This window comes from Manacus candei, unplaced genomic scaffold, assembly GCF_025592945.1.
Source record: "Manacus candei isolate 608988 ecotype Guabito, Panama unplaced genomic scaffold, ASM2559294v1 h1tg000067l, whole genome shotgun sequence".
Taxonomy (NCBI): Eukaryota; Metazoa; Chordata; class Aves; order Passeriformes; family Pipridae; genus Manacus; species Manacus candei.
In genome coordinates, this window is record NW_026138115.1 from 2,916,662 (window position 1) to 3,200,324 (window position 283,663).

The following is a 283,663-nucleotide window of genomic DNA, read 5'->3' on the forward strand; positions in this document are numbered from 1 at the left end:
CAAAAAAATAGCCTCATCTTTTATGAGCTCTGTTCTGCAGCTTTGGAAGCTTGTTGTACAGCTACATCTGAGAGCAGCATTTTCCCTTTTCTTTCCTTGTCCCCCCTGCAGACTTAACACCCCAGCAATGGTTTGAACTGTGGGAGGGCTGAAAAGCAACGTTTAATGTTAGGCAAGAATCTGTGGCTTTTACATATATGTAAGCAGTCCACTGGCACATCAAGGGCTGAAAACCTCTGGCCTAAAGCAACAAACTCTAACTTTACTAGCACAGGACTAAATGCAGGTAACACTCCAGTAATGGGATACTTTTTTCTGTCAGCCTGGACACAGCTGTCAGCTGCACCTGAGCTCTGGAAGATACTGATGAACATTGGGTCAAAAACAACCACTCAAGTTTCTGCCTTTTAAGAATCTTTTCTAGTCCTTATTGTAGCCACAGAAACTTTCATGTGAGGAAAAGGGCACTGGAACTTCATGGGACCTTATGCAATTCTAAACTGTAAGTTTGCTTGTGACTGAAGTGCCCTAAACAGAGAACTTCATTTTTCTGGGAATTGTTGCAACGTTACCTGGCACAGGAAACTTCAGCGTAATGCGGTTTCCCAGCCTCCCAACCCCTTTCAGGACTTACCCTACAGTTGAGTTCTGAACCCCTTCTGGGAAGGCCCTAAATCACCTGTGGCCCCTGCATTGTAGGTAGAGGAGGTAAGCTCTGATGGAAGAGTGATGGCAAATCCTTTATCTCAAGAGACATGTAGTGCTTTTGTACCTAACCAAATTTCAGGCTGACACAGAACAAGCTCAGTTCACCACACTTGCACTGTTTAGTGCAGTTTGTATGCCTTACTAGCCTGACGGGGGCTCAACGGATTTCCTTACTAAAATAAAGGGGGAGAATGCTGGTATGTTTGTATTGAATTAAGAGCTGAAGTGATACTAAACTCCTGGTTGCATTTAGATGAGAACCAACTACTTTTTTACTAGTTACAAAACAGAACAGCAAAAAAGGCAAAGACTGGGATTATGACATACTGTTGTTACTTCTTTCAAATACTGAATTTGCTGGTTCAAACAACTTTGAGGCTAAATCCACACAGGAATTTAACAGGTTGCAGTGTTCTGTGTTTAAAAAGTTTAAAATCACAAGTATATATATGAGGCACACAGATAGTTCTGTGAGGGAAAGGGGCCAATCCCATTATGCCCAATAACTGGGGCATTGTCTAAAACTGCAAGACCTCTTCTAGTTCCCAGGAGAAAGGTCCACTGTCATCATTTTCATTAAAGGGTTTGAATGCAATTCACTCATTGCAGCCCCTATGTAATTCCCACTCACTCAAGCTTAAAAGTTCATTTATACACAATGTATTACAAATATCAGGTTCTCTATAAAATACTGAGTAATCTGGCAGTTAGGACATTATGGGGCTTAACATGTGGTAAAGAGGCTAACACTCAGGGGTGCAAACAACTGAAGAGTGGTTTTGGGCACAACCACTAGCCAAATGTATTAGTCATGAGTTCTACTCACTTTGAGGACTGACTTGAGCAGAAGTACCTTCTTATGGCTGTAGCATGTTCTTTCCTCCCAGAAGAAACCTACACCATAGGGTTAGCCTTAAGGAGAGCTAAGATGAGTCCGTTCTTAAAATTTAACTATGTGATAAAGTTATTAAACTGCTTTCATGCATTAGGTCATATATAGAAAACAGGTTCTCAAAGACTGGCACATGAAAAGCAGCATTTTTTTAGAAACTAATAGAATAATAAACTAGAGAACATCCATTTAAGAAAACAATGGACTAGGCAAGAGAAAACATGGGGAGTTAATAGGTATCCTGCACAAACTGGAAAGTTTTGTTCCAGGGATAAGTCAATCTTTATATTTTTAATTAAGAACCAAGCTTGCAGTTTTACTTTGCTGCTGGAAGAGACATGTCATAAGGAACATATTTATTGCAACTTACTTCGGTCCCAAGTTTGAAGGGCTGCAGCCTGATGCTATGCTCTTCATTAGACCTGCTCCCCCATGGCAGGAAGTGAAGAACAGGCTCAGTAGCACTCACAAACACATACGTGGCAGACAGGAAGGCACTGTCAGGTGAAGGTCAAGCAGCTAAAGAAACTGAGACTGCCCACGTGATGTTCAAGCAGTCTGCCAATGCTTTATCTTGAGACAAAATGCAATAAAAAGAAATCCAGGGTAGGTGGCACACAGATGAATATTAATCACCCTTGTGCTACAACTACTCACTTTGCTGGCAGAAAGTTAAAGCTCTGAATGATTACTAAGCTAGTAGAGTTTAGCAATCTTCTGAGGACTTTGTTACTGCTTCTATTATTCCAACTTCTGCTGTAGGAAGCTCTTCAAGATCAGGTTTGAGGTAACTCATTTTCAGTCAAAAGACTATGAGTAAAAATAGCTTTCCCACCCCAAGTGAAAGTTACAGCAATTCATCTTTGCTGCCTAGTCAGTGAACACAACTAAATAGATTTGTATAAGCAAGTTCTAGCATAAGCTAATCTTATACTAGATTAATGCCACTGCCCTAGAAACATACTTGTGCCATTATCTGCCAGTTATGATCAAGAATTAATTGAGAAGTATTGTAGTCCTTAAAGAGGTTGTAAAATTTACTTGAGCTTGATTATCCCAAAAGCTTGTAGATTATGTCAATTTGTGTTACAGGCAGTTATCTTTTGTGATTCAGAACTACTTAGCATTGACACTACCTACAAATCTTCATAATAATTAAGCTTCAAAGTTATTTCACTACTTCTTTTTTTAAGAGACTACAATAAAACCCAATTTATTATTAATTTGTATAGTCTTTACTTACCCTGTCAGTAAGACTTCATCTCTTGATGTTCTCCTGGTGCCAAAAGCATCAGCAGAGCTGATCAGATGCTTCCTGGTGGAAGCATCAGCAGAGCTAACTTTGCTCTTCTCCTACTCCTTTTGTCTAGTATTCCTATATACTATGTGGATAGTTGAAACTAATTCTCTCCACTGCTGCTTTCAACTTCAAGCTCAAGTCCTTACAGACACAGCATTTGCTTAAATTAGATTTTGTATCTTTCTGTAGTTAGTTGAAAAGCTCATGACTGCCAACACCTGTAATCCAAAGCCAGGCTTCTGACGGAAAAGTCTACAAACACAAACGGCCTTTCTGTAAGTCACCACTGTGCTCAGCACGTGCTCCACATCCAGACAGCTTGGCTCATCCCACCAGGCATGCTGATGAGTTTGCTAAGGGTCACATGCTTGCACAACAGAAACTTAGGCAGTTCTTACTACCATTTTCTATTTTTTATGCTTCCTCTTTAATTCTTTAAATAACTCTTTAAATATTTCCATTTGGACACAGATTTAACTGCTCAGATTAAAACAGTCCGGCCAGAGGTATCTCTTTGTTATACATAGGTGAAGAAATGACAAAGGGATTTGGTTTTATCCAGCCAGTCCCAAAACTCCATGCCACCAACAAGGGCACAGAGCATAAAAGGACAACAAAAAAGATGAACTGAACACACATCCTGAGGGAAGGACAGCTACAGCAGCTGGCAGCCAGCACTGCTGTCTGGCAACAAACATACACAAAAAAACCCAACCCAAAACCAAAAAAGAAAAGCCTTTGATATGCATCTGCATTAACAGACTTCTGTTTATAAACTTTGAAAAGTTTTTATTTTATAGATAAATAGCATGGTGATTTTAAAAGTTGAGAAACAACACAACTTAAAAGCTCTGATTCCAAAGATAATAACTACTCATCAGAGTTCATAATTTACTCTTACTCCAGCATACTGAGATGGCAGCTCCCTCCTTTTCATATTGCACTTAGAACTCAAAACCTTCTTGTAAAGGCTACATTGTTTTCAGGTCCAAGCACCGATGCTGACAATTGAAACCAGTGTCTCAAAACATCTCCAAATGCAAGCAGAAAGTTTAAGGTGTTGTAACTGCCATGCTTAAACACAGCAAAACTGAAAATAGTGTTCTCTTTCCAAAGTGAGAGAAAGCTGATATTCCCAGGATTCCCTTAATGCAATCAGAAATGGATTATCATTTGTGATGATTGGGTATGGACAATCACATACAGTTGAAATTATAATTGAGGAGTTTAGCTCATAATTCTTTTGGGCCTACTGCTTCTAAAGAGTGTATTTTGCACTGTTTTCATATTTGTAAAGTTACTTCCATCATGGCTGGGTCAAAGATTTAGTTATTCTAAGAAGTAAAAAGGGACAAGAGGAAAGAACAGATTTCACTCTTATTCAAAATATACAACACAGCAGTTAGACTTAAAAGCTATGCCAAAACAGCACTGAAAAATAGAGGTTGAAATTATGACAAGAAATCTCAGCAAAATTTCAGTGTGACAGAAGAAATTTGCATTCATTACAAGAACGAGAAGAAAGTATCTTACTTCTTTGAATTTCTAGAAGAACCATGATTACTTGTCTTACAACCTGTTTCTAGCATCTCTCCAATGTAATACCAGTTAACTTTCCCAAATTCAAAGTTTTTCCTAATTACGTCAGTGCTCCCAGAACATGGTTTTGCATCATGTCTGGAGTGAAGTTAGAATGGTCATAAATGTCAGCAATTTTATCAAGTGAGATAATAGAAGAAAACATAAAAGAATTTTTGTGCAGACTACAGGCCCATTACAGCATAAGCTGTTTTTGATGTCATAGGAAAACAGCTTAAAGCACCAAGCTCCAGGCTTATGCCACTCCTCACTGCCTACTTACTGCACTGTTGTGGTCACTGAAAAAAAGTAGGCTACCACAGGAAAACCAGTACTTTTTCCCTTTAAATGTTTGCACAAACTTTATTCTTTGCTTCCTGTTTTTATATCTAAACTTATTTTTAAAAAATTCATTAAAAACAGCACTGATGTAGATATTAGCAAAAAGAAAAAAGAAAAAGAATTGTGTTAAGTGCAGCTTTTATAATCACGTTCTCATATTTTTTTCCTTTTACATTTACCACAAAAGCAGCATCTTTTCATTGATTTTACTCCAAGGGAAAACATAGGAAATCACTTTTTTGCACAGAGGAGTAAAGTTGTGGACCAGAAACTCGTTTCCCCACAGGACGTTTCAGATGGAGTGTTGTGATTTTGCATCATTAAGGCAAAATGAGGAATACTTCCATCACATGTCACACAGGGCTCTCCCACTCTGGCCGCTTGATAGACCCATAATTAAAAAACCTTTATAGTTACTTTTTTTTTTTTAAATAGAAAACAGTCACTCTCTTCATTGCTTATCAGTTTGAAAGAAAAGGCTCTTTCCGGCCTTCACTCAGAACTTCAGTCTTGTGATTAGATCAGGCATATGCAATTGCTTCAAAACAGCAAGAGAAACTAGAACTTGAGCTAAGTGTCAATCAGTTGTAATCTACTGATCTGATTAGAGGCCTTCACAAATGTTTGATGACGATTGCAAATAACAGCCAAGCAGATAGGAATGATGCAGTACCCAACAGTTTTGGGGTCAGCTCTTGTACAGGAATAGAGAAACAAGAACATCTGTAAATATGGTATTAAAAATATTATAGTCCACAGCCAAAAAGGCAAGGATAGCAGTCGTACTTTTAAGGAGTGCGTCCATGTGGTTCCTTCCTGTGGCTCCTTCGGATGTTGCTGAATGTGCTCCAGTGCTAGTTTGTTGTAAGTCTCATTGATTTCAAAGACATAATAAAAAGCCGCAGCACTTGCTAACAAGTACAGCCCCACACCAATCCATCCCATCCTCTGGCGGAAGTTCATCATTCTCCATGCTCTGCACCTGGAACAAAAGGTGACACAAACATTTAGTACAGCTTGGGAAAGAGGAGACACAGATGAACCTTGGTTCTTGTAACTTAACTTTCTATAACTTTTCATTACACTTTAGTTTAAACAGCACACACAGCAATTTCTGAAGACTCAAGTTCTCTCTGCTTCATAGAAAATGACAGTACTCTGCCAGTGACAGGTTAATGGTAAGGACCTACAGAGCTCTATTGATGGCTCTGGCTATTCTAGAGCCTGCTGGCTGTCAGGATATACCCAGACAAAAGACAGAGTGAAGACAACAAAAGTCATCAATTGAACAGATTACTTACCCCATTTGCCCTCAGTGTCTCTAGATGTCTATAGAAAATCTCTAGATTTTCTATAAATATTAAAGTTTGGAAAGTTCTTTGATGTAGCAAGACAAACGTGCTGCTAGACAGCCAGTAACAGGAACATCACTGCTTGTTTGTGGTGTAGCAATGTCCAGTTGTATTAAGCTCTAGCGGAGTGCCTACCTATGAACCATATGTTTTCAATTAGAACATCAGAAGATATGTACCAAAGGTATGTATTTGCACACGTGAAGGTACTATAAGCATGTTCCTTGCACCTAACTGTATTCCTGCTGTCCCTGTGTGGACAGTTGCCACAGCCCTTCCAGAGGAATGGAGCTGCACACCTCTACTGTTCAATGCCTCAATGCAGAACAAACCAGACACCCCTACACTGGCACTTTTCAGGAAAAGTACAAATTATTGGAGCACCACAGATACTACTGGGCCTAATTTTAGCTCTTCAAATCTCCAGCTATCAGCGTGGGATCTAGGTGACTGGAAACACTCTTCAATCCAGTCACAAACACTCCAGCCGAAGTACCTCCATACAAAGTCATCACCTCTTTCCCTCAAAACGGCCCTTGCTCAGGGCAGGGAGAACCACTGCAGCTGATTAGGGCTCCCCTAACAAACAGGCTTTTTCAGACTTGGGCTTTTACTTTTCCTACCTTTTTTAAGAGAGGGGTAAAATCCATCTATGTAATGCTGTTTTAAGAGAACGCATTAAGCCTTAAAACATTAGGCAGAAACGCATATTTAAGAATGAATTATGCATACAGAACAATGACAATTCATGGAAGTATGAGACTTTTACCATAAGCAATAAAAAAAAAAAATCACTACCCCTTTCTAAATCACCCTTTCTGAGCTCGACTATTTGGTTAGCAATCTTGAAGGGTATCCTTAATCCTGACCTTACAGAATCTGGTCAGGGTAGCCCTGGAGAAATTGTTCTGGCCCTCACACTTTTGCGTTCATGGTGGTTAAAACAGTCACGCATGCAAGGATATTAAACACCTGGGAAAGAATAGTAAATACCTGAGAATACCATTACTTATGTCTATGATCGCTACTTGTTTAGCTGATCCTTCTATATAACTTAACTGCATTATTTCCCTTTGATACCGTGAGTCAATAGTTTTAGCAGGACACCTGAAAAATTTGTGTAAGAAGTTGCTAATCTACTGGGTAACACTCGAACCCCCGAGTCCACGTTTACGCAGCAAATAAGCCACTGGATGTTTTTTCCAGCAGTTCGGTATTGCCAAGCTGGCTCACGAGTTGTCGCCTTCGAAGAAAATAAATCTTCGGAAGGCAATTACATACTGAAAGCACAAGCACTATTAAAACAGCAGCGGATTTAAGAAGGTAAACAGCTGCGGATTTTGATCCTGCCCTTGAGCAGTGGTCAGAAGAGCAGCCTTAGCTCCGGGTTACACGAAAAGAGGAAACACTCAGGAGTTTCCTCATTCTTACTCTGCGTTTCCAGACCCCATTGTAACTCGCAGCTTTTGGGGACACCCGTAATGGTTACCGGACCCGTTCACCCCCACTGGGGTCTCCTCCCTCCACCGCCCGCCGGACTCGTGCTGCTCCAGGCGAGACGCGCCTCGCCGCCAACCGGTCCTTCCCCGGCGCCGGGAGCCCCTTACCTTGCTCCGGCGGAGAAGGAGGGAGCGGGAGGGCGGCGGCGGGCGGCCCGCTCCCCTCAGCCCGCGCCGCGGCGCCGGGAGGCGGCGGGTGCCGCGGTCCCGCCCCGCTGCCCGCCCGCCGCCATCGCCCCCACCGGCACCGCCGCCACTTCCGGCCCAAGCCAAAGGCTGCCGGGGCGCGCGGCCGCATCCGGGGCGGGCGCCTTGGCCGGCCGCCATCTTGGCTCGGGCGCGCGCCACTCGTCGGCGGGGGCGGCGTCGGCGTCGTTCGAAATGGCGGCGGCGCCGAGGGGCTCTCGGTTCCTTCGCGGGGGGAGAGACCCAAACTGCTGTGCTTGGACAGGGGCTGCGTCGAGGGAAATACCAGTAGAGGCTACTGGGTTGTGTAACAGCCTCCAACAACTGATATACATGTATTTAAAAACCAGTATATGCTAATACATAAACATGACTGACTGACTTATTTCTATTTAATTAAATTATTAGGAAATATTATGTTCTTATTATCCCATGTCGGGGGGGGTGGTGTTGGAACTAGATGATCTTCAAGGTTCATTCCAACCCCTTAACATTCTGTTGTTCTATGATCTACTGGGTAAAATCCTTTAATGAAGCCAAAAGATCATTTAAATTGAGAAAAAAAATTGTCCGGCCAGATGTGTGCCATTCAGTGACAGCACCGCAATGACGTTGGGAGAATTTGTGTGTGCAGAACGTGTTTGCCTGAATTCAGGAACTGTGTGGCGTGATGTGCTCTGTGTTAGTTAATTCAGTAACTGCGTAGTGTTATTTGTGAAATGAAAACTTACTACTAAATGGCTCTATTCCCAAAGTCATGAGATAACCACTGTTTCTCATAGAGAAAGCAGCAGTGGCCAAAATTCACATTCATCCAACTGTAGTTAAAAAAAGAAGGCTAAAATAGGATTTAAAAAGGGATGCCCAATAAAAAATGAAAGAAGCTAAAGCAATTACATTTCTTTTTTGAGATGTAAATAAGTATATACACGTAGGGTATATCTTCTGCCATTTTTCCTGGGGGATGTAGTAGGTACATGTGAGGCAGTATATAAAAGCCACTGCAAAATTAAATTTATGATGGCTTATCCTGCTATGTTTGGTGTTAAAAGTGTTAGAAGCTGGTGTTTTGGGTTATATTCAGGACAGCTGATGACTAAGTGCACGAAGCTGCAGATATCCTAGGTGAAAAGAGACACTGCTGAGAGCCCACAAGAGTCAGCATATGATATAAGTTCTCTGGCACAGAGCAAGTACACCTTAGGCCATGCTGCTTTTTTTAAAATTATTGTTTTAATGCCCATTGAACTAAAGGCCCAAAAGCGACACAAGATGGCGCCCGGCACCGCAGGCAGAGCCAACCTGAGCAAAACCCCGACTGCCGGGTTTTGCACTTGAAGTCAGTTGAATGAGGATTTCATTACCTTTCACGAAGTTTAAATACCCGTTAGTGTAGTTCTGATGAAAGATGTCGACATGAATAGCTACATAGCTAATGAATAGCTAATTATCCCTGGGACAGTTCTCTTGACTAACTGCCATTCTTTCTATTCTTACAGGTGGTGAGGTCCCAGTTGATCTATAAGGGAACAAACCTCTTGTGGAGCTAAAAAGACTCAAGCATGGCTATATTGCATTTTCTTATCTTGAGGTTAGTGGTAATGATGGGAAATGAAATAGTTACCACAGAGAGCCTATTTTCTTTAAAATACCAACCTAGATGTCAAAGAGAAGGATTTCAGTACAAATTAATATGCGACTGTGTGAATATATGGCTTGGCAGTGTGCTAAGTGTAAAGCCTGCATTTGCACTTAAGATTCTGAGGAAAAGGGATTGGAATGTGGGACTTATTTCTACTTAGGAAGCCTGTCTTTTCTCTGAACTGTTGGAGTTGGAAAGGGAGGAGGGTTTATGATTTAACCAAGCAGGTTAAAGACCCAACCATGGATCTTCTCCTCTATGTTAAGCATAGGCCTGAGACTATGGTTATGAAGAGAAGAATCTAGAAAAATTGAGGAGTTATTATAATAAACACAAGGCCTTTGAAAGCTAAGGCATAACACCAGACAAAGTTATTTGTAATATTTTTTGGCTAGATCCTAATCTGCATAAATTCAGTGTTATGCTTAACCTTTGGCATAGTATAGGAAAGGACACAGCAAATAGCTCAGCTGAGGGTTTGATTGGTTAGTTAGTTTTAGCAGCAGCTCTTTGAGGGGGGAGGGAAGCGACTGTTCTCAGCTTTAGAAGGGTTTCAAGCTAAATTCCAGTCATGAGGACTGTTAATAATAAGGGGAAAGAATTCGTGAGAAAGGGTAATAAGGAGAAAGAACTAATACTCTGCATATTGAAATGAGAACATATACCTGGTGAGACTTAATTCAGCTTGCAAACCACAGGAGAAAATAGAAGTCTGTTGAATCCAAAAGAAATAATATTTAATGAATAGAATCAGAGAATTAATCATGGGATTTTGTAGCATTAACAAAGAAAAAAACGTTTCACTTAGTTTTGTCAGGCGGCGTATTTTTGTAGAAATACCGGGTTTATTTTGAAGGTAAAACAGAAAGGCATTGGGAGCAGTGGGCTGGCTGCTCCATCAGGGGCAGGAGCCAAGCATGATAACACAGCTGGTAGGGCAGAGCCTCACTGCCCACAGTACCTGAGCAAAGCAAGCAGGGCACACCACATTCAGCCAGGATGTACAGGCAAGCAACAAAGCAGGTCCAAGGTCAAGCTGGGAAGGCAGTCCACAGGTTAGGGTCAGGTGCAATGAGGAGAACTCGGGTCAGATATAACCTAGTGATTGCCATACAGGTCCATACTGGTAAGAAAAGACTGAGCTCAAGCTAGGAAGTCAGTCTATAACTCCAGGCCCTGATGAACATGGCTTGACACAGTCATGACTGAGCTGGAGACCCATACTCCTAATACATAGGTCAGGCATGGTCTGAAGCCCCAGGGCTCAGTTTAAGTGGGGCTCCTGAGCCCTTGCGAGTTGGGCAGGTGAGGATTGTTGGCCTATTAAGGCCTGCTCCTGCACTCAGGATCCTGACAAAGTACATAGGATAAATGAGGGCTGACAATAGGAATCAGAAGGCTTAGTTGTAATCTTTGAGTCAAACAAAGTTTTCATAAAACAGTATTAATGAAAGATCTTCCCTAGACTTAGATTGTGGCCAAAAAGAAAAGCAAAAGTAGAAGACCTGAGATAATTACTAAACCAAAATTAGTTGGGCTTCCAAATGGAAGGTAGAAGCTGAAGGACAGAATGCATTTTGCATTCTTTTGGGTGGATCTTTATGTTTATGTTTAACATAGTTGTACTAGGTTCTCATTGACAAGTAACTGAGAAGGGAGACTCTATTATACAGAGACATTTCTGTCAAGACAGTATTTGCCTTCCCCTTTGTAGGATGCTGAGTTTTGATTCAACAGGAACACCATGTTCCCAGATCTTTTCCTTCTTAATCATCAGTCTAAACTAAACACATGGCTAGAGCAGTGGGATCCCTACAGACTCCATATGTGCTTGGATTCCAAGGAGAAATCTGGCATAAATGAGGAGAACAGGGCATGAGTGCATGTGTTGGTCCTATGAAGATCATACCCAAACTTAAGCCAAGAAGGTTAGACTAGTTTTAGGGTAGGGCTAAGCTGAGGAGTGAGGGATGAAACACAGAGCTCCTTGAAAATGCTCACTTGCTGGTTATGGAGAAGGAAGGCAACTGAAAGAAAGGAAGATAAGCTCCCATCTCTTCCTTATACTTGGAAGGTGGGGCACAGAAGAGCAAACTGAAGAACCACTGCTTTGATCAGAGAAAGAAAACCACATGGAAGCCCAAGCCTCACACGACATCTGCCCTCCTCTCCAGCTGGGCAAACTCCCTTTGTGTTACAAGAAAAGGTAGTGCTGTGTTTATAAAGAAATGCAGAAGGGAAAGGTTTTTCAGTGAATCTGAAGTAACAGATCTGAAAAACTGAGGAGGCATGTTGGGAAAATGCCTTTTTTTTTCCTTTTTTTTCCTCAGAACAATGTTTATAGTACTCATGTGAATTTTTATCAGTGAGTGCATGAATGCCCAGTGTTTTTGCAGCTTGCAGCTGTTTTGGTTGTTAGATGTAGTTGCAGTGAATTTCATAGTATCCTGTTGTGGTGTAATAAGTTGTTTTGATCAGTTTCTTATCATTTACTGTGAGTCAAAAACAGTAGTTTCCTTCAATTCATATGTTTTATTTCATGTTTTATGAATCCTTATTTTGTGTTTTAGAACTTTTGTTTCTTCTGAAAGTAAGGCTACAATCTTCTGATTCCCTTTTTTTTCTCAGGTGGTTATTTTTCTTGTACTATTGTCTTTCTTTGAACTTCTTTGTTGGAAACATCTGTTTTCTCAGAGAGTGTACCACATTTATTTGGGAGCATGTAAGACATTTTTCTATATGTTGGCATTTTTATATTTTATGTCTTCTCCTTTTGAATTGAAATAGTATATTTGTTTGGTTTGGCTACACTGACCACAAAAAGCAGAGATATTCATTAAGTTGTGTGTAATCCATGGTGATCTTTTCCTCCTTTGACTTGCTTTGTATGCTTTGAAATGTTGGGAGCTTAAATTACCTTAATCTTTAATTCTCAGTTCCTGAAATTCTTCTACGCTTTGTTTGTTAGCAGCAGCCACATCTGAGTTAAGCTTCAGGCAATCATGTTAGCCAGGTCCTCTGAATACCAGCCATACTTTGTCCTTGGTTCTAGAAATATTTACTATCTTTCCAACAAACTTTTTTATATTTACAAATGGAATAGCTATCTCATTCTCCCAAACATCCACAGTAAACATCTGTCAAAGGAAGACTTACACACCACTACCCTTTGTCCAAGTGCCTATAAAGAAACTAGTCTTTTATGAAGAAGGGCCTTGGCATTTTAGACTGAACTCTTAGTCTTCATTACACTGATGCTCCTTGTTCATTAGTTACCAGTGAATATAATCCTCATGTCTACATTGTCTGTGGTAAAACAATTTCAGCAAGAAAGAGATAAAATCTTTGCTTTTACGCTCTGTTTTCAGCCAGTTAAAAAGTGTCTTCAAAGTTGAGCAAGAACTGACAAAACACACTGAGAGAATATGGGCAGAGATGGCTGATGACTGACTGTTTCTCTCTGTGGCATTTATTTAAACAGAGGACAAATACAATTTTTGCAGAAGCAATGCAGATACTGATCTCACAGCTCCAGCAATATGACCCAGCATCGTACTGACCTTGAAGGAAAGAGATCTGTCCTGAAGAATTTTGGTCAAAGGAGTTTATGGTTACGAATTGCATTTCAGCAAAACCATTATTCATTACAATTTCTTGTTTTTAACTAAATCTGCACAAATAATATTAAAAAAAAAATCCACATCCAAAGCTGCCATTAAACTCCCGAGAATTCTGCTTTTCCATGATTGCAACTGAAGTCTGCTCATACTGCCAGAAAGGAAGAGTTACTGAATTTCCATGCTGAGTTTGCTGCTGCCAACATGTTTGGTCATGTAAACAAGTTCACTGAAAAGTCGCTCATGCCAAAAAGAAAAACAGAGTCACAATGAGGGATCTGCAGGCCAAAAATGCTGGGTTTGGTCAGATGACCTAAAAAATAGTAAAAACCAAAAAATCCTCTCTGAGAGTCATTCACTGGAGATATGCACTGTTCCTCTTTCTTCTGTCTGTGTAGATATTCCAGGAGAATCATCTGACCACCTGAGAGAGTGACAGCTCCATCCTCACAAGAGGAGGTTGCAATGACACTCTTGCTTTTCTTTTTAATTTCTGCTAATTAACTCTATGATGCTTATGTGAAGCAAGTCAGTAATACCGAAGAATGGTTTTAGAGAGATTTAGTTATTGTCCCTTCTGAGATTCCCAGTTTCCAGGCTGTACCTATCTTGCTTTAGACTGTGAAGGATGTGCAGCAGGGAATATCTGTATCAGACTTTCCTGAAGCATAACTTTCTTTTACTAAAGAAACACTGAAAGAACACAGTTCACATTAGGCCTTTTCCCAAATTCAAAGGATCCCAACTTTTTTGGTGTATAAACCAAGAGGAAGATTTGGGGGGGGGGGATAGACAGGATATTGTTTAAGATGTGCAGAATCTAAGCTTTCATTTAAAAAAAAAAGGAGTTTGTATATATATATATATATATATATATATATGTGTGTCTGGTTTTTAGGAACCTCTTCCCTGTGTCCTGTTGGAGCTTAGGAATTAGCCCATAGTTACCAACTTCTAAAATATACTGTGAGAGGGATATGTCTAAGACATCCATCCATGCCATGTGAGAGTTGATAGGTTGTTAGTCACAGAAAAAAAGACCAGAACTCCCCCTTTCCTACAGAAGTATTAATATCTTCTTTTTTATATCACTTAAATTCATTCTGTTCTTAAAAGCTTTATTATTTTTTATTCTCTAGAGCACTTCAATCACCTAGTGTTTAGTTACTTCATAATATTTTATTATTTGAAGATTTTGTACACAAACCATTGATTTGTCCCTCAACCGTAATCTTATGTGGTTTTATTTTCAGCACTGTTCTGCGTATTCTTCGCTTATCCTTGAAACCTACAATTTAGGTTTTGCACATAAATAATGGAAAGGATTGTGTTGGGCACTTGTGAGTGACTGGTACCTCAAAATTTACACAGTCAGTGCCATTTACTGACGATATTTATTTAACCAAAACTGATAGCTTTTGGTGTTCTGGTAATAAACTCCGTGGTTCAGTTCCCTGTTGAGCTGCCTGCCTGATACAGCAGATATCCCTTACAGTTCTCCCATTTTTTTGTATTTTCAATATTCCTTCCTGGTCCCTAAAGAAGGAAAATCGAGGCCTAGATGAAGAACAGACTTGTCTGAGGCAATGGGAAATCACTGCCGGAGGAAAGCAGAATGACAGAAGTACCTGATGGTTAATCCAAGCATCAGACTTGGAGAGCACCTTGTTACTCATGCAAGTGCACAGGGAGAGCTGTCAGCTCAGCATGAAGGGGGGAGGCTTTCATACAAATTTCATCAGTTGGAAGTAAATCTTCATCCTTTTCTGTGTGGAGGGCTCCTATTATTTTTCTATTGTCTAGTGAAAGATAAAAGCCAGCTCACTGTAGTTGTGAAGCTTTTAACTACTCACCTAGCCCTGTACCTGAATTTGCCTTTTTCTGAAGCCCCTGCTAGAGGACTGTACCAGAAATCAGCACAGAGCCCCAGAACAACTCAAACAGTTGAACGGAGATGTTAACAGCAGTTGGTGGTTACTCTCAAAGGGAGAATGTCAATAATTTATTAGTAAGTGAGTATTTGCATTTCATTTAACAAAAGCACACTAAGCAGCATTTGTCAGTCTTTAAAACAAAAGTCCTTTGTTCCTTACTGTGCAGAGTTTGTAAGCTGCTGCTCTTATCATGCCTATATGAAATGAAATTTCAGGTGGTAATGCCTACATCGTGCTCTGTCATGAAGACTGCTTAGAGGTGGCCAGCATGGGGCTGGTGGGTGAGAACAGCCATGCAAAGCTGGGAGCATAAGAAAGAATGGCAGAACATAAGTTGTAGATGCCCCTTCTCTGGAAATCTGCACAAATGTGACTCCCCAGAAAAGCACCACTGTTAGCCACTGTTAGCCAGATTTTTGTTGCTGTAGAAAAGTGTGTGACACCTGGTAGCTCTCCCTTCCCCAGCTGTGTGGAGCACTGGTAAACCAGTCTTTTGGGGCTATTGTCATTGATATCAAGTGGAGATGATTAACAAAGAAGAGTTCAGGTTTGAATTCTCTCGAATTTGTGTAGGTGAGATCCTTTGACAAGACCCACATGCCATTATATTCTCTCCCACCTCAATCCAGGCCTCATCATCTTCAGAAGATGTCCCACAAATTGGTCAATCTCTCTGGCAGCTTCTTGCATTATTGCAGAGTAGCCACCTGAAAACATAGTCAACTTTACCCTCAAGACATCTGCGCTAACTTCAACTTCTCTGACTTGTGAAACCATTTTCTAGAGAGAACTCTGTAGTCCAAGTAGCTGCAAAATAACTTTAGTATATGTGTTTGTGTTTGAGATTTAAAAAAGGGTGGAGGTATGATTACAAAGGTGGAGATTTCTGAAGAAGATTTCCATGTAGTAGAAGTGTTGGTGTGGTTTGTACTTTGTATGTGAAATAAGGAAGAACATTTTAGTGAAGGCTGGAGAACGGAGCCAGGAAAGGCTTTCAAGTTATTTTGACTTTTTTTGAAAGACAACATGCCTGCCTGTACTAAAATTTCCTGTTCATCAGGAATCCAGGGTTGCAGACCAGGATTGTGGGGCAGGAACAGTGAACAATGAGGATTTAAATAAGCCACATACAAGGCATATATATTTATGAATTTATATTATTAGGAATATTACACTGTATATTGTTATTGTTTACCTTGGCTGAACGCCAGGTATCCACCGGGTCTGTGCCCTGCCTCCTCCCGGGGGAGAAGGGAGGAGGAAAGAGGGAAAAGGAAAAAAAACTGCGAAACCGAACCTGCTGAGAAAGGTGGTTTAATATTTACACAGAGAGGAAAAAAAACTATAAACACTATACACACAGAGAAGAACTAACAATAAAGACTACTTCCCCATGAGAACACTCTCCTCCTCCGAAGAAATGGCCCGACTGTTCCACGCAGCTACCTGGAAGAGAGAGCCTTTGCTTCCTTCTCATTTCTTTTATATCTGAGCTGATGTAACATGGTATGGAATACCTTATTGGCACAATATGAATCAGGTGATCTATCTAGTTCCTTTTCCCTCCCAGGGAGGGTAACAAACCTATTACAGGAGACTTGTGTCCAACTGAATTTCTTCTCAAGAGTGCAGCTTTCAGGCAATACAAACCTATTATTGATCTGACAATTCCAAAAGACAGTACAAGGAAGGCTTTGCTTGAACGTTGAATGTGAACACAAGGCAGCTGTGTTCCTGGGACAGCTTGTCTGCCTCAGCACCATGTCTGGTGCTCTTTGCCCTAAGGCCTTTTTGCCTACTGCTTGAAACACTTTTATGGCAGCTCCTTGGCAGGTCCAAACTGTGGTACAAGTTCTTTCCTCTATTTTAGGGTGTTCCTCTCCCTCTCTTATTTATCCTGCCAGGCCTACATATTGAACAAGAATCCCACTTCATAGGCTTGGTGCAAAGGGAGCAGTAACAACCACTACACAAAGTGCTGAGTGTTCAAGAAGGGCCTTCTAACCTGTCTTCCATCTGATTTGTTGACATTGTTTTCCCAAATAAATAAGTAAAAGAGGGAGTGTGTATGTACCTGGGTTTTTTGCACAATTTCAAAAAAATTGCATAGATGGATAGAACTCTTTAAGACACTGAACTCCTGTATATGTTCGCACTCAAATACTAGAAGTTGTGTCCCGATGAAGCGAAATGCAATATGGGCTTATCCCCTATCAAACAATGGGAATCTTCATAGGCACAAGTTATGACAAACTTTTCATCCACATGAAAAAAGCTTTCTTCAGAGGTCATACCATAAAACTGAGGCTCAAGGCAAGCAGGCTTCAATGGTTTAGTCACTAACAGTCCTTCTCCCTGCCAGAAGCTCTGAGGGAAGGGAAAATCCCAAAGGACAGCATTGGCATCATATGTTCAACTCTAAAGGCAGCTCTTGTGTATGAGGTATACTAACATGAGGCACAGAAGTGGCCTGTTCAGAGACACACAGAACCACTAGAAATATTTGCAGTGATACTCTCTGTGGAAGTGTCCCTTTGAGCTGTCAGAAAAATGATTGGGAAGCACTACCTGTCCAGACAGCTCCATAATGACACTATGGGATTATAATGCCCTGCATTCAGAGATTCTCATTGCCTAGGCTTTATTTACAGACTGACAGGCACTGAGTATGTGAGATAAGTTTAATAGCAAAGTGATATTACAAGTATTAATGGAATTTATCATCCATGCAAGTGTCTTACATGATCTAGGCAATTTGAAATGTCTGAAAGTTTGTGATTCTAAATGAGCTATCTATCTCCCTAGTAAATGCTCAAGAGCTATAACCAAATTGTAGGCTCAGTTGATTTTTCCAGGGTTTTTTGTTTGTGGTGGTTTGGTTTGGGTTTTTTCTCCCTTTTCCCTTTTACGCTAGAGCTGATTATCTCCTGTTTTCTGTAACTTGCTTGTTTCCTGAATTTCCAAGTCTTCTCTGCATGACCTTCTTCCTTCAGAAGGGCTGTGTGTAGTAGGAGATAGAAATGGGATGTTACAGGACAGAGAGTGTTGGTAACATGGAGGAGATGTACATGTATAGTTTAATCTTCGGATATGAAATTGGAATTTGAGCAAGAAGGGGGAAAAAAAGCCTCTTTTGGTTATTGAAAATTGAGATCAGATAATGTTTCAAAATGCACTCTGAGTGGGAAATAGCGAAGGATAGGGATGACTGGTGGAGCAAGGCAGGTTATATTCCTGCCTTCAGTACACTAGTAAGTAGGAGTCAAGTCAGTGCACCACTGATGCCTAAGTATGAAAGGTTTGCAAGCAGAAAAGGAACAGCACCAAACTCATAGCAAGGCTTTCTCAGCTGTGTGTCTGGATTAGCACCCTGTAGCATCTTTAGTTAACTTCAGGATAGCTGTGGCATGTCCAGAAGATCTGTTGACTGTCCAGGGGAAGCTTTTGGTTAGGATTGGGGTTGTTTCAAAAACCTTTTCTACACCTTGTTGATGAAGCTTGAGTTTACTCTGTGAGTGCATCACAGGCAAAAACGGGGTGTGTCCTTCTACAACATGCTTGTATGCTGGAGAGACTATCAGATGGATTTGGTTTGGTTTTTTGTTTTTTTGTTTTGTTTTTTTTTTTAATATGCTACAGTTAGTTGGCTTTGGAATAGTGCTGGCATGAACTTTGGAAATGCTGTTCTGCATCTATTCTTTTTGCACTTGTCTGTATAAGCCTATACATTGTGGTAGCTTTTGAAAAGATGGAAATTGCTGCCCTTCCCAGATAGCAAAAAAGACAGTGTCTCCTGATGGGACCATGCAGAATCAGCAAGCACAATGGCCTGTGAACTGTTAGGGAACTCTTAAGGAAGCATTTAAACAAAACAGGAAAAGGGTCCTCAATCTTTGGAGCCATAACCATGAGAAGAAAGTGCAAGTGATGGTGTGTCCCACACCGGACTTCTATCTTTCCTGTTTTGTCAGTTTTAGCAGTTTAAAAGGTTCAGCTGTAGCCACAAACAACTCATGGAAGTGGAGGACAACTGGAATTAGGATGTGTTGTTTAGATCATCTGGAACAATGTGCTCCTAACACAAGAGGCAAAGATAGATGTAAATCAGCAAAATGTGGGATAATAGTCATAGGATTCATATATGTTCAGGTCACTTTATATGACTTTATATGTAAGAGTTATATGTCCATGTTGGTCTTATTTACATTCATAATTTTAAAACTAGTTACATCATAAAAAAATAATTATAGCAGTGCAAAATATTTTATTTTTCTTTTGTGGAAAGATGGCTCATTTTGCTGGGAACATACTCCCAGAACTATTATAGGCACTTAAAACTACCTGATTAAAAAGCTCCAAACAGCTATAACCACTCTGTTAGCGTGAAACTGTAGGTAGAGCAAATCTCAATGCAGCCTAATCCTTATCCAAGTCTCAATCCAAACCTAATGCACTGTGAGGTCACCCAGAGCAATCTTTCAGGATTTCCTTGCACACAAAGTTTGAATCATTTTAACTACACTGAAGCAGTCACCTAAGTAAATCTCTGTATGTGTCTGTAATGAAAGAGTTTGTGTGAACATTATTTCCATGTAGCTTGTTGTCATAGTAGAAGGCAAGAGAGCTACGGTAACGTAGAGCAGTGCAGTCTGTGTCCACACTTGGGTTTTGACTAGCAAAAGTAATCCAGTTTAAAAAATCTGCTCCGACTGACACAATTACACCAGCACGGGACTTCACCATCTTTTGCATCTTGGCCACATGTTTTTTTTGTGGCTTTAAATTCTTTGTTCGCTGATGAAATGCTTTTCTTGGCTTATGAGCTCATACAGAGTCTGCCCAAAAAGTGCTACATGACAAGCAAGCAGACTTGGCAGCCAGACCCTCTCTTACTTCCCTGCAGCATGTACATTCATCAGAGCTCAGGATAGCCAAACTTTTGAGCTGTACAGAAAGTAAGACGTAAGTTCCCATAAAGGTGGTTTCCTTGCAGTTTCAAAAACCCTCATACTTATCCTCTTTTCATGACTGGAACAGAAGAGCTTGCTGTGCTCCCAGTGTAACAGGTAGCAATCTAAGCAGTGCTCCACTGGGGCTGGTGGGAGCTCAGGAATCCCTGAACAGCCCCGCAGTGGCCCATACAGGACTGGTCATCTACCAGGCATTGTTGTCACCTTATTTTGGAAGGCTTTTGAGCTCTTCTAGCTGAATTCTTTCTCCTGTTCTCTACAAGATCTCAGAAGTACTGATGAATCTCAGTCAGTCCTCACTAATCCTTCTTTTCTTTATAAAATCAAAATATAAATTGCATAAATTGCGTCAGGTGAGTGAGGGAGTAGTCACGTGGGTGAACTGTGCCTTCCCCATCCCTGCTGTGAAGTGGGATTGCCACCAAAAGAGGCAACTTGGTGCTTTCTCTACCTGGCCTCCTTCTTCCAGCCTTTTCACTGCCTTGAGCAACTATAAATGGGTAGGAAGAAGGATGGTGATCCAGACTAAGGAATTGGTTTGGGTTAAGACTAAAATGCTGTTGTCAGCTTTCTGAGTTTGTTTTAGTCCAGCTCAATTCCTGGCTCCCCAATCCTGTTCACGAATGGCCACATGAGCTGGGCTGGCGTGGCAGAAGGTGAGAATAAGTGGCAGTTTTTGGAGGGATGGCATCTCTAAATGCTGATTGAGCTGACTGTACAGTGACAGTCTGATTTCCAGTTGGCAAGGCCTGTCCTGTTCCATCTCCATGGACAAGGGGTCTTTCAGAGCAGTGTGGCTGGGCAGCATCAGGCACTAGAGGGGCTCCCTCTTGGGAGCCTCCACGACCGGATCCCTGCAGCAGCCCTTGGCTGGAGTTAGCCATGGTACGTTTGAACTCAGGCATCAGAAATGAGCTTTCATCCCCAGTACTAACCTTCACTGATTTATCACTTAAAAGCTGCTAGCCCAGAGTACATTCAGAAAAGTTTCCAGACAATAGCTGAGGTTACAATATGTTTTGCCAGAAGTTTGGTGAAAACCAACCATAATTTGTATAAGCTCAGCTTCACTCACACATGTCCTCTAGTGAACCACTTGGAAGAGAAGTCCTACCTGGCCTTTTCATGAATCTTGCAGTGATGATTCAGTTGTAGATATAGCAGAGACCTGAGAAATGGCAGCCCATCATGCTTCTCATGCATTTCTCTCTAGCTGCATCACTGATGATGACAAGTTCTGGATGCTGTGCAGTACCAGGACCCTTCTTTGAATCTCTCTCTCAAAGCCAAGAAGCTGCACGTGCAGGGTTTTTCTTGTGCTCCATCCTCTTGTGCTCCAGCCTTGTTCCAGCAGTGCCATGTTAGCACATGATCTGACTTGGCGGTTTGACCGACTGGAGAAGGGGGAGACCTGTCCTGATATGGGAGGCTCAGCCCTTCCTCCTGACCATACACAGTAGAGTAACATCTGTCCTGTAATAATAAAAAATAAAAATAAAATGTAAAAAGCTTGAACTGCAGGCAGTGAAAATCACTTTGTCATCTTCTTTCCACTCATGACTTCTGCCAGGTGCTGAAAAAATCACTCATTGAGACAATATAGTTAAATAACTAATGAAGTGGAGATGCCTCGTCTTATTCTAAAATGAACTTCCATGGAGTTTCACTAACTTATGCCACATTGCAAGTGCCCAGCCTTGTCTGAGCCTCTGTATTTGTTGAAAGGGTTAGAAGACAAGGTGTGAGAGGTTCCAGCTAAACAAGGGAAACCTGCTTTGACCTGTAGCTGAAGCTAAGATGAAGAGGAAGATAGTTCTGGTTGCTGGAGGGCTCAAGATCTTAATCAACCCTCACCCCTTTAATTAGCATGAAGCAGCTCATGAGTTGCAGCTTACAGCATTGAGCCACAGAAAGTCACAGGAATAGTCAACTTGCTCCCGATCAGGAATTGCGTAAACATTACCCCGGGGCTTAGTGTGGTCCCAGGTTTGGCATTGCCTGAACTAGCTCTGCAGTGTAAACAGAGGATTGTAATTCATTTAAGCAACACGCAGTAGAGTGGCACACCAGATGAAATGTTTCCCACATCTGCAGTTGTTCAAGGGTTAAGATTCAAAAAATGCAGTTTAAAATGAAGGCATTTACCAGCCTTCTCCTTCCTAAGAGTGAATCTGGTCTCTGATACATGTCGTTCAAGTTTGTCTATATTGGAGCAAAGCAAATTCCTCCTTTTTAGTGCCTGTTCTTCATTTCCACAGGAGGCAAGAATGCTCAACACCTCTTAAAACCTGCTCTTCCATATCAGGAAAGAAGTTCATAAATATTTCTGTCTCTGCAGACTGTGATTTAGATTGACCTGAAGCTGTGGCATTTCTCAAAGAAAAAAAACATTCAGAAAGAAGTCATTTAGGAAGTTGGCTTCAATAATCTCATGTTTCAATAAATTCATATTCCTTTCTGATACAAATACAGATTTTGAGCTTAATATACTGATGCAAATTTTAATAAAGTTTAAAATAAGTCTAGTGAAATGATAGCTGAAATAAAGCGCTAATACTGGCAAAATGAAACACTTCATAACAGGAAACCCAAGTCAATTTGTTTCAAGATTCTTACATAATTTTGATAATGTTTGATAAAGTCTAGTATTTGGACCTTTTTGAATCACAGGTTTTCCCCAAATTACCATGCTTCCATAAAATGTTTAAATATCAGCAAAATATTCTGCAGCAGGAATCATGCTATCAAAATACAGTTACTAATTCTAATTACATTGACTAATGAACTGTGCAAAATGTGTGAATGTGCTTAAGATAAAAAGTGTTCTGTAAAATAAAGAGCAGAATAGCAAATAAGATGATGGAGAGAAATAAACATACATATTCCTCAAAGCCACCACAAATAGAGAAAAAGTGCTATGGTATACATTTTCAAAAACCATTCGTATGAGCTTTTTGCAGGTGACTCCATTCTCTGCCTACTTTCCAATACACCCTTGGGTCAGGATGACTTTGCTGTTCATATGAATAACACCAGGAATGTAGAACAGCCTAAGTCAATGACCATTTTCATATTTCTTAAGGCTTTCACCCTTCTTTTCTTTGCATGGATGCTTCTTCCACTTTTCTGATACTCTGCTGAAGTTATTACACCGCATTTGTTGTGGCACTGTGAGTCAGCAGAACTCACCGAGCAGCTCCCACTGAACAGGGCTCCAAGCCCAGTTCACAGAAAGCGTCATCATAGAAGCATCATCTGCACCTCAGATCAGGATTGCAGGTACTGCCGACCCCCCTCTGAGGGATGTTGTTACTGTAAGGGCCGTGCTTGGCATTCCCAGAGAGGCAGATTAAAATGTTTGGGCTGAAGTGGTGCTCATTTCAGCTGACGGGGAGAAACAAAGATGGGGAAATTATACTTGTGCTGTGAGATAACCCCAGCAATTGACTGAAAGATTCTTCCTCTCAAATGAAGCACAGAACAGCTGCCTCTGTGTTTAGGAAAGCCCAACTCAAAAATCAGTATGCCAGCTCATGCTTGCATTGCCTGCCTCCTTTTTTGCCTCCCGCAAAAGGAAGTTAAATAAGAAATAGCCGTTACTGAAACTTCAATTTGATCCCTACAGGTACTTGCCAAATGCTGGAAGAAGGAAGATACTTGGTTTTGCAGTGAAAACTCATGTTTTCTTGGAACCTTTTTTATATGAAAGACGTACTGAACAACCGTTTTCAATAGCTCCAGTAGGAAATGTAAGTGGCCACATAAACCGTTCTTCCTTAGGAACCAAACCCACAGGGCGCACCCGCGGGCCGGGCCGGAACCAGTGCGGGGCGCTGTCCCTTTAAGGCGGCGGCGGCGCGGGCGCCCCCTGGCGGCGGCGGCGCGGTGCCCGCGGGGCGGGCGCGGCCCCGGTGCTGCGGCGGGCGGGAGCGTCCCGGTGCCCGCCCCGCGCGGGGGTGGGAGCGCGGCGGAGGGGACGGCCCGCGGGAGGAGGAGGAGGAGGAAGTGGAGGCGGCTGCGAATAGCGGGCAAATGGGGAGCTGAGCGGCTGCAGCAGCAGCACCACCACCAGAACCACCACCAGCACCACCGCGGCCGCGCAGCAGCAGCAGCGGCGGGCGGGCACGGAGGCGAGCTCGGCGGCGGGTCCGTGCGGGCGGGCGGGCGCTGCGGGCGTGCCGCGGGGCGAGCGGCGGGGCGAGCGGCGGCGGTGGCGGTGGCGGTAGCGGTAGCGGTAGCGGTGTGCCTCCGGGGCTGGTGCGGGGAGCGGCTCCTCTCTGCCCGCCTGGGCGAGCTGCCCGCCGGTGCGGGGCAGGGCCTGCCGGGGCTGCCTGCCTGCCGGGGGCTGCGCCTGGCGCGGCTCAGCTGGGGCGGGTGGGGGGCAGCGCCCGCCGCGGGGAACCGGCTGATCCTCCTTTCTCTGCTTCCCTTGCAGCCGTCGCTTGGCAGGCGCCGAGTGTGAGCGGCAGCTGCGCTGCCCCGCCGCCCGGAGCTGGTCCCCTGCTCGCGGGGCGGCACCATGCAGACCTTCCTGAAGGGGAAGCGGGTGGGATACTGGCTGAGCGAGAAGAAGATCAGGAAGCTAAATTTCCAGGCCTTCGCCGAGCTATGCCGGTAAGGAGGCGGCCCTGGCCGCGCCGCGGGGAGCGCCGGGGCAGGCGGCGGCCCCGGGATGGGGCTGGGGCCGCTCGGGGCTCGGCCATGGCCCGCGGGCGTTCCGTGCTCGGTGCGTGTTCCCGGAGCCGGCTGTGCCCAGCGGGGCTGGGGCCGCAGGGCTCGCCGTGCCCCGGGTACCCCGCTCCGCCGGGCCGCGGCTGTGCGCTCCTGCCTCCCGCTCACCTGGGTGCTGCCGATCGCTCCCGGGAAACCCGATCCGGGGGGGGCGGTGCAGCGTCCCCGTGGGTGTGCGAGGGCCCGGCACGGCTCCGCGGTACTGCCCGCCCGCGTTAATTTCTGCCCGCTGCTTGCCGAAAGGTCTCTGGTATTCCCGGATCTCTGCGGACCTTGTTACGAACCGAATTATTATTAGGAAGAGTTAGGCGACGGGGAATAACTTTCCTTCACGTCATGTGAAAACATACAAAATTAGGGTCCACAAACCCCTGAATAAGCTTGTATTCACCTGAGACATGAATGAGACATCCGAAGGTAGTATAGCTGCGTCTGTTTTGTGCAGTCCCAGAGGTAAAGGTTAGTTTGATAAGCAGTACTTAGACTTTATCTGAACAGCTTAGAGGATAATTTATGCAGTATGTTACACAATTTTATTATTTCATTGGAAGTTATGGGTCCAAGGTCTTGTGACACATGCATTACAGCTTCTGATACTGAATAACGTTTTTTTCTGACTTATTTAATTCTAATAGTTCATAACAAGGATATTAAATGAGTTTTTGTAATTGAAAAATTTGCGGCATAACCTGTGTGGTGGTTTCTGTGAAGTCTTTTCAAACTTTACAGAATATATTTTACAAGACTTCAAATGTACTTTATTAAAGCATGTCATGCTAAAAACACCAATCCCTGTGAAATTTCTGTTGGCAGCACTTGCTTCTTTCTGTAAGGGTGAAGGAAGCAAAAGAAACAGAAAACTGTTTCGAGAAAGCGACAGAAGCTTTTCCATCAGCTTGTGTACTTGGCATTCTGTATCTCCTCTGTCAAACTTCAGCAAAATGTATCAATTTTTTAAAATGTAAAGAAAAGGCCACAAGTTCTGGTTTAACGTCTTTTTAAATTTTATGTCATTCTCCAACAAAGTACTTGTGGACTAAGTTTTGACCTTGCCGAGAGATTTTAGATTAGTTTTTCTGATGTGCAGAAATACCCTTTAACCTCTATTAAGAAAAACGTAATTTTTAGGGCCTTGAGGTTTGGTATAGGCTAGTTTTCATGCCTAGAATTTAGGAAGAATCTCAGAAAATCCATTAAAAACTTTTTGTAGTAATTTATCTTCCGTTCTTGGTATTATGTACTGTACACTGTTATGCTTAGCAATCTCCAAAACTGACTTTTTGCCCTCATTGCCCATGTTTCTCTTTCTGACTAGGTGCTTTGCTTCATTTCTCTCTACTTCAGAAATTCCTTACACTTGTGTTACATAACATGGATCTACAATTTCTTTGTGTACTGTACAAATTTTATTAATAGTTTTAAGTCTTCATGGTGCTGTAAAAGTTGACCCAGAAGTGTCTCTATTGCTACACTTTACTAATTTCTTTGTGAAAATTAGTCTGTCTCATCCTGTACAGGCTAAACTCGCTTTGAGTACCATTTATAGAAATTGAACAGAGATGTATGTTCGTACGTGCTTTGGTACTTTTAAATGCATTATTAGTGTTTCTGTAAAAGTGGAGTTAAACATTTGGTTTAAGGATAAGTACAGTCACTGTAGCAAGTTGTACTGATATTTTGTATGCTCCATTTTCCTGCCCAGTAGCTTCCACTGACACTGGAGGAGTGCTGTGTTCATCTAGGCAAAGATTTCAAGTGTTCTATGCATAACATCTACTTGATGACTTGTGTGTTTGTAAGCTTTTTCAGCTGTAGAAAAAGTGGTGCCAAGCTCAACATACATTTTACCAGAAATCTTGTATATGGTAAAAAGCAAGACAAAGGTACTCATTCCTGTACAGTGATTCATGTGTTAGAGTGGACTATGTGTCTGTCTTCTCTATGTACTTTATGGTGACTGTTACTTGGAATTTATTTGCCTGTTGCCTAGGGATATACTTTCTGGATGACTGCAAAGTTCAGATTTGTTTGTACGGGTTTGTAATGAAGCAATTATATAGTCCAGGAAAGTAAGAGAAACCTCCTAATGAACTCCCGAAGCATGCTGAGTTTAGATGAGGGGTATTGTTAGGATAAGAATCTTCATTTCTTTACAGTCTGTCAGGGCAGCCACTTCTAGTGCAAAGCACTGACATCCTAGAGTGGTCATGGACAGACGTTTCAAAATCTGTTTGAATCATCCTCTTGTGTGATAGAGTCTAAGTGCTGGACTCTGGACTGCTCTCCTAAGAGTATCTCCAGGTTTTATGTTAGATTATCTGAACTGAAATGAGCCAGTGTGAGAGGACCAGCAGTTAAGGTGCAGCTTTGGGGCATAGGCAGTCCTGCTTTTAGCTTTCCGCTTGCAAAGACTGGGCAAGAATCTGAAATACTTTCTTCATGTTTGTATCCACCTTGAAACTTTCTGTGTGACTGGCATGGCAGCTGTCATGCCTGAACAGTGTCTTGGGACTATTGCCTAAGCTTTATATCCCTGAGAGAATCTTCCTTGTACCAAAGGCCATTGAGCTCACCTCCACGTTTGGTCCTCAGGGTGACACAGTAGATACATCCTACCTGAGCTGTGCTCTTTGTAGAGCATAACAGCCTTGACTGTGCCTTCCAGGTGCAGCCCAAGGAGATTAAGGCAGTGCCTGTGCTTGCATCTACCTCCACATTTATCGCCCAGACCAGTGGTTCCCAATTGTTGAATTAGAGCCCAGTGCAGCCCTTAATGCCTCTACATCTCCAGGCTTCTGAGCAGGATGGTGAGCAAAAAGGCAGTGTGTTTTCCCAGGCCTGTGGCAGGGGATCAGTGATCCCTGAATGGTACCTCAAGAGCTGTTGACCTGGAGGATAGAGCACTTGCCCTGACAAGTGGGAAGTCCGGTTTGAAGCCTGCAGCTGGTGCCTCCCAAGGGAGGCTGAACCTGAAGATGGGCCAAGCTCACTCTGGTCCTCTGGCTGAACCTGCCACTGTGTATAGAGAGGAATTTGAGCTCCCTCCTCAGTGCCAGGTTAGTCATCCTCCCTGCTATGTGCGAAGCACCAAGGCAGGGGCATTCCTTTGGGATGAGGTGCATCCTCAGTTCTGGTCTCTCCTTCCCAAAGTGGTTTTTGGTTCTGCCCAGGAACTCTTTTCCACATAAGCTACTTCATAAGCTGTTGTTGGAGCAAAACTTTTATGTTCCTTTCTGTGCCTCAGTATAGTTTCAGTGGAGAGAGGAGCGTTTCTGTCTCAGCCTTGCTCATATGAAGGTATTCCTAGTTGAGTTGTGATGTGAGATTGAGCTCTTTTGTGTGGAACAGGGCATGTGGTACAGGCTTCTTATGTTGTCAGTGAATTTATTAGTCGTTATTAAGAAGCTACTATTGCCAAGTCCTGTGCTTTTGAGTAAAGCTGCTAGGACACCATGCTTTGTGTTATCTGCATTCCAGCATATCTGCTGTGGCTGCAGTTCCCCAAGTAGGGTCCTCGTGGGACTGCAGTGTGCAAATGTCTGGTTTGTGCATGTCAAGTAGACTTTCCCGTGAGCCTTTATGTTCTGCTTCACCAAGATGATGGCACGGTATCAGAGTTTTAGGTTGCTGGCTATTGGCAAAATACGGAGTATCTATGCCCTGATAAAAAGTAAGGCAAAGTTTCTGGGTGCTCATAACTGAGAATTTAGGAGCCTGTGAGGTGTAGTTCTGATGCTGTCACGTGTCTCTGCTGCTGAAAGGAGCAGTTCCTCCTTTCTCTAGCTGCTTGGACTCACTCTCTGTCTCAAGCTGCATTTAGTGGTTATGCAGTTGGCAAAGACTCTCAATCCAATCAGTTCCCTGCTCATCACATTGACCTCGGAATGGCTGTCAGTGTGCAGGTGCATGAGCACTAATGCAAGGTTAGGGAAATGGAGATGCCACATTCCATTATAGAGATGAGAGAGATGTTCTGTCAATGTCAGATGGTGGTAAAGACTCTTGGATGCCCACATTATCATTCTGTAAAATATGCATTGGTGTACTGCCAGGTCTCTGTGGATGTTGTGAATAAAAGGACTCCTGTTCATGGTGTATGAGGAATGGTGGTGGTAGTACAGAAAAATGCATATATCTTCTCAGAAAATGAGTTGTGCTGTGTTTGGCACCAGTTAAGATTAGTGAGCTGCAGCCGTTTACAAATGGCTCTTCACTGTGTAAAAGCCTCCATTTCCTTTGTAGTTGTTCTGCTTGTCAGCTGTTACTATGGTCTCTTCAGGGAGCTGTGGAGATGCAAGGCAGTAAGGGCATGGCAACATGAATAAGTTACAGTGATGTGAAGTGAAATATGCCTCATCCAAGAGGAGATAATTTAAAGTCACCCAATTCTGAATGATAAGCTGGCTCTCAGTTATTTTGGGCAAAAGCATTCACATGTGCAGCCTTTCAGTTTGCATGGTAATGTGGTAGCTTTTCTGTGTAGCTATATTCATAATGAGTCAGAATTTCCTCTTTATGGCATGTAGAAAATGAATAGGAAAAGAGTTAAAGAGTTGCCTGAAGAGGTAACTCATGTCATGATAAATCCTGCAGTTTGACTGACAGAAGAACTGTACTTGTGTACCCTAACACCCAGATTATTTATGGATTTTACTGTGCTGTGTTTTTTCTCATAAAAGCAGGGTGGGCATCTGGGAGAGGGAAGTTCTCAGGAAATTATAGAAATTCTGAGAAACTCAAATTCTGCCCACAAAAAGCAATGGAAGTGGGGTAATTGAGTTATGCCTCCTAGTAAAGCCCAGTTGTCTTGATTTTTAGTAAGCAAACCAAATGGTCATCTTTCCTCCTTGAGAGATTATCCATGACAAACTGATAGCGTTCCTTGACACACAGCAAGCTAAGGCATCTTGGTCCAGTTTGGATTCCTAGGTGCCATGCACTGGTGAAGACTGTTTTGAAACTTGAGACCACGTTCATGAATTGTGACTTGCATCAGTTCAGCAGGTCTTGGTTTTATGCACTTTAGGCATGTAGGTCCTGGTCGAGCATGTCACCTGTGCTGAAGACCATTCAATTATGACAGATCACTGTGGTGGGTTGATTTGGTTTTGTTTTTTTTTTTCACTGAGTTATGATGAAACCATTTTGATGCTGATACCAGGTCAATCCGCTGAATATAGCAACCAATGATTTTTTTTTTTCCCATCAAAATATTAGTATGCATAATTTAAATTTCTGTGACTTGAAATAGTTTTGGGTTTTTTTCTTTAAGTTAAATTGGTTCTTCAACTTCTGTCCATTTAATTTGTGATAGATAGTTAAGCCTTATTTTAGCATATATAAGAAACTGCTCTGTTTAGTAAATCTACCATAAAAATAAATGTTTTTTTCAGTGCTGTAGATCTGTACGGTTTTCTTTTTCTTTTCTAAACTTTATTTGCAATCTCTTGTGTGCCATGGCCTGTGCACAAGAACCTAAACATGACTTTTAAGACAGATTTAAGATTTTAATACCCTGTTTTGAAGGTATTAAAATAATCTGTTTCTTTATATAGTAGGCATGAAGTATATTACATATTTTTTCCAGGAAGAAGTCAAGGGATTTTCTTTAACCCCAATTCTCCACAAAAAAACCCTAAATACTACTTTTGTTAAATGTCTGGCTTGTGCCAGTTAGCTTTTACAGCCTTAAAAGCCATAAAAATAAAATGTATGTGTGTTGATCAATAGCTCCCATTGTTGCTTGTGTTAGTCTGAAATACTATATCATGAGAAGTAACTGGGGGCCAGATGGGTGGGTAGGTTTCTTTGACATCAACTCTAACAAAGACTTAGAACTAGCCTAGTGGTAGAAATTGCACTGAACCATGAAATGGTGTTGAAGGTAGTAGCAAAACCCCATGTATTTCTTGGAGGAAAAGCTCACTGTATTTCTGAGTCCCTGCTCCTCCTTCCAGTAGTGTGTGGAGAAGACTTTTACATCCCAGAAGAACTGAATATGTGTGCATTTTCTTAATGTCTGGGAACACTTATTGGCAGGCGTTCTTCTCACAGAAAGCTTACGGCGTTATGCTTGCAGAACCATTTCATGGAAACACAGAGTGCAGCTGCTCCACTACACAAGGGACTGTAACAATCACCCTTTCATAGCGACTCTGTTTTGTGGTCTAGCAATCATTTACCTCAGGTGCAGGAAGTTCTCGTCCTCCTCATGGAACATCCCTTTACCACAACCTGTTGGAACTGATACGCAGCAAGGAACAATAGTAAGCCTGGTCAGGTGGCAGCTCTTCAGAGACAGATCTGCATTCTTTTGCAGGTCACAGGCTGAATACAGATTGACAATGTTGCCAAAAAAACCCCCCGGAACCCCCAAATGAATGTCATCTTGGGGTGTGTCAGTCGAAACAGAGCCTGCCAGGCGAATGAGGTAGGGCCTCCATTCTGCACAGCACTGATAAGGTTCTTGCTGCAGTAGTCTCACCTCCTGCCTTTAGCCTGGGGCATGGTATTTCAGGGAAAAGGCCGATCAGCTGGGAAGTGCCCAAAAGAGAGCAGTGAGAAGGATCTGAGGTTTTGTAAATACAGTGTATTGTACTGTGCTATTCAGCGTAAGTAAGAGGCTGGAGATAGATGTTCAGACACTGTAAAAAGCTTGTAGGAAAGAAAAAAAAACCCAACACAAGTCCCCCCCATCCCTTGCCAAGCGTATTCCCCAGTTGTAGGCAGAACAAAAAGTAGTGGCCTTCAGTTGTGCCAAGAAGGAGGGATGATAGGAAGGTGGAAAAGGTAATGTGATTGTCTCGGTAGGCAGTGGAATTTGTTGCTTGAGACTTCTGCAACCAGTTTGGACAAACATGGTGGGAATGAAACGGGCCTATGGTCCTGTTTCAAGGCAGAGATACTGACCTTTGCTGAGGTGAGTGCTGTTCTTGGTTTGGTCCAATCTGTAATAGTGCAGTAAGAGCCTGGAAACTGCTCTTTGTGTACATTAAGTAGCTTGAAGTCCCTTCACTAATTCAGGAGTCATGACTTGGGAAGTCTAGGCACACACTCTAAATGTGTGCAGTTTTTTTGAATATATAGGCTCAGCCTGAAATGGGTGTCAGAGATGACAGACAGTGTTTCCTCTGCCTTAATATGCTGCACCTGAGAAGCACCAATTGACAGCATATCTCCTGATACTGGCTGGATAATGTGCTATTCATCTCAACTGTTGACACTTTTTGGTGAGATGACATTCTTGAATATGTTCCAAGGAAAGAAGGAAGCAGTGCATGTGAAACACTAAAATAAGCATGATAACAGATAAAATAACCACCTGGGATGGGCACATCTGTGCCACAGTGTTGTGGAACAAACCATCTCTTGTCTGGTTATCTTCCTTTTTCTCATTTTTTATTTCAGTGTTCAGTCCTTGAAACAATGGTTTGTTTTGTGCTGATGGAATTAACTCTCCTCAGAAGGAGTTACGTGCTTTATATGATCAAGGAGGAAACTGCTGATACTTCCATACTGTCCAAATACTACAAAAATGCTGGTTAGTATTCTCTCTGTCTGCAGAGAGAAATTGTGTTTGGAGGACAACCATGTACTTTAGGAACGGCTTTTAAAATGGCTGATTTTTGTGGAAGGGGATGTCCTTTAGTTCCAAGTAGAATGTTGTTACTTGTAATTCTCTTTCCTCCCAGCTGCAGTGCTTGGGCTATTTTGGCTGGAGTGTGATTGCCACTCATGCAAATTCTGTTAAGTAATTCCTGTGAGTTGGGAACCAAAGCAGAAGTCTGTTCTTTCCCACAACCAGGCTATTACCTATGCAGGCAGCAGGGTGTGCACTCATTGAGAGGTTGCTCTGAGGGCTCTCAAGGCTCTGATCTGTAGAGTGGAGAAAATCATGTTTCCAGCAGCACTTTAGGAAAGTAATTGGCGGAGCCAGGCACGGAACTTGGAAGCAGGTTCTGTCCACATTGAACTGTTTAATCTCCCCTGAGATGCCAGTTAGTGAAGATTTATAGTGTCTTGTCTCATCACATACAGCTGAGTTAAGTTTGCTTGCTTGGAAAAATCTGAAGTCGGTCCTTCCTCCTCAAAACCAGGCTTATTTTTGCTCTTCATCACACTCCTCACAGGCTTTTCTTCCTCCTTGTCAACAAGACTATCTCCAGTCCTTTCCCTCTGTGACACATTGATTCTGCATGTTCGGTCTAGGTCCAGAGGCACTGCCTTGTGAAACTGCATTCTGCATGGTGCCACTGGCAAAGGAGGAAAAATAAGTGAATAAGGCAAGTCTGCAGCAAAAGACATACTAAATCTTGACCTGTGAAGCTGGGATGCTCCTGGCTGTCATTCTGAAGCCCCATGTTTGTCTCATCAGACCACACTGCAAACATTGATGCACACTGAGGGAGTCCCCCCTCGAAGAGCACTTATGGGCTAAAAATCAGTGCTTTAAGAGACTTGGTTTGAGTTGAATGTTTTGGCCATAAGCAACATAGTTGTGCTTTTCTGAAATTATGTGATTTAAAGTGCTGCTGACTTTTTGTACTTTCTGTATTTTTCTCCCTGATGCTAGGTCTGGATAAGTACATGTAATAGTGTAATGTGTTTTGTAACACCAGGAGGAAATAGTTCAGAGGATTCTCTGGAAACAAGGCCTTTGGCACTGCCTGTTGTAGTGCTTAGTAATGACTTGCTGCCTAACCTTGATAAAGTTATCTGCATGTTGGGGTTGGGACAACTGGTTAATAGCTGATAGAACAAGTGATGTCTGGGGTGATTAATGGTGCTGGAAGGAAATGATATCATAAAGGTTCACTTACGAAATGCCACGCCTGCCCCATGGGCAGCCACACTACTGCAGTCCTTTCTCCCTGCCAATCTGAAATGAATTTAGTGGTTAAAAGTATTGGTGTGATGACTAGGCTTATTCCTTATCTTGTCAACCTGCTTTCCCTACAAGAATGGTGGTGTCATTTGTATAAGTGGGCTATGAAACACTGCCTGCTTCAGCAGTATAGTATGGTTTAGTGAATCCAGCAGTGACCACTTAAACCTGACTGGATACGTGTGTGTGCTTCGAGGAGAAACTTGTTTATTTCCTTGCAGTTAAAAAACAAACCAGAGATGAATGTAAATACTGAAAACTGTTGTTCTTTAGCTCTATCTGTATGTCATACAGCTGTGTGTAGATGCTGCTTTGTTCAGGAACACGCTGTTCCTTTGATTACAAAGTCTCGTCTCAGTTTAGGAGAAATTACAGGCTGAGGATCCAGCCGCCTCTGCCTGCCATCATTGGGGTCTGGTACCAGTGCAGGCAGAATGGGCTCTCCTTGCTGGTGTTTGAAGGGTGAGAGGGTAACAGGGGGTAGGTAACAGTGAGGTTACTCCCGTACAAGTTCACTAGTGTGTTTGTTCCATAGCCGGGGCTCTAACTGCTTGGAGGTGTTTTGGTTGACAGGCCATCTGAAGAGCATGAGGGCAGCCAAACAGACCTGAACCCAGCCAGCTGGACTGAACTGGGACTGATCTCTAAGCAGATGCTTAGAGAAAGTATGAGGCACAGAGCAAATGTGCTCACCTTCCCCTTGGCAGACTCTCTTGCCTTCTGTCAGTCACTGTTTAGAGGCTCCAGTGGCAGCAGTTGTGTCTGTGGTACCACGTTCAATAGCCACAGGTGGATCTGCTCCACATAAACCTTTTAATGCATTTCTGAACTCACTTTCATTTCTGATATCACAGGAACATAAGGAAGCTATTGGCACTTGTTGGCAATTCTCCAGTTTTGTTGTGAGTAAAAGTATAGGTAAAACCAAAGTTGCTTCTATTGTGTTGTGAGGTTTTTTGTTTGTTAGGGTTTTTTATTTGTTTGTTTTTAAAACCTGTAAAGGAATAGATATTACTTATTTTTAAGTGTATGTGTACATGTTCATTTTGCTTGGAATGAACATGTACACATCCACTTAAAAATAAGTAATATCTATTCCTTTACAGATTTAAAAAAAAAAAACAAAACCAAAAAAACCAAACCCTAACAAACAAAAAAACCACTCCCTTTTAGCCACCAGTGCTCTTGTAACAAATGTGGATAGAGCCCTTCCCAAATTTTCATTCGTGAAGCCCAGCCGTGCTGACATGTTCATTTTACTAAAGCATTCTGGCTCCTGACTAATTAAAAAAAAGGTCATTTCGGTCAAGATGTCTTGAAGTTCAGAAGTCAAAAGTTCTTCCCCAAAAAGAAAACACTTTCCTGCTAAAAATAGAAAAACTTGCAGAAAAGGGAGGAGGAACTAAAAGCTGGGTACAGTTTAGGAGCTGTCTTCTAACTTAATCTAGTACTTCGTCATTTGTGACTTGCAACCAACAGTGGAGGGTTTTGTGGAACATATAAACCCCTTGTAAGTGAAGAGAGGAGAGTGTCCAGATCCACATTTGCTGCCTGACCAGGTGAATTGGTAACACAGCAGAGGAGCACTCTCAAAAAGTGAAACATGGTATTAGGACTGCAATAGTAAGAGAAGACCTGTCTCTCTAGCATTTATGCCAAATGTACAATTAATTTTTGAGTAAGATCTGCACTCATCTTTTGTCTGGTATTGAGCACATTGAGTTTTTCTCGTCTTCCTGTTGATTTTTAAGTTAACATTGCCTTTCTGTAGTCTCAAGTATGACTTTGAGTTGCTTCAACTCAGCATTCTTTCACACTGTTGTCTAAAATGGATTTTCTTTGCCAGTCAGTCTTTGAGCACAGATGTGCATGTGCTCAGCCCAGCCTCATGGTTCTAGAGTAGCTGTGCTGTCTGGCACAGGTACGTGCCGATAAATGTGTCGAATCATGTTTCCAGCATGTGTGACTTTAACGTAAGTGTCCTCTGAACTAGTCTGGATAAACCACGTTATCAGAGACTGTACAGGGCACTGTGGCATGATAGAGCTGTGTGTGAAGCTCAGCATTCAGATACGCTTGCTGGTTGGAGGGATGGAGAGAGAAGGATAGAGTTTGTTCTGAGGTTGCCTGTGGTGCTGCTCTTGTTTTGCCGACAAAGAGGGAGCTTAATTCACTGGAGCTGTCAATCTGGTGGTTTTCAAGCACTGAAAGAAAAACTACTGTAAAAGTGTGTGTAAGAGGGAGGAAAGGGAAAAAAAACTAAGGAAGACTACTATTTTGGTGAAAGGCTGATGGTGTAAAAAAACCCCAAACTTGTAGTTGCTGACCTGCACCCTGTATGTAGCAGAAAAGGGGAAAGCATAAGAGTAAAAAGGAAGTATTATTGCTGGCATATTGGGTTGAAGCACTGTGTGCTGTGGAAAGAGTACGTGATGATAGAATTGAACAGCACCCTTTGTCCCTCGGTAGAAGCTTTCTTTTTCAAAACTACCACCTTTTAAAGTGCATTTAATCTGTGGAGGAAAATGGTTTGTTGTTTTTTAGTTGTTCCTGGTTGCATGGAGTGCAAGTGGAAGCTGGGGCTACAGGAGGAAAAGAGATCTATTTGCTGGTGGAAAAGTGGTAGATGGGGTTATATTTTGACTTTGTGGCTTGACATTTTGGTGTAACCTTTCCTTCTGTCTCAAGGAATAGATCAAAGTCCAGGGACTTTATCCAGGTTGGAGTGAATTTTGAAAATTAGGTCTTAATTTACCTCTCTCCTGGCCTGTATAGAACCAAAAGTTTAGCACACTTTGAATAGAAGGTACAGACTTGCTGCTAGATAGGGCATTGAAACTCCATTTTCTTTTCCTTTCTCTCTCTAATGCTATGTTAGGCCCTCAGTTCTGAGCATATGGGAGAATTTGTACTTTGAATTTTGGTGGTTTGGTTTTGTTTGGTTTGTTTGGTCTTGGTTTTTGTTTTTTTCCCACAATCCGGTAGAATTTAAAATCTTTGGTCATAGGCATCCCAAAGTTTAAATTGCTTTTGTTTGGGCCTAACTTTGTTTCAAGAACTTCTTAGCTGATTTCCCTTCTGATTACTTTGTTAGTGCAAGGTAACTAGCTTTACTCTTTATGTATGGTATAGGGCATTGATCTTCATCACTTTTGTTGCTCACTAGTGATGGATTACTTGTTTTGAAATAGCATTGCACCGCAAGGTAGAGCATTTTTGTGGATCAGAACTTGCTCTTTTGCAGGAAAAATAGTGGATCTTATTACTGTCTGGTCTAAATGTAATTTAAAGCCTGTCTTGGCTAGCTTTTCTGTGAATTACCTTCAGAGGTTATCATTGGTTCTGGGTATTGTAATCAAACCACATGGATCTTTAGCATATAGATCATGTCTTCCTGAGAAGTCTCTAGAGAGTAGAGAAGACTTTATTTGATTGATGCTGGTCAGTTGCTGTGTTTTAATGCTGAATGTTTCTAAGAGATCGGTGGGATGTAAGTACTCATTTGAGTCAACAAGGATTAGAGCCCACAACGATTCTGTGAAGAGTCAGAAGTGATTGAATGAGAAAGGCATAAGGTCATTGGGGAGTTTGATCTTTTTTCTCTAAATAAAATAAGCTCAAGTGCATTGGAGAAAAATATAGTTGCAGCAGACTGTCACTTCCAGGTGTGCTGTGCCAACCTCCAGCTTTTCTAGTAAGTCATTTCTCATTTTTGTGCTACTGTATGTAGCAGTTTCCTGGTCAGCGAAGGGCTACATCTTTGTTCACAATAGGTATTTTTTGGGTGGGGGTTGGCACAATACTTTTGTGCTGTGATTCGATCTCTCCTTTGTCTTGAATAATCTATTAAATTGTCATGCTTAATCCTATTCCTTTTTGGCAGGTGTTCCCTTAGTATTTTTTGCAGTGGCAAAGAAACAGTGTAGCTCTGATTGCAAGAGAATCACTGAAGGAAAACAGTATTTTGGGATGTTTCTTTTGTGTCTTTGGCTATAGAACAGAAGAACAGCTAGAGGCAGAGTAAATGGGACCTTCAGTCTGACATGCTGTAACTGTTCATTTATTAACAAATAACTTCCCTGATTTCCCCTTGTTAGTAGTTTCTCCTGTTTGTCATTGTGAAAAAGTTCTGTAGAACTGGATATGGGAGTTTGTTCAAAGAGGAAAATGTGTTTCTGAAGCCACAGAACATGGTTAGAACACTTACTACAGCCAATGTGTGTTTTTAAAGTCACTTTTGTTTTGGTCAGCTTTCATACCAGCAGACTGTGGAAAAGCATGTTTCTTCTCTGCCCCCCACCCCAAATTACACTAACTGCAATTAGGAGACAATAATTAAAATGCTTCATTCCTAGCTTGGGTAAAGACTTTGGAAACAAAGTAATTTGTTCTAGGATGACTTTACCACAGATTTCTTTTGGGGCAAAGCTGTTTCCTGATATGTAAGATCAAGATCTTTAAATCTTGTTCCATAGACAAGTTACATGGGGACCAAGTTCTGTGTACAAGTGCTTATTCCTAAAATAGTAAGTCTTGCATTCAAATTAGGCTGAGATTCTCAAAAGCTCCTAGTTTTTAAGGTGCTGAGTTTTCTTGACTTTGGTGAGAGCTGACCATGTTTGCAGATCTTGACCTAATCCAGCTCCCTCTGAGGCTGTTGGGAATCTCTCTAGTTGGATTCCTTGGGAACTGGATATACCTGGTGTTCAGATTTATTTTTTTTTTTAATGGAAAACCTGGGAGACAGGAATTGACATAGATTTTGTTCACAGTGGCACAAGTTTGGTGGCAAACCTGGGATCACAACGTGGATTTCTTTTGCTGGTTTGTTCTTGCTTTGTTGTACCATAGCTTCTGAGAGCAGGCACTTTAAAGATGTCATGGCTTGATAACAACGATTGATGGCCAAGAATCAAAAATGTGGTAGGTAGTAATTAAAACATTCAACCCTGGTGCCATTAAAAATACTCTAAATGCCTGCTTGGCCCAGGGAAGTATCCGGTGGAGTAATTTGAAATTTGTTTTTGTAGGACCAAGTATAGTATTTGAGTTTCCTGTTAGTGCTGCTGCCACCTTTACTTATGTTGACTGATATGTGGGTGTGAAAGCTCCCTGTAAGAATAGATTTTTAGCACACTTGCTGCTGGCAGTGAAACCTGAAACACAAAGTGTTTGTTTCTGGAAAATGTACATGGTCCATATGAAATATCCTTGTTCACTCTCCCATTAAATTGAAGTAGATTGCCTGTTGTTTGTGGCAGATCCAGGCAGAATGGAGCAGTCTAGCAGTGCTGCTAATCATAGAATCATAGAATCAACCGGGTTGGAAAAGACCTTCGATATCATCAAGTCCAACCCTTGATCCAACATCCAGGTTTTTAAGATTTTTAAGATGAGACTGGATGTGGCACTTAGTGCCATGGTCTAGTAACCATGGTGGTGTTGGATCAAGGGTTGGACTTGATATTGGAGGTCTTTTCTAACCCGATTGATTATTACAGTAAAGGAAGACTTGTGCTGGAGAATGTTTTGGTTTAATATTTTTTGGTCTTTGAAACATTAATGTCTATGTGGGCCTGTTTTCAGCAGCTGCTTTGGCTTTGAGAGGATAATTGTTGGAGCCTTCTGTAAGAGGAGGGATGAAGGTTCTCTTTCAGTAAAACTTGACCTCCTTTTGGTGAAATAAAAACTACTAAAGGGTTAAGTTTTTCTCATTCTCTGTATACCTTTGAAAGTGAAAATTCTTTCCCATGCCTTTTCCCCCCTCTCCAGCACTTCAGGAAATTTAATTATTTATTCAAAATGTCTGATGTTGGTGTTGGATGCCTACAGAAACTGAGGCATTTTTTCAAGGCCAGTCCCAAAAAATCCTGAGAGGTGGCTCTTTCCCTCTGTACTGTAAGTGTATAGTTTGACTATGAGGGCTTTTTGAAGCACACTACCCAGACAGCTTTGAAATATGAGTAAAGTCTTAAGTGTATGTAGATGAGCTGCAAACAATTGAAATGTGTATAAATCTTGATGTCTTCCATGTATTCACTGGTGCGGGGGTTGTACAGGGAGTTTCCAAATCAAAGAATACTCTCTTATCCAAGAGAGAATAGAAAAAAGACCCTTGAATCAGGCATAGGCCTGGCAGGCAAAATAGGCCTGGCTTTTGGCTTAGTAGTTGGCTTCACTGTAATTTAAGTAAATTAGTGAATTTCCCAATATGCTTTTTCTGCCTGTCAAATGCTGAAATAATACAAACCTGTCAGAACACTGTTGAGTGGCTGAACTGAGTGTGCATTGCTCATAGATCATAGATCTCAAAGGAGAACCAATGTGTTTATTACTTTATCTTGTTATTTGTCAGCAGCTCTTAATTCATATTTAGCTACTCCAACACATGGTTCAAAATTAAGAATTCAAATTGTTAAAACTTGTCTGCTTCCCATTGGTGATTTCTATAAAAGAAATATCATCAGACCTAGTTGTTGAGCTCTCTCAACTGCTGTTCTCTTTCAGACCTATTTAGCTAATGAATGTTTTCAGTTCATCGTATGGAGAGTAAGTAGTTACTCAGTTTTTGCCAAGCTAAGATTTCATCTGTTTGCACTGACTTTGCTAACTTGGTAATTTTAATTTGTGATGAAAGTGAAACTATGGTTTGAAAAGCAAAGACGAGAAGGAACCAGGAGGCTCTGTACCAATCCAGTGCAGAAGGGACAGTGATAGTGATAAGGGTTATTTTCTTGCTTACATTTTTCTCTGCTTCTTGTGTGGCTGCCTGAGTTCCAGGAAGGCCCTTGTAACCCTGTACATAGAGCAAGTAGAGCACTTTCCAACACAAAACCTGATGAAACACAGGGAAATGAAAACTCTGGGAGCTACAAATAAATTTGAGCTTGAACCTAAACCTGTCGATGCTAATGGGAAGGTTTATCTAATACAGGAACTTTGGGAAAAAAAATCCCCCAAAGTAGGAGTCTTTTATTCTTCTTGTAGCAGCTTATCTATGAAGGTGCTGTGTAACTTACCCATCTATCTGTGAACTGGAAAAAAAATATAATAATCACTTCTCAGAAGTGATTCATTTTCTTTCACATCTGCAGGTTGTTTACTGGGACTGGCTCTTCAGGAAGTCTGTACTCTTTTGTGTTTATTCTACACAATTTTTAGTTGTCCTAAATATCTGAAAGACTGAAGATTGGCTGGCTGAGGGTTGCATCAGAAGTGAGTAACAGCTTGGTTTTGTCATGCTTATTTAAAAATTAGAAGATCAGGTATGGTCTGCAGCCTGTTTTTCTAAAAGAAGCTGCTGTTTACCGTTGTACCAAGAAACTATTTTTTCTCCTCTAAATGAGGCCTGGATCTCCTAGGAGATTTTAAGGCTGCATAGTTATTTTCTGAAATATAGGATCATTTGATGCATCTTCTGAAATGATGTTTGAGAAATAGCACAGTACATCTTTCCAGTGACCAGCAAGCAGCACAGCAGTGTTTTGGTCTAGCTTTTGAGTTCAGGATGTGACTCTGAAACACTGGCCAGATCATATACTAGCAGAGAAAGTGGAACAGTGTAATCTAAACCCTTCCAAGTGAAAACAAGGCAGGCAGTTACTTTGCTTTAGAAGAAGTTTAGTATTTTAAGGTGAGCTCTGTTTACATCAGTTGTCTTATCCATAGGACTGAAAACAGCATGTCTGCAGAACACAGTGTGGTCAGTTAATCTCTGTGTATGTAAAGGTTTCAAGGAGTGGTCTCATGGGAAAGAATAAAATGCCAAAACCAGTATGAAAGCTTTCTAGACTACAAGGCCCTGTGCCTTCTCTCCTGGTTGCTTTTCAAACGAACAGCTGTGAGCCACATCTAGGAAAGAAGATGGATATGTTGATCAGAGTGGGCTGCCTGCTGTGTGATGCTCTGAGCTCGTGTAAGCACCCTTCCTGATCCAAGGCAAGAGTCATCCATGTACTTAAGTTGGGATGCTGTTCCTGCTCCTTCTGAAGGAAGTTTGTGTTGTTGAGTTGTCCTGGTGCGAGAAAGACTGTTTTCTTTTTACCATGATTTTCTGGATTACTTGTGGACTGGTACTGACTTCCGAAACCATATGTTTACATCAGGGAAAGGAGATCTTTACTGTGTTTGTTCTTATTTTATACTCAGACTGGCAGTGTTCCATAGATTTTCCATGCTATTGATTTTTTGGCGGTTGTGTTTCTGCTCTCTCTCTTGCTTCTCTAAGGTATGGTTTTTTCATGACAACTCAGAAGGAGGGTAAGATAGGTGTCTTGGAGTGAGATGCAGGAGTGGCTGGGGTAACTGTTAAGCCTGAGCCTGTGTGATGCAGCTAGTGGAAGCCTTGGTGTTCCAAGTGAGAGAGCAGAGAGGTGAGTGAGAGGGTAAAGAGCATCATCTGTAAAACTGAGGGAAAGCATGAAAGGCAGAGATTATAGTCCTACCCTCCTGTCCCTGGAATGTGTCCTGACTGAGGCATTGATGGGATTCAGTATGTCCTCCTCAGAGGTTGCAGTTTTAAAACTCGTTTCATATGAAACCTTTCCACTGAAAAACTGAATTCTAACTTTAACTTTTTAAAAATAATTTTTTTATCCGGGCTTATGGAATAAATACAAACTTGTGCTGTGTGTGTGAAGCGTTTGTGATGGCAAGCTTCATCCACAACTTCTGTCGCCCGTGTTGTCCGAGCACGTTCATCATCAGTGGAGGTGTTTGGTACTCGACAGCATAAGCATGTCCTACCTGCTTATGCTACTAGACAGGTGCAAGACCAGTGATGTTTGGCTTGGTGCCATTTAATTACAGCACAAGAGCTGTATGGCTGTACGTGGGTAGAGACATTAGGTAATACATCTTGAGCAAACCTAGTGCCAAGGCAGTGATTAACTTTGAGGAAGAAATGAAAAGAAACTTGCTCTTTGATATTATGTTCTTGCTAGTTCTCTCTTGTGTATGAGCAGAGGGAGAAGTTTAATGGCAAGTTTGGCACACAGGTTATCTCTAGAATCATCTGTAAGCAGTTTACTGTAAGGTAGGATGCAAGACTGTGGGTTAGGGCCTTAGTTATAGTGACATATTTTACAAAGAACTACTTGAAAAAGAGAGATTTCTGCTGTCAACAATATTAAAATTTTATTTGTTTTTGACGTAAGAGCTTATTCATTCTTTTTCAGTTCATAACCTTAAATGGCCAAAAATGCAGTTTTACATTTTTTTCTTTCATTTCCTAATTGTTTGTCTCTAGGCTTTTTTCACCCACTTGTGGTGTGAATAGAGAAGTTAATCTTAACCAGGGAAAGTCTTCCGAAAAAGTCTAGGCATGACCTTACTAGTATTTTTCTAAGGAGAACACCACAGTGTGAAAACAGTGGAATAAAATCATAATTAAATGATCTTTTACTTTTCCAGAGTCACTTCTGACTGAATATGCTGAAGACAGACAGGGATATAAATGGAGCTGTAGTGTACCTCTCTAAGCAGGGTCTGTGGTTTAAAAGTGCCCTGGGGCACTTGGCTGCTGTTGTAAACTATCAGAAATTAGTAATTGGAACTGTAGGTATTTTGTCTGACCAATATGCAGGCCAGTGCTTTTTGTAGGTTCAAAAAATTTGCACTTTAGCACTTTACACTGGATTTGGTCTTCTCTTGAAACCGGGCCTTGAGTGTCCTGCTGCGAAGTCAAGGCTGGCTGTGGTGCTGTGGGACTGTCACTGGTGGGCTGTTGTTAGTGCTGCCGTGCAGAATGTGCTGGCTGGTCTGCAGCCTTCCAGGTCTGAGAGCTGTCTGGGATTGAGGGGGATGCTTGGCTGGTGACTGCCTTGGGGCAGGGGTGTTGAGACATGCAGGCCAGACTGGAGGAAGACTTCTTTTACACGATGTGGATGGTGGTGCTAGAATTCAGATGGAGGGGAAAAAATGTAGGTGTTCAAATTATTCTTGCAAAAAATATACTAACCTGGCTGTTTACCTTTTTTAGTTTTGTCTGGAAACTAGAGAAAATAATTAGGGGTGATGTAGTGTTTCATTGAGATGTAAGAGAGTAGTCCAAATAAGGTGGTGCTTTATGGTCTCTTCAAGTGCAACTCTCACAAGGTTTTGATTATCATTTTATAACCATCACAACTTTATAATTGTGGTCAGCTGGGATGATTTTGAAGAGGAATATTTTTGCTAAATTGGATTAGCTTCTGACCTTAAGGTGATGCCTGTGTATTTGGCACCTCTTGGACTATGTGCTGATAAAGCATGAAACTCTGCAAGTCCATGTGGGCAGATAATACCCACCCAGGGCAAGAGTGAAGTCAGCAAGGCTGAGCAAACTGTGTGCAAGGGAGTTACGTAAAGCTGGGTGTGGAGCAGCCTCCTTTGCCATGAAGCACGGCTGACTGCAGGGATCTGATGTGCAAAGAGCTGTGAAAACATGCTGCCAGGGAAAAAGACTTCTTTGGATACAAAATCCTGCTGTCGCAGAGAGATATGCTAGTGGAGTATAAAAACAGACACTTCTTCAAGGATTTTCTTTTGCCTTCACAAACAAAAATTCTTGGAAATATTCTGAGCAAATATTATTTTTATTTATAAAGAATAAAGAGGTAAATGTGTACGTTTGCAAATTTTAATAGTATAACATGGTTCGGTCATTTTCATTTACTAATACTTGATAATTTAAGTGACAATAAATGGGATGAACAAAAGTCACATTACTCACTAGATACAGTTCAAGGATCTAAGATCAGAATTTTCTACCTCATTTGAAGCTGTTGTTTAATGCAGATTTTTTTTCCTATGTAGACTGATTCTTTAAGTTCTTGTACATGTTTTGGAATTACAGCAATTTAAAAGTTGTAACAAGTCCCTTTCTTTTATGCTGATGTATCTCCAATTAACCTGTGATGTAATTCTGGCAGTATCTTTGAGTTGATTCTCTGTATGTCAAATGTGGAAACCCTAAAGAGAGAACACGAAGAGTTAGTAATGTGCATCCCATGATGAGCAATGTGGAAAGCAGCCTGAAACAGCAGAGGAATTGTCAGCTTCTCCTTGCCTTGTGTTCTGCAGTCACCTGTAGGCTTGAAATCCCAGTGCATGGTACAGCAGCATCTTCACTGTCTATTTCTTATGTCTACAAACAAAAGAAGTGAGCAAGAGAAAATGAATATACTTGTCCAAGCGAGATTTGTTCTGTGATCATGTGTAATCAAACACGTAATCGACATTTAATAAACTACTTGCATTTTTCCTTCCTAATTAGTTGCTGCCAATTATTGGGATTGAAGAGTGAGTTTCAGGGTGGTGCTGGACAAATATAATCCAGAGGAAAACAACTAGCTGGTACTATGCCTTGGTGCATCTGCCTCCAACTCCCACTCAAAAGCTGGATCAGTTGTTTATATGTCCGCCTCCTTAGTGATGATAAGGACAATGGTAATTTGGTAGATTAGAATAGAAATTCAGCTTTTTTTTTTCCTTTAAGAGGAATTTAGGTTATCTTTTAAACTCATCAGTGGGTTGTAATCACACCAATGCTGCAATGGGGAGGGGCAGGTACAGAAAATCTAGATTAAGTCCATAAAGGGAAGCAAATGTAAAAGATGCAGGTGAACTGTTGGCCTTAGGCTTTTTTTTTTTTTTTAAGGGAGAATGAGGGTATGAGTAGCACAGCTCTGATATAATTTAGCTTTCTGAGGCAACTTCTAGAAAATCCGAGAAGGCCCAAGAAATCGTCTGGATCTCCCAGTGTAGCAGAGACCTCCCAGCAGGTCTGAATCTGGGCTGGGGTAGAGTCTGGTTAGAAAATGTAGTAGCAGTTTGGGGGTTGTATATCAGCTCCTTCATGCTCTGGCCAAATCAGAGAAAATTGTCATCTTAAAACCCATGTGCTCAGTCACTGATGGAAATGATGGGTGTAACAGCTGCTGTCTGGGCTGAGTTAAGAAAAAAAAGGGCGGGATTAATTAGAGGACCCTCTGTGTGTGTGTGTGTGTGTACCCTCGTGTCTGTCTGTGTGAGAGGACTAATGAGATGTGCCATGGAAGGTCAGAGGTGTGGGAGACAGCAAGGCACATGTTGTGGGTATTGGCCCAAGACAGAGCTCTGAAGGGGACCAGTTGGGCGAAAGTGGTGCCTGCAGAAGGGCTGAAGCTAATCAGAAAAAAAAAAGTGGTTCAGAGAGATGGGATGCTCTAAATTTCTTGCAAGCAAGCAGAATTTGTGTTGAAGAACTTCTGTCTTTGTAATTCACTTTAACTTACAGAGGGTAAATATTTTGCCTAACAGCTTGATAAAAAACAGACAGTATTTGTGTTTTATGATTTATCAAAGGGTTGGGGTTTTTTCCTCTTACTGCACTGTATTCAGTCCACTGAAGCAAACAAGAAAATGAGTGTTCATGCAAAGCTATGCAAATGCTACTGCTTAAAGCAAGAAGCCTATGGACTGGAAGAAATGGGGAGAATTTTAGTCTTTCTCTAACAGCAAACTTTACTGTAATATAAAGGAGATAAAACTCCTGATAAAACAGATATATTTGCAACACATACATAGATGTGCTTCTCTGAAGTGGTTTAGACATCAGGACAGGGAATTTTCACCATCTAGGGTGGAGATTTCTTAAAGATACTGTTTTTCACTTTTCAGGTGCAAAAACTTTGGTAAATGATGGAGACTTTTTGTCTCACTGTCTCATCTCTGCTCTAGCTTCAAGTTTGCGCTTTCTGACCTTGGCTGATCCTATGCGTAACAATTATGCCTTTCCCTGCCCAAAGCTTTTGGTGTATTTCTGTGAATCTTCATGACCTATATTGCCTTGATATTATGAGGTTGGCAGCAGTGCCTTATTCCATCTGTTGGATTTACACCTCCTCAAACTGCAGCCCTATCCAATGATATCAATGGAAAACTCTGTTCTCACACCTGAACTTTTTTGCCCAGGGGTGTGTGTTGGGCCCCAATGTTCACATCAGCTATTAATATTATTCTGTGTGCTTTATAAAAAAAACCCATGTGTTAACTTGCTGTCTCTCCACTTAGATACTTTTTCTTGGAAGTAGGACCATACTCAAGCGTTGCACGTTGCAGACATTTTATTTCATTTCCAGGATCATGTGTAGTTTGTGTACATTGCTAAGATAATTCACTGTAGCGCTATCAAACACTATGCTGTTCCTTCTCAGGGAAGTTGGCCACATGTCAATAAATGGAATATTTTCAAACAGTATGGGTCATCACTTGTTGAAAGCCAAACTTTCATTTTGTTGCAGGCCTCTCTAATGAGGCTTCCAAACAAAGTAAAATCATTTTTCTTTGATTTATGTTTACATAAACTCGAGCAGAAGAATCAGTTGCGGGGGAAGGAAATTCCCATTATTGGTATTAATGTCTGCATCTGTTCAAATGGAGAAAAGCAATTCAATTCAAATTTCTTTAATTTGTACTATGTTTTTTCTGCTGAACATCTTTTTCCTCTCGAGTAGAGTACTAGGCTGCAGAATTGCACTTTTAAGATTCCAAGTGCTTTTCCATTTTCCATTTACGTGATTCATACAGTGTTTCGAGGGAGCTGCATAGTGAAATAAAGGTGAAATCCAGTTTCAGATGATACTAAACTGCTTTGAGCCAGCTTTTTATTTTGGGCTTAACCAGCCAGTCCTCTTTGAAATAACAGCTACATTCGTAAGTGCCCCAAACTAGAGGCTGAAGCTTGAAATGCATCTCAAAGGGAGCAAACAAAGCAGAAACTGACTGGAAGAGTTATGTGAGCCTAAACTGATGCAGAGTTTGAGAGGAAAAGATTTCTAGGAATGTCTTTACTTATTATATGCTAAACCTTTACATGGATGTCCTTTTGACATGATTGCTATCTGTGCCAGTGTCTCTATCTGGCCACAGTGACTTCCCCGCACAGACTCCTGTTGTTGGATATGTCCATGAATCTATGTCTGACTCTGATTCCATAGATGAAAATTTGTTCCTTGCATATGCAAGGAGTGGTCACTTGGTGAGTGTAAGAGACAAGAAATCACAAGTGCTCTCAGAGGTGATGAAACTTGAGGGAAGCTTGATGTCTGACTTGTACAATGCCAATACATTAGGACCATCCCTTATGGAGAGGGGAAAAGAGAGTTGGAAATGGGTTTCTTCAATGACTAGACATGTTAAGTTTCCTTCGCTTGTATAATGAAGTTTTGCACAAAGGAAAAAGCCCCAGACACTTATATATCTTACTTGAAGCCTGGCTGGAGATGAATAAACTCATTTTTGCATGGCAAGTTGCTGAACTTAAATACGTCTCTAATTTGTGCCAAAAAAATGCCCAATCTCTTTTAGAGATCCAAGAAGTGAAAAAACATTTTGTGTATTACACATTTCTCATGCATGTCTCAGTGGGTGTCTGGCCTCTATAAAAACTCCCAAAAGGTTTATTCAAGGCCGTTTGCCAAAGTCTTGGAACGCTACAGTGGATGTACAGCATTTGGTTTCAGGGTTAGTGGATTAAAAGCCGTTTCTAGATGAAAACTGGCTTGACAGACGTGCTTTTTTTTCTGTACCCCTTGGCTTTAGAAGAGTGGACGTGTGTGTTGATTTTCCCTCGTGGTGTGCAGGAGACCAGCAGAACCAACCTGGGGCTCAGCAGAGCCTTGTCTCGCTGGCCATACTGGACTGGTGGTGTTTGTGCAGCATGCAAAAAGTGATCTCATCTGGTAAAGATGAGAGCAGCTGAAGCTCCTTCTCAGAACATCAAGGCACATCTCAGGTTTAGAGACAAAGGTGTCACGTGGGACAGTGTCAAATGCTTTGCACGTATCCAGGTAGATGGCATGAGTTACTCTTCCTTTAGCCACCAGATTTGTCAGGCACAATTTTCTAGCTGTCACCAATCACTTCCATATTTTCCATGACTTCCTATAGTTTCTAGGAGGATCTGCCCCATGGATTTTGCTAGGAAGTCCGCCATGAGGACCAGGGATAGTGAATGTGAGGCTGCTTCTGTCTGTCCATACAGGGCCTCATGTGCTCAGTCTTCCTGGTCAGGTGACCTGTGTCAGACCAGCACTGTGATGTCGCCTGTCTACCCTCTATTTAGTCTTGACCCCTAAGCTCTCAGTCAGCTCCTCATCCATTCCCAGGCAGAGCTCCATGCACTCCAACTGTTCATTGACATAGAGGGTGACACTTTCTCCTTGTCTCCCCAGCCTGTCCTTCCTAAAGAGCTGGTATCCTCCCATTCCAACTCTCCAGTCATAGGAGCCATCCCACTGTGTTCAAAGGTTTCTAGAAGCCTCCAATAGCTCCTGCAGTGAGAGTTTTGTATATATAAAGATAAATACTGTATCTGTCCCTGGAAGGGATGTTGCCTTCTGCCTCGTGATTCTGCTGCCTCTTCTCAGGTCTCTTTGAGTCATCGCTGGTGCCTCGTGACCTTTGACTTTTGAAAGGGATGGGTCACGCGTTTGGTTTTTGCAGAGGGTCATATTAACACTGGGGTGACTGGGGTCGTGGGGAGACAAAGGAACTGGGAACAGAAAGGACATACGTGCTCTTTGCAGTGCTTGAGGAAACAAGCCGTTTATTGAAGCTGAGGGACGATCCTGGAACAATTTAGCCTGCAAATTTGAAGGACTCCGACCTGTGGGAAATTAATGTCTTGTAATGGAAGATACAGTGCCAAAACAGCTTGGTTTGAGGCTGGTTTTTAATAAGGTTATAAAGAGATCACATGGTGTGTCTGCTTACCATAGCTGATGATGTCTGGTGGCGTAAGCCTATGGTTGGAGGTTGAACCCTGCCCAATTGCTTAATTGTCATCAGGTACTAAATACGTCTCTGAATGTCTGGTAGGATGAATAACTCATTGCCTTTAATAATTTTTCTGTTAATCATTCCTTCTTCCCACTGATGATTCTTCAGGTTTTTTTCTCTTGAAAGGCTGTGGTTAAAGGTTTTATGTCCCTGCTGGGAAAGCAGCAAGTATGGGCTCCCAGAACCTGGGGTCACTCGTTCCAAGAAAAGAGTCTGGCAGAGCTCAGCAGCACTGATCCATCTTAAATGCCTAGTTTAAAAAGAAAACAGATCCTTTTGAGTTTGTATTTACTGACTTTATGGATTTTATAACTTGGGATACACAGATTTTATTTCTGCACTAACTGTTTTTTATAATGCTGAAATTAGTAACCCTGTAATATTTCATTAAACCATTACTGAAACTCTGTCTTAATACTTAGTAACTAAAGGCAGTTTATCTCCCCTGGTTACTGCTTGCAGTGCCTGTTTTCTCTCTTTCATGGCTTTTTCCTCCCTTCTACTTGAACCTCTGAGCACTGGTGTTGGATGCTTCACTTTGTCATTGCTCTTGCAGGATAAGGGATTGGTGGGTTTCTAGCTGGATCTTTGTTGTGAGCTGCTGGTGAATGTTTGTTGTAATGGGTATTTGTGGCACTGCAGGTGAATACCAGAGTGATGCTGCTGCTGCTCTACCAAGGTCCTCTCTTATTTTCTAGTCAGTATCAGGGCACTTTGTTCTGATACAGCACTCTTAAGAAGCATTTTTAATGCCTGTAAATGTGATGATATAATGCTTGGAAGATGTGGATAAGATCAGATGGTTCTACCAAATGTTGTGTGTGACTGAGGTGGTAAAAATCACTTGTGGTGTTGTAGTGTCTGATGTATGATCAGACCATTTACTGTTTATAGAAACAAAGAAGAAATGTGCAAATGTGGCTGCCCTCTGTGGGGTTTTATCCTACTTGGACAGTCTTCTGTGACAGCCCAAAGTCTTGGAGTTTTTTTTACAGCCCACCTGAAAAGCACTTAGAGTTTTAGGTGAGATATTTTCTCCCCCATACTACATTATCTGTTCCTACCAGATTGTAAAGGTGCACTCTATTTTCCTTCTCCTTTGGATCTATGGTGCTTTACAGACTGAGAAAATTGAGAACTCCCTCCCCCAAATGCCAGCTTTTGATCCACTTCAGTCATAAATCTTTTCAAAATACTGATTACTGGGGAAAAGCTTGCTGAAGTGTAGTATAGTTGGATACAAATTGGTAAAAATTACTCTGATTAATTGCTTATTTGACAATCTGTGTGCAAAAAAACAAACCACAAAAAGTCCCTCTGTTACAGCTAAATCTTGCTGGGTTTCAGATGGCCTCAAGCAACTTCCATGTGCACTGATGGCTGTGGCTGTGAGCTGGGGCCCCTGGAGCAAGCACCCCAATGTTGGAGTTGCTGCTTGGTTGCTTCCCTGATAGACAATAAGGTGGAGTCCATCAGTGATGAAAAATAATAAAAGCAAGGATTGTCACAAATATTTAATAACAAAAACACAGAATATTCTGCTGATGGAAAAGCTAAGGCAATAGAGCTGAGCTTGCCTTTGTGCCAGGAGGCGAAATGGGCTGTCCATGAGGTTGTGGCTGGCTCGTACTGGCTGGTCTTCATGCTTTGCTTTGGTATTGCTTGCCCGGTGCCTTTCTTCATGTCTGATAATTTCAGTGTGGGGGAAAGTCTTGAGTGGCTGCAGGTTTTTGCTCTGATGCATTAATATTTATAAACTCCCTTTGATGCCAATGTATTGCTTTTCTATGAAAATACTTTTATTTTTTTATATCAAAGCAATACATTAATATTATTATTATTACTATTATTATTATTAGCCCCTTCTTTATATGGGAAATTTTTGAAGGGAAACATTCTCATGTCTAAGAAAAGGAACTTCACTGCATGCACTAATAACTTCTTAGACTATTGAAACGGATAGAAAGATTGCCTTTTACTTTTGAAATTGTAAATTCCATTTGGCATTTTTCAGTCTGTCACTCGAACCAGACAGCAAAAATAAGTTGCTTAATTTAGCCATGACTATGATATACAACCTGATAGTCATTTTCTCTTTTAACTGTCATTCACCATAATGTTGAGGTCCTAGATGCTGTGGGGAATTAGTCCAAACTGTTTACTTTGGATGTTAAAAAACCCCCATCCCTAAGTCCAAAAACCAGCTATTCTACATAGTTTGAGGCTGTGGTAAAACATCAGTTTCAAGACACCGATTAATGTACTTTTAGTAACTTGATATTGAATTCTTTTCTAAATCCATATATCATTCCAACTTAAACATGAAGTCAACTTGCATGGTAATTATTGTAATTGCTATTGTATACAGTGAGTCTTGCATTATCCAGTAGAGTTGTTCACTGGTTTCAAGTATAGAACTAATAAGTCATAACAAGCTTCTGTTTTTTATTCGGTATCTCAGGCTAATGCAGCGGTTACTTGTTTCTGGATTTCCTGTCAGTGTTACAGTGTGTGATTCAGCAGAGCTGTGTGCTGAAGGAAGGGAACATGCAGTGCCAGTCAGTAATTTGTCCTGGTCCTGTATAGATTTCCACAGCTTTAGGCATACAGTGCCACTTGAAGACATTGAAGCTTTGCTGGAAGTTAGGAGTTTAGTTTTATCACATTCACTTTTTTCCTTCCTTCTCTTTTATCTCAGAGGTTTTTTAAAATTTGCTAATATGTTTTTTTTCTTACACTGATGATTGGAGTACAAGATCTCTGTCTAGATGATTTTTGGAACAAAATGTATTTTAAAGCCAGTTACCTTTGGGAATATAATTTAGAACTGACAATTTTTCAAGTACCTGTTCAGTGGAAGTGTACAGACACAGTCTCTCTTAGACACAGTTCTGTTGCCTCTTTGGAAGGAGAAGGGAAATACAACTAATAACTATCTTTCTTTTCTCCTCAGAAAGAAAGACCTGCTGTGAGGTTTGTATAGTCTGTTGCCTTTTCTATAGCCATTGCCAAAGTCAGGAGGCAGCCAGGCCAGCTGGGAATAGGAGCCCTTCCCCTGGTAGGCAGTAGCTCAGTTTCAAACTACATGGGAAGAAAGAAGGGTCATGGACAACACCACGAGGGACACAAGAGTAGTGGTCAGTACACCAAATGAAATAGTCATCCCATCCTGTCCTGTCTATCATGCCCTACCTGTCCTCTGCTAAAGAAACAGCCCAAAAGAACATACACCAGGGCTGTAGGATGTATTTTTCTTACTGACTTTTTAAAGCAAAATAGGAAGAAGTGGTGGCTGGTCTATGGCTCTGTCAGGCTCCCAGAGCAGTTCATTTAGCAAATGTCTTGTCTCCATTGTCTTGCACAGGCAGCCCCTTGTTGGGGAATTGCTTGTGGCCCACAGCCTGCTTAGTTCTCTCTGTTTAGTTGGTTTTTTTTTTTAAGGTCCTAGAGTTTCTTGTGCACAGGATCAGCTTTCTTTCTGTGCCTGACCCTAAGCCCTTTCACAGGTGACGTAAGGCAGTTAGTGTGGTTAGATGGTATTGCATGCTTGGTTGCATAAGAGATGTCTTGCTGCCCTGAGCCTGCAGCTGTGACCTGCCTGGCTGAAAAGCCTGGAGTCGCTGGCTTAGGAAGTCTTTAAGGCGAAGAATCTGCTAATGCCAGAACTGAGGTGCATTGGCATCCTGGTTGTTTGGATACTTCTTGTTTTTAAAATAACTTATTCTCAAATAAAGCTATTTTGGTAGAGGATTTTTTCCCAAATTAACTAATCCTCAAAATATGCATGCTTCTATGGTTTCTGGTCCCCTGAGTTTAAATAGAAAAAATATCGTGTTTCAGGTAACCAGAAGGACATCCTGCCCCCCTCTGAAAAAGGGGAAGACCAAGCCAGCCTTGGAAATTGCTTCCTCCTTCCTGTACCTTTTTAAACATGTGTGACATCATACCTAAGAGCAGACACCCCTTCTTTCTGCCTGTTGGCTGGTCTGGCTTCTTCCCTTCTGCTGGGGCAGTACACTTGGTTTCAGTCAGTCCCAGAAAATTTACAAAGTCCATTTTGGGGGGATTACAGAAAACCTTTGGACTGACTCTTTCTCAAGTGGGTTTGGCACCCAACTTGCATTTTTATTTTCTTCAAAGTAGAATAAAGCTTATTCAGTGTGTATGCAACCATGACAAGAAATGCAGCTTTTGCCATTCGTCACTGTTCTTCCAGAGACTCTGGAGCAGGCCTGTCTGAAGCGTAGTGTATTTCAATGGCAGTTCTGAGTTCTGTTTACTCCAGGGCAGACACAGCAAAAATGGAGCTGATTTGGTTATTTTAAGTTTTAGCTTATAATACTGGGAATGCTTCTGAGTAGGCTGCAACCCTAATTTATTCCCCACCTAATTTTTCTTATTTTTCTCATTAACTCTATGAAAATAATGGTTTCAACAATTTGGCTATTAACTCTTTCTCTACAAAATTCATATTTTGTTCTTACCGCACAGTTGGAACACATCTGGCCAGCCTCAGGTGATGATCTGCAGCAATGCTTCCCACACTGTAATGGCAATATATTAATCACCCACCACTTAACAGCTACTGTTATCTGCAAGAGGGCTTTGAAATTCTTTGCAGGAGGTGCTTGGTTTCATTTTCTTTTTAATTTCCTTGCTGAGCAACAACAAGCTCTCTCCTGTGCCTGTGTACTGAATGGTGCTTCTAGGCCAGAGAAACTCCAGACTGGTAAAGTGGAAAAGGGAGCAATTTGTGTCATAGATGCTGATTGATCGCCCGTCCCTTTGGGCATCTTTGTAATGGCCTCCCAGAAGAAAGAACTACTGTATTGGGAGGAAAACTGGGGGAGCCATTGTGTATTCAGCAGTGTGCAGCATTTGTGACTATGGACAACAACACAGACGCTCTTAGATAGAAAAGCATTGAGAGCAGAGTTAGGCGGTCCTGTTCTCTGACCTCCCCAAAAAGGGTCTTTGATTTTCACATACAGGGCTAGTGGGAACAAGGAAGAAAGATTCCTGTCTTGTACTTGATGAGGCTTTTGATTTTTATGTTAAATTTCCTGTCTTCAAAGTGAGGAGAAGGTTCTAACATAATTAAATAGCCTGCATATATTGGGAGGAGGGCATGGAGCAGGGATGGCTAGGCATTGTGCCAGGGATTCAGTTCTGCTCTTAAGACTAGTCCAGAAATGGTTTGTTTTGCTTGATAACTTGTCAAAGGTTGTGACTGAACATTGACTGGCTGCATGTACCTGAACCTCAGTTCTCATACCTGCAGAGTAGACAGCTGTCTCTACAGATCTGCCTAAATTGGCTCTACCCATTGCAGTTCTAAACATTTTGGTGTATAATTAATAGGTTTCTCCAGTCTCTTATCCCTGGCAGTTCAGGATCACTGGAGCTATTCTCCATATGGCCAGAGGCTTGGACCTTTCTGACAAACCCCAAGTATTTGGACGCTTCTCCTGCAGGAGTCAGACTGACTGCAAGTCTTTGAACTGAAGTTCAGGGAAGCATCCTGTTTATCAAGATGATGGGGATAGAACAAGGCTGTAAATAAGAGGATAAATGGCTGCAAGGTGCTGTGTTCATTCTCCCTGACATTTATACGTGTATCTTTGGATTAAAATAAAAGATGTGGAATGTGCTTTGGTGCCATTTGCACACTCTGCGTGCACATGAGAAATGAAAAGCAAGCTAGATCTAATTAAAATTGAGATGCTCCCTCCCTGGTATCAGCCATTTCCTAACTGTGCTCACCTAGCAGCCCTATCAGTCCCAGCTGCTTAGTATGCATCTTGGGTCACTTCTGAGTCCATGATTCAGAAGCTGCCGAAGTGCTTCCTAGACAAGGAATGAAACTGAACAAGTGCTTTTCTGAATTTGAATCAGGTTATTTACTAGTGCAGATTTTTATTGTTTGCATTCTAGTATGAAGCAACCCTTTTCCATTAGTTTTTGTTTTTACTTTTTCCTCAAGTTTCCAACACTAACATTTACTTGTTGTTTTTTTTTTCTTTTTTTCAGGAAAAGAGGAGTAGAAGTAGTACAGGTGAGTAGAAACTCTATTGTCTTCTAAGGGAGGTTTACTGATTTTAAATGCTGTCATTTAGATGTCAGTATGACCTCGGCTTAATGATTTTTCTTTCTTTTCCATTCAGTTCTCTGTAACAGATACTGGTTTTGGGAAAATGGGATCCCCTTTTTGTGAAGCATGTGTTGAGCCCACGTGCCATCTAGTTTAAGAGGTGCCCTGGTGAAAGTGGGAATGCAGTTAGGCTTTTCTTGTGTCTGTCAGTTAATAAGATCAGATAGTTGATTAGGTGATATTACTCTGTAAATTGCATTCACAGGCAGTCAGGCTTAACAGAAACAGGAGCTGCCCTTTGAAAAAAAAAAAAACTATGGCAGAAGGAATGTTCTTGTAACCCAGCGAGCAGTGAAATGATACTAAAGTGCCTTCAAGTTGTAGCCCATCTACAGATAAGTTCAGGTGTTGGCTACCTTTGTTCTTTCCCAGGTCCGAATGGTCATATTTCACGCAAGATGTTACTTAAAGGATGGTGTCAGCTTGGGAAAGGAATTATGTTACCCTGTCTGCTGTCACATTGTAGCCCTAGAAGATGAAGGGGGAGCATGCTCTTTCCTTCTGGCTTATTCTTTGTGCTTAGAAGAGCTGTATGTCATAGGTTTCACTCTTGCTGGTACTTACCTAGCGCTCGTTTTGAACCATAAGGTGGTCAGTGAGTTCCTCAGTAAGAGAGATGAAACTGCCTCAATAGAGAGGACAGGGGAGAGACGAGGAGAATGGTGTGTCAGCCACTGATAATTGAGGTTGCTCTTAAATCCATGTGAAAGGTGCTTCTCAACACCAGCAGGGAGCAGGAGAAAAGCACTTAACAAAAAATAAATTGAAAAATCAAGCCACGTTATTTTAAAGAATCCCCTTGTCAGAAAAGGCTTTACAAAATTCTCATTGCTAGTTAAAATGCAGAGTCTGTCTTTTGGGTGTGAGTGGTTGTCTGAGAACTGCATGGTATTAAAAGGACAAGAAGCTAGCCTATATTTGTGTCACTGTCTAGGGGACATTGTTATTTCAATGATACTGAAGGGTATTACAGTGCAATGCCTGCATTTGTTATATGTGCCTTGCACTTACACTGTACATTTAAGCAGCAAGGGACTTGTATGAGATGAATTCAATGATGCACCAGTTAGTTGAGCAGAGGGCAAATTCCATTTTACCTTGTGGATTAAAAGAATTCCACAAGTTGCCTCTCAGTTGTCTGATGCTTGTGTAGCTTAATGGCCAGTCATCAGATAGATACAAAATTATTGGAAAGTATTTCTTTATAGGAAGAGCATTTTGGGAAACATTTGGACAGAACTAGACTGGACTTTGTCCCTGTAAAAATGGTTTATGATCTCAAATATCACAACATGGTTGAAATGTCAGACTAACCTGTACTGGGAATTTGTGCCCCAGAGGCATACCTCAAACACTGATGCCTGCTGCTCTGCCAGAACAGGATGGATGGATGGATAGCTGTGTGTGTGTGATCACACCTTGCCTATCACCTGTGTGTTGCTTCATATCTTGATGCATGCACTTTAGCCAGGAGGGAATGTATCAAAAGTGGGCTATTTTTCCATCCTTTATTACTAGAAACCGTTGCTTGAGTCACCTCACCTGATCTATCCCACTAGCCCTGCTTCTTGGTGGAGGATTGTCTTGGTGTCCATCTGGTGGACAAAGTTTATTTGACAGAGGGAATATTTCTTCTTGTGTCAAGCAGCAGCATTTATTTGATTTGTTTCCTCTTCTCCTCTTTTAAAAAACCTATCCTGAGTTAGAGAGAAACCAGCTCTTGGACCTGACAATAGGCAAGTAACTCAAAACATAAGAATACACAGGATGTTCACCTAATTTCTTCTTTACATAAATTCAGAATTTTTCTGAATGTAGACTTGCTTTCCAGTAATAATTGGTGAATTGGAAAGTAAGGTTTAGTTACTGGCTTTTAGAGAGCAAAGCACAATGGACTGGTATGTGCTGAATTCTGTGAACAAACATCAGATTATTCTTTTCCAAAGGAGCAGGAAAGGATTTTCTACTACTAAGGGGAAGTCTTGAAGTAAGCATCTGTGTGACTTCTGTTTCCTTCCTGCAGTGAGGATTTAGGATAGTCCTCTGCCTAGACAGATTTCATTCTTTTATTTTCCTTTCTTAAAGCCAGTTGTGGTGTACAGATCATCAGCAAGCTGCTGCTAGACACCAATTAACATTCTGTGACTTGTGTTCAAGTTTTGTGTTTCGTCTTCTCTCAGACTTCCACTTTCAGCAGAAAGAGTGATTCCAGCTTTCTATTTTTATTGAGTGGGGAAACATGCACATCATCCAAAGAGAAATAATGGAAGACTAGGACTGGCAGTGGGATACTAAGCAGGCATGCTCCTTTATCCAGCAGTAAGACATTATTAAAGCATCACACTGAAAACAAACAAAAAACTTCTCAGGTTGTGTGGTGATAAGTAATTGGAATTTTTTTAGAAATACTGATTAAATTCTAACATAATAAGAATTCACTGTGAACGCAAGGTACAGGAGCTGAAATGTGCAACATTATATGGTACAACTGAGTAACATCCATCAAGCTAGCTAGCTTAAAAGATAGTACGGTAGATTAATTAAATAAAAAGCTTTCAAGGTTATGAGCTTTCCAAAGACAGTATGAGTCTGAGCCTGCACCCAAACATTTGTGAGCCTGAGCAGGATTAACTCATTTCTGTTTTTCCAGTGGCCATGGCAGAACTGCTGAGTAGCAGCATCTTTAAGATCTGGCAATGTTTTGGATCTAGATTTGCTTGCTGCGGCTTAAATCCAAGTCAGTGGGACAGCTGCAAACCAATGATATATTATAAAAAAAACAAACTGCCAAAAAGCAGCTTGCTGGTTTTAAAATAGTCTCTTAACAGAACTCTGTGCTGTATCTCCTACCTTGTGGCATGTCATTTGCTTATTTTTTTAAGCAATCATTACCCCAGTATCAAAGTGCTTTTTAAATTAGGGTGCTTACTTGTTTGTACCCCATAAGGTTAAGGAAGCACTCTTGTTCCAGTTTTACAGGAGGGAAGACTGAAGGATATGTCCCATTTCCTCTGGGGAGCCTGTTGGCCTGTTGCTGTACCAACCTCAGTGCTTTTGGGAGCTGTGCTGCAAACCTGTGCAGCAGGAATTCCAGCTCCAGTTGTCTCAGAAGGGGTGTGGGGCCACGAGCTCCTGCTGTTGTGTGGGCACGAAGGGAAGGGAAGAGCAGATGAAGGTGGTCAACAGGCCTGGTGTTGCTGGCTCTCTTCCAGTGGAAGACAGCACCGGTTCAGCTGCGTTTAATCTTCAGGCTGCATTTAAAGTATTCTGAACGCAATGCTCTTGCAGTTCCTGTGGCAGTTACGTACCTTCTCCTTTCTTGCCAGCTCTTCCTAACCTTCACAGCTGCCTTCTCAGCTGGAGGGGCCTGAACTGGTGGCCAGAGAAAGGTTAGAGATGCTCTGAACAGGTGGCAAACATGACCGAAGCCCATCTGCCACAGCCTGCAGGCAGTTGCTAGGCAGGCAGCAGCTGGTAGGGCTGAGGCAGAGCACCCATTGCACTGGCATTGGGGGAACTTGCCAGAAAATGCTTAAATTTAAGCATTTCTTAATGAATTCTTTCATCACTGTTTCAAGGGAAAGGCTGCCTATGAAGTCATGCAGTGGATTCCTGATGAGGCATTTACTATTAAAAAAAAAGCTATTTTCTATAATGAAACCTAGCAATGAAGCGTTTTGCATAGTGTCTAAATGGTAAAGCTGTTTCTGATCTTGTTCAATTCGTGTCTCCCCCCCCACCATCCACCAGATTAGTGGAGAGCCAAATTTAGGATTGAAAATTGTCAGGTTTTCTTTAGCCAGTAAAGTATCCAGTTTCTTATGACTTTGTAAGCTGGCAAGAGAGAGGGAACATCTCCATCTACCTTGTTTTTCAGGAAAAATCTGTTTGGCTTAGTTTGAAGAATGTAAGATTGAAAACACGTGCAGTGAAGTGGAAATCATCATAAGTTCCTCTGGTGGGGACATGCATTTATTTTTGTTTCACAAGCTATGCAAACCCAGAATAATTAGCTTCAGCCCTTTGGCTTCTGACAAATTGCCAGTTTAGTCTTTGTGTGACAAAGCTTGGAGCTTTCATATGTCTCGTGACTTCAAAACTGTTTCAAGCACTTCCACACCCAAGCTTTCCTAGAGCTCTTGCTCACATTTTTTAATTCTAAAATAGTGAAGATTTCCTATTTTTCGTAGATATTTTTGGTTCAAATGAACACTAATGCTCTTTTATCATAGAAAGATGTTCTAGTCAGTGGCTATAAGAGTGGTATTAGTCATTGTATTTCAAGCTGCACACTTCTTAATAGCAGCGGGATATGGAGGATAACATGTTTTCCAGTGTGGAACCAGCTGATTGTAGTAGTTACAATGGTCTCAACTGCTGTTTTGTTTTTCCTTTTTCCCCCAACTCTCTGGGAGTTGAGATACTTGTAATCTTTTTCTTTGGAGAAGAAAACTGTCCTTTGAGCCACAGGTTTTCTTGAAGCCTGCAAAAGAGAATTCAATGTTCCCTCAGCACTTTTTAATTCTTCAATCAAAGTAAAATACTAATGACAATGGTTTCCACTATTTGTTGCCAGGGAACAGTTGTTTTCTTGAAATGAAGAGTGGTTTATTTTCACATGAAGTATTAATGGAATAAGCTTGAAACAGTCTTCTAACTGAGAAAAGGAGCTTATAAAATATATATCCAATAGCATATACAGAAAGATGTGACTGGAAAGCTTCCAAAGCAAACAGGGTTGTTGAGATGTTGGAGAGTTGGCTCTCTAGTACTGGGAGAAGAAAATTTATTTTTACGTGCATGCCAGGCCCTCAGTAAAGTGCATATTGTCCTGAGAGTGGCAGCCTGCTTTGCCTTCAGTGCATTTTTGGAAATGATGCTGTAGAAGCCCTCTAACCCTCCCCAGTCTGGATTGTATTAGGTACTCTGCATGTGCCTGAAGGTGAGGGGCCACTGGTTAAAATCGTGGAAAGATCCTGATACTTCTTAATGTCAGTGCTACACCAGAGTGTTCTAAGCACACAAAGTGGGGTCTTTCAAAAAAGTGCATTAATCTCAGCTTCAAACCCAGAAATAGCAGGACTGTGGAAGAACAAATCTCAGGCAGAATCCTTCCTCTGGTCCTTCTGAGTAGGAGAGATCCCTCTGTGTGAGACCTTCTTGGTAGCTGAGAAGCAGCACTGCCCAGCAGGAATGAAGCACAGGTTCCAGTGCAGGGAGGGATGATTTTGGCATGATTTTGCTTTATATTGCATCAGCAGGCTGGTCAGTAAGGTACAGCATGGGCCTTTCAGGTCCAGTGGGGAAGAAGAATAAATACACATCTGTTGGGGCAAGGAAGGAAGACAAAACTACATAACGTTTCTACCATGTGGATTAAGCAGATTAAATAAATAAACACTTATTCTTTAAAAATTAGAGTAAGACAAATGAATCAAAATGCATTTAGGTTTATTTTTGCTCTTGGTGAGTGAGAGAACCATGAAGAAATTTTTGTGTCTCAGAGAGAGTCTCTACTCTCTTTTGCCGGTGAATCCCAGTGACCTAGGAGAGGTGTGGGCTCTGCAGTCAGTTGCAGAAGTTACCTGGGTGAGTGAAAACATTACTAAGATTTAGAAATCTCTAACTAACATGTGATGAATGGCTGTCAGATTTGAGCTTGTACTGCTTTGGCCCATGGAGCCAGCTCTGCCCAGCCCCTTTGATTCCTTGGTATGTAGTGATGAGGCAGGGATTCCTAACAGTGCTGAAGGCTGGGAGTTGGGAAGTCCTGGGTGAAATTCCAGTCCCTGTGGGCCCCCTGCCAAAAATTTTGGTGGCTGTAATGAGACTGAAATTGCAGTGTGGAGTTGCCTCGCTTTGTCACTTACTGCAGATACTTTGGGCAAGATCCTTAGAAATTCTGCCTCTGTTTCCTAATGTAGGTAATATTCTATGTAATGGAATGCCATTTAAGTTGCTTTGAGCTATCTGAGGGGAGAGACTTAGACCAAGATTAGTGTGTGGAGGAAAACAGGGCTGTTAATTTTTTAAGATTGCTGTGTATGATACTCTTTCTGTCATCAGCATATGTCTTCCCAGATACTTCTGTGAACTGCAGAGCTTCATAAATCCCTCTTCAAGAAACAGTATGGATAAAAATAAGACCCTCACAGAGACACTGGGATGTAAAACTCTGTATTTACCTCTTTGGAGCATACAGTCCCAGTCTTTGCACAAAATGACAATTAGACATTGCTTTTATGAATCATGGTTATTGCAGTGGTGCCTATGGACCAGCAAAGACCTGGCTTTAATTTGGGTCTGCATTAAACAATAGGATTATTTGTCTCACTGATTGCAGGTGTTGTGATACGGTATAAAAACAGGGCACATGGAGTGTGTTTGGAGACGTGACTCAGGAAATACCTTATTTTAAAACCAACCTATCTCATTTACAGTTTTGCTGAAACTGCAAAGTCAGTGTTGAAGTACAAATATGCACGTAGATCTTTTGACCTTTTCTGAAATTTTTTCTTAAGATTAGGAAAGATAGGGAATTAATATGATACCATGACAAGGGTGACTATATCTCTGACCCTAGTCCTCTCCCAGATGAATGCCCCATCCTTTGTCTGTTCTGGGGGTGCAGTCATGCAGTTCTCTACTCAGGCAGAGCTGCAAGCTCATTCCTGTGACAAGTTGTAACCTTGTCTTCAGTCCTGTGGTTTTGTTCCACAGAGATGTTTTTTTGGGAGCAATGACTCATGTATCCACCATAGCTCAGATTTGGTCACTTCAAATGGAAGCTTTATATAGAGAATATCATCAGAACAGTAAAGGTGCTAATTGTATGCCTGCCTTCCTCAGTGAGGGTCCTGGTGGGTCTGAACTTCCAGAGGACTCTGCAAAACATCAGTGGAGCTTGAAGAATTTTTTTCAGTATATGTTGACTCTTCCTTTCTCCAGCTTCTGCAAGAGTTACTTACTCCTTTGATCTGTGACCTGAGATAATTGTATCTGGAGATATTGCATGCTTGTTTGCTCTTCTGGCACTTCACAATTAAAGGAGATAAACATATTTATGTTGCAAGATTGAATGGTTCCAATAAAACCTGGTGCTTAGACACATTAGGCCATAAAGTTTCTTAGGTTTTCCTATATAAAGGTTCTTTAGCCTTAAGTCAGAGAAACTTTTAGCACATGTGCTTCAGCTACCTCTGTGTAAAACAGGGCACAATCAAACACAGTGCAGGCTGGAAATGTTTTTCTGAGCCTGATTGCCTTCATGGAAATATAGCAGAAGACTGAAGAGTGGCTTCAACTTAATTAGAACAACTGAACTTTTCCCCCCACCCGAACCCCTTTTTTTTCCTCTCTCCAGGGGGAACTGTATTTCAAGAATGATGCCTTTTGCTAGAATGAATATTTATTATTCACTTTAACTCTGCATTTCTGGTGAAAGCAATACACCTGATTTTTCTTTTAATTTCTCTTTGCAACAGTGTAGACCTCTTTGCTGTATGTCCAAACATAGATCAGACATAAGGGGGTTCTGCACAAGCTGTAGATGTTTTTTATGCCTTTGGTTGTTATTTTACAATATCTCTTGTACTGACTTCTGATGGAAAACACTTGTGGACTTTTTGACAGTTTATTTTTAATCATTGTCTATTTTTTGATAATATTTGCTGCTAAAGGTAATTTTGCACTGGTACCAAAAGCAGTGCAATTAGTAGTGTTGGGTGGAAATTGTTTGATCTAGATCGAGGAAGACAGGAGGAGCACCAGGAGAAAATTAGATGATTATGAGCATAGTTTCTCTAAAATGAGGTGAACTGGTTTATCAAAAAATGTGTGTTTCTTTAACATAAGGTCACGTTTATTGAAAATTTGGGAGCTATGGTATGTTATTTTTTAAAATTATTTTTATTTTTTTCATCCCTCTTCCCTCATATGGCTTATCATGAAGGAGACTGCTGCTGAACTTTCTGGATGAGATTCATGTGGTTTTCTGCTGGCTGTGCCAGGTGAACCAGCCACGGTTAATAAATGGATTGAAGTAGTCACTGGATACCTAAGAGCATGATCTGCCCTAAGTAATCCCTCAGCAAGTGGTGAAATAGAGTCCCTCCTTTTGGAAAGCTCTTGTCAAAGAGAAGAAGGTTGAGGGTAACAATTAGTTTTCTTTCCATAAACTGGGGGGAGCTTGGAGAGAAGCCTCCTCTGGCAGGTTCCTGTGAATGTCTGTGTTGCTCAGATTCATACCAGGGAAGAAACTGTTAGTATATTTAAAAACAGTGTGGTACTGACGTAGTAATTAATCTGTTTAAACCCCAAAACCCGAGGAACCATGAAAGCTGTGAGCTTTGTCTCTGCAGTTCTGTGAAGCAATTTTGTTCATGGTAGTCACATCTTGTGCTCTGCTGCTTCCCCTCCTGCTCACCTGCCTGTAGAGCACAGTGATTTAGTTCCTAGGAGGCTCTGTATCCAGCTGTGCTTTCTGTGACTCAACTGTGCTTTAAAAACAAAGCAAACTCAAGCCTATCTTCAGTATACAAATTGGTCACTGAAATGGTGATGCTGTAGTACATTTTACTTTAATGGTTCTTTTCTTATGTTAAAGTTATTTTTGTGAAGGAGTCAAAAGAATTAATTGTTGCTCATATTATAGGTGAATAAAAACCTGTCTAGAGAATGTGTCCTCTGTGCTTTTGGTAAAAGTTTGCTTGCTAACCTGTAGGATCCTGAGGCAGTGCTGTCAGCGAACCAGTGAGGAAGGTATCTCACATTTCTCTCACAATTTCTCTCCTGAACTTGGAGCGCTGCTCCTTTGAAAACTGGCACAACAGAGGTTATGAGTGTGAGAGCAGAAACTACCCCTATATACAAACTATAGACTGCTTCTGTCATTGCTAAGCAATGGACTTACCTTACACTGTTTTTTGGTTATTTAAGGATCCATGATAGTTCATTGTCTTACTTGACAAGTTCACTGATCATTTGTTTCATTCTAAGGTTGCTTCAGTAAATTACAGTTGCCTCATTTAGTTTCTGAGTTGATGTGCTTCCCTCAATAAATTTGTCCTCATTTGAGGCATGTTGTAAGGTGGGCATTCAGTAGTTGGTGAAGGCCTTTTTTAAAAAAAAGTATTCCTCTTCCTGGTACCTTGCCAAAGTCCAGAGAAGTTATTTACAGTGTTTTGACAGAGTCATCCCAAGAGGGAATGGAAAAGATGCCATTGGGACTGAGCTAATACTGTAAGAGACTGAAATGTAAGGAAAACAACTCTTGTAGAGGAATTTTTGTCTGACTTTGCAATCTGAGAAGCATTTTAGCTTTGCTTTTGTCATAAATTGCTGATTGAAGCCAAGAGCTTCCTTTATTCAAAGGTCTAAGTGCATCTGAAATTGTTTTCTCATACAAGAAGCTTCATTGCACAAATCCACTGTCCTGTAACCTCAGCATAGTTAGTGTTAAAATTGTTCATTGACTTACTGATGGCAAAGATTAGAGAACAAGCTAACTGCATTCTGTAGAGAATTTATGTTGATTGCAGAGGGGTCATTTGTACTTCAGATTAGCTTGGAAAATGTTCTTTACTGTGACCTAGATGAGCTTATTTTGTAACACCCTTTCCTTTATGATAACATCCTTAAGTGGCTGAAAAAAAACCTGGCAACTATAAAGGGGGAAACAGAACTTTTTCATTTTAAGTACAAAGCAGTTTGAAACTCAAAGCAGATTACATGTTCATGAGCCTGCTGTGATGACTTACAGACCATGCAAAGTCTGAATGGCTGAGTATCAATGAACTGAGTGACTAAAAAGGAGGTAGAGATGGCACTTGTTCCCCACTGGTGACAGATCCTTCCACTGGTCCCTGCTCCTGATAGGTTTTCCACCTCAACCAAAAAGGGCAGGTTAGAATTGCTGGTGGGTTTTGAACAGTGATGATCCTGCATTGACTGGAGGACCTTTCTCCTGCCAGTGAAGTGTGACATCCTCATATGGCTTTCAGTTCCTTCTAGGTGAGGAAACTACACCTGGGTTGTCAGTCTTGCCTGACAGGGGAGCTGAATGCTCAAGCTCTCTGCTTTCTTTTGATAAGTGCTACAATTGCTTTTTTTAGAGGTCGTGCTGGGTCTCCTCTTCTTCAACCTGTATGATGAAATCAACGCGTCTCTACTTTTTCTGTGCTTCTGAAAATCTGTGTCTTTTCAACTGAGCCTGTGGCAGTGGATGCACACAAGAGCTGTGTTGGCCTTGTGACCATTGTGTGCCACATAGATGTGATCATGCTGTGCCTGAGCAGGTACAGGACCAGGACGGTGCTGCTGCAAGGGCTGCAGCATGTTCAGTCTGTCCAGTACAGCCCAGGCCTTGCAATGCTGTTTAAGAGTCTATTGGTGTAATGTCTTTTTACTAGTTTAGTGCAGTCAGCCCTTTGTTCAGCAGCTCAGTGAATTATATTTACTTCTGTATTAGTATAGAGTAGATTCGACTTCAATATAGCACAAGGAAGGAAAGAAGATAGTGAGATCCCCTCATTGTCAGTGGGTAGTAGGTGTTGTGGAAGGTTAAAAGGCAAGTGGAATTGCATTTTCCCAGCCATCTCTTGAACTTCTCCATTGTCAAGGTCCTTTTTTCTGAAACGGCAAAGTGCCAATTTAGGCAAGAGGAAGATTTAAACGTTTTCAGAAGGTCTGCTTTCACCACACTCCTGGACTGGGTACAGCTTAACTCTGCTTACAGCAGAAGTGATTTTGAAGTAATGCTATGCTGTCATTTTGTTTAAGGAATCACAGTGTAAATGCTGCATAATCATGCATGAAAAATAATCTGTCCATGGAAATGCTGTCTTGAAGGTCGCCATTGTTACTGCCCAGATATGTCTGTCTGTAGCCAAGTTTTGGTGCAGTAATACCATCAAGTTAATGTTTAAAAGAAGAGCTAACAGAGTTTACTTCATGTTCAGTAGATAGAAGTACTAAGCATAGTTGTCGATGATTGGGAATTTTAATTTCTTGTGAATTTTCTTAAGATTGATGTGCTGCAACTTTATTTATTGAATCTCTTAGGATTGTTTATGATTTTGTCTCAAGAACTTGGTGTGTTTGCAGAGGATCACTTAGCAACAGCCTATGGCACAGTGACATGCTCCTGTTAGTACACGAACCATAAAACAATGAGGAAACACCCAGAAACAGCAAGTAAATAGAAATTTAAAGCAAAACAAAGCAGCTCACTTGCTGAAGAGTTCTGTGTTGCTCTGAAGGGGCACTGTTTGTAAAATTCTTTGCTTTTTAGTAATGCAAAACCATTAGTTGTGCCTAGAGCTTTGAATTAAGTGACCTCATGGCACTTGTTTGTATTTAAACCATATACAGTGTTTCCTGTCATTTCAGTCTGGTTTGGGGAATTTTATAGCAGATTCTTCTCTCCTGTCTGATTTCTGTACAAAGCAGTGGACACCTGTCTATTCTAATATCCATTGTCTCATGTGATTGCCATTTCATCTAGTTCAAAAGCTGTGCATTTGACCAAGAATAAATGGGTAAAAGAATAAACTCTACAAGCTAATTCGAAAGCTGAAGACCATCAAATTTGTCTTTGTGGGTATTTTTTTTAAGGCTAACACTAAAAACATTAGATGCTGCTTTTCTGTGCGTTGTAGTTTGGGGATAAGGTGCTCACAACAGGGCAATGGCATGTCTACCAAAAAGTGCAAGTCACTTAATCTCCATATTGAAAGCCTGTATTTATGTCAGGGATACATACAGCTCTCTGGTCATTGGTTTGCATTTTGTCCCTTGTTTTACAGACTTTTACTGGCTCTTTTTTTAAGCTTTGCATATGTGACTTCCTTTTGAGCTGAATGTTTCTGCAGTTAACATAAGCAGGTTAAGCCTGAAATACAGAGCTTTTGAAGAGCAGTTTTCAGACTTCAAACCACTCTTCCACTGGCTCAATATCCTCCTTTGTTCCCCATCACAAACTCCTGGGCTGTGGTGTTCAGAACAGGCTGTACTGAAGGACCTGTGTTTGGGGCCTGTCCTGTGTTTGTACTTGTAGCTGCCTGGAGAAAAGCCAACTCTTCATTTTGAGTTTGCAAAATTGTGCTAGCATGGGAGAGGACTGACTTTGTTCTCCATGGGACTTAGTAGCCTCCTGAGCCCCTTGCCATATCCATGAGGCCAGGCAGCATCCGCAGCAGAGCCAGGTTACAACTGCTTTGACTTTGGAAAGAAGAGGCCAGTGGTGCATGTCTCTGTCTGTATGTGACCACAGGCCTTCCCAGAATCTGTTAATCCATCCAAGTGCAGCATTTGAATGGCTGTTTCTGTAGAGAGAGCACTGGCGATGGGAAGCCTCCTGCAGCAAGATGAACTGTTAGGCCAGTTCCCTCTAAACTGCTCGGCTCCCTTCTGCTCCTTGCCAGCTGTGTACCAGCTTACACAGCTGTGTTTGTCACACCTTGTTCCCTGTGCTGAGACAAGCAGAAGCGTGTTGTGCACCTGGGGTGCTGCTGCAGCACATCCTGGGCTGTGAGCTGTGGTGTCAACTCTTAGCCTGAGGTGGGAGCCTGAGCGTTTGAGCACTTGCAGTAGTGTCCTGCAGCCAAACCTCAGTGTGGAGTCCTGCCTCCTGGGCCACTGCTGAATGCTGAATTACAACCTGAGATGGCTGTAATGTTCTAAAAGACAGGTGTGGCAGAACTAGAGCTGCCGGCACTAAATTTTCATGTGTTCCTCTAGATTTTGAAAGGGGATTTTTTTTTAATGGCATAGAAGGTGTAGTGGGAACATGAAATTTGCAGGTGTTACAATGGAAATGAGGTACTCTAGTCAAGGGGAAATAATCATTAAAAGATACTACTAGGTATCAAATTAGCTTGCAGTTAGTAGAAACGATTTAAAATCATGATTTTTTTATTTTCATAAAGATAAGAGTTCAATCAGGTGGTCATGTATGATGGAAGTCATGGTGATGGGAAGTTCTGTGGCTTGAGCCTTAGTACAAATGAGATGACCAACCATATTGGTCTTTCTAGTATCTGAAATCTGAGGTAAGTTGCTAAGTAATGAACCTGCTTTTCAAAGATGCTGAGCAGCTGCTGTTAAGGTTCATGGAAAAAGCCAAATGCTCTAGCTTACACCCTCTGAGTGGAAATATGAATGCAGCAGCCCACTCTGCACAAATGTGTGTGTGTGAATCCCATTTCATCTGTCCACCCATCTGCCAAAAAATATTAGCTGAGAAATTTTTTTCTGAATGAATTCCATTATCAAATGCTGGTGGGTTTTCTGACCATATTTTCTGTTAAACTGCTTGGGGCACAGGAAGGCAGAGCCCCTCGGGTCCGTGTGCTGAAGCTAATCCATTGGTGCCATTCCCTCTGTGAACATTCATAGAAATTGCCCTAAATGTTTTGGCCACTGTTGAGGAACTTTTCTATCTTCAGGGCAAAATATACAAAATATAACACAATGCAACAGACTGTGTGTCATCAGCAGAATTCCAGTGTCTATGAGATTATTGCAGTTATGCTTTGCAAAATAGGATGATTTTGCTATTTGTATTTCTCATGGCTCTATTTAGAAAAAAATACTACACTATAAATGTACTACAGGATTTCGACTCTGTGATCCTTGTGGGTCCCTTCTAATTCAGGATATTCTATGATACTTATTGGCAATGCAGTAGAAGAAAATTAAAATTCCAGGCTTTTAATCTTTTATTTCATTGTAAATAAGCTTTATAGAATGAGGAATTTCTGTTAATGTTTCTGTGATTACAGTCTTATTCTTTTGCAGTTTATGAGATACCACCATATACAAAAGGAACATGCATACTCCATAGGCATACTAGTTATGTGGAGGGGAAAGGAGGCTTGTAGTACCAATTTCAGGATGAAAACTGTTCTTCTTATGAGGTACTTTCAGTATTCAGTGAGGGACTTTGGTTCTGTGGGAACTGGTCAAATATAGCAGACATAAATATAGAAGCCAAGTAGCATGGCAACTTGGAGATCCTTTGCCCCTATAAAATAAAAACCCAAACACACCAACAGCCTATTGTTGCACTTCTAGTGTGCTTTTTTGAAGGAGTTCAAAGGGTGATAGTGTGAGAAACTGCTCTCTCCAACAGTATAGAGACTTCTTGGCTCAGCACCTCTTTGCAAGCAGAGTTCCAGCAGGATGTTCGGTGAGTCTACACCAGGCTGTAAGAAAATTGATAGGGAGAATCTGAAGGCTCTTCTCATTGCATAGTTGAGTTTAACATTTTAATTTATCCATGCCAAGATCTGTGCAGCTTGAAACCTTTTCTGTAGTCTGGTACATCCTGCGGTCCAAGGAGGTGGCTCTGGGCAGGAGCTGTGGAAGTGCCCCTGCAGTGTAGCCAGGAAAGTGGGGTTGCAGGAGTAACTGCTGCAGGTAGCAACAGTGGCAGCTTTTCCACAGGGAATGGTTGATCTGTTCAAGAGCATAAAATATGTAGTTACGTTGCTAATCTGGAGCAAAGTCAATGTCATTGTGTCCTCCTTTGCTCATTTTCCTAGGAAGATTTGTGGTAACACAAGTATGTGACTGTTCCTCAGCCACGTCTCCCATTGCATTTTAAAATACCACGTTTTTTAGACAGAACAGTCCCAGACTTGTTTTTGAAGGTACCACCCATTTTCTCCAGAACTCAAGACAATTTTCTGATTCTGAAATAGCCGATTAATGTAATGAGCTTGGTATGTCTAACATAAAGAAAAACTGGGAAAGAAAAGTTTTATTACCAAGAAAACAAAAGGCAATCCCTCCTGCAAGCACAGGCTGAAGAGGGGAAACTTTATACTCTTGGTAAAAATAATTTCCTTGCTGTTGGTTCCTAAAGTAAAATCCAACTAAAAAAAAACAAAAAAAAAGAACAAATGCAATAAATGGTTACTCCACAGCTGTCACCTTTATGTAACAGGTTGTTAGCTTATGTCTAACTGCCTTGTGTCAATCTGAGATATAAATATGTGATAAAATGCAATTTATTGGGTGGGCTGGAAATTAGTTGCTGTTATGTCTTAGTTATTTCTCATCATGTTTGCTGGGAACTTTTCCCTAGAAGGAGACAGCTTGAAAGGCACCCATTTTTCATGAGCTATTTTTAATACTTAAAAGTTACTTGAAGCACTTATTTAAGACATTTATTTTTGGCAGAGAAGAAAACAGATGAATTCTCCTGTATATATTCATAATTTCTGCTGCAAGGTGAATCTCCATTTTTTTTTCTCCTTCACAGGGTTCACCTGTATTTCTGTCTCCTGCTTCCACTTGTCTCAGAGAATAAGAATTTGGAAGCTTTACCAGGTGGAGGCAAAATGTGCTGTAACCTCCTATTCTATACTTCTTGCCTATTGGTCCCAAACATATTGCCATAGTCATGGTTCAAGTTAACCAGAAGGACATTAGGTCAAGCATTTGGCAAGTTGCCTTTTATAAGCTTTAGTTTCTTAGTCTGCAAGCGCAGGGTCTGGAGTGGAGGCGCCCCTTTCAGTGACCTGTATCCTGCTGGAACAGAAGGGAGAAACTGAGGGGGGAAGTGAATAGCTGGGAAAGCTGGTCCCTCTTCATAGTGGGGTAATGCAGGAGGTTTCTGGAGGGGTCAGTCTGGCTGGCTAGTCTGCAGATTTTGTTGTCCCCTGGGGAGATGGCTGGCTAAAAGAAACAAACCAAAACCGTAGCCATGCGTGTTTTAAGCCAGTTTGCGGTGGGTGTTCCAAGCAGTTACAGTACCTGTTTTTGTTCCCATACTGGAGACTTTGGATACTTTCTCTGGGCCTTAATCTGGCCCATTAGTATTGGTGTGAACCTCCTCGGGGATTTAGTACCCTTTAACTAATTGAAGAGGTTTGAAGATCCTCTGAGAGGCAGTGAAACACTTTTCCCAGCAGAAGTCCTGCATAGATTGAATTTTATATTTACCCTCTCTTGCTTGGCACACACCTTTGCATGATGTGAGCATGTTTTCCCTAGTTCACCATATCACCACTTGCTTCCCAATTGCTTTGGAAAGAGAGAGATTTCCTGTGTCATGGGCATTGGTGTGTTAGTGACCATGGGTCAAAGAGGTGACCAAAAGAGGCTATGAAAAGAGGAGGAGAGGAAAGTGATCTACTGGGGAGGAAAGCTACAATGATGCGTAGGCCTAATGGTCATCTGGGGGGGGTTGATTTAGAAATCCTTGTTGCAGTGTTGGTCTCCTTCGTTCTGCAGGCAGAGGCTGTACCATCAGTGTTCTGTGCAGCACAACCTGGAAGGACAGGAGAATGAAGAGAGAAGCTACTTTTCTGCTCATCTTGCCCCTGCCTTGAAGCATCACTTATTATGCTTAGGCAGCTGTTTGCAAAGCCCATGGTGGTAATACAGCTGGATTGCAGATCATCAGTTCCACTTTACTGACTTTGTGAACCTGGTCTTTTGGTTTTAATAATAAAAACAGTTCTTGCTATATATTAGCCTGATAAATTCAGTGGTACATAGCATGTTTCAGATACTTTCCCCCTTTGCTTTTGTCAATAAAATAGGCAATAAAATACTTCAAATTGAAATTGCCCCTGTCAGTGGGAAAACCAAAGCTGAGACTGCCCACAGCATAGTATTCACCAGTAGTGCACCCTGGAGGTGAGTTGTCCAGTGTTTGTGCTTTCTGTGGTCATCTTGGGTTGTAGGGTATGTAAAGGGAGGAAGGGGAAGAAAGATAACAGATTACAGTGAGAAAGGATGACAAACCTCGAAGTCTTATTATTAGTTACTCATGGCTGTAATAAATATGACATGGCATCCTTTCCATGACCTACCTTCATCTCTTAGACCGTGTTTATCAGATGTAGATACCCACAGTGTTGAAACACCTGACTCAGGATGTGCTGTGGAAGTGCACGTCTGTAATTCTTGCTGCCTGGCTATTGCTCAGCCTAGGTTGCCTCTTAAGGCTCATATCAGACAGTAAATAAAATCAGTTTTGTTTACATAGATAGTTTCCTAATTGCACTGGTAGCTTGTTTGGTGGTGAAGTGCATATGCTGGAAAGACTATGAACTTGCCAAATATTAAAAACTGTCACTTTAAGTTTCTTGGTGAAGGGAGATGCTGTTGTCCTTTCATCAGATGAACTTTTGAAAATGCTGGTTGTGGGTAGTCAATGCAAGGAAGTGCCTGGAACCACAGGGCACATTGCAGCACATAGCACTTCCCAAAATACACTTACATTGGTATGTCTCTGCAAATAGCTATAGGTCACAACTATAAAACCTGCGGTTTACTCAGCCCTGTATTGCTACAGGATAGTTAATGGGCTGAACTCTAGCTATGATAGGTCTTTTTTATGATTAGTGTATTCAGATGTGCTGCTGTCTATTGTGTTGTGAATGCCACAGAGCTGAGCTACCTAAGAGCTTGTTCAACCTCAGAGCAGATTTATTTGGAAAGCTCTAGTTAAGGCTTGAACAAGCCTTATATATATTGCTTATTACGTGTCTGTAATAAGCAATATAAGAATATCCAGAACACTACCCCTACAAGCTTGCCTCGGTTAAGGACATGGCAAATGTCTGCAATCTCTACTGAGTGGAGGAGGTCAGTCATTTTTAAGTGCAGGAGGCACTTTTTCTTGGTGTTAGTTTCCCATTTTGCAGGCTGGCATGGTCCTGAGCTGAGAGCAGGCAGTGCAGAGATTACAGCGGAGCAGCCTGTGGTCACAGAACCTGTGCTGCATAGGGGAAGGGGCAGGCACGATTTCCCTGCACAGTGGCTGGTGTCATGCTTTGCTGAGAGCGTAAGTCCTGTGACAAGGAAAGGACCCAGTTACAGAAAGTCTTGCGTGAAGCTTTTCTGGTTGGCTGAACTGGGGAGGGGGAGGCTCTATACATGCAGAAATACCTACCCTCTGTTTCCCTGAAGTGTGGGATTCTTTCCTATATTTTGTCTATTGTTTGGTGGTTTTTTAAAAAAGCTCCAATTGATTGGGCTTTCACCAGTTCCCGTGGGAGATTGCTCCACGGTCTAACACATTTGTCTGCCAGGAAGTCTTTCTGCTAATCAGCCCATACGTTTCCTTCTTCTCACCCCATCAGCCCTAATTAACCCATTTTGTGTGGTGCTCATCTTAAGCATTATCTCTCTTTTAGGGAAAAGCACCTTTCAGATGCTGATACTCTTTTACCTTACCGCCTGTTTACCTTGGCTGAAAGTAGGGTTGTTCCACAGCTACCGGGCTTCAGTAGTTGATGAGCTGTAAATTCACTCTTTATTTTATTGTAACTTGTTTGCTTGGATGTAACCTAAGAGTTTCAAACTAACTGCCTAGGAAATTTAGATACCTAAAGGTCACAGCGGTGACCTAGGAACCTGAATCCTTACGGTGTCTTGGATATCTTAGCAATGCTTAGCTTTCTTGATGAAAATAAGCCCTTTTGCCTGTTTTTTGTTGCTGGTCACAATGTTCCTTGCAGTGTTGTAGTGCTCTTTTTCCTGTCAGCTTTGAAAGGTGCAGAAAAGAAATTGTTTCCATTCCATGTCATTTGCAAGGATATCATATATTGACTTAATGGTGTTTTAGAAAGGGCTGTGATTCACTTTATGTAAAGCTTGATGTCATACAATAGAAGTTTGATCTCCTTTTTCTCCCTTCCGTCGCGTTTGCACTTGAGAAAACTCTCCCAGTTTAGCTCCCATACTCCACAGAAGGAAGGTTTCCCGTATTGCTGGTCTGGTCCTTTCTGCATGTTTGAGGCACCTACAATTCTTCTTGCCCTTAGAATATTCATATTGAGGCAGCCATGGGGGCAGTGAACTTGGGTAAGCAATGCAATGATGTTTGTTACGTTACAGACCATGTAACCTTGTGAAGAATTTTCTGTTTTGATTCCAGTCTTATACCTTTTCCCAAAAGGTGATTTTGATGTGGAACAGATTTGCCTGTAGCATTGTAACATTAATTTTAAAGTAGGTTTTCCAAACAAACAAACAAATAAATAAATATGTAAATACCAACCAATCGCTGACTTTCTGCTCCCTTCCCTTGCTATATTATGAAATGCTTGAGACAATTTCTGCCACTCAGAAATTCCCACTGCACTGTGTATAATCATCCTGCAAACTCTGAGGAGTGTTTCAAAGGGCTCCCATTCACTTTTAGAAAAGTAAACTATTTTCACAAAGTACCATTTGGGCGTTTCCTTTGGTTTGAGATCTACCTGCCAGGGTTTCCTTGGAGGATTTCGGGCTGATTCAGATGAAGCCTTTTGCATGTTGATTAATTTTCATTCTCAAGTGAATTTGGCAAAACTATGTTGGCAGTTTTTTGCATCCTTAATTTTCCTGATTCTCCTAAAGAACTCTTAGTCCTTTCTGAAAAGGGTCTCAAAGGGCGTTCATCTAACTTGTCATCTTTTATTCTTATGTATTGCATTACTCCTGGGAGTAATCCTCCAGCTGTAGCTTGATGCTGTTTTATCCCCCTGAGTGGCATCCCCAGCTGCTGCTTGCCTCTGGCAAAGAAGACAAATGGTTATTGTGTTCTGGACCCACGCCAGGTCTTCTGTGTCTCAGCTTGGTCAGTATTGTTGTGCTTTATTTAGGATTTAGCAGTGTTTGAGTAACACTGGTCTGTTTTGAGCCTTTCCTTCACCACCCCACACCCCATGCCACCCCACTGATTTTTTGTTTAGAGACCTGGACTTAGTAAAGGGAGACAGCCCAGCCTGATGAGCTCCTTAGGAATCTGAGAAAATACACTTTGGGGTATTTTTCCTTCCTTTCCTTTGAAGTTTTAGAGTAGGTGAGGAGAATGTTTAGTTTTTCATACAAATTTTGGAGATTGTTTTTGTCTTTAGTTAAACTGTCAGGCTAAGAATGTTTGGGTTGGAAGGGACCTTGAAGATCATCTTGTTCCAACCCCCCTGCCATGGGCAGGGACACCTTCCACTATACCAAGTTGTTTAGAGCCCCATCCAACCTGGCCTTGAACACTTCCAGAGATGGGGCATCCACAACTTGTTCAAGTTGGGCAACTTGTTCCAGTGCCTCACCATCCTCACAGGGAAGAATTCCTTCCTAATATCTAATCTAACCCTTCCCTCTTTCAGTTTAAAACCATTCCCCCTTGTCCTATCACTCCATACCATGTAAAAAATCCCTTTCCACCTCTCTTGTAGCCCCCCTTTAGCTTCTGGAAGGCTGCATGAGTAACTCTCACTTAAGGTGAGCATGTTCCTCTCTTCTCTTTAGCCAGACCTTGTTTAACAGTCATACCCTTAAGTAATGACATGGCCTAGCTAAGAGTGATTAGCAGATAGTTCACTTATTTTCTTAGGGAATTGGGAATGTATCTTGACCATCTTCTTAGCTCTACATTAGGGAAATTGTTTCTGTGCCAGTGTGGAAAAGGGCATGTTCTGTCAGTGTATTTTAAATAATTCTTGAAGAATGTGAAAAGCTGAAATAACTGAAGGAAAAAAATGAAATAGGGAAAAAAAATGGAATGTCAAAACTCAAGATCCCTGGATAGTGGAATGATTTTCCTTCCTTTAAATTGCACAACTGAAAATGTCACATTGCCATAAATATGTTAAATGTAATTACAACTTTTCTTTCTCCATGTCTTTCCACCGTAGAAGGATGTCTGCTTATGCCTGTGTAGGGATGGGAAGGGGATTTTCAAAAAGACCTTTGACATAACCTGAGCAACAGAAATACCTGGCCTGTGTCAGCCAGACGTTCTAAAACATATTATTAGCTTCTAATTTTAACCCTATCAACATGGTTTTAAATCTGTGTTTAGCAGCAACTTGAGCTCAAATTGGAAGATACTATGTGGACCAGTGTGACAGGTTGACCTCAGCTGGCAGCTAAGACCCCAACCAGTCCCTGGCTCGCTCAGGTGGGCTCAGGTGTCCCAGCCATGTCCTCTCCCAGCCTCTTGCCCATCTCTATCCATGGGCTGCAGGAATGGCTTTAGAGGCAGAGGTGGCCTGGGCACTGTGTGAGCCCTGTTCAGCCATAACTAGCATGGGTATGTTGTCAACACTGGTTTTGTCACTGGTTTTAAACACAGTGCCATACAGGCTGCTGTGAAGAAAATTAACTCTGTCCCTGCCAAACCCAGTACAACCAGTCACTGTCCTAAAGAGCCTCATTCAGAGATTGGTTCTTGCTGCCTTGCCGAAAAAAGATTATTTGGTAGCTGCACTTAACAATGAGGAACTTTGTCACAGGGAAGCAGCTCCAAAACCTTCAGCATACCTGGGGAGCTGGTCAAAGCTTACAGTATTGCTCTGAAGTTGGGAAGTACTAACAGACTCTGCTCCTGGCTAGTTGCAAAAGTGGAATAAACAAATTGTGCTAAACACACCACTGTATCAATCTACAGGATCCTTGAGTTTGAGACAGGATCCTTTCAGGTTTGAGACCTGAAAATCTCAGCAAGCTGAGACATAATAGAAGAGCCTGGGTGTCACTTCTGATCTTATAAGGCTCACAGCTGCTGTAGCTTCATAAGCATCTCTCTGATGTCCTGATTCAGTATTGAAACACGAAGTAAAATGGGCTAATGATAAAAATGCATGGTGGAGGAAATAACTTGAAAGGGCTTACATGACCTCCTGGATGGTGAACTTCCAGATGTGAGAGCACAGTAGGCACTGCAGCTTAAAGGAAGTCAGTCTGCTAAAACTAATTAAGGTAATGGTGGTAGTAAAGGGTCAGAAACCAAGCCTTCACAAGGTGAGCCTGTTGCCTTGGAGCATAGTTTATTGTGTTTTAGTTAAAACACTGCAGTTCAACCAGTTATAATCCTTTTAATTTTCCTTTGAAAAGCTGCTGTGTAGACTGAAAAATCCTTGAAGGTCAGTGACGATGGGCACTCCCAGTGCCTATGTCCAGTGGGTTCTGCTGAGGGTCAGTAGGAAGCCAGTATGGAGGATGCCTCCATTGTTTTTCAGTCTGTGTTTTTCTGAGGACTTGGCTTAGAGTTCAGCACTTCAGGACACGCATGCAGATCCTGCAGTGCTTCCTGTTTGCCAGCAGTTATGTTTTCAGTGCACTGTTGGTCTTGTACGCATTAGACACTCTATATGGCCACAGTTGTGTGCAAGGCATCAGGAAGGTTTACCTCTGGTTTTGCATGTAGGTCTCTCTTTCCCCACACCACCTCCTCCACACCCTGCCTCTCATTTTCATGCAAGTAGGAAGAAATAGAGGAGAAATAACATTAAGTTGCCATTTATTAGCACAGCTATAGAATAAAATCCTTTATTAATGCAACACATGACCAAAGTTTCCTGACACAAGTAGCTTTCTGATTCATAGTGCTCCAACATCCCCTGCTCTAGCTCAGACAAGTTGATTATTTCCTCCCACCAGCAGATGTAGATAGGAACAATTGGAGCTGCAATAACATTATCTTTAGTAGGGGCCAGCCTGGTCACACACCTTCTCTTTCCTGTCTGCAAACAGCAGCAAGGGATAGCCCTATGGGCTGCCAGCAGGGAGTCGTGGCCACTGGAACTGACTGAAGAGAAGGGAGACACCAGTTTGGCAGTCATCCTCAGCTGCTAGGGGTGGAGAGAAATAAAGGAGGCTTGTAGAGAGATGCAGAGTAGCAGAGAGGGAAGTCATGGTCGGACAACTTGAAATGCTCTTTTTAATATCTCTGGTAAGGTGAGAATCAGGAATTGGGCAGCTCTGGATCACCTGCCTTCTGCTGGGAGTCCACTGCTGAAGGTGTCTTCTACTCACGTTGCAACACAGCTGAAAGGAAGCAGCCTTTGGAAATTGCCTTACTAGCTCCTGCTGGGAAATAGGTTTTTTTACACTGCAGTGATGCACAGGGTAAACTTAATCTGCAGGAACTCTTTTTGCCAGTTTTCTGAGGTTTCTAAGTCAACGTTTCAGTGCCAGTGGATTTAGCAAGTACAATAAACCAGGCGATGCAAAGGGGGAAAATTCTTTTCTTTCAGCATGGTCCATTAAAAATCTCATTAAGTAGAAGTTTTCCCCAAAGTTATATGAAGACAATTCTTACATGACTGTTGCCATAAATTAAAATGGGAAGCTCGTTCACATCTTTTGCTTTCAATAAGGAAAGGGTTTTTCATTTGGAAATTGAGAATTGTCCTGAAAGTTTCAAGAGTGCTTGTGCCCAAAAGGTTTCAAGATATTTGCTTAGTGTAACAGTGAAGACCAAACAGGAAGCACATGGAAGGGGTTTTCTCAGCAAACAGGCCCTTATTTCCAATTGTATTTGTAAACTTCTGGGTGTAAAAGCTGTGCCAGCAGTAACACGTGGTTTCAGTTTTTCCTGCTCAGAGAACTTGCAGGTGGCTTGTTATGGTGAGGTGCTTGACTCCTGAGTGTGGGACAGGCAGGGAAAGTTTGTGTTCATGTCATAATTCTACAGGCTAGTGTCAGAGAGTACTTCTAATTATCAAAGGATGTCTGTTAACTGCGCTGTAGTGGTTTTAAGCCCCCTTTTCTCCCCAAACAGTAGGCTTTTAAATACTCCAGTGGTGACAAATGACTGTGGGAAAAAGTTCTCAGTTTCAGAAGATGGCTCAGAGCGGCAATGTGGTGGTTTCTTTTGTGCTATATCCTAAGCGAAAGTTAATTAGTTCAAAAGGGAAGAGGAGGAAGAACACATATACACTTATCTTCTCCAACAGGGCTCTTGGAAAGGTAGGAATATATATGTAAAAATAGATATAAAATATGTTTGCATATGTTATACTTTTCTTTTATTATGAACAACTTTCTTACTGGACAAGGCTTCAAGTTCAGCTGAGATGCCTCTGTGCTCAGCTGGTCTCTGTGAATGTTATTTTGCCCTTAGGATTTCAGTATGTCCTTGCTGAAAGCTGCATAGCCACATTAAATTAGGTGCAGTGTCCCACCAATACTCTTCTTTCTCTAAATTTTTGTATGGTCAGACTGGTAGATGGAGTCAAGTAGACCTTTGGAGAAAAGGCAGGAGGTTTTTGAGCATTTGGCTGTTTTAAAAGTGACTCCAGCAAAGCAGGAATTGGAAAAAGGAATATGAAGTCTAGCAGTGACAAAGCTGTGCATATGTTTATATCAAGCTTCTCTGTTGTGGAAGCAGCAGGATGGAAGAAAATACTGAGGCACTAGTTGGATTTTTGAAGTGGGCAGTGAAAGTTGGCTTTGTGGGTGGATGAGAAGTGGGAGAGAATAAGCTCAAGAATTTTGAAGGTGAACAGGGGAGGGCTTCCCTCTGATCCAAAAGCAGGATGATATGGTTAGAGATACAGGGAATCTGGAAGGTCTGGATTGCAAGAAGGGGAGAGTTTGAGAGAATTCATTATGACTTCTAAATAGCAGGTCCAGTAGCTTGATGATGATCGTGTTCTCAGAGACTGATGTAAGTGGGGAGCTCAGAGAGCTAACTGGGACAGGAGCAAGCGCAGAGGTTGAGGTAAGAGCCAGAGGTAGAAAAGCAGAATTATGAACTAGAGGCTCAATAATAATGCAAAAGCAGAGCTGAGGGGAGAAAGACCAAAGTGTCAAACTGAGACTGCTGTGGATGTCTGGTAAAATGGGGACCTGGGGGCTGACAGGAGCTGGGCCCAGCCCTACCTGTCAGTTCACAGAATGGGTCTTGCCTAGCTGAAAGCAGTGCAGAAGTGATGCCAGGATGAAATTTTGGAAAGAGCTTGGAGCTACCCCTGTGCAAAAGAGTGGAGAAGGAAAGAGAGAGCAAATGAAGCATCATTTGTGCTGATGGATGAGAAGCAGCAGAGGGTGTCTTGACAGACAGCTGACTGGCAGTCAAGACAAGTGCCTTGATATCAGAGCTCAGGGAGAGAGTGTGTGCAAACATGGTTTGAAAACTAGCTTATAACAGGAGACCTTCTAGGAGTGTATCTGGCTTTTTCTGTCCTGTGGTTATAAGCTACAAAGGCTTTCCATACTCTGGTTGTGCCCTTGTATTTTAACTGTTTTATTCTCTTCCCATCTTTGGTAAAATGAGTATGAATACTGAAGATGTGTCTGTGGAAGGCATACCAACAATTTATAGATTCCATTTTCAGAGGATGTTTTACCTGCTGCTGTGACAGAAAAGCTTGAGATTCCTGTAAACAGAGTTGAGTGAGGAATAAGAACTACAATTTTAGCTGTTCTTTTTCTAGCTCATTTAATTACCCCTGTATTCACCATCTTCTCTGAATAGGAAGTAATTTTCCTGTTCAAACAGTGAAATGCAAAAGAAAATGAGTAGTGGGTGAGTAATTTTAAAGCCCCAGCAGTCAGATGGTAGGCTTGTGAGACAAAACCTGAAACTATTATTAACCAGTTAAAATGGAGTTCTGACCTACTTTTGTGTCACTGATATTCTTGTAAGTCAGCACAGCCATCTTAGGTTTCTGCAGGATCCTTGCAGAAGTCCATCAAGGCCTGGGTGCCTTGCCAAGGATAGAGCTACAAGTTCCTTCCCTGTCTGGTGAAGACAGATCCTCAGTCAGGGTGCATGAGGAAAGAGCCCAGAGTTAGGGAGTGTGCCAGACTCGGTTTACAGGTCAATGACAAAGTGCTGCTTTGCCTTCTTCTTTCTGAGTGATGTTTCTGATGGTCTTTTTTTAATCTTGCCTATGTGCTGCTCACTTAGGGCTCTGTTTATGATGGAAGTGAAATGTGAGTTTGAATAGTTTGAAACCTGAGATTTTTCTATTTGATCTCCATTGCTGTACCTCCTAGTCCTTTTGTTCCTCTGAGAATATTTAGGGAATATTTCAGTTTGTACTGTGCACCCCAGATTGCCCATTTATAGCATCAAGTAAGTCAGTACTCTGGTGTATTTTTTATTAAGGTAAGCTGTTTCTTGCCAGAAAGTGGTTAAGACTCTAAGAATATGTATTAGCCCAAATGCTGCTATTCATAGTTTATAAGGGCCCATGACCATGGAATGTGCGGAAGGAATTTGCTGGGTTCTTGAGCCTGTAGCTTAAAAAGTTTGGTTGAATTCTTAAGCATGTATTTTCATTTTGATTTTACATTTCTAGTGATGGATGCCCTGAACTGGGTGAAGCTGTTCCATGTGGGTCTCGTTAGTGCCTTCTTTACTTGTTTAACTCTTGAAATCCACAGCCAAAATACCCTGGTCCTGGTGAAACTGAGTTTGTCGCAGTTATATTTCACCTACCATACCAGCATCCTTCTCTGAGCATAAGCGCTGAATTTTTTTTGTATCATTTTCATTTTGTATTTAGTCAGTATTATTTCTGATTCTCACATCTGCCTGATACTTCTGTCTAAGTAATAGTGCCAGTTACACTTCTGTGTAATTATTAAGGTCTATCAGTAATCTACTTACTGTGTTAAGACCACTAATGAAGATATTAAATTAAATGGTCACAAAACTAGTGCCTGAGGAATGACACTAGTGTACCCTCTCTGGTTTGCCACTGCTGCCAGCATTCAAGCCATTGTCAGCTTCTTTTTTATTTAACTCTTCGTTCACCCTCCTGTGTTTCTACTGGTCCTTGTCTTTCTCCAGTTTACCAGCCTCCAGTGTTCTGCCGAGGTCTGAGAAAATAGTTTTGCTGCATTTTATTTGTCTAGAGAATCGGTGGTCATACAGCCTATTAGATGGGTTTGGTCCATCTTTTTGAGATTCATGTCACGTTTTACTACATTTTTTTATTTACCCCTGAAGATCTGATTATTTTTTGGTATCTTCAAATATACTGAAATACTAGCATACTGCTAGGTCAGATGAACAGTAATTAGCTGCCATTTTTGCTATTTCTGCTCTTTCCCAAATAGCTGCTTTTGTTTTGATCCTTGGAAGCTCTCCAGAATATGGATACAGTTACTCAGAACCCTTTTATCACCATCCTGTGATACCCTATGTCATGTTTTGGTTAATTGTATTTTGTTTTCTAGAGATGTGGATTTGGGGTTTTTGTTTCTTTTTAAGTATCCAGTTATAGTAGAGAGGCAGGTTTCCCTGACCTCAGCACATTAAACTCTGAAGAATCATCTGGCATCTATGCCACCCCACCAGGCTCCTTCTGATCAGGAATATTTCAGGTGCAATTCCTCATATTCTAGAACATGAAAGGCAGGCTAGATGAGTTTAAAATTTCTAAGTATATATTCATTTCTCTCTATCTGCAACTTGCCTTGCCCCCACCATCAGCTTCTCTATTCTTGCTGAAAGCTGAAGCTAAATATTTGTATAATGTTTGGGACTATTCCTATACTATCTTTAATATTAAGCTTACACTTGCTACACAGAGATCCCAATTTTTCTTCTTTTTTATGTATTCCCAAAATATGTTTCATTCTTTGGCAATCTGGCAAGAAATGCTAAGCATCCTTAATTGTCAAATACTGGAGTCTTTCACAACTCAGCAGTCTTTACTAATTACTTTCTTTATAAATTTGTCATCCTGAAGCCATAAAAAAATGCTTGAGTTGTACACCATTTTATCCTGTAATTTAAACTAATGCAGCTTGATGTAGTATTATTTGTGTTACTAAATTTTATGTTAGTTTTCCTGCTTTGGAGTAGCTGGGTCATAACCTCAGTCAGAGGGATTGTCAGACATCCTCAGCACAGCAAAAGCAAGACCTTTTATCATTCTTTTTAAACGGGAATTTTACTTAAAATGTTCTGCCTGTGCCAGAGGATATATGTTGGGCAGGTACTGCATTGAAAGACAGTTCACCTGGGTGGGAAAAAATGTCTCATCCATGGTTGAGCCATGAGCCACTTACGAGGACTTTGTCAGACATGGTAGAAAGTAAAAAGCAAAAACACCTTGCAGCTGCTTCAAAACAAACTGTTGGTCTTTAACTATTGATCACCTTCTTTATGCCAGGGTGTTTGCTGAACCAATGATTCAGACTCACTGCAGTCCTCTTCATCCTTTAGAGCCTCGCCTGTGTTCCAGCCACATTCTCCTGGCTTCACTTTTTGTTTCTTTCTCCAATACCTTCTAGCAGTGCAGCACCAGCACGGGTGGTTTATGATGGTTGTGATGTCCACTCATGCCCTTCTTCCTCAGTTTGAGAAATGATGAGCTAACTTTTTTTACCTTTGCAGCCGTGTTCATTTCAGACCATTTCAAATGCTTTTAAATTCATACTTGGAAGGGAGAGTTTAATCATTTTGTCTCACTGGGAGCAGTGGTTTCAAGATGAAGTAATGCTTTGTAATTGAAAGGCAACTTCATTCTTCTGTAAATAATACTTGCTGGAACAGGATGGAAGGGAATTCCAGTCTCTTCTATCTCTTCACGGTCTCTCTTCTGATTTCTGCTCATGCAGCATAAGGATATGATACAGATCAGCCTAAATGAGACCTTCTCTATGTTTAAAAGCAACCTTACTCATTTTTATTTTCCCTTTAGGCTAAGTCTTCCAAAGCTTCTGTGTTTCTTCCCTCTTTTATTCCAGTGTACTTCTTCCTCCTCCTCTATCCTTTGCAGTTGCACAAACATTATTGGCTATCCAGTGTTTGTGGGCAGCACTGTAAAAATATGTTTGAATGAAGGAGGATTTTTCTGTTAAGAGAAATATGTTTGAATTTCAGTTTGTTTTTCAGAAGGGATCCTAATTAGTTTAGGCAGGGGGTGAATAAAGAGCATATAAACTTTCTACTCTGACAGCTATTGCTTTCTCCACGTGTATTTAAACTCCTTAGTGCACAGTGTAGACCACATAAATTCAGTGAAGTGATGAGCAGACTGGTTTAAATGTACTTTGGGTGCTACCTATATTTGCTTACAAATCAGCATCATCCAGAGTCTCTTGAGAAAGGGAAATGCATCTAGAAATTCAGCTCTCCTGGGGTTAGTACTTAACAGAAATGAAGAGGGTGCTGGCAGCCTGGCTTACCAGCTGGAAAGCTTTGTTGAAGGGGGAATTACAGCAGAGACACTGGTGATTTCTTGGGAAGCACAGCTGCACACACAGGAGCTCCAACTGCTCTTGATGTTTGACAGGTGCTGCTGAAGAATTATCCAAAAGCTGAGCCTGAGCTGAGTGGTCTAACTCCATACCTAAGCTTCCTTGGCCCTTAGGATAAAGGGCCAGGAAAGCCAGGCTTTCTGAGGGGATGTTTCTTATATATCATCTTTTCTACTTATCTATTCCATGGTCAAAAGGAGGGAAGTTATGCAATCCATGTTTGTGTGTCTTCAAGAGAAACTTTCAGAAGAATATGCTTCCTTCATCTTAACTTTCTCTGTATCCAGTAGTTATTAAAAAACAAAAAAACCCAAAAAAAGTATTTGTAGTACTGTCAGATCTTGATATTTTGATTGAATATATGGTGTTATAATTAAGCACTGAAAATTTCTGAGAAGCGAAGTGCATCACTCTTGCTCCCCTCTCTCTGCTTGCCTGGGCTCTACTGGCTGTAGTGCTGCAGTATTTCTGTATTCTGGATTAGCTGGAGTGTTCTCCGTGGGTGGCTTCTCCATTCCATTCCTCCTGTGATATCTGCTCTCCTATAGGATTGACTGAGCTGTCAGTTCAATAACTAGGCTAGAACTGACCCAGCTCACTCAAAGAAACATTTAAATTCTTCCATGTAAAGTCTAAAAAACTAAAAGGGTTTCTGGGTCTGATTGTCCCATTCCAGAAGTGAGCCATATGTTGTGGAAAACAGCTAGTACTTTTCCCATACTTTCCACTATTGAGATTTCCTCTGTAGCATTTTAATCTGCTGAACACTGTTTTTCTGACAGTTCTAGGAAGTAAAGCAAGGCAGATTATGCTAAATGCTGATTCTCCTGCATTCTTGTTTTTCTATAACTTGCTTTTATTCTTTGGGGCACTAATCCTCCCATGTCACACATTTTCTGTTCAACTTTTCTCCTCTGCTAATCTCTGGATTTGTTCTCCTGCTCTTCTTAATCCACAGGAGTCTTGGTGACCTCAGGAGACACCCTTGGCAAGAGGCTTTCCTGGATTTGAGTAACATTGATTATTTCTCCTGCAGTGCTGAAAATCAGTGATTGCCTTTCACTGTCCCTGAATAAGACTTAGCTGCTTAACCAGTTGTCTACCAAAACCTGCTCACTGCAGTCCAGCCCTTAATGGGACATGAGTTTTCAGTTTAATACTGTGCTCAGAAATAGCTGTTCCCTCATCTTTGCAAGTTCTTTCCAGAACTTTCTGCAGCTGCCAAAGTATTGTGCAGGAGATAAAGAGATAAACCAAACCGAGTTATACTTTAATTTCTAGAATTTATTTTTACGTGTGTGTGTTTGGTTGTAAGTCAAAACCAAAGTACCAATAACAACGTTCCAGTCCTGGGTAAAACAGAAAAACTGAAAATTGTTTCTGTGAAGAACTTTAGCCATAGCCCAAAGATGGGATTTCTTGTTTTGCTTTTAGAGAAGTGAAGGGGCAAAACTTAGTCCAACAGGAGGGTGATGCTCAGCTGAGATACATATAACAGTCAGGGTAGTGAGGAGGGAAGTGAAGGGGGTAGTGGGAGAGGTTTGAGTAACTGAGACATAGTTACTTGTCCCAGCATTGTTCTGAGTAGGAGTCACAATTCACTGTCTGTCACTGTTCCTGCACAGATGATAGCAATGCTGGCTCACTGTTTGCTTCTGTGGCAGGGGGCAGAGGAGACTATGGGGAGGTGATGCTCACTAAGGTCCTGGGGGATTGCTTGACATCAGGACAAGCCTTGAATGTACAAAGACTAGTCAGTTTGTGTAGTAATTGGGAAAGTGATCCATAAATGGTGTCCATGTATGTTCATATACGTAGTGTAAAAAAGCTATGATATTCCTTTTTCCTCATTTTATCTATAATACAGCTAGAAGTAAGAACTTCCCTGATACTTCAGAGATCATACCTAGCTTCCAGGGGAGCAGCAGTGTGCGACTCCCGAAAATGGGCCAGGTGCTCACACGTACCCTCTGGCAACTTGTACTACCAGAATGCAAAGTAATCTGCTCTGGCACCAGTGCAAGAAAACACAAAGAAACCATCTGTTAAACCTGGAATCTTCTCCTCTGGTGTTAAAGTGTCAGTACCTGGGTACTGGCACCAGCAGGGTTTCATAGACTGTGTTGTGCTGATCCTCACCTTTAGGTGTTTCTTGCTGCCTTGGATGTCACTGGCACCTGAAATTCTGAATGATGTATCCCAGTGCGGGACTTGCTTTCCTTCTGCTTTGGTGGTTCTGTTATCTAAGCTGAACAGAACAACAGCAGATAACCTGTAGAGTTAGTGTCCTGCAGTGGTAGAAAGGTAAGCTCTTTGATCAGTCTTTAATTCCTCAAGTCCAAGAAGACCAGCAAGAAGTATTTTCAAGCTACATTTCCTTCCTGCTTGGGAAAGAGTTCCCAAGTGACGTGGCAGCTGTTCCCGATGCTGCGATGCCCTCACCTCTCATCACTGTGAGGAGAGAGCCGAGGGGGGAAGTCTCCTCACCACAGCGGATTTCCTTTCTCAGATTGCTGATGCTGCTGCTTCAACAGGATGTGCAGGTTAATTCAGTGCTGGGGAAGGGGGGTGTGGAGAGACAAAGTAGTGCCTCTTGGTGTACTTTTTACTCTTTCTTTACAGCTCTTTCTTTGATGAGTGAGGTCCCTGTTTGCCCTTTGCTGTGGGACTGGTGTTTCTGTTGCCTAGAGGGATCCATGTTCTCCCTTGGTATCCTTTGGCACCATTAGCAGCAGCAGCAGCAGCAAGTGCTATATACTTGCACTGTCTGGGCATAATATCTTGGTTCAGACAGAGAGATGAGGAGGAACTCTCTTAAATATCTAAATATTTATTTAGTTTCAATACATGAATATTTTAGGAATCATGGAGAGGCTATATATCAGTGAAAATACCAGGCAGCATGATGTCTTTCTTCATGAGGAGATGTATACCAATATATACTTTGTCACCTTCCCTGGGCTTCAGCAAGGAGTCATTTGTGACAGTTTTGTGCTTGCACAGAATTGAGAGAGCAGGGTTGTGAGTGTATAGTCCTGTTGGAGGGATGGGACAGGACTGGACTGCTCCTGCAGATTTTAATTTGGGAAAGGAGGATATGCTGGTCTTCTTTGGTCCTGTGGATTTCCCTTGGTTTCTCCCGAGAACAGTCAGTGCCATTCTGTTCTGTCACTGTTGCTCTTCACAAGTAAGTCTTATGCATAGGGATGGACATACACAACTGTTTTCCTGATTTCTTTCAGGAAATTTCCTCACTTTCTTTCAAAAACAAGCATCTTCTCTCCTGTAATTAGAATATCCTGTGTATTTTTGGTTTTCACCTTACTTATAACAGTAAAGGGAAACAGTGAACTTGGCAGTATTGATTTTTGCTGCTTCCCTTCCTCTCCAAAGTGCTTAAGATATTTTCAGATGCTTTCTTTGAACTTTTTGGGGAGAGAACAGTGTCCACCAATAGATCAGCTGTCAGGGTCCAGCTTTGTGAAGACTTGGCTTTGTGACCTGGAGCTTGTGACTTTTTTATTGTGATTTGCGCAGCATTGATGCACAGTAAGTTAAACACTGAGGCTGGGGTTGGGGAAATAATTTTAAAAGCTTTATTTTACAAGCCTTTTTATATAAATATATGTGATGAAGATATATACAGGGTAGAAAATAGCTCCAGGAGAGGAAGATGAGGGCTAAAATCCTGAAGGTCTACATGCAGTGGAGTTTAAGAAGCTGAATTAAGATTGAAATAAACACCACATCTTGGGATCAATACAGCCTTAGCTGAGTATCTGAATAACAGAATACAATAGATTTGTGTAGTAAATTCTGTATACAGCCTCAGGAGTCAAGGAGCAGAGAAGTCAGGTCAGGCTGTAGCTGTGTGTCCAGTTCCCAGGGAGGAAAATGGTTAAATTACCACAAAGGAACTTATGGACTGTGATTTGTGAAATGTGTAGCAGAGCACTGGCAGGTCCCTACCAGAAAGTTGGCTGGATTCTTTCCCTTTTGTGGCATTTTATTAAGCTTTCTAGCACTCGAGTTAATGTCTAATGATTTGGTGCTAGTGAGAAGGCTTAGAAACAAACCTGTTTTTTTCTGATTTGCCTTCTATCTTCATTCTCTTCCTTTGGTTGAAAGTTTTGTGAACGTTTTCCACCTGCAGCATAACAGGCTGCAGGGAAGGGGTGTGCACTCTTATTCTGCTGTTCCTAAGTGACCTATCAAATGAAAACTGAGACATAGCAAGAACTTAATGCAGCATCCTAGTGAATGGAGTTTGTTAGCTGATTGGAGAATTGGGGCAAAATGCTTAAATAGGCTTATGAGTATTTTTATTTTTAATGAAAAGATAACAAGAGAAAAGTAAGGATAAATATACATGGAGAGATGGGTTGTAAATTCCTCAGGGATATAGCAGTGGACAGAGCTCTCTTTGGTTGAGATAAAAGGGCAGGTTGGTATTAAAACTTCGTTTCATGTGAATGATAATCCAAAAACTATTTCTGAAGAAGAGCTTTACAAAAAAACCCAAACTACAAATCCTAATCAGACAGATTCTGAAATACAGTTGTTTGTATCATGGACTGGAAACACTGAATAAAACAAAAAATATATAACTATATTTAATCATTATTATGTATGATTTTTTTTTTTTTGCTAAATCCATCATTTGCAGTTGTTTGGCTTGGGGTTTTTTGGTTTTGTTTTTTTTTTTTTTTCCTGAGAGAACAAATCCAGATTTTTTTCACTTGGACATAGTTTTATTTTTAAACACAGCTTCCAGAAATGCATTTGTGTGGGATTGCAGTTGGGACCAGTGGAGAGCCATGGCACTCTGCCAGGCACTCGCCCTGTCCCTGCAATACAGATGGATTGCCAGCGTTCTGGAGAAAAACAACCTCAAAACTTTAAACAAATTATGCTTAATGGAAATAAACATTTTTTTGCCCTTCTGTCTAATGATTTGGATAATGTGCTGGCTGTGTGTTTCTGGAGGACAGAGGAAGGGGGAAGGGGAGAGGAGGGCAGATATGGAGCTCTGTGTGCCTTTAACTTGCTCTCCAGTGGATTCTCTGGAAAACCTGTGGGGGAAACTGTGACGTCTCTAAGCTTGCAGCATTTTGTAACTTTCAGCCAGTCCTTCTGTTAAAAGGTGGGCAGGCTAGCTGCAGCCAGCTATGATAAGAGCATTTATCTAGTGGTTGTTTTCTTCCATATATGGATTTGAAAGACCTGGAAAGGCGTACAGAACCATATAATCATCTAGGATGGAAAAGACCCATAAAATCAAGTCTAACTGTTAACCCAGCACTGCCAAGTCCATCAATAAACCATGTCAGTAAGTGCCATATCTACACATCCAGGGATGGTGACTCCACTATTTACCTGGGGAACCTGTTCCAGTGCTTGACAACCCTTTTGGTGAGATATTTTTTCTAATATTGCATATAAACCTCCCCTGGAGCAACTTGAGGCCATTTCCTCTTCTCCTATCGTTTGTTATCTGGGAGAAGAGACCAGCACCCACCTGGCTACAACCTTCTTTCAGGTAGTCGTAGAGAGTGGTAAGGTCATCCCTGAGCCTCCTTTTCTCTGGGCTAAACACTCCCAGCTCCCTCAGCTGCTTCTCATAAGACTTGTGCTTCAGACTCTTCACCAGCTCCGTTACCCTTCTCTGGACAAGCTCCAGCACCTCAAGGTCTTTCTTGTGGTGAGGGGCCCAAAATGAACACAGGATATGAGATGTGGCCTCACCAGCTCCTAGTACAGAGGGACAATCACTGCCCTGGTCCTGCTGGCCATGCTTTTCCTGATATAAGCCCAGATGCCATTGGCCTTTTCGTCTACCTGGGCACGCTGCTGGATCGTGTTCAGCTGCTGTTGAGCAGCACCCTCAGGTCCTTTTCCGCCGGGTCCTTTCCCAGACAATCTTCGCCAGCCTGCAGCACTGCAGGGGGTTGTTGTTACCCAAGTGCAGGACCTGGCACTTGGTGTTGTTGAACCTCATACCATTGGTCTCGTCCCATTAATCCAGCCTGACCAGATCCTTCTGCAGAGCCTTCCTACTCTCCAGCAGATCAACATTCCACCTAACTTGGTGTGATCTGCAAACTGCCTGAGGGTCCACTCAATCGCCTTGTCCAGATCATTGATAAAGACATTAAAACAGGCCCAGCCCCAATACTGAGCCCTGGGTAACACCACTTGTGACCAGTTGCCTGCTGGATATAACTCCATTCACCACCACTCTCTGGGCCCAGCCACCCAGACAGTTTCTTACTCAGCAAACAGTGCACCTGTCCAAGTCATGTATATGCCTTTTGTCTGGCATTTCTGTGTACAGCTTTGACACTGTCTTCCATGTCATTCACCTGGGTTTTGCTGGGTTTTGGTGGTAAAGTGGCAAGGCCATGAAACCAATACCTGTCTGGGTGTAGATTTTTAACACGAAAAAAGGCAAGCAGAGTAGGCTGCAGACTATAGGCTACCTCACAGAAAAAAGACACCATAGACATATCTCTGTTTTTTCAAGCTGGTGCTGATAAATCTTTTCTCTCACTTCTGTTGCTATGGTGTTAGTTCTTTGCAAAAACAAACCTTTGGGTGATCCATGTCAAATGCAAAGATCATTTGGAGAGAGAGATGCTGAAAGGGAAGGGAAGTAGAAAGGCTCAAATTCCAGCTGGTGACAAACAATGAATCAGTGTTTGTCTCAGCAGAGGGCCATCAGAAATTTTGCACTTTATTTTCACTGACTTCTTTTTGGGTCTGATACTCCACTTGAAAAGGCTTCTTTTTACCTTCTCAAATCTTTTCTTTCCTTCTACTTTTATTTTTTTTTCCCTCAGTGTATAAAAGGAAGGTGGATCTCTTCCAAATTCCACACAGCCCAGGAATATTTGCTTTCTGCAGCATGGCTCAGAACACAGAGAACTTATTCTTGCAAATAGTTTGATCCTCCGATCTGCTAAACACTGGATAAAATTTTGAAGGTTTTTGTGGCTGAAATGTACCTGCTGTCCTTGTTGAGGCAATTAAAGTGGTCATTAAACTTCCTACCAGGAAAGCTGCTTTATCATGCTGTCATTTCTTGCATTGCTTTCCTGGTGAAGGGGAAGCAAAACGCTGTTATGGGGGGGGAGCCTTTTTAACACTTTCCAGTGTGCAAAGTAGGTGCATTTGGTTTCATTCTCAAAATATACCAGTTGTGTTTAGCTGGCACAACTGTTGTGAAGAAGTTATCTTGCCCAGATGTCTTATGCTTCTGGAAAACACTATGCTGGAAATGCCTAGATATGCCTTGAAGGCTTACTTCTATTCTTGGGTCTAGGCTGAAAGGCAGGACTGTTTTCTTGTTTTCTGAATGTTTCTGTGCAGATTGAGCTGCAAGTGCAGGAAGAATGTAGAGGGGTAACCAATCTCAGATACTTATTTGCTTCTCACTGTTTCTCAAACTGGAAGTCCTGAAACTGGATTAATTCACATTTTTTTGTACCTTGGCAACTGGGAACTTTCTGACCTAGTTAAATGGACCCTTTGTTTTGCTATTTCCTTCCAGATGTGATAGGCAGATGGAAAAAAATCAGAAAAAGCAGTGTGGTCATCTGAGATTTCTTTTAAGGATATTAGCTGATTTTTCTGGAGCTCGGTTGCAGAACTTAATTATCTCCTTCTGTGTCCTTAGCCAAGCTGCAATTAACTTCATTTTGCCTTAATTTTGCAGACACAGACTTTCCTTCAGCCTTTGTGCTGCACTCCTTGTGAGAGTGAAAACAGAAGTGCCATGACAGCCAGACCTTCTGTGGATTGCCTCAGCTGGCCATAGTTTACCCATCCCTGAGCATCCACATGAAGTCTGTCGTGTCATCCTTACCATGGCATGTAGGGAGTCTGCTCCCCACCTGTGACCAGTGCCTTTGTTAGTCTCCTTGTAAGACAGACACACAACATGTTTTCCAGTTGTATTAGAATCTGCATAAGGACTTCAAAGGGTCTCAGCCTATAAACTGTTAGTAGGACCATGTAGTAATGGGGAAGCAAAGGTGGTGTCTGTGGGAGGAACTGGCAATCTTTCAGTTTGCTTTTGTGGCATAGGTAACTTCAGTTATTTTCCTCAGGTAAGCCTAGCCCAGATAAGAGCAAAAAAGCAATTCAGTTAAATGGATCAGTTACATTAGCAACTAGCAAATTAATATAAGGCTGATAGATCTCTGCCGTTTTATTTTATTGGTTCTATCCTGTCTTATCGTTACCTTCCTTAAGGCACTCACTCCTTAATTCAAATCAGGGCTGTTTCTGTAGAGTGGGAAATTTTAGTAGGACAAAATTCAAGCTAATGAGACAGAAAACAGAGCATGAGCAGCCTCTTCTGCCCAGCACTCCTCTCCCCCCTCTGCTTCCAACCCCCTTCTTTGCCAGAGTTGAATAAAAGGGATAGCAGCAATGGAAAGGAGCGTGCATGTAACTATAAAATCAGATGCTAGCTTTAGTTTAGTAAGAACACATCTGTCTTTCCTCTCAAAAATGTTCCTGGTTTGAAGTTTACAAGGTTGAATTGCCGCTGATGCAGTAGATCTCACAGCTGGTTGAAGTGCAGCTTTTGTGTTGTGAGCAGCCCAGTGTATTGGCCAGGACACGAGCCGAGTCTGGCAGTTACACTGTGCTAATGTTAAATCCGCTAAGTAGCTTCATGGGATCATTAAGTTTGGTGGTGATCTTAGGGGTCTGTAATACATCATCTTCATCAAAGCAGATTTGGCATTAAATTTAGACTCAGTTGCTTAGGGCTTTGCCCAGTCAGGTGTTGAAAACCTTGAAGGATGGAGATCCTACAGCCTCTGTGGGACTCTGTGCTGTAGCTAGACTGCCTCTCTGGTGGTTTTTTTTTCCTGATTTAGTTGGAATCTCCATTTTGATTAATATCATGATAAATGCAAGCCCTCACAATGACATTGGCCAGCTCTCTTAGTATTCTTGCATCCCATCAGGTCCAATAGCTTTCTTTGCATTAATATTTCCTCAAGAGGAATTTCCTCAATTCTTTTCCAGTGCCAGAGGTTCCTCTGCTTCTTGAACCCTGTCTACCAAGACAGGGGATCAAGCCCTATGACACATTGCTATCACTTTCTGTCTTCCTGTGCTTTCTGGAGCAGAGTTTCTGCACACCCCACCCCAAGTCTTTGTCTCCTACCCCAAGTCTGCTATTGGGAGTTCTCTGGGAACTGCACCCTTCCTTACCAGCTAAACAGCTGTCCCTGTAGCAGATGACTTTGCACAGATCCTGAGTCACTTGGGTTTGTGTTACCTGTATTCCTGTCCTGGGTGCTGTTTTGTGCAATCCCAAAGGGCAAAGGGCACAGCAGGCATTCCTTTTATCAGTGGTGTTAATATTTGTTGGCTCATTACTTTCGCATGTATGTGAATGTACCAAGAAACTTGAAGAGGAAAATGTTGGCTCAGGGTGGAGAAGCATAGGAAGGTGTTTGGATGGAGAGTGCTTGCTTGTAAGTCATGAAATTAGAGCTATGTTGCTGAGAAATGTGTCTGGGTTAATTTTTCTAACATTCAATGAAGTGTAAATTCTCAGGGATTTGGATAACATAGCAAAATAAAGGCATTATGTAAAGTAAATGCCTTCTGTGTGGCAGCAACACCTTGGATGGTGACAGGGACAAGAATCTCCATATATTAATAAAAGGTTTCTCTCTGGTTTCTTCAGCTTGACCTCACCAAACCCATTGAAGATCAGGGCCCTTTGGATGTGATCATACATAAACTAACAGATGTCATCCTTGAAGCAGACCAGAATGACAGCCAGTCACTGGAGTTGGTTCACAGGTTCCAGGTAAGTGGTTCTTTCATAGTCTTTCTGCATTTCAAGCAGGAGGACAATCTTGGTGCAGCAAATTCAGTCTGTTTACTGTGCAGTTGGTAGGAAAAGAGCTCTGACACACTGCTGCCCTGCTACTGATAGCCCAGAAAAAATAGTTTTGTCAGTCTGAAATGGACTTGCACCTTGGAGAGGTTTTATGTTGTATTGGTAAGGTTAGTAAGAACTGGTTTCCCACCAAATGTTATCCTGATGTCATTTCAAGAGCATTAGTGCTGCTCACAAGGAGGAACAAGTGTTTGCAGAGCCCTTTACGTGCATCTCTCCATGACAAAAGCCACTGGATTAATTTGACCCAGTTCTATCTAGTCTTCCCAGTTCCTGGAATACTAATTTCTGTAGCACTGAGGTTATTCTGTCCTCTAGTGCTGAGATTCTTGTTATATAATTTTTTTTTCTCAAGTTTACATTGAAGGTCAGAAATATGCAGGGCATAGTGGTACAGGCAACTGTTTTCCCAAGGAATTCCTATCAGTAGTTTAAATACTGATGAAAATGATAAAGCAACACCTTTATAGATTTAAAAGGTGTTTCTTCTGGTGGTTATATTTGATAAAAGGTGTATTCTTTTCTTCTCATTCAAATAAAAGCACATTTAAAAAAAAGGTTCAGAACTTTATGGAATGTGCTTATGTCGGGCAAATTCTGCAATTTTGACAACTTTACTTTCTTGGCATATGATATTCTCTTCACCCTGCTTAATGTTTTACAACTAGTAATGCAGAAGGTATTTCGCTTATCAGAGTCAATATTCTTTTTGCAGAGCTTTTCTGCTTCCTCCCACCTGCATATTACTCAAAAGCACAGGAGACGAAAAGTTTTGACTTGTGGGTCTGACCCTCTGGCACCAGTTCTCTGAATAGTGGATGACTGACTGTTCTTCACTAAGCAGTGCAGGCATCCACTTCCCACAGCCCTGGAAACTAATAAATGTCCAAAGAAGCATATAGGGAGATGGACTTCAGGGGCTCTCTGCTTGCAGTCTTTCCATGTTTCAAATGTGAACTAGTTTCCTGTCTTACCAATGGGAAAAACTGATGACCAGTCTAAAGGGTGCATGTGTTAGCTGATTAAGACTCGTGAGAACAGCTCTCATAAGGACTTGAGGGTTGTTTGTTTCTGTTTTGAGCTCTGATATGAATTTATAATATCTATGATAACATCAATTTGCAGACTGAGTTACAATACACCGATGTGTGATGATCTTCTTTCGAACGTTCTTTAGCATAGCTCAGTGCATGGCTTGTCCACAACCATGTAGTTGAACTAGAAAGTAGTTTCCCATTACTGGAATACACATATTTCTCACTGTGGGTCTGAAATTATAATCTCTCAGTGTCTTCAAAACTCATTCATTAGAAAGAGATTCTCTCCCAGTGCATTCCAAACTTTTCCAGTGAATAAGATAGAGGTAGGGACCCCTGTGAGCAGGCTTCTGAATTATATTCTCTCCCCAGTAAAGCAAGTCTGGTGCTTCTGCACATGTGACTGAGTTGTGCCACATCACTGGCATGCAGGGAGCTTCCAGGGTAGTAAAACATGCACCCAGGAACCATCAGAGCAGAGGACAGGCCTGTCTGCATTGAATTACATGCCAAAATGTGTTTTTAGTGTATATTCTCATATAATTTTCCAGGGCATAAACTAGCTGGAAATTGCTGCTTGTCTCCCTCTGTCCTGTATTATTTTTAAGATATTGAAAATTATTAGAAATTAAGAGAAGTGTATTCCCTAACAAAAGAAATCATGAGAATCCATTTGTATAAAGTGTGTGGGGTGGGGCTGTTGCTTTGGGGTTTTTAAACTAAAATCAGTGAGCAACCTAGAAAGTGTAAAGTTACCCCTTGCAAAGAGAGCTGCTTATGTGTGTGAGGTGTTATATAAGCATTGTGGTATTTCTGGCACCTACACACAAGTCAAAATAGTGTGGTTCCCTTATTGTTCATTAGGTTGACTGAAAAAGTTCTGATGATCTTAACCAGACCAAACAGTGCAAAATTCATTATGCTTTTTTCCCGCTATTGAATATAAATGTAACAGCAAGATGATACCTGGCACCAGTCTTATTGTTGGCTCCATAAAGCAGTTTTCCAGGAAGCAGAGAGCAAGGGATCCTTGACCACAGGAGGAGGAATGATCTGTCAGGCTACATTTATGACCTTTTTAAGAATAGCTTTTTTTCAGAGCTGTACTGTTGAAGCCTTGACCATCTAATCTGCAAGAGCTGAGGAGGAAACTGGCTTCACATTTACATGGCTCTGTGTCCCTGTTCTCTGGAATCTGTGATGAACCCTTGTATGATCTGGTGGAGAGTGCTAATAGAACAGGAAGCCTCTTAGCATGTGGGGGTTTTTTTGCCATTTAATGACTTGGAAAAAAACCTTTACAGGAGACTGAAAACAGCACTAACAGCATGGAGGAGTTCCTGTTGACAGTGGAATTTTTAGCTGCAGAAGACCTTTAGGGCTGAGTTTTAAAGTCTTTGTGCTGGTTGGATGTGGTCTGGGCTGCAGTTCGTGGTGCAAACTGTTCTCCACTGCACTGGTCTACACTGAGTGTTCTCATCACTCCAGTGATGAGTGCCTAGTGATCTCATCGAAAGCTAAAGCAAAGGCTGCATGCAGTTCCTAGTGTAGTGTATTAAGTGAAAAGTAGAGAAATCTTTCCATTTGATTTTTAGGACACTTAGATCCTTATTTTGGGGATGATGATTATATGTAAAGATGATGTTCAGTCTCCCTTCCTACCCACTGTAACACTGGACTGGACCAATTGAACATGGTTTATTTGTTGTCTAGTAAAAACTGGTTATAGTCATTGGTGGTTCCTTCTTGACCAGAGGAACATGCAGGGAAGTCAGGTGGGAAAAGGCATAGTCCCCAGGGTGCCTTTCACTTACTGGTGCTACAGTTCCTGCCTTCTTGCTAAGAAAGAAAACCAAACTACCCCAGTTCCTTCCTTCTAGACAAAGTATATGACTTTGAAAACTGAGTATGTTTTAGCTTGTGTAAGACATTGGGGAATATTTGTTATTCTTTCATTAGAGCAAAATACTCTCTGAGCAGCTGCCTGTCATAGCTGTACAGGGGCTTGAGCAGCTTCATTCATTACAGCTTCATATTAGTCTGTTCCATTCAAAATGATGTCTCAACTGATGGATAATCAGTAGGGCTATTAATTTGTCTCTCAGAGCTTTTTCTGAACAGGTTCTCTTTGCATTAGCCTTCTTGAAAAGATAGATCAGAAGCAGATTTTATGCCTAGGCTTCTGCTATCAGGTCGATAAAAGTTAAAAACATTTTCTCCCTTGCTGCCCTTCAACCCTTGACTCTTCCACTCTGGAGTTGTCAAGGATGGGCTCTTCTATTATTGATTGAGAAGCTCTCTTAGAAGGGATTGGGACTGGAAGGAAGGAAAATTAGGGAGATATTATGGAAGGAAAGGAGTTAGGGGATTGCTCAGCTGAGAAAAGGCAAGTGGAAAATCAAAGGAAACTAGTACATCTTAGTAATTCTTTTCTTACTGATAGGACAGGGTGAGACAAAGTTGAAGTGGTCTATTTGCACTGAATTCACAGGCCAATACCTGTGTTTTTCAAAACCATTTGAAAATATGGGTCTTAAATTTGTTGGAAGAGCCTCATATGCAGCAAAATTAACTAAAAATCTGTCATGCAAGTGCTAACTGTAAGGACAGCTTCCTGTGGGTAGATATTTGCAAGGTGGAATATTTCCAGTGGTGGAGTTTTGAAGGCTAAACAGGGCAGTTGAGTACTGAGAAAGTTGCTCTGAGATGTACAGTGAAGTGAAATGTAACAGAGAAGATCTGTTCCCCTTTCTCCTTGCCACACCCTTCATCCCTCCCAACCATTGCAGAAATTTCTTTTATATTTGGAGACAAACAATTTTGAGATGAGTGTTCATTGAAGACCCAACATGCCTACACCTTTCCCTATGGAGGAAGGTGTCTGTGAAAAGAGATCATCACAGCCTAAGAAAAACAAAAAGGAAGCCTAAATCTGAGGCAAACTCTTTAGACGTGCTTGTGTCTGTCCTTACATCTGTTTCTCTCCTGGAAAATGTTCGCCTGTTGTTGCAAGCAGTCATCTTCATGTTTCTGTATATGGGAAAAGACAATCCAAACGGTGTTATTGTTTCTTTTGCTAACTTTTTTTCTTTTGGAATATTTGTTTTATGGGACTTTGTTTCATATTAAACAAAAGATTATATAAGTTTTATTACTTAGTCATAAAATCAAGTCAGTGAATCAGTGAGTCTCTTATCATCTAATGACTTATTATTTGCAGTAGATACTGTATGAACTTTCTGTTAAAATATAAAAAAAAATCATTAGCTGCCTTTTTTGGGTAAAATGGCAAGCAACTGTATTCTCATCTATACAAAGGCTTCTCAAGAAAAGTATATATATATTTTAATCTCTGGTTTATATCCAGAGATATTTATTAGGCAACATGAAATATTTGGTCTCTCTTTGATTTCAAGTTTCAGTGCTGGCCTTCTGCCAATAACAGGGCTGGTACAGAGAATGACTTAATGCCAAGCCTGGAATACAAACAAAAGAGGATCTGCTAAAAGTCCTTGTTTTTTCTTGTTTGCTTTTATTATGTCAAAGATTATAAAGAGGAAAACATAGATATTGTCTGGGTCAAGCTGAACTGCAGCCCAAGGACAGAGCCATTTCAAACTATTGTTGGAAAACCTAAATATCCTCCACATTGTTGCCTGGGTGGTTGGAGTCTGCTGTTGGATGCCAGTGTCCAGTAAATCCACCAAAGAAGAGAGCAGAGTTGTTTTGTTACAATTACCAGAGAAGATTTGAATGTTCAAAGTTGAAAGGTTGTGCTGTACTGAAAGCTCTCTCTTGGCTTCAGTGTTTCTCTTTTTCTCCTTCAACTACTCCATTTTCAAGTTCATATCTATAGTAGTTCGTCTGTTACGAAAATTATTAGACAGAAACCCTTCATGTTTTTCCAGATCTGTATTTCTAATAGTGGAGTCATTCTGTGGCATGGGAAGAGTGCTACTACTTAGGCTACATCAATAGTTTTCCAGTCTGTAAGGTGATGTTCACAGGTATATATTCAGTAAAACATGATGCCTGAGTGTGCAGCAGTTCCTAGTAAAGAATCAAAGTTTATGAAAGGTTTCATATCAGCTATAGTAATTGTTCCGGTGAAACTAAGAAAATTGATTTTCGTATTGTAATTTCCTATTGAGAGGAATTGGTGTAAGGTTCAGATTTTGAAATTATTTATTTTAAGTAATTTTCTGAATACATGGGTATTCAAACTCTTCCTTTTGCATGTGCTGGTGATATACTGGTGAGAGGTGTGGGAGACTGGGAAAGTGCTGGCAGTGTACAGGCCCAAGGGGAAGCTGGATGATTTGCTTTGGGGATCCTGGTGTAACTAGATAGTTTTGTTTTTGAATGCAGAGTTAGTGCTTTGTGATGGAAATCCAAGAAACCAATGGTATGTGAGAAGAGACGAAGAGTATGAGGACATGAGTGCATATTGATGTTCCTGTCCTCTGAGCAGTTAACCTCTAGCTGTGTTCAACTAGAAAGGACATACACAAATAGACTCACCTTGTTCTGCATTGGGAGTCCTTTGCTTCAAAGGGAGAGCAGTTTCTGGATTAAGTTAGAAGGAGAGATCTGTAGCCTGTCCCCAGATTAGCTCTACGAGACACTTCAGGTCCGAGTCCTTTCCTTTACTCAGATAACACAGATCTTCACTGCCCTGCTGACAGTCTCTCGAGTTTTGGCATTCCTATGCCCTCTGGCTGTCTGAGTGCCTAAGCCTGCAAATGGAGAAAAGCTGGAGAATAGTACTTGACATAGATTTGATGCTCAGAAATGTCCTTGTTTTATAAAGAAACTCATGTTCAGCCTCCTTTGTGTGTATTTGAAGGGGCTGTCTGCTTGCACTCAGTGCAGTTCTTGACATTAGAGTAGTTTAAGTCTTCCAGACTCTAAATGGCTTTTGGAAAATAGTCCCCATCTTCATCAGTTATTTCATGTTTGCCTTACAGAGTTTTTCGAAGGCTCCTTAAGGCAACAGGATGAGAAATCAGTCACTGGAAAGTCAGCTTAGATGCTCTGTTCTGTTGAGATGTTGACTGGTGTAGAGTGGCCTTGAGATCGTGCCTTCATTCCTGTTGAACTTTGTTATGCTGTGTCAAGCTCACTGCTTGGATCATCTTTACATACAGGTTAGAGCTATTGTCATTAGAAATAAAGCAACTGTGAAGTTCCTTACAGAAAGCATAAAAAAACCATGCTCCCTCTGGAAATACTTAGTGTAATGTGAGCCAAGGTAACAAGTGGAATACACCAATCCCAGGGAAGTGAGCATAGTTCTCAATGATGAGATGAGCATAAGGAGGATTTGGGAATGAGCACAAGGAGCTAAGACAGGGAAAAATCATTCCCTCCTTGGAGGGGAGTAAAGGTGACAGAGTCCACAAGCATGACAAATGTATGTGTGAGGGGAAGGATTAGTGTGTGCAGAATAGGGGCTGGACTAAGATGGATGTATGGGGGAGCTTGAATTCAAGGTGGAACCAGAGACTTGTTGAGGCTGAGTGGTGATCACAGGAAGAGCTAGCACACACATCTGAAGCACTGCAGGACATTTGCTGTGGGATCTCTGCTGAGGTGACATTTCAGAGCTGTGACATGTCCAGGCTGAGTTCTGTGCTTACTTGCTGCCACATCATGGTATTGCCTGCCTGTAATGTGTTCATTCTCTAAGCGAGCTCATGAAGGTACACTCTGTGGTAACTCCCTGTTTTAAACTGTGGCATAGAGGAGCTGAAAGAGCTGTCTTGTTATGCTTCAGATTTGTTGAGATACTCAAGTACAGTTTCACAGTCAGCAAGTTTAAGCTGAGGCCCTAATCGCTGGATCATGCCAGCTCCACAGGGTGTCTCTTAGGTGTTGCATTAAAGGGTATGTGTGTGTAGCCACGCGTAGGTGTTTAAGATGCATTAGATAATGAGACACTCTCACTCTTAAAAAAAAATAAAAATCTCATCTGTATTTAAAGCTGACTCTGGAAGTTCTAGGGGCAGGACACTCATGAAAACTATATGTTCTGGGGTTTAATGACTTGAAATGAACCTAGCTTCTGTTCCAGTGAGTCAATGAGGCTTTTTATGCAGGCTGTACTGCAAGGGTGAGACAACAGCTGGGTCTGACAGTCTTGATGACTGACTGTGCAAAAGACTGTCCCTGACTTCTACTAAGTGGTATCAGGTTCAGATATATCTTTGGGGAATTAATTCTTTGCATTCTGTAGGGATTATTAAATATGTCAGACAAAAGTATCACCACTGAAGATTGCCTCATGCCCTGTGGAAGAAAGCTGCTTGTGTGCTGTGGGTGATGCAGTGGGTTCATTAAACTAATCATCCCAATGCTGGATCCTCTTAGCCTCAAAAGAATAATCCCCTTTTAGCAGCCATCAGTTCAGACTATGTAGTCAGCAGAAAGCAACAGTTTGCCAGTGCTGGGGTGGGGAGGAAATCTACATCCCCAGTCAGTGTCTGGAGCAAAATCCTTTTCTGGGAATAGATTATGCCATTCAGCTCAGTATATAGCAAAGTGCATCTCCCGAGGCCACCTCCTCATACTCCTAAGTATGTTTTGGAGTATGTTTCCTTCTTGAAATAGTCAATTTAAATGAAGTAGATCTTCATGAAAGTCCATTATTGCAGGAGCACTTACCGTGCCTTTTGCATGAATGGACTTAAAGAAATTAGTGAAAACATAAGGATGGATTTGGGAAGTTGGGTAAAACAAAGACAGATGGTAACTTGGGAAATATTTGTCTGAAATTTAATAGAGTAAGATAGATGTGTGTGTTTCCCATTGACTTTATGGGACCAGATTGGGGCGATGATGAAGGAACTCAGTTTCTCTTCTAAGAAACAGAAGGAAGTTTTGTTGGGATTACAAGGCCAATACCTGGCAGCTGTGTCTGTGTTCATGGCCAAGATGCAGTAGTGCAGTCATGACCTCAGTGAATGGGGAATTGAGTTCCCAAGATGAAGTTCCATGAGGTCATTAACTTTGCTTTGTTCTTTTAGTCAGGAAAGGAGAGTATGAACTTAGAGAAGTAGCAAGCAATGAAGACACAGTGAAGCTGCAATCTCTTTGGCTCTGCCAAATAAAATTTCAGCCCTTATCATCCAGCTCTTAACACTGTCTTCAGCGCAGCTAGAGGACAGCAATAATAACAACATAAAAGAATCCAGATGTAGTTCTGAGCCTAGTTCACATGGTTGTGATGTTCACGTGCAATAATTCAATGCAAGGCTGACCCCAAGATAGCAATGTGTCATCCTTCTTCTCCTAATTGCTTTCCTCAGTGCTGCTCACAGCTCTTACTGTGGCACTTTGCCACTGGCTCCCTTTTGAGTTGATGTGGTTGCAGCACAGGTTTTTCTGCTGATAGCGAGTCTACAGGAGGAATTTGTTATCCTAAACCAGTTAGCTGTCACATTTGTGTTTGTTTCAAATGTCAGTGTCCTGACTGTCTGGTGGCTTCCTGTGTTGCCTATGTCCGTTTGGCTCCCCTTGAGGAGAAGCTGGACTTCGAGGTTTTTAACATCTTCTATTCTCTTCCCCATCTCATTATTTTTCCACACTTGTCAGCAAACCTAATGCCTTTTTTTTTTTTTGAATATATATTGTTTTGCAGGAGTATATTGATGCTCATCCAGAAACCATTATCCTGGACCCTCTCCCGGCTATTCGTACACTTCTGGACCGGTCCAAGTCTTACGAGCTAATTCGGCAAATAGAGGCATATATGCAAGGTAGGACAATACCTGCTCTCCCTAAAGGCTTTTATTGTGGCTAGAGAAGGAAGCAGCTTGCTTCTGGAGGCTGCATGTGAAGTTTGAAGTAGTGGTTTTGGGCCCCTTGTGTTCTGTCTCTCCATGGGAGCACAAACACTGAAGCATTCCTGTGTCACAGGATTGCCCTCTGGAATCTTGTGCTCTTCTTTTTCCATATACACAAAGGAGGTTTGCATCTGGTTAAAAATACGATGTGGATTTAATGGGGAGCATATTTACCACAGTGAGCACTCCCAGAAATCTGGAAAACATTGTCTTTGTGTGTGTGCTGGTAAATTGAAATGACTGTACAAACTCCACAGCTTGTAATAAGAATCTTGAGGCCTAAATTTGAGGGAGAAAAAGAAATTTTTTTTTTTGGAAAGGACCAAAAGAAATTGGATTGTAAATAGAGCTAAGGTCTTTGAGAAGCCCTGGAAGCCTATTGCACAAGCTATTTGCTAGGAGGAACATAAATATACTTTTGGTGTTGGCTTGTTACCTGACATAAACTATTGCCTTTAATTGGTATCATTTGAGTTGTATTCCCTTGTTTAGAAGTCATGCCTTTTCAACCTGAATAATTCTATTAGCTTATCATTTTAACCTTTGTAACTGTTGGGTTAAGTTAGTCTTTCATTCCTTTTCTACTTCTGCTACTGTCATGTTCTTGAAACATTTCTTAGCTTTTGAATTTAAGTCTAAAATATCTCTGAAGTAACTGTTTCATATGTTAGATGACTATATTTGGGGGAAATTTAGTTGCTCTAATGAGTTGTTCTAATGGGGTATTATTGGAAATAACTTTGAGATTGTGTTATCACTCTCTTGATGGGCAGATAAGAAGCTTCTCAATGTGTATTTTTATAGTTGTGGATTTATAGACATATTGTTTGCATATAACCTGCCTGGCCCATAAAGACACTGACAGTGTCTTTATGTAAAAACAAGACTAATAATTCACAGCACTCTCTCTTGTCTTTTGGAATTTCTTCAGGAGAAAATGCTCAGTTAGTTTAGAAGGATTTTGTTTTGGAGCAGTTAATGCTGTTTGTAAGTGGGAGAGAGGTGGTGAGGGAAACCTGTGCTCTGAGGAAGTGGTTGAGATTTTGTTCTAGCAGAAGAGAGATTCAGTAGTATTTGCTTTTGTTCTTTTTTTTTTCTAAAATTGCTATCAGTACTATTGTTATCTCTATGAGAACAATATGTCTGGGAGACCTTCCAGTTTTTCCAAGCACTTTGTCTTCCGCATATTTCAGCCTCCTCTGGTCAAACTGATGAGAAAAAGAAATAAATACTTAAGGAGGAAAAAGAAAAAGGAAATTCATATTCAGTTAAAACTAATAATTTAAAGAGAAGTTGTTAATAAAGTTGAAGAATGAGGTAAGGAAAAGCTTTACCTATTGTCACTGGCTGCTGCAGTGTGTTTGGTGACCATATTTCCCTGACCCTGTGTCCCCCTCCCCCCAGCACTTTCCTTCCCAGTCTCATCTTATTTTTGTCTCAAAATCAGAAATATCATGACAAAGACCTTGAAACAACTTTGTATTTAGCAGAGGAAATCTCAAGAGAGCTGAATGATTGTCTAACTTCTCTCTCTGGCCTAAGTAGATCAGCCTCTGTGTTCCTGCACACGATGATCTGCAGTGAGAGAAAAGTTACACTGCTCTAGGCAGTTGTGGGTTTTTCCCCTTTCCTTGTTTTCACCTGCTAAGTTATGTTTTCTCTGTTGCAGCTGTCATGTCATATCCCAAGGCCATGAGCACTTAAAAAACTCAAACAAGAAGTAATACATCTGTGAATAGCAGGAGCTCTTAGGAGCCACATCTTTTCAGTTCCGGAATTTCAATATGGAAGTAGCTACCAAGAAAACTATATCCTAGTCTTTAGCTGTAACTTGAGAGCCCAGTTTATTGCAGGATACAAAATTGATGTGATAGGTTAAGTTCAGTGCAAGGTATTGTGTCTTCCAAAAGGGTACTGTAAACTCAGGAGGGTTGAGTATATATGTAAGGAGAAACATTCTACTCTTCTGAGTCTTTCAAAAGAAAATTCAGTGTTTATTTACAGACCAGTTTGGGATTTCAGTGCTTATTGCCTCTATTTGAATTTTGTTTTAAAGTAACTATAAATGAAGTATAGTCTTTATTTATGATCCTCAGTTTATACTTTATTTCAACTTTGTAGACCTTACAAGAACTGTATAAGTAAAGATTTGCACCCATTGGGTTAAAGAGAGGGTGACTACATGCTCTGATGACTCCAGTTTGCTCAGTGCTGAACCCTCCTCCCTCTGTGCAGCCTGCACCTTTGCAAATGGCAGATGTTGCTGAGGTGACTGCATTCTATAAACATGTTCTGTAAATAGCTTGATTTTAAATTTAATTATCATTCAGATGTCCAAGTTACTGTCCTTTTGACAGAGAATTCTCCATGCTTCCTGAAAAAGGGAATCCCTATTTGAAGTGGCTAAAACTGGGCATGTGGACATTGTTAGGCTTTCTGAAAGTCCAGTAGCTTGCTCTTTATTGAGTCAAGTGTCAGAGTGATAAGTACTTTGATCCAGCCTCCTGAGAATGGGTTGCAAGGACACTTTGTTGCATACTCCTTTTCTCTGCTGCCACAGTCTGTGGCTGCTAAAGGAGCTGAGGTGGAAGAGAACTAGTAACTAGGGCAGAGTTATACTAGTAACTAGAGCAGAGTTTGAGAGAAAGCACAGGGTTGAACCTGGGCTTTCCATGTCCTAGTCTGACACAGTAACCACTCAGTCATTGTGGAAATAAAAGGCTCGCAGACTTGCAGAATCACTGAGGCTGGAAAAATCCTCTTGAGAATATATAGTCCAACTCCCTGCTCAAAGGAGGAACTTCTAGAGCAGGTTCTTCAGGTCCATGTCCAGTTGGGTTTTTGTGTATCTCCAAAGATGGACACTGCATAACCTTTTTGAGCAACCTGTTCCAGGGTTCACCTTGAACCTGGTGTGCTGGCATGCAATTAGCAGTGCTGAGGGGATTTGCAGAGATTGCTTTATTCAGTATAGATGGTGATACCTCTCTTGGAAGGAAGTGAGACTCTCTTCTTGTTGGGGAGGGGAGGAATGAGGGGTGGAAATCTTTAAGAGATATTTGAACATTAATTTTATAGATTCTATTTTGGAATCAATAGTCTGGCCAGTGTTGTGACTTCCTCCTTTTCCTGTTCTCTGTTATTTTGAGTGCAAACTGTAAAAGAACTAGTCCTTCTGAAACCTGTACTTCTGAGTCTTTTTAAAAAGAGATTTGAAAAAATAAAGGTTGCATTCCCAGCTAGTGTCCTACATAGCTGGCAGGTCGATACTGAAATAAATCACCAAAGAGATTTTTTTGGTGTAGCAGTTGACTTCTCTCAGCAGCTGTATTGCTTTGTTTACTTATCTGTGAAGACTTCTTTCTTAAATAAAAGTGCTCTAGATCAGATTCTGTGATGTTTGGTGAAAGATCAGGAGCATTATTTAATGGAAATTTCATTTTTAACAGGGTATTGTACGGTTGGAACTGTGTCAGCCTTTTTAAAGTTCTAACCTAATGAAAAATAACTAAATCATGTGTTGCTGTGTTGAAAAACTGTGATTCTACAGCTTTGATTTTCAAAATCTGACACAAAATTATGTTTAAGATGGTAATAGAGAATCACTTTGACTAGGCACTAACTAACCTTTTTGTATTACATTTTTTTGTTTAAAGATGAAAAGCCACATGCTACTCACTCAGTACTCTACCTAGTTAGTGTTCCCATCTGCTGCTCAGATTCCTTTGCTGTCTCAAGTGACTTACTGGTTTCTCAGGTAATGTTTGAACTTAAGGTATTGCAGACCCTGGAGTTCATTTCTTTACCACTTGCTCCTGGCTTTTTCCCCCCATGATTTAAAAATCATATTGTTCTTAGATTCTTAAATTTAGATCTAAAATTTATACAGACACTAGTCTTCGTGGAGTTCATCTAGAAGCTCCTGCATGAGCCAAGCTGCAGCTCCCGAATTTCTCTCTCCTAACAGTCTTCTTTGAAGTACAGGAGCTATTTCCTTAGGACAGTATAAACCCCTTTAGCTGTGATATTTTCATCTTGGCATGTAATCAAAATCATTTATGTTTGATTGTTTACTATTTTATGAGAAGTTGCTCTGTGTGCTCCTTTCTGATTTTGGGGAATATTATAGAACAGATCATGGCATCCTTCTCTATTCTCTAGATTTCTTTTTATCAGATTTTCTCTGTCTTAGAAATACTCCTTGAACAGCTGCATGTATTTTTATTCCTAGATGGGAGGCTCAGCATGATGTAATGGGTAAGGCACTTGATTTGGGGCTCAGGGTTTTCTGCTTGGTGCTGGTTCTGACTTGCTGCATGACCTTGGGCACAGCGAGTCTCTTTCTTTCCTTGACACTCATCTACCTGTCTCTTCCCTTTAAATGCCACATTGTTTTGGGCAGGAACCTCTTGTCCAGGTATACATGGACATACTCTGATACAGAAAGTGTCTGGTGCCAAGCAAGCTGTGTAGGTATTGTTTTAACAGAAATTGTTGATCTGTTGAGTAGAAATTAGAAATTATGCATTAACAATTCAACATCAAAGCAGGTAGTCAGGTTTTATTTTTTGGAAGTTATGGAGCATGTACATTGCTGGAGCAGTGCATACTCAAAACTTCTCAAAACCAGGCCACCCAGTTAAAAGTGCATGAAAATAGCTGTATATACATAGCTGTAGGCATTCACGTTTTGAAACTGTGGCCTCTGCTCTCTGTGGCCTACTTTTCAGAGCAGTTTTGGTCAGAGGGGGGAGAGAAGAATAGTTACACAGGTCAGCTCGAGGCACCTCTATCTGTATTTGAAGCTCCTATTAAAGTGAAAAGAAAAATCTTAATCACTTAGTTGAGACTCACTTCTTTGTGTACATACCAGTAAAGTGTCTTAAGTTAGAGGGCTGATGTTAGCTACTGCAAATAACCACGCCAGTTTTTGAATGGAAAAGTCTCCCTTGTTGATTGTACACCCTCTTTCCACCAAGAATGCATGCAGACAGATGTCTTGTTCTCTCACTACAAGTGTGTGGTGCATGTTCACTCACTGGATTTTAATTTCTGTCTGAAAACTAGTATACATGTGTGTAAGGAAGGAATTGGAGTGGAATTAATATGCTCTGTGACTGGAAGGAGTTTGTCTATAGTGCATCAGCTCACAGCAGTGTTGCACGTGGCAGGGCTCTGTACCCAGCTGTCACCACTTGGTAGATCTCGGTCCTGCTCTATCAAACTGGAAATACCCTGGGACATTTGACCCAGGGAGTTGTCACCTGACGTCTTCCTCATAAAAGCTCATTCATTCATCCACGACGGGGGTAACAAAGGGACACGAGCATGTCGGTGTTATGGTAAACAAGCCCTGGCTTTGAAATTTGAAGTAGACAGTTGCTTCCAAAGGACTAATCCTGTCCTGAGGGAGGTGGCAGGAAAAGAAAGTGGGAAGCCCCAAAAGGAATCTGTGATCTGTCTTTTACCATTTCTTCTTTTGTTAAAGGAGTTTACAAAAGGATTTTCTAAGGTAAGAATGTTGAAAGTTAGCCATTTCATAAACAGAAAATATGATCAAGCTTTCCTGTCTCTTCCTGCCTCTCATCCCCTCCTTCAGGATTTCATTATTTTGGGCTGTCACCTCTGTCCCAGCATAGGTAGGAGGGACCAGAGAGCTGGGGGCCTCTGTGGGTGTGAGGGGCACAGTCCCTGTTCTCCCACCCAGGAGTGTCAATCTGCTGGCCTGCTGCCTCTGGCCTCCTAAGATCCATCAGCTTGGTACTGCTCAAGTGACTCTGCAGTCCAACAGGCACACAGCCCAGAGAAAAATATAGAAAACATTTTTATTGATTTGTCTCACAGTGTGCCAGTCGGAACTCCTTGAACCAACAAACAACTGTCATCTTGGATCCCTAGTAGCCTTGATGGCCACTGAGCTTTCAAAATAAGCCTGCCTGTAAAGTTCAGATATTTTTGGGTGGACTTAGGTTTAAACTTTAACTCTAATGTGCTTTTGTGACCAGATATGGGAAATCTGCACCCCACTTTCAGTCTCTGTTGCTTATCTGAATCTAAAAAAGAAATAAGGCTGGACCTTTTATTCATTTATTGTATACCATTGTTGGAAACTTTTATTTTACATCTACATGCATAATTTCAAAGCGTATATGTACTTGATAAAGCTGGCAAGGTGGAAAATTTTAAATCAATTTAAGCAAGAACTTCTGTGAATTTTGGTTAGGGGCTTGGGTGGATCTGAAGAATGACCGAACCTGCTTTGATGGCGTAAAGATATAAGCCATAACTGCACTCCATTTTCATGGGGCATTCCTAAGACATCTCCTGTTTGGGTTTTATGAACAGAACATGGATTAACTCTTGAGGATTAAGAAAGGAGGAGCAGAGATTCTTCTTGTCATGATGAAGTCTTCACTGAATAAACTGGATGTTTTAAATTCCAGCACAGTTGTGTTTCAAGTTATTCTGATCCTCTTGAGCAGAAATTTCTTTGGCTAGCATCCAGTTTTCCCAAGTATCTGGGTACTAGAAAAAGTAATGAAGGAGCATTGAAGGATAAATTGCTCATAATATCAATGTAAAACTTAACTGGGAATGCTTTTTGCAGTAAGTGGCTTTTCCTGATGTTTCTACATATATTGTCATAAGATCAGAGGTCAAGAAATAAATCTTGGAAAATGGGACCTTTCATCTGAGTTGGAAACCAGGACTTGGCTGGTCGAACATTATTCCAGTTCTGGCGTAATGTGTTCATGTCACTTTTGCTGCTGAAGAAGGAGTTTATTTTAGGATGAGTTACAGTGGTCTGTTGTGAACAAGAAAAGTAGCATCCCTTGCATTTTCTCAGATAAGTATCTAGCCAACATGTTGTACCCCTGGTTAGATTCTAATCTCTCCTCATAAAGAGTCCAGCAGGACCTTAAGGCTTTTTGAGGGTTGCATGGAGTCCGCTGATAACAATACTTGAGAGATCCAAGAAGAGGATGTTTTCCTTTACCAGGACCACTTACATGCAGTTTAAAGTCACTACTGGCTCACATTTCACTTATCTGCTGGCCTTGTGCAACTGTTCCATCTGAGTGTATCAGTAAAGAAAATCATGAAAGCTTGGGTGCATTTATGTTCTTGATGTCAGTAGTTGGTTCTGTTTCATGAATTTTCCAAATGGCTTTCAGAAGTTAGAGTGGAAGAGGCTTAAAGTATAAAGGTTGATGAGAGGGACTTGAAAGGATCTCAGTTTCCTATATAGTTTATGATTCAGTGGAACCAAACCTCTTATGGTCAGTTGTTTGATAGTCTTACTAGACAAGGTTATTTACTTGTTGTCATTTGATACACTACACATTAACTTCTTGCTGTTCTTCCTGTTTGGAGTACCTTTCTTACAGTAGTGCTTGCTGATTTTTTGTTTTTCTGATGTGTAAATGCTGCATATGGGGTGGAAATAAAGAGATCCAGATGCATTCATAGGCTGGAATGGCTGTATGGAGACAGCCATGGAGGCACTTCTGGAGCATCAGTAATCATGGTTCATGTCACTGCATTTGTGTTAAGGAAACAAAACTGATTCAGCTGGATACAGCTTAGCTCTATGAAAACAAAAAGATGCTACTTTGAGAAGAAAAAGTGATAGTGTTACAGGCATATGTTACATCTGTTCATACCCTGTTTGGTGGGCCAGCATGTTTCAGAACTTGTGGCCTTTTAGGGGAATATGCACCTGTTTAGTTCTGTACACAGAGAGTGAACCACGGCTTGTTAATTTGGGTTAAAATAGTCTGAATAGTAGAAATTGCTTATCCCCCAAATGGCAATTTATGTCCATGTTGCTCTAGTTGCCTTCAGGCCTTTGGGCCTATTAGAGTTCTTGGAAGCTGTCAGCTAGAGATTGGGTAGCTGGACACAAGTCAGTACATTGGAATAACTCCCCCCCCCCCAAAAAAAAACTCCTCAGAGGACAGATCTTAGATAAGCTGAAACATCAGAAAGTACGAGATAGAGACCAAAGACATGGAGATAAATAAACTGTTTTCAATGTGGCAAGTCAAACATCCTGTACTAGTGGCATTCCAGGACATTTCTTATTAACTCTGAAAAAGGCAGATGAACGCAGGATGGCAAACCTTTTAGTAAAGGCCAAATTATTTAGTTTTTTCCAGACAGTATGAGACAACAATATCAGATGGGTTTACCAAAAGACAGTGTAGAGTCAGGATGGTGACAGATCCACTGTATTGTGGTCTCTTGGGCCTATAATGAAATAACATGGGCAGCTCATGCATTGTTAACTTCTACATTGACTCACTGCTCAGGAAAGACCTCAGTATCACAGTGGGTAGCTCACTGGAAACTTCTGCCCCTTCAGCCTCAGTAGTCAAAAGAGAACTTGCCAACAGAATCAAACAAAAACATTATGGTGGCCAAAAACAGCATGGAAGATACTGAGTGTACAGTTATGGAAATAAAGTGCTTTCTTTTCTTGAAGACTGTTTTCAGTTCTGCTTTCCTGAATTTTAAAATATGCATTAGAAGTAAAAGGAATCCTGGAGAAAAGGGACATTATCAGTGCCAAGAGACCACCACACAAGGCAAGAGTGAGATCAATCTCAGGTTAGCAGAGGTGGAACAAAACCTGGAACAAAATATAAATAAATGGAGAAATGTTCCCCTTTTTCATGTCATGTCAGAGTAGAGTTCCACTGCGTAGCTCTGCAGTTGACATAAAATATCAACTAAGATCATAACTGGACTGAAAGATGTAGGAGACGTTCATGACTGGGTTTGAAAGGTTTACAGACCCTTGTGGTTGGGGGTATATAGCACTGACTGATGGATGTTAAAAAGAAACTCCACTGATGAACTCTGAGCTGCGTAACTTGGGATATGTTGGAGGACAATATATATTCCCTTTCTTTCAATTTGAAAACCACTGCCAAGTTGGAGAGATTGAGATAACACGGTATCAGCTGAACTGGGAGGTCATTTGGTTTCCTGTGCTCATTTACCATCTCCAGGAAAGCAAGAATGCCTGAAAGTGCAGTGAGGATTTAAAGCATTTTCTATACTCCATAACTTTTAAACCTGATGTGAGTAGTAACATTTTGGTATTTTTACTGTCTTGTGAATAAAGTATTTAATATAAATTATTATGAGCACTCAGCATGTTAAATGGGAACTCAAATAGAGCTAGACGTGTTAAAACTGTTATTCTTTCAGAAATAAGGCTGGATGACATGATTATGACTTTTTTTTCTTTGATAGCTCTCTCTTCTGTTACATTGAAGCCCACAGAAGACCCTGTAGAGCAAAGCAAGGGAGTGTGCACAAGGGGACAGAACTGAGGCACTGCAGGGCAGGCACTTGTAATACATGATGAGGAGTTAACTGTACTGAACACCCTTGAAGAATTTTTTCTATTAGCTTTTATTCCACTAGAGGATCAAGGAGGTCACCCTCCAGATCACACTGGTGCATTGTCTGGGACAGGGTGTTACTTGACACACTGGGACTTTTCAACTTTTTAAACATTTTGTTTCATTTCCTCCCTTGCTGCCTGGCAAAATTATGAGTAAGACTGACGGGTTGCAAAATTTGTCTCCCATGTAAATATGAAAGTGATTTAACAGATAATGTTTCACAGTCTCACCCTCCTGCCCACCCTAACAAGCCTGCTCCATGATCAGAATAGCTGCAGCTTTTTCTGTGCTGCAGCTCAGCTGCCAGCTTCTGTAGTGTCTGCCGGGCCGGGAGGGAAGGAAGCACTCAGCTGTTACTGAGAGTGTTAACTTTAGATGTAGCATCGGGTTTCCTATGTGAGGGAGTGTTCGTGTCCCAGGCCCTTCTTAATCAGCTTGAGGATGCTGTGTGGGCGTTTGCTCTGCCTCTGAGTGTCAGTGAGCAGCCGGCAGTGAAAATCTTTCCTGCAGAGACACAACGTGTCAGTCTTGTAGACATGTACCCACCACCCGTCTGCTGACGGGTACATGAATGTTCTGAATTAGGTCGTTCTTTTGACCAAGGGACGCTAAACATACTGTGAAGGCAATGGAAGATGTTAACATTCAGGAAGAGCTTTAGCTTTTCTCGTTTGCATTTTGTTAATGTTTGAAGATCCACTGAGTTCTTGGTTGTGTGGGAAGGTTGAGCTTCACTGAAGCAATTTCTTCACTTAACAAAGAGCTTACTCTATCACACCAGCTTACTTAGTCACTGGTGTGTTGACAAGACACTCATCCAGGTAAGTAGTAGGGACACGGAATATGAGCCCCATCCTGTGCTAAGTCCTAGTTCACATGTAATACAATTAATCTACATGCAGCATTGTGGGCAAGGCATAGTCTCTGAGATTTTAGGGTCTGTAATCATAGAATAATAAACTGGTTTGGGTTGGAAAGGACCTTAAGGTCATCTAGTTCCAACCCCACTTCCATGGGCAGGGACAATTTCCAGAATACTCAAAGTCCTGTTCCACCTGATACTGAACACTTCCAAGGATGGAGCATCCACCACTTCTTTGTGCAACCTGTTCCAGTGCCTCACCACCCTCACAGTGAAGAATTTCTTCCTAATATCCTAATATCTTCTTAATTGTTCAGATTTAGGGCTTTGGCAACAGTCCTGCTTACTCTCTTGGTCTCTAAAATGCCAGCCTGACCTCCTTGCTTCACCAGAGGAACGTTTTGAGGGTTAGCACTTGGTAGCCTGTGTGTGTACTGTTTGAACACTGGAAGAAGGGGGAAGTATGGTTAAGATTTTTGCTCGCAAGGCTGCTGTAGTGCTGGAACAAACCAATGGGACTAGTTATGAACCTCCTGTACTGAAAGTTTTGGGAACAGGCTGGATAAATGAACATCTGCCAGTGTTGGTGTTAGGAGCATTTCTTCTTGCCAGAATGCAATGGGACTGGGGTAGGTAACCTGGTAGCCTTTCCAGACCGGTATTTTCTGATGTTGATTGTCTTTCAGAATGAAAAACATCACCTACTGACAGCTTGAGCCACAGCCTTAACCTAGTCATGCTGAAATGGTAATGTACACCTTTCCTGTGCAGGGCTAGCACAGAGAATGACCACAGGCTTGTCTGTGCTGGCTTTAGAGCTAAGCAGTCTGAGTAGTCTTGGGCTTCCACTGGGAAAAAGTTTCCATAGGTCAGTGCAGCCAGACCTGAATATGTTTGGCTGTGCTCCCTTACAAAAAAGCAGTATGTTTCAGGTGGACACAGCCCTATTACTCTGGCTGTTTGACTTCTGGGCCAAAGTTGGCTTCATTCTGCTTTTTTTGGGATGCTGAGAGAGAAGCAGTGGGCTGGCTGCACCTGTTCATATGGATGTGGCACAGCAGGAGCAAGTATTTCTTCCTTGGTGGAGAAATCTGTGGAATGAGTTTGTCACTTGTTTCACGGGGGTGAGGCAGTGGAGTGATGCATTCCTGAATCAGCAGGCTCCTCTTGCCTTGTGGCATTCGGCAACCGCACATTAAATCTAGAGCTATAAATTGTATAATTTGCATAAGATATTAGGCAGAGAAGCACAATGGGACAGACACTAGTTGCTGATTTGGGAATCCTCACAAGCATTTGCTAGGAGATAAACTGCAGTTACTTCAGTATTGGGCAATTAGTGTTGGTTTTCTAAAAGGAGAGAAGTGTATCACACCAGCTGTTTTCTTATACTGTGGAATTTGCTGATTCCATTGTTGCTCTTGGGAACACGTTTTTAGTTCCTTTTTAAGACAATATTTTTTAAAAACCTACTAGTTTTGGCAGGAAGGCAAAGGCAGTTTATGAGGGATGTTCCCACCAAGAAAGTTCAAATGCACACCCCTATTTTGCTGCAAGGAAATGAATTCTGCCATAAATTCTTTGGCATTCCATAGTTCTGTCATAGGTTGTCATGCAGGTGCACTAGAGCACAGATTAGGGCTTTTTGGTTGATTTTTGTTGCCTTTGCAACATTAGTTTTGGGGGTAAAATCTAAGCAGACATTTTATTGCAGTTATCGTTAATTTAGACAAAGTTTTCTGATCAGCTAGTTGGCTGCCACTTAGTTAAACTGCTAAACCTAGATAGCCAAAGTGCTTAGGGGAGTGCAGGGCTCTACACTTGCCAGGTTTTGTAGTCAGTCTGAGCATTGTGTCTTCCAACACTACCCCACAATGTTTGTATGCCTTCCTGTTTTAAGAGCTGTTAATGAAATACAGGCAGTTCTGTAAGTGTGATTCTTCCCCTCAAGGTCCCGCACAGTGGGAAAGTAAATGTCCTAGATGCTAGAGCTGATTGTATTGCTTTTGGTTTTCAGTATTTTGAAAGAAAATAATGTTAGAAGAGATCAGAAAATATCCATTTTATTTTCACTGAAATTATCATTTATAATGAGCCTAAAAGAGGTGGTGGAAAGAGTCAGCATTTTTGAGATTTCAGAATCTGGAGAAGAGAAGAAAATAGCTCGTCTTTTCCTCCTTTTCCTCTCCCACTCTTATTCCATATATTGCTGGTCCAAAAATCCCAAGAAGGTGACTTGTTCTTTTGGACACTTAATATAAAGTGAGAGTAAAGGAGCTTTGCTTTATGTTTCACTGAAAAGCATTTTACTTCACACCTGTGATGAAAGTACAAGCACTGTTGCAGGCAGTTTGGCCCATCCATTTGTTTTGAACTTAACATTACGGACTTACTATAGCTATAAACTAGTGATATGCAAAAATAAAACACAAACTACTCACACTGGTGGGGGGCTGGATTTACAGGAGTGTCCCATTTAGGAGATTCTGTGGGCTTGTCTTCATTAGGTGTGTTGCTTTTCGTTCCAGTGAATGACAGCTCTGATGTGGATGCTCTTACACAACTTCCTGCGTGGGAGAAGGGATGAACAGTACCAGAAAAAAGCACCTTTGTATTCTTTATAACTACATCCATGCAGGTGTTTGGGCAGGGTTACCATTCCAGATGGTAATTTCATCCTTGGCAGGAACTTCTCCATGGATGCAGCTCTTTGCAAGTGCATGCCTGTCCCAAGCCAAGATCATGCCATGCTTTGCCTCTTCCCTCTTGCCTTATTCCTTTAGAGTGGTTATTTTCAAAGACACTGTTGTGAATTAGGAGAAATTCTTTGTGAAACGGGCTGAAGATGCGTAACCATCACTTAAGTAGTTAGACAAGCTTTTAAAATTATGTAACCAAGGAGCTGAAACAGTAGTGGAACCTGTGCCAAACACAGGCATATGTTGCTCTCTGGAGGCACGTATAAGTGGAGGACCTTACATGCTTGGTTTGTGAAGGTTTATCTGCCTGGGATTGTCTTCATGTACCAGATGCAGCAGTAGTAGCAACCTAAGGTGTTGCTGAGGTGAGGGGGAAAAAAAGGGAATAGGTGAAAATGCTTCAATAGGTGGTACATTTGTGCCTATGAAGCTGACTCTCTACCACAGAACACAGAAAAGAGAGAGCAAGACAGACAGACTGGTTGTGCGCAACAAACCCATCTTTTTTTTTGTTCTTCCTGCAAGGAAATGGTACTTTCTGTGTTAGTTCAGTATCCAGGGTTATCAACATAAGCAATTTAGCCAGGATTATCTAGTTCTGGCCCACCTATTGTAAGCACTTTATCATCCAACCCCTTCCAGAAACCCAGGCTGAGCCACTGGGAAAAATAGCCAGGTTTTCTCCTTTTCCCCACCTTATTAGGAACACTGAAAGGACTCTGATGAGCATTGAGTCTGTTAACCCAGCACTACCAAGCCCACCACTAAACTATGACCTTAAGTGCCTCATCTCTATGTCTGTTAAATAACTCAAGGGTTGGTGATTCCACTACTTCCCTGGGCAGGCTGTTCCAATGCTTGGCAACCCTTTCAGTGAGGAATTTCTTCCTAATATCCAGTATAAATCTCCCCTGAAGCAACTTGAGGCCATTGCCTCGACCTATCCCTTGTTACTTGGGAGAAGAGACCAACCTCCACCTGGCTACAACCTTCGTTCAGGCAGTTGTAGAGAGTGATACCCCATGAACCTCCTTTCCTCCAGGCTAAATAATTCCAGCTCCCTCAGCTGCTTCTCATAAGACCTGTGCTCCAGACCCTTCACCAGCTCCGTTGCCCTTCTCTAGACATGCTCAGAATCACAGAATCAATTAGGTTGGAAAATACCTCTGAGGTTAAGTCCAACCTATGACTGAATGCCACCATGTCAACTTGGCCATGGCACCAAGTGCCATGTCCAATTCTTTCCTTAAACACCCCCAGGAACAGTGACTCCACCATCCTGGGCAGTCCAATCCAATGTCTAATCACCCTTTCTGTGAAGAAATTCCTCCTAATGTCAAACCTAAACCTCCGCTGGCACAGCTTGAGACCGTGTCCTCTTGTCCTGTCACTAGTTGCCTGGGAGAAGAGGCTGATCCCCACCTCTTTACAACCTCCTTTCAAGTAGTTGTAGAGAGTGATTGAGCCTCCTCTTCTCCAGGCTAATCACTTCCAGCTCCCTCACAAGACTTGTGCTCCAGCCCCTTCACCAGCTCCATTGCCCTTCTGTGGACATGCTCCAGCACCTCAATGTCTTTCTTGTAATGGACACAGGATTTGAGGTGTGGCCTCACCAGTGCCAAACACAGGGGCATGATCACTGCCCTAGTCCTGCTGGCCAGGGTGCCATTGGCCTTCTTGGCCACCTGGGCACACTGCTGGCTTATGCTCAGCTGCTGTTGACCAGCACCCCCAGGTCCTTTTTCCTTCAGGCAACTTTCCAGCCATTCTGCCCCAAGCCTGTAGTGCTGCCTGGGGTTGTTGTGTGCAGGCAGGTACTTGGTCTTGTTGAACCTCCTATCACTGGCCTCATCGCATCAATCCAGCCGATCCAGATCCCTCTGCAGAGCCTTCCTACCCTCCAGCTGATCAACATTCACACCCAACTTGGTTTTGTCTGTGAATTTACTAAGGGTAGACTCGATCCCGTTGTCCAGATCATTGATGAAGAATTAAACAGAGTAACACCACTTGTGGCCAGTTGCCCGCTGGATTTAACTCCATTCACCACCACTCTCTGGGCCTGGCTATCCAGACAGTTTCTTATCCATCAAAGAATGCACCTGTCCAAAATCATATGCTCTATGATTTTCCCTGGCACTGAGCTCAGGCTGACAGACCTCAAGTTCCCCAGATCCTCCTTCTGATCTGTCCTGCAGATGGGTTTCACATTTGCTTCATTCAACTGGAACCTGCTTAGCCAAGACTTCTGATCAATGACTGAAAGGGGTTTGGTGAGCTCTTCCACCAGCTCCCTCAGTACCCTTGGGTGGATTCCATCTGGATTCCATCCCATAGACTTGTGTGTGTCTAAGTAGTGTAGCAGCTTGCTGACCATTTTTCCTTAGATTATGCAGGCTTCATTCTGCTCCCTGTCTCTGTCTTTCAACTGGCAGGTGGCTCAAGAGCCTGGATATTTAAACAGTTGAGAATCCCTTCTAATTTTAAATCCAAATTGATTCACAATCAGTTTTACAGGTTTACCCACAAAAAGTAGCAACATCTTGTAACAACACAAGTTTCTGTCTGCATTGACTGTTTTATATTTTGTTGGAGCCTGAACATTGGCACAAAGAAAACCAGCTCATATTGAGACAGAGCTTCATTCAAAGCATAATAAGCATGAGAATCACACCTAGACATGTGCAAACTTCTCTGAAGCAGGCAGTACTTGTCTTATCTTCCCTATCAATATATCTGATTTACCACAAGATTAAGATTAGGAAGGAATTCTTAAACAATTTTATCTCCTAAATAAAAATATACCAAATTTTAGGTGCACTTTTAACCGTAAAAGTTAGTGAGCTGCATTGGTTCACTAGTGTTTGTTTAGTTGCAGTGAAAGTCAAAGCCTGCCTGGATCTGAAGAATAAAACAAATGCATTTCATGCTGAATGTAATGTGTCTCATGATAGGCAGCTGGTTTTGATCCATTTTCCTTCTGTGCTCTCATGCAGTCTTGTTTTTATATTACTTTGTCCAAGAGAATTTCTTTTAGTAACTTTACGTACTTGATTAACCTTTATAGGAAAATTCATTTTTCCTTTTGTAAAGGTACATCTGCATGCACTAAATGTTTGCTCAGACTTACAGGGAAGTTTTTTATTTTCTTTGAAACCTAAACATAAGTAGGCTTCCTCTTCTTTTCTTTTTTGACTTGAAAAAAACAACTGAGTTTTTCAAAACATTTTCTGGTTTTTGCTCTGGTTGTGTCATTTTCTTTTGCTGTATACACCATGTATACTGCAACTTCCCAAGACTGAAGTGTTGATGTATGTTTTTAGTGGCTATAGGGCACATAGTATTAATCTAGGAACAGCACTATCATTATCTTCATTAAAGCATTGGTACATTAAAGCCAGGAAGGTACAGAGAGACATTTGAAGTTGTTAAACCTGTTGAAGAACTCCACTGTGCTTGGACTTGGAAGGCTTGATCCTGTTTCAATACTTTGTCATGGTGCCTGGGTAGGTACTAATCTCTCCATCCCCTTGTTTCTTCATTTCACACCCCATCCCTTCATCAGTCCTATTTGGTTTGAAACTTCTCTGAGGGAGGCACCACCTATTATTGTATGTTTTGCACAGAGCACAAAATATTTACCTCCCAGTGCCACTGTAATACAAATGATCCTGAAACGTTAGGGGAAGATGGTAAGGCTTCCGTGGTATCCACATAGCTTTTAATTTTAACTGCGTACAGGGGAAACACTTTGAAACAGCATTCAGTGAAAGCTGAATTCTGAGCTATGACCTGGTTTCTTTAAATATCCAGGTTTTGTCATTATTTTGAAGCCTTCAGTATCTGATGCTAAAAATACACTGTACTGAGCTTCCCACATGTATGTAGTTATATAAATCTTGCCATAAATAATACTTGTTCACTTGATCATTATAGAAATGCCTTGACATGCAGTTCATAAGGGATTTGCTCAGAGCAAACCAAAATTGAGTAGAAAAACACAGATTAGAATGAGAGTTCCTAGACCTATTTAGATCCTGCTTATATAGCATCATTTCAATAATTTCAGAGCCTAGTTTGTAATTTTTCTGATATCCAGACAAATCAGAAGGGGGCTAAGGAGAATCCTCCATAATTCCTCAGCCAACTGTGAAATGCAAAGGGTTGGTACTGCACCTTTACAAAAGCACACCTTGAAAAGGTGTAAGTTAAATATCTTAATATTCTGTCATTGTACTGTGCACAAGCATAAAGTGGACTGCTTCAGTCCTTTACAGTTTGGATTTCAGGGCCATTTTGTAGAAATGCTTGAGACTGTAAAACTAAAACACCGAGTAGTATGAAAGTCCTGGTTGTTGACAGTTACTGGGAGAATTTTTTAAATGGAAGGGGAAAAAGGTTAGTTGAACTGATGGTATGCAAGGCAGGGTTCTTCAGGCTAGCAAGAAAAGTGCAAGTGGATTTGTGCTTAAAAAAAAAAAAAGAAGAAGAAGAAAGAAAGAAACAAAAAAAAAAAAAAAGGAAAAATAAAGACCTTATAGGAACCTTTCAGTACCTAAAGGGGGCTTCCAAGAAGGCTGAAGAGGGACTTTACACAAGGGCATGCAGTGGTAGGACAAGGGGGAATGGCCTTAAGCTGAGGGAGAGTAGGTTTAGATTAGATATTAGGAAGAAATTCTTCACTGTGAGGTTGGTGAGGCACTGGCACAGGTTTCCCAGAGAGATTGTGGACTCCCTGTCCCTGGAGGTGTTCAAGACTGGGCTGGATGTGGCTCTGAGTAACCTGGTCTAGCAGAAGGTGTCCCTACCCATGGGAGAGGGGTTGGAATTAGATGGTCTCTAAGGTCCTTTCCAACCCGAACTATTCTACAATTCTATGAAAAAAGATTGGTGCTGAAGGGGGATTATCTGGACAGGGAGCAGTTATGAACAATAACTCCTAGGATATCACATGTAACTTGCAGGTATTAGTATAGCAAAGCACAGATGCTAAGATTAGTGAGGGCGCAAGCTTGTATTAAGTGAACTGCTGAAGCAAAGTCTGAAATGGGAGTGAATGGTGCAGTTGACCTCTGCAAGAGTGTTAGTAGTAAACATACGTCAGAAATTCTTACTGACATCTCAGGGTTGATTTAATTAGGAAGAAAATGTTTTGACTTAATTCTCAGAAATGAGCAATCCCTATTCGCATGAATCCCAGTTTTGCCTTAGGTTCTTCTGTCAAGTGATGGATGTCATTGGTGTCCAGTTTACCAGTCCCTCAACCTGATAGATTGCCTTCATGTTTATTCCTGCACATCCTGCTTCAAGTTGAAAAATAAGATTGTACAGTCAGTGCACTGAGAGCTGCTGTGAAATTCATTTCTGCAAAGAAACAAAATTGCAGTTTGTTAGACCTATTACTAACAGCCAAACACTGTAGAACCCAATTCAGACCTTAAACTTTAGGAGTGAAGAAAATTGCTATGCACAGAACAGCAAGGCAGAGTGCTCAGATAGCTCTGGGGAGAGAGACCTGTCTCCCATGAAGAGTAGTGGGGTTTTTGGTGCCCGTTCATGGAAAAGTCAACCTGTGTGCTCCCCAGGACCCCTGCAGAGCCTTCGTTATGCCAGAACACTGGAGGGGGAAGGAACATGTAGTAAACATCAGCAGGACTGCAGTGTTCACTTTTAAAGTATGACATTTTTTTGTGGGTCCTAGATCTCATTTCTGTACATGAGGTGAGAATTGTGCTTAGCTCTGGTCTGGATGCACTAGGGATAATTTGTTGTTTTGCAAGTGGAAGATTAATGAAATTACTCAGGGCATCGTGGTTTACCTTCAGCAGTTCTCATCCAGCTGCTTAGCTTCTAACTAACATTTGTGGGTCAGATCTGTGAGTTCACTGCCTTTTCATGTAGAATGATGTTGCAAAAGAATTTCAGTTTTCTGACCTTTTGTTGTTCTGTCATTTCTCTGCCTTCCTTTTTTTCTTTCTGGCTACGTGATCTATGAATGCAAGATTGAGCAGAGATCCTTTCCAGGACGATACTCATTTGTTTCCCTTAAAAAGGAGGCAGGGAACATGAGTGAGAGAAGGCAGATTGAGAGGAATAGGAAATTCAAGCAGTGTAGTCGGGTTGCATTAATAAGCACAAGAATAAATTGCTCATACTGCTTTTTGAGAGGGATATTGCAAAAGAAGTCAGTAATTAAAATTTAAGACGTTTTGGGGTTTTGTGAAGCTATTTAAAACTTAATTATTCAACAAATTATTTGATATAGTTTAATGCCAGTTATTACAAAGTAGTGAGAGAACAGATATTTAAACATCATAATTTTCCTGCCAGGGCATGACAGGAAGCGGTTAGACTTTTAGGAGAACAAACAGTGAAAAACACTTAAAAAAAAAATCTGTTTTCTCTGTCCATATTAAATAACATGCTAAAAGAGGATACTAAGAGCAAATGAGGCATTTTGTAATTTATCTTCATTTCCAGGGTACATCAGTACTCGAAGCAGCTCTTCTCATACTGCAACTCTCTTCTCACCTAGTGAGAAGAAAAATATGATTGGAGAACATCTGCTCTAGTTCAATGGGTGCAAGCATCAAACAAGTGTATTTGCAAGAGAACCTGAGGCCACCTAATTCTAGGTTTTACACATGTACAAGACTAGAGCATGAATTCCACTGGAGAGTGCTTATTCTTAGAAAAATAAAACAATAAAATGTTCCAATACGTGAATGCAGATGCCTTATCCACATGCTAAATCTGGGTGTGGAGATTGACAGGTATTATTTGTCTTCTAAGCATCTGGAAATGTGTGCACGTTTTTCCCTTTCCATTTTATTAACTGTTAGTTGTGCCAGGGCCCTTACTGGGGGGGATTTCTGAGCTGCTCAGTATTTGCCAGTTTAAAAAAAGTTCATTCCACAGTGAGCTTGAACTGCTGGCAGCAGCAGCTTTTCCCACCAGCTAGGGAAAGAGAAGTAAGTGCAACTTATTTGTGCTACTGAAAGCTATCTCTGTAAAGATGGGTTTACTGGTGACAGTGGGACTGCTTGTCTAGGCCCTGGTGAATTCTGGCCACTTGAGCAACATCCACACTACGTGCTGGCCGTACACATGTGAAGTCTTCCAGCCCACCATCCCCTGTGCCCCATCGCGATGTGTCCCATTGCTGCAGTCACCTCTCTGCCTGGGATGTGGCTCAAGGCTGTCCAGTTTCAGGGCACTATATAACTTTTTCAGTCGCTCTTGTCAATGAGGAAATGGTTTATAGAAGGATCATGAGTATTGTAGCACAAACCTTGACGGACTGACAGTGTTTAATAAAATTTTGGGGGTTGGTTTTAATTTGTGAAGTAGCTGGAGTCTACCTGAATTGATCACCTTCAAACCTAGCCACAAATCTTTGTGTTCAGGTCATCTGGATTAAGACTTTAATCTGAGTAACTACGCAATATGCATGTGCCGTTTTGTAGCACTGTATTATGCCTGGTCTAATGCTCAGTCTTTTGATTTTTAGTCATTCAGGCAGGGATGTTTTTCTCACCATTGCAGAATACTTCTGACAAGCAAGGACAATGAAAAGAGGTACTATTTAGGCTTCAGAGCCCAATGTCTCCAAAAGTAGCCAAAACCTAAAGCAGTGGGGTTTTTGTCCTTCTTCTCATCTGTCAGCATCTCAGAAATTGTTGTGTCTCATTCTTTTCTCTCTAGAGCCCTTATTTATTCAATTTACCTCAAGCAAAGTAAAAAACTAGAGTGTTTTATAGGATGCAAATGGTGCAAGAGACCTGCTAGGACCCCTGGCTAGCTGTCTTCCTCCATCTCCTGTTTTCTTAGTGTTAAATTAAGGCCAGTCTCAGTGCTGGGCTTTGTTGACAGAAGAGGGGTTATGGAAATTCAGTACAGGCTGTCATTAAAGTAATATAAAACATTTAATAAAAAGAACCCAGGGGATCGAGTATGAAGAAATTTGTACAATGAAACACTTTTCTTACACTCACTGTTCACCCTAACTCACTCCTCTTTTCTGCTTCACCAGCTAATCTCCAAAAGTACTTGTGGGCTTTCAAGTTTGATCAGATTCCTAGGAGCAGCCTCTTGGAAGAAGGGATCAGAGAAAGATTAACACTGCTGGGAACTTGGTGTTTACCATTTCAGTGGTGCAATTTAGCTTTCTCCTTTATACTGATTGTCGTAAGTGTTAAATAAATGTCATCGCTTTTAAAAACAGTCCAGAAGAGTGACACTGCTTTGTAGTTTGAAATAAAACATGTCTTTAGGGCTGGGCAGCATATCCAGAGTTGAGATAATTAAAATTAATGATAATTTAATGTAATAATCTTTATCCTGTAGGAAGACTTGTTTGCACGAAATGAAGTATTACATATGCTAAAGTCAGAGTTTGATGTAGGGGAGGGAAAGTCCATGGACTGGCAGCATATCACCAAATGGAGCTCAAATAATACAGACTGTATATTTGTGTTTTAATTAAACTTAATAGATGTGTCTGTGGAGGGTTGCAGCTAAATGTTGGTAGACTGAGTTGACCAGAGAACTGCTGTTCCTAAAACAGTATTTGTTTGTTATTTTTTCTATTACATTTACCATTTGAGACATCTCCAGCTGATGGCTGGATAAGATTAATATTGAGATGGGTCTGCCATTTGTCACAGGGCTTCCTTTTGCCAGCACTGACTTTTATGGTACATAATGATGGTGCCCTTACTGAAGAGTTTTCTATAATGGGAAAATGCCCATTGACCAAATTCTCACCATCATACTGTGAACGACTCTCCTGAGAACCAGCGCCTCTGATGTAATTACCAGTTCAAGTGCTATTACTGAGATTGGAGACATCTGTTTGCTTTGATTTTCAGTCTTACAGTGCCCTGAAATACCGTGCTTGGCTGGAGCTGGCAAAGCCTAGAGCAGCAGTAGTCCTGTCCCCTCTGTTCACTGTGCAGAGCGTGCTGTGTGTCACCTTGCAGGGGACAGGTTATTTCCGTGTCATGCTTGCATCTAACCAGGAGCATTGCATCATGCAGGAGAAACATACATTTCTTCCAGACCGTATCTTTTTCCCAGTAATGGGGTAGCTCTCGTTGCCAGGCATGTGCTAGCTCAGAATCAGAGCAGCCTCTGAATTTACAGCTCCTTTTCAAGGTAAAAGGAAGAAGATGGGCTGTGGAAGGGTGTTACTCAGCTCTGATTCCTTTCATGCTGCAGTGAACTAGGGATGCCTGTGTAATCAGCTGAACACATCTCTTCTGGGAGGGGGAATGTTCTGTGGAGTTTTTCTAGGATTCAAAACCCATCTCAGCAGCTTTCTGAGCCCCACACCAGACACATCTACTGCTACAAAGAAAATACAAAAAAACCCTGATGTAATCCAGCTACAAAATCTGATTCTTGATTTAAAGTTAACCTAAAGTTAGAGGCTATTTCTAGCTATATGTTATTGTCTATATTCTCAATTTGAGAATGAGCAGAACATATATAATATGGCATCTTTTATTTTAAATTAGGTAAGAGTTTTTTTGGGGGGTGGAGGATATATATGGTGTGTTTGGGCAGGCATGCTCTTAAGCAAACAGATTCCCTGCAGGCATCTCACTTGAATGTTGTTCCCTATCTACCTGCATGCTAGTCTTTGAAAATTCATATCTAGACGTGATTGTGGATGAAAGTCTGAGTCTGACCAGCACTACCAAATTCTGAGCTGGGCCTGCAGTGTTTTTTTGGAGCAGGAATCTCCTCCCTCCTTCTGAACACAAGGGTGGGAGGATTTACAACCTGACTTAACGGCATAGATATTACATAATACCTCTTTGATGATGGCCTCTGATTAGTTTTGTAAGTCACACAAAAGGAATGCAGTCTGTTTAATGCTCTGTAACTGCATAAACGCAGCTTATCATCTTCATTATAACTGCTGAAATGCAGTCCCTTCTGAACTAAGAAAATTTTAATAAACAGCTATTTTTTAATTATTCCATGTTCTTTTTTGAGCAGTTTCTAGTTCTTAATAACGAGGTTTGTTGGCTTAGAGCACTTTATTATGAGAGGTAGGGACTTTGTGTAGGAGACTGTGTTCAAAATCTGACCTGCATCTATAAGCAATTCTCTTGCATTTCAGCAACTTCTTCCAACAAAATACCTTACTTCTTTCAGAAAGTGGCTGTTCTAACCTCACAAAGACTGCATAATAACCTGGTACATTGAAATACAACCTAAATAGCCTAAAGTCCCAAAGCAAGCTTACAGAAGTATGGTTTTTGTATTTTCTCCAAATCTTGTGCATTAAATGCAAGATTGTCTGATTGCCTATGCTGTTAAGGGTCTCTACTAAAGACTCAGCACAAGTCTTTGGAGGCAGAATCTAAGATCTTTTGACAGAAACCTGCACTGTGTTACTGAAATGCTTCATTAGAGCAGCCAAACTCTTTCTTTTCCATCCCCAGTGCAGTAGCTTCACTGGCAAAGGATTTGATCGAACTGAAATGCAGAATTCAAAACTTCTTGAGGCAGCTGAGAGGGGAGGGAGCACAATGGAGGCCTGTGTGAATCGGGAGCAGCATGCTGATGATGAATGGGAACAGCAATGTGTTGTTTCTTCTGGTAAATATGAAAGTAGTAGGTGGTACGCTTAAAAAAAAAACCCAACATTTTCACTATCCTATACTGCATAGCTAAACAGGGAAATTCAGTGCCACAGAACACTGTGAATGCTGATTTGTGTGTGTTCAAAGAAGCAATTAGATTGACAGCAGAAAAACCTGTTGAGAGCAGATAAACCCTTTACTTTCCTGGAGAAGTCCCTAAAAGGCAGCTACAAGAGGCTATGACAGGGACAATGTCCTTGTAAGCTTTTGTGGTTTTATACTCTTACGTGGACACCTGCCACTAGCCTTTCTCTCTGCTGATTTTTCTATTACGGTCAGACACTGTCCTGATACTGGAAAAAAGCTCCCTTTAGCAAGGGATGCTGAAGATCTCCCTGGCAAATACAGAAAGAAAAGGAAATGGGGAACCTGAAGGAAAATTAAAATACAGAGAAACCAAGTGAATACTAGGAACGGTTTTCACGGGATAGTGTGAACTATGTACCCTGTAACTACAAATATACATCTAAGTTTCCATTTTTTGGAAGTATCACAGGGCTTCACAGACCTGGAATGCAGAAGACTAGTCTCATCCTGGGGAACAAAAAGACGTTGCTGATCCTTATAGGATGAATCTTTTTGGTCTCTTAGAAAGACTGAAAACCTAAATCTGGTTCACATTGTGTGTTTAAGTCCTGTCCCCTCTTTTTCCTCCTATTGATCATATTGCAGTTAGATCAGTGTTGAAATAACAAACCACCTGACATCTTTTGAGAATTCTCTGATGAGTAGCTGGAATGAAATGCATGTAAGGTTATTTTTAAAATGTTCATGCTGGTGCCTGCAGGTTGTCCCTGCTGGCTGAGGTGGGATATTGCCTGTGAGGACCCCATCTTGTGCTGAGGAGCAGCTTTTGAACCACTCCTGTGTTCTCCTGAAGAAGTGGTCTGAAATTTGGCTGACTGCAGTTTAACCCTGGGTTTTGGCAGCTCTAAGGCAGAACATAATGACTAGTCTCATGCTGCAGAATGTAAGTGCTGCAGAAATGGGATGCAAAGGTTAAAAACAAAATGAAATTAAAATCCTTGGGTATTTTTTGAGAGAAGCTGAAGTAAAATGAGCACAGGTAGGTGCAGAAGTGATCATGAAATGTAATAAATGAAAATCCTTAAAAAAAATCTAAAGTTGGTTCTTAGAAAGATACATTACTAAATGTGGTCTCTGAGACTTGTCTGGGATTTCCTGCTTAGTAGGATAAACAGAAAGGGGAGAGGAAAGGTTGGTAACTTCATTCATACCTAACTCTCAAACTCTCGCTAATTTACCAGTTGGCAATGATGTGTTTGCAATGCTTCATTTTTCACTGTGCTACATGAACATCTATCCTGCTATTTGCCTTTCATACAGAAAATTAATTTCTTCTTCTCTGAGATAGGTTTGCAAAATATTTATAGGGGAAGAGCTATAAAAGTAAACCAATATTAGGGTAAAACCCATGAGTGTATTGGCTCGTTGACAGGGATATATTTATAGAATATTCTCTTACTTGGGCAGACTAAGAAACAGGCATTGAGGACAGGGTGTTGATTTCGATCACAGACCAATAACTATTGCCAAAATGAACGTAATTACTCTTTCATGGTATAGAGGGCAGGGGTCATCCTGCAGGTTTAAAAGCAAATTCAAATAAGCATCTAGCTCAGCCTCATGGGGAAGAATATGAACTGAATAAAGCACATTGCGTAGAAGAGTTAGTTTCAGAACATGGCAAGATATCTACTCTGTGCCCTGAGCGTGTCTGGCTCAGACATGTCTTCTTCTTTGTTCTAGGCAGCAAAGGCTGTGGCAGTGCCATCTTCCTCGAGTTCTCACTTTGTTTGCCTTCCGTAGCCACGAGGTTGCATCCACCTAGGAAAGCTGCTTTTCTTTACAGTAGGATTTGGTCCTGCCTCCATGGGAGGAACAAGCCTCCAGCTCCTCCAGCAAGGTGGTTATATTGGTTACAGTAGCACATCCACTTGACAATTGCTGTATGTCATGGCTAGCTTATGACTGAAGTGGGAATGTCACAAGCATCCTTATCCACTCCTGGACTGTGGGTGGGTGCTTGCCTTCTTCCCCAGCCTCACCCTAGAAAAATGCAGGTGAATGGCGAGGGCTTGTTGGGAAAGAAGGGACCTTTCTGGTTTTGTGGTTTCCTCATTGGTAAGTCTTGGAACTGGTACCTTCCATGAGTCTGTTGGAGTGTAAAGCCTGTGTCCTTGTGCTCCAAACAGGGCTGTCAGAAGGAAATGAAGGAGTTTAGTTCTGCAAGGGTGCATTTACTTGGTGCAGCCCCTAAAGTCCCTAATGACTGTATCAAGTACTCTGAACCAAAGTCATGTCCTAGACCTCTCATTTATAAAGAAGGAGCAGCAGGGATATGAATTCAGCAGGGTATGAGTTCTGTTAGGCTTTGTTCCCTCTGTTCAAAACTGCCTGTTCCTATCTGGAAGCCTGAACTGTTGCTCTCAGGTGAACAAAGTAGACAGGATGCCTCCCTGCTCTTTGAATTTGTATGAAAGTGGTCTGCAAAATCAAGTAGCAGTAGTGACAGATTTTTGCATGAGTGAGGCTGGCTTACTGCCACTTGCTCTTTGCTGGAACCCTGTCATCCTGGTTGTGACTTTCAAAAGCTGTGATAGCCTAACCACTGTCAGGATCACAGCCGTCCCCCTTGCAACATTACACAATTCGCGATCATCTTTTTTTCACAAGAAACTTGGCATGTTCTCTGCTTCCCCTTTTAGTAAAGCACCAAATCTCCCAATGGTTTCCTGCTTTTGTACTCTGCTATACACTGTGCAGACAATTCCTAAGGAACCTAAGGAAACTGAAATTAAACACTTGATGGAGAAGCTTGAAATGTTGATGTTACATGCCTGAAGACTGGAAAATATTGACACCTGCTGTGATTTTCTAGTTCTGAACACAGATTATTTTTTTCCCCACTTTCTCAGTTCAGCAGTGTAATTGATACTTGCAATGTCACTTCCTGGGGAGACATTGCAAGGAGCCCTCAGGGCATTTCCTCCTCTTGTTCTGCTAAAACTGAGGGTTTCCCAAGGACAAGCACGTTGTCACACTAAGCCATGGTACATTCCTGACTGTTCTCAGGTCCTATGTCACCTCTGACTCCTGGTACATTTTTGGAGACAAAATATCACCCCTGCTCTTGGAGTGAGAATCCCCTTCTGTAACTGGCAGCGTGTTGTATTTTGGCACAGAGTGAATGTGTTTCTGGAATTGCCTGTACAAGTCTCATATGTCTAACTACAGCATTTGGCTGCTGCAGACAGTGCATAGATGTGACTAATAGCCAGACTTACTGGAACAAAACAAATGCTGGTACTGCTTGAGTTGGTGTCCTGGTAGGGTGCTAACATGTCCTTGTTTGGCAAAACACAGCATTCCTTTCTGAGTGCTTTCCCCTTCTTGCTGAGCTGAATTCAGCAGCTCTGAGAAATAACATCCTCCTCCACATGCATCTTAGAGAGAAGCTGTCAGGTTTTGAAGGCTGTTCCCTGTGAGACCAAAGGTACATCATTCCTGCTTTTTAGCACAAGTGTTGAGTTTGACAGCACCTTCTCTGCAGTGGCCTAATGTCTTCTGTTGCCCTTTTCTCTGGTAATGTGAATAAATCACCCAGAAAAGATGCATATGCTCTGCTTTGCTGATTAATACATAACACTCGAGTTTCTGCTAACAAATGGCACCAGTGCTGGCCTTGAGGAAGAGGAAGGAAAGCTAAAATGTTCTTGTCAGGACACATTCATGGTGTCTCAGAAGTCCTCTGTTTGCATAATCTAATCTTCTCCAAATTTGAGTTCCAGTTGGGAAGAGCAGCCTCCCCACCTCAGAGAACTGATGTGTTTGTACAGCACAAAACTCCTGCTTGTTTCTGGAGTGCTTTGAGTGCTGACATGTAGATCCTCATGTTTGAGAGACTCTACAGAAATGAGCACATTTGGATACCTACACGGTGCTAGTAGCACAGCTTTGCACTCACGTGAAATCATCCATGGGCACAAAGACGAAAAAAGCAATCGGTAATAATCACAGCAACGCAAGAACATAAAGTTGAAACCAAACAAATGGACAGGGATTTTAGTTCTAGACACAGGAGGAAATCTCATATAAGGCTTCAGCTATGTGTCTGTGTTATGTATCTTTGCAAATCCTAACATTATTTAGGATCACATTCTACATTCTTGAAATAAGCCGAAGTGCTTATACTCTGTGTGCTGTTCATAGCTTTTATAAACTTTTCCACTGCACTTTTTTACTTCAGTATTTTTGTATCTATATTTCCTTTCTCTGAATTTAAATGCCTCAACAAATATTGTTATGCTGTGGCATCACACATGGCTGGTGACTCGGGACAGATCCAGGAACTGGTTAAATTCTTGTTTCAGACGATGTCAGGCAGAGAAGATGAGGTTTTCCACTCCTGTCCCCAGGCTGTCTCTTGATGAACCCTTCTAGGGTTTTGTCTCTCACATTTTCCTTGCTGTAAAATGGGTTGGTGACAAGTGCTGCCTTTGTAAAATGGAGAAGATCTCCAAATGAGAAGTGCTTTAGGAGACCATGGGAGATTTGCTGGTACATCCTGAGCCAGAGCCTGCCACTGAAACCCACTGTTGCTTTGGTTCACTGAGGGTCTGCTTCAACTTCCTTGGCAGTAAAATGAAACCCCCATTGGATAGCCCAGGGATGCTGGAATAATCTTTGCATGTGAAACTTTGTATATTTGAAGAGGTTTGTATAAATGAAATGTACATCACTGATAGCAGCCTGGATCTTCTATGAGCAGTCTTTCATCTGCATTTGTCTACTTGAAAAGTCTAATCTTAATATATACTCTGTGGTTTAGGTTTTTTTAAATCTTTGCAAATACAAGCTAATTCTTTTTATCTACTAGGAAGCAAATTAGTAAAGTTTTGACTGAAAGACATGACTGCATGTCTCAGAAATCTACTAATTGTCCTTGAAGTATTTAGCTTTTCCAGACATGCAGATATGTTCCACATTTTGAAAATACTGTGTCTCTCAATGTCTTCTGTTGCCCTGACTTTGTTACAGCATTTTCAGTCTGTCAAAAAGAAAATGAGTACCCAGATTCCTGAAGCCTGGAAAAAGGTCATTAAATAGATCAGATGAAAAGGAAATAGCATGTCTACTAAATCAAAGATGTTTTATACAAACCATGATGGGTCATGCTGAGAGCTGTCTAGCTTGTTGAGCTTAGCAATGTTTTTCTTCTTGAAAATTAGCCAAGAGTTTAGCTCTTTCCATAATGTTTTAATCCACCTACAGAGCAGAGTTCAGATCCTGCAACTGGTATGGTATGAATCTGGCATTCTTCTGACTGGGTAGTCCTTAATACTTCTCTGATTACAACATAATTAAGAATAGAGTTTAGCCCATGATTTTACTTACCCTGTTAGTAGCATTTAAATTTTTTTGTGTGGGACATATCATATTGTAGGGCATAGGATTTTGACATATCTTTGCAGCACTGTTGCACACCAAAAAGTGGGTTGAAAAACACTCAGCAGGTGCCCATCAAGTACTCTTAAGTTCTTGCAACTATTTACTTCTCAAAGAAGTGCATTTTCTGAAGACACAGGATGTTACTTTTCCTTTCGGAAAGGATCTGTTGGATACTGGGAACTGACACTGAACACAAGGGGAACTTTCCTCTTCACTGGCCAGATACTCGGTGCTGCAAAGTATGGTAGTGTTTTCTAAATGGATATGTCTGTGTGGCTCAAGGCATCTTCCAGAGGATTCATCTCTGAGTCACTGTCAGGTCAGGCAGTGGAACAGGTTGCCTAGAGAAGTTGTGGATGCCCCATCACTGGAAGTGTTAAAGGCAAGGTTGGATGGGGCTCTGAACAACCTGATGTAGTGGAAGGTGTCCCTGCCCATGGCAGAGGGGTTGGAACAAGATGATCTTTAAAGTCTCTTCCAACCCAAACCATGGGCTTCTATGAAATCAGTCATAAGTTCTCTGTCCTCCTGGGCTTCTCTTCGGGGTGTTTCTGCATGTGGACATCTCCTCCACCCTTGCTGTCATGCTTGGGTTCATGAATTAGGAGTCAGTGTAGTAACTGAGGCCAGAAAATGATAGGTATTTGTGTTTTCAGACTATACAGGTCAGCATTGTTCCCTGCAAGACAGGAATACACATTTCAGGAAAATAGGAAGATTACTTTGCAGCAACAGTTCTGTTGAAGGTAATTGTCTGGCAGCAAAGGACAGTTCAGTACACCTCACACTAGCTAAAATTTACGTGTATATGCAGTACTAGGACTTTACTAACAGAGGGTAGAGATGTGTCCAGAGGTGACTAATTTCAAACTGCTGAGTGTATAAGGTAAATCACTGTCCAAATGTACCCATTTCCACCGGCTTCACTGGTACACAGACAGCTTGCAGAAACATGTTGACTGGAGTTAGGTGAGATGAATTCCCCTTTCTGTCACAGTTATCCATTGGCACATGGCTTCTTGGAACTCAAGAGCCTGCTGTCACAGGGTGCCTGGCTCCTGGTGCTGCCATGTGTGCTGGCACATCATTCAGGGACTCTGCTCTGATGGAGTTGTCCTTCCTCCCTCTGCCTCTTTATTGGTAATGGGTAAGGTAGGAGGTAAGGTTCTTGCCTACCAGTATTTTCCCACAGGTATTGCACGGGTTTGATGATTATTGGGTTTCAGTCTGGGAATGCTGTTCCATGGAATATTTACCCAGAGTGCTTTGCAGTTGTTTAGGAAAAGAGATGTACAGGGCTGTCTAAAGACTTTTTAACAACAGAAACCAATCCAATTTAAACAAAGTGGTGTGTGTGCATTCCTTTGCTGTAGTTATACTAACATAATTAGAACAGAAAAACATACACCAACAAAGCTTTCCCACGTAGATAGGTCTTTGCTCTTTTTCTTTCTGGTGTTTAAAATACACATAACTTGTTTGTCTCAGAAGTTATTTCTTCTCATTGGTTTTGGAGTGGGCCCAGTCCACCTCACTTTGGAAAAATGATCAAGTTGTACCCTGTGTTGGGCAGCAGCCTTGGTTGATGCACCCTACTCCAGTTAAGGCATTCAAACAAGTACAGAGCAGAATCCTTCAAGACCAGAACGAGTGTTTCAGTTACATTTTTCATAAGTGCTTCAGGATTGTCTACAAGTCTTCTATAAGATCTTAATTTGAAAATACAAAATGTTTCTGAATAGAAAATCCTGTTCATTTGAGTTTGTTCCCTTCCACACCACAAAGTGCAAGGTCTGAATGGTGAGTGGTGTAGAAGGCAAAAGTCCCACATGTGTTGGAGAAGATTGTTCACCTGTGACAGTGGTAGGGCAGAACATTAGCTTCTTGTTTCCCATGTTACATGTAAATTTGGGGACCATGATAATTTGCTTATGTTATTAAGCTGATATTGAAGTCTCTGCTTAGGTATCTGTAAAGAGTTCTTTACTGTTGTTACTGAAGTGCCAAGTTCTTACGTTTCATCCATGGCACAGGAAGAAGCGCATGGCTGTTGTATAGTTGTGTTCTGGGTGGGTGCTTTGCATAATGAAACTCAAATGAAATCAGTGATCACCAAGTCTCTGGCAAGTCCTTCTGACCTCACAGCACGGAGGTGGCCCCCCAGCATAGCCGATGGGAGATGCCCAGCCATAGGGTTTGCTGTCAGCCCTGCTCAGCTGTGCAGTGGCAGTGATGTGCCTCTCCTATTATTCAGTGTTATCCCAAGATCTTGCTATATTTTACAGATCTACATGTTAACTCTTGCACTTCACTTTGTCCCCACATAAATGTGAGTTGGTAAAGTCATAAAAGGCAGGTAGTTATTCACATTTCCTCTGTCATTGCTGTTATGGTTTGGAACAGGAGCCAAAAGCCATATTCCTCCCTGGCTCGAGCTGGGGCACAGGTGCTACAGGAGTCCTGCTGTACTAGGGAGGCTTGATCTAGGCACAGCTGATACAGTCAGAGGCACCTCCAGTGTGTCTCTGGGATACCTCTCTACCTCGGAGGGAATTTTGTTACTATTTTGAACTCCTTGTGGGCTGCTGCTTTGCCTCTGCCCCAGCATGTATAGATTGGAAGTGGTATTTACTGAAAGCATGGGACATGCGTTGTGCAGTCTCTCCCAGGATTTAGCTTTCAAAAGCTCATTAAACTGATCTGGTTAAGGGCCATCAACCCTCTTAGATTAGAGATATCAAGAGCTTCAGTGGGCTCTACTCTTCTGGGTACTCTAATATCTTCAAATGAACTCTGTCATGGACAAGAAAATGCTGCCTGTGTCATGTCTGTCATCGTGCCCCCTGCCATGAATGTACTCCCTGGTGTTTTTCTATTTTATTAGACAATGTCCTCTGTATAATAGAAGGAAAGACTGATTCTTCAACTGAGAGGAAGTAACTGATTTAAGAGTTACATGCAAATAAATTCAGTAAGGAGTTCAGCATTGGGCCTTCACAGCTTACCTTAGATTCCTGGGAATGATTAGCATCCCACTGTATGGAACAAACTGGTGTCAGTTTTTTGTGTGCATTAGGTGGTTGTGAGGAACTTTGGTGCTATGTATCTGTTTAAGTATGAGGGCCCTGGTGCTCATATCTTGTTCAAGCTCCAGCACATAGTATATAACAACATATTTGCTCCCAGTCTGGTGGTCCCTGGCCATTTTCAAGCTCTGTGTGTGTATACAGTGAAGTGCACACCACTGTCTTTTCTTATCTCTCATCTAGACCAGGGGGATGCAAAACTAACATCCCATCGGCTCCTATCCTGGACATGTGTAGTTTGCAAGTCGAAGTTTAGCTTGGAAATTGTTTTGTACTAGTCTAAGTAGTTTCTCAGCTCAGTATTTGGGAGAGAAAACATGAAAAATGCTGCGTCTGGACCATTATATACCTTTTGTATTACACAGGAAGGAGTCATATTTGGACACTGGCTCTTGGTTCTGAGACTCATTTATCATTCTACATAATAGGGTTGTCCATGTTGGTAAGAGTACTAACACTGGGGACTTCTGTCACTTGAGAATGGCAATGCTAACTATAATTCCTATATTCAACATACATAGACAAGCATTTGAAACAATATACAAATATATATTGTATATACAAATACATATTGTATATACAAATTACTGTTTAGACAGTTGAGTTGGTTTTATTAGGGATTCAGGTATTCACACTGACTCTGACATTTGCATTTTAATATAGGGCAGACATGCAGAGTAGATTTTGCATTGTCTCTCTCCTGGAAATGCCTTTGGGGTTTCACAGATACCAATACTTTCAATGCCAGAGTTCTGAGCGGAACATTATTGGGGTAAAAATGCAGAAAAGGCTTCTTTGAGTTTGCCAAACGATTCCTTTCATTTTTTTCCTTGATGAGGAAAATTACTTTCTTTCTTCCTGTAATGTTGGAAACACTCCTGCCTGTAAAATGAGTTCCTAAGTTTTGGTACAGCTTCAATATTCTAAGGAATAAATGTTACTGTTTCAACAAAAGCTGTTCTGGCAGGTTTTCTTCACCCTTCATCATTACTTATAAGTTAGTTTTGCCTAACCTTCTCCAGACAGAGTTTAAGAAGCACCAGAAGGTTTATTTCCTTCTTCTGGAAAGCTGGTCCATTTGCCTCCTTTTTCTGTGGTGAGATGTGCTTGGTTTTTCAACTTCAGCTGAAAAGCTTCCTGTCTCTTGCATTTGCAAGGTGGTGAGTAGCTGCTCTTACCTGCTGAAAAATGGGGCTATTTGAGGATGAACACACATGTCCCGGCCTTCACTCTGTCTCCTGAATGAGATAAGTTTTCACCTCTTGACTTGTTACATCACCGTGAGTTCACTTTATCGGCTCTGTCATGACTGTGTTTCACCACAGGTCTATTTTAACTGAAGGCAGGTCTGTAGCTGTGCTCCTCTACCTGTGAGGCTCCATCACCTTACAAATGAGCTGAATGCTTATTTGCAAAACCTGCTTCTTTCAGCCTGAGCACCCAAGAGAGGAGGTGAATTCCCTTCAGAAAGTAGCATTCTGCTCACTAAAGAAAGTGGGTGTAAGATGAAAGTCTAGATCCAAAAGGTACAGAAGGATTCTGTACAGACTGTAGTTTTGTGAAATGGTTGTCTCTGAAGAAGAGTTCATCTGAAGGAAAAAACTCCATCAGGTTGGTTTTGCTATGACTTTTCCCTTTATTTCTTCTTTATATTTTATACTTTCTGTTCAATTTAAGCTGATTTCATCATGTTCGAAAACCATAATTAGCACTCCTAAATTGCAAGGAAATGGCATGTTATTGGGAATTTTTTTTAATAATTTCTCTTATGTATTCAGTTGTGAGATTTTCTCACTCGCTGCCCAAATGCTTCAAAATCACTACTTTATTAAAAAGCAAGACTGTTGTTTGACAGATGTTCCATTTAACATAGATAGATATTTGGTGCATATTTCCTTGGATGTCATGCTAGGGTAAGCTTGAAATTGTGCCCTTAAAGCTGAGTCTACTCTGCCCTCTTGTGTCTTTGGAATGTGCCGCCAAATGTGCTGCTCCCAAAATACAGCTGCTGTATCATGAGAACTGGAATTTTTCCCCCACAGACTTAAGAGTAAGATGCAAGCATACAGATATTCAGATTGCATTGATTCTTCAGTGATGAGCACAGATCAACGTATGTTTGAATTAAATCTGTTTTGTCAATATTCCTCATGCACACACATTTCTGAGGGGAGGGGAAAACAACTTGAGAGTATTTTTAGTACAGCTCAGAAGTGCTGAAATAAACCTGTTGAAATTGTGGGGCTTATGAATGAAGTTTTTTGGTTTATGAAGCTTCAACTGCAAAATTACCTGCTACAGAAAGGAATGAAGAAGGGTTTCTTCCAGTTCATAGGGGCTGGACTGCTGTGAAGTTGGGGTTGGCTTAGCTTGACTGACTCTGGGACATACTAAGTTTTGACTCTAGCAGAAGTGACAGTCCAAAGCTTATAAATTTACAAGGATCATTAAAGGGGTGCCAAAGAGCAAAAACCTGTAGTGGTTTAAGATAGCTTTGAGATAAGGTTCAGCTGCATGCTTAAAAAAAAAACCCTGCCAGCTTCTCTGGGTTGGGTTTTTTGGTTGAAAATGAACTTAAAAGGCAGGGGTGAGATGAAAGTTAAGATTTCCTCCCTTTATTATATTAGGAGAAAAAGACATTGCCCTGGCTGTGTATCCTTTCTATCCCCACAGGAACAGAGTACCGCGGTGCAAGCTGGTGGAATCAGTTTACTAAAATATATTTATTTTTGAAGAGTTTAAAATGTTTTCAAATCACAGAGCCAACTATTCTATTAAAGAGTGGCTTTTCTCAACAAAGTAGGAAGTTTGAAATTTGTTATGGTCTGCTGTAAATCTTTCTGATAGTTTAAGGCTTAACATTTGCTCTGTGAACAGTTGGATGATAACTGGCCTAAGCCGGTCCTGATTTTGACATGGATGTTTTTCTGCCTGAGGGTTTTTACACCAGAGACCATCACTTTCTAGAAGCATCTTTGTCATTTCCCTGCGTAACACATTGTGTGATGTGGAGGTCGTGTACCCAGTTTCTTCAGAAATAACCCTGGCAACCTTTCTGGTCACAGAGAACAACTCAGGCACAAGCTGTGCTCCATTTGGAATTGCTAAACAGAATTAAGGGATCTAGGTGTTCCAAGTCTGCTGCACACCTGGGGGACTCCAGGCCTCCTCTTGTACTCCTTTGACAAACTGTGTCTTCCTGTTTCACAAATTCGCTGTACTAACTTCTTTTACCTTTCCCTTGTCCTCAGCATGTCCCTCTTCTGGTCCTCCTGTGTGTAAACACATAATAAGACACTGCTAATGACACAGTACTGAGCCTGGTCAAAAGACAGGATATTCTTTAAACACTAGAGAATATGTGTTTATGTTTTTCCAGTAGCACTCTCAGGATTTTGGTTGCTGATGCTCAGACTGAAGCCTCAAACAAGTAGTTTGTTCAGCTATTGTAATGACTCCAGTAGCATCAAAAAGTCTTTTTCCTGAAACTCCTTAAACCAGCTCCATAAAGCCCTGCCTCGCCAAGAGAGGGTGAAGCCTTCTCCCCACTTCACAAATGGGAGCTCAGACATGGAATGTGTTTGGTGACTGTGTCATGGTCTCGTGGCAAGAGGTTGGTGGTGCTGGGAATAAATACTTGGTTTTCAGCCTCTCTACTGTGCTTCCTAATCCCTAGGTTAGGTAATGAAGGATGGTGAATTACGAGGTAGGAGACGTTGAGACTGTAAATCTGAAGTTAAATCGGCAGTGGCCTCCTCACAGTTTGTTTTTTTTTCCTAGCCACAGGTTTTGAGCTAGTCTCACAGATGGCCATGAATTCTCTTTCAACTTCTTTTCTGAAGAGAAGGAAATACAGTTTGTTGATCTATGAATGCAGAGCATTGGATTTGCAGTCTATTATTTATTTTCTTACTGGTCCAAAATCATAAGGACCAAAGAAATCTGAATAAGACACTATTTTATGGTTCTTCTATTCTTATGGTTTATTTTTTTCCCCATGGGCATCCACAGCTGCCCTGTGTCAGTACTTCTCAAGCACAGTACAAGGACTATCTACCCTCATCAAAAACCATCCAGAGACTGTCTTGTACAGCCCTTCCATTTTTACTATCAAGATTTGGTTTAACTGGGATCAGCCATATATTACTCTTATTTTTCTTCTATCTGTTTTGCCTGCCTGCCAAATCAGAGTGTATGTTGAGTGTGTGGTTTCTTGTACCTTCTTCCTTTTGGGGGTTTGGATATCCTGTGACTGTTTGGCATTCTGTCTGCAGGCCACCAGTGGTGCACAGGCCCTGAGAGAAGCACTACTCAGCATCTCTTACTGAAGCAAGTCTGGAGTATAAAGATTTACACCAATTCTCACTGCCAGAAAACTCTCTTTTCCAAGCCAGTTTTTAGTCTGCATCTTCCCCGTCTTCACATCCCATTGCTCCTGTCACTGTTGTTGAACTTCACCTGGAGTAATCCCCTCCTGGCACTGACTCCTTGGTTTGAGTGCTCTTTTACCTTTCTGTTGTTGGTTAGCTGTGTTACTCCCTCTGTAAACTGGCCTTCATCAGTCAAGTCTTCCACCTTCTTAATAGTGTTGTTCCTGTGTGGGAATGGAACAGTGCTCTGACAAAGCTCACCCCACAGCAGGACATGCCAGAGCTCACTGCCCCGGTGCTGTGAGTGCTGCCAGTCACCTGTGACCTGTTAGTGCTGCCTTCTGTCTTCAGGGGTCCCACTGCTAACGCTCCCCCTGCCTTTGCAATGAACATGATCCCAGCCATGATCTCCATTCAAGGATGAGGGAGGGATAAAGTGTGGGTAGCAGTGGAAGAACAGAAATAACAGTTGAAAAAAAGAACGGCATAGGTGAGAAATGGGGATGGGGGTGAGAAAAAATACAGGAAGTAAGACAGAGGAGAAAGAGCTCCCTGTGAGAAGAAAAGGGAGCATATTTGAAGGAAAATATGGAAAGCAGACACCACAAAGTTTGTGCCAAGGCATACAATAAAAATGAGGACAAGGATGGGGGAGGAACAGAGTGACAGAATTTTGACTTTTAAATTTAATTACGATATGTTGTTTCTAACAACAAAAGTGCTACAGATACTCTTGGTAGTTGTCTGAAATGAGAGCTGAACCCTCTCCTGATCTGAAGGAATCTTTCCTTGTTGCTGTTAGGTTGGCAGTTCTGGACCTGACAAGGTCCACCTGGAGTCCTGGCCATATTTCAAAGGCAGGACTCCCAGAGACAACCAGGCAGTTAGGAAAAAAAGAAATACCATTCTCTAAGTGTGCACCATAGCAATGTACAGCCTCTTAATTCACAGCAGTCCTTTGACTTACAAACAGATTTTTCCTGCTGATATCTTCAGTTCAGCATACTCTTCATGAGGATAGGGGTAATAACTGTGGTTATCTTTTTATTGTGTGATACAGTGTATGCATCCAAAAGGAGGGAGGAAGTGCCTGAGTTTTAATTTCAGATCCAATGTGAAAAGCATAAAAATTGCATTTGTAATAATCGTTTGGGATTTAAGGTCACTTGTACATAGCCAAGGATGGAAGATGAGGCAGAGTCTTTTCCAAACTTGCTGTTTTAGAAGAAGAGTCTTCCAGTCAGTAGCATCTCAGTAGCATCTCAGTGCACAACAAAGAACTGAGTATTGATGACTGAAGAGCAATAGCATCAGCTCCTTGCATAGGTTCTGCATTGTATCAGGTCTGTGTTCTGACACATACAGAGTCACTTCTGCTAGCAGTACATGGCCAGTGCAGCTCCATGGGAGGTGTGGCATGGCTGTGGCCTCATGCTATAGTAGTTCTCAGACTGCTTTTATGAAAGTGCTTTGTCCATACTAGGGCTCTCAGGTGCAAATGAGAATATTGCTTGGTTTTAGACTAGAGGATTAGGCTGTAGCATCAACAGGGTTAGAGTTAGGTGGAACCAGAATCATGTCACCCTTCTCACCTCTAGACTGTTATGTTTCTTTGTTTGTATATATTTACTGTCGTTCTTTCTAGCAGAGATTTTCCATGGTGTCTTGTCACAGCTGGTTTGTGAAGAAGCAGTGACAGTACCAAGGGTCCAGCACCTGACCACAGCTCAGTAATTTCACATTAAAGCAGTTTAGTTTGGCAGGAGGAGAGAGGAGGGTTTGGTGTACCACTGGGTGTTCATTTGCACAATGTGGATCATATGCACAATGTGTAGTTCCATGCTGATGTAAATTAGTACTGAATTGACCCTTAGCCATTGAATTAGGTCTGTCCTAGATCTCAGTGCACAGAAGGTGTGCAGAGTCTCCTGTCAGTCTGATAGCAGGAGCTTGGTGATGAGAGAAAGCTTTAGCATGTATTTGCCACCCTGGGAAGGAGAAGAGGATGATTGCTAGCAGCTGGAGGACTCTTTTTTTTTAAACCTACAACCATCTTCAGAATGTCAGTGTGTGCGATTAAACTCAGAGCGGCAGTTTTCTAGCTGTAGGCTGTACTGAAATCTTGTGTTGAGCAAGGGTTTGTTTGTTCACAGGTCTGACTGTGAATTAATGGTCTGTTTTAGAGGTTTCAGTGGGATAGAATTGCCTTCTTGGTGGAGAAAATGCCAATGCTGTGCAACGTCAGCGGGAGCACTTTGAGATGCTAAGAGTCTTCTCTGCTACTTTTTGTTGATCCACATGGTCTTTTCTAAGTACAATGTCAAAGGAATTACTGTTTGCCCCTTCCTTCATCTCCCCATGCAAGTGTCATGTAATCAGCAGGAAAACTGAATCCTCCCTGTCTCCTGTTCCTGTTTGCATGGGAGAGAAACGGAGGGAAGTGAGATGGAACCATACGTCCCTCTGCATCTGCACTCTGAAGGCAAAGTTATTTGTGAGTCTTAAGCATGTGGGTGGGAGAGCTGCCAAGCCAAAGTTGTTCCCAAGTATCTGTAATCTAAATCTTATTCCTTAAATTCATCCAACTAAGGAACTTTCAGTCTGGCAAAGGCTTGTAAATATTACAGTACCTGTCACTTTTGGATGCTGCTTTCTGTTTTCATAGCAGCAAACTGAAAGCTTTGAAGTCTGGGATGTTTTGTTTAGCTTTGTAGAGGTTGACCTCAAAGCATCAATCTTTCTGCTCCTTTTAGAATGTATGAAAATAGCCTTTTCTTTTCTCAGAAAACTTCTTGTTAGCAACAGCACTGCTAATGGTCAGAGTTCTCAGATATTCTCAAAGCCTTGAGGATGTGTTCAGATATGTATACCAAAATATAGAGAGTTTTGCATCTCTGTAATTTTCAGAGATGATTCAATTTTCTTTATATATATACTTATAATGAAATGAAAAGCATTAATCTAAACAATGTTTATGAAGTGATTTCTGAATGCATGGCTCTCTCAGAGTATATGGTTAACTTTACTGGGATTTTAGTTCACATGTACTTTTCAGTTTCTGCACCATCTGGACAGAATGGGCTCCACCTGTTCGGATTCTCTGTCCTCACTAGGTTAGATGTGAATGGTAATAACAGTCATGTTTTGCTTATTTTTAATACAAGTTGCTGGTTGGTATAAACCTGTGACTTGAGTTTGCCAGATACAGTTGCTCCCATCATTTGTGCTCATCTCCAGTTGCTTCTTGGAGGAAAGTGTCACAGTGTTTCTCTTGAAATAAGTCTTAAAAGCGAGTCCTGGCAGACCCATTCTGAATTACATTCAGTACTGTGCAGCTAACTCAAGTTATAACTCCTTGATGGCTCCAAAGTTAACCTGGTCACATCTAAAACTCCGTGAAGGTAGTACTTTAAAGACTATGCTCCCTGAGGAGGTAAATTGGATAGTCGCTTGTACGTGGGTGATGTTCTTGATTTGGATTTTGTCAATGTGTGCACAGCTTTTGTCTGAAAATCCTTGGGCCTGCTTCCCTGTCCTGGAGCCGTGGCTGAAGCCAAGGTTCTCTTTGCACTTGAAATTCAAACCCAGCCCTCTTGAGCAATTTATGCTCAAGTGCTGTGAGTCTTACAGTGGTTTCTCCCTTTCCTGCTGCATTCCTAGGGGAATCTAAGTATTCTTACAGTGAACAGGAGGTGAATCCTAGAGCAAGTCAACCTACTGAGTCACTAAGAGGGCTTGGTTTTGACCCCAGCCTTCCCACAACCCCATGTGAACAGCGCAACATCAGCAGAAACACTGCAGCAGACCTGCTCTGTTCAATTTTACCATGGTTCCTGTGTTCTTTCTCTTTAACCAGACCACACTGAGCAGTCTTGACATGGTGTCTTGGTGTCTCAGTGGTGCTCTGACTGGCTTTGCCAGACCAAATGAGCACTGCTTTTGTGGCAGAGAGGTCCCAATGAACAGCAGTACGTATTACATGACTGGCACCTTGTCTGAAGTAAATCTACACTGGAATCTGCCACCTGAGGAGCCCTACAGGAATGATGGCTTTGTGAGACTGCCTGTTCCAGTCACAATTGATGACCATTCAGTTTTTTGTAAAATGTTTTAGAAAATTATGATTGAAGGCATAAAGTTAAGAGCTAAGATCCCAATTGCTTTTCACCTCACTAGCTAAGTCTTGTGCAGCTGCATGTTCCTAAGCAGGTGATCATTTTTGCTGCCTGACTGAAAATACTGTCTTTATATTTCCATTTAGATTATCTGAAAATTGGGCCTTTCATCTTCTGAAATGTTTCCAGAAACCCAAATTCAGTCTTGGCTTATAATCTTTCTGATGCTTTAATTTCAGCTGTTAAAGTGGACTATCAAGAAGCAGTTAGTATGGAGAGAGCTGTTCATGATGCAGCTGAGAACTTAAACCCCTCATCTCAATTTGAGTCTTTTTTTTGTCTTGCAGATGAGAGGATCTGTTCACCACCCTTTATGGAGCTGACAAGTGCCTGTGGAGAAGATACCTTGGAACTTATAGAGAAGAATGGACTGGCATTCCCATTCAGTATGTACATGGGCTTTTTCTTGGTGCTTCTAGTAGGTTCTGAATATTGCACATGCATCCCCCAAGGCATAGCCAACATTGTAGAAGTGTGGGTTTCACTGCCAAAAGTGTCACAGTTGTTAAAACCTTCCTAAAATAAATGCTCTAAAGCAGCGTTTGGAATGTGGAACAAAGCCTCCCTATCAGCTTTTACTTTGCCTTTTATTGATGTTCCTTACTTTAAACACCTCACTAAAGTAAACATGCATTCCTGGGAAATGCTAATAGTTCTAACAAAGTTAGCCTCTTGCCCTGAACTTGTGCAAGGTGTTTCTCCTGCCAACTACATTCATTGTTTTTCTTGAGAAAATCACTGCCTTGCTGATTGTCCTCTTTTTTCATCCACCTCTCCCTTTCCCTGATCCAGACTACAAATATAATCATAGAGAGTAGAAGAAAAAGGGTAAAAAACTACCATATGTAAAAGACTCCAAGGGCCCACAGCCTCAAACAGCTGCTATGAACTCTTTGTGCTTTGTAGCAAGTTTCACTGTGGGGCTTGTGCTTTAATTCGTTCCTTTATTTGATTCCTTGCAGTATAAAGTGAGCAGAATCGGTTAGTCGGTGTTTGTTCCCTTGGTGCTTGCCTCATTTGTAAGGTTCAGAGGTAAAGTTGCGTGGAAAAAGCATGTTTTGCCCTCCCTGCCATCGCTCTCCCAAATGGGGCAGGTCTCCTGAAGCTAGATTGTGAAGCAGTAATTTAAAGCCCACTGAACGACTTTGACCCCCTCTTCACGTTGTGTTCTCAATACAGGCTGACTGGTGCTCAGTAGTCAGCAGCATAGCCCATATATCCAGAAGGTCTGAATCAACCTCTATAAATGACGATGAAATTAAAAAATAGCACTTAAAATTTATACAGCTTGGTACTCTGGGAGTGCTTTTTCTTCTTCTTCTCTCTTTTTTTTTTTATTTTTTCTTAAAAACGCTCCAGTTCTCCAGAGGATGTGTCTGTGAGACATCCTATACCACTTTCCAAAATCTCAAGTTACCAACTTATTTTGGATTCTAGTGCAGGTCATCTGCCTTTCATAGCTGCCTGTCCTCTTGCCTGACAATTTGATTCTTCCAACAACCTCCAAAGAAGCCTCATCCTATCCACCCCCTCACTACTTGCAAGTTTTCATCTCTTTTGCTTAACACATAAGTAACATCAGCTCTAGTGATCATGTGGGTTCTAGGCTCTTCAGCTCTTCTCTGGTTTCTTAGCAGAAGGAGCATTTTTTTTCTTTTGTCTTACTGGTTTTACTCCTCCTCTTACTTAGGATGGAGGTGAGAACCAAGATATACAGATCAGATAAGAAATGTGAAGGAAAAAGAACTGCTGGACTCTCTACCTTTCTTTGTCCTCCTCTGTGGTTTCCTGTGAAAAATAACTTGTATATTAGTTTGATAGAGGTCATTAGGTTTCCTACTCTTCTCCAAAAACAGGGAGGTAGGAAAATAAGTTGGTTTTCACCGTATCCCAATTCCTTTGTTTGCAGGACAGTAGTGTTTTGTGGTACCTGTAAAGTAGCTCCAACTTCAGAAGAAAATCACATAGTTGTGAAGATGCTCTCTGAGTAGGCAGGATGGCAATCCCATACTGATACTAACTTCTTAGCTGATGCTTTGCAACTCTGTCCAGTCCTAATAATGATCTGTGCTTGCACCTTAGTGTTACAGGGAGGAGTTCAGAGAATAGGGCTTGGAGCAAACCAAGCTTTGCAATGATTGAGGACACTGTTCAAGCAGAGACTGTCACTGGTGTCTGGTACAGTCAATGCCTTGGTCTGGTGAACTCCAGTGTTTGCATGTGTGGGTGGGAACAGGACTATAAGGGGTTTGTGTGTCCTGTTTCAGTGGTGAATTGTTTTTTCTTTTTTATTTACCCAGTTTGTAAAACCAGAGTGGCCCATGGAACCAATTCTCATGAGGTAAGTTAAAAAACTTTGCAGTATTATCCCCCTGCTTCCAGTCCCCCCATGCTGTTTTGGCTGGTGATTTCCAATCCTGTAGTAGGCTGAATGAGGTCTGTGCACAAACAACTTTTCTTCCCTGCCTCTCCCTCATGTTTAATTGCACCATTATTTTTTCAAAAATCTGAAATGAAGTTAAATATGACTTGAACTTCCTGATATGGAAATTATTTTTAGCACTTTCTAGCTTCTATCACCTTGTTGTGTCTAGCAGTTTGTAATCTCCAGTCAGCTCTGTCTCCAAGGAATCTCCTTCAGTCTCTCCTTTGGTGAGAGGTCACACTAAATAAGTGTTTCCATCCCACAGTGTTACTTTTCCAACATGTATGTGGTACAGATGAGAAGTGGGTTTGTTCTTCAGATGGAGCAGCTGGCTTCTTTCCTTGAGGGGAAGGAGCAACAAACAGAGATGGTTTCCAGGCATGTTCAGTTGTAATAACACAGTGGGATCTGTGGGGAGAACAGTGCTGGTAGAGCTTATCTGCCTTCCTGTAAGGCAATTGCAGCTAAAATGGTTGTATATTCCTGGAAGGAGTGCATTACCTATGAGACTAGCTTCCTCTAAATTTAGGTGAGTTGAGTCCTGTTTTAATTCTTTTCCATTTGTGCTTCCTGCCTTCCTGCTTACTGCAGTTCAGTTTTGAGAATCCAACCCTTGCTGCTGGCTCTTTTAATTCCCAGCTTCCTTTGTTAGCAACGTGGTCATGAGTCCAGGTTTCCCAGCTGCTCCTGAAATATGTGCTGTGTTGCTGAAATATCTCTGAGAGCTGAAGACCCTGAAGTAAAATGTTAGTCTAGACTAGCAGAATGGCTATGGCTGAAATCTTAACTGATCAGCACTTTCTTTTAAAAATGCAGTGAGATTTTTCAGTCAGGCCTTACCTTGGATTATTTCACAAGCCAATAGACAGTCCTATTATTTGCCAGAGCAACTGCTATAAATTTTTGCTGTCATTCTCAAGAGCACTTGGGGACTGGATTAATTTATGAATTTCTGGATTAGTTAATGAATTTCAGACTCAATCTTCCTTGCTGATGTTTCTGTCAGGAGTTCCTCTGCAACTGCAGCCTGAAATGCATGAACCTTTCAGTTTGTGTCCAGTCAGGCTTGGACTTTGTTTCCTTGGTGAATCTTTCTTTGATCTTTCATACCATGGAGATGCACCTCAGCCTCCTGCCAGAATTCCATTTTCTGAGCAAAAATTAGACTAAAATACAGTTGTAGGCTGGACTTTATCACAGGAACTTATGAGGAGAGCCTAGGAGGACCCCTGGAAAAAAGCCTGAAGTCTTGCATGGTACTTTACATAGTTAGTAGTAGCAACTTTTGGAGTTGCTGAGTTCTCAGGAATGATCCAAAGTGTATTTATGGTCAGAGTGGAACTGTCTTGTAATTGCTTATGGTCAATAATGTCAAGGGAAGCATAGAATAAGTACCTGCTTACAGTACAGTCTGTCTAAAAGATGAAGCATAGGTCTAGAAATAAATTATTGCCTGTTTAATAAATGAGTCCTTCTTTGGCTTTCAGTAAACAACTTCATTTTCTGTAGATATATTTTCACTGCAGAGTTGACACCAGAACCAAAACACTGACCAGAAACCTGCTTTTCTTCATAAGATGACTGTTCAAAAACTTCAAGTGCTAGCTAACAGGGACAGATGAAGGTGCAGGCTGGAGTTTGGGTTTCGTGCCAGCCAAGGCTGGTGGACTCCTCATTTCTCATGTGAGAACATGCTGTAGTTAAGCCAAGGTGCTGTTAACCTCCTTGTGGTGTCCTGCAGCTCTACATGGCCTCTGCACTAGCAGCTGCCTTGGCCAGCTCAGCACTTGAACCCTGCTTTGCCAGCACCGTTTGTTAAACTTGAACAGAGATGATGGCTGGAAGTTGTGCTTCCTGGCTGTCAGCAGGTCAGAACATAATTAACCTTCGGTGAAGCTGCCATGAGAGACTCATAGCCTGAAGAAATGTGTCCAGAATTACTTTTTCTGAGTGAGAAAAAGGCAGAGAATCACTATGCTTTTTGAGACTGAATTCCTTAAGGACATTGTCAGTAAAAAATACTGGTGCAAATGTTTAGTTTTGCCTTCAAGACAGCTCTGCATTTATAATGAGGAATGCTATTTGGAAATTATGATATCAAGTATTGTTCCCATGTTACTGCCAGACACAGCAGGTCTGTGCTAGATGACAAAGAGCAAGTGCACCCTGCAAGCGAATTCTTGGAGCTCTATTCATGCATGTTAAAAACCATAAGACATCACAGTGAACCAGCATAACACAACACCACAGGAGTTATATGGGTTGTGTGCTAGTCCATGGGCTGTCAGCACAGAGCTTTGCAGAAGAGAGGTTTCATGTAGTCTGTTTCCAGTAGTCTAGGTCAGTTATGTGCTGAGAAGATAAACTCTCTGGCTTTCCACACTTCTAAAATAGGCTGATAAATACCTGTTCATCTTCTGGGGTTTTTTTCTGGGAATCAATTAATATTGGAAGAGAACACTATAGGAACAGCACAGTTCTTGCCAGTGAGATGTTGTAGGTTATATAAAGCCAACAGTCTACACAGGAGGAGAAAGAGTGTTTCTTGCCACCAGTGAGAAACAAATGAGGTACGATGATGTTGCTGTGCACCTGGTGTAATAGAGACAGTAAGAATATCAGCTGCAAATATGTATTGAATGGACACATTGACTTGAACTCAGAAAATGTTAATCTACTGAGTCATTGTGCATGTGTGCAGACAGGTGATCTAATGTAGACTATGAGAGATTAGGAGCAATAAGAACAAAATGTGCTCAGACTTTTAACTATGAATATGTAATCACTACATCCTTTACCACAGCCATGTTTTTGAACAACAAACAAAACCCAAAAACCTATTATATGTGCTATTTTTTTACAGGAGCAAACTAAGGTGTTAGCAAAAGTTCAGTCTGAAAGTACAGCATTCATCAAAAGAGCAGTTGATCATATGTAATACGTGAGAGAGAGCATAAAGGGATAAAGTTTCTTTGTAAAATCCTTCCAATGACCCTGACTTCATTAAGGCACTAAGCACAAAAACTGACAGAAAGTATATGGAAAGCACAAGCAAGCAGTGTAACTCATCTGCACCATGCTGAGGCAGGAAGCTCCCATTTTATTTTGTGTATCACTGTGGACTCACTGTAGGACCCAGAGGAATTCTCTTAGCCTCTCTGGACTGTCTTTCATCCTGAGTAAAACAGTAGGTCCAATCAGGACAGTGAGAAAATATTAACAGTCTTATAAAACCACCTCTGTTTCAGAGCTTAGGAATTTTTCTGATAAGTGTTTTGCATCCTACAATGACTGAGGTAGGCAGCAGGCTCAAGACTTGGCTGTTAGCTGTTATCTTCAAGACTCTTAAGAGGGGAAGGGTGTTCTAAGCAAAGCATCCCTGCCTGTGGGACAGAATTTTTTCCAGAGGAAAAAAGATTAAATGAATGTCATGTGCTCTGACCTTGAACACTCCTTACTTGGTTTTGTAAGTTGACCTTACTACCAACTGCCCCACTGCCACTGGATAACAAGGCCCAGCATTGCTGGAGTAATGAAGAGAGGTCAATATTCAGATCCCTAGAGCATAGCTTTTTCAGGGCTTTGAGGATAGAGAGCAACCTAGGCTTATCCTCACTAATAGGAGCCATTTCAACACCCTTACTCCAACAACAAACCTGCAAAATGGGGCACTGTGGTTATGCTAATTATATAAGCACGTAAGCTTGGTAACGGAGAGGTCGATGGAAAGACCAGTGTAACACGTGCTGAAGATAAGCTGTCTCGTCAAAGTATTTCTGTGCACCTACCAACATTGTTTCCGTGCTGCCTGAGGCAGCTGTTGGTCATCATTCAGGCCCTATAAATGCCTTCCTTTTTGGCATATTTATTCCAGTGCCTTCAAGAGGACTATCCATTTGGAGTAATGGGGTGAAACCAAGGAAAATCAGTAGGCCAACGTTTGTTAGCAGTAAGAACTACTGGAGTCTGAAAAATGTTCTCTGATGGTGTGGGTGAAGCCTGAATACTTAGGTTGTTGCAACTAGGCTGAACCAAACCATGGGGAATAGAGCCGTGGGGAAGAACTCATATAGTTAGTACAGCAGAGCTGTTCCTTCTGTTGTTCTCAGCTACAGGCTTGTATTCAATATGAACTTTGTCATCTGTGTTGGTCAGATGTTTTACCCTTTTGTTGTACCTACAGTTGCAGTAGCTTCCCAACTAAAGGCAGAAAATGAAGTTGCAAAGAGCTGAGAAGAAAATGTTGATTGACAATGAAAGCTGCACTGCCAGTAGTGTTCAGAGAGCTGTGTGTCAGTTAAATGAAATGTAATGAAATAGATGCGCAGAAGGAATTCACACATGGTCAACATACAGCCACCAGTAGATGTTCCCTCTCCTTGCTAGGCAGGTGGGGGGTAAGCATGAAACTGTTGCAAGAGTTGTGCACAACTGTGTGTGCCTGTTTCCAGATGGCGATCATCTTCAACCAGGAGGGCCTGAAAGCTGTTCGCCCCCCTTGTGTCATTCAGAGCTTCATCAACCACAATGCCGTGCTGTATAAAGTCTTCGTGGTCGGGGAGTCCTACACAGTGGTGAAAAGACCGTCTTTAAAGAACTTCTCTGCAGGAATCTCAGGTCAGTTGTACCGATTTAAAAGAAAATGTCCATTCTTGGAACCTTGTCAGGAAACATGAAAAATATCTGTGAAAACACTGCTGAAGTGAAGGCAGCTGGTTCTGACATACCATGTTTCCTCTTCTGTATTATTTCAATAGGAAGGGAAATAACTCACCTGCTCTGGAATACATACGAATGACATTCATATAGTAAATATTTATGCAATGGTAACCTGAGTCTCACCTGTTAAAAACAGTGTTTTATGTCATGTGGAAAGGGGGAGAGTCCTCTCATTTCACAGCAAGTTCATGTGTCATTTGTTCCGGAGTTTGTTTATAAATGTGCTTTGGAGAGAATTTCCTGGATTCCATCATTTCAGAACTTCCTCTCCCTATTTTTACCTTGGTTATGTATGTGTGTTTAAATTAAGGATCACTTGTGCTCTCCCTTAAATGAGCCTCCCTGTTCATGTGAGGCCCAGTGTTGAAAACCCTGGTGGGAAGTGTCCTTTGGTTTGTAGATACTAGATGTGTTGGGGGAAAGGAGGAATGGATTTGTCAGTGAGGACAGCGATCCTTCTATATGTCACTAGAAAGCAGCACTTGAAGGTTTCTTGTTAAAGATTACTTAGATTTCCTTTATGGAAAAAGCACTCCTTTCCAGAGAACTGCATTTTTGTGGCCCACCAAAAGCATAAAGGAATTAGCAGCACATGGATGGGAGCATGTCCTACTTGCAACTGGACAAATCCAGGAGGTGGAGAAAGGATCAAACTAAAGGACATGAATAAACAAGTGCCAGTTTTTAGGTCTGTTCTATGTCCTGATCAATCTAAGTAGGCCAGAATCTGTGTTCGTATAAACTATTAGGATAGTTGTTCTATCCTTTTGCATTTTGAAGGGAACATTTTAAGGCATCTTTCTGAAAATGCCTTAGCTAATGTCTCATCTGTTAGTGTAAGCCTTGAAAGTTGTCTGCAAGTCCACATAAAAATAAGCTTAGTAGGTAGGTTAGGGTAAGTGTCTCACTTTCTTACCTAAATCAGGAGAGTTTGAGGGGGCCATGCCACAAGTTTCTGACTAGGCAGATCTGATTGTCCCCAGCTTCACAGGGATCTCAGTGTATCCTGGGTGCTACTGGCCTACTGCCTGCAGTGAGTGCAGCTTCCCCCTTCTGTCACACACCTTCCCCTTGGAACTGTCACTTTGAGTATGGCAAATTAGTAGAAATTAACTTCATTATCTGACTGAACTTAGGTAATTGGCTCTGCTGGAGGAAAGGAAACCAATTTCTGTTAACCCAGGGCATGGTTCTATTTGTCTGTGGTCCAAGAACTGTGGGTGACCTGTCTGTGGGTCCCTGCCTGTGCAGGCAGCCAAGTGCCAGCAGCCAAGTGCCTGTGGGTGAGGTGGGTGGCAAGGATGGTCCAGTGGGGACCAGGACAAGATTCCCAGGGCTGCAGTGCCACCTACTGTTCCTTGCACTATTCCTTTGGAAATTAAAATCTGGTATAAAGTTATTTACAACCTGTTTCTAATTGCAGACAGAGAATCAATATTTTTCAACAGCCACAATGTTTCCAAACCAGAGTCTTCATCCGTCTTAACAGCAGTAAGTACACTTGGTCTTTTTCTCTCTAGCACAGCTGGAAAACTATCTAGTCCTTTCTTATGGAAGCGTTAGAAGCTAGTGACTCTCTTTCACAAGTTGTCTGCTTCTGTGTTGCAGGCTGAGGTCTGTTTGGTACCACGAACCAGCATGACTGTGTACCCCTCTGGTTTTCCTTACCGAGCTCCGGTGAGGAAGCACTGATGCAGCAGGGCTGTGCTGTTTGCCATGCCCAAACTCCCTAGGGCTAATCTAGGCAAAGGGAAGAACGAGGTTCTAAATGCAAACACCTGGCTTTTTCCTGTCCAGAGAGATTAATAAGCACAAATCATCCTTCTAGGACTCAGTTCTGTGAAGAAAGACAAACAGTGAAAATTCAAGCAGAGAAATGGTGTTGGCACAAGGCTACAGAGGGCCAGTAGCTGTCTGCCATGTGAGCATGCCCAAGCTGTGACCACAGGACCATTTCTGGGTGTCCTTTGAGACCAGCAGTGCCAGCACCCTGCAGTTTCATGCTAGCATTACCAGTCCTTTTATAAGCTTTGCACATATCAATCCTAAGAAGTTCTTGGGCACTCGACTGCTGAGAAAGTCGCTTTACAGCACTGGGTCCTTTCCATCTCTCAGTCTCAAGATTCTTTTCTGTTTCACAAGCTCTACTGGGGATTAGTCTCGTATTTGATTGAATTTGATGTGCAACACTGGTGCTAAATATTAAAACTGTAATTGTACTATTCATAAATCTCTTTATGGTTATGTTAAGGGAGAAGCCATTCCTAAGAATTCACTTAGGGAGTTTGCTCCTGTGGTTTACCTGCCATTTCACTCATACACATACATATTCCATACATACTTCTGCTGTGTAACATGTGTAAAAAGTGAAGAAAATTGCATCTTCTAGTCATAAGTAACCTGAGTTACTAATTTTAATAAATATTGATGGAATAATTTATACATGAAAACCCCCACAAAAAGTATACTCTACCCTGAAGATATCAGCTGAATTCTATTGTATGGCTCAGACTAAACTAACAACAGGACTGTGTCCTATCAATTCTTTAGTGTAGATCTTGATCTACATTGAAATAACAATGATATCCAGAATATTTACAGGCAGGGTTAAATGTACCACCTGTATATGTTTTTTAAAGTGTAGATCTAGTACTTAAAACAGTGAGTCTGATTCTCCATTCATTCCTACACTGCTCTGCTTCTCCAGCTGCACCAGTATGAGGAAGAACTAGGTACTTTAGAGCAGATGAACTTCCAATATAGGAAGGATTCTGAATTATGAAAGCAGTTTTCTCTTTGGTGTCTCTCTCTCTTTCATGCCAATGGTGGTCTGCAATTAGATTTGGTGGATATGCACCTGGAAACTTCTGAAAATCAATCTTTCCACTAAAAAGGCTCCTTCAGGGTCCCTTAGTAATGTGTCTTTTTCCATTATAGCTGGATAAAATTGAAGGAGTATTTGAGCGGCCAAACGACGATGTCATCCGGGAAATCTCTAAGGCACTCCGGCAAGCTCTGGGAGTTTCCCTCTTCGGAATTGACATCATCATTAACAACCAGACTGGGCAGCATGCGGTCATTGATATAAATGCATTCCCAGGTGAGAAAAGCCTTTCCACTCCTTCTTTGTAGAACAAGTTTTACTGCTGGTGTCTCACATCATTGCTTCCCAAGTTGGGGACAGGAAAGTAGCATCTAGATGGTTCTGAGATCAAATACAGGCCAATCTAGGAAGGGGAGAACCCTAATCTAGATATGGAATTGACAACTGAAATATTGGCTCTTAGGAGATATGGTCAAATTTTAGTGGCCAGTTGTAACATGGCTGTCATCCCCTGCAAAGGGATGCCCAGGAACTGCAGTCTGGGACTGTGTGCTGGAACCTGGATTTTCTGGACCTGACCCTCATTCTGAAATGAAAAGAAGAATAGTAAATTCTATTTTAGGAGAGCCTTTAAAGATTTCTATTTTTTTCAGACACTGTGCCATTAAAAAAGATGAGGGGGTGGAAGCAACAAACTGTTCCGTTGAAAATCTCTTCCTGTGCAAACTGATTCCTCACAAAAAGACATTTGTGCACAAAAATAGTACCAGGAATCTGAAGATGATAAAATTGTAGGTGCACAGAAGAGTGCTGTGAAGAGTTAGTATCCTTGCAAGTGCACTCATAAGTGCATCTTGGAGTAAAAGAATAGATTAGAGCATCTAAAACTAGGTAAATTTATCCTCTGCTTTTTTAGTTAACATATGTCTTGGAAACAACTGAATAAGCTCCTTGACCGCTGCAATTGTTATAAGGATTTTTAAGTGCGTATAAGAGAAGGTCTGTCACTTGTGCTAAATTCAGTAGTCTAACACAGGAAAAGAATACATCATCTCATTTGATGCTCTTTTGTATGGGATTTTTCTCTTTGAGAATCTCCTCTTATTACCTGAATAGTGATGTTTTTTCCCAGAGACATACACAGGCTGTTTTGTAGTTTCTTTAACCTGTCGTTGAAGACTTTGAGTTTTCAATATGGCTGTGGTGTCTTTACATCTAGAGATCTTGCCCTGAGCCTCAAGTCTCCTAAATCTTTCCATTTGGGTCCTCAGTCCTACTATTGCCCTGTAGTGCCTTGCTGGTGTATCTCCTCAGTGAGTGGCTTCCTTTCAATATTCTGCTCTGCTATTCTCAGGTCACTTTGTGTCACAGTTCTACCATATGGTGTGGATGCAATCTGCAGACCTATGAAAATGCTCTTCTGCCAAGAGCAGTGAAACAACCTAAATTTGGTGTCAGATGGAGCCATATCAGTTTTATGAATGGGATTATATTTCAGACACTGGGTCTTGAAGTCAGCGATGCAGGAGATTCTTTTGCATTGCTACATCCCCCATTTTGGTTTGGTGTTTCGGGTTTTTTATATTTTTTCTAGTATTGTTTTCGATTCGGTACTTTGCACAGAGTAAAATTCCCCTTTTCTTGAAATGTTGAAAAGTCCAGATTGGGGAGCAACTAGTGGCAAACATATATTTGCATATTTAGAGAGGAGTAATGTCTTCTTGTTGTGGCAGAAGTTTTCAGAACTGCCTTTGGCCTCATGCTCTGCTGTACTTCTACCCTAAGGCAATAGTTTTCGATATTCAGCCCAAGTTCTGTGTTTCAGTCTGCACAGTAATTGGTCTTTGAAGGGACATTGAATTAATAGAGTGGTTTAGTCCTTGCAGGAGACTTGAGAGCATGGGGAAGCTTCTTATGCACAGACCTATATTGTGTCTCACACAGCAGTGTTTTGGTGGTGAACATGTGGGTAGTGAAGGTAGCTACTCACTTTATCGCCATGGGATAGGTTGAAGACCAGCTGGAGAAAGTCTAGAGGATAGCAGCAGGGACCAGACATACGGAAGAGAAGGCTGGGAGAGACAAAAGTGCCTTCAGATTTGTAAAAGGTAGCAGAACTGAGAGAGAGAGATGCCCTTGCCCTCAAGGGCTGCTGAGATTGGAGAAGAAGCAATGGCGTAAAATGCAACAGCAGCAAAGTTACATTTCAGCACAGAATACTCTGTTGTTCAAAAGCATGTTCAGCCCAGGCAACTGCATTTCTCTCCAAGGGCCAGTATGAATAAAGGCTGAACAGGTTCAAGGGCTGACTTCATTGACAGGGCTAGCACCTTGCTAATGAGAATTTCAAACTCAGCCACTTCAAACAAATAACTAATGGGCTGCATCAGCAGTGGGATCTCCCTGTTCCTGGCTCAGTGCAGTCCCAGGAAGGGGCCCTCCCTTGCTCCTCTTCCTGAAATCATCCGAACCTGCAATGGTTGCAGTAGAGCCAAACTGGACCCAACTTAGACCATCCAGGGATCTGCTGCATTATCTCTGCACCACTGCTTTGAGAAAGGGAGGGAAAGAGGTGCCCTATAAGGAGCATTCACAACCTCTTCCACAGAGCTCAAGCCACAGCTTGGGGCCAGGCCTAACCAAAGCCTTGTCCAGGTGCCTAGAGGCTTGCTGCCTTACTTGTGTGCTGTCTTTTATGTTTACCAGGCTTGAAGCTCATTTGAACCTGCCACTCCATGGATGTCATGTTGAGATGAGTTTAACGTCAGAAGTGAGAGCAGATGTACCTGCAGGAGGATGTTGTCTGTTACCTGCTCCATTAGCACCAGCAACTCTTCAAAAAAGATTTTAAAGATAAATGTTTGAAAGGCCCGTAGTGTCTCTTGTTCAGTGGGAAACCACTGGTACTATATTTAGCAGTGGTTACCAGCTGAGATATCTGACTGTAGGCACAGTCATGTAGCATGTGGGGTTTATGTTTGTCTGACCTCAGATAAGTGACAGAAAAGGCTCCATCCACATAGCCTGCTGTTCTGTGGCTGTGGCTGAGCTCAGCCAGCCTGAGCAGTGGTGCGTGTGTGTGTTCTGCAGTCTGTCCCTGTGGAGTTGGACTGCTGGCTCTGGGTGAATATGAAAAGCATCAGACCTGAACATGCACTTTGTGTGTGTTAATACATTGGCACAAATGCAGGACATGGGCCATCCATTTTTCTCTGGCCAGGGGAAGATGCAGAGGAGCAGAAAATCAGGGAGAGTCTCTGAAAAATTGGCCAGGTAGCATCTGTAATGCTAGCTTAAAAATGCTCATAGCCATTTCTTGCCTCCACCAAAGCTCGCAGGGGCGGGTGCTTGTTTTCAGATGCATTGCTGGGTGGACATTTTTCCTATCCATGCTCAGCCAGAGGACTCTGGAGACTGTTTTCAGCATAGCAAAATTCAGGCTTGTTGTAGACAAGCACTTCCAAAACGGTTTCAGCGGGCAGTGCTAGGATAGCACCTGCTGGAGCATGATTCATGCAAACTGTGTTTTGAGGCATGCTTAAACTTATATCTTTCCATTGATGCCCTGTGTGACACTAACCCTGAATTCATTGCCAGTAGTTTCTGAAGGTGTAATTTAATCTACCCTTCTTGATTTTGTTATCATTGTAGCACAGGTGATGTCCCACAACTGATTTGTTTGAGAGGCCTGCAGCAGCCCTCAGAACCAAACAAGGCAATATCCATAGTTGGCAGCCTTCCGCAGGTGTTCTGTGATTTAAGAGTTGAGACATCTAGTTCTCTTCCTCCCTTCCTTGTATTTCTTTTTTACAATTTTGTGAAGTTTCTTCTGAGTGGCCAGGCAGAATTACTCGGGCCTTTCCACCCAGTGTGCAGAGGGCTTGCCCAGACTGAGCCTATCTGTTACGTACAGCTTCCTCACCCTGTAACGTCTGCTGATTTCAGGACTAAATACCTGGCCATCTTATTACTTTTAAATATTTAAAACAACTTTGTGTGTTTGCAGGTGCCCCTCAACAAGGCTAGTTTGTTTTCAGTGAGCAGACATGGAACACTCTAGGCTACTATGGATCTCCTCTCTGAATATTAAAGCTGTCACTATGGAGATGGCTTATTCCCAGGGTGTTTGAAGCACTCTGAGTAGATTTGAAGGTTAATCCCACAGCTTTTACATAAGCAAGAAAGCATAACAAGCACTTCTGTCAAAGAGGTGGAGATCCTGTTCTGACTCCCATGGCCAGCCCTAAGAGTCCTAGTTGCCCCCTGCCGACCAGTGGATTATAATGTGGGGCACTGGGAAACTTGATGTTTTGAAATGGTTTGTTTGGTGAATCTGTTTAAGGGTCTTTGAGAAAGCAAAACTATGAGCTGTTGTCTCACATTGATGGTGTTTTGTGTGACCTGTTAATTATCTGGGAGAATTGTGAGCAAGTACAATAAAATTCATATCAATGTCTCAGCCTAAATAAGAGTTATATGGTTAACATATGGGTTATAAATACACCATAAAATCACCACAATTATCCTCTTACCTTATGTTTCTGGGAAGTTGGGGTTTTTATTGCCTAAGGAATTTGGTCTTTACAGGAGAATGGAGATCAAAATTGAATTATTTATGGATCTGAAGAGCTATTCTGCCCAGTGATCACATCACTAAAAGTGTGTTAAAATGTGCATTTACTTTGTGGTCTCTGGTTCTGCTCATATGCTGCTGTGTGATGTATGCTACTCACATGGGTCTTTTAAACTTATTTATTGCTTCAGTGTCCTGTATTAATGCCAGGTCACCTTCAGAATACTTTTATAGACATTTTAAAACAGTCGGCCTATCCCATTAAATAATACCGAATGTCATATGTCACCTCTAAATACTAAGGCAAACTGATAACAATTTTAGGTAATGCAGTAGCAGTTAAGATCCATTTCAAGACATTGTACCCATATGTTGCATGTCTGGTTCAATTTTAGAATAAATGCAGTGATAAAACTGTGCCTGTACCAGAGTGTTTAAAATAGAGCCAGAAGCTCTGTACGCCTACTGCTACCCTTTGTGTCACCAAAAATGTCGTGTCTCCTGGTATTTGAGCAACTGTTTTAACTGGGAAACTTGTTATTAAACTGCATTGTAAATCGTCTGGAATCACTTAACAGAACATGCAGAAAGGTGGTTTCAGTACCAAAATAAAAGATTGATGTTTCCACCAATTACTGTGTCATTGGTGCATGTTTCCTGTGCCTTGAGTGTTTTTTCAGACATAGCAGGAAACATGTTTTAAGTGTCAAGTCAGGTTAGATTAGACGAGCATTACATTGCTTCTTACACAGTGGGAAGCTGCCTTTTCTGTAGGATATAAAGCCAGCCCTGCTGTCCTCTGAGGTTTTCCTAACTGAGGGTATTGGTTGGCAAATTCTGGGGAGAGTTCAAACCCTCAAGGGAGCTCTACATTAGAGCTACTTGCCATAGTAAACCTGGAAAGAGAATGGAAAAGATCGTCATACCCCAGAGTTTGTAACTTAGGGAAAAACCTGGACTTGGCAACAAATGGTAGAATATACCTAAAATTATATATACACATATATACTTGGAAGGAAAAAGAAATAGCAAATCTGAAAGACAACAGTTTTTCTCATCGGAAAAAAATTATTTTTATTGCAAGATTCTCTATTCCTCTTTATGCTAATCTGCTCGTGCTGTCACTTAAAATGATGTCATGGAAAAGAGCCTTTTTATTATCAGTTGGAGGGCAAGGACAGCCCAAGAAATAAACTGTTAAAAGAAGTCTTTCAAAGAACCTAGGAAAATTACTCAATTGCCTTTTTTTTCTTTCCTTTGTTTTTTCTCTTTTCAGGTTACGAGGGTGTTTCTGAATTCTTCACAGATCTCCTGAACCACATAGCTGCTGTCCTGCAGGGTCAGGTACCTGAGGTGACCCAGCTAAACCGCAGCAAGCTGCTGGCAGAGCAGACCGGTGGGATCATGGACGAGCGGATATGCTGTGCTAGCACAGGCTGTCTCAGCGTCATGGGAAAAGACTCCTCCTGGATTGTGGAAAGCGAGACCAACAGCTCAGTAAAACTGCAACACCAGAGACTAGGCTGCAACTCAGCAGTGTCCCCCAGCTTCCAGCAGCACTGCGTCGCTACGTTGGCAACAAAAGCTTCTTCTCAATAACTTGCCAATACCATGGACTGAGAAAAAGCCACAGGGATACAAACTGTGGTCTCAGAGCCAGATCAGGCTGTAACAATACAATTGAGAAAAAAAATGAAAAAAACCCACCCAAACCAAACACAAAACACAACACAAAAAAGCAAAATCAAAAAAACCTTCCATTTGATTTAACCTAATGCGCTGATAAAACGGACTGAAAGGGGAAGAGTGAGAAAGTGATTCAGATCCATTTCATCAGATTCCAGTTGCAAATCTGTAGAGAGTTTACACATACATGTGTTTTAACACTAGTCCTTTCATTGTGGGAGGGTTGCTCTTTCATTTATATTGTTCTTTGTAATCACTGGTGACCAGCATTTTAAAATCGGACCTCATGGTATCAAGAAGATAATAATTTTGAAATGCAGTGTCTGAATGTAACAATGCTAGAGATTTTTGCCTAAAATATTCCCTGTCCCTTTTTTTTTCCAGGTAGGCCATTGCAAAAGAAGGCTAAGACAACTTCAGTATCACTAAACCAAATCTCTTGAAACATTGACCAGTCAAGATGTTGACAGGTAGCTTGCTGTGAAGCCTCTGCACTTTGAGTAGGACAGAGCAGCCTGCTTGTTCAGGGGCAGAGCCAAGGTGACCACCCCTGTTCCGGCCTTGCAGTTCTTCCCCCAGGCCTCACTGCTTCAGTCAAAAGCAGCTTCTAACCACATTTGCCAACAGTGACATATTTCATCCAGAGAGGGTGCCAGTATTTAGGCTGAGTGATTTGAGTAGATTCAATCGTCTGCTAGTACTGAAATCCTGGAAGAGTTAATGGAAGCAGCTGATCTCTTAGCAGAGAATTTAATTCTCTGTCCGTTGCACTTGTGAGGACTCTGGGAGAGCCCTGAAAAAAGGCTGGCAGAGCTGTGCATTTTCCTTGGAGCAGTACACCTGGTCTGCATATCCTGAGGGGTAACTCAGTTGCTGCCTTCCACAGATGCATGCTGCTGTGCATTTTTTTCTGCAAATTAAATATAAACAGAACTGTGTACCTTCATATGAGGTAGAAGTACAGGACAGCTCTAGCTTGGAGACCACGTTATTTTGTTGCAAGCTGCCAGGTGAGGCCCTATGGTAATTTACAACAGTGCTTTATACTCTTTGTAAACTAAAGCGTGGCCAATTTGTTATCTCTTGAGATATGCAGTGAACCAGTGGTGTTCACCCTCTATTGCATCTTCTAGCATGGCAGCATCTTCTGCTGTTGAGAATTCCTGCAACTTTTGCCAATTCTGAACACTAAATTGGAAATATCCAAGTGCTGAGAATGGAGACACTATTTTGGTAGAAGGAGTGGCCTTCTATTCCCCTTATAAGCCCTAACATACATTTTAGAGTGGTGGTGTTAAGAAAATTTCCTTAGTTAAGCTCCTATCTTGCATATACAGGAATGTCTGTCTTTCTAAAGCAGGTGTTCATAAAGCATCCACCACTGCAGCATCTAATACCAGTTTGGTTAGTATCATCTGTTAGATAGCTACTCGAAAGGATCTAGAGCTTAAAGCCCAGGTAGGTCATGGAGAGAGGATTAAACTGTAAAAAAGATGTCACCACCCTACCTGATAGTACCAGTCCTGGAGGGGAAACAGTTTTGAAGAGTGCTGTGTAGCAATTCTTTTGTGTAATGATTTTTCCTTAGGAGAAACTGGTCTTCTTCCAAAATGCCATTCTTGGGGATTTCCTGTAGCCAAGATTGATTTTTTTCAGGATGATTTACACAACAGAAGATGATTCCACCTCTAGAGGGATTACTAACTTTAAAATATTTCTTTGGGGACTGAAAGAACCTTATGAGTGTGGTATAGATCAGATTCCAGGGTACACGTAAGTGCAACCAACTTCCTCAAGTATTGCAGATCAGTTCTGAGCTGGGCACGCTTCACAACCCTTGTATGCTTTGAGGCTGCTGGATCCCATGTTGTCTGCAGCTCGCAGGTCTCGGATGGCTGTGGTGTGAGTGAGTCAGATGTACATAGGGGTTTATAAAAGTATTCATGACAGACCAAACCTTTAGTAAAGCCATGACTGAAATAAAATTGACATCTACACTTCGGGGTTTGTTTTTGTTTGTTTAAAATAAAAAGTGTTTTTATGTTACATGTGTAACAAAAGATACCCTCAGGAAGGAACTTGCCAGTGCATATTTTTGTATGGTACTTTCTTGTAACCAGCTGGTGGAGTGTTTGTAGACTTGCCTATTGCTCCCTTTATTACAATGGCTTGGGCTTTTTTTGGTTTTTTGGTTTTTGTTTCTTTACTGGGTGGTGGGGACGGAGCAATGATATTAAAACTGCTTTACTAACTCAAGACCTTTCAAACTAAGTATGTTTACATGAATTGAGTGTTGGATCCAATGGAAATGTCTGTATGCTGTTTCCTAGTTAGAACATCAGATAAGAGTTTTATTTTCCTGGCTGCCTTCTGAATTTTGGTTGGCCTATTTTGCACTGCTTTGTTTCTCCAAAATAAACTACTGAAATATAATTGTGCATTTTAAACTTGTTTACAAATGATTGTTAGAAGTTTATTTTGTAATTCTCTTAATGCTTGCAGAAATACTATATTTAAATATTACTCCAGACCTTGGCAGTAACTAGAAAACAAGTTTAGGTCATTGGTGTGATCAGTGACATTTTTCCCATAGTCTGTAATTTATTTTTTATTTATCGAATGTATCAGTATCACTTTAATTTACCAGGTGCAGATATGCAGGTACCTGTTGTGATGTGGCATTACAATAGAGTTTTCACAGAAATTACCATGCAATTGCTGTACTACTATATTTCCTTGCAGAAATTAATGTTATGGCTCGTATATTAGAATATTACTAAATCACAGGGGCAAATCGGGAGACCAACTTTTAAAAGCCAAAACTGTAAATTACCAAGTATCCAGACATACAGTTACATTATTGCAAAATATTCAAGCATGAGCCTGTGCTAAAGTGCTTTTCTGAATTGCTGCCTCATTTGGTAATTTCAGAATAGTTTTGATTTAAGATAAGCTTCACAGTAAGTTAGTTAATACTCTGTAGTCTTGTCTTTCTTTGTAAAAGTAGGGGAGTGTAGTAGCATTAGACCATACCAGAATGCCCTTGCTCTTAAAATTGCAGACAATCCGAGGAGCTTTTCCATAATGTCTGTTTGAATTCTGTTATTGTGGGTTAGAAAAAGGTTTTTCTGTGTTTTCAGAGGCATCGCTATTATTGCTGTGTTGATGGGAGCAATTGTATTAAAATTACATGGTCACCAGTTAGCTTTTTAGGGATTTATTTTTGTTCTGCTTCACTGTTAGAAATCCACAAGAACACCATTAACTTGACTGGAATTTCTCCATGTTTTGTGTCAGCATGGTGGAGAAGATGGGACTCTGGTTTCCACTGTAATTACATCATCAGCTTCAACAGGTGAAGATTTTTCCCTGTTGAAGAGAACTTAAGTAGTATTACTGCTGCCTGCGATGTAAAGTCATCACCACCCTCCTCCCCCTCTAGCTGGCCGGGCCATATTCTGCTTGAGTTTGTAGCCTATGCCAGAACATCCTGGTCATTATGTGAAAATGTGAAAACCAGTTGCAGAAATGCAGCCAAACCAGGAGCATCGGTGCTGGCACTTGTGGTTTGTGTAATGTAGAACTGTCACTGGGCCAAAGATGTTTTGCCTTTGGTTGACCACGTCTGGCTGTGCAACCTTTGTGCTGAGGAGCCGATCGACTGGGCTGGGTGGCAGAGAGGATATATTTATTAGTACTATTCAGTCTGTTGTAATGATAAAGCTGTTCAAAGATCTCCATCCTCTATGTGGGAATGTTTGTGCAGAGCAGGTCTGTAGCAGGGTGTGCTGGTGGAAATCTAACAGTTCAATTTGTTTTCATTATAGATGATTACAAATTAAGGACCCAACTCTGAGGTTTTCAGGAGGTTATGAGGATTGCTCAAGATAAAGCCTCCAGTTCTTCAGATTAAACGTGAGCAGTATCCAGCCAGGGAACAACCAGGTGGAGTAGTGGTTGGATAACAGAGGCAGAATACAGTCCAAAGGCAACAGATTAAATGGGGCCAGAGGTGTTTGAATTGACTAGCAAAAAAACCAAAACAAAGGAAAAATGTTTCTTGTTGTTTCCATCCAATTAAAAAAATCCAGACTTCTCAGTTCTTAGGCTAAAACACTGGTTTCCTAAAGTCTTTGCGTGGCAGCAGTGACAAGTGAGTCAGGCTTTTCCACACTAGCTTGCAGCCTTGCCTTCCACAGCTGTGCAGAAAATCTTGGGGTTTGGTTTTTTAGTGAATAGAGTCTATTTTGAGTTCATAGCAGTCTCCCCATGTGCACTCTTGCAGGAATTCACTTGCATTACCCTGCTAAGTTTTTTTTCCTCTCTCCTTTTTAGTAAGAGATGTATTGATTTCTGTATTCAGTATAAAATTACTTTATGGCGTGTGTTTTGTAATTAGGAGTATGTGAAAATGCTTTGTGTAGATTAAAATATTTCCTTTAATATAATCTCCTCTCGCTTTCATAGATAAATGGACATGCTGTTGCAGATCACATTACTGATTTTATTTGTAATATTGCTTTAATATCTATTTCAGAGGAATGTAACCTCCAGAAAAGTACTTTCCACATCTTCACTACCCTTCCTTTCCCTGTTCACTGTGTGTGGATCCAGGCCATCAACACCTGAGCTTTTGACTGGATGGGTTTCAGATCCTACGTGGATTCTGTCAAAATTACATGGCCACAAAAATTACTAAAGATGGTTGAAGTTTTTGAGGACCCAGGTATAAATGGAGATGTTAGAGTGATTTCTCAGCAACACAAGCCCAGTAACATTTGCAGCAAGCAAAGGAAATCATTTTCACTCTGTGTGTGCTGTTGGCTGTTGGGCTCTGGTCCACCCTGCTGTTGGGGTAGTTTTCCTGTGGAAATGAAAAAAATCCACTGTGAGGAAACATCCTGTGATGCAGAAGGAGGGCAAGGAGGGTAGGGCTTGGGAGTAAAATCCTGGCCAGTGGACACCATGATACCAGTGGTCCAGAATTTCACTCTGTGGTTTTTAATAGCAATCTGGGGAGATGTTTTCTTTCTCTTCATGATTCTTATCCTGAATCCACTGGGGCAGATGCTAGCAGATGCCTGTGGCCCACATGAGCTCATTAGCAGGTGACCTTGCCCAGCATGTCATAAGTTTGCAGAGGGCTCTCAATGTATTGGGAAGTTTTTGTTGATGGCCGGGAAATCTTTTGAAACTCCAGAAATAGCTGAAACAGCAAATGGAGTTTATGAAAATCAGGTCTTCCTCTTCCAGCCTTTTTTAAGAAACCCACATTTTATTTCCTTCTTCGTTCTTTACACAGTAGTTTTTAGATATAAATTATTTTAACTTTTTTTTGTGTGAAAAGTCATATATACATATATAAAGTTATTAAAAGGTTGAGTATATGTTGAGTATAAAATAGTGACTTCTTTGTTTCAGATGTTAGCAGTCCCTAAAATGGGTTGTCTATCCTCTTGTAAAGTCAGTGCTGTAAAAAAATATTAAAAAATAAAAGATGTATTAGATGTATCTTTTATTATTTATTTCTGATTCAGTATTTGATACAGCTTGTGTATACCCTTGTGATAACCACATACTAAAAACACTGTCATTCTTAAAATGGAGTAACAACAGTTCCTTGGGATCCCAACAGTTTTGAGAGAATTGGCCCTTTGGGTGTGAATAGTGTTGGATATTGTCCTTCAGTCTCCAGCATTGCTCCCCACCTAAGCATGGCTGAATCTTGGGGACCATTCTGTGTGTGTGCTAGGTTTCACAAGTTCATTGGTATCTGTGTTCAAATCCAGCTGTACAGTGTTAACAAGTGTGTCTTGTGATTCGCTTCAGCCTGGTTCACTATGATTTCTGAAACATAATTCCCATTTTGTACTTAAATTTGTATAGAATTATATAAACCCATAAAAGACCATGGTTTACTGTAAAACCCAAAATACTTGCTATTTGGCGTCTTCAATTGCATGACTGATCAAATCTGACAATGAAGATGGTGCTTTCATCTAACAGCATTGATTTCAATGGTAGTATATTCATTTTCTTTTTATTTGCCAAGCACCTGTTTTTGGACAATGTTTTGGTTTCAACAGTAAAGCAATATGCAGTAGGTATTGTGGCATTATCTCTGTAATTGTTTTGAAGAGAGAATTGTCCCTTTCCAACACATAATGAAAATAAATGCCTTATAACAAGTTCTATTTTGCTTCCTCTTTCTGAGTGGATAGGGCAGTGAGATGAACAGCTCATTGGGAGAAACCTGTTTTCATGAGAATTTGATGTTCACATTCTTCCTGAGTGCAGTTGTTTGCAGTCATTTTGGACCTCCTGGTGCCAGAAAGATTTGATTTGGTTTCTCTTCTAACACTTAGGAGAGAAGTCAGCTATTTTTATCTTACTATATAACACATCTTAACATCACTTGGATTTAAGCTACTCTTATACATAAGAATTTATTCACAGCATAGGCTTCTGAGGTGATTGATTTTTCATCATCCAGGATAGGGAATTCTTGATTTCTCAAAATGTAGCAGGTTTTTAATCAAGACCCTGTTTGGGCTAGTGCAGGAGAGAGAGGTATCTCACTGAGCAGCAATAAATTTTGCTAAGCAACCAACACTCTCACAAGGGCGCTCAGTAGACACTGCCTGGGGTTCAGTGCAGCAGTCCCAAGGCAGGGCTGGCTGTGGCAAACAGAGGTACAGCTGGTCAGAGCAGCAGCTACCAGCTGGTGGGGTATCCTCCCAGGCCCCACACTCAGGCCTTGAATGCCATCTTTCCCTTTGAAGAAAATCCTTGGGTCTCAGCTGTTCTGTGGGCTGCAGGTGATGAGAGAGAACTGAGCTTCAAACTGGGGCATCTGAAATACAGCCTTTGCAGTGGGTGGGCCTTTTTCTCTGCTGCCAATATACACAGAACACCGGAAATATTACGATTGGTGCTCAGAGACTTTTGGGGCCAGCTTCCTCAGCCCAGGCACCACCCAGTCCTCCAGCTGCCATGTGGCCTGAAACCCAAAGGATGGAGATGGTTCTGCCTATAAGCACAGTGCCAGTTGGCCACCACGACTCCTGTGAGCCAGCACACAGGAGGGGCAGCCCTTTGGGATGGGCCTTCACCTCTGGGGAAGCATAGACCAGTACTTTTCCTCATGACTAGCCTATTTGTTACTTCTCTTTTTTGTAATCTACTTGTGTGTTGTCCAAATAGCCTGACTTGGTCAAGCACTGCCCCAGTGTTGAAACTTTTAATTGTTTTCTTTCTGGTCGACCTTGTGTTCATCGATAAACCTTGGATGTGACCCCTGAAGCTCCCAGGTCTCACTGAAGCTCCCAGGGCACCCACTGCCTGGCTGAGCTGTACAGCACCAGTGGGCCCTGGGTGGGCAGGGAGAGCTCTGCAGTGCTTGGGGACCACAGGGAAGTGTCCCCGATGCTGGGCCCCAGCGGGCAGCAGCGCAGAGCCTGGGTAAGGAGGGAACACCACCAGCGTGTGTCTGCAGTGAGGGGAGCCCTTCATTCCCCTCCTCTCTGCAGGACTGTACCAGCCCTGCAGTGTGCTGACAACCGAGACTGAAGCTGCCAAAACAAAGGAAGGAACCCACTGCAGTTTTATTTTTCCTTAGATAAATTTTTTTATATAGAATATATTACAGTCAGAGTTCTCAGCATTTAATCAAAAGATAACAAGTTATTGCAGTTTTTTACCCAGTGAAACTACCGGTGAAAGAAGAACTTTCTAGAAAGCTGTCTTGTCTTTTAAAAAAAAGAGGGAAAAAAACCCCACCCAGACAGAAAATACACATGTAGGTTGCACTTCGCACCCACCAGCGCCCGGCCGGGCGGGTGGGCGTCCGTGCGGACAGGGGAGCGTGAGGTGAAGCGGCGGCGATGGGCACAACACTACGGCGAAGGAGGCAGGCCTGGGCGCTAGCGAGGGCGGTGCTTCTGCTCGGCTTCATTGCTTTTAAATCGGGAAATGGAAACGCGGTGGGGAGGCGGGAGGGTGGCGCCGGTGCTCTCGCCTGCACAGGGAGGGCCGGAGCCCTCAGCCTCGCCTCAGCTCGTGCAGCTTGTGGGCAACGCGCTCCAGCTCGGCCTCGATGGCAGCCAGGCTCTCCAGCTCCTGGTCCTGCAAGGAAAGCCCAGGACACGTGTCAGCAGCCATGGGTGTGCAGCCCTCGCCCCACAGAGCTACAGAAAGCCTGGCCTGGGGCACGAGCACAGCTGCGTCCTGCCCCATCCCTTCAGCCTGCTCCTGCATTTGCCCCTCTGGACAGACATCTGTGCACAACACTGATTACTCCTGTCCTAATGTTTAATCACTGCAGCAGGTAATGGGGACAAGACATGCAGCTCCCGTACTTCCTCAGCCTTTCTGCCAGGCAGGGCAGCCCCCAACAGGTCTGTACCTCCAGAACAGGCTGAAGGGAGCTGGGGCCAGGGCAGGCTCTGCCATGGGCACCTGCACTGAGTCAGCGGAGTGCCTGAGTCAGCACTGGTGCCTGCCAGCTGTGGCAAGTGCAGCTTGTGCCTTGCTCGTGCAGGGGATGGTGGTGTCCCCTCTCCCCATGGTGCCCTGGGTGTTTGCATGTACTTCTACTACCAGAAGATGGTTTTCTGTTTGGGAAAGTAGTCAATTAGGAAGCCATCAATTTAAAGGCTCGAGCTGCCCATCACTTGGTGGTCTTTCTATAGCAGCTCTTGTGTATCTGTGCTGTCACCTGAAGCTATTTTATTTAGTGCAAGTACTCAAATTCCTAACTGCATAGCTTTGCTTGAACTTGGGTCATATCCAGCTGGCCCTGTCTTGCTGCCAGCTCCAGCCCTGCCTGCCTCTCACAGCTGCCATCAGCTGGGGCTCTCTGCGTTCTCCCAGTGCAGCAGCAGGCTCTGTGGGAGCAAACTTGGGGCTGTAGATGCTAAAAGTGCCTTTTCCCATCAGCAGAATCGAGGTGACAGCCCCTCTCCTGTGCAGAGGGAACAAAGCCTTGCTGCTGCCTGCAACAGCTACCAAGCACAGGCTGACACTGAGCCACTGGCCAGCACTGCATGTGGCTGGTGTGAAAAAATAAAGGAAGTATGTAAAAATAAGTAATTTTTTTCTCTTCCCTGAACTATTTTCCTGAACAGGGAAAAAGTCACCATGTCCCTCCACAGGGCCCTCATCTCAGCCCCTGGGAAGTCTTTGGTTACAGCAGGGTGTCAGCAGCTCAGGGTGCCCCAAGCACTCCAGGAGCCCAACTGAGCCCAAGCCACTGTTCCAGTGAGTTTTTGTTGAAGGAGGTCAGGGAGCAGCTGGCTGAGGCTCACCTTCTGGAGGAGAATTTTGGCTACAGCTGGAGCCCCCCGAAAGTGAGAAAAATAGCACTGTGCTGAGATCCTCCACAGCACCCAAAGAGAGCTTGGTGAGGCCCAAACCACTGCCTCATGATGTGCCTCTGCACTCTGGATCACTTCTGCCTGCCCCCACATGTTGAGCCCTGGAGAGTGCACAGGACAGCACTCGCAGCCCCCATCTGTGCCCACACTGGCCTCACTGGCCAAGCCACACCACCACACAGCCTGAAAATGAGGAGAGGGGACAGGATAGCAGCTGCTCTGGCAGAGCCAGAGCCTGTGCCTTCCTTTCCCTCACTTGTCTAGACATTCCTCACTGACTCCCGGAGGCCCTGATCTAGTTAAAAAACAAAACAAAACAAAACAAAAAACAACAGAAAGTCTTGTTGCAGCTGTAAACACAGCAGTTTTGCAGCGTCAACATCCTGCTTCCCAGTCCCTGTTTGGAGATTGAGTCCACCACCTTGCACACAAGGTGTACCCCAGAGCCACTGGCAGGGGCAGGTGGGCAGCAACCTCCTAAGGGGAGAGACCTAGGGTGTGGGCAGATGGTGGTGAGGAGCCAGATGGGCCAGCCCACCGCACTGCATCCCTGCTTCAAGCTGATATATTTGGCTTTGCTTTGAACCAACACAACTGGAGATGCTCTAGTAGCAGGGGATGCTGATGGGCAATCTTTGGCCAGTGGTTTGGTGTGTAACTAAGGGAAGAGGCTTGTTTTGGAGGAAAGAGAGCTGCAGAAGACTGGCTTCACTCTCCTGCTGCCCTGCCTCTTCCCAGGCACCTGATCTCGGCCTATCCCAGGGCAAACACCCACAAAGCCCATGCTCAGCCCTCTGAGCTATCCCAAATCAACTCCTGTGCCTGAAGCTGGGCCTCAGCACAAAGGCAAATCCACCAGTCCTGGCTGCTGTGGAGGTGCCGAGCTACTGCCCAGCATCACACAAGGTATCAGGGAAGGAGATGTCTGACTTTGGAAGCCTGACTCAGATGTATTCCAACATCTGTCAACAGTTTTGACTCCAATGCCCCAGCTTTCTCACCACAGCTGCACCCCTGAATTACCTCTGTAGGTCTGGCATTACTCACTCCATTCCTGAGACAGGGAAAGCATTTTCTTTGACTTGGAAGGGCTTTGAGACACAAGGCCCATCCCCAGGCTCCAGATTTAGCTCTGGTCACCATGTCCAGCACAGGCCAGTGCAAAAGTCCTGTCACTGGAGACATGACCCTGTGGGGCAGGGAATGTTTTTGCACTAATCACTAAAACAAAGATAAAAAAACAAAGACACAACTAGGTGCAAATTTCAATAGTACCTGGGGCTGAATGACTAAAAGTTCACTAAGCATCAGCTTAATATAACAGAGAATCACTGCTAGCTATGTTAATGCCAAGGTACCATCTGCATCTCCCAGCATAGTTTGGATAACCGGGCAGGATTTATTCTTAAGCCTAAGTACACCAACCTCTGTTCTTCTGTTAGCGCTGCCTTCCTCGTCCTTCTTTTCTTCAGGCATGGGAGCAAGTGGGAAGCCTCCTTCACTGCTGTCCTCCTTCGAGTGATGCTTCCATGACCTTTTCACATCTTCCTCTGGACTACGGAAGGCATACTTGCGGGACCTAAATGGCTTTTTCATGGACCTGTCTGGGTCTTCCCCACTATCATTTTCCTCCCGGCGCTTCTTTGATGTCAGCTGTTTGGCCAGCTCATCCATTTTGTTCCATCTCTTGGTGTCTTCCCACTCCCTGGAGGATTCCTCCTCCAGCTCGTCACTTTTGGCATCCCTGGTCTGGAAGGTGTCCTCCTCCTCCTGCATCCCCTCATCCTCCAGGTGATGTCTTCCTCCTCTCACTGCCCGGGGCTGCTCTTCTTCTTCCTCCTCCTCTTCCTCCTCCTCCTCAGAGCTCCGCCCATCTTTGCCAAATCCGAGCGCATCATCGTTATCTGAAAGAGCATGAAACAAAACAGTGAAAACAACTGTTAACCTGGTTGCAGTCCACCTTTGAACTGAGCCTTCAGGGGTGATGCCAGATGGGTTTCCTGACTTAGGCCCACTTTCCTAGGATTCTGCAGATACCCACTCTCATGTTGCCATGTCAGTAGCAAGGCTTGAAGGTAGCAGTCCGAAACCCTGCAGTAAGTCCAAGAAAAAGGAATTGGTTGTTCCCAGGACCTATAAGAGCCAAGGGCTTGTGTTACCTGCTGTGTATGGGCCCATGCTTCCAGTGCTTGTGGTGGGGTCTGGGTGGCTGCTGGCAAGGTTATATCTGTAAACCCAGTAAGCACCTGCCTGAGCTTTTTGGCCTTAAAGCCTCTAATCCATCTGTCTCAGTGCTCTCAGCTACCCCAGGAAAGTATCAGTGCAGTTGTCTGGGATACGTACTGTCATCTTCCTGCACCTCTTCAGCTTCCTCGTCCTCCTCAGCCAAATCAAGTGACCTCTCTGCTTCAGTAGGGTCCTCCTCTGCAGCATCATCTCCGTCATCCTCCCGCTCCACACGCTCCCCTGCCACCTCCTTGCTGTGCTCCCAGCCCTTCCTGGATGGCTCCTCTCCCTCACCCTCAAGCTCCAGGCTGTCCCTGGAGCCTCTGGGCTCCTCCTCTTCATCCTCTTGCTGCTGCTGCTCATCCTCACTGAAATCTTTGCCAGTGTGGTTGTCCAAAGCTCTGTCTCGCTGGGCATCGTCTGTATCCCTGATGTCATTGCTTTCTGCTTCTTCTCGATCCTCTTTCTCTACTGGTTTGGTATCCCTGGGCCTGGGCTCCCTCTCCTCCAGGCTGTTCTTTCCCTCCTCTCTTGAATCCTCATTTTGCTGGGGTTTCTGTTCTGTCAGCTCAGCCAGGGACCCCGTGGGCTGTTCCTCTTCGGGGTGCTCCCCTGCTGCATCTGCACAAGGACAAACAAGAAGAAATGCTTCTGCTGAGAGCTTGTTTCACAACCAGCAAAGCCCAATCATTTCCCAGGGAGCTTCAGCTCCACTCAGCAATCTGCTTAGCCAGCCCGTGGATCCTTTTGCAAGTCACTTCAGCATATGTTTGTGTTCAGGCAAGGCAGTGCTCTCTCTGGTGCCTGAGCTCCTGGAGAGACTCGCAAGGCTGAAGTTAAGCATATGCCAAAGTGTTTTGCTGCGGCACAGGCCTCATCACCGTCTCTTGAGATGCCAGCAATGAACTTGCCCTGCGTGAAACCAGATTGCAAGTAAAATGAAATTATTTAGGAGTGTAATACAGCATTTGCACAGCTCTCCCTGCTCTGAGTGCTGCGCTAACATTGCATCCTTATTTCTCCCGTCAGGCTGAAGAGGCAGCCAGCCCGGTTCCCAGGGTGCTGGAGGGAGGGGGTGTGGCTCTGCTTCTGCAAAGTAGCTACTCAGCAGGAGCTTAATGTGGGCTGGGTATTTGCTCTTGCTCAGGTGAGAGTGGCCTCTTTTAACACAATTAGACATAGAAACCACTTTGCAAAAGAAAAGATGAGGGCATAAAAGCCGGATAGTATGGAGAGGCAAGTGCAGCCCCAAGGAGTGCTGAGGAGTGTGCTGGGGTGAGGGGATGCTGGTCACACATGGCTGGTGAAGACCAGTGACACTGTGCTGGTGTTGCTGGACTGCCAGCTGGTCTGAAAGGCCCAATATGCCACACTTCATCCTCATCAGTCTCCACACTGCTGGAGCAAGAGGTTCAGGTCTGCCCTAACAGGAGGGAGATCCAGTGCCACTATCCTGTTGGCTTTTGGCCATGCTGGCTGCAGTAGCAGCTCCCAGGAGTGTCTCTACTCATTGCTTTGAGCAGCTTTGAAATGAAGTCTCAGCATCACTGTGCTACTGTGGTTCAACCACATGATCCAGAGCCCTCTTGAGACCCTCTGTGGGGGTGCAGCTACTAGATGAAAAGTCACATCACCCCACATTGGCATTGTGTCTTCCTGACAAGGAAGAAGAAAGGGGCCGAACCCAACTTTCTGCCAAACTGCTTGTCTCTAGTCAGGCCACAGAAACATAGTGACAAGGGAAAATCTCAGCTGAACATGATCTTTCCAAGATAACAGGGGTTTTGTGGGGGTGTGTACAATGTCTGTATAGCAAGTTCCATTTTTCCTTCAGAGACCCATTACTCAGTATTTTAGATGCCTGGAAACAAGGGTGGCAGGCACAGGCCCACATCACTCTTGCCTGTATCACTGTCTTTCAGTCCTGGATTTCCCTGGCTGTGACTCATTTAAACGTTAGGAGTGAGTGATAGTGTGAGCAGCAGGGTAGAAAAGATCAGTATCGGTTTGGTAACTTGACAATCACCAGTTACCATAGCTCAGAAACTACATGTTGTTTAAGCTTGTAAATAAGAAAGCAAACATCAGGTTGGTTGTGTGTGTCAGTGGCAGCATCAAAGAAGATGCCTGCAAGAGAAGCAGATGGACATATCAAGGCTGTTAGAAAGAACATCCTTGTTTACAGCCTGACCTGTATTTCCCGGGGGTGGAGGCTGACACTGACCTCTCTGCTTGTTCTTGTCATTCTGGCTTTCAAGGACTTCGGAAAGTTCATCTTCGAAGCCACTGTTTTTCTTCTGCTGATGGGTTCTCTCATTGGCACCTGTGTCAAATGACAAAAAGTATGGAAAGGCAACAGTCCCTCCTGTGTTTCAGAAAGTAGAGGTAGGGAAATAGTTCTGTGCCCTTTGTATTTTCTACAGCGGACAAATCTGCCAAAGGGGAGCTGTGAGGAGAAGCGACTGGAGGATACGTGAATCAACTGCAGTAACAAAACCACAATCAGAAACATCGTCTGCAGGAAAGAAAATGGTCTCTAAACAAACAGAGAATCAGCGTTGCCAGGAAAACTAATATTGATGGAGATCTAGGGAATAAGAGGTGCTGAACTGCAGCACACTGAGGCCAAAGAAAGACTTCAGCATTAGAGTAATAAAGGATAAAAATTGCCTCCTGTCAGATTCTGCCTATGTACCTCAGCTGAGGTGAGCACTGAGAGCTTCTGTGCCCTCCAGCCTAGTTGTGGAGGCCCCTCTCCCAGGGTGCTGGGAGAAAGAAGCAGTGTTCATTCCCACTGCAGGGATAGCCTGGGGCTCCAAGGCCCCACACTGGGATTATGGAATCCACTTGACAAACATAACACCCTGGAGGAAGGTGTCTGAAGGCAACACAAGCTGGAGGTCAGAGTGCAGCTGTCCTGGCAACCAACACTCCCCAGACAGCCCCATTCCAATGGGATCTGCAAGCCAAGCAAGGTCTGTCTAACCCAGCTCATGCCCTGCTTCTTTGTCTTAATGCAGCGGCGAGAGGGAACACTGCCCAGTGCTCTCTAGCCCAGAACTGAATGATGTGGGTTCTCCAGCCTGAGCAGAACCAGCTGCAGCCAGCACAGAGGAGACCAAGATAAACACCTTTGCTTTTCCCTTGGTCTACAAGACCGTCCTACCCCCACTCTCTGTGATCTATAGATGAGAGCTCATGTTACTCTGGGACTAAGAGATGTGATGGGCTCAGGCCAAGAAAAGAACGGAGCAAGATGCACCTCTGTGAAACAAGTTCCTTCTCACAGACTCTATGCTGAGGGGCACAGCCTTGCTTATAACTGAGTGCTCCTCCTCAAACCCCTACTGTGCCTAGGCACCAGCATCCCAGCACACTGAGGAGGATAAGGTTTCTTTCTTCTGGATCACTGGAGCATCCATGGGGCCCATCTGAGGTCACTGCCCAGCTGGCCCCTCCACCGTTTGGGTAGTGACCAAAATATGGCTTTGGAACTGCATGAGAGTCCCAATCCTGACTTCCTGAAATTTTCCTCTTCCTTTTCCCTGTTGCCTCTGTGTCTTCCTTGCTCTGAAAGCATTCTGGTGGCACTGCCTTCCAGCCACCCCTGGCAGACTTGCCACACAGGAGCAGGGCACGGGGATGCCCTGATCATCTTCTCCCTGCTGATGCCCAGCTGTCACCCAGGTTAGCCCAGGGAGAAGGAGGAGGGAAGGTCAGGAGGTACTCTCCCTGTAGCATGGGGAGAGCCCTGTTGCAAACTTCAACTGGACCACCTGGACAGAGGGATCTGGACTAGCTGTGAAGTAGCTTTGCCTGAGACCTGCATGTCAGCTCTGGGCAACTTGGCACCTGAGAACAGCCCTTCTTCCCCTTGCACACCCCTTTGCACAGCTCTGTGCTGCTGCTACTCCCACAATGACCTATGGTGAGCAGCCTGCACCTCTCCAAATCAAAGAAACTTGCATTTGAGTTAAGCAAACCATCAAAAAAACCCCATTAGCTCAAGAACATTTTCATCTTTTAGGAGCAAGTCCTACTCAATGCTCAGTGTGGATTCCCTTCTTCCATACCTGGGTTTAGTGCTAGATTCCAGCTGCACAAACAGTGAAGGTTTTCTTGCCTTTCATTCCAGTTTGGGAGCTGGAGATTATTTGTTGAATTAAATTCCAGTATGTCCTTTTAGGGTTCTCCCACCCCAAAATGTCTATACTCTGCATCACTACCAAATCATGCTGATAGTTATGGAAATAATGAGATACATATTGCAGATACATATTGGAGTTATAAGGAAAATTCCTGTCCCCACTCACAATCTCTACTGGAAGTCCCGTAACTGTATTTCCTAGGGCATATTTATATGATCTCAAACTAATGTAAAATAAATTAAAAAACCAATACCAAACAAGCAATAAAACTGTGTAAGGGGCTACAAAAGATGAAAACACACTTCCCTATAACTTCCCTCTAGTTATATTCCCAAATAACTGTGCTGGTACTGTACCTTGAGCAGCAATTTCCTGGAGTTCCTTCAATAGGTTTTGGTGGCGAAGGATAGAAATAATTCGTTCATCTGCAATAGGGAAGACTTAGTAAAGAAAGTCGCCAAAGACAACCTCCCCCCACCCCCAGGAAATGAAAAAGAAGCCCAAATGCCACCTCACTCCTCATTTGCTCTTCTCTTTCCTTTGGCCTGATTTGCTGTCACGTCTTAACCGCATGATTAAGATGACAGGAAGGTCCTATGAAAACCAGGCGGTTTGATGTCAGCCAGCACCCCCCTGTGCCCACATGAGGCCAGGCCTGGGACAAGCAGCAGCTCTGTCCCTGCTTCTGGGGCACAGTGCAGACTGGTGGGGTGACTGTGAGGAGGTGAGTGTGTCGAGGACCCCTTAACAGGGATCAAGGAGCCAGGTCTCTGCTGGTCAGGGCAGGACCAGCCCCTACTTGCCAGATCTGTGCTTGCTGATACCCAGCATTAAGTCTAAGGCTGTACCTCCTCGGAGTGTTTCTAGGCATTCCTCGCTGATCGGCAGGGGGTTTGGCTTAGATAAAGTATCAGAGATGACCTCTACAATGCACTTCATCACCTAGAAAGAGACAAAAATACAAACTGAAGCACTGCTTTTTTATCTTTTTTTCCTAAATCTACTTGTTACCAAGGCTAAAATGCAGCAGGTGCTGTCACAGATCTTTCTGGTCAAGCCAGAACTGAATTTTCAGTTCCTGTTTTACCTGATGCAGGAACAGAGGGTACCTGCTGCAACTCAGAAGTGAACAAATGACACGTGACACTGGAAAGAGCTTCTTCAACATGACACACAGTTCAGCTGAGGATTTCACAGCTTCAGACCATCCCAGGGCCTGGGCACATCAGGAGAGTAAAGGGTATCTGGATATATACATAGAAAGCTCAAAATTGTCCTCTTTTAAGCCAATATATCTCAACATGTATCTCATAAAAGGGCTCAGTGGATTGTAGAGAGAAACAAGTGGTCATTGTTGTTCAATAGGTGACCTTGAAATCTTGCACGCTCTTCAAAGCCTGAGAAAGGCACTACAGTTACATTGCAGCCAGGCATGGAAGGTGAGGTCAGGGGCAAACTACTTGCAAACACAGAGGTAAAATACTGCTCTCAAACCCTAGAGAAGGACAAGACACTCTGGAGAAGTGTTTGACCTTGTGCTTTGAGTGTTCAAACCATCTGCTACAGACTGGAAGAGCTGTACAAGGTGGCAGGTCATCTGAAAGTGAAGAAAATCTGGTGCAGCTTCTCAGACAGGATGAACTCTGGGCCCACCCTTTCCAGCAGCTCTTTTCTTCAGCGTAAGATGAGGAGCATTATTTATCTGGTTTGTCACCTGTAGTGAGATGGAAGGCCTAACTCTTCATCCACACAACTGCAGCACTGCTGATACCACAGGGATCCCAGAGCTATGTGTGTGGTAGGAGAATGAAAGAGGTGCAGAGGCAATTTGGTACCTCTGTCAGGTGTGAAGACACACAAAAACACCCCACTGGAAGCCCTAATGTGTTACCATGGTAGACACAAACGATCACACAGGAGAGAAGCATTCACTACAGTCTGGGGCTGGTTAATGGTGTAGGAATCAGGTTGCCTAGTTCAAAAGGATAGTTATTTATAAAGTAGCCCAGGAAGGATGCAAGGCTCACAACTGCTTGTGGAAAAAAACAGAGGCTAAACTGGAAAAAAAAAAAGAATACAGGTAAGCCTTGAGAGAAAAAAATTCACTCACTGAATCTCTTTCTCCTGATGATTTCTGCAAGCAGCCCTGAGAGCCCTGACCTCCCTCACAGTGCACCATTCCCAGGAGAGCTGAGCACTGTGGCTGCAGCAGAAATTAAACACAAGTCAGCAATTCCCAGTCATCTACAATGCTGTTCATTCAAGCAACTGGATATATCCATTGACCAGCTGGAATGGGCAAATTTTCACCCTATGTAAGGAGAGAATTCTGCCTTTGCAGATCACAGCCATAAAATGCTGAACTCCTGAACTCCTTTGAGTTTGAGGGGATTGCTTGATGGATTAAAAATGTTACAGGAAAGATCTAAAAAAAATAAACAAGGGGAATTTCCCTGGTATTACTCTCCTATACCACAAGCAATCTAATAATACTGATTTTAGATGACTTTGAGTCACCTCACTCTACCATTAAATCGAAAAAAACTCCAGGTTCTGATTCTCCCCTCCCATGTTTCCCAACCTCTGAACTCCCTTATTGCAACAGGTTTTGATGCAGCTTCAGAATTAAGGACTTTCTCAGCATGAGAAATAAGAATCTAGTTCAATGAAATATTCTATTCAAGCCTTTTGAAGGCTTCCAAGATGATTCAAGGTCTTTGAGCACAAAAACCCACATCAGTTACCACAGAAATACAGTCAACTCTGTGGAGGAACTCTGTAAGGTAATGAAGGAAGAATGCAGTCATTCCGCAGCACTCCCCTTGTCTTTTTGTTAGAGCAAGTCTTGCAAAGTGAGGCTTCCCAAGGTCATGAAATAATAACCTGCATCAGGAAATCGACGAGATCCTTTCCAAATGAATGTAATTAATCCAGTGCAGAAACTCAGACTGGATTTTTGCCATAGCTATCATATAACCATGAGCAGGTAACTAGATCCTTAAGAGCAGTTCACAATGTCCCCACACAGAAATCTCCAAAGGATCTTGTCCTTACAAGGACAGACTTCTCCATATTTGAGCTTGGCTATGCTCAGGCCCTTCTGAAATGTATGGTTGTAAGAGGGAAGCAAGCACAATAGTGGGCAAACACCAGAGACATTGTAAATGCTTTGGTTGTGCTCAGCCCCCTGTGGAAAGCCCTTGGTGTAAGGGAAGTCTGATGAGCTGCCCAGCAAAGGTCTGCAGGTCCTGACCACACATTACATATCCCTGAGCTACCCACAAATGCTGGTGGCACAGAGCATGGTGTGTAGGAAGAGCTGCAGTGCTTGTTGCTGTATTCATGTGATGATATCCCTGCCCTGATCTGTCCTGACTTCCTTCACTAAAATGCTGTGTCTCAGAGGGTGGTGAAGGCAGAAAGTCCTAAGGCTCCTTCCAGTTGCAGCAAATTCAAAAGAAAGCTGATTTTGCTCTCAGATAAAGCATGTGTCGGCGTAATACCCAGGGAGGGGGGCAGTCTTGGGAAGGAATCCTTCCGTGGTGGAAGCATTTCCATAGAGTTGCACCAACTGCCACAAAAGTGCCATTTTTAACACAAAGAACATATTGGGGGATAGATCTCACAGGGAAAATCATGGAATTAATGGACTGTCCCACCAGATGCCCAACGAGCATCACACTCTGGCATGGCCAGTTGAAGTGCCTATCCCGCGTGCCCTTCCTCAGCAGCACACCGACCAAGGAAGGCATCCGGTGTCTCACAGCTCATGGCTCAGCCCCAGCAAGGGCTAAGCAGGCTAAAAGTCTTAACAAAGCAACCACTGCCCGGGCCCAGGCACGTCTGACAGAAAACAGGGAGGCATTGCTCATGGCACATGTCCTATAGGTAACATGCAATGGAGCCTGTACCCTCCCCTACTGCTGCTGGGGGAAAAAACATTTTGTGGCTAGAAGATTTCACAACATAGAACATTTCAAGAAGTAAGGAGGAAAAGGCTGGAGTTTCGTTTCTGGACATGAATTTCTGTAGAAGTTTTAATTTGGGCAGCCAAAAGATTGGCTCGTCTGAAAGATGGGGAAGGAGGAGGTGAGGGGGGTGGTGTCTGTCACAGATAAACACAGGCAAACCCACCTATCCAAGCATTTAGGCTGCCAAAAGTCTATTGGGAGAGCACACATTTGCAAAATGCAGCTATTAATGTCAGAGGGCATGACACAGATGTAGGCACGGAAGCCTATAAAGGAGGGCTGGAGAGGTCAGCCAAGTCCTGTGCTGCTTGTAGCCATCCAGACAGGCTGAGCAGCTCCTGAGAATGGATTAGCAAGCCAAGAGTACCAGTTGCCTATTTTTCCGGAACATGCATGTTTAAGGAACATACTACACGCATGCAAACACAGATGTACACACCCCAAACACACACAGTTCTAGCAATGCCCTTTCCTGAATCACATCTCCCCCCACTCTCTCCTGAGTCACCTCCTGCTGGGAGCTTTGGAAAGCTGAAAGTAGGAGGACTGGGGAAAGGTATACCCAGCCTCCATCTCCTCACTAAACAAGCTTGTCCAATCCCTCTGGTACATCCTAAGGGACTTCCTCAGGTGCAGGAGCAGGCCAAAACCAAACAGCTAGGTGTAGGTTAAACATCACATCCTTCCTCTTCATTTGACCCTTCCACTACTGGCCCATCCTTACCTTAGTGTCGCTTTTATTCATGTCATTTGTCACAGGAAGGGAGACGGCTGTAAGGTGGGGAGAGGGGAAAAAAAGAGAACTTGTTATTCATTTCAGCTGTGAGATGAGTAAGGAATTACTATCCTGCTAAAAATGGGAGTGGAGAAGAGGGCTATCACACTCTGGTAGAAGTAGTCCCTGGGTGCAGCAGCTGGATGTATGCACTGTGCCCCTCTCAGTCTGGGAAGAGGGAAGGGGAAGAGGGAAGGGGAAGAGGGAAGGGGAAGAGGGAAGGGGAAGAGGGAAGGGGAAGAGGGAAGGGGAAGAGGGAAGGGGAAGAGGGGAAGGGGAAGAGGGGAAGGGAAGGGAAGGGAAGGGAAGGGAAGGGAAGGGAAGGGAAGGGAAGGGAAGGGAAGGGAAGGGAAGGGAAGGGAAGGGAAGGGAAGGGAAGGGAAGGGAAGGGAAGGGAAGGGAAGGGAAGGGAAGGGAAGGGAAGGGAAGGGAAGGGAAGGGAAGGGAAGGGAAGGGAAGGGAAGGGAAGGGAAGGGAAGGGAAGGGAAGGGAAGGGAAGGGAAGGGAAGGGAAGGGAAGGGAAGGGAAGGGAAGGGAAGGGAAGGGAAGGGAAGGGAAGGGAAGGGAAGGGAAGGGCCCGGCCATCGGCAGTGACCTTGCGGCGGCCGCTGTCCGCGGTGCTGACGGGGCCGGTCCGTCCCTGTCCGCGGTGCCGAGGGGCGGGAGCGGGGCCGGGGTGCGGCAGGGGGGACACGGAGCCCAGCCCAGCCCCACTTACCCGGCACGGCCAGGAGCAGGACAGCGAGCAGTCCTGGGCGGCTCATGGTGCTGGCGGGATGGAGGGAGGGAGAAAGGGGCAGAGGGTGAGTCCGTGCTGTCGTGGGGGCTCCAGGCAGAGTGCCGGGGGGACCAGCACCGGCCGTGTGTATCTACGCCAGTGCCCTGGCTGAGGATCCCAGATGGGGCACTGCAGCAACCGGCTCATTTATATATCCCAGCCCTCGGAAATGGCGTCAGGAGGAAGCCACCTCCTCCTCTCCCCCCTCCCCTAGCACAGAGCCTTCCTTCCCAAGAGCCTCCATCAGTCGCCGGGTGTCGGAGGAGCGGCCACACACCAGCATCCCCCCGACTTCCCCGGCTGCCTGTGCCAGTAGAAGGTGTCAGGCCCCTGTTGCTCCACCTTCTCGCACTTGGCAGGCACAGGAAGGTTGAGGCGTGTTTCCAGAATACTGCTTTTCCAACGCTTCACCCGACACTGGCAATCTACAGCACCTCTGCACCTGTGCCCTCTCTGTACGCACCGGCAATCAAACGTGAGAGTCACTCCGTGTCCCAGCCAGTATTGTTACCTGTAGGTGGTTTTGCCCTCTCGGGGTCCCCTTGCCTTTCACTGACCATGGAAGTTTAGAACAGGTGCTGAAATTTTTAGATGCCTGTTAAACAGGTCCACAGAGGATGGGGGTCCATGTAAGACCAGTCAAGAGAGACCAGAGAACTGGTCACCATGAAGCAGGTTTGATGGTGGAGATGGTAAGTCCCGGCTGTTATGAAATATTTGTTAGTAGGATATCATGTGAGTTAAACAGCAAAGGCTGGTGCATCTGTTGCCCAGCTATTGTGACTCTGCAAGCAAATTTTAATAGGTTGCTACCCATTTGTCCAATGTTTCATAATAATCTGTAGCAACAACCTACACTCCATAGTTGAAGTAACCAAGATTACCTGGTTGCCAGTTTGCATTGGCAAAGGGAGAGAGGAAGTAACAAAGTGTACCATTCTCTTGGTCACAAGCATATCCATGCTTCTAAAAGACTGTGTCTCTGTTCTTTGTATGGAGCATCTGTCAGGTCAGTCAGCTGGATTCTCTTTTGAAAGTGAATCTAATGCTTCTTTAGGACAATATTTCTTTAGGAATAGCAGCTCAGCTATTCTGTGCTATCCATCAAGCGACTTCAGAGGTCACAAAAGCCAGGGACTTAAACTAGAAAACAAAATTCAGAAAAATGCACTGACCTCCTCCACCCTGCATCACTCTGTTCACAGGGGAGTCCAAGGAACTAGAGAGAACCTAAGAGGTCATCTTGTCTAAGATAACAAGAACTTTTCTATGAGACCAGGGAGTACTGACTGCACTATAGGTTTCCCCTTTCTCTTTCCAGATGCACATGGACATGTGCTCCAAATGTCCTGATATCTATCTGATTTAAATGCATGCTTCAAAAGGCACATTTGGATTCTAAAAGGCCACTCATACAAAATCAAATCGCCTCTTGTCTGTTGCATTTTCTAGTTAATAGCAGAGAAAATATGGAAATAAATTGATCCTCTGAACAGTGTTTTTGAATGGCACTGTTGATGGTTAAATGTTCATAAGTCTAGGAAATGAACACCCATGACAGTTCTTGTTCCATGGGGAACCTGCATCCTCCAGAACAATAATATCCTCTCTTTTTGGTTGTGTTGTTTTGTTTTGTTTTTCTTTCTTTTCTTTTTTTTTTTTCACAGACTGTGTTTGTGTGTTGTAGAATTATTTATTGGGGGAGAGGGGTGGAGGTCATATACAGTGACCTTTCACTCCTTCAGGATGCACCAGAGCATTTTAGTCTCTGAGTCTCAAATACTGAACATTATTAAGTTTGTTAATTCCTATGTATTCCTAAGAGAGAAACAGATTGATCTCCTTATCAGGCTATGTTTTCCTAGTCAATATTTACTTCTCCTTACATATAAATGTTGATCTTGTTAGGGCAATATATTATCTCAGTTCTAATCCTGTTTCTTATATGAATCCCTTTTCTTCCCTGGGGCCTCTTTTCAAGAAATGTACCAGGATATGTAGTGCCCATAACTACTTTTTTTTCTCTCTCAAGCTGTGGTCTTGCATACATTAAGTTCATTGGAAAGGAGAAACTAAATGTTTTCCAGATATGGCATGCATTCTCCCACTGTAATATCTGATGGATGATGAATTTTTCTGTTTCTTGTCCCAGGGAACTGGATATGAAACTGTTAATCCAGCAATTCAGTACTTCTGCTATTGGAATTTGTCTTATTAGGCACAGCTATATTAGGAACTGTAACAGTAAAACATGTTAGGGAAAGATTTATGTCAAAAGGCAAAAGTGATCAAATAAAGAAGTGGAAGGCATTCTGCCACAACAGACTTCAAGGAAAGAGCAGGTTTGTAAGTCTCTAAAGTAGTTTGTGTTTTATTATATGGACAGAAGTAGATATTTAGTGGATGGCAAAGTAATGAGGATGGACATTTACGACCACTTCCAGCCTTATAAAAAAGCTGTTGATGTCTATGGAGAACAATTCCATTTTTCCTTATAGCTGCACAATTTCCAGTGCATGAAGTGTGGTGGGAATGTGGAGAGCCATATACCATTACCCACCTGCAGTCACTAACATAACGTGCAGATGGACAAAGAGGTGAGTTATTGTGATGAGAAAAGGTTATTTGCCTTCCTAGTCTATAAGTGATTTGAGAAGATAGCAATACCAGGATGGATGGAAGCAGACACCCAGCACTGTTGCATTATCCATGTTCTGAGCTGGGCAACCAAGAAGGTCAGCCTAAAAGTCATATTGATATATTATCTTCCTCTGCACAGGGTCTCTGTGCTTAGAGATCATGTGGCTTAAGTGCTATTCTCAATGAATGCATAAGAGTAAGTTTTTATTTTAATTTTATTTCAGAATTCGGGAAATAAAACCAAGGTACCTTGGGTATGGTTCTGAGCTACTTTGAGAGCTTTGTTCTCTAATTTCCTGGCTGAAACTGGGTTAAGAACTCACCCGTGTTCTGTGCTTGGAAACACCGACACTGCCTCTCAGACTGTTGTGATCTGTGTACAGATCTGGGAATTAAGGCTCATAAAGAAGAAAAGTGTCCTTTTCATGAAGATATCAAAAAGGCCTGAAGCCAAGGCACAGCTATTACCCACACCCTAACCAAAAAGACCACTAAACAAAAAATAGGCAGCAATTACCACCTTGCATATGAAATCAATTGATAACTCTTTGTCTGGAAAACATGAATGTAAGCTCATTGCCTAATTAGTAGCAAAGCCTATTAAAAACCCCACATCACACCTTTTTTTTCTTCTTTTCCACATGTTAGTCAATCACACTTGCCTCTCAGTTCACTCACACAAGTCTTGCTTGTCTACCTGTAAATAGAAATGAGCTTCAAAGCTCAGATTGCTATTGTGAATACCCATCTATGCTGCTAATAGGCAATCCTCTCTTCTTTTTCGTATCAGAAGCAAAATGATGTTGACTTGGCTTTGGTTTTCTTAGTTAGGATGTGCTTGCACCAGCCTGAAGTTAATTGATTTTCCTGTTCGAAGCTTTACTTACACCCCATAAAAAAGCCCATCGTTGTGCCCAATCCTGAAAGGAGGTACTGCCTATCCATTCTCATCCTTGCCTGCCATGCACAGCTCTCACTGGGGCAGATGTTCCTTGTAGGGAGAAGAGACCTTTCTGAGGTGATCACAGAATACCATCTGGGCACCCTTACAAATAGCTTGGATCTCAACATAATTTTTCTAAACATTATTCAAACACAATCTGGAAAATTTCATACTTCTTCCGTGCCATGGTCAGTTTACCTGGCACTTACAGAAAACCCTCATTGATTCCTGTGAGCCCCATTGAATCTGTAAGAAAAGATGTGGAGATGGAGGTTCTCTCTGAACAGAATGATCTCAAACTCCTCAGGAAATTACTGATTGTTCCCGTGGGCATGGTTTTATTAGACTTGTGACAACAAAGTTTGTGTCATGCTGATTCACATACTCAGTAAGATAAAGCAGTTCTATAAGTTCTAGACTGGTCTAAAACAAGCTCATGAGAACATCACTGATATTGTTTACCTAGCTCTGAAGCTAGAGACATATAGTCCTATTTATTGGTCTGCAGGCACAAAACAAGGTTCATGTGAGTTAAGAAAAAACCAGTAATGACAAGAGGTCTTTGGACCAACACTCCTCTTCTGGGGGTCCATAAGCCCACCAGACTGCCTCCACACTGCCAGCAGCTCATAGCCAACACACAGACCCTCAGTCAGCACCAGCATCGTCCCAGATTCTGAACATGAAGTGACTGCCTGGTATATTTTGTAGAGATTAATTTTATTCCTCATCCTCTTCCTTCATATACCCAAGCTGACTGTCCACTTCAGGCCAACTGCTCAGTGAACACCAAGTGAAGCACTTAGATTGCCCATAAGGCCAGAGTTCATCTCTTAATCAAATGAGCATGTGGTAAGGGTCTTTTTCAAGATATAAGTTAGATGCGCTTGTGCTAACTTCCCCAATTCATGGAGACAAATGACAAAATCCCTAATTAAAAAGTAATTATAATTAAAAGAATTTTTTTTCTTCTTTTTTTTTTTTCTAATAGCAAGGTTTAGAAATCATGAAACACATAAACACTTTCCATTCTGGATGCTTTCTTTGATCTCCTTTAGCTCACATTGGAAATAATGCACTTGAAGAGATGAAAAGACAACTGAACATACAGCCTGCTGCCCTGCTGCTGTTGCAGAAGGATGAAGGAAAGGTGTGAGGATCCCTGTACCTGCTCCCTGCACGTCTCTGTCCCCAAAAATGTCCACAAAAGCCAGACTTAAGGACTTCCAGGGCACTGCTGTCCCGCAAGAATATTTCCTAAACAGTGGCAATAGCACATCCCTGGAACCATTTACCTGGAACCATTTACCTGGAGCACAGGGACACAGCAATTGCCATTCTGGGTTGGAGGAGGGAGACAGAGACCCTGGGCCCTCCCCCAGAGGCCGAAATGGGGGCTGAGATGGGGACAGGGCCTCTTCCTGTGTGTGTATCAGGCAGAATCCCAACTTCCAAACCTCTCAAAAATTAGGCATTAGCCCCGATATTTTACAGTGCTCCACAATGTTTTAGTGCTAATTAGAAGGAGCTGGTTTACTTGTCCCTCTGAACAGTCTCTCCTCAAACTTAGTACTTTTCTCAGCCCAAGGACTTCTTATGGCATTAAGTGCCGCATCTTGTTTAAACACAGCAAAAATATTTCATCTGCTATTTTTAGTTTGCCTCTTATTCTGATGCTAAAAGCTGGGAAAGACAAAAGGTCTTTCTCTTCCCTAGTCCAGTGAGGCTTTCATGGATATTTACATTTCTCCCTTACTCATCTCCTTTCCAAGAGAAACAACTCCCATCATCTTATTCTCATGTGGCTCCTTTAAATCTGGCTACTAGCCAGTGATTCTCACATGTTAATTACCTATAGCATATAATTACCTATGACATAATGCAAAGAAATTCTGGTGCATCCTGCTCACACTAGGACTTTTTTAGTCTTCACTCAGTGACCCAGAAACTTTCTGGTGATACATAAAAAAACTGGTTTTCATTTTAGAAATGACCATACATAGATGTCTCAGGAATCAGTACCCTTCAAGTTCTATTATTCCCTCATATAAAAGACATTATGGAGAGGATAGGGAGGGTGTCTGGATGTTTTAGATATGCTCCAGTAGTAAGTCAATAGCAGAGACCTGTCTCAACCTGTATCAGGCAAATGACTCAGCCTGGATGAAGAAAAGAAAAAGACTCTCTCTGTGACTTTGTTGGTCTCAGCTGGCATTTTGGTCCCTTCCCTCCATCAACTTACCCTGTTTTGGGTCAGGCTGTTCTCCACACAGCCTGAGCAGAGCTTTGGGCAGCCTTTGCAGTACAGATGGTTCCTACCTCTGATGTTCTGTTGATAAGGCAGTTTTTGAACACCCAATTGCAAGTTAATGCCAGTTAATGAATGTTCTCTTTACAGGCAAAGCAAGCCTTTTCCTTCTGTACTAAGCAAAGAACAGGAGGAAGTAATGCTTCAGGTATTAAATTGCTTGAGGGCATCAGCACAGAGCAGCTTGAGGAACAGCCACAGAATCTTAAATTACTGTTACTGGGCTTTTCTTCAGCCTGCAGGAGCTCAGATTTCTTACCTGACCAATGCTTTTTCTTCCCAGGAGAGCAGGGACTGTAGTGCCTTTACTTGGGGAACAGCAATTACCTTCCACAGGGCAAGAGGACAGCAGCACGAGGCACCTTCAAATGCAGCAAAGGCCTCTGCTGAGCCCACCTCATCCATATCCTTTGGAGATAAAATGGTCCAGACAGACTCCTCCTCATTGCAGGATGAGTCCAAATGAAATTTGGGGGATCCTGGAGAAGTTCTCTGCCCTTGCCCTGATTTACTCTGTTTGGAGGGAAGGATTTGGGCCACTGATGGCCACTGACCTCTCAGAGATCTCCTCTCCATTTGTACTCAGCTAGCTGAGTTCAGACTCAATCTCTGCTACTAACTGCTTGGGGGAATTTTTCCGGATAAACCTACTTTCTACTTTGCTGGGGATTAAAAAAAAAAACAAAACAAAACGAAACAACAAAACTGAGGAAGAAAAGCTGGACCATGCTTACCTCTCTGTTTTTTTGAGAGTTTTTACTAAAATATTGTCTGGTGGCTCTCAGCAGCTTTTTGTTTTATGGAGACAACTAGATAACCAGAAACATAGTGAAATCCTTTTACGCCATGTAAGTGGCAATTGTTGTCATGTGTAACTCCAGAGGAACAGAAATGGAAGGGTTTCCCCCAGGCAGAGAAGATAAATGGATAATAAATTGACTTTGTATTTAAGGCTGCAGTGAGTACGTGACTTTCTGTGCTGACAGGAATGTTGCCGCTGTTTTGCTTGACATAGATTCTCATAAGGAGAAACTGGAAGTGTAAGGAGCAAATTTGCTATTTGCATTTCTAAAGAAATTGTTCATTAAGAGTCTGTACTCAAACATAGGTCAATAGGAAGACTTTTATGCTTTTCAGTGAGCTGTAGTTTGAATCCTAGGCCTGGCTTTCTTTCTTGAGGTTTGGATGCATTTCCCAGATGCAAGGATAATTTAAGTGTACTTAAGACAAAGAGTAAAGACAATAGTGAGGATAACAGGTATAAGGGGGAAAAACTGTTGTTCAGAGGAAGTCTTAAAAAGAAAAAGAAAATATATCAGTCAATTTTGTTCATCATCAAAAGTAAAGATGGGAAATTAATTTGAATTCTGTCTAACAGCAGACTTGACACTTTATTCCCTCTGAATGTCAGTTTAGACCCACCAAAGACTGATCAGGTTTTCTTTGCTCAGCTGGAGATTTTTGTAGACCTAAACCTGCAATTATCGTCGAGTCCCACCCATGACCCAACACCACCCTGTCAACTAGACCATGGCACTAAGTGCCACATCCAGTCTCTTCTTAAAAACCTCCAGGGACAGTGAATCCACCACTTCCCTGGGAAGCCCATTCCAATGTCTGATCACTCTCTCTGTGAAGAATTTCTTTCTAATGTCTAACCTAAACCTCCCCTGGCACAACTTAGGACTGTGCCCTCTTGTCCTACTGCTGGTTACCTGAGAGAAGAGACCGACCCCCACCTCGCTCCAACCTCCTTTCAGGTAGTTGTAATTCCTCATTTGTGAGCAGACTACTAATCCAACTCTTGGCAATGGTTGCAAAACATGTAGTTAGATCCTTATTCCAGGATTCCTGTACTCTTTTGTAGAAGGATGCAAGCACCAGACAGTCTGCCTATGGGTATTGGATGTCTGGCCCTTCTTCCTTTGGGAGGCTCTTGGGAAGGAGGTTTCAGGACTTGATCTTCTTGGAGTCGTGTTGATGGGAGTTTAAATTTTAGTGGTACAGGAGCAAATTCCTTGGGGCTATAGATACTGGAAACACCATTCTTTACATTGGAAAGCCAGAATCATTTATACGCTTTCAAAATTCCAGAGCATCACATCATAGGTAGACCAAAGTGGGAGGACTAGTTTTGCTTTGAAAGGGATTGTCAGACTGTGAAGATCATAGAAAACCCAGGGTGAGCCAGTGGGAAGAATAGTCAGGTCTTCCCCTTCTTCCTACCTTATTAAAATCATTTAGGTTGGAAGACACCCTTGAGATCATCAAGTCCAGCTGTATAACTCACACTGCCAAGACCACCAATAAACCATGTCGTTAATTGCCACATCTATACATCTTTTAAATACCTCCATGGATGGGGACTCAACAACTTCCCTGGACAGCCTGTTCCAATGCTTGACAACTCTTTCAGTGATCATATCCAATCTAAACCTCCCCTGGAGCAACTTGAAGCCATTTACTCTTGACCTATCACTTGCTACTTGGGAAGAGAGATTGACATCCCAGCTCGCTACAACCTCCTTTCAGGTAGTTGTGGAGAGTGATAAGCTCCCCCCAAGCCTCCTTTTCTCCAGGCTAAACAACTCCAGTTCTTTCAACTTCTCCTCATAAGATTTCTCCTCCAGCCCCTTCAGCAGCTTTGTTGCCCTTCTCTGGACTTGTCGGCACTTCAATGTCTTTCTTGAATTGAGGAGCCCAAAAGTGAACACAGGATTCCACGTGCAGCCTCACCATAGCTGAGTACAGGGGGAAAAGCACTGCCCTGATCCTGCTGGCCACACTATTGCTGATCAAGGCCAGGATGCCAATGGCTTTCTTGACCACCTGGGCACACTGCTGGCTCATGTTTAGCCACTGTAGACCAGCACCTCCAGGTCCTTTTCCACAGGGCAACTTTCCAGCCATTCTGCCCCACATCTGTAGTGCTGCATGGGGCTGTTGTGACCCACATGCAGCAGTGATTCTCCTGTTGCTTATACTGGCTTTGCATCACCTATGTCCTTATCACCTTATGTGCAGCCTTAAAATCTGCCTTGTGCTAGTAAGGGAAAAGCCATGTATTGGTGCTCTTCTCAGTTGCTGCAGGAGATGACCTCTTAAGGTAAGTACTTCTGGCCCACCCTTCAAGGATGTGTGAGTTTCTTGGCTTTTAGGAACTAACTGCTACTTTTCAACTTGATTTACTTGGTCATACAGATGTTCCCTACGGTCTTAGAGATCCAATAACACAATGAAAATAGCTAGCTAAGCAACACAGCTCATCTAATGAGGTATTTCATGAAAGAATGAAATTGTTTCTGTTTTAAAGCAGGTTTCTGTGTGACTGGGGTTCATACATAGCAGAGGTCAATCAAAGACCTGCCGAACCACTGTATATAAAACAGTTCTGGTCAAAGAACCCATTTGCCTCAGACTGGTTCCACTAGAGGGGTGGTCCTCACTGCTCCCTCAGCCATGCCAGCCATTGAGAAGAACATTTGTTGCTTGTCTGGGTTATTCCCATGTTGTCTGTGCGCTGAGGATCATCTGTACAGAAAACCTCTGGAGGAGCAGACCCTCAGAGAACTGTGTCTCCACACAATAAGCTTTCTTGATGACAAATACCACTACTGTTGTCACTTGGGAGCTGGAAAATCATGCTCTTCCCAGGACTCCCTTTACTTTTGAGATAGGGCCTTTCTGTCTGTTTTGTCCTTTCGTGGCAAAGGATAATTTCTCAGCAGTTCTCATGAGAAGGATAGTTCCTGCCTCCCACTGCATTTTTGTGTGATAAAAGTTCTACTGCAATAAAAAAAGCCTAAGCTACATTTTATGAGAGCTACAGCCTCCTCCAGCTCTTGCAGATGTGAAAGCAGGAAGCCCATGTGAAGGACCTGAGTGTCCTTTCCCCTATCCAGCACTGTCACAGACATGCCATTACTCACTTTGGTCTGTACACAAGTGGCATCTGCTGCAGGTCACATTGTCCTGCAAAACCCTAGTCAGAACCTCCTCCTCCTTGAAAGAAATTGTAACAAATCATTGTATTTGACTGGGAACTCTTCCATGCTTTCGGAGATACGTTTTGGCTTAACTCCACTCTCAATGTACATGTTGTCCACTTTATGTTTCCTCTGCTACCAGACATGGGGATGCTGCTTGTTGTCCATGTCAGGAGACTCAGCTTGACAAAATCAATACAGATCAATAGTATAAACTGATACTTTAGAAGTCAGAGCAGTAGGAGCTTTGAAGACCTCTCTTGCTTTGAATTTCTTGCATAATGTGGAGAAACAGGTAGAAGCCTAACAATGATATAGATGCCTCAAATCATTTCTGTAGAAACTCTCTGTAGGATCAGTTCCTTAGATAGCAATGCAGCTCCCTCCTTGGAAGTTGACTAGCAGCGTATTTTACATGGGTTTTGGTGATTATACAAACTGTCAGCATCTATTTATACTGTTTTTTAACAAATGAAAGCAGAAATTAAATAGGATTTTTTCAAACTTTTTTTTTAATATAATGATACATTTTTCAGATCCTTTGAACTGAAAACAACTTTACTTATTGAAATAATTGCAGCAACACATTTCCATATTTTGCTCAGCTCTATTTATAACAGTGCTAAAGACCATCTCTACCACCATCACCTGATATGTTTATAGCCATCTGGATCATGGGCTACTCATGTTTCTCCATGCTTATTGCATCTATTGATGCTTTATTAACCCTTTATAAACAGCAGGTACACAATGTTCAATAGCCACAAAGAGAATTGGGAATTCAGTCCTGACCTTTGTTCCCACACTCCTGGGTATCACAATCACCCCAGTTTTGTTTAATTTTATTTTACTTTAAAATTTTACATGCAAATGCTTCAAACCATCAACCTTCTGGGATTTATTCCTTGACTTAAGCAAAGGAATGAATTTTTCATATTCTGAAAGCAGCTTCATTAATTGGAAGAGATGGGTAAGCAGAGGGCCCCATTGGAAATCCACACTGTAATAGGGGAACCAAGCACAGAGCTCCCTCCTGCTCTCTCTGAAGATGCTATCAGGAGAAGCAGTGGCCCCACTTGCCCCTGCGGTGGGCCTCAAGCACAGCACAATTAGAGTAGCTGCTTGCATTCTGTGGTTCAAGAAAGTTCCCTGGAGACAATGTATTGCTGTTTGATTGGAAGAGTACTCAATTGTCTGACGAAGCTCTTATCCTCAATTTGGCCAGAGATGAGAAAGGGAAATCTTTATGTATCACTCCTGTGTAACAAAAAAAGCTAATTAGAGAAGTCAGACCCTCAGGGGTAAAATAAAACCACCACAAAACAAGACAATGATGGCAGCGAGTAAAAGTGAGCTGGAGACTAGGCTCAGATATGCCAGTTGCTCTGTTTCCTCAGCCCAGAGGCTGACTCCCACTCCGTGCCTCATTTTGCCCCACCTACCAAGAGAAAGTGTTTCCCCTTTTCTGAGAGGTATTGATATTTTCATTTTCACAGTTCACACTAGAAATATCCCTTTACCACCAGAAATGATGCTGGAATATCAACTATTGCCAAAGATCAACAGGTGAATAACAAGAAGCTTATTGTCATACTTAAACTCCTTTTTTTTTGTTAAACCATAACCCACACATACACTCCTGATTTCAATAGGATTCATGTGGACTTTGGAATGATCCAGGAAGAGGTTCTTTGCTTCACAGGAGCAATGGGTTTTGAAACCCTTAGACACATGTTAGGTGCTTCTTCAAGAAAATACACAGCTCCTCCGTATTACAGATGACCTTCTATGGTGTTTCTATTCCTATAAACATCCTGGGATGACACTGCCATTTTTCTTGTATGGATTAGTTTGAAACTTTGGATCATTAAAAGTGAATGATGAGTCTGCACTCATGGGAAAGTTCATTTTGCAGTCACTGAATCCTTGCAGCCCATGGTCCCTCCTACAGCGATAACTGGATGCTTAAAATAAAGAACTTCCCAAGACAGACATGCATCCAGCAGCAAAGCCTCCATTTTACTGGTAGAAATTGAAGTATTTTTACCCCCCTCCCCAATATCAATCATACTGCTGTTGTCTTAATTTCACACCTTCAATATACAATAATATATTACTTTTGAAGAAGAAATGAGAGCATGCAGAGTTTTATAGGAGAGGTCTATTGAAGGGCAATAGGAAGGACTGGTTGATGGTTATCCTCAGTGCTGTGGGGTGTTAAGTGATACCAAGGGATTGTGCTGGCCAAGGACAGGGTTATACACACACACTGAGATGCTGGACAAGACCATTCAGACCTCTCTATTTCTTTGTACAATGCCCATTATCTGTGCTTTCTTCTCTTCTCTCCAGAATATCCTGCCTGATATTTTATTTGCCTTCTCCCTCCTATCCATCCAATTTTCTTTGGAACCCCTGACCTTGTTCTTTGATTTTAATTCCAAAGGTCTCAACTGCATCCTGCACTTATCCTGAACACCATGTCCCCACACCATCCTCACCAACACCAGACAATTTTCATCTGCTTTAATATTTAACTTCAGGTGTTCTGCTATACATTCTTGCCTGCCATAGGTGTCCTCTCTAACCTACAGAAGGGGTGCAAAGACCCAGCATGGCTCATCCAAGCCTTTGTAGGAGGTTTGTAGTGTAAGCAGGGACCCAGATTAGGACTTCCGAGCTGCAGATTTATCACCATCTCCAGGAGACTCCTCTGCCAGTCTGCCATCCCTTCTGCTGAATATCCACATGCTTTTCTGTGGTGATTTGGCTAAAAAAGGGATGTTCCAATAGCTATCTCAGCACAGATCTTCCTTTTCTGCTCAGTATTTCATTCCCCTGTGTCTTTCTGTTAGACTGCACCGAAGACAGATTTCCTTCCATTTCCTTCCTTCCAAGCAGAGCACAGCTTCCTAGTGCCAGCCCTTATCTTCATGAGGATTTCACACTGGAAATTTTACTCGCTAGATCCCAGACATTCCCCCATCTCCAGCACTGTTCAGGAGATCTAACTCATTTTATGGAATTAGGTCTGCATTTACCTCTGGTTACATTGCTTGAGCTGCAGATGGTAGATACCTAGAAGTCAGTCTTCCCTCTGTGGTCCTTTAAATAGCTGCCAGAAACACCTGAGCTGCCTTCCTAGGGATAGTCCAGGGAAAGACCTACTTAGCTCATCTCCCTGCTGTCAGAAAACTGTCTTCTATTTTCTAGTGAATCATACAGCTCATTTTTTCTTTCCAGTAGTCACACAGATTTTGCCACCTTTTACCTGCCAGCCAGCAGCTCCCACAGTTACTGTCAGCAGCCAGACTGGGAAATAGGTGTGAAGGAGTCAGGCGACTCATTGCATAGTTTCGCTCAAACCAGCACTAACAAAGGTAACAATGGGTTATGTAAGGAGCAATTGGGGAAATGTGATACCTCAGTTTATTCCTTGGACAAAATCCTCTTTGTAGAGGGCTCTGGGACCTTGGAAGAAAAGACCCAAGAAAGCACTGATTATTTATTTTCTAAAACTTTCCTATTTTAAATGAGTTCCTCATTCCATCTTTTGGTCAAGAGATAAGGTGAACACATTATCAATTTAAGTGGCAATTTTGGTAGACCAAATGTTTCAGGGAGAAGTCACTTCAGTCTTGCAGACTTGGCTCAAATTAACACCTTTTTGAACTAAGAGGAGTTTTTCCTCCTTGCTGTCAGGAGGACCCAGCTCTCATGGAGGAGAAAGAAGAGAAACACACAAATTTTAACTAGCTGTACTTTATCTCTTGCTGCTCCTTGTGCAGCCTAATTAAACAAACTATGGGCTCTGCATTTCAGCAAGCACCTCAGTCACACTTCCACAGGACTCATGAAGCAGAAACTCTACACATCCCTGGCAGGGCTCCGCAGCTGCAATGAGTAAGCACAGAACCCCTGAGTGGAGGGAACTTTGCCAGAGAGCTGCAGGTGAGGATTCACCCCGCTGGATTTTGAGGCTTGAGGACAGAGTAGACTGGGAGGGGAGTGCAGAGCACTTTGATACATATCATCTCCGACACCGCAGTCAGCCATCTGTTCCGAGTTTATTAAAAGTGATGTACTCTGCTGGGAGGATCAGGAAGCATCTGCTAGTGCATTTACATTCAAATCCTCACAGCAATCCCATCCGTCCTCCTTTTTTAATTAGTCGAACCCACTTTTTGGTGAAGGCACACAGATAAATGCTTCCTCTGTAAACAGGAGCACATATTATGCTAATAACATTAAATAGCTAATACACAGAAAAACAATTAAGCGCAAGTAGCAGCATCTCTCTCAGGATTTAAGAAAGCTGTTCTGACAGAGATCATTCCTGTTTAAAGGATCACCATCTAAACCTGGCTTATGCGGCAGTGCAGTTTTGCTGCTGCAGAATTGCTAATCAGCTGCTTGGAGCAGAAGAGAACCCTGAGGTGATGAACTGAAGCACACACTCTTTGTGACCCCCTCTGCAAGGGCTGGAGGGTGCTGAGAGTCACAAGACTCCCACAGCAGAGTAGTGTCCCAGAGTTTGGAGGCAGATGCCACAGAGCAAGTGTAAATCCTGTTTGGCTGAAGGGAGAGCAATAGGATGCTCTACTTGCATAGTAGAACTGCTTTGCATTAGCATGGCTGGTTTGGAATGGTGAAGAGCTGGAGATATGTTTCTCATCACAGCCCAATTCTCTGAGGGATGAGGAGGAAAAAGGTGGTGCCAAAGCTGCTGGTCTCTCTGTTAACTCTGCTTGGCACTGGATGCCCATTGCAGGGATGACCATCCCTGCAGTTGCTGCTGCCTGCACTGATTATCCCTGTGGTATCGCTAGGTGCGCAGTGCTGCATGGAGTTGGCTCTCTGGGCTTCCTCAGTGGGTTCAGAGCTGGCCTGCAGTGGCAGGAAGAGTTCTCAGGGTGCCACCAGCCAGGGTGATTTGCTCCACAGGTGGGAATCACTGCAGCGGATCACACTTATCTCTTGGTACAAAAACCTCTCCTAGAAGTGTTAGGATCTCACCATCCTCCTGTTGAGAGGGGCATCTCATATGTACGGGGAAAGGTGTCTGAATGAAATGCAATGAGAATTGTTGGTGGAGGTTGCCATGAGACAAGACTGTAGCAGTCTCCAAACCAGGGTGATTGGTGAGCCTCCAGGGACTGTCAGCATCCCCTTGCACCCAGACAGAAGGAAGGAAACGAAAGTTTGCCCCTTGTAAATCCCAGTGTGTACCCAGGGATCATACATGTCTTACATGGGGGGTGGTGGAAAGGTTCTTCCAAAGTAAGTCTGAGGCATGGGTGGCACGTAATGCCTCTGTAACCAGGCCCTCCAAGTGAAAGAGGAGGGTTTGCTGTGCAGAGGGAGAGACTGACCTTCCCCACTACCCTACAAAAGGCATCAATAATGTCAATGGCACACCAAAGGCACTGAAAAAGTGGGAATGCTGGATTGTGAGAAGGCTTGGAGCTGTGAGTTGTATTAATGCTCCTGATATAATCTCATCTATCACTTATAGGGAGCATAAGGGGCAGAGAGGATTTCTGTGTGCTTGGGAACTATGTCCATGTCTCTCTGAACAGCTATTGTTAATAGACAGCTGCTACACAAAATAAATAGAAACCTTTTACTTCGTGGCATTGAACCCTTGTCTTCTTACTTTGAATATATCCTCAAGGCCTTTTTAGGCACAACTAGTTATTTTCCAAATCCTCTCTTAGACTTACAGAAAATAACATTGGCTGAAGCATCAAGGAAATGGAAAGTGCAGTTGATCCTACCCTTCCATGAATGCTTGGCTTCTGGCAGAGCTGGCTTTTGCCATGAAACACCTGCTTCCATGGTGAAGCCCTTCTCCCAGGTTAGAGGCAGCAGGTTTACAATCCGGGCCTTTGTCTTCCATTAGTAAACAAGGGAGTTGCAGATGCTGAGAAACCTTGGGAAGCCATAACTTGCTTTTTAATTTTTGTTATTGAGGTTAAGTAGCTTTTAACTTACATTCTTTGATTGCAAATGTTGTTGATGAATTTGTAAGACTGCAGTTCAGAGACTGGGCAAACTGCATTTGGGGCTGTTGGCCTGGTAGTAGCTGTGGAGCAAATAAATATGTACATGAAGGGATATTTAGCAATTGAAGGGCTGGAATAGAATTGGTGACAAACAGTGATTTAAAGAGCAATGAGTCTCATCAGGTTCAGACCAGACAGCAAGAGATCTGCTGATAAGGACAACAGTCATGTGCCTTGCTCTGTGCCTCTCCAGAAGGGACTCGTTCCCTGCAGCACATTTTGAGTGAACAAATTGTTCTGTGAGCAGCAGTTAACAAAACATGGGTTCTTCTAGTCCCCTCAGACAGCCCCACCACATGGTCTTGACTCCAGAGCCTCTGTCACTGACTATGTGAATGGTCCAAATGCTGCCACAGCACCTGCCACGACACAGGCCGGTGCAGCATCGGGGCATTGTGAGAGCTAACCCTCCACAGGCACCGACTGCTGGCTTACCACTGGGGTCCTGTCACTGAGGGAGGCTCAAAAACATCCTAGGTGACACCCGGCTGCTGAAGATCTCCCCAGATGAGTTTTCAAAGTTGTCTTTTCTGGGAGCTTTGTGCTCAGTCTTGCACTGAAGCCTCTGCTGGAGTAAAACTTGGTGGTTTCCACCTCAGCCTTGCCTACTAAGTGTATGCAGCTTTTTCCTGTACAACCCCACTGCAAACTGAATCCTAGGCAGTGCTTTCAATTAGAGCTACCAGAGTCAGTCTGGGAACAAACAGTCCCTCTTGGCATGTTTAAACAGTATTTCCTTGGTAAGACAGCTCAAAGCATCAGGAAACCCTCAGTGTCTGCTGTAGTCCTGCATTTATTACCAAGAGTCCTTGTCTCTTCTGTAATTCATTTCTTGTAGCCAACTTGTTCCTTTATTAAATAAACAGAGGTTTCCTTTAGTCAGCATTATGTATTTGAGTTTATCCAGCAATACATATTTGAATTCATTTATCTATCAAAATAAGGGGGAAAGGATGGATTGTTTTTTAAACAAAAGAATTTAGCTTTTGAATTTCTTGGTAAATTGGGGAAAGGATGAAATTACCCAATAGCTGTATTACGTAAAAGAGCTACAAGGCTAAATCCTTTGTTTGGAGGAGACTTCTCTCTGTGCAGATGTCTGGGTCTCTTCCTAAGAACTTGCCACTCATTGATTCTGATCATAAGCAGAAGACCTGTGTGTGATGAAGGGTGAAGGGGCACTCACCTAAGACTGTTAGGTGAGCTACTTCAACTGGACTTACCCCAGTCTGCTGTACCTACAGACCAAAAATTTAACAATTCCCTAAAAGAAGGGAGTTTATAATTCGAACAGAAGTCCCTAAGAAATGTCCTACCACTTGAGTCTTGAGGGATGTGATTTTCCCCTCATGAGGCTCAGCCCTGGTGCTCAGATTATGCTGACCCAATTTGTGGAGTCTCGACTGCAGAGATTGTAACAGAGGGAGGCTGAGCTCATGCTCTCCTGGTAATTTAAGAGCAACAGCAAAACCACAGTGGCATTAGACATTATTCAGGAAAAGCAGCTGCTCTCTGCAGCCCCTTTTGCTCCCCCAGCACCTATCTTCAGTGATGGATTATGGATGGCAGGTGACACATCTCTAACATTACCTTCTCTTTTTACCGTATTGATATCCCTATCCTGCTGTCCCTGGATTTACCCAGTCTCTTTTTATCCCTTCTTGTCCTGTCTGCCTCTGCCAACTCCCATGGTAGCAAGCTCAGGAGCTCATAGCCTACTGTAGAGAACTACCTTACTGGCTTTAATGCAGTCTCCCACTGGTTACCTAGAGATCCTGACTTCTTGTGACTCAGGATTTGGGGTGTATCAGCTCTATTTTCACACTATCCTCCACCTTCATGATTTTGTGAACCCCACTTGTATCCTCCTGTAGCCTTCTTTTCTCTAAACTGAAGTGTCCCAACCTTGGTGTTTTCTCCTCCTGCCTCTCTCAGATGCTCTATCGCACTGATGGTTCCAGGTGTTTGTCATGGTTCAGGTTATTTTTCCCTAGCTGCATCACCTGCTTTATCTCTGCTGAAACTCATCTGCCACCTTCTTGTCCATTCACCAGCTCTGTGAGGTCCCTCTGAAGTCCCCTGCCATTGGTGTGAAATTTGACCAACTACCCAAAGCAGCCTAGTTATCACCTGCAACCTGGCTGTTTCACCTTCTGCCATATCTATAAGGTACTTCCTTTGGGATCTTGTTTCAGCTTTTCCTCTCACATATTTAACAATGTTTTGCAGCTGCAACCCTGTACACCTGGGCAAAACAAAACCAGTGAAGGAAGCAGAGAAGCTCCAGATCAATCCTGCACTGCAGGGACTTTGCCTCCTTCTTCATGAAGTTGTGAGCAATGAGTGAGAACACAAGTGGAGGGGCATGTTCAGAGCTGATGATCCCTTTCAAAACCCTCTACCTGACCAATGGGTGACTTTGAGCCTGTCTTCCTTTCCACAGAACTCTGAGGCAACTACAGAAGGAGAAAAAACCACATTTTTCAGGCAAAACCTGCCTGTATTTGAGGGGGCAGTTGAAGTGTCTGCCTGTGGGTGATGCTGATGCCCATTTAGGATTGCCTGGGCAGCTGTTTTTGCTTTATCCCCCTCATGACACAAACTGTTGTGGAAAAAAGACAGGAGAAATGTCTTCAGCTTGCTGTGGTTATTGAATGTATCTGATTAAAAGGGAAAAAACTATAATTTCTTCCAAACAAACTGCATCTGCTGGAGCCAAAACCTTCCTTCAAAGGCTGCAGAAGAATTTTGTGCTAAAGAATTAAAAATTGTGCTAAAGAATTAAAAATTATGGGTTTTTATGTAACAGGAACATTCTTGTAGTACTGGGGGGCTCAAAGCTGAGAGCCAGTGCCTGCTTCACCTTCCAATTGATGACCTCTGAATAATTAGCAGAATAATCTTTTTATAAATGCTCCAATAACAGTGTCCTGGTTGTCAGATAAACAATTTCCCAAAGGGGGAAAAAACTGGCCATGGTGAACTGGTTGAGGAAGCAGCAAGGTTATGGGGAGTCATTAAGATGGGAGAACATTTGTCAAACCATCCAAGGGATTCAACAAGTCAGAGCCATTTGACCGGCCAGGCTAAATGAGAAAAATTATTTATTAGGAGAGTGAACAGAGATCATTACACTCTGAAGTCTGGTGTTAACACCCACTGTGGTTTAAGTCTTGTAAACAATATAATAATTGTTTTCTTTAGACAGTCATTTACTGTTAAATCCTGGATACCTTGTCCTCTTTTCAGGCTTTAGCGTCTGTGTGGGAATTTATTGAGGGCTGTGGCAGAGCATTCTGAACACAGGCACACCTGCTGTGCCTTCTTCCTCACATCCATCACCTTTTTCCCCTCTTATTTCAGTGCCAATTGTTACCCTTCCAGAAGAACTTGTTTCAGGACTGAAAACTAAAAAGACACCCTGGAGTACTGGGCAGGACTAAGGTTGATGTGGCTCTGAAAATGATTTCTAATAGAAAAATTCTTCAAACTATGTCTGAAAGAAAATGGTGAAAGCAGTACTATGTTATTGCAGCAGGAGACCAAAAGCATATTGGATTTTTTACTGCTGGTAGACCTCTGGTGTGTGAGAAAATTTTGGGAAAATACTACCTGTTACAGCTATGGGGATCAGAGGAAGGTGGAAAATTTACTCTAAGTTCACTGAGATCTCTCCTACTGGCATTGACATGGTTTCAGGTGCACGTAACCCAATTTCACCCTAATTTTAGCAAGACTGACAGAAGCATCAGGCTGAAGGGATCTCTTACAGACCACTGAACCCGTCCATGCCTTCAGGGTGGATTAGGTACTCCAGTACCTTCCTGCCAGAGGAGGAAAGTCAGCCTTGCCTTGACAGCTGTGTGGCTAAGGGACATATGAAGTCTTACATCTAAAGGAACTTGTCTAAATGTTTGGCTATCCTTGTATTTTGTAAGTTGAATTTTACAATTTTTTCCTAATTTCTATCTCCTTTGCTTCAGATGAGGTTGTCCACCATGGGATATGGAGAACCGCTGACCACTGCCCGCTCTGTGGCTCTCCTGTGCAGCTCTAAGATTGCTACCTCATTTCCCCAGCCTTCTCCATTCCTAATTAACCAAGCCTCTCCTCACGCTCATGTATTTTCCAAACTTCTCATTCATGTTGCTGAGTTCTGGGTCTTTCCCATCTCCTCTGCCTTCCATGAAGTGGGGTTCCCAAGGCTGAAGACAGCAGTTCCGGCTGAACCCTTCCACGAGCAGCATCACCCCACTATGTCTTACAAACAAACAAATGAAAGACCTTGGCAAGGAAGCTACTGCATCACCCAGCCTGGACCTGCACTTCTGCAACCAGCTCTGATAAGTCCTTGCCAGAAACTGTTCTTTTCCATCTTGAACCCAGTAAAGATTCCTGACATTTTCACATCTATTAGAAAGCTGTTTCAGAATTTCATCCTCTGATACAGATATTCTTCTAATCTACAGATCAAGTGTTTTCATAGGTAGTTTAAAGCCATTTCTTTGTTGGTTTGTTTGGGGTTTTTTTGCAATTGCTGCACAACACCCTTTCACACCCAGGTTTTTGCTACTACTTCCCTTAAATTTTCTTTGTGGATCTCTGTGTAGTTGGGCATTGATTTCTGTTTTCTCCTTTCAGTACTTTGCTCTTCTACTTGCCCAGTTTCATCTTGAGGATCTCAGAGTACTCTTCTTAGTCATCACAATAAGTTCAGATCATGAGCCTGCCTTCTAATGTTTTTCAAGCTCTAACAGCTTGGCTTTACTGAGATATCTTTTAGCTGCTTTCTCTTCCCCATCATCCATTCTTCCCCACACTGGTCAGACATAGGCTGAGCATACATTCCCTGGGTCTTGCAATGCTTTTACTCTTCCAATTTATCAGGTAGCTGGATTCAGTTCTCACAGTGAAGTCTAGACCATGTTTCCCTGGTACACACCTGAACATATTTGCCAGGAAAGTGTCTAAACTCTTAAAATTATGTCTGTTTCCCTTAACCACTAGACCCAAGCAGAAAAAATGTAACAAATAGGCACAGTTTATTCTGGACAAATCCCTGCAGTGTGTTTCATATCATTGACTAATCTGTACCTGATTATAAACTGAGGGTTTCATAATAGTTTCCAGGAATCTTTCCAAGAATTAAAGTAAGGCATATTGGTTTAAATTCCTTGTCTTTCCCTGCAATGCAGGTACTAAGTGTTCCCCTGCTATCCTCTCTTATTTTCTAGCTACTCAAAAGCAGTTATTAATAGCTTGGAAATGGCTTTGGATGGGTCTTTAAGCCCTTGCAGATGAATTTTGCCTGGTTATGCAAGCTGGAACACATCTCACTAATCTAAATGTTCTTTAAGCTCTTCTTTCTGTCGCTCCAATCCTCATTTTATGTTTCAATTGTCTTCAACATCTGGTAATAATCAAGGTTTTTAGGAAGCTTGAAGCAGAAAATGACAGTGGATGTTTCAGTCTCTGCTGGTTGTTGCCTCTCCAGAGCACAACCTTCTTCTCCTTTTTCTTTGTAGACTGTGGTGCCCTTAACCCTTTCCCTATGACTTCCTTAGATTTCTCAGGACTTTAGAAAGCTGTGATGTTAATGCCATGCAATATATGTCCCATTATTTTATTAGCATAAATTATTCAGGAAAACCCAAATTAGTCTACTAATGCACCTCATCTCGTTGTCTGCCAGCTCAGAGCTATACACAGACATGTTTTAGGCAAAGTGTGTAACTTGGTGTTCTGTGTTACATACTGGCCCCAGAATGAAACCCAGAAGATAAAGGTGGGCTCCAGATGTAAAGTATGGGGTAGGGGTTGTGAAGCTTTGCTGAGAGAGTCATTCCTCAATCAGCTTGGCTGCCTGACTCAAGATAAGGAGAACCCTCTCCCTGCCTGGGCCTCAGACCCTGTATCACTCTCTCGAGGAAGATGCCTACTTATGGAAGGAAATGAGCAAGAATCACAATTTCAGGTTTTAAAGAGGAGCCAGAGAGGCAGTTTTAGTGCAATGCCTCTTTCCTACCATGACAGTATTTAGAGCATATTGCCCCAACTCGTCCCCAGAAAGGTAAAGCAATGTTTTAGTGCTTTAATGCTTCTCTCCGTCTGATAGACTCCAAAGCTGTAACTCCCAACCCCTTGAGAGTCCCCTGGCCACAAGAGGCCACGGATACCCCAGCCTCTCTTTTCCCTGAGCTGTCACTGATGCAACTGGAGCCTGAATAAATGAGTGCAAGGGAGTATGTACTCTTAGTCTGCTCTTTGGGGCACTTGGATGGGAGAAGTGAGCTTGGCCTTCCTTGTGAACAGGACTGTGGCTGCTTCAAACTGTGACACAGAGGATGGGCATGATCTTCTGAACCAGGTTGCTGAGAGTGCTGGTTTTGGATTTTACCACTTCAGAAAAAGATGTCAGTCTCAGTGGCCTAAATCAGGAGCAGGAACTCCTCAAGCACTTTGGAGTCAAACAGAAGTCACCTCCAGAACTCATTCAGGTCTAACACCTAAAAATAAGCTGTGCTCCATGCATGGTATGACACCAGATGGCTTGGTGATTAGTTACATTTCTTTGCAGGAATACCACCACAGAGGTCATTTAACACAGGGAAGTTGATTTATTGTACTGCGTGGCAAAATCAAAGGGGGGCAAAAGCATATGTGGGTGAATTGTGGAAGATCAAAACCATGAGACAATTTGGGTCCAAAAATGTCTTGAGGCACCCTGAGAACTGATGACATGGAAGAGTGTGTGTAGAGTGAAGAGGAAGGAGACAAGAAGAGGTGGCTTTAGCTGCCTTCATGTCATCAGTTGTACTGGTTTGTCATGAATGATTTCTGGAGCAACCTGAAATCTGGAAGGTGAAGTGGATAAAAGTACAATGAGTAAGTGTTGGGATACAGAAAACACTGACAGTTACAAAAATGCTGGGTTTAATAGGCAGGTTATGTGAGCTTGATGAATTTACTCATGGAGGAATGGGGCAGGTATATAAACTCAGAGAAGCTCCTGCAGAGCAAGAAAGACTCCATGTATGACATTTGAATTGGCAAGGCAGCAGGATTTGGACTTAAGAACAAGAAGAGGAGATAGAAGGCTCTACTGCTCCTTAACACACCATGGTGGGTATGAGTACAGGTGCACAGATGTCCAGAGAACATCACTGTGGGAAGGAACCACATTCTTCCAGGTCCTACAGGTAAAATTCCTGAAAGTCACTGGGTGACAGGCAAAAAGAAAATTTGATTTTATCTTTGATCATATTACCCAGAAGCCCAAGACCTGAGCCCAATATGGGGCTGCAGTCATATGGCCCCCTGGGAACTTTGTTTCTGACCATGAGGAGGCTCTCACCTTCCAGTATGACTGGCAACACTTCCTCACCTTTTAGCTTACTTACCGTGACAGCAAGGCATGTTGCTTCTGCGGAGGTAGCAAGACCAATTTAAGCAAGTGAGTACAACAAACCTGCTCTCCCTTGGGACCCACAGCCTGGCTCCTGAGCACATCCATGTCCCCAGGGTCTCTGTGAGAGCTGCTGTGGTTTCTGGGCAGAGAAACCAGCAGTTGCCCTGGGTGAGAAGCAGTCGTGGAGAGGCTGGTGTCAGCTCTAGACACACTCTGTCTCCAAGCTTCACACCAGGATTTTGAAGACATTTGGTAGAGAGCCACAAAATTCAGATTTGACTGGGGTTTCCAACTCTCAGCATTCACAGCTAAGGATCTGAGAAAAGTCTGCCTGGTTTAAAACACTGCAGGTAAAATTAACAATGCTTCTCATTAGAAAACCTACATGAATTTGTTTATTGCAAGATGTCTCTTATCAAAAGCCTGCAGCTCTGATCACAAATCTGGATGCGCCTCTCGGGGGGGAAAGCAAAGAGCTGGGCAGACGTGTTAGCAACCTTTCTGAAGCAGATGTGAGAACTGCACTAAAAGCCTTTGTTCATACAAAATCATCCAAACAACTGCAGAAAGCACTGCTGAAACTTGCATCCCAGTCAGTCCCTTTGCAGCAAAGTTTAAGCATTAAGAGCTTTGAGGCTCCATGGCTCAGGTGCAGAGTTGTTATAGCCTCGTGGAATTTAATGCAACTACAGTAATAAATACAGCCTAGTAGCTTCACTTTTGCTTTGTTTCTAATAAAGTACTCAGGGCAGGATCTTTTCAGTATACATCTACTCTCATTAGTTTTTCATTGCATGTACAGTAAATAGCAACTAACAAAATGATCTGTCTAATTAAATCTTTTGCTTTGTGAGTGTCTGTGAAATTAATTGGGGACAGCAAAGAACTTTATTAGTTTTCAAAAGCAAAGTCACTTGATTTAATCCACCTATTGCAGTTTGTAGAGACTCTTTCAGGGCATGTTTGCCCAACAAACCTTTCCAATTCAAGTCACCATACACTTACAGTCAAGCAAACATACAAAATGACTTGGAGAAACTAGGACAAAAATCACCTTGATGAGTAACTAGTTTGATCCACTTATCGCAACCCATGTCTGATCAAACATTATGTAGAGCAACCAAAGCCTATTACAACAGTGGTTTTGCAGTGTGTTGCTGTGCAGCTCCTTCCTGTGAGACAAGTGAGCAGGGAGGACAGTCTGATGATGTTTCAAACAAGCCAGTGCCTGGGAGCTCTTGTGCCTCCTGGATCACATGGTGATATAGGTGGCGTGGTTGGAAGCAGCCAGCACCAAAAGTATACTCTGGGAAAAAAACCTGTGTTCCTCCACAGTTTCAGAGAAAGAGTTAAAATAGGGCTACCTACAATTAAACTTATTTGACCCTGAGAAGTTTGGGTGACCAGAGCTTTCCTGGGCTCCTGTGATAGACTGCATCGACCTCCACACTCTTATGCAAGATGTGCTGCATGTGAGGATATAGCCAGGGCTACTGCTGTTGCATCCCATCTCCCTTTGGTGTGGTGTGACTGCTCTGAGGAGGACACTAACACTTTGTTCTTCAGCAGATGTTCTGTATCTATATCTGGCTACAGCCTTTCCTGAACCATGCTGGGCGTTGCAGGTGATACACCAGCAGCAATAAGGTATAATGCATTTAAAAAAGTATATCCCAATTAACTTTTTAATGCTTATTTTCCCTGGCACCAGCCTCATTAGATCTGTGTGTGTGAAATATTTGTTTAGCCAGTTATTATATTGGTAATCATGAAGACTGGCTTGTTGCCTGGATGCTTCACTCAAGCCACAATGTCACAGCTACAAATACAGAACTAAAAAACACATCACTCCTTAATCTTCAAGACTGTGTCATGCTGCTGTTCCCTGCACTGCAGGTAACTATATTTTTTGAGCAACAAAGAACGAGCTCCTGCTACACATGATGTGTAGATGAGAGATTCGGTTCATATTTTAAATTTATTATTCTGAAATTGTCCTTTCTAATTTCTATAAAGCTTGAAATGCCTCTTTGTGAAACAGAACAAGTTCTTGTTCTATTAGTGGTGTTACACAAGAGCACTTAGGTTTTTGCACTTTTACACAGTAGGGCAATTTGGATGAGCTTTCTGAAATTAAGTTTATACACCAGTCCTCATCTCATGGCGGAGAAAAGAGAAGGAAATTTCCATCCATATGGGGCCTTCATTGATTCTATTTCTACATTCAGATCCACCAATCTGTAGCTACTCTACTGGCAAAATGTGAGTGGCATTAAAAAAAAGTGGGCTAAACAAGGGGAACCTCAAAGTGCTGGGCTGCAGCTATGCCTCCCTCTCTTAAAGATGCCTTTGGAGGACAAACTCCATATCATCCCACCTCTGCTGCTCCAGGGACAGCATATTAAATTGACAAATTCAAGATGGCACTACAGGGTCCTTTACCGACCTTCTCTTTTTTTACTGGCTTCAGTATTTCTAGGTATAGATTTTTCAGCAAGATGTTTTCCCTGAGTGATGTTGTCCAGCTTCAACAGGTGGAATGACTAGAACACCACAAGGGACAAGGAGATGTTGTCAATGCACCATGTAATAGCTTTTAGACATACATAGTACTTGGTCCTTCAGGAGCGGATCCAGGCCTGATCTCAATGAAGAGACTACACTGCCAATCCAGCTCATGTTTTTCCATAAAGTGCATGTTCTCCCTGCTATTCCCCTTCACAGATGTATGAAACTTTGTTGAAGTCATTTGCCCCATCTGTAATGGACCTGTTGTTTACCAGCCTTATAGTAGTTAAATAATTAAGTGTGTGGACAGTGATGACCTTCATCTCCCCCCTGGGTATTTTCCACAGGATGTTCTAAACAGTGTTCATGAGATAAGATCACTGCCAGAAACGCTCTTTAGGAAGAGCTAGCTAAGGGACAATAGAATCACTAATGGCTAGCAATCTTCAAATCAGAGCATGTTGCTCCAGAAAACAGCTTTTTTAGGCAAAATTTGAGGGCAAATTTTGTCGTGTGACTTTGGATGGAGCCGGAGATGGAAAAGCTTCATGGCACAAAAAATAAGAAGTCACACTCTGGATAGGGAAGGGCAGAGGCCAGACTTTGCAATATGGGAAGCTAAATTTTTAAGTAGTGTTATCAGTTTGACTCCTTGATGCTTTGGAAGATCAGACAACACCTTGTTCACCCACTGTGAGAGTATGAGTCAGGTGTGCACAAAACCTGTGCAGGATCTCTCTGGGCAGCCCAGTGCATATGAACTCTCACAGGGCTTGAAGGGCAGAGTGTCCCCAGGTGCAGCTCATGCTGTGGGAGTGGGTCTGTAAGAGCATAACTTGGCTCCTGCTCCTTGCAGTGAGAGTGAAGGCACCCAGAGGGGACAGACTCTGCAACCCTGGCTATCTTTTCAGATGTGTTCTTTATACTGTCAGGGGCTGGGTGTCCATTCAAGCAGGACCAAACTCATCTTAGGGAGGGTAGGTCAAGCTCACATGATAAGAAGAGGAGGAAACACTAGATAAATTTAAAATAGAAGTGTGTGGAAGAATAAAAAAAAGAGTTCATAACAGCTTTTTCTCAGCAGCTGATGATGGAATTCTCAAAGCGTTAGGCAAACACCACCTCAGGAAAGACAGTTATAATTTGTAAACATAAATTGACCCTTGTATGGAGGCTCTAAGCCTCCTCACGTAACCAACAGCAAATAATAATGTCTCCTCAGAGCCTCTCCTGACTCAGCTATGAATTTACTGTATGAGACTGGATGAGTAACTTAATTTCCCTTTATTTTTACCCATATCTAAGACCCTTCCAAGCCCATGAATAAATGGATATGTTGATACACAGATATATATCCCCTACGTGTCCATTTAATACAGTTTAATATTTGAATTTTTCATGTAATAGGGTTCAGTTCTTTATAATGAATAAAACACGGGGCTGTATCAACACCGTATCACAGTGTCCTTGCGGAACAGAGGCGTCCTAATGCTTAATCATGTTTGCACAACAAACTGAAGGCAGAAGCTGAAAGACACCAAAGGCTGGAGACTTGGTTGAAGGTTGTATGTAAAGGGGCTTTGTGGTGGCCCAGCATCCCTTCACATGGCTCCCCCCTGCCTGGAGGAGGGGAAGGGGCTCTGCCTCTAAGCCCCTGTGAGAGCTGGGAGCCCTGGAACAGCACTGGGAGTTTGGAGGAAGGCAAAAGGTGGATGATCCACTCCCTCCACGGTTCCCTGCTGCACCAAGGGTCTTCTCGCCTCAGGCACACAACTGGTGAGCTAACCCCACCAGTGACTGATGGAAACCCAATTTCAATAAGGCAAAACCCCTCCTGATGAAAGTTGGCTGCACGCTGAATTAGCTGTGGCCCTGGAGTGATGTTTAGCAGGAAGCAGCAAACGGGAGTGTGCTTAATTGAAGTTGACAGTCAGAATGGCACTGCCTGTAATAGTATCAGGAGATTATCATCTACAGACCAGTGCTACAGGCTGGCTGATGTCCCTGCCAAGGTGTGACTCTTATGCCTGCTCTATCAGGCCAGATCCTAATTTCTGCCCTTTAATGCTGAACATCTCATATTGGTAGGGAAGAGAAAGCAGCTTTTACCCCTCCTCATCTTCATCTCCAGCTGCTCTCTCTACCATGCAAACAATGATTATTGAGAAATCCAACTTGGGGTTTATCTAATTGATTTTTAATATAATGTCAACTAAATGAACAAAGTTTATAGGAAAGGGCTTAGGAGGGAGAAGAATCAATATACCTTTTTCTCTTTTGACTAGTGGGTTGAGTATTTTTATATTTACTTAACCTATATCCAGGTTAAAAAAATAGGGCATGAGTTGCCAAGAAAGTGTATCACTTTAGTGATAGAAGAAAGTCAGGAGAAGCAGCACTGTGACATGTACTGGGGAGCACAGCACCCAGCAAGGCGAGGAGCACCCTCCCGGAAGGGGAGCCCTGTCTGCATCTGCCTGCTAGGGCTGCCTGCTGCAGCTGCTCCATTAAAAAAAAGGGTAGTTTGGGACACCAGGAAGAACCTCAAATCAGCCAGATGGTGTGGGATATTGAGGGATCTCAGTGAGAGAATACAGGGCATTAAATTATCAGTTTTATCTCTGCCAATTTCTGCTGGTTCAGATGCTCAGCCCATATTTAATACTTTCTGCAGACTGGAAGACCATTCTGGAGGCATGTAATTCAGCTTGTCTCTGCAGTCTCCCCACTTCAACCACAAAGTCTCTGCAGTACAGACTAGGTTTTAAATTGGTTTGCACACTCACTTGTAGGCAGACCTTCCTTCCCCTTGCACACACTGCACCAGTAAAAGAATTCTCCTGACGCCTGCTCAGAGAGGCTTTCCCTAATACAAGTGTGTCCTCTCCCCATACCTCACTGTGCATCAGAACATAATATACTGAAGGCAAGATAACCTTAGAAAATAAAAGAAAACCCAGTGCTCAAGGAAGACACTCTCTGAGACTCTCTGTCTCTTTGAGACAACACTTCAAGACCTCAGTTGTTGCACACTGTGATTTCCCTGTAAAGTCGGCACTTACTCACACAACTGCCCTGAGACTGGCTCTGGAACTTGCTTCCAATCAATCAGTGATGTGTGTCAACACTGTTCTTCTGGCTTGGCAAAAAATTCAAATGCAACTATTGCTTTTACAGAAGCTGAGAGCAGCTTTAATTTATTTTGTCTCTACTCCTTTTTCTCAAAAAGCTTTAGGGTCTTAATTACAGCAACATTCCCCAGTGGAATGAGAACACTCTGATTGAGTAGGGTGATGAGGTACATGAATTAATGGTGACATCGACTCATGCCTTCAGTCAATACTTTGATATCTCATCTATTGAAGCAAGTACATTTTAACAATAGTCCCAGCAGAATTCGGTATATGTGTGCACTGCAGTCAGAGGATCCAGCCAGATGGGTTCCAACCCTGTCCAAGGAACGTGGGAATTCAAGTGAGAAAGGAATCCAAGAGGTTCTCAAAAAAGAGGTTCATAGCCTTCAAGCTGGACTTAACACTTCCTTGGAAATGCTGTTTGCGCACTCATACAAAGTTCATGTAAATGCAGAAACTTTGGGGTTTTTTGTGACGTTCAGGATTCCAAAATCAAATGACTATCAATATGGTGGGAAAAAGCATCAGACTGAGCTTCTTCCTGGTACAGCATATATATGTTGTACTGGGACATGAAATCACACATACAAGAAAAGGGGAAAAACCAATCCATACTGGTAGAGATATTAGCTGGCTGTAGGAATATATTGAAAATAATATTATAAAATAATCTGAAGAGTTTTACCAGGTCTGTGGGATTCAAAAGACCCATAAAGCTCACATCTGCTTTTACATCCTTATCCAGATATGAGCAATGCAGCTGCTTCTGACTTTGCCAAAGGGTTCAGAAAGACAGGCTGTGCATACTGCACATTGCTGGGGAGTTTCAACAGTGCAGCAGCTGGTGGCAACACCTAAAATGCTGTAACTGAGACCATTTCTCGACTCTCATCCCTGGGCACATGCCCTAACCCATTCCACCTCCCTCTCTGGAAGCATTAAGGAAGGAAACCCAAGAGCTTGAGCCAGAAAGGAGTTTTGGTTCTTGCAGGAGAAAAGCAAGATCGAACAGGAGACCTTTATAGGATCAAATAGGAAAGAGAGTTCCGGGGAAGAGCACTTGATAGAAAGGGATTGGAAACTGTCAGTGAGAATTCTCTGTCCTGTATTTTGGGCTCACTGGTATTACGGGGAGCAGAGCACTGGGTATACTGGTAAAGGAGTGGGATATGTCAGAGAAATGTCAAGTTCCATTCTCGGTTCCTCTCCTAACAGCAACAACCTGAAATTTAGAAAGCCATTTTTCTGAACTTTCTGAATTATGACATTATTCAAATGTAAGAGCAGCAGGAATTCACCACATCATTGGCATGCGGGTACCACACTCCTTTTCAACAGGTAGGGAACCTGGTGCAGAGCAGTTAATATGGCTTAAAACACATTCTTTAAAAATCAGCTTCAGTTCTGAATGCTTCCATTTCTGGACTCTGTGGCCAGGACTTGTGATGCCTGACGCTAAGCAAAGCCAGTCAGCCACCAGTCCAGAGATGACAATCAGGAACCCCCACAGTTCAGTAATGCTGATAATCAAGACGTTCCCTTTAGTTGGCCTCAATGAATTAGCAAACTGTCTATCTGTTTTCTCCAACAACGTAGGCAATGAGTTTCTCAGTTCTTATTTTGAGCACATTGCTGCAGATTTGGAATTACATTAGAGTAATTCCAAATAGAGTTTTTCCTGTGAGAGTCCCAGCAGCTAAGAAGTGAACAGTTGTTTAAAATTATTTGAAATACCCTGGGAAGGACCAAGTCACAGTCACTACTGCTCACATCCAGACCTCTGAGCTTCTAGGGGATGCTGGCACATTAGCCAGAGTGTGATTCCCAAGGCCTAACTGGACTCTTGTGCAATGCAGGCACATCAAGGTCCATGTTTTTATCCATCCCTGCAGCTGTGTTAATTTGATGAGGTGGCTTTGCTAGGCAAGCATGCGACCTGATGCATGGCAGACCTAGAGTGTTGGTTAATGTGAGAAATTTGAGTGCTTCAGACAAGCTGCCAATCACTCAGGTCCCTTCAAAGCCATGCTAGGGGTCACTGCCCTCTGCTCCGAATGTGGCTGAGCTACTCTCAGTAAGTTACTAATGAGCTCATGCTTACCGTGGTGAGTTTTATTCTTTGCTTTAGCATTCCAGACCTGACTTTTTCAGGTCAGAAGGGGGTCCCCAGCTATAGCTATATAATGCAAGGCATTATTTTTATGGTCCCCTGGGAACACACCTGATGCCTATACCCTTCACCCACACCCTCCTGCCTCCTCCACTCTCCTGCAGTGCAGCAGCTTCCTAAGTTCTGCCAGAAGCAAGTACTTAATGGGATATGTGCTGTGGGAGATGGGACAGCGTGATAATTCCTGACACCAGGGGATGGCAAACCAGGAAGGGAGAAGAGCACTTGCCACTTAAGCTAGCAGTGATGTGCTGCACCCTGTCATGGGAGGCCAAACGGCAGCTCGTCTGAACAGCCATGCCAAAAGTAGGCAGATTGCTACTGCTGGATGATGAATGATGCAGCCCTGCCAAAAGGCTCCACAGCCACATCTGCCTTGTAGGCAGCGTGGGAGGCAGGAGCCTGGCAGGGAGCAGTGAGTGGCAGGCAGCCTGAGGCTCTTCAGCTTTGCACATCCTCGTGTCCTGTACCACCTGAGGCTGGACCAACTGTGCTCTTGGTCTGACTTGCAAAGAGATGATGGTGCAAGCACAGGAATGCACAGCGAGGGGACAGACTCTTGCTCCAAGGTTGGGGGTTGTTTCTTTAATCTTTCTGTCTGTTGGCTTTGGGATGGAGGAAAAAAGAACACTTCCAGTCTGAATGGATGCCTTGGCCCTGGAGCCCAGGACTTTACCAGAGCTGATGCAGCGGTAAAGTTGCAAATTGGTGGTCCCAGGCCACAGCTATGAGCTACCATGTGGACAGGTGGCCATGTGACTTAAGCCTCTGCACCCATGACTCACCACTGACTGCTCCACCTTTTTGTTAAACCATTAGGCTAGATGACAACAAAGCAGAAATCACTCTAGTTTAGACTTAAACTCAAGGTCTTGGACTTCTCCCAGGTTTAGGCCAGACAAAAAAGAAAGGAGTAACTCACAGAGGGGAGCTGCCCCCATAATTTGTTCCAAAATGTTCCCGTATTGTCAAGCATCTGTGTTATGTGGATTTTTAATCCAGACACAGGCAGATTTGTAAAAGAAAGTGACCCCTTGACATTTCCATGTACCCACATTAGTCCTACAGTGCTCCTTCATGCCCTTACAAAACCAGAAGGTCCTTGAGAAATGTAAACCTCTTCCCACAAGACCTGGGTGTTGAACACCACGCTGCAGCTCCATCCCAAGGCAGGGATGCTTCACTGCCTGCTCTGGGGGCTTGCGTGGGCACCCCCAGATAAAACCTGCCAGTGGTTGCATCACCATGAACTGCATCCAACAGGGATTTCCTGCTGCCAGCTTCTTCACCCACCAACTTGTGGGAAGCACGGTGTGATCATCACAGGGCCAGGAAAGGCTGCAGTGCCTCTCTAAGTGGCACCTCTCCTGGATTTCTAAGGTGTGTAAGATGCTTTCTCCACACAGATGGCTTGGGCTGTATTATGCTCATATTCAGACTTGCAGTTCCCTGCTGATCTGTACCCTTCATACTGCTCCACAACAGCATGAGACTGGAAATACCCCTTCCTCTCACAATATTTGCTTCCACAAGTAACCCAAGTGCTACCCTCTCAGTTTTTTTCTCCATTACAAGGGTCTGAACCCAGATCAGGGTACACACTGAGATGCTGAAACCACTGGCACAAGGAGCTGTGGATGCTCAAAGCTCGCAGAAGGCAACGACACTCCTTTGAGTGGGTGGGAGTTTGGGTCCCTGCTTTCCCATGTTTTCAGGGCTGCCTGGTGAGCCAGGAGGTGAGAGGCCAGGAGTCATCCAGCCAGTATGAGCGTGCAGGTGGCAAATTTTGCAGCAGATCATGGCTAGAGGATTAAGGCATGTGGCAACTGCTGCCCAGTCATAATCACTGCTGCAGTTGAGCATCAAGGGGAAGCCAATGCAATCCTCCTCTCCTAGATGTGCCCTCCTCTTTAGCTGTTGCTGCAATCAGTGACCATCATAACATCAGCTTTCAAAGAGGGTGCATGGTTGATATCAGCTGAATAACTTCTTTCTAATTAATTTATGTAAGTGAAAATATGAGCATCTAGCTGCTTATGCCACCACTGGCACCTCTGCGGGAGCAGTGGATATCCCATCTGCAGAGCTGTCATAGACACGTGGCTGGTTGCTGCTCAAGACCACAACGATCTGTGCACCCTGCTCTTCCACAACCAGGCAGCTGCCTGTTGGGTAGGATTTCACACGGTGGTGCTGGGGCCCATGTTGCCATCCTTGTTGTGTAAGAGGAGCCTTATTAAGTCAACCCAGATGTATGCGTAGCTCGTTATCCCTCTGCCAATACTGGCCAGGCAGGGGAGACATCACAGCCAGGCAGGAGGATGCTCTGTGTGCACTGGCCACAGGCCACTGGGCTGCACTGCCTGGGGCAGCTCAAGCTCTCCCTGAGAAAACCAAAGCCTCACCAGCAGCCCCAGGCAAATGCTCAGGGAAATATCTAAGACTGGATACACACAGGGTGATGCTGCCTCCAGCAATCAACAGTGAGAGGCTCCCTGCACCAGGCAGCATTTTTTGGTTTAAGAGCTCTTGGTGGGTTTCTCTTCCAATAAAGAGTTTAATCAGATTTTGGAGCCATGTAAGATTTCAGCATTCCTAACATCCTGAGGAGAGGAATTCCACAGTTTACCTCTGCACCGTGCAAAGAATATCCCTGTGTTAGCTTTGAGCCTCCCATGGTCAGGATTGTTGTATTTCTGGGTGAGAACATGAGGGGGAGGCAGGGACCTGGGACTGAGGTGCTGGTTTGGAGAGGCAGGATTCAGGCTAAGGAGTATGATGGCTTTGGCTAAAGGATTCAAGGGTCAGGGTTAGATGGCACTATTAAATGTGCCTTAGAGCAGTAACTTTAAAAAAAATTATGTATGTCCTCCAAATTGTCTTGGGCAAGTCCATATTCAGGACAAATCACCTGCTAGCGTTAAATGGAGTACTTTAAACTTAATTTAAACCAGAATAAAAAGTAGCAATCGACAATAATGTGTTTGACAGTCCTTCAGAAGGACATTAGAAGTCAGCTTCTAAGGAAAGTAGTGGTCCAGAATTCCAGCTGCCACTGACTCACACCTCAAAGAGCGCACAAGAAGTGCGCTCTGATCTCTTTGAAAGTGTACAATAATTTCTTGCTAATCAAGTAATCAGGCAAAAATATCTTTTGCTGGGAAATTCTACATTAACGTGACTATTAAAGGCATAGAAAGTCATGTCCACTCTTAGCCTCATTTCTACTGTTGAACCTTAGGTTCTGCAATACGTAAAACAGTTAATTTTTGAGGAAAGGGACAATTAAAATCGTGGCAGGTAGGAGATGTTCACTGGTTTCTTTCAGCATCATGAAGGAATAAATTTGAAATAAAGTCTGGTGAACGGATTTAAAAGACAGTCCGTATCCTTAAATGCATACAGTGTGCTGATACAAAGGTGAGAGACAGGTTTAGCTAGAGATGGACTGAGCCTTCACAGGTCCAGAGCATGTGGCTGAATCTTGGCCTCCAGATTATTCTTCTTCTTCAAAGCCTGTTGCTCAGCCCTACTTGCTTCAACACTGCTGACCTGTCTCCTCCTCAAGCAGAGGAACATGTCACACTAGGTTTGCAACCAGGCGCCCCACACTTCCTTGTGTAATGTAGACCAGACAGATACACCCCACTGAATCACAGAATCATAGAACAGTTTGCGTTGGAAGGGACCTTTAAAGGACATTACAACTCAACCTTTCTGCACAGGAGAGGTGCTCCACCCCTCTGATCATTGCTGTGACCCTTCTCTGGACTTGCTCCAACAGGTTCCTGTCATTCTTGTTTTGGGGGCCCCAGAGCCAAATGCAGCACTCCATGTGAGATCTCACAGGAATGAAGTAGAGGGGCAAGATCCCTTCCCTTGACCTGCTGGACATGCTGCTTTTAATGCCACTCAGGATACAGCTGGCTCTCTGGCCTGAGTCTTCTAACTTCCTACTTCCACTGGTCCAAATTGAAAAATACAGGATCTGAAGGACCTTCAACATATACTACCATCTCTCTCATGCACTAAGTAATTCCTTAAATTATTTAACTCACTATTGCTGCTATTTTTTCAGAGATAATCTGACTTCTCACGTCGGTCTTGCTTGACCTTGTGTGAACAATGACCAGAGGCTGGATGAATGGAGGAATTAATTTCTGACAGTCAGTCCCACTTTCCTGTAATGTGGTATTTCACCATATTGCAGTTTCCAGTCCTTCAGGGGAAATGCTTTTAATAAAACAACACTGACATTTCAGAAAGAAGTTCTTTCTTTGCCTTTGACATGTAAACATAATTTCCTGCTAAGAGGACACAGCAGATATTCATGCAGGATATCAGTACTAGGCAGAGTAACAATGAAATCTGAACAGCTATATTATCCTGACTTTTTAAAATGTAGCACTGGTAAATAAAAGCATGTGATTTTATTTGTTTTATAAAATGACTGTTACACAAAACCATCTTTGCAATGGTGCAGGAGATCAGCACTGCCTCTGTTGGGGATGTTCACATTAGCATATATCTTTATAACTAAGATGTTCATTTGTGGAAGAGATTATCATAAGGGTCTGTAAAAGCTGTGGTCTATAGGATTATTATATATTATTATTTTATTGTATTGTATTTTATTATTTTTGAAAGCTGCAGTTCTCATGAGAACCAGAGATGACCAGCAAGCTCTTCAGCCCATGCTGGGCCAGCTCACCCTGGACAAGTAGCCAGCTCTGTCTAATACCATCATATTCTTTCTCTTCTTCTGATATTAAAATACAGAATTAATTTACCTCACTGTAAACATTTAAAATCTTTGAGCAACCAGAATGGTCATTCCCAAAACATCTCAAGTCCTGCACTAAACAGTAATTTCAGTTGTTATTTAAGCTGGTGTGAAAATTTAAAAAAATGTGCTGAGCAAACCCTAAAACCTTTGAAACTTGTAAGAAAATACTTATTTCAGTCTTCCAGCTGGTAGATCATTGCTGGTTTGCAGTGCTTGTTGCAGCGGTGCAGATGGCTCTTGGCCACAAAGTGCCTGGGATCTGTGCCTGGGCTTCAGCCTTTGGAAAACACACACTGAAATCCATAAAATTTCAAGGAGAAAACCACTATAAAAAAACCATGAAACTGTGGCTTATATGGGTGGCTAGGGCCCACAGTACTGCAGTTGTACCCAAGGTCAGGCAGTTTGCAAGCAAAAAAGCAGGGTGCAGGTAAGGTCCAGGCAAACCGCCCCTACCCTGGGTCCTTGAGGCCTTGGTCCATGGACAGGACCAAACAGTGACCCAGTGACCCATTTCAGGTTATACCTTGGCTTCTGCCCTGACTGAAGAGGACATGGGAGGATCTTGTTGCACGGTCATTGGAGACGTGGAATACAGAACAATGGGTACCTGTGGATGACTTTTGCTAGAGCTGCAGGTTAGAGACTCTCCTGCTTCTCTCTTAGCCTCTGGTAACATACAGCATTTTCCTTACTGGTAACTCAATGCCTGCCCAAAGAAGCTCTAATGGCAAGGCAACTTTGACTACCTTACTAGTCACTATATCCAAAGAAACCGCCTGTCCTAAGGCACTAAACTATCAAGATCTAAGGGGGGAAAATTTAACAAACAGAAGCAGTTGGTAATACAACCACCTAAATTTCTCATTTGAGTCTTGACAAAGCTGCAGATTGAGTCATGCTTCCTGACATATTAATAAAAAGGTTCAGTGCGTGGGAAAGGGGGAACGGGTTGTGTTTGTTCCTGCAGAGGAAAACCAGAGAAGCACCTTGGAGTCCACAGAATTTTCCAAGCCTATTCCTCTTTGCTTATTTAAGAGCTTTATTAATTTTTTTTTTTAATAAAAGCAAGTTTACAGAGATAGGAAGACAATAAAAGGCAGTGCCATTTCCTAGCTTGTTAGTGCTGGATAAAGGTGACAGTCTGAACAAAATCATCCTTGTCCTTATAATTTTCCTTGTTTGATTGCTTACAAATAAACCAGTTTAATAAAGGCTCCGAGACACAAACACCACATGGCCATATTGACAGGAGCGAGGGAAAAGAAAACACAATAATCATGTTAGCTCTATCCCTCAGATTAATTACCTAGATAAAATACACATTTACCTCATTCTAGACAGAAAAATGTAATTTACCAACCAGTGATTTAGGCAGGCGTGCTGCTGTTAAAAGCCAGACCCGGCTGATCCTAACTAGGTGGAAAAGATGACATACAAGCCCCATGAAGGATAGGCCTCTCCTGCCCTCTGCAATAGCAGCCCACTGTGGCGAGGCTTGTGCCTGCTCCTTCTTCAGGTCCAGAGAGGAGCGGCTTTAGGAAACAGTGGATCCATTTTAATCCCTTTTCAGTATGTTTCCTTAGGACTCAGCACACCTGTATTTAAGACAGTCCACTGCTGGGGAGGTTTTATCACTGTGGTTTCACTGCAACCTATGACACTTTAGCTGCAGTGGAGGTCCCAGCTGGGGGATGCAGCCTGGACTCTGCTGCCGGCACCTTGCCCACTGCTGCCTCGGCTGCCCCTCAGGACACCTCACCCTGAACACAGACTTGGGTCTTACCTTGTCAGAAGTCTGTCACAGGTTAAAACAAACAAGGTCTGTCTATTCTCTGACAAACTGTAGTTTCCAGGCCGTAACAAATCATGGAACTAATATTATACCAGCTCAGTGAGGGGAAACCAACATATCCAACCCTAACCTCAGCTCAGTCGAAATTGCATTACACCAGATTTCTTTTCTAACACCATGGCATTAGTTACTGAAATCAAGGTAACCCTTGCCAGAACTTTTTCATAGTCAAGCATTGAAAAATAATTTTTCATAAACATAAACCCTTACTGCAGGTCTGAAGCCAATAAGGCCAAAATCTCAAAAGAATTCCTACTTAGGCCTTCAGAAGGTGACTTGAAATATCTGAAGCACTGAGCAAAGCTCACCCTTCCCAAGGGATCACCAGAGGATGTGCAGAGGAGGCTGTTGCTCAGAAGCAGCTTGGGTTTCAGCAGCTCCATACTTCAGGTCACTGGCTCTCAAGGTTAGACCAGGTCCTTGGTGTTGGTTTGGCAGGTGTGGTGGCTGATGGGTTTCCCCTTCCCAGTTCCAAGGCGAATGGAAACCCAGCTTCCATGGGTTAACAAGGATGCTGTAAACACCTTCTCATTGCTTTTCTTCAAAAAGCCAAAGGGGAAAAATGTAGAGAGAAATGGATACCTCCACACTGCTGCTGACCTAAACCCATCATCAAGGAAAATAAAGAGTTGTATCTTTGGGTCGTAAGGAATGACACTGGGGCCTTGCAGCTAAAGGTAAGATAACATTTTTGAGCAATATAAGGAAGACATTAAGCCATTAGAGAGTGCCCAAAGGATGTCAACAAAGATTCTGAAGGGTCTTGAAGGGAAGCAGTATGAGGAGTGGCTGAGGGCACTTGGTCTGCTCAGCCTGGAGAAGAGGAGATTGAGGGGAGACCTTGTTGCAGTTACAACTTCATCGTGAGGAGGAGGTGAGGGGCAGGCACTGATCTCCTCTGTGGTGACCAGTGACAGGACCCAAGGGAATGGCCTGAAGTTGTGTCAGGAGAGGTTTAGGTTGGATATTAGAAAGAGGTTCTTCACATAGAGGGTGGTTGGGCACTGGAACAGGCTCCCCAGGAAAGTGGTCACAACACCAAGCCTAATAGTTCAAGTGGCATTTGGATTATACTCTCAGGCACATGGCGTGATTTTTGGGGATGGTCCTGTGCAGGGCCAGGAGTTGGACTTGGTGATCCTTGTGGGTCCCTTCCAACTCAGCATATTCTGTGATTCTGTGAAAATGGTAAGACTTAAAGGCACATACTTTATCTAATCTCCAGAGGCCAGAGAGAGCACCACGTGCTTGAAACTACCAGGTTTATCCAAGTGGAAACTGAGGCAAAGAAACTAATAACTGCTGGAAAACTGTGCTGTTGAGAGCTGGTCCTGACCCTCCCAGAAACTTCCCTCATGTCACAGCCAAGCTCCTTTCAGTCTCTTCCCCACTCATTGTCCAGTACGTGGCTTTGCGTATAACTTTTACGCTAGGAAAATAATTCATAAAACTCTATTTCAACATTTCATGCCAAGCTATTTTGAGAATAACCTGAGCAGGTATTTGATTCAACCTCTTCTAAAAAAAATAGTAAATACAGTAACAGCTATAAGATCTGATAGGTGAATGTTTCTGTGTGGGTGCATCACCTCATGCCACTGCCTCCTCCCTGCTGGAGGTGGGCAGACTGAGGGAAGGGCAACACTTGCTTAGAGGTGAATGTGGCAGGACTCATGGTTGGCTGGGTACATGGCCCAAGCTGACAGCAAGGGCACAGCCCCCTCAAAACAGCAGCTGTACTGTTTGCTTTTGTTAAAGTCTTTTGTTGCATAATTGATCTCTTTGTGAACCCTCGGGAAGCAGCAGGTGCAGGTAGTTCAAACCAATGCTTTCAATAACCTTGTATTAATGATAAATAGTCATGTGTAGCTGATACAGGTGATCATACAGCTTTGCTTTATGCCTATGGAAAGGTCTGTCCTGGCTGCAAAGCCAGGCCTCCAGTCCTTGGACAACCTTTCCTCCCTCACTGACCCCCACAAGCAGAGGCAGGATTTTTGGCTTGTGAACAGTCCCCAACTATGTCTGACCTGGTGGAAGAGCTAGCATCACCCCCATCTCCTCTACAGGCAACGCTGCTTCTGTGTCCAGCTTGGAAAAACAAGTCGGACAACTTCTCCTAATGCTGTCCTGCAAAAATGCCACACACAGTTAGAAACCCCCATCAAGGTAAAGCTTTATGACCACACACATCACTGATGAACCAAGCATGTCTTGGTCCTTGATATCTATTGTCTGGCATGAGACAGGTGTTCCCACTCTCATGACTGCAAATGGGGTTACTTGCATTTGTGATGCCTGAGTGGCTGCTGGGGGTCTGGCAGGAGCCTGGGGAAACCAGCCTCCCTGGGGCCAGGGCTTCATGCCTGCAAATCATGGTGCCTTTCACCACCTGCATGGCTCTCCAGAGAAGGGGGCACAGCTGTGGCTCTGTGAGAGCAAAGCTTGTGCTGCTTTTAGGAAGCAAAGGCTGTGAAAGTCCATATGTGAGCAGCTTGTGGCCAGCTGAGTGTCCCGTAAAGGTCAAAGTCGTGGTTCACTAAGACAACAGGGCCCAGAAGAATCAAGGTTTTCCAAAACAAAACTCAGAGTCCTTCCTTCAGGTGCCTAAATATGTTTTTAGGACACCCCACTTGGGAAAGTCCCAATCCACGTATCCAGTTGGCAGACACCAATAGGCAATTCAAGCTAAGCTGGCTTTATTGTACAGGGAAGCTTTGAACATCAACATGAACTGCTGGGGAAATACTAATTCCTGCTCTTTGTTTCATCTGCTCTATCTGTGCAGCCTCCTGACTTGCTGCTGCGGGAGGGAAACTCGAAGGCCACTGTGGAGATGGGACATTCATGGACAGGGATCTTCTCAAGCAACTAGTTACCTGTTTGGGCAGAAAACTGGCATTTCCCATCTCTCATTCAGCAGAACATGTTTTCTAATTACAAATTAAACACTAATTGTGAATCGTGTTTTCTTCGCACTAAAGATATCAATGTAAATGCTTTCATCAGGCTTCTTTATTTTTTAAATAGAGCAATTTAGGACTTAATTATTGCTTGAATTTGCATACAAAAATTATGTCTCTTCCAGGTTGCTGCAAGACACTAGTGCTAAGGTGATAATTTTTTTATAAGCCATTGAGAAAACACCCTGAGTATATTAGCACTAGGCTGGAGAAAGTGTTATCTGTGATAATGTTTCTCTTCACTATGAATGCCAAAAGTGACTTCTTTTCTGTGTGAAAAAATCAACATTCACTCTATCCTACTTCACTGAGGAATTCCAGATCTTTCCTGTATCATATCAGGAGTTTTCCTGGAGCTGATTAATTTCAGCTTTCCTAGCTATTGCAAATGAGAGCAGCAATTTCTGATCACAGACTTTTAATAAACACAGCTGCTTGATTTTGTAGAACATCTGGAGCCCATCCACTTGCTGCTACAGAGCTCAAACTCCTGCTGATTTGTGTCCTCTTCCAACTTCTCTTCAACAAATGTGAAGTCAAAATACAGTTTGCCTGATTTGAACTGAACATGCAAATGTAAAAAGCTGCACATGCAACATCTATCCAAACAGAGTTAAAATTCAGTACAGGTAAGGTCAACTGCAGACAAAACACCCATCCATGCTTCTGATTCTTGATTGGAAAAACATAAGTCGTGGCACAAAAAGGTCATTCCTTCTCTTTTATTGTCTTTTACTTTCTTAAGAAGTCTCTTACATGATATTTGACCTGTCAGACTTTTAACCACATCATTAGCAAAGGTTTTTAATCATAAATCAGCGACTTTTGTTTTTTCCCCCCCACCTTGAAAAAGTGTCTTTTTGTTCCCAGACCAAGCTTTTCACCCACCTTGATTCACTTATGCCTCAGATCTATTCTACTGTCCACAATCCCCCCAGTTCCTTGAGCTGCCTGTAGTATCAGATATTTTCTTCCAACAGCTTGCACTTACTCCTCGATGCACAGTATTGGCAGGAAGCAGCATTAAGTAGGCAGAACTCGAAAGATCATTCCACTATTTGTGGAATGCAGTGGTGGGATCCAGTTCTGCCACCAGCCCAACATCAAGTAAAATAAAGATTAAATTCATAAGTGCATTTCTGAAAGGAAACTGTGTATCTAAGAGGATTATTTATGTGAGTGCATGGACATGAATGCCTGCTAGAATAATGCAGATAATTTTGGGAGCTGCTACTCATCTGTCACAATTTCTGGTTTGCTGACATCTGCCTGCCTGTTCTCAAGTCAAGGCTTTCTAAATTCAAGATGAAAACAAATTAAATTCTGATGAATTCTTGGTAATATTCTTACAGTTTCATGGCTAAATATCTAGGAATATCTTAATGTCAAATTTTATAAACAGAGTGCAGTCGGTCAGCAAAGAAATCCATTCTCTTTGGTAAAGCAATGTTTCTCATCTATACAGATGAGAAACTAGCAAATTAATTACTGTGCAAGTCTGATTTCTCCCTTGTTATCTGCAATCAAGCAATAAAGTCACTTCTATCATAAAGGGTCTTAGTATATATATGGCTGACCTAGCACAGCAAATAAAGCAGAGATCAGATATCAGCAAACCAAGGTGGCAAACCACAGGAGGGCTTGTGAGTATGTACACAAAGCCCTCTTTCACAGAAACCTAAATCTGTCTCCAAGTACATCTGCCTAATTGAATATGTACCAAGATGAACAGGGTCTGAAAGAAACAGGCCTTTTTCTAGGCAGCAAAATATCAGGGAAAGAGCAGTCTCACTCTTGCTACCCATCCCTACCTCCCTCCAGTCTCCTCCACCTGAGCAGCTCCCACCCTCACCTGCAGCCTGTCTGCCAGCCGCTTTCCCTGAGCCTGCTGCTGGCCATCCCTGAGGGGACAGCTCCTCTCACCCCCTTCCAGAAAGGTGGCATAATACACTCTGCCCCTCTGACCACAGCACAGAAATGGAGCACAAATTGGGAGGGAACAAACAAATATACATAAATAATGTGGTGCTCCCTGTCAATCATCTTCCTCATTTTTCATAATTTTCATTCTGTCAAACTGTGTGCTTGATACCTGAAGCAGTTTCAGTCCTGGGAGGAAGAAAATGAAAAAGGACTTTCCTTTAGCCACACAACAGCCCATTCTGCTCTCAAGGCAGTGAGATACAGACAGATTCCTATTTTCTGTTAGCTATGACAACCATTTATTTCTGGTGCTAAGTGAGAAAGCATGGAAAGATAGGCTCAGCATCTGTAAAATACTTTCAAACCCCCTAAATTTATATTCTGGTCTCTGAATGGGGGGCAGTTTAACTGCCCAATAGCACAACAGTCCCTCAAGAAGAGACTTGGCTCTTGGAATATTCTCCCACCACTTAAGCAGAGGCTACAAGTGTCTTGTTCACTCCAAAGCCATCTGTTGAGCAAGGCAACCTCCTGACAGTAACACACCACCCTGAAGAGCTGCTTTGTCAAAATGGTATCCTTATGTCACCTTTGACCCATGGCTGTGGCTGACTTCACAAATCTATACAGATGACATCGGGGCCCAATATTGCTGATCAGAGGCAGGAGTGTATCTTACCCTGCAACTCGAAATTTGGCATTTATCTTCTGAGAGACTCCATCACATGACCTTCCACGTTCTTGCAGTGCATTGTGCAGCTCATTAGAATTAATTATGGCGGCAAAAATCCAGTGTGTTTGAACAAAACCTTTAAGGAACAGTTCTTTATTTCTTATATAGCTCTGAAACAGTTTAGAACTGCCCAGAGGACAGGGTTGATGCTGCTCAAGTACCCTGTACCAAAGTCATTATTCTCAGCTTCAAGACATCACTGACTAAACCCAAACAGAAACTGGAACACAAGAGCCTAATTCAATAGGCAAAAGTCAGCAGTTATCTTCTAGTAGCACACCCCTGTGAAATTTCTACCATAAAACCTGGAAGAAATGAAGACTAATCTATGATAAAGGGTTCTAGAAACACTCGAAGGGCTTCAGTAAGTTTCACCAAAAAAAGGTATTATCTGTGCATCCAAAAGCTGTTGTCCACATGCACAAAAAAAAAAAAAGGAAGAAAAAAGAGAAAAACAGAGGAAGAAAGGAAGTAAGGATATGCAGTTGGTGTGTTGTCACAAAAGCTGTAAGGGGTTTATACCACTAAGAATGTTCCCCCCCCAAAGTCACAATATACTGGAGTATCCCAAGATTTAGTGTTTCAGAGGCTTTTAGATGAAAAAACTGCATGTTGTAGAAAATGAGTGGCCCTTTACCTGATCTCCTTCTATACCAATCAGCTCTCCGTGGGGTTCAAAAGTGGCTTCAGCATCAGAATTGAAAAAAACCTCAGACAACAGGAACTAGGCAAAGTAAAGCAAATGTGACAGAGGGAAGGGACACAACTTACAATAAATGCTCTCCTTTATTACTCAGTTCATCAAAACATTTCAGTTTTCTCTGCAAGATCTGAATCAGAACAGCAATACAGTCATTTGTCTACTGTAACATTTCCAGAGGAGGCAGAGTGACAGACTTCATGGACAGGATCTAATGCTGAGTGTGTTCAGTCATGTGAAAACCAAGCCATATCCTAAGAGTAAGAGTGACAAATTGCTTGTAGACATCTTTTCACTACTCAGCTGTGAGCACCACACAAGAAAACAAGAAATTTCTTAAGAAAGTGACCTTGTATGATTGTCTATCAATAATTCATAATTACAGAATGCCACAAATCCAACAACAGAACTATTACAGTAGGTTTGGTATTTTGGGTTTTAAGAGAAATATTTGATGAGGTTTGTTTATTAATATATTTGGTGAGTGTTTAGACATGAGAAATTTTTAATGTTTTGATAGATTTCATATAGAAATAGTTTTAATTAAGTACCCAAAGCTTTAGAAAATAAATGTTTCAATAAGATCTGATTAAGACATGTACTAATGAAAGAGGTATAAGAAAATGCAGTTAAAATATACAAATTTCAAGTGCAAAAAGAAACACCATTACTTCTCAAGCGTTTAAACCTCTCTCAAAACCATCTCTCTCTTTCTCTAAATAAAGCTAAAATACCACCCTTTAAATAGGCAGCCCCACTACTCAGTTGTAGGAAAGATATATCTATTGTACTAGAAGTACAAAGCTAAGAATGCATAATATTTTATTCTTAAACTTATTTACAAAAATATATTGCACCAATCCATTGTCCTTTTCCCAGTTTAACATATTAAGGAAAAGCCTGTTATTTACAAAGTTAAAAACAGAAGTGCAAAAGCAGACTGAAAGAAACCAGAAAGAAGTTTATTTGAATTGCTAAGTACAGTTTATTACCTGACCATAGCCCATATCCAGTATGACCTGAAATAATTTGTACCATATATATCTGTAATTTCAGAAATCCTTGCATTTCTTTGCAGGAGCAAGTCTTATCTTTCACTCTAACCACCAGAAGGTCTACATAAAATATAAAGGCTAACCATAGCTTAACTTAACAGCTTTATTTCTCCAGGAAAGTTATGCTCTTTTAGGTAAGCTGAAAAAGCTACATAGTATTATATATGTATTTGAAAAGTAGAGATAAATCAGGCATGATGGTTTTCTTCCTTCCTAAACCCCACAAGAAAGGGTTTGCTGATATTTCAGGACTGATTATTCTAAAGACATTGCCAGTCCAAATCACATTAGCACAGCATATGGTCCTGTCTCAGTCTACCTGCCACTGGGACTGTCATGATGCATTTCTGGGGTGTAGGTAAGGAGAACAATCATAACCCAGAGATGAAGCAATGCCTGAGAAAAGAAAAGAAATAAAGTTAACACTGACAATCCTCACTCACAGCAGCAGTAAATAAGAGAGCTCTCAGTGACAGCCAATAAAACTTGTTTTGTCGAAATATTTTGATTAAAATATTTTTCCCAATAATCAGCTACTCCTAAAAAACTTTGCATTTGAACAATGAAATGTTGAGTCAGATTCTGATGAAGCCCCTTGCAGAAAGCTAAGGACTTTAAACAAGCAGCAAAAATAAAGCAGCCTGTTTTCCTACCAATTTGTGTCCTCTGGTTTCTCTTTTCCTCCATGCCCCAGTGACTCCAGATGTTCTCTCCAATATCCAGTCCCCAGCCAGCACATTATGTGATCTGCCTTGAGTGACTGGTAAGCCACTATTCCTGTGCCAACTGGCTGACATCAGACTGTGTAAGACAGCTGAGTTCTCCTATCCTTCTCCTTACCACAGACACTGACTTGAGGCATTTTTATGAACTCTGTGTGAATGTTCTCATTCAAATTTGGATGAAACTATCCAATTAGAATTGAAGAAGCTGCTTGAAGTGCAACAAGAAATACATAAGCCACACTTGCTTTAAAAAAAAAATTAAAAAAATTCAAGTTACAGTAGTCACAGTCAAGGTTTGAGCTGAAAAAAGTGTAACTGCCACTGACTTCCCAATATACAGCCATCATCGAGTTTCCCTTCAGATTGCAGCTTAGGCAGCAAAAGTCTCCACTGTTTTGGTACAAAGCATTTTATTTATATATTTATAAGTTTAAGTGATGAAAGAGAGGTTAGGAATTAATCAGCCTGTTCCTTCCAGCACTTAAAAGGAGGGTAGAAGATGCAATTGCAGGGGGAAATTGTAGTTTCCTTTGTTCCTTTGTCTGTCTCCTTTATATCACGAAATAGTGACAGCAGTTCTCAGAAACTCTAGTCAGCAACTCATTATACCTTCTCAAGCAACGTGGGGTTTTTTCCAAGTCCTCAACCAGAAGAATATTTCCAAGTAAGGCAGATTGCACTTTCCACAGGTTCCTGCAGCTGACAGGCATCTGCCCTCCAGTGGAAAAGGGAGGCATTTCACTTCTATCAGTTGCCAGCCTGACAATTTTGCCTGTTGTGGGTGAGCAACTTTCCACTATTTAAGTCTATATTTCCACTGGTTAAGTCTGCCAAGAAAAACTTTTCTTGCTACTTTTTCAGATACTAGAGAAGAGTGACCATTAGCTACCAAAAAAAAACCTGCAAAGAGTCAAATATTACAAAAGCTCTAAGCAGATGTCATTTTCCTAAATGCAGTGCATGCAGGTGTAGTGGGTTAACCTTGGCAAGTGGTCACTATTATTCTGTATTTTACTACTAGAAATCTGCTTTTACAGTCCTTTAAATGATAGTTACATAAGTGTCCTTAAGACTGCTATACTAAGAATTCCTGGGAAAAACTGAAAATTGGAAAGCAACATGACTCCAAAAAGCTGTTACATAAGTATTATTTAGTTCCATTTTTTAAAAAAAACCACACTGAATTGTTAATGATATAGCCTTTTGAACATCAGTCTGGCTATTTAAGACATATAAACTGGCTACAGAAGTCTTGCCTTAAAGAAAGCTGACTCACCATGTAAATGATTACAAAGACTCTTGCTATGGGGTACCGCCTTAGGAAGATTCCCAGCCGAATGCTACACAGGTACAAGAGAAAACAAAATGCACAAGTTAACACTGAGCAATAAATTCCTGTTCCTCTCATGCCAGTCATCACAAAGTCAAACATGAGCAGATGTTACACACATAGCTTTGCTATGTCTTGAATTTTACTTCATGTACTCGGAAGATTAAGTAGAGTTAGAAAATTCAAACCATAAAACATATTCTCCTAATTTTTTCTCTTACATGCAAGGCTCAGAATTTTTGAAAAACAATTAGGACTCAAGAGGTGTACAGGCATTTTAAAACACACAAATATGCTCTGTATTTGTCAAATTTCATTACCTGAAGAGCTGTCATGAATCTTTCAAAAAAATTTAAGCAACTGAAACCTTGGATGCCTTTGAAAAACCCAATACATCAAAGCAACTAAAAGCTTGGATTCCTTTGGAAAACACAATACATTACTACTATTCTTATAGTTCATTAAATGAAAAGCTCTTGGGTTTTGCAAGGTTACTGCTACAGTGCTTCAAAGTAACTCCATTACATGTGTGCACTGCTCATTGCTCAGCAATGTCAGTTCCATGTATGGAAGGGAATACAATACTGTCAAATGAAGTTCAGAATTCAAACATTACATACAATAGGTCCCAATAATGGAAATCCTGATATCCTTCACAATGAATTCAGGTAGCATGGATGCACAAAGGACTTTCTATTGAGGTATCTTGCTATCAAAGGATTAAGTATTGCCTAATTTTGTTTTCTACTGGTATTTGGTTCAAGTTTTGTAGCAGACCTTTGCTCTGAATACTGACAATTAATCTAACTGCTCAGAAAAAGGATAAAAGCAAGTCTTTCACTGGATCCAGAATGACTTTCATTTACTAATTCCTCAAATAGATTATCTTTCAAGGTAAACAGATACACTGGGTCAGAAACCAGAGTCTTGTCTTCATCAGGATGCCTAAACAGGACTACAAGAGTACAGATGATACTCCCCCTCTAATACACTCTTACAGTGTTTATCACAGACACAACTGTAAGTAAAAAACACAGAAGATGGTAATGAAAAAGGTTAGATGGTTTTGTCCATAGTCTAGTGATCCTCTTGTATCTATAATTTGAAAAAGCCCAAGAACATTAACGTTACAGGAAAGCTCAAGTAGGTTAACATTTAGTAATTTATACTATACTTTAGCTGCATTATTTTTAACTTTTACCTTCGTAAGAGCAATACAAAAGAAGGTGTGTCACCTGAAAACTGTGGAAGGATTACAGCAATACAACACGCATTCCCTCAGGACACTCTTACCTGAACTGGTCTATGCTACTCGCAGCTTTGCGGACTCTCCCGTACATCCCTGCCACGCTGGTGTCCACGTCACCGAACAGGACAGGAACATTACGCATACGAGCACCTATTTGAAGGGAAAAAAGCAAAAAAACCCCCATTAGCTAAAGTGTTGCTTAAGAAAACAAACTGATAATGTATAACAAAGACATATAAAAATACTATAAAAATAGTGATTAATTTGATTGTACTGTCGTCTTGCTGGAGGCAGAGAAGCATGTTTTGAGAATGGAATTCTCGATAAACTTACAATCAAGTCCAATGTTTCTTCAACTTAGTATTTTTTTTTTAAGTTCACTAGACTGGTATCTTGATATTCAATTCTATCGAGTTGTAACTATTACTAGGTGTATAAAATGATGGATTTGATACTATCACACTTTCTCAAATTTTTTTACTTCTCATACAGTAAAACTTCGATTAGCATTTCTGACACTAACTTGTATACTCAAAAATTTTTTACTTTATTTACATTTTTACTATATACCAGCTTTATTAAAAACGTCTGGTCAGTCATTTTACAGCTCTTAGTAATTGTCCCTTGCTTTTAAAATTTACTTAACATATATAAAAAATGACAAATTTTGAAAAGTAACATCTCAACACCATGAATCAACTGCTGAGGTTCTGCCAGAGATACAAGTCAGACAAACCAACCTCAACAGAACCACTGAATTTTAAGCTGCTTTTCAAGAAAAACAGAAAGCAAGGAGAAAATTAATTTCAACCAGACCTCTGATCAGTTCTCAAAAGGAAGTATCCCATTCTTGCTCCCAAACCCTCTTTAAAAGAGAATACTTAGATCCTGCTTCTGATATTCGGCTTAAGCCCCAAGAGATGGGTTTATTTGCACCTGTGAGAGGATTGTTCCAATAATGCCATAGCACTGAGAACTAAAGATTATGTTGGCTTTATTAAATTTACTTAAAGTCATTTAGACACAAAAAGGAGTTTCTAGTTAACTATTTTTTGTAATACTGGCTGCTGTAGACTATAGTTACTAAGGTCTCTAGCATAAGCAGCCTATTTTCAGCATTTATTTTTCCTTACAGACTCATTCAGGGAAAGGCATTAGGAAATATAAAAGCCTGAACTGCAAAAAAGACAAGAGTTTTAAATATTATATTTCCTTATTTACCTTCAGCACCATCAATGCCTGCCATATTAATGGAAGGTCCATTAGCACTAGTGCCTTGGATAGCCTTCAGCTGTTGCTCAAGCCGTTCCAGTTGATACACAAGTGAGTTTTTCTCTGTGCTCAGGCTCTCTAACATGGTTTGCTTCTGAATTAGTGTTTCTGTCAGCTGATGAAGCCGATTTTCTAATTCTGTCTGACTACTACTGCTTAGAGTCTTGTTTGTGAGCTAAAAAGCAAACAAAAACAAAAAAAAATCAGCCTAAGTTCAATGTCTGACCAACTGACATATTACAAAACTCAATAATGATCTAAGCCTTCAAGAACCAAGTTACTCCACTGCAGAATTTTTTCAGGATAATGCTATCAAAACTATCAGTAATGAGCACAATAAACAGGAAACTTCATTTCAACAGTTGCTAAAACAAGATTTTACATGACACAACAAACTCTATGTAAAAATATATTTCTCTGTTATCCACCTCTAATCATATGAACTTTTCTGTCTAACCCTAAGTTTAATCATAAAATCAATGCTATACCTCAGAGGTAGGCATGGCAATAGCAAGCTAATCCAGTCTGGCTACTACACTTGCAACTTCAACTACATAAAATGTTTTCAAGTGAGGAAGGAAAAACTCAGTATAGATGCAGAGAATCTGATGCCAATTTTACAGGAAAACTTGAATGAAATGGTGAAAATGCAGGATATGTTGCAGATGAATTGAGAAGCACTGAGGCAGAAACATGATTGTACTAGCAAATAGAAACTGCAAGGACAGGAAATGGATCATGCATTTGACATGGATCATGTCATTCAATTTGCAGAAAATATTTAAAGCAAAGGGGAATCACCAGATCTGCCATATGTGCAATACCTCATCTATTCACTACAGTCTTGAACCTCAGCCACTTACTGGCATCGTATACCACACAGATAGAGCTTCAATGATGAAAAACAATCATCAGGAATGACAGCTATCCAAAATACAAATTAGATGCCTGCAACATGGCAGGTGCAGGTAGCCCTGAAGCCAGCATTACCAGACAAGTCTGCCAACATACTCAAGAAATCTTTATCTCAACACAACAATTTCCAAACCCTCTGACACTCTAACTGCACAGCTGACCATAGCTGACTCCAGACTATCAATTTCTCTACATACAGACTACTTTTCATCATGCTAAGATATGCACAAAATGAGGTCTATGCCTTCATGCTGCTCAAGGAGACTTGGGGCTGACAAGTACCAGAAGGTGCCAAAAGGGATTAGACCGATTTAAGAAAAATAGGTCCATCAACATACCAGTGGGATTTAGTAGAGACTCACAACACTAATGTCCCCAACCATCAGGTGAGCAGGTACAAGGGAGGGAAGGAAGTGGCCAAAACATGCTGGCCCCTAACTGCCACTGTCCAACACAGAGCAGCAGATGGATCACTGAGTTTGTAGGATGTAACTTAGGTTCTTATGCCCAGTTATAATGATCTTAGATGAAATCGTAATGACCTAATCAAACTCCAATGAGTTCTTTTAGTTTTCATAAAGAAGAATGTTGATCCAACATCACCCATCAGGTCTAGCTGGGACAGAGGTTAATTACCACCCCCAAATATAAAAGCACATAAAACTATAAATTAGGCTATTTACTCTACGTGGTTCCCTTCTAGTCTGTATTGGAAACAAATACACTGTAATTCCCAAGTAGAACCTTTATGGGATTTTTCAGGACAGTTTAGTCATATTAATAGTTCCCATCACTGTTTTTATAACTGAGGGTTATAAAATTATTTTCTCTACACACCTGATTTCTGAGCTTCTGAATTTCTTCCTCTCTGTCTTTTATCCTGCTTTGCAAAGTATTCTTTGTTCGATACAGTTCTTCTTCGGTATAATGGAGTTCCTATAAAATTCACCACAATTACAAATAAAAGATTTTATACATATAAGTATGTTGAGTGACGATCTCTTATCTAGAGTTTCACAATGGAACACAAGGAAGCAATATGCTGTAATCAAATACAAACTGAAATATAACCTTAGTTAAGTGTCTGACTAGAATAGGGGGGGTAGGGGGAAAGACAAAGCTGAGTATGAAGACACAGCCTACAAGACCAATTAAATTCTTTCGTGGAGACTGACCTAATATAAATATTAATCCAGAGTAGTTTACTAAGAGTCACACAATTTCATTGGGACTACAGTTTATCTTCATTACACTTTCACCATTTATTATGTTGCTATCTTGAAACTATGTCAATAATGCAACAATTACGAAATACTTTGTGGGGAGTCTGTATTCCTAAAATAAACTCATTAATTCAAAATACCATTTTTAAAAGTATTTAAAAACCCTTGGCATATCTATCTATAATTCTGTATAACACACATCTTCCTTTAAGGTGTAGGATAAATTAACATAGCAGATTACAGAATGTGCAAAGTTGGAAGGGACCCACAAGAATCACGAAGTCCAACTCCTGGCCCTGCACAGGACCATCCTCAAGAGTCACACCACATACTGGAGAGTATTGTGCAAACACTTCTTGAACTCTGTCAGGCTTGGAGCCTGGGGAGCCTGTTCCAGAGCCCAACCACCCTCTGGATGAAGAATCTTTTTCTAATATCTAACCTAAACCTCCCCTGACACAACCTCAGGCCATTTTGTGAAAGGGGAAGGAATATTAGTAAGAAACAAATTACTGAAGAGAAATCTAACCATAAGTTTTGTTACTTCCATGATTTAGTGGCTATTTTAGCTCCCACTTAAAGACCTATCATGCTTATCTTTTAAATTAAGACAGTCTTCAAATCACTATCACTTCAGCTGTCAGTTGCTACAGAAAACAGACAATCTATTCTCCCTTTGAATCAGCAGGTGTACAAAAAATAACACCTCTCCTTATTTTCCACCTTCAGTTTCAGAAACCTTTTGGTAATAATTAAAGGAACTCCCAGCCAGCACTGACCATAACTGCATTAAGTACCAACACAAACAATTACATTAAAAGCACATGTAAAGGTGTGTCATCAAAAGGAATACTTCAGTTTCTGCAATAACTGATAAGGTTTTTCTAATTCACCTCACTCTTTCTCTAGGTAGTATTGACTTAAAGCATATTTCTCAGAAGGGTAGGAGTAACAAAATACCATCTACCATCTGCTTTGACCTAATAAACATTAGCTACCCATCAAAAGCAGACCTCGACTTCTGCCTTTTAATTAGTTCAAGCTGCGAGCATCTCATTAAAATGTAATTTCTGGAAGAACAGATAATCCTGTTAGATAAATTGTTCCCAGTAGATACAGTGTGCTTTCCTCATTATTAATTCTCTTTATATGAGCTTTTCCTTACAAAGAAATTTTTTAACAAGGTGCAAAGTATTTGTTCAATTCTTATTGAACAATAAGTTGTTCACGAGAAAGATGAGTTTGTCTTTTTTCTGCCCTCTTTTTGCACAAAACTGGTTAAATCAAGGCTGAGTTTACTCAAAAAGATGACAAAATCTGAAGAAATTCATTAACATAATTTTATCAGCAAATTGTGTAATAATAGAGCAGTTTGAAAGTAACAACATCTAGATTCAGATTAGATTCATGTGGATTAAAAAAAAATAAATCTATAAACTTCCACAACAATGACATTGTTTTATGAGTTAAAACTTATGTATTAATTGAGCATGGGAAGTTCCACAGTAACCACTTCCAGTATTTAGTTTCTTGATATAAATAATGTTGCAAGTGTTAATATACCCCTGTTGTTTGACTTATTCCCTGCTGAATAAAATTTAAGATCCTGACCAATTCTGTGCACTTCCTAGGGTCCTGTTTATTCTTTAATACATCAGTGAGATCTCTGTTCATCAGGAGTATTCAGAAGGCCCTGACCATTGCTTAGTCCTGGTTGTGCTTTCTTTGGTCAAGTGACATTCACCAAGTTTTTGGGGATTTCTCTGGAATACGAAAAAAAAATAACCCAAACACTGTATAAGCTACTCTCTTATTAAGCCAAATGCTTTGCTGATGACACCACATGGGGCCTTAAATAAGATCAATAAGCTTTCAAGAATTCCTTGCCTGTTTTTGCCGTTCTAGTTCAGCTTCTGCCTCTTGCTTGGCCATTTTATGTGCTGATATCTGCTCTTGTAGGTCTTGAAGCTGCTCTCTCACTGACTCAGCTTCACTTACCTGCTGCGTCTCCATATCCTGAAATGAACAGAAATGTAACCATTTTGCTAACACTCAAACATTTCTGCAATCTGTCATAGGTAATGGGAAAAGAAAAAAAAAAGTAGTATATGCAATATTGCTTCAGAGGAAATGGAAGGTTGAGGGTGTATTGGATAAATGACATTTGTCATTTTATACAGAATATTTTTACTAATACAGTAATAAAATAAATGCATTTTGTGAACATGAAAATCCTCCACTTCTTCCTTCCTACTGTCTACAGGCTAAAACTGTGCAAAGTAGGCTTTCGTGCAGCTGCTGGGTTGAACCTGTTATGCCAGCAGATGACTTGGATTACGTTGCTTCAAGGATTAGTAGCCCTTGCAGAAAAGGATATAGGTACAGAAACTGCCATGCTTGTTTGGAAAGAAATGCTTCTCTCAAAAGTAGTGAGGGAAGAAAGAAGTAAGGTAATAAATACTAGAAACAACAGACCCACGGTATACAAGAAAACAGTCCTTTGTCATAGCTAAGTACAAATACACATGTACATAAGCATAGCTACCTGCAGCTCTGTTCTCATCTGTTGTATTTGCCCCAGTAGTTTTTGTATTTCTTCTCTCTGAGTGTCTCGCTCATGTCTCAGTTCTTCCAGTTCCATTGTGCTTGCTGTAGTGCTGTCCAGGCCTTCAATACCAGAGCCTTCTTTTAAGCTGTTTATCAACTTTTCTTTAGACTGAAATAATAAATCAGTATATTATTTATAGCAGGATTTAAAAAGTATTCAACTAGAATATGCCGAAATTACTTTGGTCTAAAATTCTAATGTAGACATACAGTAAAAAACTGCTTTATCTGTTCTTTTAGCCAAGTTAATACACATTACACATTTGAAAATGAAAATCTTTCCCTACTGATAATTTTTCTGGTTCCCTGTACACCATGAGACTAGATTTACTGAAAGCATGAGTCCTCTAAGGAAGAGTACAGTTTTTCTCTTTAAAAGTGCCTGGAATGTTGAATTTTGGCTCTTCAACTACCATAACAGAGAAGACATACACTAACAGACACTAAAGGCAGAACCGAGCCCCTTTCAGTCTGTCCTTTCTCCTGACAACAGAAGCCAGCTAAGAATCAAATACAGCAATAACTCTCTCAGGAAAGAGGATAAACCATTTTATTCAGAGTTAGCTTGACATGGACTTGTGATTCAGGCTTTCCATATTTACTGATTTAAAACCTGTCCTTGGACATTAGACTAAATTAATTATTCTAAACAGAAATCTCCATCTTCAACATCTTGCTAACATTTAAAAACAAGACTCAAACCGTCCATGTTTGGACTTGTTATCTTTGACAATTTAAGTAGTACAGAACTCTGCACAAAATACCTGATTTTGCCATTCATTATATAATGTTGATCACACACAACTTTCAGGACACAGAAAAGTATTTTCTCTGGTTACATGTAAGTATCCACTCTATGTTAGGCTTCAGCCTCAAGCAGGACAGAGCAATGTTCTTGAATCAGGAATATCAGAGATGAAACGAATTTTAAGTTTAATCTATTTAACTATCTGCCTAAGATTGGACTCTTGGATGTAGAACACACTGACAGATGTTGCACAATAAGTGCAACAGTTCACTTGCACTTTTCTTCAAGTTCAGAATGTGAACTGCCATTCCAATCCCATAACTCCATCTATAAATTTAAATTTACAAAATGCAGACTGCTAGCTGTTCTTTATAGCTATCATTATAGATATACCCCAAAACACATTACAGGTCACATAAAAAAATCCCCACAAATTAGATTATTTGAAGCATAACACCTTAAAATACTTAAAGCATGCAAATCAAACTGTGTTTCTTCACAAAAATGCTTACCTGGAGAATGCGAGTAGCTTTCTGTTTATAGTCTGTCAGTTCCTGTTTTGCAGATTCTAGTTGGCTTTTAGTTACTTTGACTTGCTGCTGAAGCTCATCAGCTCGTCTCTTTTCATCTAAAAACTTTCTCTCTGCTACAGTTATTCCTTCTGCCAAGTTCTGACGTTCTGCTTCCACTTTACTTAGACGAGCAGCAAACTCATTCTATTAGCAATAAAGAAACAATACTTTGTGTTTAAACACAGTCTCAACTTTAACCTAGAAAGGAAAAAAGAAAGTTTAAAAGCAACTACACAGGGCACACCACTTCATATCTACCACCTCCAATTTAAAGACGCATTAGTATTATGTCAAAAGAAATTCTGTTTGCTTAAGTAAGTAGTAAATGATGTCAGTAGAAATATGCATTTCTTTCCCTCACCGGAAATAGTGAGGGAATAACAATCTTCCTATTATTCACATTTGTTTAGCAAACAAAAAGCAAGTTTTCTCCTCAAAAAATATTAAATGTTGCCTGACACATTTTGAAGTACTTTAAAAAACACCAAAACAAACACTTATAAGTATTTTCAAAGATGCTATTACATATAACAAAGGCCAAGTTAAGTGTGGAAAACAGTCTCTAGCAATGATGTATTCACATCTTTACACAGTAAAATTATGTAACAATAAGTTCCATAACAACGTAGCATTAAAAAATAAACTAATTACTGATTTAATTTTAAAACATGTATTAACATTAGGAACATGAAAAAAACAGTAAAAATTGTCAGCATGAATCTTCAAAAACTTTTATGCATGAAGCTTGCAAAGTAACATAGGTAGATCAGCACCACAAGGATACTTAGTGCAGCAGACAGCACATCCTTTCAAGCAATTAGTGCCCTGAACGGGAACTGAAGTCAAAGGGAGGAGAGAGCACTTGGAACCCCACAGATCTGATCTCAAAAGTAGAGTCTTAAAAGTCTTCCTTACTCTTCAGGTCTAACCTGCATTTGTTTGTAACTTTCTTGTTCTCGCTTGAGCGCGGAGTCTGCATCACGCAGCCTCTCCTGAAGAGTTTGAAGGGCTTGATTTTGTAAACTGCTACCTTCACTGTGGTCTTGGATGATCCTGAAAGAGCAACAATATTAATTTAAAAAGAAGAAAGCTAGTGTGATTTTTCAAATAGAAATATAACTTCCTGTTTTCCAGACCAGCTTTGAAAATTTACCCAGTAAATTACTGCATCTGGGTGACTACAGGTGTGAGGCCTGGAGTTAATGACTCACACACCTCCCTGACCTATATTCTGGAGTATACAATTGCTGATTCATATCCCAGCACTGAGATAAGTCAGAAAAGTCTTCATGTTTGTGGATAAGCAAGTGTATTTTTCAAGAAAAAGAAATACTTCTTGAGACCTTCCAGTTCCAGCCTCTGACACAAACACTTTTTACAAAATTGGTTTCAGTAACCAACTGCCAACCCCCCCTATTTTATACTCATTTGCCCTGTTCCCCCTGCCAACTATGATAATAGCAGGCTCAGAGCAAACTTTAATCCTCATATTTCAAATCTTGTTACAATCCCTTTCCCATTAGCTTATTTTTTTCTTAAAGAGACTGAATTATCTACCTTGAATTTTCAAACTTATTAATATTTGCAGAATTACAAAGTACCGTGATTTTTCACTCTGCAGTGCTTCCAAAGCTTCTGTCCGAGTACTTAAGAGCTGATCAGCTTCTTGCAACCGTACTTTTAGCACAGCTAGTTGTGAATCTTTGGCACCAACAGCTTCTGTCAGATCATCAACTCGAGCCTGAAGTTCTCTAACCATCCTGTCGCTCTTTGAATGATCAACATTCCACTTCTCGACCTTTTCACGGGATTTGTTCAGTTCTACAAAATAAGAAGTTTCTTTGAAGTTTATAAAAGTAGGTATCACAAGGTCTTGTAAACAATCAGGATGCACATATCTCATTTCTTAAAGAAAAAAATTAAGTACAACCAAGTTGAAGTAGAAATCAACAGAAACAGCAGAAAGTAGTCAGATTTTGAAGCATTTAAAAGAATTTATTCATTTTAAAATATTTTGCAATGACCACCAAAATGCAGAAAAAGTATTTTAATAATGGTATTTGCTACCACTGCTTTAATATGACGTAAGCTTTATAACTAACTTGAACACATTATTTTAATCAACATTTGTTTTATCTTTGTAGTTAAACAAGTATTAGTTTCTACCATTTCCTTATTCTGAAACCAAGAATCATTTTACTTGGTAGGTCATACATGCAAATGTAACTAGTGAGATTCTATTATAAATACAAATAACAAAAAAAGAGCATTATTTTCTAGTCCACTGGTGTTCTACTAATGTTACAGTTGAAGTACCTTCTTGTGTTTCTTTGGACCTCTGTATTAACGAAGCCATTTCCTGATTTAAAGATTGCACTTCATTTCGCAGCAGCTGGTTCTCCAGGCGCAGATTGGAGAGCTCATGTGATTTCAAATCATCATTAGAGGAAAGGCCAGGATTAGTTACTGCACTTGGTGAAGAATCCTTCACGCCGTTCCCTTGTGCTCCCAGTCCAGAGTCTGAACTGTCTGGAGTTTCTGAATGGAGAGATGCCAGTTAGAACTAATATACGTATTTGTAAATGGCCTTTATATAAACAGTAACTCCATATTCTGCATCAATGGTTAAATAATAATAATCAAAATAGTTTATACTGAAATGGAATGTGGAGCTGCTTCTCACAAGGGACTTGCACAAAGCAGGACTATTACATATGTGCCATGCAGTGTTTTTGTTAATCCTGCAAGACAAGACATGGAAGTTATAAAACTTCTTATTACATTAATGGCAAATTTAGGATTTCAAAACATTAACACTCTTTTTATACCTTTGCTACTCAGAAATGTCCTCAGGATCTGAAGAGTAACAGAAAATATTAAATACTCATAGCAACTAACTAGGGGAATTTTTAGTACAAGCCCATTCTGGTTTTCCATTCAGATTCTGAGGATAAACATTTTATTTTAGAAGAGAACAATAAGGAAAGTCCTGGCAGTATTCTGAATTACAGTCCCTTGCATGGAAGGAGGAACCAACAGCCTTTTCCCCATCATGCACAAACACACCGAGTGTCCTTGATTAATGCTGTGAAAGTTAAACATCCACTGCAAGAGCCTTGATTCCAGCATGCAGATATCTGGAAGCTTTGCATCAGTTTTAAGACAAAATGACACAGCACACAATGAACAAACAGCAGGCAATCCAAAAATATTACTTCTGAATTTAGTTACTCTCAAGGGAGTAACTGCTGAAAATCCAGGCGGACAGACTGGAACTAATGTCAATAAAGACTGCAGTTCAGTTGCCAAAACATTATTTACTTCACCTTGTGATTGCCAACCAAGCTGCCTTACCTTCCTTGTTACCACTGCAACAGCCCCTATAACCCCAAGCCCAGGGAAATGGGGCATGCCATGAATTCTGAATGCCACCACACCCACAAGTAGCAGCAGTGACAGGAAGATTTTCTCCACATTTTCTCAACCCCCTTTCCTACTTGAACAATTCTAAGAAGTGTCATTATCTTCTCTTTGATTTATTTACACAGTTTCCAAATTATGAGACAATTTATCCTCATTTCTTTGTCTGGAAAACTCAATAGACTAATGAAGAAACAAATTAGCCATTTATAGCACAGATTAGATTATAACTGTGGCAATATACAAAGTATAATGTTAGTTGTTTTTGTCTATTAACAGATTCTATACTCAATAATTAAATGGCACAGACATCTGTACAATCAACTTTGAAACCAGCATGCTCAAACCCTATGTTGTAACTGTGACTTTCTTATTTTGCAGCTCCACAATGCAAACTCTGCTCAAAAATCCTCAGAAGTCAACAGGCCATACTGAGCAAAATAAATATATTTCTTAAGCACCAATCAGCAAGGCCATATAGCCAGGTCTAACATATTTGAATTATTTATTATTAGCAGTAAACACTACTGAAAAGTTACAGACCCAGAAATACAAAAATATTCACATCTTTGGAAGTGATCCCTTTTTACGTCTAAAACTTTTCAGCATACTTAATGTAGTAAGTAAAAACCTGACATTTACAATGGTTTACACGCTCAAATTACTTAATAAATAACGAAGTATTCTAACTACATTATTAAGAAATAACCACTTCCTTCAATTTTCTAGAATAAACAACAACAAAGCAGCACAGCAGCAGAAGGACTAAGTATAGAATGGACAGTCTGATAGAGAATGCAAGTTCCTGACACTTCCCAGCCACACTCTCCTTTGTGTTGTTGATTTGGGAATAGCCCCATCTTTTGACCAGCTGGCCTGGAGGCTCTTTCAGGCCTCTGGATTTAGACTGCAGTAATGAACTGCTTCTGGCAATCCAAAGGCTTTACCTATTTAGCTCTCTCATGCCTGCAGCTCTACAACAGCCTACACACATCCAACTTTCCACTCCGCAGGACCAGGAAGTTTGTCAGCTCACCCTCACACCATCCCACGTGGTGCACTGGGCAGCAGCCAGCACCATCTAGCCATGGTCAAAGTCACTCACTCTCCTATGTAGCAACAGCAGGTCAGGACCCCTGAGTGACCAAACCAATGAGGCAGCACCTGTGCTTCTATATGGGGACATATGGGAGCTGATGCCAGCTCAGGTCACAGCACAGGGAGGTCAACGAGAGCAGTAGCAACGAGGTAGATCCAAAACACAAAAGATTTAGGCATTAATTATGCAGTTTGTGAAATTAGCATGGTTTCTAACATTATCCTAGTGATGAGAAAATGTGAAAGGCCCTGCTGTATCCCACACATTTGACATATCACTACCATTAAATGTTTCATGAAGTGACAGTAAATCCATTACCTAGCCTTACCCTAGACATATGTGGGTTTTAAATATCTCTAGGTTCAAGACTATTTAACTACCATTGCCTTGGCTCCTGATGGAATTATCTTCATTAGTTTTTGCACTCTGTGTACTGGTAGATACAGAACTAATGCTTGAAGTCCGAGAGTGATTTTGAAGAACAGGTGCCTTGCTCTTCTCTTTTTTAGAGTCCATCCTTCCATTAGGCTCTTTCTCTGAACTGTTGAGAAAATCAAATAGCAACTCATCGTCAGGTTCTGACTTTTTTCTTCTCACAAAATGCGAGGCAGCTCTGGGTGTGGAAACACTTTCTACTGGAGAAGCAGCCTCTGAGGACGTCCTACGTGCTGGTTTAACATTTGCTGTTCCTGCCAGGATTGTGGCCTTCTGATGTTTAATGTTATCAGCTGCTGATGAGATGTAGGCTGCTTTGGATGATGTCTGATATTTCAGTTCTCCAGTATGCTGGTGCACTTCAGAATATTCATTGGCAGAGTTCAAATTCTTATTATCATAAACTGCACTGCTTGATGTGTCTTTTTTGCTCAGAGCTGATGCAGCTCCTTGATCAACTCTGTTGAGTAGATCCTCCGCCTTTCCAGCGAGATCAACAAGCCAGGACATGATGGGTGTCTGTTGATAAAGTCTGTACAATTAAAACTTTGGGACCATATGCTGCAAAAGACATAGAATGATTACAAATCAGACTAGTGTTGCTAAGACAAGATGTGTGGGTTACCTAAACAACTGTTGTGTTAATCTATTAGTGCTGTAGTTATTTTAAAGCCTTACTCCTACTCGTTTAGTTATCTTGCTATTATGGTAACTGATGGAAATATGGTAACTGATGTCTGAGAAAAAACAGACAAAAGCAAGGCTTTTAAACCAAAGCTTTAAAAGCAAAAAATCAGACCACTGCACCTGTTTTGAGCATCAGCACCCGCTATGGAATATTATCACACTAACAGAAAACAACTAAGCCTTACATGTTTGGCCGGCAGACTCCCAACCTGGCTCAGACAGAGGGGCTCCTCCCCTACAAACTGCACAGCCCCTCCCGTGACCCCGCCACGGCGGGCAGCTGCGCGGGCCTGCGACACCACCATATCCCAGTCCCCTGGAAGGGCCCCTTCACCCCAGGACTGAATTCAGGAGGGGCCGCTTCCCCTCCCACGCCCCTCTCCTTCAGCCGCGCTTGTCCCCGGGCCTCCCCCCCATCAAGAGCGGCCTCGGCACAGCCCTGCCTCACCTCCTCCCAGCGCGGGGGCCCGAGCGGAGCCGTGAGGGGCGGCGGGGCAGCGTCAGTCATGGCGGGGCCGCGGGCCGAGCCCGGCGGATCGGATCCTTCGGATCCATCTTTTCCGGCAGACGTGGCCGCCTTTCCGGGAGGGGGGCGGAGCGCGCAGGCGCACTCCGCGCTGACAGCCCCAAGCCCCGCCCCTCCCACCGGGCGGGGGGCGGGGCCGGACGGCCCCGCCCCCCGCCCCGGTGGGAGGGGCGGGGCTTGACGCGCCCGCCATGTTTCGCTTCTCTCCTTTTAGCATAGTGCGTAAACTTTGCAGTTGCCTGATCTTCGAGAAGACGTAAAGATGACAGCAACGCTGTTAAATGACGCAGAGAAGCCTAGAGTAGTGATATCGCTTTCCTTGGTGCTTTCTGGGTGCACTTCTCTGCCCGCAAGCGCGAAAAGGGAGAGATTCATATCTAGATGTAGATGAAAAATTGGACTCTCTGTACAAAGCCTTCAGGTCCCTATTCATGTTCAAAGTAAAAGCAATTTTTAGCCGTAATTTACGCACATTAATTTTTCCTATTATAGCTGTCATTGTAAGGAGATTTAAACAACAAAGCTGGAAAATATCTGCCAGAATAACTATTTCACAGCAAGATTAAATCACTTCCACAAAACTCATTGCAAGAAAACAATTGGGGCTTCAAGTTTGATTTTTTTTTTTTAATTAAAAAAAGACAGGTTTTGCAATTTACGAAATTATTTCTTTTTTAAAATTACCATTTCCCACTGAGGTGATTCACAGATTTTTTGTTGTTCACGAAGGGATGTTAGGTAGCACAGGCAAAACAGATACATGGTCACATTACTTGTACTTAGAAAGTTAATTAATCTCTAAATATGTTGAATTAGGGCTTTGGCAGTTAGTTTCTATCATAAAATGTGCTGGAAAACATAAAAATTGCACAATATAGCAACAAAAATAAATATTGGTCATGTTATCGTAATTCAACCTTCTTTTTCATATGTGTCATAATATTATTACATCACTACATATCTGGACTAAGGTCTTTGCTTCATGCAGTATATTGAAATTATACCAAATATCAAGGATTGGAAAACAATTTGATGGTCACTGGATGAGTTGCCACTTAAACTTTTATTCATTCTCAGCATTCAGTATGTGGCCTCATGCCACTCATCAGTTAAATGCATCACTGAATAAAATGGTATGAACTTGCCCCATAAATTTTTACGACTGTTGTCTATGTCTTTTCCTGACTCTGCATGGGCAGAGAAATTGGTTACTGCAGAAAAACCTAAGGTGAAACAGCTGTGCTATCTGCTCACATTCCTGCATGTTCCATGGTAAATGAAGGTACACAGGGTACATAGTTTCTTCCTTTAGCTACCTTGCATGACCTCACCTACACTCCCAAGCAAGCCTACCTTTGAGCTGTCACGTTAGCCCATGATATGCAATTGCCTCTGAGGTAAGTGGTGTTACTGTCTTCACATTCCAGGTACAGCGAGGAGGTACAACTGAGGTACAACTGAGGTAGAGCGAGGAGGAACTGAAGAGGAAATCCTCTTTCATACCTGAACAGAGCAAAGCAGGTTTGGTCTAGTCAAAATGTACAAACTTTAGGGATAGATCATGTTCAGTGCTAATGAACTTTTAAGAGAATTTTAATCACCAGCCTTCAAAATACTTCTGGTCTGTAACTTATTCAGATGTGACTGAAGGTATGTAACTTGTCCAGATGTGACTGGCCTCCCATAAACATAGCAAAAAGTCACAGCCGTGATTTGAACATAATAATTCTTGGCTAGATTAGTGCATCTGTACCAGTCAAAGCACAAATCCCTCTCTGAAAGTGGCCAACTGCAGGTGATGAGGGAAGGTATAATAGCAGGACACAAGGTATTTCTCAGCTACATTCTCCCTAGGATTTTGACTCAGGGATTTCCAAAGTCAGAGGTGGTATCAGCATTTAAAAGGCCTTCAAAGAGTTTTTTTTCCTTTTTATTTCTTTAATAATTAATAGGCCTTTTCAAAGTATACAGATGCAAGAGCATCTCAGCTAGAGAATTTGTAAACAGAGACACAATTCTGTTTCCTTTTGCTGAAACACACTCCCCTCTTTTGTTTTCCTCAGTATCACAGAATGATTTATAAACTGCAAATTATTAGAAAGCAAAACTTCCATAAACATCTAGCAGGGTGAACTGACAGGAGTTTGAGGGGGCCTTTTAAAAGAGCTACATTTTAGCATGAAATGGTGAAAATTCTTAACTCTACCTAGCGACTGTAATTGTGGGTTCATGAGTACACAAGGTGCAATGGACCCAGACTAGAACACATAACCAACTTATGGCTGGGATATTTGAAGTTAGACCAGTGCTCATTCACACCCTGGAAAGGTTGCTCTGTCTCCACTGTTGCATTCTCACTTTTCTGTCAAAATGAAAGACACAAAGTTTGACTGTGCTTGTATTCCTTCTACAGTACACTCAACTGTATTATACACACACACACAAGCATTCTTTCAATCTTTCTGTTGTTTCTGCTTTTCTCTCCTTTTGTTACTCCTACTCTTTTCCTATAACAAATCACAGTGAAACTTTTTTCTGCAGTGTCCTCACTACCTTATTTCCTTTCTCCACACACAAATGACAGAACTAACATATTATTCTTCTAACAAGAAACAAAGCCAGCACTCCTAGACACTGCCATAAAAGTTATCACACTACCATCACACTTATACAAGTTAGGAAATCAAAAGTGTCTAGTGACATTTTAAAAATAGCAACCTGGAGAATACAAAGTCTGGAGACTAAAATGCCATTTGAGGATTTGGGGGTTTATTTGCATTCAGCCACATGCCTTTCTTCATGCATTTTCACAACCTCAGGATACTCAGAATAATTTTCTGAAAGCATAGAGGTTTACCTCAAACAAGAGGATGCAGCTGGATGCAAAGAATAATGTGAGTGCTGTGTGGAAGGTCTTCACTGTGCCAGTTTGGCAACTTCCTGGCTTAAATGTGAATTACATGGATTAATCCTGGAGCTCTAAATGTATCGATTGCCTGGGCAAGCCTGAATCTAATATGGAGCGAAGTGTGTTTTAACCAACAGAGAGAAAAGAACATTCTTCCTGGCAGTGGCAATGGGTAATTCAACAATTTGGAATCTGAGTGCACGTATCCACAGTGATACTGCAAACATATCATATATTTAGATATTAATTGTGCGCAGGGAAAAAATCATTATCAAGGGGATGCATTATCAAGGGGATGTGTGCAGTGAGGTTTAGGAAGTACGTCAGTCAGATATGAGGGTTCCCACGACTGTCTGGGATGAACTAAAAAGACAACAGAAATCAAGTTCAGAGAATACTATTTGGGCTGTACATGCTTCATAACTGGCTTCCCCCCCTAGTTTTCAGTGCATATTCTATAGGCATGAAAATGTTGATAAACTAGACTCGAAATAAATAACATAATTAAGCCTACTGCTGGCCATTAACTTATTTCACAATTTTTAACATACATTCTCCACTGCATAGTCACACAGGTGATTTGGAAGCTGCTGTTCATAAGGACGTGTTTGTCATCTTTTAACCTTTAGACTTCTTCCCCTTTTTCCTACTCCCTGTTTGTTTTTTTTAGTACACATTGTCAGTCCCTTGAACTTCCTGATCATATGGATATTTGAGGCTATCACCTAACACCTACTTTATTCAACACCAAACCTATGTTTTTTGCTGTACAGCTCACCTGACTACACTTGACAATTACTTGACTACTCCACTACAAAGGTAGAAGGGTGTCATCTGTAGAAGAGATGCACAAAGGATTAGAAGTAATTTTCATGTTTTCTGTCGGATGAAAATTAAAACCCAACACATCTAACTTTTCTGATGAGCCTTTTCTCAGCTCTCCATGCAAGTGTATGTTCAAGGAAGTGTTCCTTGGTTTGTAACCAATGCTGTTATATATGTGTATGTAGTGACCAGGATGTCTTGCACTTAAACTTTCTGCCATACTTATTCAAACTTCCCCAGATGCAAATATAAAACTGTTATGTGCAGACAGATCCTAGATCAGGATGTCTCTTGGCTCTGTCTCCAACATATGTATCTGTATGTGTTCCTATTCCACTGCCTTTGACATAGGTCAGGGTAGAAGTATATGCTCCAAATTCTTTGCACCAAATTATTTCCACCATAAAGAAAAATTACCAGGTGCATTTCAGTCATAACTTTACTCTTCCACTGAGCACATCAGGACTGAAAATGCTCCCTTTTCAAATACACGGAAATCTGTGATTTGCTTTTCCTGGCATGCTTTCATACTTTTGTTTATTTAATTATTGGACCAGAAATGGACACAAAATGATATAGAGTAAACCTCAACTCCTCCTTTCCCAGCACAGCTCTGCCTGGAGAATCGACCTGCTAGAAATATTATATTTCCTGGGAGATTTTTTCCCCATAAAGCCCAGAGGGAAAAGGAACAACAAAAAATACCTTATGTCTTTTAGTCTTGCAAGAAACTGTGTTTGTGTGGCCACGTTTATAGGCTTCAGTACCAAGGACCTAGTGTCAGTGCTTTAGTACCTTATAATTAAAAATGTTTTCCACTTTCTGATCTTTGAGTATCTCTTGCATAATTTCTCATTCTGTTTTCTGGAGATGTGAAAATATTTCTACCTTCCTCTTGCAACAATCCATCATGTTAAAGTGTCTCTCCTGGATCTTTGCTTGTCTGTATTAAATCACCCCAGGTCATTCAATCTTTTCGTATAATTAATCTTTCTACAGCCTGTAACTGCTTTTTTCTACACTGCAGTTCATTCAGTCATTTATTGATGTGATATACACAAAACTTAACTAGGAACTGCTAAATGCTGAGGAACTCTGCATGTAAATGAGGCTCCAATCTGCAAATCTTCCCCCCAAATTGGAGCATTTATGCTAATGAATAAAATTAATGTACATACAAATATATATATGGCTGATGGATATTCTATATCAGGGTACATACAAAGAGTTTTTTCTCTCTACTGTATATATATATATATAAAAGGAAGAAATGGATCATTTGCTCTTACTCTTCTCACCTTTCTCTTTCTTCCTCTAAAAAAGGGTCATTGTGTTCATTGTTTTTCACTGGTGCTGTCTCAAGCCTTTCCCTTCTACTTGCCTACCTATTTTCAAGAAAAACATAGGAACCCGCTATAATGAACACCGTCAAATGTAGTTAAATCTGTCAGAACAGTTGAAGAAAGCAAGTACAAAGCTGTAGGGATAAGATTTTCCCTCACTCCTTCTCACAATGTATGTGTATATATTCCCCAAGTGATGTAAGTGAAATAAACATCTGAATCCCTCTTCCTCCCAGACTTGCTTAATTTCAGTTTATCTCCATGATGACATGCCTGACATTAACTCTCTTTCTTTCAGAATTAAGATCACTTTATGTAAGTCTCCTCTGATTTTCCTCTCAAAATAAAGATGAATATTTTTTCCTTTAATCATTTGATAGCTAAGATCACCCTGTTATTCATCTATTCATTTTGCTAAAATGAGAATTAAATCTTCCTTTGTTTCAAATATACGGGATAACCATTTCTGTTGTTTGCCTTTACAAGGCAGCTAGTTATGCTAGTTTGACAGATCTAATCTCATTGCTGGTGAAGATGTGGAAAGACCAGGCTTAGCACATTGTTTCATTTACTTTAAATCTCTCCCACTCTTTACCTGAAGTATTAGCTTTTTTTCCTCAGAATTTCTTATTTTGTTTTGCTATTAGTTATCAAGTTAATGCAACTACAAAGAACCAGAATTTGTTAAAATGTTTAAAATAGGCTAAGGAAGCTTAAAATGTACACACCCTAAAAAAGCTTGATTCGTGATTCCAGTCAATTTTCTCCTAGCTAAAAATTGGCCTTGACTCATTTAAAAAAAACTATTGATCTATTCAGCTGCTCTTAAAGGAAAGTGTAGGTGCAGTCCAGAATAGCTTCCTCTACATTTTTAAAAGTATCTTTTCTGCCAGATTAAAATCAAAATCAGTGACTTTTCAGTCTAAATTTTGCCAGCTGTTAAGTTAGTGGCATGAAACCATAACTACCCATAATAAAACATCTCCAGAGTTGTGCCAGAAATATGAAAAACCTTTTGGGGAAACCTGTGTGTTACCAGAACTACTACCACCATGCCAGCACTCCCAAGCCAGCCTGGTGTCAGCAACGTCAGATGTAGGAGTTAGTATCCTCTCAGAGCACTCTTAGCAAAACAGAATTGTAGCTACACTACCCACCCTTAGTGTATGGCAGCCTTCTGGTCTGTAGGACTTCCCAGCCCTGGCTGGTAAAAGCTTTCTATTAAGAAAGAACCTACCTTATCTGCAGTTTTGAAGTTTCACATCTGAGGTGGTTTTTTTGGTTCTCATTTGGCCAACACTTTCATAGTTTGTTGGCATCTCAGTTATCATTTGTAGCATGTGGCTTCGGTGGGCTGGTGGAACTGCCTTTCACAGAGAAGAAGTTTTGTTATGAGACATATGGGTGGTGGCTACTTTTGCTTTTTAGCACTGTCAGAGCAAGAGCAAAATGTTTCATAGAATAGCTTGTGTTGGAAAGAACCTTAAAGATCATTTATTTCCAGTCCCCCTGCCATGGGCAGAGACACCTTCCACTAGACCAGTTTGCTCAAAGCCGCATCCATTCTGGGCTTGAACACTTCCAGGGATGGGGCATCCACAGCTTCTCTGGGCAACTTGTTCCAGAGCCTCACCACTCTCACAGTAAAAATTTTTTTTGTAATACCTAATCTCAACCTGCTCTCTTTCAGTTTAAAGTCATTCCTTCTTGTCCTACCACTACCCATCCATGTAAAAAGTCTGTCTCCCTGCTCTCCTGTAGCCCCCTTTAGGTAATGGAGGGCTGCTATAAGCAGCTATAAGGAGCCTTGTCTTCTGCTGGCTGAACAACATTTCATTTCAGTTTCATAAATCCATTGTGGTTTTACCTGCTTATGTGCTCTTCTCTTTTAAAAACCATTGTACATACTTTTGTTTACATAGTCATAAAATGGTTGTTTGTGTGATGGACAAAACATTATTTGTTTCATTTCTTCTCTTCCATAGTAGCAGCAGTCACAAGGATGATGCTGGATTCCTGCTGCAGGAGATCTAGCTGCTTCTGTCTGAGCCCCACAGCTTGATCTCTGCTTACTTCAGTCTATATACCCGGTAGCAACACCACTCATATCTCTCCCTTAGGCAAACTTCCCAACTTTCTAAGACCATGAAAAAAATAATTGAATTCAGTAGTGAAAATCTGATTATTACTCAAGTGTGTTTTGTACCTGCCTGATACATTTTGACAGAGATGTAGGACTCCTGTAGCAGTCTTCCCCTCTATTATTTCTCACAGAAAGGAACATCCTGCTGATGTTTCATTAATGTAGAATTTATAGACAGGTTATTTGGCAATGATAGTATTACACTTCTTAGAAGCGACAGCTGACACAAGGTGTACTTACCTCATGTAGCCCAGCTATGAGAAATGGTATGAAAAACACCTTTGGACTTGGATGATGGGTCAGCAGTACTTTTAAGTGATATTCAATATCTTTTAGGGCAGGAGGGTAATAAAACATAAGCATAGCCCACTTGGCTGCTAAGCTCAAGTTAAATGAGGTGTAAGGAAGATTTAGGGCTTGTTTTTCTCCTGCTGGATTATCAGCATGATGGTCTTGGTCAGTTCAAAAAGGTAATTTGTGAATTGACCAGGGTTCTAACAGCTTTATTGTGTCAGGAGGTACGTCAGGTTCCTGGGCATGCTGACTTCCAGAAAAGTACTGATGATTAACCTGTAATGACCTTTTACATTTATGATCATAAGTAGAGTTGGTGCAAATAATGCAAATGGCAGAGTCAAAACAAAACTGTGACTTTCTGCAGACATTCAAAAACGGTTGGTCACAAAATGCAAAGTTAGTTGTTGTGGATTTTTTGCTGATATGCAAGTTTTGTTCACAGTGGGCAATGAGGAAGCTGGTGTTTTTATGTGGTTTATTAGGCAAAAAAGCATGTGCCTCTACTTTTCAAAAGGGATCTTTGCTTCTTCTCATTAAAAACGGAGAAGACTTTACGATGTGTGCAGATATCAGGACCGTGCCTGGGAGCAGGCTGCGGGGCAGGGCTGCAGTGAGCAGCCAGGACTCTGCCAGCCATCCCGGCTGAGACACGCAAGGACCGCGTGGGGCCGTTTCATGGATTCCCTTTGGCACATTCCTCTGCCTTCCCGTTCTTGGCCTCCTGCCTCCATCCTGCCCCGAAGGAACGGGACAACTCCAAAGGTTAGGTGCAGCTGGCGCTAACCAGCTCCTGTCCCGTGGACGAACTTTCGCAAACGCCACGTCCCGGGATGCTCCTGGCATGCTCCCGCCGTGCTCCCGGGCCCCGCGAGACGAGCTCCACAGGGACACCCGGGACCACGCGACCCGCCGCGCCGCCGCGGAACTACAACTCCCAACACGCTTTGCGCTCAGGGCCCGCGGCCCTCTAAGGGCGGGGGCGCGCCGGGCTTGCTGGGGCTCGTAGTGCGGCCGGGCGGGTGCTCGGCCCCGCCTCCGCACTTTCGCGATTGGCCGTGGCCTGGCTCCGCCCCCCGAGCGCCGCGGTGGTCTGGCCCCGCACGGCGGTGCCCGCAATCACAGCGGCCGCGGCGGCGACGACTGCTCGGCACGGCGCGGTGAGGACACGGCGGGGCCGCGCTGTCCGGGCGCTCCGGCACAGCCGCGCGGGGAGGGGGTGTACGCCTGGGCGAGGGGAGCCCTGAGCGAGGGGCGGCCCGCTCCGTTCCAGGGCAGCAGGGGCAGGGGCAGGGGTAGGGACGAGCGGCTCCAGAGGAGCGGCCGAGGGCGCTGATTTCCCTCTGCGGCTCCGAGCGCTGCCGAGCCCCTCCGCTCCGCCCGGCGCCCCCTCACCTCGGCTGGCGGGGGCTTTTCGGGACCCCACCGTGGGTGGGCACTGAGGTTGTGTCGGGGCGGCGCTCGATGGTTCTGCCGAGCCCCCCCGCCCCGCCGCCCTTCGGGCGCTGGCACAGGGTCAGGGTCGGTCCGGCCCCCCGCCGGTACCTCGTGGGCGCGGCCGCAGCCGCCGGGCGGCTCGTCGGTGCTGCCCGTGGTCAGAGGGGTTTGGACGCAGTTGTCCGCCCCTATCACGAGCCCGCCTGGCCCGGCGGCTGTATTTGATCCCTTCCTGCTGGAAGCGAGAGGAGTCAGAGCGTCTCCTTCTGAGGGTCATTGCCCAGCGCTGGCAGAGGAGGGAGATCGGGGGGATGCAGTGACAGCAGCTCGGTTTTAGTCCTTGGTAATACATATTTAACAAGGGAAAAGGATGGAGTAACAATTTTCGGGGTTGCTGCGAAGGGCTGGTGATGCCTGAGAAGTGCTGCGCTGTGGCTGGTTATTTACAGCTGGTGGACAGCGTTGCCTTGCTCGGAGGTAGTACATCACTAGTTCCAAGTTGTGATGGGAACGGCACCGTGTTGGCTGTCTGAATTTGGGGGTTAAAATAAATATTGTAGCAAAGACCAGAAACGCTAAGATAAACCATAGTAAAAGACGTGTGGAGTGCAGGAATCTCGTGTAATCTCCACCAGGAATTTCTGTGTAATCAGTTCTCCAGAATTTCATTCTGTCCACGCTCCAAACATTTCCATGTTTGCTGAGCAGAAATGCTTACCCTTGTCTGACTCCATCTCCCAAATCATGCAGTGTAACGAAGCTATTCATGCAGTGCTTCCGTACCTGTTTTTTCGTACTATCAGAATGTGACAGCAGAGGCTTTGTAAATTTGTAGACAGATATGAAAGTAAATAGCAGAAGCAGTTTTACTGAAGTCTTCAGATCTGCCAGATTTGAATTTGGGGGGTTCGAAGTGCATAGAGAAAAAAATCCCCTAATCCAGGTGTATTAGATTATCACCGTTCTATAAATGATTTTGGTTTTTTTTTATCCCCAGGTAAATTGTGCTGTCTCTTGGCTGCTGAGAAAGGTAAATCTGCAAACAGTAGAATGAACTTCACTTATAATTATTTTTAAATGCATTTATTTTACATTAAAAACCATTCTGAGTTGACATAACTACAAATTCTTGGTAAGTCACAGTAAAAGTGACTTATACGTCTTCAATAACTATAAAAATTATTTTACTACAAGTTCTGATCATATTAATCCTACTCATAAAGTGGTTACTAGTAGACTTTGTAAAGAAATGTTTTGCAACACAGAAACCATGATCTCCGTCAAAATGTACCTTGTCAGAATTTACACCAATAAAGATTTTTTCTTTCTGCCATACAAGTGCAGAAAGAAAATCAGACTAATGTTGCAGAAGCCTAATCATGGGTTTAGGTGCTTCTGTTTATGTAGCAGCCGGCACAGCATGTAAGCAGAACATTGCTGATGGAGCTGTGGACACCAGTTTCCTGTGAGGAGGACTATTGTGAGTCACATATTTTGTGGAAATCAGCATCTAAGTATTACAGTGAGAGGCAATATGCAAGCACTGTGTGAAAAAAGGAATTGTGGCTTGATTCTGGAACCTGGAAGGCTGGTGGTTATAAGAAGTGAGCTGAAAAAGAGAGATTTCCTGGAAAAGCTGGAATGATCATCTGATTAGGTTAAGGCTGTTATTTTTCAGCAAGATTACTGTTAGTTTGCTTATTTCACATGAAAGGAAAATAGAGCTATGGTTTCTGTTTATATAGCTCTTGAAGGTAGTGCTTGAGCTATCTGGAGTTTAAGCTACCAAAGTGTCAACATAATTTTAAACACTAGCGGAAAGTACTTTTATCAACTCAAACTCAATACCCAGGTGGTATCCTGTTGTTTCTAAGAGTTTTGATCTTAGAGGACTGTTTCCCAAAGGAAGGTTGGGAACTCAGTGAACAGGTAGTTGGCCAGAAGAACTGTTCTAGCAGCAGCCAACCATTTCCAGATGCGTTTTTTTTTTTTTTTTGAACATCCCTCTCTTATCAAGGCAGAGCTGTATGCCAGCTGTCTAGTAGGAAGTGGTCAAAGTACCACTGTCAGGAAAAACGGGTTTTAGGAGTGAATTGTTCTGGCAAGAGCCGCCCAGTTCTGGGACATGCTTCTTCCACAGATTGTGCAAACTGCACAGCAGCCTACCTATGTGCATATATGCTGTGGTTCTGCATGTTTAGGTCTGATGCTGAACCCACTGCATCTGAGACGTGCCTTTTTCCTGACATGGTCTCAGAGCAAAGTTAATTAACTGTTTTGCCAGAAAAACTAGGCAGAGCTGATCAAATCTTCTCATATTTTGTAGGTCATCCAAAGCTCTAAGATATCTTTCAGTGAATTTTCAATTTTTCCACAGTCTCCCTCTGTGCATGCATTTAGGATTGCATGTGACAGATCTGCAGAGAAAGGCTTTTTATGTACCTATGGTAAGCTGGTCAGCTGAGCTGCTTTCTCTTAGTGCGACTTGAAGACAAAACATGTGATGGGGAACTTTCTCTTCTCAACTGTAGGTCGAGAACACTTCAACATAAACCAGAACAAAGTCTTTTAGGTTGCCTACTTGCACTCAGAGGCTTTCTTTAAAATAAGTAAAAATATGGGGAGGTTGGTTTGTTTGTTGTTTGGTAGGGTATTTTTGTTTGGGTTGGGTTGTGGTTTTTTAAGCAGTAGTTGGAAACAAGCAGTGAAGACCTGTTCCCACTACACGTGTTTAATGGTTAAACCTATTTTAAGTGCTGCTTGGAGAACCTCAGGGAACTGAGCATTTATTAATCATGGTTTATTAGTGCATTGTGGTATGTCAGGTTCCCCCCCACCTTTTTTTCTGGTGTTAATTTGATTTAATTACCATATAGGAGAAGACAGGTAAGTGAGATTGTATGTCATTAATTAGTGCCAAAGAGGAAGTTCTTTTCTATTCTAAATAATCTATGACAAAATACACATGATTTGCTAATATAGTATAAAAGTGTCTGGGTGTTTGGTTTTTATTTTCTCCCTGAGAGTTCTGCATCATTCACAACTTTTGTCTCAGCAGAGGTAAGAAACGTGAGAGTCTATATCCACATACCACATGGGAGACTGTTGAATCATGGAGGGACTGCCTAATGGGCTCCATAGTTTAAGCCTGTTTCTGATCTGGCCCTGGGGTTTTCTGTTGTGGGCCCATTTGCAGGCAGAATATGGGGCTGATATGTGGTGCACCTGTGCCTGCACAGCACGGGCCCATGCAGAGGTACTGGCTGGGGTCCTGAGACCTATAGGCCCCTGTTAGTGCAGTCAGGAGTGTGAACTCATCAGGAAATACAGTCTCATCAAACTGTCTCCAGTTCAGGAGCTGGCATTCTGGAGTGTGTTTTTTTTGAAGCCGCTCCAGTCTCTGTTGTGGGGTGTATCAGTAACTGGCAGTGCAGTGGCTGTTTCCATGTGACAGATGCTGCTGTGCTGGGACCTGCCTTGAAATCAGCCACCATGTTATATGGCCCAGTGAATAGCTGGCAGCAGCACACCTTCTGTTGATATGTCCTGGATTCCAGTGAATAATACCTCAAAGAGCTAAGCATCATGTGGAAGGATCTCCAGCAATCATTTGAACTATTTATTTTCTCTCTTTTTTTTTTTCCCATGTAAATATAATTAACGTTATGATTGGAGAAAGGAAAAGTTTAATAAACACGGAAAAAGTTTCCTCTTATGAGACAGATACTGAGCTCTGAGGGATCTGGCTGCATGAAATTCAGCTCTATATTCTACTAAGTCAAACTCAGTTAAGATTCCTAAGCAGATTGTCTAAAAAATACTGATTTTCTTTTCTTGCCTAATGAAATTGAGCATTGGAAATTATTGGGCTTATTGGCCCATGATGTGTTGTGGCACTTACAAAAGTTTTATACAACTTGGTCAGACTTCTAGCTGGGCTGTAGGCAACAGAATAAGCATGTTTCACAGATAAGTTTAGTTCTGTTTTTTCTGTTCTGGAGTTTTTCTGTGTGGTAACAGCCCTTCCTGAAGGAGCTGATTTGCTAACATGATTCCCTTACTTTGTTCCAGCTCCATTATAAAAGAATTTTAAAAAAGCCTCAACTTCCAAATATATAAAATATTTTTCATACAAACCTGCAAGACTGAATCTTAGTGAACAGTGGATCCAGTCTTGGAAAAAGACCCATGCTACATGTTAGGTTAGCAGTCTTCACTGTACATGGCTGCTTTGGAGGTGAGGTGACTGCTTCTCTCTTTCAGCCTCATTTGACTGGCTGCAGACAGATGGTTTTGACTGGGGCTCACTTAGGTACTGTTTAGTTGGTTTAGTGGTAGTTTTGACATTTTGCCTTGTGACCATATTGTATGGCTTGGGGGTTTCCAACTTTTATTCCAGAGAAAACGTTGCTGAAGTAGGCTATTCTACCTCTTATTACAGCACCTATTCGATAAAGAGCAGCCATGATTAGTTTACAGGATCTCTTTTTTGTAAGTAGACCAGTGTAAAATCCCAGGTGTCAGTGCATGAGGAAATATGTAATCTTTTTGCATGTGCCAAGAGCATGCAGTTCTTCAGGGCAGTTTGTTTTATGAGTTACCCATTGAATGCAGCAGACCTGATACTGTGACCGCTATATATAAACTGCCAGTCTTCTCCTACCTCCCCCAGCCCAAAGAGTAAACCTTTAAATGTGTGATTAGATATAGTCAGATTGTTTGCTTTTAGTGCAAATGCTTTTTCAGACAATCAAGGTGCTTGGAAAGTCACCTAGTGAGGACCCTACTTCTAGTCCTCTCAAGAAAGTAGAAAGAGCTATTTCTGCAAGGGCTCAAACCTCCCCTCTGGCTCTGCTTTTCTGAGTTTGTCATTCACAGGCTCAGACCCAATTCTCTCGCCTTGTGCAAACACTTAACCATTGTGCAAAAGAGGCGAAAATGCTACTCTTTCATGTGGTACTGGTTCACGTTTCTCTCCACTAACGTTACAGGTTGCACAAATAGCATGAGGCTCTCACAGCCTGCACTTCCCCCCAGCCCTAGCACTTAGGGCTGTATCTTGTGCAGAACAGTGGCATGGCCCTTTCCACCCTCTCTGGCTTTGTGGGCACAGAGAGCTTTTGTGACACTGACCTTCCAAGTCTCCAGCAGTTCTCCATGTCTATACATCCTTGTGCCTACATCACCCGGGATTTGACTCAGTAACAGTGGGCTAATTGCCAGTGAGTGGAAACCAGGGAACAACATAAGCAGAGACCAAGAGAATAGTGTTAATCTAAAGAAGATTTATCTGTGAAATACTTGATAGTGAGGCTTGCTCTGTATTTGGGCCTTATTCATTACCAGCTATTATAGAACAAAACAACCAGAGGGAGCTGAACGACTTGGTTGTCCTGGTCAGAATTGCTTTCAGTCAGATTTGAAAGCTGACAGAAAACTATTGTAACTAGTAGCAGCTTGGGGCTAAAGGAAGATTTGACCAGAAATTGTGTTGTGGGTTAAATGGTCTGTGAAACAAACAAACAAAACCCCACAAGCAAGAAAACCTCCTAGTCATGATACCACTGATACTTGCTTTGCATTTGCTTATTGACTGATGTCCTCTCATCTACTTCTCTTCAAATTCTTCATTAGGAACCTAACTTTTCTCCCATTTGTGGAATAAATAAAGAAGAGAGATGATACTGAAAGCAGTTATGCTGCTGGGCTGTGCTCTGAGTATCAGCACATTCCCTATGGAAGAACCTGAAGATGGAGGGAAGCACTGGGTGGTGATTGTTGCTGGTTCGAATGGCTGGTACAACTATCGGCACCAGGTAAGCACTGCTGGTTCCACATGATCATGCTGTCTGTGCTCCAGAAAATGCCTGTTCCTGGAGTTGCAGGAAGAGGATAGCTGCCTAACATCTAGACTAGTTCAGACCTTCTGTCATTATGGCAAGTGCCTCTACTTCTAGACTCCCAGGTGTTTGTGAAGTTTTCAAAACAAACAGCTGCAAGATTTGCTCAGAGCCTGCTCTTAGTTTGTTGTTAGCACCCCAAGAATTTCGTTCCACTGCTGCTTTTACAAGGTGAATTTTTTCTTTTTGCTTACAACTTTGTCCGGTCTTTTATCTTCTGGGAAAGCTGTCATTAGCAGGAGGAGCACACTTCTGCATCCTGGGAAACCTGTGTCTTTTAGGATAAATATTCCATTGGTAGGCTAGAGGATTTAACCCCAACTTGCAGGTATACAAATGATGTCTAGAGTTAAACCTTGCTTTTTTTCCTTTTTTTTTCTTTGAATTTGTTTTCCTCTTTTCGTTATATTACGAAGAGCTCTCTTTCTTCTCTCCAGTTAAAAAATCTCTGAAGGCTGCGAATGCACGGGATGTTTTGAGAGGTGGAGGATGTGTAGAAGAGGGTTCTTTTTGACCTAAATCAGTTTGCTGACTGTTCAACATCATTGCCTCAGAGCTGTGTTGTCACAACAAGGATATGGTGCTCCAGGGTGCAGGGATCAAAGTGAGTGGCAGAAAGAGGAGAAAAAAGGGAAAAGGAACTCCTGAGTTTGGCACTTCTGTGAAAGCCATTGTGGTCTGAGTGGAGGTGTCAGTATGGACAGGATTAAATCCAAGTGACTTAACTCTGATTAAGTTCAAGACTTATGAGCAGTCGGGAGACTTGGGTAGCATTTTCTCCTTGGAGAATTCTTGGACAATCCCTTAAACAGATTAACCTATGCTTAAATGCAGTCTTTACTTGAAACTTAAAACTACCTCTTACTTGCCTGGAGAGCGGGGTCAATTTAATTCTGATTTATATATATTTTTATATTTGTAAATGTTAGAAAAATAGTTTGCTAGACTGTTGTTGGTTAAGGTGAACTCAAATGGAGATTTTAACACTAGTGTAGAAAACCAGCATTTTAAAAACTGAACTGTATTAAATGTACTGGCTACATCTGATTTGCTGAACACAGAAACTTTTCAAGTATTTATTAAATTCAATGTAACTGCCTGTAAAATCTGAAAAGGCTTCATTCTTTCTATTTGTGTTGATTGAGGAGGAAATGAATCTTCTATGTGTTGGGCACCCTGGGTTTTGTATATATTTCTTCTCCCCCTCAGCTCATAATCAGTTTGTAACTTTCAGTGTAGTGATGAGCTTAAAACTGAATGAACCAGGCTGACAGTCTTGCTGAATCTGAAGAACTTGTTACTGGCAAGTGCTCGCTCAACACTTTGACAAGTAGGTTTTAGGGATTTTTCCAACTCCTTACACTGTAGCTATCACCTGATAATCATAGTTGGAATATTACAACCTTAATATAAACTGTTCATAATTCAAATTAAATATTAAAGAAGAGAGTTTTAAAATTTGAAACTGGAAAACAATTATGAAAATACTAGTGCTGTACTTGACCCCTGCTTGTCTTGGGGTGTCTAAATTTAATTACTGAGTTGTGCTCTGGTTGTTGCTTTTGTTGTATAACCAGTCTAGCTGGCTCCATTCCACTCCAGGAGGAGTTAATACCACAACATTAATTCTTTACACAAAACTACATTTTTGAAGTTGTAGCTCATGAGAATTCCTTTTCTCAGTTGCCCAGGCACAGAGTTTTTAATCTCTCTGTCAGTGAGCCTTCAATGGCAAGTGTATCTGCCAGTTATGAAGAACACAAGATCCATGCTTATGTATTTCCATCTAACAGTAAGTCTTTTGAACATGCCAGTTTTGCAGAAGCATGTTAACTTTTGAGTGTGGTCATGTTTTGCACACAGTTACTAAGTAATTCCTTTTCAGGGCTAGAAAAATGAGAGCAGGATTTCTTTAAATACCTTAGTTTTGAAGTTAATGTCAACTAACAATGCAAAATATCTACCATATCAGATTGTTCTGAATTTAAATACTAGAAATCTCTTTGTTTTAAACTACCACTTGCTTTGGGTACAGTATTAACATTTGGAAAAACAAAAATTGGAACACATTCAATAATCCTACCAAAGTTATGCAATCAGCATCATAAAAGAAGAATCTGTGTGAAGGATCCTTCAGAATATGGCTGAGCTCCTACTTGCTTGTCCTGGGCAAGATACTGTGCCTCTAACTTGTCATGAAAAGAATCAGTTCCCACAAGATGCAGCACGTTAGCAATCTGTGCTGTTCTGCCTAGGGACATTTAGTGGCCAATCTTGAGGGCCTGGTGGGAGTGAGCACCCATAGTGGGAGAGTGACATATGGTGAGAGAAAGGCAGCAGTTAATCCTGGGAAATCCACTTGTGTGTGCCATGAAGTGTCATCCAGACAAGGGTGCCTTGGGTATCAAAAAATTGGAGAAATTTGTTCCCAGCAAAACAAGCAGAACAATAGACTTTTAGCAGAGTTATACACTGAAGGAGAGATACCACAGAAAGGAGAAGTTATAACAGATTTTTGGAAACGTGCAGAATGATCACTATGTCTTTGTGTGTTAATGTTCTTTACCTTCCGATGGTGGGCAAAAGCACCGTAAGTAATTAAATTATTTGCTCAAGTCACTTGCAGTGGAACCAGGAATAGGACTTGGTCTTTCACTTCTATACTTCATCCATCACAAAAGTAATTCCACACACAGAGATACATGTTATTGTTCGATATAATAATACCTGTACTGTCAGGTACAGCAAAGCAGTGCTTCAGGATTGCAGGTTTGAGTAATTCTTTGCTTTCCAAGGGAGAAACTGTAGAAGAAAATATGTTGTAGTCTATTTGCTTTCCTCCTACCATCACCTTTCTTCCTTAGAACTTGACCTAGCCTGTGTACAAGTGGATTTATAGATGCGAATGTTCCTGTAAGTAGTTACTCAATCTGGCTCCTTTTATTTACCAGACTTGTTGCTATTCCAAACATTCAACTAAGCACTCATAATGTCCTTTTGTAATATGAGACCTCAGCAGACACATCTCTGAGTTTCAGTTGCTCCATTCAGCTGTTCAGGGTGCAGTTAGTACATGATGTTGCATGTTTGTATTACATTTATATTTTGTGAACTCCAGTTGTTTTGCATGCTACCTGCACACAACACGGTCAAAACATACTCTGTTGCCTGCTGCAGTAGTTACGTGGTGGTAGTTTATGTTCCTCTGACTAAACAACCAGAAAAGCAGAAGAAATACATGAAACCTTCAAAAATGTGTCTCATTTCATACATGAAAAATTTTGGGGAAAACAGTCAATCATTGTATGCTGCACAGACCGCAGGAACAGTAAGTAAAGGCTTTGCAGACCCTGGAAACACTGAGTTTGCACCTGTAACCTCAAGGAATCTAAAACTCCATCTAAGACTGGTTATTTAGCTGTCAGTGGTCAGGATCCATTATCAGTGGTGCAAACCAAGTATAGACAAGATAAGGTTAAAACCACCGTTTGCACTTGAATATCAATGAGATTCACACCTTGCAGACAGTTGTTTCTGGGACTGTTTCCTAGTCAGGATGATCTAAATTTGTCTTACGCTTTTACCTCATCTAGTTCCTAAAATAAATTTGAAGTGGTTTGAATAGTATAGAGCCCAATGTGATAGGCTTACTGTCATTGCGAAGTTAGCATATATATTGCTTTATGCTTGTGGCTTCTCAGTTCCTTGGTGTTTTTATCCTTATCTTGGTGGTTTTGATTAGAGTTGCTTGGGCTGTGGAAGGAGTATCGATGTGCTCCTCTCTGCTCCTCAGCAGTTACTCTGACTTCTCTGTAGCAACTTTTTGATTACCAGACTTCTGTTACCAGGCTGCTATTCAAGAGTACTCCCCTCCCATTCCTTGGGAAAGTGTCGGAGCTCTCTACTGCACATCGAGCTGGATAAAATACCTCTGGAAAGCTTAGTGGCGTACATGAACAAATACAGCACTAAATGCTTCTGATAGATTTAGAGAATGAGTCAACAAAGTAGTTTACATTAAGAGAAATAGTCTGCCTGTCCTGGGAGATGACCATACCAGCGAACTGAAATCTAAAGCTAGCTTCGCATCAGAAAGAGACGGACCAGTACTTTCTGGCTACTCCAAAACACATAGTCCATGGAAAAGCCTTATGTGAAACAGAGTCTTACGAAAGATGGAGGACATATTCAAGGAGAAAAATGCCAGGTGGAAAAAGTCTGGCAAAATTTAAAATAAAAGAAAAATTTGAATTTGCATACGTGGGTTTGTTTTCAGTTCTTGTTTTTGGTTTTATATTTACTGAGCTTTGTGAGTGAAGGACTTTATTTATTCAGGGTTCTAGTCACTACCAGCCAGAGCAGTATGTTATTCTGGGACTTAAATTCTCCAGTCCTGCAAGTAACAGACACTAAGGATGTCTTGGTTGTTTGGCTTTGATTAACATTTCCTCACTATGAAACTGAACTTATAGGAAACCTTTCCTAAGTTCTTGATAGCGCTGTAGCTTTTGGCAGATTCACTGATGTATGTTTAAGCAAAGGAATGAGACATGACCGGCATCTCAGACATATTCTTCTACCATGCTTATATATTAGAATTAATTCTTTTTTAGGCTGTGACGTTTCAGTGTACCTGTAGTGGGAATAGTGCCACTTTGCAGTGAAGCTTACAGTTCATTACATGTGCTTTTCAGCCATGAAACTTGCAGTCATAAAACAAGAAGTAACCAATTTCACAGAAGTCCAAGCTTTTCCCTTTAGGAACTATTTATGCATGCTTGTGTCATAAACAACTTGATTTTTCCAAAAAACCCACCCAAGCAGTCTGCTTAAAAGCTGCATCATTCAAATGTGTAAATGGCACAATTTAAATGTGTATGGCAGAGGAAAACGGGTGGGTGTGGGGGTTTTTTTGGTTTTGGTTTTTGGTGTGGTTTTGTTTGTTTTCTTTTAGAATTCCCCCAAATGTACATTTTGGGAAACAAAATACCCATCCCAGGAAGATAGAGTAATTCACCCTCTGATCTCTGCTTTCAAAGTCTAGGAGTTAATTATTTAAGCAGATCTTCCATAGAAATTTGTGATGTAGCAACAGGTTTAGACTAACCAGGGGATGAAAGGTCTGAACCATACTGTTAACAGTGTCAATTTTGGAGCTTGCCTAAGGTCAGTTGTGCAGTAGGAGCTGTACAGCTACGCCTTCCCCTACTCTGTGCAGGGCAAATCAAATCATGGTCACAAAAGCATGATTTGCATTTAGTGACAATTAATTCAGTAAATATGTATGGTGTTCATTTCACCTACTGAACCAACAAGAACACTACCAACAAGAGATCTGGAACAACTGAACAGCTGTCTCTTTTAGAGTGGTTTGCAGGGAGACACTGTAGAAATATCTCTGAGAGAAACGGGCTCAAATAGCTGCATTTGAGAGGCAGTTATACATCAACAGGAAATACTCTAGATTCACATACGCCTCCCTACTCTGGCAGCAGACTTTTGTATTCTGGTTTTATAGACATTTATGGGTTTACAAAGGGAACGAGGAGGAGCATGTGACCAATATCAAAGATGACAAATCAGGTCAGCCAATTCTGTGCAATAAACTCTAAATGTTTACTCAGAACTGTCCTACTTTAGCCGATGGAGTTTTAGCAGCAAAACATGTTTTTACTGCTCCAGCCTTTTTGGGTGATATCTTTATGCTACTAGCAGGTACAGTTCCCTTAGCAAAAGCCTTAAAAGGCTGGGACAACCCCTAAACAAGCATAAATTAAGGTTGAGGGGAACTGATTACATTGATTTATCTCCCTTCACAGTAGGGAATTCAACCCATTTATTTTTACCTCTAACATCTGCTTTACTGTTTACTAAGACAGGACATACTGAGCAAACAGTCAGTGAACCAGAAGGAAAGGGAGAAGAGACAAAAACCCCCTGACAATATGCATTTACAAAGCTTAACTAATTTTATGTACTCGGTATTAATTAAAAACACCTCTGATGTCCTTACTGTCCAGCCACTGTCTGTGGGAGCACAGACACTTGCTGGTTGAATATGGTGATACCATATCACCATGGTATGCCTTAAGCATTTCTGTGTGTTGCCAGCCTATAACTGTTTCTGTCAACATATAGAGATGTATTATATCTTGACAGTAAGAGGGGATCTGTGGTCTACTCATCAGTCAGGGCAGAGAAGCCCTGATTAGTGTTTTCTTCTACTTCTGCTTGGTTTGCTTCTGAAAATCAAATACATGCTTAGTCAAACCTGCACTCTTCTGTTTCTTATTGTATGTGATACCTTTATAACTCTGGTTAACCTCTACCTTTTGACTTGTTGAGGTAGCATCTGCTATAACATACAGGGAAGTGGAAAACTAAACAATGGAGATTGACTGGGATAGGTAGAAGAATAGGTAGGCTGACTGTGTAGTAGGAAGTGGAACTGCCCTAGTAAGAACAGTTTAACATTCAGCGTTAGTCACCTGAGGGATTTTCCCGTGGGAGTCTTCATTAGCATTGAATGTGCCTCACCCTTCCCAGAATCTTGTACAACTATCTTCTCTTTTCAGCTTCAGCTTCAACTGCACTTAGAAGACCAAGGATTATAAATTTACAGGATTTTATAGTATCCTTTTGGCTAAACTAGTACTCCTAAGTCATCTGAACACATGTTAGCCCACTTAAACCGCTTCAGTTTGGTTTCCACACTAGCAAATTAGATTAGTTCAACAGAAGTAAGCTTTAAAACTTGCTTCTTGCCTGCATTTGTAATGTGTGTTTGTTAGATGAGATCTCTTTCATTAAACCTGGCCAGCTTTTTCTAGCATGTGGTAGCTGTAGTTCTCATGTTTAGGAATGATTTTTAATGTCCCACTAGGTTATTCACAGACTGCAAGGTTAAAAGAAGAGAATCAATTGAGCTGGGGTTACTAAGAATTTAGCATTCTGATAGAGGTTTGTATTTACTGTAGTATCACTTTAATGCATATTGTTATTTCTGCATCACGGGAAGATGGTTCTGTAAATAAAATCTGCTTATTCATATCCTGTACAAATCAGGAAAAGAGCCTGAATAGAAATTCTGCAATTCTGTTTTCCACTGAAATCTGTTTTCTTGCCCTGAAGTTGTTACTCTGTAGAGTAAGCAATACATAATTAAAAAGAAAATTTTCTGTAACCAAAATTCTCACCTAGTAAATTAAAATTAAATAAATTCTTTGCAGTGATGACATTGGTGAACCGTACTTGCTTAAGCCAACGACAGTCTTCAGTGCCTAGTCATGCAGGCTTGGTGCAGAACTAATTGAAATTGGTGGAAATCCAGCTCCTTTCTTCTGCTTGGCCCATTTTAAATTTATCTGTCAGTGCACAAGGTTTTCATTTAGAGTTTCTCACAGAACGCAGAACATGGCTGAGAACCTTTTGTTAAATTTTGTTATCTGTACCAAGTCTGAAGTAACTTCTGATTTCTGTTTAAGTGAGAAATCAAAACAGGTAATGAGATAGAGACTTTACTCATAGTCTCTATTATTAATGCAACTGTTCCTAATTAGAGAAAGATATTGAGTTTTGGTTTAACCTCTAGCAACCCTCAGTCTCTTATATTGGAATGTAGTTTCTTTTGGACAAAAGCCTGCTCTTAAGTCTGCAAAGCTGTTTTTTTTCTGGTCTCAAAGGTGTCCTGGTTTCAGCCAAGGTCAGAGTTGATTTCTTGCAGTAGCCATGAGGGGGTGGAGCCTGGAGCTGTGTGGGCATGGCCAAGACCCTAATTGTATTCAAGACCATCTCAGGTCATTGTTGGGGTGGGAAAGGGGCTCTCTTTCACTTCCAAGAGTAGGATGTTCTTTTCTAGTCAGAAGAATGTGTGGCGTGGTGGGGAAGAGAAGGTCAGAGAATATCGATATTTTTGGTGGCTTTCCCTGTAAATCACTTCTTTATCTTACACCTTTTCTTATTAATATTGTTGCTGTTACTGTTTCATTTCCTTATCTCATTGCTGTTTCCAGTAAATTGTTCTTATCTCAACCCTTTGAGATAATCTTTACCTTTTTTACTACCAACTGGAGGGGGAGGGAAAGCAAGTGACAGTGTGGCTTTTTTAGTGGGACTATTAAGTTGGAGAATACCATTTCTAAACCACGACAAAGGTAACATTTCTGTTAAAGGTAGTAATGAAAATCTGCTTAATTTCAGGCAGATGTGTGCCATGCATACCAGATTGTACACCGAAATGGAATTCCAGATGAGCAAATCATTGTCATGATGTATGATGACATTGCTGATAATGAGGAGTAAGTGATGAATGCACACGAGTCACAAACTATATGGTTACTACAAACATGCTATAGTCACCAGTGTGTTTTGAGTTTGTAGGAGTTTTGTAAGAAAAGCCTTTGAAATGTGCTCATGAACTTCTCAAGTCTTAGTCCACAGCTCAGCATCAGTTGTGGCACTGAGGACTTCAGAGCTTCATTGTTTTGAGAATAAGGGACCTTGACTCCCAGGTGTGACAGTGTCAGCAGATAAATAGCAGAAACCCACTAACAGGGAAGCTCTGTGTATGACTTGCAGGGCTTTTTTTAAAGGACATTACCAGATAAATTCCCAGCATGTACATTCAAGGCAGAAGGATACAGGTCCCATTCTTGGTGACTGACTAGAGCATATAATTGCTTTCTGTATGAAACAGTTCAGTTAAACAGCATCTAATTCTGAGACAACTTCTGCCAAAATCAGCAGACATCACATGCACAGCAGCACTGGGAGCACAGAGTTAAGGGGAATAAAGACAAGATTGCAAGGAGAGAGATGATAGTATAAGAGACCACCCACCTACATCTTCAGATTAACTGGCATGATCTGTGGTGGGATGCTTGAATGTATTCTGAGTGTAAGGACACCTGAGACAAGTATATGTAACTGACTGAAGTGAAAAGGCCTTTATATTCTGAGATCATTTAATGACACATGGTGCAAGTTCTTATACTCTCTCTCAGATGATCTGGCCAGTGAGGATAGTTTAAATGGTTTCTTAGTTGTTCCATGGTCACTGTGTGGTGTGTGGGTAATTATTCATATTTATGTTCCATTTACCTTTCAGAAATCCAACAAAAGGCATTGTCATCAATAGACCTAATGGCTCAGATGTGTATGCTGGAGTGCCCAAGGACTATACAAAGGAGGTAGGAATGAAACCCCATTTCCCAGGGTAGGTTCAGCACTAGCCTGTGTTCTGTATAAATCCTTTCAGCCTGTATCTTACACTTCAAAATGCACATTGTATAAAGCCTCCAGCTCATTTACCTGCATGAGTTGGCATGATGATGTTCATGAGATGAATATAAAGAACAGATGTTCTGAACTGAAGCAGTGGTCATAAAAGTGAACCTTTACACTGTTTCTGTGCTGACACATGAAATGAAGGAAGAAAGGTCTTGCATTCATAAATGTTGTCTCTCAATCTGAAGAACAGCTGTGTAAGACTAATTGTTTCATTAGAACAGTAATCCGATCACTCAGTGATTTCATGATTCAGTAGCCAAGTGAGTCATCAGTGGCTAATGCATTAGATAATGATGGGTTGAAAAGGATGACCAGCTAAACTTACCATCCATGCATGAATCCTGACTTTCAGGAAGCCATCTTTCTAAATGAAGATTTTGTTGTTGTTTTTATGATCAGATTTAATTTTAATCCTCTCAAATCCTTAGGATGTTACTCCAAAGAATTTTCTTGCTGTTCTAAGAGGAGATGCAGAAGCAATGAAGGGGGTAGGATCAGGAAAAGTATTGAAAAGGTAAGACAAGTTTAATTCAGAAAATAATCGCATGCATAGTTGTACATTGACACTGATTTTTAGAAAAGAACAGAGTAAATTAGAGCAGCTTGGGAATCCAGCAAGATTATTGATGGCAATTCCAGATAATTCATGTTAAAAATACAGCAGTTCTGGTTTCTTAAATTATCCATCACAAAGAAGCAATTGGTGATTATCTGACTGGTATGGAATCCAGTACAGGTTAAGGTATAACAACTCTAGAGGGTAGTGTCAGTTGTACTAAGGCATTCGTTATTAGACCATTGGCTTTCGTAAGAGTGGCTATTGAAAGAGAGTTTTATTAAGGTTTAGAGACCTCTAGAAAGGGTTTTCTGAGGCTTGGCTGAGTGTACATGAACAGTTGTATTAATCACCTGAAGTGGTGAGACTTAACAGTCAGTGGCAGAGGGACAGAGAGAGCTTAAACAGCTCATCAGCTGAAAAAATTGTATGTCTAATCCCAGCCTTGATCTTTGTGGCACAGGTACACACTGAGACTGAATGTAGACCATAGTTCTATTCCTAATGAAATAGAATTATGGTTTATATTTGATGCAAAAAAAAAAGAATCTACATGATTGAAAAAGTAATGTTAACAGCAATTAATCTTGTAAGTGATGTATTAAGCTTGTTATTTGTAAACCAAGTTAGACAAATGATTGTGAGTTTGGCAATATTCTAATATACAATGATTCAAGAATAAGAGCAATATATTTGAGAGCCTAATTAGAGGTCCTCTTAGAAGGATACCTGGTGTCAGTTATTCATCTTGCTTCTACAGAGTTTGAGATGTGAAAGTATGATGCCTACCTATAAAGTGTGTTATATTTCTTATGGCTGGTAAAGAGTTATATTTTTCTATGTACAGTAATTGCTGTAAAACCTTTAAGATTTTGAATTTGACCATTTGGAAGGACTAATAGAGTTAAAGAAAAATTGTGAAGTGTGTGTCTTCAATTGACAGTTTAATTTTAGAGGCAAAGCAATGAAACAGAACAGAATAATCCCACCCTGACATTGAGGAGAATAATAAAAAAGGACAGTAGTCAAATAAGTGATTGCTCTCAATTGTTTAAACTTCATACTAAAAACCTGAGGTAGAAAATCATACATACAATGCATAGAGGCAAAAAGTAAATAAATTGCTGCACATTACTAGATTGTGCTCTTATAGTATCTGGAATGAGTCAAGAGGTGACTATAAAGCATTTTTTGTTTAGAAAAAACTACTGCAGAACACACCTCACCTGTGAAAGTTTGATGTTCCAATTCAAGTAAGGGAGTAGCTATGCAGAGGGCCAAAGACTCTTATGTACTCAGGAAGACAACTTGAACCGACATTTAAAAGTCCTAGTTATTTACATTTCACTTTGGTCAAATTTTTTGCACTTAGAGAGCTGGAGCCAGAAAAGCAACGCCCAGCCCTTCTTTATTAGGCTCTGTTGTGTGAATTTTCAAGTGGCCTGACTTTTGCTATTGGGTGGGTCAAGAATTCAATTATCCTCTGCCCAGAAGATTTCCAGATGGACTTCCAGGTTGTCCCCATAACCAGCAGGTTATTGGCCAGGCAGAAGGCTGGACACTGTCCCCTTGAGCTGCTGCAGTTGTACCCCTTTGCTGGACCCTGGTACAGAGGAGCAGAGGATGGTCGGAGGACTCCTCCCAGTCTGTTCACACGTTTTATATTTAATTGTCCCTGAATACAGTTTAAAAGCAAAATCCCTTTGCAAATCTGGCTGTTAGGGGAAGACCTTGCTATCACCCAAACATGATCCATTTGATTTAGAGTGCAGTAAGACTGTACAACAAACAGTACTACACAGACGTGAGGGAACCAAAGCCTGTGAGCATTCAGTGCTTGACCAACTGCAGGGCCACTTGGTGCACGTGCCAGTCTGGCCTTAGGGGTGAGTGTACACACATCAGTTCTCCATGGAGTTGTAGGCTGACACTGATTTGGGTAACTGTGACCATACAGACCTCAAGAAGGTAGTACATGGACATACTTAAGGATCTTAGCAAAGAAGTTTTTGATTTATCCCTGTGTTATGGGTGCCTTCATATAACTTAGTTATAAAAGCATTCATTTTTTACCAGACTGCTACAAATGCCCACAGTATAACAAATTCTTTATGTAGCCATTAAGAAACAATTGTACTTCCACTATACCCTACCTACCAACCCCTACCTCACAATTAGTTTATGGTTTGAAATGTGAAGTGTAATTGCCATATTTCCCGTGCTTGAGGGAATAGCCTGTATCCCTTTTTTTTCATTCCTCATCTCCTCTCATAAGCACCCAAAGTAGTATGCTTGGGAGGAAAAAAATATTACCAAGATGAGGAGGTGCTTTAGCTCTATTATTTTCAGATATTGACATGTCTCGGTGCTGAGAAGCATGATGATTGTTGTAATGTAGATTAGGTTGGAGTAATTAAAAAGAATTTGTTTGCTATTTTTTTGTAACAGTGGTCCCAGGGATAATGTGTTTGTTTACTTCACTGACCATGGAGCTCCAGGACTTCTGGCTTTTCCTGATGACGATGTAAGCATTTTGGGGATAACATAAAGTCCATCCTTTTAGTGACATACTAAAATAATAATTAATTTAAAACATGAAAATATTTAATGCACTGCTATATTGAGGGGAGAGGCATAAAAAGAGCAATATTCTTCTTATCACTGCATTTTGGATTTTTTCCAGTTAGAATCTGAAGCATTCAGTTGAAACTAAGTTATGTAATTTCATATTTCATTGGACTTTGGTAGTCCAAGCAGACTGTTTGATGCAGGTATGACTTGGCTTTCTGGTGCACTGTACTTACCTTCTGGGACCATTACTTATCTTTTCCAGAGTGGTAAATACTAGAATATTGTATTTCAGAAGGGCAAAGCACTGGATAAATTTGTTGGGAAAACAGAGTACCTATTCACAGCAGTTAGTATTTATTATTATTAAGTGAATTGTGTGTCTGTTGAATGTAAGTGGTTTTAAAACAAGCTTCCTTATTTTACAGCTTCACGTGAAGGACTTGAATAAGACTATTTGGTACATGTATCATCACAAGAAATACCGGAAGGTAAAGAAGCATATCAGAAGTTGTGAAATAAAAAGAGCAGCTGGTGTGGAAGATAGAGATAGGTCTTCATTTTGAGAGTAGTTCAAAGCAGGAGGAATCTGGTACATGTGAAATTTGCATTAGGATTTTGCACCTAAAAGGATTGATCTGCTCCAGATTTTCTTTCTTTTCTGTAGCTTACTGTGTTTTTGCAGTTGATGCTGAGGTGTAATATACTGCCATTTGCTAATGCTGTATATTCTGAACTAGAAAAACAACATCTGTAACCACTGCACCTCCATAATCTGTACCTGACTCTTCCTGTGCTTTGTTCACTTCAGACTGTGCTGTTACTACAGGAAGTTTGTATATACCTCATGTTTTTCTTACAGTTGCTAATATAGTTTGAGAGTATACCTCTTGTCAGAAAATTCTGTGCATTTATTTCATCACCTGTACTGTTAAGTAGAAAAATTAATATTTAGAACATTTTATTAGTGCTTTTTTTAAAGCAGCTCTTTGTGGTAATCTGTCTGCTATGGCTGGCTGTATTTAGGAACACATAGACGACCATCAGTTCCAGAAATACTGTATTCAATAATGATACACTTCTGTGTCTAAAGAGTGACTGTATATTTGATCTGTGCTTTGTACATTAGTCTGTGTATCCCTGTGGATTCTATAGGGATTAATACCACCTTTTCATTATGATTCTTTCCCCTTTCCATGTAGTTCCCAAAAATGAAAAATTGTCTTTTGTACCCTTATGCACAGCATTTGTTTCAGGAATAGCAGTACAGGCCAACTAGCTACAGCTGAAAAGCACTGAAGGACTTTGCTCCATTTTCTCGTGGAATTTCTTAAGGTCTCTGATTTATTTTTTTGTTTTGTAGATGGTGTTCTACATTGAAGCATGCGAGTCTGGATCTATGATGAATCATTTGGCTGACAATATCAATGGTGAGCAATCAGTTAACTTACTGGACTTAAATGTCACAACTTGTCACAGACCTAAGCAGATACTGACTCTGTCAAGAATATGTTCAACACACTTTTATATAGTTTTAGCAGGGGAGCACAAGAATTTGAGAAAGTAATACTTTCCATTTACAGGAAGTTCTTTCAAAGAATTAATGGAATCTTAAAAAAGACTAACAGGCTTTCAGTTTCTTGCAAATGAGAAGGTGAAAAAGTATTTTTTTTTTCAGGAACCACATGGTTGCCCTTAACTGGTAACAGTTAAGCTCTAGACATTTCTCAACCTCAGCACTGCTAACAACAGATGTGAAGTTCCTGCTCTCAGTTTCATTGAGTAGCAAAGGCACTTGTGAGACACCATAGCCAGGCAATTTTGCTGCACATTTGCACAATAACCCAGGATGTGGAACTCAGATTTTTCAGAGTTTCTAAGCTCTCTGCTGCAGAGCTGGAAGCTCAGCCTTGATTAGGAAGAGGAATCACAATCTTTTGAAATTCCTAGTCTGTGGCAGGGAGACCAAGTAGTGGTTTTGGAGCTGTGATTCCAGGGAAGATCAACCACGTACCTATCCATGGCATCCTGGGTCCTTGGCCCTGGAATATGCTGCCTCGCACCTACCTAGACTTCTTGCAGCCCTGTCAAAGATTTACAGAAAGTTTCATGTTGATGATTGCTCAAGATAAATGCTCAGTAAATCAGCATTTTTCAAAGTTTGTTGTATCAGAAATTCCCAGTCTGAGGACTCTGGTTTTACAATCAGCTCAACCATAGACTTACCAAGGCAGGAAATGGACAATTTCTGTATTACAGCACCCAGCTGTCCCTGGCAGCTTTCCGTGGGGAGCTGCCAAGTTTAACTTGTTACTTAGTAAGCATTTTAAAAGGTGATAAGAGGAGCCTTTTACTACGCAGACAAGGTTTGAGACTTTTTTTGACTTTTGAGCTTTAAGCTGAGTAGGAACAACACTGTAGCTCCATAAAATCATGCGTAGCACTTTTTCATTTTGAAATGTGGACTTCAGTTACTTCCTTCAGAAGTGCATTTTCTTCTTTAAACACTCCCAGACCACACATTTGGCAGCAAGGAAGAAACTGCTATAGCAGCACTGAGTCTGACTGAACAGAATTATTAACAGGCTTCCTTCCTGCTATTTAGAAGTAAATGATTGAAAACCAAAATACTTAGACAAATATATCACGTGCAGCTAAGTATTAAATCATGTGAGAGAAGAGGGGTTAAATAAAAAGGAGGGAGAAAAAAACCCTTTCTATTTGTCTTACAGTTTATGCAACAACAGCTGCCAATCCCAAAGAGTCATCTTATGCATGTTACTATGATGATGAAAGGCAGACTTATCTTGGGGACTGGTACAGTGTGAATTGGATGGAAGATTCAGATATGGTAACTTAGATAAGTTTTTTTCATTTTTTAAATATAGCTCTATTACAGGAGATTTGTGGAAATACTGTGTTTTATGTAAGACTGAAATAAGCAAATTGAGCTGGTAAAAGTATTATCTGCTAATCAGAACCATATATAATCTGTATTTGTTTGGGCCACTTAATTTATTTCTGAAACTAACTTTGCTGAATATTGTCTTCTTCTCTTATTTATAAGATAGAAACTTTCTAGTTCCACATTCTTATGATCTTTATTTGCTAATCTGATACCACGTCTCCAAATGTGTTGAACAAATTGGACAGTTCAGTAAGTTGTATGTCTGCTTCAGGGGTGGTTAAATACTGAATTGTGGCTAACCCATTTTTTAGCATAATGCAGAATAGTATTAATGAAACAAATCTGGGATTTGTATGCTAGCCTACTCCTTTCTTGCCCATTTTCTGGGAGATTAGGACATCACTAAAAGCAATATGAGACTATGCTGTCAAATCTTCTTTTCAATTTTTAGTTTTGTGTGTTTCAAAGGTTGTATAGCTCTCGCCTTATACTTCCTTCTGCATACTGGCAGTTAAGACCCTTTTCAGGTTTCCTTGCATTTTTAGAATAGCTGAATTTAAGTATCTATGACTTCATGGAAGTTTTTTCATGCAGGAGGATCTAAGAAGAGAAACACTCCACAAGCAGTTTCAGCTGGTGAAGAAACGCACCAACACCAGCCATGTGATGCAGTATGGAAACAGAGTATGTATTTGAGTGGGCTTCCTGGTCAGATATATCTTAGAGCCTTTCATGCCCTATGTTTTTATACCTTAAAAAAACCAAACCCAAACAAAATCAACTGTAAACTGACAGGGTTGATTTTAAAAAATGAAGCTATTTATCTTAGAAGACCACTAGCATTTAAGAGAGGATGATCCCGATACTAAGGGAAATCAGCCTTGCATATGATTTAATCCAAGGAGTCAGGATACAAGTTGTCCTCCAAGCTCCGCCAGTGATTTCACTTCAGTCAAGTATAAGAAGGGTATTTACCACTTCAAGGCATATTATGAATATTAATGAAATGTTAAAAAGTACAATGATCCCTCAAAGGGGAAGAGCTAAGAGGCAATAAAAATGTTTCTAGCAGTCCCATTATTCAACAGATTAAATATCCGTTAGAAAAGATGTGAGGTTACTTAACCTGGCAGTCTTTTTCCCCCACAGTGAGTTTTGCAAATAAAAATTCCCTGATTTTTGGCAGCCTTGACCTCATTGTATTAAAAAACCCAACGTGTGTACACACGCACTTACAACCCTATGATCTCCTTTATTTTCTCTAATAAAGCAAGTTTAGAGAGTTAGGTTTGCATGGCAAAGCAAAGACAGACTACCTACTGGGCATGATTGACAGTTTCCATCTGTTCACTTTTTCTCCTTCAGAGTATTTCCTCCATGAAAGTGATGCAGTTTCAGGGCATGGGGAAGAAAGCTGTGCCCATTTCTCTGCCACCTGTAGAACACTATGACCTGACGCCGAGTCCAGATGTGCCCTTTGCAATCATGAAACGGAAGCTGATGGCTACCAATGACATTGTTGAGGCTAGGAAGATTGCTGCAGAGATGAAAGCCTATCTGGAGGTAAAATCAAGTAATTCCTGCAGAACAGAAGTCAGTGTTCGTGTTGTTAGTGCTTTCTTTATTTTGACAGAACACTAGAAGGACAGTGACTGATTTTAGATTCCAGGAGTCTGACTTTTGGTCTCCCTACTTTTCACTTGTATCTTAAGAGACAGGTCCAAAAGACTGCTAAAAAGAAAAGTCAAAATCAGGTTCCTTAAAGAGCCCAAAAGTTGAGGGGGGTTAAAGAAAGAGAAATTTCATTCAAAGTCTTCAAAGTGGATTTAGAAAAAGGATGTTTTAAGTTCTTGTTGGTTTATGTACAGGTGAAAGAATTTATCCAAGAATCCATGCGAAAGATAATCACCGTAGTAACAGGATCAACAGAAAAGACCAACCAAATTCTGTCAGACAGATTGACCATCAGCAATTATGACTGTTACCAGTCAGCAGTGAACCACTTCAAAGCTCATTGCTTCAATTGGCACCTATCTGTGGTAAGTCAATCATTGGATATAACCTCATAAACATACCAGAAAAACTAGCACAGTAGTCATAGGCACATCTCAAAATCATCTTTTATTAAGAAGCTAGCTTGGGGCAGTCATATAGCCTAGTTTTGGAGAAAGGGTAAGTATTGTTTTTGGAAGTAGCAAAACACTTCACTACACCTGTAGGTAAGCAAAAAGATTACTAAAAACAAACCCAAAAATAATCCCTAATTTTTACTAGTTAGTGCTGTTCCTTCTTCAACTCCCTCTCCAAAAATCCTAATATTAAATAAATCATGTTATAGTTCTACTCAAAGCATCTCTACTGACAAAACAGAAACACAAGCACCAGCACTGTGAATTAATAATCTTGGTGCATTTAGATTTCTGTATTATGATTTTGTGTTGTGTAGTTCCTTGCAATAGCCTCCCTGTTATTTCCATGGTCTTGCTGAATTCCTGAGAGCCATATTTTAGCTAAGGGCTTTGATTACCATTTGCTCTTCCTGGGATCCCTGTTGAGGATCAAATCCTGGTGTTAGACAGGATTGTTAGACTGTTTAGACAAGAATAAGGGAGTCCGATTGTCAGGCAAGATATCCTCTTTAGTGTTTTGTTTTGTGGGATTTCAAGAATATCATGGGTAAGATGGCCTTGCCTAGGAGGCCCTGTGCAGCACAGCTGAATTTATCTAATGAAGTTGAAAAAGCAAAGTGCACAGAACAAAAATCTGTCTAGCCCAGTACTAGGTCATCAAGACCATCAGTTGAACACCTAGAATATTAGTAGCATCTCTAAATTACTTCCACAGTTTAGTTTGGATAAACAATACCTACTCTTCCTCACTGAAATGATTAACAATGTTTGTTTATTTCAGTATGAGTATGCACTGAGACAGCTGTATGCCTTGGTCAACCTTTGTGAAGGAGGATACCCCATTGACAGGTAATGAGCTTCTCCCAGATACACAGTGTAGTTTTATCTGTGGTTAAAAAAGCAGAAGCTAATAGGCAAATGAAACCTAATCCTACAGCCTTCTCACTTGTTCTGCTCTGTTGACCATTTTGTCGGTAAAGTTCCCACTCTAAAGTTAAAAATGTTTACTTTGGAAAGCATATCATTATTAGTCCCCTCCCACTCATAATAATCCATGTCCCATGTAACCCTTTAATTTCCTTGTTGAGCCTCAGGAAATTACAGGCAGTCACAGAATCCCACTGTACTGCACAACATATGATGGCATGACTGCTGCATGATTGTTGCCCTGTAAATCCTATATGATCTTACACTGAAGAAAGCCTGGGAACTGCTGTATTTTCTGTGCTGCCCCCTCAGCTGGTGGCTCAGAACACCACAGCACTGCTGGGTTCTGGTGACAAAAGGGAACATGGTACTAGGCCCCTCACTGTGAGAATGTGGTAGGAAAGCAGGGAAGTAATGGGCCAGACTGACCCTTGTGGTCGTGTGGTAGGGCCAAGAGGAGCATGGTGTTGAAATTATGTCTTGGGAGTTTGTAGAGAGTGGGATCCTAGCTTATGAGTCATGCAAGAGGAAGAAAAGGGAGAGAGGAAGGCAGAAGGGTGAGGAATGTAAGAGTGTCCTGGTGGTTCAGACAGCATGCACATGCAACCCATAAGATGAAGTTGTGCTGCCCCCACTCCTGGTGGCAGCCTGCTGCAATCAGTTTGGGAAATAGTTGGAGAGCAGAGCACCTGAAAAATTACTCATCATTATTGTTCTCTGTTGCAGAATATGCCTGGCCATGAATCAAGTGTGCCTTGGGTATTGATGGAAACAACAGTCTCTAATACAACCCTTACTACAAGTGATAACCTTTCATAACTGTAATAATCCAGACTTTACATGCATGCAACCTGAAGAGGGTCAACCAATGTACTGGAACTGCTGGGAGCTGAGGCACCTGACCACGAGCAGTGCAGCACTTGCCATGCTCTGCTCTGCATCCCCACATGCTGACAGCCTGCTGCTTTGAGAGGGGCATCTTGGCAGACCTCCTGGAGCTTTCAAGATGGAGAATTTGTTTCAAAGCACAGTGCTCTTAAGAATCTCTTAATGAACATTACAAGCCACCTATGTGATTGCTAAATCCATGCTAAATTTAAACATTGAGTCATTAATTCTGGAATTCTGTTTATACTATTGCTAACTATCAGCTTTTTAAACAAAGTTAATGAATTCCGTTACAGTGACTAATTTGCAGATTGGTTAAAGAGTGAAGAAACCAAAGCTTGTTCTTTAAGCTTTAACTCCTTAACAGTTTAAAGAAATTAGTTGCATTAGAGAAGTATTTGTGAACAGCACAGTTAAACTGTGAACAATAAAAATCTTTCTGGGTAGAAAGCACTGTTTCCCAAAGAAAAAAAAAATATCTAATGCTGTAAACTTAGCACCAGTATTCTGTAATTAATTGTATATTCACACAAACCTGTGGGAAGTCATAGAGTACAGGAATTGCCTGTGAATAAAAATAAAGTTGACAGATTCATCCACCTACAGGGCAATACAGTGTTAGACATCTTGTGTCTTGAAAATGAATTAATCATTAATTCTGTGATATTGCATTAAAAGGTTAATCTGTCCCTGAAAGACTTTTATGAGACAGGTCATCTAAAAAAAAAATCCACAACTGAACCAACAAAAGCCAAAACAAACCCCAAAACTACAACGTAAAAGCAACAACAACAACAAATATTGAAAGTCCCAGATCACACAGATCACACTTGAAGGCACCACTTTTTAGAGATGACAAGCAGGGGGAAAATTAGAACTTGTGAAGTGATTCACAAGTTTCAGGTTGTCCATACCTTTTTACACATGGAGACAGGAAACAGAAATAATTTATAGAGTTCTTTCCAAAAAGTGTGTTAAAATACGAAAAATTACCTCATCTCCATGGGAAAAAAATGCAGAGAAAAACTAAACCAACATCTCCAGGATGGAGAGTTCTGGGTAGCTCCAAACAGAGTAGAGGGGTGTAGGGGGTGTAACTGAAACTATGTTTAGATAAAGCAGAGCCAGATAAAGCCAGGAACGTGAACACTTTCAGATGAGTGAGAGACAGAGGCTTTACTGATTTAATAAATGAAAGTTTAAACATTAGACGGTGTTGAAAGTTTGGATATGTGCTGCTTTTGAGTTGCTTCTTGTTTCTTTTCAGCTGTAAAGCTGTCTGGTTTTAGCAGAAATCCAAAAATAAGAGTATGAAATTTGTGACTGCCTGAAAGTGTTGCAGGTGTTTCCCTGATGGCAGGAGGAAGGGCTGGCCACACAGGACAGCTTTTAGTGAGTCTAGCTGCTATCAAGAAAAGATAGCCAGGAGCCCCCAAACACTTTGAAAGAACAGAAATTATTCTTTCAAAGCCCTTTTGAATATATACATTAAATCAGCTGATTTACTTATTTCTACTTTTAGAGTTCTCTGCCCTAGAAATCCAGGCTGCTCCTCAAGCACTTACTGTCATCAGTTCATAGGTTTAACAGTTTTTTCCCTTTACTTCTGAAGCATTCAGAGGAGGCTTTTGTTCTTTTGGGTTTTCGTATCTAGAATGCAGAGGTAAAAAAAAAAAAAGTCCTCCAGGTTCCTCATAGATGGTGTCACTTTACAGCCAAGAATCTCCAGCCATGCTAAATAGACCTCAAAAAGTAATTATCAGGTGAAAAATCACATATCCTTATTTTCAGAGATCAGTTACACCCAGGTGGCACTTGTTACCACCACGTGTCCTGGCTCTCTGGCAGACTCTTGTAGCTCTGAGATGCAAAGCTGAAACGTGAAAGTGGAATTCTGTTCTATTTTCCTCTTGCAAGAGTGATTTCCAGAGCTTCACCATCCTAAATGGCAGTTACCCCTTCCCTCAGGGATGTGCCAAAATAAAAGATAGACAATCTGCTGAAGATATCACTGCGCCCACAATGCTGCTTGAGATGCAGCAGGTTCTCATCCATGCCCTGCAAAAAGCACTTATGTCATACCGAATTTTCAGTTCATATCCAGAGACCCATTTCCTTTGCAGTCACTGGGGGAACAGCCAGAAAAAAACAGAAGAAAAAAACAATAACCTTCACCTGCACTGATCAATACATTTGTTTTAAGGCCTCTGAATAGCATCACACAGGCATTGCAGGCTGTTTATTTTGGGATGGTAATAGAAGCTGATGAGAAAATAATTTTAGGATTGTGCAAGAGTATCTTGTGGTGTGTTGAGCAAGTACAGACACCCTCACTCTTCCTGCAGGCATGCAGCTGCTCAGGCTACCATTCCTAGAATGATGGGATGCTGGAATGCAAAATATGGAAAACTGTCAGATTTCCAGCAAATTGTCACCACGGGTCAGAACAGGGCAAAGTTGAGGCTGTATTATTTACAAAAACAGCAGAATGGTTGTGTGTTATCTGTAACCCATGGGAATAGTGTCAGTTGCCCCAGACAGGGCTTCCTCTCCTCCTCTCCTTACTGCTAGAATGGAGTTCAAGGCCGTTTTTCCACCTGTGTGCCAAATCTGCCGTGTGTTTCTGCCCAACATCCTGCTGCACACAGCAATTCAGGGCCTTTCCTCTGAGATCACCAGGAGGGCAGATCCATGATCAGCCTCCAGTGTGTGCTGGCTATTTCTGTAGAATGCAAATTTAGATGGACACAGTTTGGTTCAGAGCACAAGTAACTGCCCTCCCTTCTCTACCAGCAACAAAGCAGAAAGCAGTTCATGTGAGTTGGAGATAACACACTTTTATAGAGATTCCAGTAAGCAGTATTATTTTAGCTCTCTTCAAACCAAGTTGCATCTTGTCTCATCAGGATGACTTGAGGTAAGTGCTGAGCAGCTGTGCCCACCTCGGGGTAGAAGGTTGAAGGCCTCTCATTCCTGTGCTCAGCCTGTGCCTTGTGAGAACAGGAACGGAGGAGAATTAGACAGAAAGGATGCTTAAGCCAAAGTGCTGACTGAGCAGTATTTTGTGCCAAGAGCTTGGGCAATTCTTAATCAGCTGTTTCCTTCCTAGGGGCACAATACCCCAAAAGAGGCAGGAGACAACAGGAGTACTACAATTCTACAGTTCTACACACCACAGGCAGAGCTGGCCAGTATCCTACAGTAGCAACGCTCATCCAAGGAGGGACTGTGCTAGAACAGTCAGGGTCTTCACACCAGCTGGATAGGAGGAAACCATTTTTCACAGTGCAAGGAGTTGAAATACTGGAGTAGAGCCAAGGGGGGCTGCATGACCTTGAGCCTTGGAGTCTTGCAGCACTGAAAGATGAGGCCCTGAGCAACCTTGGGAGGCAGCCCCACCTGAGCAGGGATTGGACTGATGACCTCCAGGGGTCCCTGCCAGCCTGAATCACTTCACAAACCTGCAGAGAAAAACCAGTCTTGTGCCAGGTTTCAAAGTACAGTTGGTGTGACTGGAGCATGCAGAGGCCCAAAAGCTCTTAAATTCTGCAGGAAAATTGCCTTTGATCTCAGTGGCTTTTATTTTAGGTTATACATGACCTGCCAGTCTAATAATTTCCATGAATTATTGACAGATTATATTGCTGGGTGTAAACTGGCATTACATCAGCTCTGTGCGTGCAGAGGCCACACAGACTTTTTGTTTCTTAGCAGAAGTTGCCAGGTTCAGCAGGTCTCCCTGTTCCTCTCTCTCACACTGGGATCCTTTCCTTGGGGGTAAATGCATGATCATTGCACAAGGTTTCTCTGGAAATGAATGTTTGAGGAGGCCTTGGCTGGGTTGCACAACCCTACTTGGTCAAAATCCACTGAAACACTCCTGTCTGCTGAGGGCTCACATGAGTGCTAGTGCATGACTCACAGCGTGACCATCTTGACTAACCAGGGGAGGTTACAGATCATCAGACTGGACTGCTTCCTTCTCGCCTGGGCTGCAGCATGAGGAAACCCCATGGCAAATCCCATGAATAAAATCCCATGGAGCATTTAAAAACGCGCATTTCATTCCCTCATTTGACTTTTTTTTTCCCTCATCATCCAAAATGTCAGATAACAGCCCAAAGCAGTGAAGGACCCTGGGCACCAAGGCCCAGAGGAAGGGATGTGCTGAATTGCTCCAGCAATCTCTACACTGGGGACTCAGAGCTTTGCTAGGGTCACTAAAACGACAGCAAGTTTGTTCCAGACAGACTGTTCCTCCATAATCCTGGAGCAGACAGAGCCTGAGTCCCCACACCACTGAGCTGTAAGCTTGGAGAGGCAGCAGCTGTCTCTGTCCTGGGTCCTCCAGGATCCCATCATATGGGTCATCTCCCATCTTGTGTTCCCTGACAAGGGATAGCTGTGGTCAGGCCCTGGAGGTGCCAGGTCATCCCTGTGCCCCAGAGAGGTATGATTAGTGAAGTTGTTGCTGGTGGTTTGTATAATGGGACCAAACAGGCCAGGTGTACCACAGCCTCTGAGCAAGAACCTGCTCTACACCAAGTCCTAGCACAGGGATTGCCTTCCAGGCAGCTCTCAGCCAGGCACAGTAATTCACATTACTGTCAACAATCTCTGAGTTTAGGAGAGCCATGGAAATCTTTGCAAATCAAATCAGAGCTTTCCAGTTGTTATGCCAGAGGAAAATGTGGATGTGCAATTTGAGAGCCTTTTTAAAAGCCCACATAAATTCAGCTGACGCTCCTTGCATTTTGAAAACTGGATTTTGGATCTAGACTTTGATAAATTTTAGTCTGAGCCCATTTAGATTGCAGTGATTTAGCACTGTCATAATTTCCCCAGGCTCCACTGACCAGCTCTATATCCTGTAATACCCCCCAGCCCCAAAGTCCAGCTGCCGACTCAGACGTCTCAGGAAGTGCTGGAGCACTTCAGTTCATCAATTTGTTGCTCAGCCCTGGCTGGTGCAAAGTCCAGTTGCTGTCCAGAAATATCCAGCAGATCAGTCCTAGCTTCTTTCCTTCCATGTTTCTACTTTGACCTCATACCCATCAGATTACTTTCGGGCTCAGTGACTGCGAAGGTTACAGTATAACAATAACCTGATCAGGCCGAGGACTTTGGCAGACAATATACATCTTTGCTTAAAGTTACTTGGAGCAGCCATGGCAGACCCAAGCTGTTGGTCAGATGTTCCACATTCTGGTCTGGTGCTGGGAGCCCCCAGTCCAGTGGACCTCATGTAGTGTCATGATACCTGTGCACAGGTGGTGGAAGTAAAGTGGGTGCATGGCTTGGAGTCCTATCAAGAGGGGTGAGAAGGCTGGTGGGAGACAGACCAGAGAGTTAGTTTGGGCCCATGGTTTGGATGGAACAGGCAGGTGAGAGATAGAAGGGAGTGTCTCATTTGGGAGAGCAAGTGCAAAACAGAGGATTTGAAGAGTGTGTGGGATGGTAGGTTTGAGAAAAAAGGAAGGTTTGTAAGTGATGCTGCCCAGAGGTTGGACCATCCTGCTGCTGCAGCCTCAGCAGTGACAGTTGAGATCATCCTCAGTATAGCCAACATGGAGCAGGTCAGCCCTCAGGAAACAGGGACATGAGTGATGATACCTGTGGTGGAAACAGGAAAACCAGCCTCTCTGCACTGTGTCAGGGATTTACTGGCAGTGCTCCGAACGGAAGGGAAAACTGCCATGAGCTTGCCCTACACTCAGGGCTGGTGGCAGGGTGAGGGGCTGGGTAGGGTGAGGATCTGTTGCCTCATGGCTGGAGCAACTATGGAAACCCCGTACCCAGCCTGTCAGTGAGGGCCTGCTGCCAAGCTGTTGGCACAGAATGTCCCGGGCAGGGTGGCAGAAGGGTGGGAGCTGACATCCTTTTGCAGCCTGTTGGATGGGCATGGGGAACGTGCTGTTGAGGCAGAGAGGCCAGCAGCTCCAGGGGCCATGGGTGCTCTCTTGGGGGCCTGTCCCACTGCTACA

At 42.0% G+C, this 283,663-nt stretch overlaps 5 protein-coding genes across 11 annotated transcripts; 2 read left to right on the plus strand and 3 right to left on the minus strand.

Annotated features, from left to right (window-relative positions):
- Positions 1-5,205: 5,205 nt before the first annotated feature.
- LYSET (lysosomal enzyme trafficking factor) lies at positions 5,206-7,933 on the minus strand. 2 transcript variants are annotated; one of them, XM_051806714.1, is made up of 3 exons: positions 7,780-7,914; positions 6,122-6,307; positions 5,206-5,802 (listed from the first exon to the last, which is right to left on the minus strand). In XM_051806714.1, the coding sequence occupies exons 2-3, from the start codon at positions 6,124-6,126 to the stop codon at positions 5,391-5,393; spliced, it is 417 nt and encodes a 138-aa protein (XP_051662674.1). In that variant the 5' UTR covers positions 6,127-6,307; positions 7,780-7,914; the 3' UTR covers positions 5,206-5,390. The 2 variants fall into 2 exon arrangements, with proteins under 2 accessions (XP_051662674.1, XP_051662675.1); XM_051806715.1 differs by lacking the exon at positions 6,122-6,307 and having other exon boundaries at positions 7,780-7,933.
- Positions 7,934-8,004: 71 nt separating this feature from the next.
- On the plus strand, positions 8,005-166,500 carry ITPK1 (inositol-tetrakisphosphate 1-kinase). Of its 4 annotated transcripts, XM_051806687.1 has the most exons (14): positions 8,005-8,192; positions 9,357-9,448; positions 23,646-23,769; positions 24,456-24,634; positions 55,467-55,491; positions 94,247-94,372; positions 103,142-103,259; positions 144,369-144,467; positions 146,382-146,422; positions 150,958-151,123; positions 152,649-152,716; positions 152,834-152,902; positions 154,163-154,325; positions 159,899-166,500. In XM_051806687.1, the coding sequence occupies exons 4-14, from the start codon at positions 24,540-24,542 to the stop codon at positions 160,219-160,221; spliced, it is 1,293 nt and encodes a 430-aa protein (XP_051662647.1). In that variant the 5' UTR covers positions 8,005-8,192; positions 9,357-9,448; positions 23,646-23,769; positions 24,456-24,539; the 3' UTR covers positions 160,222-166,500. The 4 variants fall into 4 exon arrangements, with proteins under 4 accessions (XP_051662647.1, XP_051662646.1, XP_051662645.1 ...); XM_051806686.1 differs by lacking the exons at positions 8,005-8,192; positions 9,357-9,448 and adding an exon at positions 23,174-23,299; XM_051806685.1 differs by lacking the exons at positions 8,005-8,192; positions 9,357-9,448; positions 23,646-23,769 and adding an exon at positions 23,990-24,166.
- A 1,394-nt stretch (positions 166,501-167,894) lies between these two features.
- Positions 167,895-181,734, minus strand: CHGA (chromogranin A). The gene is made up of 8 exons (XM_051806675.1): positions 181,521-181,734; positions 180,752-180,798; positions 176,905-176,998; positions 176,413-176,481; positions 174,133-174,231; positions 172,026-172,529; positions 171,108-171,586; positions 167,895-168,432 (listed from the first exon to the last, which is right to left on the minus strand). The coding sequence occupies exons 1-8, from the start codon at positions 181,564-181,566 to the stop codon at positions 168,349-168,351; spliced, it is 1,422 nt and encodes a 473-aa protein (XP_051662635.1). The 5' UTR covers positions 181,567-181,734; the 3' UTR covers positions 167,895-168,348.
- A 44,041-nt stretch (positions 181,735-225,775) lies between these two features.
- GOLGA5 (golgin A5) lies at positions 225,776-243,652 on the minus strand. Of its 2 annotated transcripts, XM_051806624.1 has the most exons (14): positions 243,488-243,652; positions 242,298-242,913; positions 239,715-239,936; positions 239,000-239,219; positions 238,328-238,451; positions 237,339-237,542; positions 236,017-236,187; positions 235,359-235,487; positions 233,086-233,184; positions 231,283-231,508; positions 230,106-230,211; positions 228,759-228,822; positions 227,077-227,153; positions 225,776-226,005 (listed from the first exon to the last, which is right to left on the minus strand). In XM_051806624.1, exons 2-14 carry the CDS (start codon positions 242,860-242,862, stop codon positions 226,002-226,004), a joined length of 2,211 nt encoding a protein of 736 aa, XP_051662584.1. In that variant the 5' UTR covers positions 242,863-242,913; positions 243,488-243,652; the 3' UTR covers positions 225,776-226,001. The 2 variants fall into 2 exon arrangements, with proteins under 2 accessions (XP_051662584.1, XP_051662583.1); XM_051806623.1 differs by having other exon boundaries at positions 225,776-227,153.
- An 8,471-nt stretch (positions 243,653-252,123) lies between these two features.
- Positions 252,124-278,282, plus strand: LGMN (legumain). 2 transcript variants are annotated; one of them, XM_051806683.1, is made up of 15 exons: positions 252,124-252,238; positions 253,513-253,545; positions 258,150-258,331; positions 266,615-266,712; positions 267,522-267,603; positions 268,132-268,217; positions 270,708-270,783; positions 271,256-271,318; positions 272,191-272,257; positions 273,560-273,678; positions 274,330-274,419; positions 275,101-275,298; positions 275,604-275,774; positions 276,646-276,713; positions 277,518-278,282. In XM_051806683.1, the coding sequence occupies exons 3-15, from the start codon at positions 258,194-258,196 to the stop codon at positions 277,555-277,557; spliced, it is 1,296 nt and encodes a 431-aa protein (XP_051662643.1). In that variant the 5' UTR covers positions 252,124-252,238; positions 253,513-253,545; positions 258,150-258,193; the 3' UTR covers positions 277,558-278,282. The 2 variants fall into 2 exon arrangements, with proteins under 2 accessions (XP_051662643.1, XP_051662644.1); XM_051806684.1 differs by lacking the exon at positions 253,513-253,545 and having other exon boundaries at positions 252,181-252,238.
- Positions 278,283-283,663: the final 5,381 nt, after the last annotated feature.

What these genes read in the sequence shown, in the direction of transcription:
- LGMN (XM_051806683.1), top strand. Translation starts at nt 258,194, where the DNA reads ATGATACTGAAAGCAGTTATGCTGCTGGGCTGTGCTCTGAGTATCAGC. An exon ending in ATCACAAGAAATACCGGAAG is followed by an intron (nt 271,319 to 272,190) that starts GTAAAGAAGCAT and finishes TTTGTTTTGTAG; the next exon opens with ATGGTGTTCTACATTGAAGC. An exon ending in AGATGAAAGCCTATCTGGAG is followed by an intron (nt 275,299 to 275,603) that starts GTAAAATCAAGT and finishes GTTTATGTACAG; the next exon opens with GTGAAAGAATTTATCCAAGA.
- GOLGA5 (XM_051806624.1), bottom strand. Translation starts at nt 242,862, where the DNA reads ATGTCCTGGCTTGTTGATCTCGCTGGAAAGGCGGAGGATCTACTCAAC. An exon ending in CATCAGGAGCCAAGGCAATG is followed by an intron (nt 239,937 to 242,297) that starts GTAGTTAAATAG and finishes CTCTCCATTCAG; the next exon opens with AAACTCCAGACAGTTCAGAC. An exon ending in AGGCATTGATGGTGCTGAAG is followed by an intron (nt 230,212 to 231,282) that starts GTAAATAAGGAA and finishes CCCTTCAAATAG; the next exon opens with GTGCTCGTATGCGTAATGTT.
- CHGA (XM_051806675.1), bottom strand. Translation starts at nt 181,566, where the DNA reads ATGAGCCGCCCAGGACTGCTCGCTGTCCTGCTCCTGGCCGTGCCGG. An exon ending in CCTAGAAACACTCCGAGGAG is followed by an intron (nt 176,482 to 176,904) that starts GTACAGCCTTAG and finishes TCCCTATTGCAG; the next exon opens with ATGAACGAATTATTTCTATC. An exon ending in CCAGGAAATTGCTGCTCAAG is followed by an intron (nt 174,232 to 176,412) that starts GTACAGTACCAG and finishes CATTTGACACAG; the next exon opens with GTGCCAATGAGAGAACCCAT.
- ITPK1 (XM_051806687.1), top strand. Translation starts at nt 24,540, where the DNA reads ATGCAGACCTTCCTGAAGGGGAAGCGGGTGGGATACTGGCTGAGCGAG. An exon ending in AGTTGGTTCACAGGTTCCAG is followed by an intron (nt 94,373 to 103,141) that starts GTAAGTGGTTCT and finishes ATTGTTTTGCAG; the next exon opens with GAGTATATTGATGCTCATCC. An exon ending in AATAGAGGCATATATGCAAG is followed by an intron (nt 103,260 to 144,368) that starts GTAGGACAATAC and finishes TTTGTCTTGCAG; the next exon opens with ATGAGAGGATCTGTTCACCA.